Raw genomic sequence first — 288,358 nt, forward strand, 5'->3', positions numbered from 1 at the left:
TTATAGGCACAAGGACTGGCACTGCAGCCTCCGAATCTGCAGATTTAAAATATTTAAATAATCAATATTCATGGGGTTTATACCCTAAGGAAACATTTTATACACTAAGGGAATATACATTTATACACTAAATAAATATTTTCTGATTTGTAATTATTGGAAAAGTAAAACACACCTGCATAAAGTAATTTCCTGTTTTCCACATCTGTCTCTCTCTTGATTCAACTTCAGCTAATGACAACACAGCTCCAAAGTGTCCACATCAGCTGAGAATTTACTCTCTATAGTTCTGGTGTTTGCCTCAGAAGCATGATAATTAGCATTTATTGGGAAGCTTGAAGTGATTTCCACTATATGATTTCAAGGAGAAAAAAGCTAATCCTTGGAGAAATCACCCTTGGGAAAAGGATTTATACAGCCCAAATGGGGAGAACACAGCTACAGAACAACACTGGCCTTTGGACAGTGACAATCACTTCTTCAGCAATATCAGGGCAGTAGCAAGTAATCTCAGTTTTGTAAAGTGTGCACAGTGGTTTGCCACATGTCAGTGGGCCACATTTTCTAGAAACTTGTCATTCTCTTAATAAGATTACCCAGGCACAAAACCAAAAATACCTTTGTATCAACAAAATATTTTAGAAAATGGATTTCCTATGTTTTCACTACCCGAAGAATATAAACCCATATATTGGAGTGTCTGTAAAGTTATAACTTTGTCCCTTGAAGACAAAACTTGCGACTCAAATAAGGTGAGGTGTCTACATAGAAATGAAAATTTTGGGGTAAAACTTGCTGTATAATACCCAGCAAGGTTTACCCCAAAATTTTCATTTCTATGTAGACACCTCACCTTATAGATATAGATGGATATATTGCTATATTACATTTTACACTATGTATATAAAAACATATAGATATCTATATAAAAATATATAAAAATAAATAAAAATTAAAATATATGTATATAAATATATGTATATATGTATAATAAGCATAACATTATATATACATTATTTATTTATATATATATATATAATATTTCCAGCTAAGGAGGGCCCCCAGCAGCAGCTAAGAGATTTGGTGTGATAGGGACAAAAAGGATGCCTTCTTTAAGTCCGTCCTGATTACAAGGCCATGAATTTCATAGTAGAACTGAGATATGCTACTAAAACCTGTTGTTTCAGCCATTGAGAATTTTAAAACTGTTGCTGGTTTTAACCTGATAATTCAGCTTTTCCAGCTGTATGTCTTAGTACAAAAGCAGGAGTACCAAATGCAATTTTGTTAATGTGTTTAGCAATATTAGGTTTCCTAATGATGATTATCATTCCTAATTTTAATGAGTTTTTGTTTGGAATTTTGTATTTGATTCTGCTATCCACTCTATTTTTAGTTTTTAATCAATTTTTAGGTTTTAATCCATTTTAAGGTTTGCTCTAAAGGATCCAATGGTTTCATGTAGAAAGAGAAAGAAAAGCTTAAGAGTTCTGTCTCACTGCTCTAGAAACATTTTTTTTCTTTAGTTCCCTACACACTGAATCCCTAAATTATCTCAACAACAATGCTGGCTTTGTACACTGAATAATGAAACTCTGCTTAACCTGGAAATCCTATAACTGGCAAAACCAGGTTATATTTTCTTAGCCAACACAAAATTTCATTAAACCACTTTTCCTTAATTTACTCTTAAGCCACAGTAGCTCAATGTTCCACAGAACATTAAAATATGGCATGCCTGAAGTTCAATAAAACCAAGGGAATGAAGTGTTAATTTGATAATTGTGTGGTTCATTTGAGCTCCAAAGCATGCTTTGTGCCATCATACCAGCCTACTTCAGGGGGATTCTGAGGCTCTCATGCCTCCCACAGCCCAGCAGCATCACAACTTCCACCAAAGTGTGCCCAAAAGGCTTCACTGCAGCTGCAGGGCAGGTTTCTAACAGCTGCTTTCATCTTGAGAGATGGACCATGCTTTGAAAAGCATTTTCAGTAGACACAGGTCTAGTTTAATATAGCTGTGTGTAAGGACAGAGCACACGTGGTCAAAGTAGAAATTACCCTGGGTATTGTTTTTGTGGGGAAGCCCCGTGGCAGGAAGGAATGATGAATCCATGTTCTTGAAGGCTAATTTATTGTTTTATGATACTATATTATATTAAAGAATACTATACTAAACTATACTAAAGAATACAGAAAGGATACTTACTGAATGCTAAAAAGATAATAATGAAAACTCCTGACTCTCTCCAGAGTCCCAACACAGCTTGGCCCTGATTGGCCAAAGAGTGAAAACAACTCCCAGCAGAATCCAATGGAACAATCACCTGTGGGTGAACAATCTCCAAACACATTCCACATGAGCACAACACAGGAGAAGCAAATGAGATCAGAATTGTTTTCCTTTTCTCTGAGGCTTCTCAGCTTCCCAGGAGAAAAACCCTGGGTGAAGGCATTTTTCCTTATGAAATATGAATATGACTGCTGGGTTTTTGTTAGGCATTCTGTCTTGAGGTTCTGACTTTGTTCTGATATAAAGGAAAAAGAGAACAGGGGTTCAGGAATAAGGCCTTAGGTTCTCCAATGAATCAGAGAAAGGTGGGTGATACAGGGATGACAGCATTTCTTTCTCTTTGTGCCAATGTCGTCCTTGGGATTAGAAGACGCAGGTCCAGTATTATCAGGTGACACTCTTATTGCACAGAGAAAGAGGGAGAAAGGTGGATCCAACAGAACCTGCAACTATTTGGAATCCAGCCATATACAGCTCCTGCTGTAAATGAGTCTCTGGCCTCAAAACCAAGCGGGAGTCTGAAACATGCAGAAATATTTCAAGACCTCTGTCTTCTTCACCGCTCCAGCTGCTGCTGTTAGCTGACCAAAGGCCTTTTTAAATTACTTTAATAATTGTGAAGCTCGGTCTATCGTGTTCTAACAATGAGAGAACTCAGCCATAATTACAGCACTGTTATCATCAGCCTTGCTCCTCAGGGTTTGAAATGGCATCTTCTAATTGAATAGCAAGGCTCAACAAGGCAAAGTATGTGCTGGCAAACTGTAAAAGCTCTGATCTCATGGTGGCTACAGTCCCAAGATGAATCCTCCTCTTTGAGATTGCTTTGATGCTGCTGTTGAAATACATAACCCTGAGAAAGCTGGCAAGAAGGGTTTAGTTTATGTTGCTAAGCAATGAAAGCAACCTTCAGGTGATGAATTTAGACTCTTGAAGGAGTTTTTCCCTCTCAATATTTTGTGGAGGGTACTAGTGTCTTTTGTAAGACAGGTAACTTGTCCTAAGGCTCCCTCAGTCACAGAACTGCTCCAAAATCCAGAGAATTAACTCAGTTATCAGAAGATTGTTAATCCCAGTATGTGATGTCTTCACCGCACTTTTGGCCGAATTAGAATCTGATTTTGCAGCTGCTTTTATACTAATGGATCTCTACTGTTCCTTTAAATTGCATTGACTGCTAACATTTACTTGACTGCAATATCTAGAATCACCACTGTGGACAGACAATTTGCAGACAGAATAAAAGGATAGTTTGGGCTCCCAATGGTTCACTTTGGCTCTTATGCAACAAAACCCTTTGGAAGATGCACAGACCCAACTCTGTGGCCATTTAAAACTACTGAAGAAGTTTTAATGCTTCATTGCTGCCAAAGGCTGAAAGGGCCTTTCTTGGCTGTGAAAAGGTGAAGACGACCCAGGGTGAATAATGTATTTGAACTGGAAAGAATTGGTTTTGCATAATCAACAGCAGGCAGTGAAAACACAAGCACTTTGTGTGGTTTCCAGCATTTATAGCCTGTGCACCTACACAGAAAATTATTTCCTTAGTGATGAGACCCTTGCAAGCCAAACGCCACCTACATGCTATTGTATTAAAGTGACTGGCATGAAACTGTATTTGCAAAACAAGGAATCAATTTGCTTGTCACATGTCCATATCTTCACCTAGAGGTTTCCCGGTGCAATGAATTGCCCCCAGGGCTGAAACTGTCACCAGGAATTCTAGCTGCAAGTAATTTTGGAAACAAGTGTTTAAGCTTTAAAATTCCAAGAGGCAACAAGATCTGTGGTTTAGTCATTAAAGCTTCTACCAGTCACTGAAGCATCCAAACCATCTGTACTGTGATATACAGCACAGTGGCCATCAGCTAATGTCTGTAACAAATTTTGTGTCAAAACCAGTCTGAGGCACTGACCAGATTGAGGGCAATGGGAGAAACAAAAAAGAAAGCACCAGTTTGGTTTTAAAAGGAAACAACCCGGTTCCTGAAGATGTTGGACGAAGAAAAGAGACCTAAATGAGCTGGAAATTATTTCCAGCTCAAGATAACTAAGGTGTTTCTGCTCTCACTGCTGAGTCCTCTGCACCAACCTGAAGTAGGATTTCTTTCCAGGATGTTCCCCTGGAACAGGGACCAGACAGAGTTAAGAATAATAAAGCAGGGATTTATTAAAAGGCCTCAATGGCTCCACCTTGGGCAGCACCAGAGCCAGCCAGGGCTGCACCCAAAATGACCAAAATGGTCCCAAAATGCACAACTGGGCACGGGGTCTGTCACTGTGATCAGTTCTGCTCCATTTGCACCTTGCAGTTCATTGTCCCATTCCAGCTTTAGCCCAGGCAGTCCCACTCTGCTTGTTTTTCTCTCTCCAGCCCACGGGGTTTGTGCTCCTGGGCTGAGATTTGGGTCATTTGTCCTTGGTGCCCAGCTGGAGCAGGAATTGTTTTGTCTCCCTGCTCTGTGCACAGAGCTCAGCATCCCCTCATGTGAAGCTCAGAAGTACACACCAAAGCAGCACAGAACCTAAAATACAAAATCTGAAACCTGAGGCATCCATGGCAGAGTGAGGCAGGGATGGCAGTCACAGCACACCACGGGTGCACACCAGCTCTGTCTGAAGTCTGTGGCTGTTCTGGGTACGTGTGAGTTGCACCTGACCTTCTTTATTTGTGTTGGAAGCTTTTTTTCCTGATATTTTCTTGGTGGTTGACACACATCTGTATCAGGTGTGTTAGGAAATAGCTCTGAGGAATGTTTTGGAATATGGGCATAGAATTTGTGTTTAGATTGTGAGGGTTAGGGTTTTTATTATTTTTTATAATTGGATTATGTGATAGGGATTTTAAATGTTTTGTTTTAGTATTGTTTAGAATTGTAGTTTTGGTTTTAGTATTTTAAAGATGGATTGATTAATTAATTATACATATATTAGGTTGTTGAGTGTAATTTTTTTAGGTTATGAAGGTTTTTTAGGGAACAGGATTTAATAGCGAGTTTTGATTTTGTGTTAATTGTTTTAATTTTGATTTTTGTGTTAGTAATTGGTGTTGAGGGTGTTGTTTATTATTATTGTTGGTTATTGGTTGATTGGTTTTGTTTGTGTGGGGTTTCTTGTGGTGATTGTTAGGAGTTTAAGGTTATTGTTTGGTTTAGTTAATTTGAGTAGTTGGGGTGTTGGTTGTAGTTTGAGTGATTTGGGTAGTTGTTTGTTTATTTCTTGGGGGATTTTTGTTTTATTTGTTGTTTTACAGTATTTAGTAGTGTGTGATTAGTATAGATTTAGTTTTTTGCAGTGAGAATTAAGGTAAATTTGTTATTTGTTTTTAAATCAGGAAAAAAAAGTATTCAAAAAGTTTGGTGTGTGAACACATTGTTCAACTGAGCCTTTCCAAAAGAGGAGGAAGCTGTACTTAAATTGTACGTCAAACACATGCAAAATAGAAGGAATGAGCTGCATGTTGGCCAATCTATTTCCTATTACCAACATCCACTTTCCAGAGTCCTGCAAGAAGTGGGGCAGAGGCATGAAACACTCCTACTTTTGTTCTGTGAGACAATTCTTCTCAACAAACAAGGTCAGCTTGCTCAGGCTGCAACCTCTTTAACATCTGAATTATGTCAGCACATAAAATAATTTATAACAGAATTTCTCAAATTATAAGTCTTTTTTCCAATGCCTATTCCAACATGGAGTGTGTGGATTTGGTGCTGGGAACTCAATGAGATGTTTTTCTTTAAAAGCCTGGGTTTACAATTGCTTGAAACAAACAGGAACCCATGGCACTGATTTTTAAAACAGCTAAAAATTACTTGACATTTAACTGTAAAAATAGAGTAAAACCATTTGTTCTCTAATTGCTTTCTTGACATGATATGTTTAATATAAAGCTCATTGACATCAGTATGACTTCCTGTTAAAAAATGAGTTTCTGATTGGGAGTTAGAAGTGTTTAAGCATAACTAAAATGGAATTAAATTACTAAAGAAGGTCAGGAAAGATTTAGATTCTGGTGTTTTATCACTTATAATGTGGGATGGAGGTGTTAAAAAAAATCAGCATAGCGAGTAATAACAGGAATAAAGAATCAGCCAAAACAGAATTATGAAAGTAGATCTTTTTGTCATTTCCTTTTTATATTTTGATAGCAAAAATGTTCTGTATAAAAAGATTCTAAGTATAACGAACAAAAAGGATGCTACAGAGCTAGGATATTACAACTATTGCAAACTTGCAACAAATTTTATAAAAAATCTTGTGAAACTGATTTTTGAATGTGAATTTGAAGGCAGTCAGCAGAATAATTTGTTATAGCATATAATTTGTTGACCTCTCTGTGGTCAATGGGAGTTACAGTGGCAGAAAAGTAATCCACAGCTTTGGACACTTATCTCTCTTCTTCCAAAACAGACTGAGGTGTAATTGTTGTGAGAAGAATCACTAGTTTTATAATGCCTTTTAGAATTAATAGATTAAGTATTTCATTAGAAAAGTTGAGTGGTACTTGCTTGCAATTTGCCTTTTTTTTCCCCCACAAATCCATAACAATATTCGATATTTTTAATTGAGATAGAAACCCAGGAAAGAAATTTTTGCATAGATGCAATATATTGTTTCTCACTTTGCTTGACTGCAACTTAAGCTGTCAAAGAGTGTGTCAGTGACAAGTCCCACTGCACAGAGAACTCAGTTTCTGCTGTAAAGTATCATTAACCTTTTAATACCTCCTAAGAAAACCTTTTTGAAGGAGATCAAAGCAGGTACATCTTGGATTCTCTCTACAGTTTCACTGTGAATATCTGCTGTGGGATCTCAGGAGTCACTTCAGATGCCATGGTCATTTCTCCTGCTGCTGCTGATTCACACAGGTTTTTCTGTCTCTATATCTGCACTGTTTCTGGTAGTTTTCCTGGCCCTTCCCATGTTGAAATGTGAAGTATTCATCCTAATTCCTACACAATTCAAGGGTAAAATGGTGAAAACCAACAATCCTGTTCAATCACAAGGTGTTTGTTCACTGGAGCATTGATGATGTGGCCTTAAGCTGGTCTCAGGTACTAGTTATAATTAAATATTCTGTTTTCTTTGTCAGAAGGGCTGCTTGTAACGAATTGCATATAGAGACAAAGTTTTAATAACCTAAATTATTTGTAACAGCGCTAGTTTACAAACAGCTTTACTCTGATATTCTATGATCTTTCCAAAGGAGCACCTGCTCTGGACTGCAAAATTTGAGATGGAGCATGTAACTGGACAACTGGAAATGCATCCATATTACATTTTGAGCATTTGTAGAGTGTTGGTTTTTTGTTTTTAATATAAAACTCTATCAGTAGAGCACATCCATACCACACCAACAGGATTTTTCTCTGTGTTACTTCCCTGCTCATCATGTTTAAGAGCCGTGGCTCCAGCTTTGATGCTTTAGTGTTTGGATGAAATAACTGGATGAAAGAGGGCAAATGTCATTTCTTTATCAAAGGAGAGAATATCAGCTTTAGACAAGACAGCAAGTGGAGATAAAATTCTCCTTCTAACACTGACATATACCGACACATTTCTGGGAAAGCATTTCCAGGGGTTTTTTGTGCTTCTTGTGTCATCTCCCCTCACATGAGAGAAATACCTGGCTGCCTAAACTTGTAAAACCTTCTCAGCGTGCCAGGGAAGAGGCCTCAGCTCCCTGCTGCAAGGGGAGCATCACAATTTCCCCACCACACCCTGAGCCCTCTGAAGACTGCACACAGCATTAGAGGAACCAAACTTCTCTCACTCCTCAGCCTTTAACAGGGCCAGCTTTCAGGGTATGCTCTATTTTCTGTCAGAATCAGTAAAAGCTGAATATTTTAGATGAAATTAAACAGCTTTTCCTCATTTCATCATTTTTTAAAAACATTATTCTGGTCAGAACTGTATGAGTGAATTGCTCGTAGTATTTCCATTGGCAAACAGATAAGGGTGTTGATTATTCAAATTATGAAAATAATCTTTACAGCCTGTAGTATGAAACCTCCTGATAGTATTTCAAGACCTTGCTTTAAGGCTCTTTCCCCAAATAGCTGAAGAAAAATAACTTTAAAACAAAACACAGGCAGACAAGACTTAATTCATGCAGAAGGGGGAATTATTGTCATATGAAAAAATAAATGTAAGTACTGTGAGATGTGTAAATTTAATTTTAATTAGCATCACAAGCTGCTGATATAACAAAAATTAGAATAGATGGTCAAGTGAGTGATAGGTTTACAATGCAACGCTTGTGGTGAGAACTGAGTTTCGAGGTGGGCAGCACAGCCACTGAAAAAACCTGAAAGGGGCTTTTTTTGCAGCAGAAAGAGATGAAACATGTATAATTTTTGGGTATCATATGTTGACTTTGGAATCAATTTGGCAAAGCCCTATAATTTTTCCAAAGGCCATCTTTCACCTAAGGCCTTGTTGTACTTCTTGGAAAGTTCTTGGAAGAATCTTGAGATAAATTTAGAAGTCCAGGATTTCAAATAAGTAATTTATTTACCTGACTTTTAAATAGTACCTGACTATTCTGCATGTAAACTTCAACCTCTTTTCCAAAACTACAAATTCTGGAAATGTACAGAAAATAAAATGCAATGTGATCATGCCCTAGCTCTTAGCATCAAGGAATATTTTCCAAATCATTCAAGAATTGTTCCAGAACTGGGAAGTTACTGTTAATCTGATTAATTTTCTATCTCTATAATAGTAGAAAGCCTGGATGAAGAGAAAAGATTTGGAAGTGTGTAGTGTAGACACAGGAAGAGCTGTGTAAGGATTCCTGCTTTTTTGGGCCACACTTCTGATTTTGTCAGGCACAGATGAGTGACATCAGCTGTATGGACAGCTCAGGTGTCATTCTGAATAACATGTTTTTCCTCTGTGATGGTAAAGGACTAAAAAGATCCAGATCCAATTGGAATAATTTTGAAAACGTTATTCACTAAATAGTGAAATCAGTGCAATTTCTCGTGCAAGTGCTGGCTGACTACAAATACCTTGTTCTGAGTCACTCAATAGGAAGAAGACATTTATTATAGACAGTAATTGAATTATTTATAGAGTCTGCAGGCTGTGCATGAGGAACTGGGAATGCCTACACAAAATAGATGGGACAGGCTGGTAAGCAGAAAATTGAAATTAAACCACATACAGTAGATATTGTGGTTTCTGTCCTAAATGTTGCACATTATCCTGTGAATCTCAAGCTATTTTATCCAGGGGAAATAATAATAATAATAATTCTAAGCAAGCCTGGAAAGAGCCTCTAGAAACTAAAGCTTGAGTATAATTTGAGCTCTCTGAAGAAACACAAGAATTAAAGTGAATTTTGTGACCTGGTGCTGCAAGCACTTAAATATAGTTCAACTCTTCAATGTAATCCCTTTGAAAGTCACTCTGAAGTCACTGAGCTGGAATACAGTTTATTAAATCCCTCTTTTCAAGAGGATTAGAACATGCAAACTGGAACTTGTGCTCTAGGCTGGAAACGGTAGAGTGTCCAAGTTGTGATTTCATGGGTCCTGAATGTTCTAGAGAATTTTCAGTTCTAAATATGTTGTTGTCCTTATTACAATTAAAACTCTCTTGCTAACTATCTTGCAGGTGTTTTTTAGCTTTCCTATCAAGGCTTTTCAGAATAAATCAAGAAGAGGTTTTCAGGAGGAAAGACTGCAAGCAAAGTCCTCTTGGACAATCCTTTGGACAAGGTAACGTGTAGAAACCAGACTAAAATATTATATTTAACATCTTGAAAATTTGTGGAAGTAATTAGATCAAACAAAGACCATCCATTAAGAAGCAATGAGCTAGATCAGATGAACTAAAGGGAACTGTGAAAAATTGTGAGCTGCTTCTCCAGAAGATTTTACTGCTCTGCTCCTTGTGCCTTTTGCAGTGATGCTTTCATGGGTAGGAAGCATTAATTGGATTGTGTACAGACACCCCTCAGTGGATGTTTCCATACAAGATGAGGTTTGTGGGGGTTTTATAACAAGAATTTTGTGTTTCTGGCTATCTCTAAGTTTCCAACTATTGCTGTGTCTTGTTTTTCCAACTTTTCCCTGTCCAGTTACCAGGCTCCCCCAAGGCTGCAGTGACACTCAGTCCCTTTTAGGGCTGTGGTGGCTGCCTGGGAGAGCCATATGAAGAAACAAATCCTATTTTGTGTTACCAGCAGCAGAACTGGAAGCACACCCTGCCCAGCCTCAGTGCAGCACTTCCTCAGGGTGGGACTGCTCTCAAACAGACTGCAGTTACTGACAGAAAAAGCTTTATCTTCCCTTCCACAAGAACCTTTGAACCTCCTTTTCAATAAAAGCTTATCTGCTAATTGGTTTGACCCCCAATTCACATGTTCAATAAAGGAATTAATCACTTTTGCCCAATCTGATGGTTAAAGGTACTGGTAACTCTCACCTGGGAGTGTGGATGTGGTTTGGTTTTTTTTATTCCAGGCACCATTAACATTTCTACACCATTTATATACCTACAATATCATTAAAAAAGACTTTTTTAAACCTCATAAATCAGTGACTTATGTAATACTTAATGACAAGTCAAGGATATTAAAGTATCACTGAATATAGTAATTTAAAAATTACAAAACCAGGTGTGCTTGCTTAAAGATATTCATAAAGGATTGAAAATTATCCTGGCATTATACTGGGTTGATTTCTACAAGGTTTGCATCTCTTCACTTTCTATTACTCTGCACATATGACTTTGAGATATTAGTTTGAGGCTAATTCTTTTACTAGGTTTCAGAATCTCATACTTGATGACAAGACTGCACAAGCCTAAATAGGGTTGCAGTTCCCAAGGGGAGACTTGTTAAAAAAGAATTTATGAGGCACTATCTTAACTGGAATATTCACCTCATCTGCATCTTACAGAAACCTCTGGAGCCTGTCATCCACAAGCTGCACTCCTATCAATTCACAGGAATGATGCTTGACAGAATTAACCCTCTGGTGCTGGGTCTTCTCAAAAGAAGACAATTTATGTTGGCTGTGCCACTATGTCAATAAATTCAGTAAACCTGGAAGGGCAGACCTCAGCTGCAATCAAAGGTCAGTGTCTTGCAACACGGGATGGTGACAGTTGGATAAAAAGAGAGAGATGGTGTCCATGCATGTGTGTGAGGGTGTGTAGGTCACAAAATGGAACCAAAATAAAAAATCAATTAAGTGGCCTGGAAACAAGATCCCAACTTTCTTTTAGTTTTCCATTGTCCTGTAGAAGTTCAGCTCTGTGGAGAAAATACATACCTACACCATGCAGGGATAAACAGTGATGTTCACCTTACGTTACCCAAGTCAGGAGTGAAGACAATCACAGCTGGAAATGTTTTGTTTCTTCCAGAGAGGAAACAGCATTCAATATCAAAGTTCTGACAGGTCTGGAGTGTCTTAGGTTGGAAATTGGTGTTCTACTACCATCAGTCACAGGTGGGGCAGTTCTCTGCTGTCCCTGGGCAGTTTTTCCTTTCTCTCTCCCCCAGCCAACCCTCCCTCCAGGAGATCTCTGCTGTCCATGGCCACTGAGTGTCCCTGCAGGGCTGAGCCAATCCCAGCATCCCATGGGGAGATGCTCCGCCCAGGGGAGGAGCCAAGCATTCCTGCCTGGATCCAATCTGAGCCTGGCACAGCACAGCAGCCTTTGCCCCCTGCACTGCCAGAGGAGCAGCTTTCTGCTGCCCTGCATGGCCAGAGGGAGCCCAGGCCCATCTGCAGCAGCCCTGGAGCTGCAGAGGAAAACTCCCCCCTTGTGCAGGATCCCTGCTGCAGCAGAGCCACAGCTGGCACTGCAGGAGGGCTGAGCCCCCGTGGGATGGGGCTGGGACACCGCCCTGGCACACAGGGGACAGGGACTGCTCTGACTCTGGCAGTGGTTTTTTATGGTTTTGTTTTTTTTTTTGATTTTCCTAATAAATAACTGTTATTCCTGCTCCCATATCTTTGCCTGAGAGCCCCTTAATTTCAAAATTATAATAATTCAGAGGTAAGGAGTTTACATTTTCCATTTCAAGGGAGGCTCCTGCCTTTCCTAGCAGATACCTGTCTGTTCAAACCAAGACATTGGAGGAAATCAGTAGAGATTCAGAGGGTGGGACTTACCATCCTATACAGCTTTTCAGATTAATGTTCATCTTGTCTGACTTTGGTAAAGCTAGAAGTTCTCAAGACTCCACTGTTTGTTAGCTCTCAGAGCTTTCCAGCCACTCTGAAATATATTTGGTCTCTTGCTAAACCGGTCCCAACTCTTTGCCCTGCATTGTATCCATGGAGAATGGCCAATGTAACTGACTGATGCGTGAAAATTTGTCCAATTACTGCTGAGAAATCTCCCTCATTAGAAGCCAACCATAGCAGTAAACAATCTTGGGAACCTTTTGTGTGAGGTTTGGTGTAGAAACACAGAACAGGGCTGGCATTCCAGACCAGGGCAGGAAAACTTAGATCTGTACCTGTTACATTAAATCCTACATGAAAGTATTCATGAGCATGGCTGCAAGTCCAGCTCTCAGAGCTCACACTAATGACAGAAATCTCATGCTATTAATGCACAGCACAGGCCTACAACCATGTGCAGGGAAGTACAAACCCTCACTTAACCACAGCAAGGTTCCCAATGTCATCCACATCCTTTGGGATATCTTTCTGTACTATCAACTTTCTGTACTCCCAGAGCTCATGTAAGAAAAGCAAATTTCCCATAAACATGATTATTCAGGAGTTTGGAGACGACTCCTCATGCAGCAGATGCTTTGTAAAGTTCTTCCATCCTTGTGTCTTCATTTTGTGCTTTTTTGTGCTTTGGGAATGAAAGAATTTTTCCAAGTTTTCCAAGCATGGAGTGAACCCCAAAGCAGGTGGAAGACTGAACAAGTGACCTTTTCTAGTCTTCCACTACACACATGGACATGAGCCCTTTGTGAGTTGAGATGTGGGTGAGAACTGCACCTCCAGCCTCTCCTCTAGCAGTGGGTGTATCCCAGAGAGAGGAATTCCCCAAAGCCCAGGATTTGCTGTGTCAGGCCTTGCCAGCTGCTGGCAATCACAGTGAGGAAGGACTCATCTGACTTGCTCACCTGAGCAGGACAATGACCTGTTTTAATCAGCAAAAAAACCATCAAGGAGCCGAAGCAGGGGAATGTGGAAGCTGCTCCAGTGCTCAGGGCACACCCTGGAGCTGTCCCTGCAGAGCTGGCAGTGACACTGGGGTCACAAACCTGCAGGGTGGCCCTTGCCAAGCTCAAGGAGCTTCATTCTGTCCAATTCCCTCTGCATGGCCAATTCCAGCTCTGGCATGTGCTGCGGTAATTGTTGCACTTGACAATCTTAGAGGTCTTCATCAACCTAAACAATTCTATGACTCTTTTCAACAGCAATTGAACAGTTTTAAGTGAAGTCCCTCTGAAACCGGCAGAATTAGGTAGGACAGGAAATGTTGTACCTGGGAGAAGCTCAGCTTAACGGTGTCAGGACATTTCACTCCTGTCATTCCTACAATTCCTCTCTTCGCTGATAAAAAAAAAAAAAATTTAATTCAGGAGAGAGAAGAGCTTCGGGAGCCTTGCAGGAGTGACTGCCGGGGTCTTTGGGAGCCAGGTGAGTTTTTTTCGGAGTGTTTGGCGTTGTTTCCCCTCTGAGGTGCGAATTCAAGGGCACCCAGAGCCCGGCGCGGTGCCCGGGGCTGTGCCGGGGCTCTCTGCTGCCATCTCCTGCCGCTCCTGGCACCGGGACCGAGCCCGCCCCAGAGCCCCGGGAAACGCTTCCCGGCCACGCTGAGCTACCGGCATGGTAATGGCGCCGAGCCAGAAGGCTGACTTCTTAAAATTTAAATGATTTTTAACTAAATTTAAATTATATTTAATTTTAAATATTTTAAATTTAAATTATTTTAAATTAAATTTAATTTATTTGAATTATTATTAAATTAATGACTATTAAATTATTTTAATTGAAACTGGTTTTAATTTTAAATAATTTCAATAATTATTTTTAAATTATTAAATTATTTTAAAATATTAAATTGATTTAATTAAATAAATTAAATTATAATGAATTAAATTAAATTTTAAAATTGTAATATTTTTAATTTAATTTAAATTATTTAACATTTAATTTAAATTTATTTTACATTAAATAAATTAAATGTTAAATAATTTAAATTAAATTAAAAATTATTTAAGTTTAATTTTTAAAATTTTTTAACTTTAAAATTTTGATTTATTTTCCTATTTTAATTATTTGAAATTTAATTTATTTTTATATTTAAAATTATATTCAAGTTATTCAAATTATTGATTTATTATAATTGATAATTTAAATTAATTTTTCCAGTGCACTCTTAAGTTACCCTGCTGGAAGAGTAATTTCCAGCTGTACTTGAAGCTCTGTGCAAGAGCACAAGGAGATGATGTAGTGGCAGAGAGGGGAGAAGCTGCTGTGCTTCCACAGCTTTGAGTGGCACCTTGTTCCTGAGCCCTGGGCTCAGTAACCCCCAAGAAAACAGTACATTTAACCTAGAACCATTTTAAAAACTTCCAAAATTAAATAATACAACTAAAAATATGACTATATAATTTAAATAGAAGTGTATAATATCACATTGTAGAAAACTTAAAATTTAAAGTTTTAAAATGTAATAATATGAAACAAAATAAAAGTTCTAAGACAGAAACTAGTTCTTCATAAGTTTAAGTAATATTGCAAAATTAAATTTAGAAGTCCACATTACAAACCACAAGTAGTTAGTTATTAAGTTAAAAATAAAAATAATTAAACAACATGTCTCAATTAAACAGTTTATCCTTTAAAGGCCTTACAAAAAAATACATCTCCACTTTTAGTTTGTTGAAGTACTGTAAAACTCCCAATTTGTGACAATGCAATATAAATAAAAATTTATAAACAACTAAATCCAAACAAAAAATACCACCTCACACATTTAATCCCAACAAAACGAGGATATACAACTCAATATTTAGTGGTGTTGGTGTGAGGAGGTGAGTGGAGTTCCCTGCAGGCGGGGGCTGCCAGCCAGCCCTGGGGGCAGCACACATGGGAAGTGTGGCACTGCCAGGCACATAAAAACCAGGCAAAGGATTTTGCCAAGGATATTGCAGGGTTATATAAACATACAGTATAAATGTTTTGTTATCATATTTACCCAGATTACCCAATAATACCCATGCTGTAACTCTGTAAATTGTGTTTATTTACACTTGCACGCTGAACCAGAAGCAGAGGCTGGCAGCATTGCTGTGGTTACTGAAGGAGGATATAATATTTCCTATGTTATTGGGAAAAAAACCAAAATCTTTCCCTTCTCCCTTCACAGTGTAGAGTTTTGAGAGACTTGAGTCCTCTCTATTGTTTACTATGACAAAATTTGTTGTATTCAGGAAAAAATAGTTGTGTTCCAGCTTTAGGAGGAAAACTCTTTTACCAAAAAACTACTCAGCAAAGCAGAGTTAAGCAGCAGAAAAACTGGAAAGCAGCAGCAAATGAGTGCTGTGAGAAAGAGGTTAGCAGCAAGGAGTGAGGAATGTCCAGCAGCACGAGAACCATGGAGCAAAATGAGAGTGGTTGTGGAGCAGCAGCGGAGCAAGCAGCAGAGAGAGGAGATGGGAGAAAAGATCAGGCAGCAAAACATAGTCTGTATATGGAAAAGGCAACAACTTTACCCCGTCTAGTGTAGTTTTCTCTCTTTTTTCACTTTCTCCATCCTTCCTATTTCTTTTAATTGTCTTTCTTACTGGCACATGAAATGACTCCAGTGACTCAATGAAGGAGTCTCAGGGCTACCAAACCCCTCTGCCAGGACACCAATCTCTGGCATCCTCTAAGCCAGACAGCCTTTCAAGGTCTGGGCACATGTTTTCAATATTAAGTGGAAACTTGCTTCCACAAAAAAGACACAGTATTATTATAAATACAGTGGTAGGTACCCTTTAATGGCTGCAGTATTGGACTTACAAATGAAAATGAGATTTGTGATGATTTATTGACTGAAGAAGTAGGGAAATAAAAGAAAAGCTGGCAAGAGCCTCAGGAAATACTCTGATGTAAAGTATAAGATAGGCACAGTTAGAAGGATATTTATATTTTCTTGATAGAAAAGCCTACTCCAGCATATGTTCAGCCACTTTTGTCTGGAAGAATACAGAAGTCTTTCCAAGGACATTCTGCCATTACTGTGATTTCAGCAAAGCTGACGGTGAGTTGCATCTTCTCAAAAAAAAAAAAAAAAAATGCAGGAAACTGCATTCCATTACTGAGGCTAGGGCTATGTACAGAAAGGCCAAGCAGGATTATGAATCTATGCAGGAAATCAGTAAGGAAGAGATAAAGAAAGATCTGAAGGAAAAAATCCAAACTTTTTCCCACCCTATTGGTGCCACGGTAATGTTCTCACCTCTACATCCACCATTCAGCGTCTCTGATGTTTTGAAAGGCTGTTGTGAACGTGGTGTTTGTTTTTTATTGCTCCCCCAGGGTTCCCAGTGCCCCACAGCAGACACAGAAGTGTGCTCAGAAGAGCCCTCCACACCCACAGGGAAATCCCTTTCTTCTGAGGCCAAAGGAACAGGATGTTCCTCTGAGTACTTTGAAGACTTCAATACTTTCAGACTTCTTTTTCAAACTCTTAAAAACCTGGTTTGAAGTGTTCTTTCCCCATATCCTTATGACAATTCATCATCCCCCAGTGATGCCAGGAGATTGCCTGTTCTCTGCTGAGCACAGTGCTGGAGCTCACACCAGCAGCAGAAAGCATGGCAAGGTGTCAGAAAGAGCAGGAGCTGAAGAGATGTGCTCCCAGGGAACAAAACAGAACCTTCACACAACCTCTGTGCTGTCTGCAGCTCCTGGCCAGAGCTACAACCTTCCTTTGCCTTTTTGGAGCCATTTGGTTGGAATAACAGTCCCCAGCTCTGGTCAGATGACAAGTTTGGATTCGTGCCTGTGATGCAGAACTGTGCTGGTGGAGGAAGAGATAACACAAAGCTACAAGTCAGCATGGAGAATCCATTTATCATCAATACAGCACCACAGTAAAACTGTCCTTCTGTCTCTTCCTTGCTTGCCTCACCTCACTCCTTTTCTCCTTTATTTTCTTTCTCGCTCTGGCCTTAACCAAGCAAGAAGAAAGGTGGGTGCAGGCCCCAAATCCTTAGTGGGCTCTTGGAATAAGCATCTCTACCTTAAGGGATTGCTTCCTTGAAGTGCTGCAACACCAAAAGTTCCAGCAAAGCTACCCTTACACTCTAGGAAATAATTCATCCACGCCCTAGAATTCAAGGAAGAAGGAAAAAGCAGTTCAGTTTCCCTTGACTGCACAGAAATGAAGACAAGGCTGGCTCCCACCATACATTCTGTCATATGGATTTACTGCTAATGCACTTCTTGCCTCTCCTCAGAGCTGGGATAAGACATTTGCAAACATGGCATGGTGAGTTAACAGGAATCTTTCCACATTCCTGTAAAGAAAACCTTTTTTCCTCTCATAAACTTTATAACCCCACTCTAAGCTGTCCTGTGTGAGAACTTGATGGCAGCAATTCCTAACAAATTCAGATGCTGGGCTACAGACGGGTCAAGGCAAAAGTAGATGGTACTCTAGGGTTATTTGTATTGCAGGTGAAGCTGCCAGTGAGTTTGAACCAGAACTTGAGAAATATGCTAAGAGCCATCAGGGTTTTCCATTGCTATTTGCAACATTCCCCTGTGAAAGGTCCCCTTCTGTCTCTGAGGCTGGGATTGCAAGCCTCTGAGTGGGGCTGGGCTGAGAATTTTCCTGGTCTGTGCTGGGAGTCCCACAGAGAAGGTGGCGGATGCTTTTCAGCTTTTGGCTGCTAAAACCATTATCCTGGATTAAGGGATTGTTTTTGTTGTGTACCTGCCAAATGTGGTAGCCAAGAGAAGTCAAAGGACACTAAGTTTAGGAATATCTTTAACCACACATCCATCACTGCTCTTTTTTATTGGATTCTTGTTTTTTTCATCACAAAACCTCTCAGAAATCACCTACCTCTTCCATAGGGTCATGGTTTCACTTTTGTGTTGCAGCAGCATCAGGCTGAATGGTTGGCAGAAACACTGTGCTCTTTAGAGATGGAACAGATGATTTTATAGAGGAAAAATGTGTGGGGCACAGTGTGGTCACTTCATTGCTGCAAAATTTGCTGGCTGCAAAGATTCTGCCCACAGTGGAAGGATTTTCTGTCAGCAGACTTCTCAAATAAATATTCATTGCTTTGCTGGAGGACGTTTCCTGTACATCCAGTCATTTGAAAATGAAAGAGCTATACTGCAAGTGCAGATGGTACCTTCCATCACAGCTGCTTCCAATTTGATACTTCTTGGGCAGCACACCATCCAATACTGTTGAAGTATTTTCATTTTCCTTCTCCTGCAAGACACTGCAAAGAGCATGCAGTGGGTGACAGCAGAGGCTGGGTGGTCTGTGGCATGCACATTCTCTGAAAAAAATCCCTTCACTCAGGATTCTCTCCTGGGAAGCTGGGAAGCCTCAGAGAAAAGGAAAACAATTCTGATCTCATTTGCTTCTCCTGTGTTGTGCTCACATGTGGAATGTGTTTGGAGATTGTTTACCCACAGGTGATTGTTCCATTGGATTCTGCTGGGAGTTGTTTTCACTCTTTGGCCAATCAGGGCCAAGCTGTGTCAAGGCTCTGGAAAGAGTCAGGAGTTTTCATTATTATCTTTTTAGCATTTGGTAAGTATCTTTTCTGTATTCTTTAGTATAGTACAGTGTTCTTTAATATAATATAGTATCATAGAATAATAAATTAGCCTTCTGAGAACATGGAGTCAGATTCATCATTCCTCCCTGCCATCCCTGCAAATACAATAGTGGTCCTTTCCAGAGTGCAATACCAGAGACCACTGTGGTCAGAGACAAATGAGACTGGACAGGCTGTGGTGGAATGCACAGATGTTCGAGGTTTTACAAGTCCCTGTCTTGAGCATCTCCTTTGCTCTGAGGCTTCAGTCAGAGGGGTCTGGGAAAGGGGGGAAAGCTCAAGCCTTTGAGATACTGCCCAGAAGAGTTTGTGCAGAGTAGATTTGATGATGTTCTCCTCAGAGGGAATGTAGACATTGGAAGGAAGCTCTGCTGTGCTCCTCTTCCCTTCTACCACTGGGAGGAGCTGGGAGAATGGGTTCCCCAAATGCCCCAGTGCCCTCAGGGCTGGTTCGGGATGCCTGAGAGACTCAGACCATGAGAGGCTGCAGAAGTTAATTTTAAGAGACCAGGTAAGCCACACATCCTGACATTTAGCAGGCATTTCACACATACTGTATCATGTATGGTTAGCTGATGGACTGATATGATTTGGTGAGCACCTCTCAAGCACAAACACAAGAGCTATTAGAGTGAAACAAGAGCATGGAAGCAATTTGAATATTTTCTGTCTCAGATGCTGAATTTGGGACTTTTAGCTAATCATTTAAACTGCAGAGCATCCAAAGTCCTTGAAAGCCTTTAAGATAAGGAGGAGCGGAAGAATAGGTAACCATGAAGCATTTATTTTCTTGGCTCCTCACACAGTGCTTCCTGCCAATTTTCATTGCTTGGCACACAAAAAGTCATTTGTCTCTTAAGGCTAAATCCCACCCTGGGATTCACACACAGGTCTTCCATGAGTCTGCAGGGATCAAACAGACATACAGAATTGCTATCAAAGAGGCTGAGTGCTTTGGAAGGAGAGAGAATGGGACCAAATGTTGAATGTTGCTATTCTGAGCTCAGCTATGGAAGTAATCCCAGCATTAGGACAGAAGTAGATCTGCAAATGGAGTCTGCAGTTCAGTGCTGTGTCTGCCTAAGAAAGCTTCAAAATTCAGCAGTGAGGCAATCTCATGGATGAGAATACCCTGAAGAGCTTGAAAACCCAAACCTCCTCCATAAGAAAGCAAGTCCTGCTCCATAGTTCCTGCACTGGAGATCCAAGGCTGCTGAATTCACCCATGATAATGTTTTTCATATGTCAATCTAATTTTTCCCGTGTGATATCTTATAGCAGTTCTTTGTAGTAGGGCTCACACCATATCTCATAGAGCTGATCTCTTTGACAAATCAAAGGCATTTTCTCAAGAATAATGTAGGCAGAGTTGTAAACATCATCCAGGAATTCCTTGACACCTGTGGTCCTACAGTTTGCTGTCCCTGGGAGGATTCGGAATGATGACTTTTGGTTCTGTTTGCACTAACTGATATGTTTTTTATTTGGGTTTCATTTCTAATTTTGTTTTCCATAAAGGAGTTGTATATTTCACTGCTACATGTGAAATTTGACCATATAGTAAAAGTTACCAATCAGTATAATTTTTGAAAAATGGATGTTCACAAAGTTAAAGGAGATGTAGATAGACCAAAGCAAGTCTTAGTTTCTCATATATTGAGAAATCCTTGTAAATGGTTCACATATGCATTCCTCTCTAGGGATTGCTGATAAGTAGAAATTAAGAAACAAGCTAAATTTAGCAAAATTGCAGGACATATTTCACATACCCAATCATTTGGAAGGAGAAACATCAGTTTTTGTAACTTCTGGCTCCCCTTGCTCATTCACACACTTAAAAAAATATTACCACTTCTGTATTCTGCTGTTGCTCCTACATCTCCAATAAATATCCAAAGTATGAACATAGAAATCTACCAGCAAGTGTTTATGGGTGTAGTATATGATAGAGATAATTCATGCTATTAATGTATAAAATATTGTAAGATCCAAACTATGTCTTTTGACCACCCCAGCCGGGAGCAGAGTCTTATTATTATTCATTCAGTTCCCGGACTATTTAAGATAACATCGGGTTGCTTAACATAAGAATGGAACCTTCCTGGGTGATGATCACAGGCTTCCCTGGGATGCCAGGACCACTCAAGAGCGATTTTCACCTAGGAGATTGCGTCTACCACAGTGATCACCGGCACCACCCTGCTACATGTGAATGCTGACTTCTCCAGAGTTCTCTGACAACACACAGACACCTGGATTGGACTTTTGTCTGACTCTGCACATGAATAGCCCCAGTTCTGCATGTGAGGGAACACAAGGGAACATTTGGTCATCTCTGCCTCAGGTGGAGTAAACTGTATAAGAACTCACTGCACGAAGCAGCATTTGTGAACAGGGGAGACGCTGACATTCATGAGTCAGGTCTGTGTGTTTACTTAGCGCCAATCCCAGGGTGGATGCTGACCTTGGCTGTGGTGGTTTTTGATGATTGAAATTCGGTCTCATGGACAAATTAATAAATCTTTGCTAAATTATCTTATAAGTTTTGCTCTCAATTTGATCATTTATAACAATTTGGTTACAACCCGACGTGATTTGATATTGGGGTTCAGGAGCCCTTTCCCACCTGGGGGGCGCCCTGCTGATTTCAATGGCCTGAGTGGGATTGGAGTCCCAAAAACCAATCAAATTCACAAAGAACTGCAATCAGAGCCACAGCCAAGGGGGATAAAATGGGCCCAATTCTTGGGAAACTCAGAACGAACCAAAGAAATCTCCGAGACCCAAGGTTTTTTTCACTCGGATAAATCGACGTGCACAAAGAAATCCACACAGGAAAAGGAACCGTAAGTATCGTGTGGTCGAACGAAGCATGATCGGATGCGTGTGTGAGACGTGACTCTGTCACAAGGCGAGTGCCGACCCCATGATCACATTTCCACCATCCCGCGAGGGACGTGTTCAGTCAAGGGGGAAGCAAGAGGCTTTGCTGGACATACACGAGACCCGAGGCTAGGGGAGTCTTGGGGGAAAACCGGTCACGGTTGGGATCAGGAGGGGGGAAGAGAAAATTCCGGGAACCCGTCTGCCTTCCGATCCAGGGGAAACAGGTAAAAATCAGTGTAAAAAGTCAGCAGAACAGTTTGCTGCTCGACTGAGTCAGGCTGGCGGCTTTTCACGAGCCAGAAAATCCAACATCAGAAAGAGAAACGGGACCTGAGACGGACGTCCTGGCGAAAGTAGAAAAGGTAAGAAAAATCATAGCGATCCTTGAGAAAATGGGGTTGGGAAAGAGCAGACTCCAGAGGAAAGCTCAGGAAAAAGCTCCCCAGGGTCCCAGGAAAATTCTACCAGAAATCCCAAGAGATAGTCCCCTGGGATGGATGCTAGAACACTGGGATGAAAGCCTGAGGAGGTTTGGAAAGTCCAAGGAGAAAATGGTCCATTTTTGCGTGAAAAAATGGGGAGGGAGGGAGGGAGATCAGAAAATACATGGTTTGGCCAATTTTCAGCACGTTTGAAGCATGGACTTGTGAGTCTTTGTATGACCACGTGGCGGATTGTCACCCACAGGATCCTGAGGAGATTGAGTATGCTGAAATGTGGAGGCATGCTTGTTCGGGTCTATACCCGATATGAGCTCTCCGGCGCACGGCAAAAGCAGGAAAAGAATGGGAACTGTTGGAAAATCTTCCACCCCCTTATCTTGTGGTCCCGCAACAGCCCGAACCCCTGCAGGTACAAGCAGTGCCAGAGATGCCTCCCGAGGCAGGGGCTCAGCAAGCTCGGCAACTGCACCGCCACCACCACCAGAGCAGGCGGTGGCATCCGCTTCCCCACATGGCTGCGCCGCCACCACGGGCTTCTTCAAAAATCAAGGAGAGAAAGGTAAACATCTCTAGGGACATCTCTCTCCCGGCACAATGGACAAGGCAGCAGACAAGGAGGGCAACCACAGGGGACAGTGGGAATGAGGAGGAGAAACCCAGCATCTTCCCTTTACGGGAAGCGCTGACAGCTCCGGGGGTGACTGAATACGTACACACCCCAATCAACACAAGTGATGTAAGGACGTTCAAAAAGGAAATGGGAAAATTAATGGATGATCCTTTGGGGGTGGTGGAGAGGTTGGATGAATTTTTGGGAACCACCATATACACCTATAAGGATCTCCAAGCGATCTTAAGATCGCTGTTTAATCATGAGGAGAGAGACATGATCCAGCTAGCCGCGATCAAGGATTGGGAAAAACGAAATCTGAACAGGGGGGCCGGGGAAGAAAGGTGGCCAAACCAGAAGCCATCTTGGGAAGCCCAGATGGATGAGGGAAGGCAGAAAATTATAAATTTGAGAAATATGGTCATTCAGGGTATCTGGGAGGCGGTACCAAGGGGGCAAAACATGAGCAAGGTACTCAGAGAATACCAGGGGAAAGATGAAACCCCCACGGAGTGGTTGGAAAGGCTCCAGAAGGGTCTGAGAATGTATTCAGGAACAGACCCTGATTCCCCGGTGGGAATGGTGCTGTTGAAAACGCAGTTTGTGGCAAAATCATGGGAAGATATATGGAAAAAACTAGAGAAAATAGACAGATGGCAAGAGCAGGGGTTGCAGGAACTGCTGCGGGAAGCCCAGAAAGTCTATGTGAGACGGGATGAGGAGAAACAAAAGATCCAAGCCAAGGTTTTGGTGGCTGCAGTAAGGGAAGCACAGAAGCAGGAGCAAGGTAAGGACGCGGTGAAAAAGGCGCCGGCAAAGAAACAGGGTTAATCACAGGGGAAGGGCCCGAGCAAGCAAAGGCGGGATTTTGAGTACTTTTACTGCAAACAGAAGGGGCACATCCAATGGAATTGTCCAAACAATGCCAAGGACCAGGCAATGTTTCAGGAGGATTAGGGGTGTCAGGGGCTTTTCAGTTTGGGGTCCGGAACACCGAGGGAGCTCTTAATAAAATTAAAGGTGGGACACCACAAGGAAGAAATGTGCTTTATGGCAGACTCGGGGGCGGAACGAACAATGGTGCAACAAATACCAAAGGGGTGCTCTGTAAACAGTGACTCCATGATGATAACTGGGGCAAAGGGGGAACCTTTCGAGATTCCAATCATAACAAATGTAGAAATAGAAACAGGAAATAAAAAGCACAGAGGAAATATATTATTGGCCAGGGAAGCGGACTTCCATTTGCTGGGGCGGGACATGATGGTTGCTCTGGAAATTGGGTTGGCAGTGGAAAAATCCCGGCTCAAGGTGAGAATTTACAGCCTCACTGTCCAAGACGAGGAAAAGATAGACCCAAGAGTGTGGTATGTTTGGGGGGAAGGCCGGGAGGCTGGACATAGAACCAATTTGGGTTGAGATTGAGAGACCAGAAGACCTGATCTGGGTCAAACAATATCTCCTCTCCATGGAAGGGAGGAGGGGTTTGAAGCCAGTGATCGATGAATTAATAAAGAAAGGTACACTGGAGCCGTGCATGTCCAGACACAACACCCCAGTTCTGGCGGTGAGAAAAACAGATGGCAGCTTCAGGCTGGTGCAGGACTTACGGGCTGTGAATCAGAGAACTAAGACATTGTTCCCCACAGTTTCAAATCCTTACACTTTGCTGAACAATATCTCTCTTGAGGACAGTTTGTACAGTGTGATTGACTTGAAGGACGCTTTCTGGACCTGTCCTCTAGCTGAGGACATCTACAATTATTTCGCGTTTCAGTGGGAAGACCCGGAGACGAACAGAAAGCAGTAACTTAGGTGGACTTCATTTCCTCAGGGATTCGTGGACTCCAAATTTATTTGGACAAGCACTTGAACAGGTTTTAAGTCATTTTGTACCAACTGAAGTGACAAAACTGCTACAGTACGTAGATGATTTGTTGGTTGCAGGTCAAAGGGAGGAGACTGTAAAGACAAGCACAATTGAGCTTTTGAACTTTTTGGGGGAAAGAGGGTTGAAAGTTTCAAAGTCAAAGTTGCAATTCACAGAGCCCGAGGTCAGGTACTAAGGACATTGGTTAGCCAAGGGCGAAAAGAAACTGGACCCAGAAAGGGTGGCAGGGATTATTGCCTTGCCACCCCTGCTGACAAAAAGGGAGGTCAGACAGCTTTTGGGGTTGTTGGGATATTGCCAGCAGTGGATTGAAGGGTACAGCAAAAAGGTGAAGTTTCTATACAAGAAACTCACCACGGACTGGATCAAATGGACAAAGACAGATGAAGAAGAATTTAAGGGAGTCAAGGAGGCACTCACAGTGGCACCAGTGCTGAGTCTCCCTGACGTGAGAAAACCCTTTCAGTTGTTTGTGGACGCAAGCAATCACACAGCACACGGGGTGTTGATGCAGGACTGGGCAGGGGTCAGAAAACCTGTGGGTTCCTTGTCCTGGCTTTTGGACCCGGTCAGCAGAGGCTGGCCCACCTGCTTGCAGGCGATTGTTGCTGTAGCATTGCTGGTGGAGGAGGCCAAGAAGGTAACCTTTGGTGCACCTCTGGTGGTATTCGTACTGCACAACATGCAGGGCACACTGCAGCAGGAAGCAGACAAATGGCTCACGGATGCAAAGCTGCTAAAGTATGAAGCCATTTTGATTCACTCACAGAACTTGGAATTGAGAACTATGACTGCGCAGAACCCTGTGCAAGTTTTGTTTGGGGAAGCTTCAGAGGAAGTGATTCACAACTGCATGGAGGTGGTTGAGTTGCAAACAAAAATCAGGGAGGATTTAGAAGAGGAAGAATTGGATGAGGGAGAAAAGTGGTTTGTGGACCAGTCAAGCAGAGTGGTTGAGGGAAAAAGGAAATCAGGGTATGCAGTCGTGGATGGCAGAATGGGAAAGGTGATTGAAGCAGGTCCCCTGAACGCGAGCTGGTCAGCACAGGCATGCGAACTGTATGCAGTTCTGAGAGCACTGAAGGGGCTGAAAGGGAAAAGAAATTATTTTTACAGATTCAAGGTATGACTTTGGGGTGGTTCACACGTTTGGGAAAATTTGGGAGGAGAGGGGACTGATCAACACAAGGGGAAAGGGACTGATGCATGGGGAATCAATCCGGCAAATCTTAGAAACTCTAAGGGGGCCAGAGGAAATTGTGGTAGTCCATGTGAAAAGACACCAGGCAGGAATTCAGTTCCGGACCAGGGGGAACAACTTGGCAGACCAGGAAGCCAAAACCATGGCGTTGATGACGGTGAGTACCCCAGAAATATAAGGGGCTGAGGTCCCTGACGATCCTCCTCAGCCCTCCCAAAAGGAGATCAAATATTATGAGAAGATCAGAGGAAAATTGAAAGAAGGTAAGTGGAGATTATCTGATGGGAGAGAATTATTTTCCAGAGGTTTTATCAGAAGGATTTTGCAGAAATTGCACCAGTGAACACACTGGGGGACACAAGCCCTGGCAGAACAATTTTTGAAATTTTTTGGGTGCAAGGGAATTTATGAATTGGCAAAACAAGAGGTACAAGGGTGCCTGATTTGTCAAAGGGTAAACAAATCAAGAGCAAAACAGGCTGCCCCATTGCGTACCAACCATTTGAAAGAATCCAAGTTGATTTCACAGAGTTGCCAAAAGTGGGGAGGTTCAAATTTGTACTTGTAATTGTGGACAAATTGAGTCATTGGGTGGAGGCCTTTCCCAGCTCATGGGCAGCAGCCCAGACAGTGGCCAGAAAATTACTGGAAGAAATTGTACCCTGTCATGGGGTAGTGAATTGCATTGATTCAGATCAAGGAACACATTTCACATCGAAGGTTATTAAGCAGATGGCTGATGCACTGGGCATCCAATGGGAATACCACACTCCATGGCATCCCCAGAGTTCAGGACAAGTGGAGAGAATGAATCAAACTTTGAAGGCATGTGGAGAGTCTGGTTCATGCATGGCTGAAAGAAAGAGGCCATGAAGGCATACAGTTGAGGGAAAAGTAAAAGGTAGTTGCAAAGCAATTCCCAGGCTTGATTCTATAAATAATTAGGCTCTCTCAAGCACCACTTTATAAACAATAAGATTCTCAGACAGTCTTCCCATAACAGGCAAAACACTCTGTCCTTGGGCTCTCTGGGAAAAGATAGCTCCCTGGGAACAGATATGGAGGTTTTGGGAACTTTTCATATCACAGTGAGAACGCTGGTCCTGTTTTCAATAAACAAATCATAGGCATTGTAAAACAAAAGGAGGGGTTAGAGTTTTCTCTGTAACCTATCATGAGCATGGATTTTGCAATATGCATGAAGTTAATTAACACTGTTATATAAAGTGGCTGATTGATCAAAAAATCGAAGTCAATGCTGATCAACGACAAGGTGGGTTGGCTTCCCTTCACTTTCAACAAAGGCACAGTTATCTAAATTAATTTTAGAAACATGGATGTCCTGGTTGAAATGCCTGCCTTTGGCACTGCTTAATATCCAAACCATGCCTCACTCAGAGACAGGGCTCTCGCCGTTTGAAATGCTATAAGGGATGCCATATAAACATGGAATGTTGGTGGGACACCCCATGTTTGAGGATGTTCAGATTCAACCATATCTGGTTGCAATCAACAGGAATTTGCCGGAACTCAGAAAACAGGGGATAGTGGCCCAGAGTGCTCCTCTAGGATTCTCTATCCACAAAATCCAACCGGGAGACAGAGCACTTGTGAAAGTGTGGAAGGAGATGCTGCTCTCTCCTCACGGGGAAGGTCCCTTTCTTGTGCTCCTGACAGCAGACACGGCCATTCGGACGGCGGAGAAAGGCTGGACATGCGTCTAGGGTGAAGAAAGTCGAACACCAGGAGGAAGTGCCCGAGTGGAGGGTCACTTCTTCCACAGGCGACTTGAAGATCAGACTCCTACATCCTTGTAAACGACCAACAGCCAGTGGGTAAGTTGTATACTGTCAGATTGTGTATGCTATCCGTTTCTACACTTTAAGTGTGAATATTGTCAAGGATTTTTTGTTATTCATTGTAGAAGGGGACAGAGGCCAAAGGGGCTATGTACCCAGTGTTGGGAGGAAGAGCTTGAGCTGACTGACCATATCCTGACCTTAGCCACCGATTTGGGAATCATTGAATTGGACTCACAGGAGTGGTTTCGCATTTTTCAAAACGGCGTGCGTGGGAAGCTTCGATCTCAAGCAGCAATTTTGGATGTGGAGTTCTGGAAATCCATCAGGGTACTGTGCAGTTCCAGTGCGATCAGAGTGTCACGGTGGGGCGCCTTTAAGAGGAGGTGTGTGGCTAGGTCCGAGGGTGTGTTCCCCGAGGAATACCCCTGCTGCCATGAAGATGGTCTGTCTTCCTCGCCGCTGGTGGCACCCCAGGGGACGGAGGCAAAGGCAGAGGAGCACGCCTGGTGGGAATCCTGATTGGCCTGAGCCTAGCTATGAGCAGGACGCAGAGTCTGCACACTGAGGTCCCAAAGAAAGGCAGCAATGAAAGGTCTGCAAATGAGTGTGGAAATTGCACTCAGGTGGTGTCAGTCGCAGAGGATGGGAGACTCTCAGCATACCGAGCCCCAAGGGAATGTCTCGGGGAACCTGGCAGGTACTGTTGGAAGAATGGCACTTGGGTCAAATTGTGTGAATTGGAAACAGGGATTTGTTGCATCAATCCCGATGCAGGGCTAAGGAACGGGCAGTCAGATGAACACAAACAAATTTAGGGTTTTAGATTACATATTCACTTTGGATCTAGGTTACAAGAGGACAAGTGATCTTTTCTTTCTATTCAGTGCTTGGTGGAAGTAGGAATGAAATGTCTCTGTTTAATTGGAGAACAGTTTATTTATGGAGTGCATTGCAGTACTGCCATTATGCTTAAGCGGAAATTCATTATGTGACCATGTTTTCTTTCAGTCAAAATAGCTTCCATTTTTCTCTGTGATCAGTGGAAAATTTAAATCTTCAAAGTGGTTGTCTAATCGACCTAAACTGCAAAAATGTTAATATTTCCTGTCTCTTCCTTTTCCCACTGTGTCTCTTTTCTCCTCATTTTCTGTGAGCTTCCATCCTAAGTTATTTGCTACAGCCAGGAATGCTGCTTTTTCTTGGTCGTGTTCTTTCATTTTCTTCAGGGCTGCGTGCCCTGGGAGAATTACAGCAGCATTAATCCAAAAAATGCTTGCCAATAGTGGCTTGGAGTCATGTAACTTCAACAAATCTTGGCCTTTCTTGTCCACATACTGCTTAGTATAATTTGAGTTTAATGCTCTCTCACTTTTCTGCAATGCAAGAAAAGCAGTGGTTTAGGAAATTGTGGAGTGACCAAACTTTATTCTGCAAGGGACTCTCAGTAATGATCAAGACTGTGGTTAGGAGATGTTTGTTTTAGGAAATAAAAATTAAAAGAAAACAGAGCAGCATCATACACAGACAGATGATCTACTAAGCTTGAGCTGGTGGCTTTAGGGACACATTACATGGAGGCAGAATAAATAAATGTTAGTCAAAAGTGGTAAAGGGAATAAGGACCCTTGTCTGTGCCACAAGAAAATTCTGTCTTAAGAACTGTTCAAGTTTCCTAAGTGGCAGTTTGGTATTGATATCCCTCACAAAGCTTAGGAACATGAAAGTAAAGAAACAACCAAGGATATCACAAATCTGAGCTTCATATGCAACAAATGTTTCTTCGGTCAAATAGGAAGAAACATCTTTCATGACAGCATAAATATTAATGGTACACAACAAAAATAGTAATTTTAAAGTATTTTAAATCTTCAATCACTTCCATTGTCAAGTGTGAAGCTTGAGAGCCCTCTCCCTTCACAGCAGAGGGGAATGTGTGACATGTGGAGGCACAGCCTGCCTTGTCCATCTTCTTGAGGGTGCCAGTTTGAAGTGGGAGCTGTGCAGAAACTGCCAGCTTTCCATAGCATCTGAAAGCTGCTCTGAGCTTGTGGAGAAAATACAGGTTAAAAAGCTGATTCATGACCAGCAGAGAGTTGATGTAACAGATATTGAGACTTTAAATCCATAAGATAAAGAGGGTGTTTTTTCGCCATAATCAAGGGACAAAGCAGTGGACTCTAAAACCTTTAGATTCTTGTGTCTAGTGAAGACCTTTCCTGGCATGCTAAATTATTAATTTTTTTTAATTCTTCTGAACAAGAAAGAGAGAATTACTCATCTTATGGCCCTTTGAGGTTGTCCTTTGGTCCTTGACATTATGAAAACCATCAGACTCACCTGTAATGAAATAACATGGAAATTATAGCAAAGGAAGGGAAAGGATGGTGAGCTGCTTGCTTTAGCTCCTTCATGCACCCACCTAAGGATTTCAGCTGCTTCCCCTCATCCAAGCTGCAGCTCTGTGACTTAGGGGTTCTTCAAACAAAGGAAATATCAGTGCCAAACATCCAGGTAATGTCACAGAGCATTTGTGGCCCATGCTCCTGTTCCAAATGGGTTTGTGCAGATTTGTGTCTGTTTTGAGCCATACCTCAGAATAAACCACCTGTGCTACATAAGCACCTCAAGCAGGGTTTTAACATTGTTAACCCATGGTTAAGCAGGGTGTTAACATTTTAACATTTTTGCCTCTGTTGCTGTCCTGTTAACTTTCAGGAATGAGCAATCTCAGGTTTCTGTGGTTGAGATGACTTTTAACATATTAGAATTTTCTTTTTTCCCCAGCCCAGTGACTGAAGAAGTTGAGATTTCTTGGTTCTGCTTTTCAAGGTTGTTTATTTTTTCTTATTTATTACATTCTTTTTTTTGATTTGCGGAGATCTGTCTGGCAGGTCGGGTTGTGACACAGTGACTGCCCTTGGGGTGGTGTTAACTTTTTATACTAAGAACTACGTGTGCTTTACTTACAATAATTTTCCAGTACCTATCACCTATGTTACAGTCTGTCTCTGCTCTAAACTAATCAAAAAGTGCCACCATCTTAGCAGAAGATGGAGGACAAGAAGAAGGAAGAAGAAGGACAGGACATGCTTAGATTCTTCTGTTTCTTAACTCTTATTCTAAAATCCCAAAATTCTACTTTTTCACTTTGTGCCAAACTAACCATCATTTTACTCAAACTTTTATGGTTTGTAAACCACACAAAGTTGGTTATTTTTTTTATGGACTAAAATTGAAGGCACAGGTGCTTTTGACTCCTTGTCAAGGTCTGTGAGCTCTTTGCCAGGGTCTCGAATTACTTAGGGTAGCTAGAGGAATGTCCTGGGTCCCAACAGAGCAATATTTCCAAAAGCATGAAGTTCCCATGCTTTTTTTTGGAAAAATCCTCATGTATATATAGGAAAGAAACAGGCTGCCAACTTCTGTGAGAAATCTGGGTGGGCTGAATTTTACTCTTCCAATATATGAAGATCCTTAAATAGGGTATTAAATATTCTGATAGCTACAGTTATATATGGATATTCACACACATATTCTTATCTATTCTGATATATTTAGTAGCTAGAGAAAATGAATCACCCCTGGGATAGTCTGAGTGTTGTATAACTGCAGATCCAGGATGTGGGGGAGGCAGTGAGCATTGGGAGTGTGGTAAAAACATGGGAGTTTTGCAGAGCAGGGGGTGAACTTGGGAACACAGTGTACAAATCTGTACAGACCCAGACTTTGGTAGTTTTGCTACTCACAGTACAAAAATGCTGTTGTTACTCCAGGGAAATTTTCATGTGGCATAGGAGTACATGCAAACTGTGAGTGAAATAGCACTAACAATTAGTTCCTGGTGACAAATTTAAAAGCAAAACTTTTCTTTTAGCCTTCATCATTATTGGACTCTTTTTCAGGTCAGGTATTTACTCTGAATCCATGGCAACTTTTCCTTTAGACTGTTCCATTAGTATTTAAGTGAGCAGCTAAAGGAACCAAGAAGAGACATTATTATCAGTGCAGCTTCACCAGGACTGGACAAAGGTCAGAGGTAAGAAGGGAATATTTCCTTATGAAGCCATACGTGGGTTTTTCTTACTCCTTTGTAAAGCCATTAAACATGGCAGAGGTTCTCAGCCTTGAGGAATAGCATGAATAAAGCCTTTTATTTTCACAGTTCAGGGTTGAATCAGCAATGATAATTTATGTTCTTGTTGCCTGACTTTAGCCAGCCAATGGCAAAGTAAGAGTCATATTGACATCAAGCTGGCTGGCCAGGAAGAAAGAAGAGGAAAAAACCCTGTTCCTATAGATTTACTCCTAATGCTTTCTAATCAGTTTACATTCCATTTGTAATCAGTGAAGCCAAATCAATATTCAGCTAGGCAGGTGTGCTATGGGGGCAATCTTCCCTGGTGCCAAATATGAAAATAATGCCAGCTTGCAGTGTTGTGACCTTTCTAATCTCACTGCATGAACAATGCTGAATCTTCAATTTCACAATTGCCAGGTTATCACAGCACCCCTGGCTGCGGGGATGGTTTGCTATAAACTGACAGGACCTTACCTACCTCAGTAATTCTGATAACATTTCTGCTTCATAATGCTTGCAACGTTTTTTTTTTAAGTAAACAATTCCTATTTTAGTAATAGGAAAACCGAGATGTGAGAGAGAGAGGTTAAATTAGTTGCTCATGGAAAAAATGTAACCAAGTTGCAAAATTCCAGTGCCTTTGCTGTACTCGGAATTACAGTGTGCTCTTCTTTTTTTTTACTACATTTATTTATTGATTCAGGGACAGTGTGACAATTTCCCAGACAGTTTACTTTTTCATAAATGTGCTCAACTAAAGACAAGCTCTTAGAAACCTTTGTTATCATTTTGGTTTTAATCATATTTATGATTATCTTTATTAATATGTATTAAACCAAAATAATAATTGTCACAGTATTGATATATATGTGTATATATATGATAAACAATTTGTAATTCTTTAAGATTCATGATGTATTAAAATATCTTAATTATCCAAAATTTTCCTGGTATAAGTATGTCTAAAGTCTCAGAAGTTATGAGCTCCAGGTGAAAAATGTGTATTCTTCAACTGCATTTTTGATTTAACAAATTTCTGTGTTATATCTTTGGGCCTGGAATCTGTATTATTTCTGGCATTTTTGATCAGTTGTGTAATATTTATAGTTGGTAAACTTGCAAACCAACACCAAGGGGAAGTAAAACTCACCTGGTGCATATTTACAGCTATTTACATGCATATTTATGGTGCCATTAAGTCCAGAAACAAATGGAAGATATTTGGGACAGGAGGCTGACAGCTGTAAACAACTGCATGAACCTACTCAACCATTGCATGATTTAATTTCATTTTTCTGCTTAGGCCCTTGGGGCTAGAAATGTTCCCTTTTAAAGTAAAAAAATAAACAAGTATAATGATGTAAATCAATATTGGATCTTCCACAGCAAAAAAGGGGGCAAATTGAAATTAGAAAAGCACATCTATTCTGGTACTTTTAAGAATGGATAGGGGAGGGGAAGGGGAAGGGGAAGGGGAAGGGGAAGGGGAAGGGGAAGGGGAAGGGGAAGGGGAAGGGGAAGGGGAAGGGGAAGGGGAAGGGGAAGGGGAAGGGGAAGGGGAAGGGGAAGGGGAAGGGGAAGGGGAAGGGGAAGGGGAAGGGGAGGAGAGGAGAGGAGAGGAGAGGAGAGGAGAGGAGAGGAGAGGAGAGGAGAGGAGAGGAGAGGAGAGGAGAGGAGAGGAGAGGAGAGGAGAGGAGAGGAGAGGAGAGGAGAGGAGAGGAGAGGAGAGGAGAGGAGAGGAGAGGAGAGGAGAGGAGAGGAGAGGAGAGGAGAGGAGAGGAGAGGAGAGGAGAGGAGAGAAGAGAAGAGAAGAGAAGAGAAGAGAAGAGAAGAGAAGAGAAGAGAAGAGAGAAGAGAAGAGAAGAGAAGAGAAGAGAAGAGAAGAGAAGAGAAGAGAAGAGAAGAGAAGAGAAGAGAAGAGAAGAGAAGAGAAGAGAAGAGAAGAGAAGAGAAGAGAAGTTTCCTTTATTGATGAAAAGATGCAAAGCACTTTTCCAGCAGGGCCCTGGCTGTTTAAAGCTAGGAATGCTGAGGAGCAGGAAGGAAGTAGCTGTGTGTAAATAAATGCAAGCAGCAAGTGACAAGTAGGTGCACAGATTTATATAAGTGAATGTGGTGGTATTTTGGAGCCCTCTCAAATCTTGAGTGCCCTTTTGCTTTGCTGGCCACATGTTCCTGAAGAGGCTGACAGAAAACCCTGGGTGCTCACAGGGCTGCAGCCTCAGGAAATGGATATTGAAGCTACTTCAGAGCACCCCCTTGGCAGCAGGGTCCTACTTCAGTGAGGGTGAGAAAAAGAGTGGTGCCCAGGATGCTCAGCAGGGTTTGTGGAAGTGATAGTGGAACCCTGGAAAAAGTTAAAGATAGAATATAAAATGTTAGGCTTTGTGCTTTCCCAGATCAACTGCACCTGTGTAAGCAGTATTATAAATTATATAATTGTTAGATGTGATGATTGTTTAGTAATTAAATGTAATTATTATATAACCATAAGAATAGTGAGAAACTATGTTGGAAATTCAGAGAGGGGCTAAATTTATGTATACAATAGAACAATATAAGATTAATAATTAACATGAAAGTTATGTAACGACAGAGTATAAAACATGATCATTTTGGATGTATGGTCGGAGTCAGATTTGGGTTGAATATACCCTGATTCCCAGAGCTCTTAATAAAAAGCACCGCATACAATCCCCTGAGATTATGTGTTTTTGAACGCTAACAGAAGAGCCTCGTGGCACAACCTCTAGCAAATGAAGAAAGTTCAAGGGCCCCAAAATCCAGTGAGATGAGTCCCAAAAGAAGCTTGTTAAGAGCTCAGCCGTCTCAACAACACATCATATTTTGAAACAATTAAGTTGACACTTCTAGTATCAGCATTACATCTTTATCTGAGGTCTGTGACAGGAGGACTCAAAGCTTTAATGAAACACAAAACATTAAAAGTAAGCAACATATAAAAACTTGCTTCAGTGACTCACACCAGTGTCCAAAATCACATGAGCCTCTGAGAAAATGTTGAGAAAATTCAGATATCAACTGATTTGTGAGATCAGCTTAATTATCAACAGGATGCACTGTTAAAAATTAGTTGCAATACAAAGTCAAGATAACAAATGAAAACTCTGTGATTTTAAGAGATAGAATTGAAAAGAATTTAGAACAAGACCAAAGGATGATGAGGTGTTAAGGAGTGAAACATTATTTCTTATAAAGAAAAAATAATAAAAACTAAAAATAAATTTGCTGGAACAATATGATTGCCAAGGAGCTTAATTTTCTTTTTTTGGGGGGAGGAAGGAGGGGTGGCTGTAGTCACACTGATCTGTTAACTTGGGATAGTTGTATTTCCCTTTCTTAGGGAAAAAAAGATGGGCAGTGATCTTAAGAACTGAAAGGGGACACAAGCTTTCTGCATCTTGAATTAGACACAGGAAAAATAATTTTGTCTTTAAGAACACCAGCTCAAAGAGCATTTGCTTCTAATTGTTTAGCTTAGAATACTGTAAAGATCAGGGGAATTTACAGAACACTGATCTGCCTTGTTATTGCCTAAATTTCATGTGTGCTCAGTTTAGGCTCTGGTACAGATATAACTCCATTTTGACCAGATTTAATCATCTTCAAAAGATGCCTGAGACCCCACCACTGCCTCCATCTTCAGTGAACTACATTGTTGTCAACTCAAAAGATGGGATGAACTCAAATTTGAACACACTGGATTATCTTACATATTTTAACTACAATAAAAGATTTGTGTCTTTAGAGGTAGTTGTTTGCAAGGAAGCAATAAATACTAATTAACCTTTCCCTTTTTCTCTCCCATTATAGTCTCTGTAAGAAGACAAAAGTAAATTTGACTAGAGTATTGTCAAGATTGGATATTCAAGTGCCTAAAGCTAAGCCACATTTGTGTGTCTGCATCTTCCATCCACACAGTGCAGGGAGCACAGGATTGTGCTTTGTGCAGAACAAGGATGGCACAAATTCTGGGAGTTGTTTGGACTAAATATTGTAGGTAAAGTTCATGGCTCATGGCCTGAATTTCATAAAATTTACCAAGGTAGTGAGCTTCAGAGCACAAGGTCCAGCGATTATCAAACCTACCACAGTGCCAAAAAGTCACACAGGAGGTGGCAGTACTCTGAGATATGGCTTTAGCTCAAATGTTTTCCTGACTTACTTCTACAAACTTCCCTGTCACTGTGATTATCATTCTTTATCCGAAGTCACAAGGCACTGATGAATAGATCTCTGTGCTCAGGAACCCAGATTTTTGATCTGGGAGATCAAAAGATCTTAGAGAGAGTGGTTGCACACTCTCCTATCAACATCTTCCATATGTCCCTGTACCCACATGACTCAAGCTGTAGATTTTTTAAAAGCAGGCAATGCAGTTTACTGCTGAGAATTGTTTGCAATGAGAACCTACAGCAAGATCTCTTCTATGGTTTAATGTACAGCTATCTCCCTCAGCAGGACTGGACAAAGGGAAATGTGCTGCAGAGCATCAAAACCCTCACCCTGGTCTGCGGAGAGATAAAGTGGCACAGAACAGGCACAAGTTTTTCTTCTCACAGAGGTTAATGTCCAGAACAAAGACCCTGTTACTTCTTCTCTCCAGATTATCTCAAGAGGGAGGACAGTGCTCATTTTTCTTTCCACCTCTTTTCTCCTGCATGCCACAAAAGTTGTCTCAATTCTTTTTCCTAGAGACAAATCACTGCACTTTTTGGCCTTGTTTTGAGGCTATAATTCCTAGGGTTAGCCTATATAAGGGAGGTCTGATAATTTCTACTCTCTGCTCGCCCACATTATCTTTTCTACTGAGGTGCCTGCGCCACTCCAGTGCAGGAATGCCCAATTACCTGAAGAGCCCCCAAATCATTGTAAATTATAGCTGACACGATAGGGAAAGATAAAATCAATGCCAGTTTACCAATCTGTAAGTTCTTACAGGTCAGCCCCTATCCATTAAAATCTCTGGGAGCAGTGAGCCAGCTGTGCATGGAAACCAAAACTGCAACTCCTCCCACTCAGCTGTGTGTGTTTCCTGCACAGACCCTTTCCCAAAATGACAGTGATTTGTACAAAGAAATATTGAGGAACATAAGCAGGGAGATAATGAAAGAGTATTTTGCCTTTTCCATTTTGACCTTGCCCTGAGAGCATTGTGCAGTTCAGCAGTGTAAAACAGCACCACAGAACAGCACATCTGTGGCATTCACATTCTCTGGAAAACCCCTTCACCCAGGATTTTTCTCCTGGGAAGCTGGGAAGCCTCAGAGAAAAGGAAAACAATTCTGATCTCATTTGCTTCTCCTGTGTTGTGCTCATGTGGAATGTGTTTGGAGATTGTTCACCCACAGGTGATTGTTCCATTGGATTCTGCTGGGAGTTGTTTTCACTCTTTGGCCAGTCAGGGCCAAGCTGTGTCGGGGCTCTGGAGAGAGTCAGGAGTTTTCATTATTATCTTTTTAGCATTCAGTAAGTGTCCTTTCTGTATTCTTTAGTATAGTTCAGTATAATATTCTTTAATATAATATAGTAGCATAAAGTAATAAATTAGCCTTCTGAGAACACGGAGTCAGATTCATCATTCCTCCCTGCCATGGGGGTCCCTGCAAATACAACACACATCCTGCTGCAGTGGCTGCTGCCAGGGAGCACTCCGGGCAGTGTGCACACAAGCCCACTCTGACTGCTGCTCAGAGCTGCCCTTCCACAGCTCTTTCCAGTGCAGTTGCCACAAAAGCTGCTCTGAGCTCAAGCCAGAGGCACTCCATTTGTCAGGCTCCCACAGTTCCTGCATGAATGCCACTGAAGGTGGCATTTTTGTGGGAAAACTCATATTCTTAGCAAAGAAACCACACCCATTTTGCTAATTTCCACTTACTGGTGTACTTTTAGCTACCTTTTCTAGAGCTGAGCATCTTTTTCAGAGGTTGTATTGGCAAAGCCAACAGGCATTGGCAGTCCAGGGCTTACAGGTGTTGTGTTAGACAATAACCAGCAAAAGCTGTGGGAACAAAAACTTTCCATCTCTGCAGATCCAAATGAACACAGTCTGCTGATACATATTCATTTGCTGTATTGTTTCTACAATTTTGCAGGTGTAATTGTTGACTCTCTTGAGGCTATTTAAAGGAATTCTTGCCAGTCCAGTGGCAACAAATGCTAGATAGAGGCTTGATCCTACCAGCAGGCAGCTGTTTGCTCCTTGAAGCTATGGAGAGGAAAGTCTAACCACATTTTACTTGAGTTTCTGCAAAATCAGCACCAAATCTCTCCAGGATTGTCTCAAGTTGTAAGATGTGGTTTGGGTGTTTGTGTTCCATCCCCATCTGTCAGAGCTGGGGCAGTTCTCTGCTGTCCCTGGGGCAGTTTTTCCTTTCTCTCTCCCACACCAACCCTCCCTCCAGGAGATCTCTGCTGTCCATGGCCACTGAGTGTCCCTGCAGGGCTGATCCAATCCCAGCATCCCATGGGGAGATGCTCCGCCCAGGGGAGGAGCCAAGCATTCCTGCCTGGATCCAATCTGAGCCTGGCACAGCACAGCAGCCTTTGCCCCCTGCACTGCCAGAGGAGCAGCTTTCTGCTGCCCTGCATGGCCAGAGGGAGCCCAGGCCCATCTGCAGCAGCCCTGGAGCTGCAGAGGAAAACTCCCCCCTTGTGCAGGATCCCTGCTGCAGCAGAGCCACAGCTGGCACTGCAGGAGGGCTGAGCCCCCCTGGGATGGGGCTGGGACACCGCCCTGGCACACAGGGGGCAGGGACTGCTCTCACTCTGGCAGGGTTGGTTTGCATTACTGCATTGTTTATTTTCTTCCCTAATAAAGGAATGTTATTCCTGCGCCCATACCTTTGCCTGAGAGCCCCTTAATTTCAAAATTATAATAATTCAGAGGTAAGGAGTTTACATTTTCCATTTCACGGGAGGCTCCTGCCTTCCTTAGCAGACATCTGTCTTTTCAAATTGAGACAAGGATTTATCTCCAGGAATGGTGGGGAATTTTTTCTAGTATTTTTGGCCAGATTGTCAGAAAAACAATAATGAAGTGCCCATAACTTTTCTTGGTTTCTGCTTTACTTGGGATATTCAGATTCTTTTCATAAGTGGGAGTAAGGGATGCTGTAGTGACCAGCAGGATTTGTGCATTCCTGTAAGGGATGCCCTGGATTTGTACTCCCTTGTTACTGCTTTTGTTTCAATATAACATACATTTTTCCAATTTCCATTTCTGTATCACCCACAAATCTTAAACACCTTCCTTCCTACACCTTTTTTTCTGAAGAAAATGCCCCCTCTTAACCTAGCAACAGGAGCAGAGGAAACTCCGAATTAAAATTCTCCAATTACTCAACTTGGCTTTTGCTTTTCAACAGTAATTTTCCTGCTTAATAATGTAAGTATTTGCATACAGGACACAAGGGTCCTGAAATGATGCAATAGTTTAGCATTGATACAAAGCCCCAAATTCTGGTCTGCATTTCTTACAACAGAAGCTGTGTGTCACTCACACAGTGAGGTTCTCCCCCAAAAGAAAGCACTTCCACAATCCCTTCCACAAGCTTACAGCATGTCTCCATTAGGTAGTAAATGACCACAGTAAGAATTTCAGAACAGTGCTTTGTGTGGACACTGCTCTAGAAAATCAGCTCTATGTGTGTGTTATACTAAAAGAACCTACATTACATTTGGAGCAAACTTATTATTCCAAAATAAATAATTTTCATTATAGAACAGTGTCCACCCTGGGAACTATTATAATACATTTCACTATATTGTGAGGCATAAACTAGAAAGAATAATAGCTTTATTTTAAACGATATCCAGCCTGTGTGAACTCATCTTTTTTCAGGCTATTTCCCTTGTAAAAATAGTATTAAACAGTCTGTTTCTGTACAGAGGTTCTTATCTTAGTGTTCTCAAAAGCTGTTTTTCAAAAGGTTACCAACATGACAGATATGTGGATTTGTTTAATACTCTGGCTGGAGAGAGAAATTTTTCCTTTTCCATTTCCTAGACAGTTGAGCTTTCCCTGGATTTTGTTCTGTGAAACAAACACTTGTGTCTGAGCCAGGGAACATGACCTCTCACCTCTGGCTTCAGTAAGCAGCCTTGTCACGAGACTTCTCATCAAACCTGGGAAACTAAATCTGAGATGATCATTATTCTTATCAACAATGTCCCGTGCGCCCACAAATTCAGCCTTTTAACTAAAATCCACTTTTAACTAAGAATATTCCTCTGACAGTTTTCCAAGCAAGAAGAAATTACAAAATATTTTTTTCAGTTAGGGATAGCAACATTAGGGCCAGGTTTCATTCAGAACAGGCACATCAGCTCCATCTGAGGAGAGGGCAGAGACAAGGATTTTGTATGTTTTTCAAAAAATACAAAATACTTGTGACAAAGCTTCAGCAAGGTAGCTAACTGCTGATAAATAAAACTTTGCCAACTTGGAGGAAAAAAGAAGACAGAAAAATAATCTGATTAAAAGAAAATAGCACAGTGATATTAAAACTTCAAGTGTTTTAACTGTGTAATAAATATATCAGAGGGAGAGATTAAAACTTCTGAAATAAAGGGAAAGGGAATAATTTATTAATTATTTATTATTAACAACTATTAATGACTATAATAATTATAATGTTTTATTCTATATTCTATATTTTATACAATAAAATATGTTATTATTATTATAATTAGCTATTAATTATTATTATTACTAAAGGAGTTGCTGTCTATTCATTTAGCTTCTTTCATTTTCTGTGATACACATTTTAAGGGAAATAGGTTGCTGGGCTTCCTACAGCAGTGTGTGTGTTCTGTGTTGATTTTTTAGAACATGCAAAATCTGTCAGGGCTGGCTGGTCTTCCTTAGGTCCTATTTTATTATCAGTGATAAAGAATCCTTGGAATTCCTCCTGTTTCCACTCAGCATCATCCAGTGGTTAGAATGTGGTACAGTGAAGAAGGCAACACTGCATCCTCCCAGGGAATGATGTGGAATTCTGGCTGTGAACAGTTTTTGACCAAAAACCTCTCTGACAGAGGAGAACAAGGCAGGGGGTATTTTATTGCAGCAGACATAAATGGAAGTACCATCTGGATGAAGTGCAGTGACAGAGAGAAGGAATCAGTTAGCTGAAATTGTCCGTGCCTAGGAATGAAATCTAGGAAAAAATCAGCACAAGTTCAAACTTCTGTTGTTTTTGAACCATAGAGATTTTTATGCTTACCTGGCTTGTGAGACTTGGTGACAGGGTATATGGGACTTCTGTGTTTACACTAAATTAAATAATATTTCAGTGGTTTTTTTAAAAAGTTTAATTCTCTATTTCTGCTATGTACGGACTAGTAGGCTCAAATTTATTTGGTTTTTCCTCTTATTGTTCTTATGAGTCCTTAATCCCAACTGGCTGTAATACCAGTGTACTTCATCTGTACATATTAAGCCAATTTCTAGGACTTCATATCAAAATTGAAGAGGCAGGCAAAGTCTGTGCCCCAACTATCACTGATGCTCAGGATAGAAATCAAGAAAAAGAATTAAGAGATTCACATACTATGGATAATGCCTTAAGTAGATCAAGCTTAAAATGCATAAGCTCTCAGAGCAGAAACTGCTGGGTCCACATTTATTTTCCCTGTGTGTCCCCATATCAGGCTTAGCTGATGATCCCCTCTGGAGCTGGTCACTCCTTCATCTGGTGCAATTTTAAGTCAGCGCTAGGTATTGTTTGGGTCTTATCTCCCTGCCAAGTCACCCTGTGGTAAGGGTCAAAAAGGGACAGAAGTGCCACCCCGACAGAAGAGGCCAGAAAAAAAGGTGAAATTCAGTGTGGGAGAGCAGCCTGAGTGCTCTGCACGGGCCCCTCTGCTTTCATTTCACGACCAAGAACGTGTTTGCCTCGTGCCATTTCAGCCTTTTCTCCCAATTTTCTTGTTGCCGTGGCCTAAAAATGAGCTCCTTTTGCAGTATTTTTCCCTTACTTATAAATGTTGTGGATTTCATTTTAGTCTTGTGATCTCCATGAGACTCCTTTTCCTTTTGCTCTCGAGTATTGATTTGTAAGGACTGTTTTGATAAGATGCTGGTAATCACAACCCCTGTGATAAAAGCAACTGTGGAAAATCCCTTTTGCTCACATCATCAACAGATCTGGGAGTGCCCAGATCCATGGCTGGTGGGTGGGCAGCACTGCAGGAAAATTCCCCATCTCTTGGTTCTGGCAGCTCCTACTACACAGAGGCAGCTGGAATGTGAACTTCTTCCTCTTGCTTTGCCTCTGAAATCATTTCATAGTGCTTCAAATATTGCAAAAATGAAGGGGGGAAGAGAGAAGAGGGCATTTTTTTCACTCTAAGGGATTTTTAAACTTGACTTTTATTTGGGGAGAAAGTATTCAAACACTCACTGGTCAACCCTACAGCTCCTCTGCTCCATTGCTTGTAGAAGCGACAGAATTGAAAGAGCTGATGCCGTGAACAAAAGGCAGAAGCTATGATAATTCACAGTTTGGCTTTGCCAGTGCACTTCTTTTTAAAAAATACATTAAACAGTGCACTTCAAATTTCTTGCACTTTTCAGTTGATTGACTTCTGTCTAAAAGCCTCCTTAGAACTGAATCGTGCACATTTCCAGTTTAACTGCACATTGCTAAGCATAATTGCTATATAGCCAGTTTATTTTATAGCTTCCAGCTTATTCACTTCGTTACATAACTTCTTAATTTGAGGATTAAATGAGGAAGCGATTAGTCACTTTTTCCATGTAACTCCTTTCTCATGAACTTCAGCACCCCTGCTTTGTCTGTTCACTATTTATCAGCATGGAAGGATAAATGCAGGTTCTAATTATTTTTTTCCCCAGAGAATCACACAGATATGGAAAGTCAAAATTCTGTAAGCACATATGCATTGGAATTCAATTTCCTGCAGCTTTTTACAAAAAGGTTTTTTTACAAAAGGGTTTTTTTACAAAGATCAAGGAAATGATGGTATAAAACATTAAAACACAGTGCATGTGATAACACGACATCTATATGTTTATGGAAGTCCCAATGGCAAAGAGACAAGAATCTTCCTTGTGCATTGCAGCATTTACTGAAAAGTGTAAAGATTAAACAATTTTATTTCTAATAATATTTCAATAAATATGTTTTATTAATTAGAACTTATTCTACATATTAATTAGAAATTTTCTAATATAGAGATTATATAGATTATATAGAAATAAAAGCTATATATATAAATATATAGAAATATTCTATATATTAATTAGAAATTATTAATTTATTAATTTAGATTAATACGACACAAAAAACCCCATGACAGCCAGCTTGGGCACAAGCCAGTCTTAAGCTTCAAGTCACTGCAGAAAGTTATTAAGTTGTCATACAGAAACTATTCCAGAAAAAAGAAAAAGAAATGTTGAGATTTTTTTTTTTTTTTAGGAAAAGAGATGTTGAGAATTTTTTTTTTAATTTTAAGGTTAAAATTATTTTTGTAGTTTGGTTTATGTTGATTGATTTATTTTTTATTTTTATGTTTTATTTTCATATTGGGTGTTACTAGAGCAAGTTTTTTAATGTTAGATCATTTATTTTTGATGTATGTTGAGATAGTAGGTTAAATTTTATTTTTATGAATGAAAAACATTTTTTGTGGTTATTGAAAAGATGTTATTAAATGTCGATTGAACTAAAGAAGTACTGTTATACTAAAATGTTTGATTTTTGTATATAGCGTGATAATGAGACATATTTTTAATTAAAACCTGTAGAGATATAGCTTACACATGTGGAGAGAGCCAAAATCTTTGCAGTCTGCCTTCCACAATGGGAGCATCTTGGTGTTTCTAAACACATCCCACTGGTGTCCCTGGTGGGAGCCAAGGATTTGTGTTCTGGGGGGTTTTACAGAGCCAGGCTGAAAGGGCCCCACTTGTTCCCTGCTAACAGGCATGTCCCAGTGGACAGCTGCTGCACGAGGGACACTCAGGGGAAGTGAAACCTTGCAGGAGCCCAGCTCCCTTTACATTTATTTAATACCCATGAAGGAATGGGGAATAATGCTAATAATACACCACTGCCAAACAGGTCTGTCCTTTCCATCAAGTCCAGGCAGCAGCACCCTGCAGCTGTTGTGGTACAAGCAGGGAAAAAAAGAGTTTGAATGGGGAACAGCAGGCACCTTGTGCCTCCTCTGCGGAGCCACAACCTCCTTCCTTACAAGGATTAGTACCTTAGAAACTATATATTCTTCAGCTGCAGTCACAGCTTCCTGCTTGTACTTGTAGGCATTTGTGTGTTTTCTGGAAATATTCACAGTAGGCATTTTCTGGAAAAACCCTCTTTGCCCAGGATTTTGCTCCTAGGAAGCTGAGAAGCCACAGAGAAAAATGAAAACAATAATTATCTGATTGCTTCTCCTGTGTTTGCTGCTTTGGAAAGTGTTTGGCGATTGTTTACCAACAGGTGATTGTTTAATTGGTTTCATGTGAACTGTTTTAACTTAATGACCAATCAGGGCCAAGCTGTGTTGGGAGTCTGGAAGGAGTCACAAGTTTTTCATTAGTATCCTTCTAGCCTTCTGTCCGTATCCTTTCTGTATTCTCTAGTATAGTTTAGTATACTATTTCTAATATAATATAGTATTTTAAAATAATAAATTAGCCTTCTAAGAACATGGAGTCAGATGCATCATTTCCTTCCAACGACGGGGGACACAGAAAATACAACATTAGTGCATTTGAGAGATCAGTTCAGGACTTTCCAACATCACACAGGCAAGCCTGGCATTTGCAGGCACTGCATGCAACAAATGTACTTGTTGTGGCTTTGAGAAGCTCCACTGTTGCTCCTCACATGAGCACTGATCTGCACATGAAGGCTTTTGCAGTGGGTCTGTTTCAATCAATTCCCTTTGCAAGAGAGAAAATACAATTATTAACTAACTGGCTTTGTCTTAGCAGTCATAAGCTGACATCCTGGAAAGTGACTGTCTTGGTTTGAACAGACAGGTGTCTGCTAAGGAAGGCAGGAGTCTCCCTTGAAATGGAAAATGTAAAACCCCTCCCTCTGAATTATTATAATTTTGAAATTAAGGCGCTCTCAGACAAAGATATGGGAGCAGGAATAACAGTTCTTTATTAGGAAAATCAAAAAATACAAATTCAATAGGACAAAAAAAAAAACCCATAAAAAGCCACAGCCAGAGTGAGAGCAGTCCCTGCCCCCTGTGTGTCAGGGGGTGTCCCAGCCCCATCCCAGGGGGGCTCAGCCCTCCTGCAGTGCCAGCTGTGGCTCTGCTGCAGCAGGGATCCTGCACAAGGGGGGAGTTTTCCTCTGCAGCTCCAGGGCTGCTGCAGATGGGCCTGGGCTCCCTCTGGCCATGCAGGGCAGCAGAAAGCTGCTCCTCTGGCAGTGCAGGGGGCAAAGGCTGCTGTGCTGTGCCAGGCTCAGATTGGATCCAGGCAGGAATGCTTGGCTCCTCCCCTGGGCGGAGCATCTCCCCATGGGATGCTGGGATTGGATCAGCCCTGCAGGGACACTCAGTGGCCATGGACAGCAGAGATCTCCTGGAGGGAGGGTTGGCTGTGGGAGAGAGAAAGGAAAAACTGCCCCAGGAACAGCAGAGAACTGCCCCAGCTCTGACAGATGACAATGGAATACACACTTGTCTTACAGCCCAGTACAGTGACGTGTATAGATCCGTGGCAGCCATGTGAGATGAGGGAGGAGGATTAGGTCATAAATACTGTGAAGGTAGTTTGAAAACACATATTTGATCTCTGTAGCTGATGAAGTTCCTTCTTTTAGGACAGCTGCCAGTGCCTTCACTGCTTTGGCTTCTGCCAGGTTTTCCAAGACTGTCTTTGGTACCTATCAAACAGCAAAACTTTCCAGTGGTCCCCAAAAGCAGTACAAAAGCCTGAATTCAGAACCAGGTTTGCTGAGACTAACAGATTTTGGCATCATTCCATACCTCCTTCCCTTCATTAAGTGGAGCCGTGCTGTACTCAGGGATCAGTGATCCCCTCGCTGGCTGTGAAGAATCTCTGGGGTTGTGGCTAGCCTAGCAGTGGAATATTTATAGTGGAGTTTACAAACGGCTCCAGGTTTCCAACTAGGAGTACAATTATCACAGGAAAATGATGTGTGAGTGCTGCCACTCTGTGCAAATGTGCAGGGCTGGTAAGTGCTGCTTAACCAGTTTATATCAGAAAAACAAGGGTTGTGCACTTTGCTGGGGGTCTGAATGTTATATTACAGGTGAAGGGCTACAGCCTGTGGTTTGTGACCCCTCACCATTCAGTCAGTATATTGTGTACATACATCAGCAGAGCAAATGAGTATCACATGCCCACTCTTCCTCAAGGAGCTGGCTTATAAACTCAAACAGCTAAATTGAGGTAACAAGTGGTTTGTTTCGACCTGTTTGGGGTAATTTGGAGTTTATACTCCGGAAACAACGTAAACACAACCTTTTTTTTTTTCTTTAGAGTGAGTAGTAGAACTTTATTTAAGGGTAATACATTTCTTGAGGTATTTCTTAGGGTTTGCAAGTGTTAAAAGAGGACTTTTTTGCAATGTTTTGATTAACTAAGTTATACTAGTTCACAGGAAACTATTGTATCTTCTGAGTCAAGAAGGTGTTAGATTTTCCTTGCCTACTAAAGCCACTATATATTTATCAAGCTTTGAGATGAGTATTTCATTGAGTTTGTGGTGGCAGAGGTGGTGTGTGGTTCACACGTTTCTTACTGTTGTTTTCTCATGGCAGGTTTCCTGTGATAAGCCATACTCCAAAAATACCCGAGTTTGTCCTCCCCTCAGTGTTAACTCACATTTAAATATTTTAATGGATTAGATTAGAATATTTTAGTAGATTTAACATAAATATTTAGGCACCCTATAGCCAGCAGCAAGCAATGATAAAATACTTTTCAACTGCCTGTTCAAAATTTGTGTCTATTTATTGTTATCTCTAAGATCTCTAATCCTTGTGCCTGACTCCTAGCAAGGTCCTACCATGAATAAATCATGAGTGCTGGCTTACCTAGCTAGGAAAGCCAGGAAAGGGGCTGAGTGTAGACCAAGCTTAGGTAACTTAGGTAGTTACCTAAGCCTGACCTCATTCTGAATTAATTTGTAGTGAGAATTCAAAGTTAGTTCCTTCACAAGCACAGGTGAGTGTGTACAAAAATACCTTTCAAATCTACCTGAAGGAACTCAGTCATGTGAAATTCACTGAAAATCAATGTAGCTTATCCTCCAAGATCAACTGGATTCCTACAAAAGTGTCAAACATAATATTTCACTTCGCTTGTGCAAGAGGGTTCTGCTCAGTGTGGCACAGTTCTGGAGTGGAAGGATTAGATGGACACTAAAATGACAGAGAGCTTTTTCAGTGGGCCATGGTGGGGGATCTTCTCTTTGCATTTGCCTAGGAGAATGTGGAGAGAAAATCTGAAATGCAGCTCCTCTAGTCCACAGGTTAGAGATAAAAATACAACTTTCCCGCAAAATGCATTTTCCATAAAAATTTCGATTGTAGGGATCTTGGTGATTGCAGATTGTCAGTCTCACTGCTTCACAGGAAACTGAGCTTTGCTTCAGAGCAACTCAGACCTAGGGTGGTGAATTCCAGAGAAGACGTAGGAAAGCCTAGGGAGGTCTGGCCTGAGAGTGGAAGATTCAGCTTGGAAAGATGGACAAATCATTAAATTCATGGTGGAGGTAAATTCAGAGGACAAACAGGGAGTTAGAATATGGAACAGGAGGCAGCAGGAACAACTTGCATTTGTCAGATTTCTCATCTCTTTACATTGTTGTTTTCAATGCAGGAGCCAGGGAAAGTGTCAGCCTACTTATTCTAACTTTACTCGGATCTTCTCTAAATCCTGCTAATCTAAATTAGCACTGATCTAAACCAGCACTGCCATGGTACCTGATGTGTAACTCCTCATGCAGTGAAAAACTATTCTATCATTGTCTTCAGTGGAATTTTGAGTATAAGCAGAGATTAAGTATTTGCTTAAGTGATCATTTCAGGTGAGTCACACCTGTAAGATCTTTTAAAACACCAGCATTTCAGAGCAGCATATAGAATTATCAGGGAAGGATTCCAAAACACTTCATAAAAATAAAAGCATTAGTAATTGTCTAAGTGTAAATCAGAAGGGTACAGGCCTTCCCTATTTTTCCAGCATGTTCCCCAACCCCCTACTTTTAGATGAAAGTGCTGCAGTAAAGAAAACAGCACATTTTCAGCCATAACTCTGTATTTTCCTTTGTGGTCTGTTTATCTTAGATGGATTGAGTTTTAGTTTGTTATGTCACAAACTAACAGGCACTATATTTACCAAAAATATAAATCTGTAATGAAATATCTCCATCTTTATAATTAACAAAAAGGTAAAAATATTGTCTATATTAAGAGTTTAAAACAATTCATTAACAATTGCTCATGTAACTGGAAATTAATGGCTGATTTCACCACAGTTCTGGCATTTTTAAATACTTACATGTTTAGAACTGTAGGCAAACACATTGCAATCAAAAATCTGCTATGTGATTTTTGTGCTGCAATGTATAATGCAACCATGTATGTAAACATATTGTATTTCCCAAATCACAATATAAATTTCAAACCTGTAAATTAGGCTTGTGCTCTGCTTCTCGATGTAGCTGAACTCTGTGCTTAAGAATGACATCATTGTTTTTGGAGCAACTAACCTACAAGAGAAGAGGAGAATCAGAAGCAGACTTTTAAGAGGAAAATATCAAACAGAATGAATGGTTTGAACACAACATATGATGCTTTTGGGTCCTATAAACATTTTATTGTTACTTGTTTGGGAAGAACTGCATAACTCACTGGGGCTCCATAACTTGTAAATAATGCAGCCATCTCAAAATGTAGCAGATTTATCTGTCAGGGTGTTCAAATGAAAATGCAGGATCTCATTTCCTCCTTGGCCATTATAAAATTGACCCAGTGTTTAACAATGACCCCTCGGCATGAATTCCTTTACATTTACATAAAGCATTTGGATTAAAATGTAACCTGATTTGGATTAAAATGTAACCTAAAACTTGCATTTAAAAAATGTAACCTGATGGAATATTTCAGTGCCAGAGAACTAAAATCTAACTGCAACTTCTATTTTTAAAAAGCACCAGAAATTTAAGGAAACTTTCTCCAACAGCAGTAATGACAGGAGAACAGTCCCTTTCAGTCAGACTTTTTTTTTTTTTTTTCCTAGAAATTAACAATTGCCGTATAATTTATTCTGCACAGACAATAACTCGGGTCTCGATGAGGTGGCAGCATGACCGCCACTACATTTTAACCCCACTCTTTGCCATAGGGCCATGCTTCATCCTCCCTTTGCCCTCAGAGAGGCCCCAGACGGTGCTTTCCAGGGGTTCCCTGGGCACTTGGTGGAAGTGCCTTTGGTGGGCGGGGGGTCCTGCCCGCCCCGGTAAGGGATGCCCGGCTGCGGGCAGATCGTGCGGGCTCTGCGGGTCCCGATCCCGCAGCATCTTCAGCATCTTCCCCTGCCGAGAAGGGGATTGCTCTAAGCCGGCTCCGTGCCGGGCACTTCCCAAAGGCTTTGCTGCGTTTTGGGGGACTGAAGATGACAAACCAACCCTGCAGCAACCCCGCTGCCGGATGGAGTATGCCTGACCGAGCAGCACAAAGCATTTCGCTGGGAAAGTTTGCTATAAATAACACCCCCGACGATTTTGGCCTCAGCTTCACCTAGTAGTATATTCTTATTATTCACACGTTTGTGGCTGACGGTGTGCCCAGGCTTCTTCCAGCTCACAGCCATCATCACCCCGTGTGTGGCCGGAGCATTTTCCTCTTCCATCCAGTCGCGACATCGCAACCAGCGGCTTGCGGTGGCCCTTGTGGCGGGAGCAGACCCGCGGCAAGCCCCACTCCTACTCCCATGCAAATTGCCTCAAAGCGGGAGCACAAACCTAGCCCCGAGGAGCGCCAGCTCCGCTTCTCGGGATTCATTTTAAGGCGGCACATAAAGAGCCGAGTGCTTCGGGGAGGCGCAGCCCACTCGGTCTGCCGTGCTGGGGATCTCGGGCGCGGGGAGGGTGCCCGGAGCGGGGCCGGGGAGCGGGGCCGGGGAGCGGAGCGGGCTGGGGCTGGGGCTGGGGCTGGGGCTGGGGCTGGGGCTGGGGCTGGGGCTGGGGCTCGGGCGGGGCCGCCGCCGGTCGGAGCGTGGCCGCGGGCGCGGGGCGGCGCGGGCGGCGCTGTGCATGCCGGGCGGGGCGGCGCGGCCAGGAAGCGCTCGCTGCCGGCCCAGCCGAGCCGAGCCGAGCCGAGCGGAGCCGAGCCCGGGCGCAGCCGGCGGCGGGGGCGGGCACAGCCGCGCCGGTGCCGCGGGGGCTGGGGCACGGCGGAGGCAGCGCCGGAATGGGGGTGGCTTCCTGAAGCGCGGGGAAGGGAGGGCGGGCGGGAGGAGGCTGGTTCTTGCCTTTCGGTGCCTCTCCGCCCCCCTCCTGCCCCTCTCTCTGTCTCTCTCTCTCTCTCGCAAGTTTGCCGCCGTGCCGCGGCGCCTCCGGAGCGGCTGGCTGCGGGCTGCCCCTGCCCCGCTCCCGGCGCTGCCCGCGGCGGGGCGGGCGGGCACGGCGGCGAGCCGAGGCGACCCAGGCAGCGGCCCCGCCGCCCCCGGGGAAGGCTCTGCTCCGGGGAGCAGCGGGGGGAGGCGGCTGGCACAGACGCCGAAGCTCCGCCGCCCACCCCCCGGCAGCGCCGCAGTCTGCCCATCGCCGGCAGCCCCGGGAGATGGTGACATATGAAGCGTGCGGGAAGGACCATGGTTGAGAGGACCAGCAAGTTCTTGCTGATCGTGGCCGTCTCGGTGTGCTTCATGCTTATCCTGTACCAGTACGTGGGGCCGGGGCTGAGCCTGGGTTCCCCCAGCGGCCGCTCCTACTCGGAGGAGCTGGACCTCTTTCCCACGCCGGACCCGCACTACGTGAAGAAGTATTACTTCCCCGTGCGGGAGCTGGAACGGGAGCTCGCGTTCGACATGAAGGGCGAGGACGTGATCGTCTTTCTGCACATCCAGAAGACCGGCGGCACAACCTTCGGCCGCCACCTGGTGCAGAACGTGCGGCTGGAGGTGCCGTGCGACTGCCGGCCCGGGCAGAAGAAGTGCACCTGCTACCGGCCCAACCGCAGGGAGACCTGGCTCTTCTCTCGCTTCTCCACGGGCTGGAGCTGCGGGCTGCATGCCGACTGGACCGAGCTCACCAACTGCGTGCCCGGGGTGCTGGACCGCCGGGAGAGCGCCGCGGCCAAGACGCCCAGGTAGGCACCGGCCCTGGGCCGAGCCCTGCCCGCCGCGCTGCCCCGCTCCCGCCGCCTCAGGCGCCCGGCCTGCCCCTGCCGAGCCCCCTGCCGTGCGCTGCCGGCGTGCCGTGCCTCAACCTGCCCCGAGCCTTTCCTCGGCTGCTTCACCTGTCCTCCCCTCCCGTCCTCCAGGCTGTGCCCTGCGCCTTCCTCCTGCAAATTTCCTGCTCTTTGCCTCCCACGCACCTCGCACGCTGCGCCCTCAAGCCCGTGGTCTGCTCCGGCAGCCTCTGTGCACCCTTTACCGAGAGCATCTTTGTGCTGGTTACTCTCTCTTTTAAACGTTTAGCCTTTACCTCAGACATCACTTACCACCTTCTATGAACCCTTTATACCTCACCCTTATCTCAAGCTTGTCTTTGTAACCAGCTTTGCCCCGACCCTTTTCCTCCCGCTGAAATTGTTCTCCAGTGCAGCCGAGGAGAGGCACACGAGCCCAGCAGTGCTCATGCTTCCCTCCTCGGTTTACTCCCCATGGTTTTTTGCACATTGCAGAAAACACTCCTAACACCCCCATTTCATGTTCCTTGCTGTTGATCTCCACGGCAGAGTGAGTTGGGGAAAGCAGCTACCCTGTGCTTGTTCCTTGAGGGTCCTTCCTGTGTGCCCTAGGAGAGAGGGAGAGCCATCCTAAAGCACCCTCCGTGTGGAGCACCCGGTCTGTTTCTGCCCTGTTAGCCCATTATTCCTCTGCCTTGGTCTCGTCCTGAATTATAAACTTATAAGAGGAATTTTCTATTTGAAGCACTGTAGTAAAGACAGTGGTGTATATGAAGATCTCCAAAAGATTGTGTTATTTTAGCTCAGTATACTGCTGCCTTTCATTTCACAGACAGTTTTTAAAATTATGACTATTTTTAAAAATTATCACTATTTTAGGAACTATGCACGTTCCTCTAACGTATTTGTCGTTCTGCTACAACACTTTGTAATCTGTTTGCCTTAAAGTTTCATTCAAGATCTTATGCTAATATTTGCTTATGCCATATACTTTATTTATAGATGTGTTGTTAATATCATACATAATCCCTTTAATGAAAAGTGGCCTTTTAGGAAGCACGTTTGGGCATCATATCTATGTTTTCCCTGCGTTTTTTTAAAGCGATTCTTAATGATATTTCTTCCCTTGGAGCTGTGTGCAGTTGCTGGGTTCTTTATTGTCTCTGTCATGATTGCTGCTGTTTTCAGCCCGTTTCAGTGTTAGTCATCCAAGTATGCTCAGACTGCTGTGTGCTGCCTGACCCAGCAAACTGAAGTATATAACTGAAGGGTTGAGGCTTTCCTGTGCTCTCTTATTAATAAAGTGTTTGAGAGCACCTCGGAGTAAAATATCCTTTGCCCATCTAGGTTGCTGCTGAGATTTTTGTGAAGTGTGGTTAGGAAAAATGTGCAAAGTTCAAACTTGATTTAAAAAAAGAAACAAAAATTACCCGTTTTGTGAACCTTGGCACTTGCCTAGCAAACCATTAACCTTATATAAAGACCTGTGTGGGTTTATGGATTGTCTCAGAGCCTTGTGCGCTTCCATTGTCAGTTTTGTATGAAAATCTGTTACGTGTTGGGTATTCAACTTTATTCAGCAGCTGGATTTTTGTACAGGTACTTGAGAAAAGGGCGCGTCAGGTTGTGAGGTAGCAATTAAATTCCTTACAGCAACTTGTAGGAAGTTGAGAATCAAACGTCTGTTGCTTTATCTCACATGCTTGTAAATAAGATTTTCCTTGCCATTTGCTTTGGGACATCAGGAACTGTATGCTTCTACATGCTTCTTAATTGTCTTGAATTTTGGATGTGCAGGAACAATCATTAATCCTGTCCCATTCCCTCATGTCTCTGCAAATCAAGAAATAGTTGTGTCGAGGGTTGTTTCTTGACTTCCTTTAAATCTGAGTTAGAACTTCTTTTCCAGGAGTTCAAGGACTGTGATGTGGAAGCTTTAGATAATCTATGGTTTATCACCTTGGACTGTTAAATGAAACAAAATTTATGATCATTGTATCCTGGGGATGGTTTTAGTGCAGCCAGCTGCTGGCTATTTTAATAATACTGTCCTAGGATCTGCACTCCAGTTCAGCTGGCACCTTATCCAAAATGTGGTTTATTTCATGCCTAAGAAAATTGCAAATAAGAGACAGGCAGTGCTGGTTTAAAATAAACATTTGATGGGTTTTCTTTATTAAAATACAGATAGTCTTGTATTATGTCCATTACAGTAAGAGCAGTATCACTTTGTTTGTCCATTGCGAGTGTTGGATCTCTTATGTTGAAACGGGACATCTTTTTAGGAAAGGTATATGCTCGAGAGGCTCCTGTTTTCTAATGGAACTGAACTATGAACATATCTCTCTCAAAGGAAACAGAAAAAGGAGCAGCAAACAACCATTCTCTCAGATTCTAATATTATCCAGTCTGGATTTTTGAGTGTAGTCTTCAAATTCAGCTTTTAAGCTAATGTATTGGCTCCTGCATTTGCTGCTTAATACAGAGTTTAAACCTTTGCTCTTCCAAATATATGTTTGTCCCCAAAAACAAAACAGCTGACTTGTGATTACAAATAAATCTGTCTTCTAGTGAATGCTGGAAAGCATGAAGGTCACTCAGTATTGCCCACATGCACAAATCATGAGATTCAAGCTGTTCCCTCTGTAAGGAATGCAGTTTTTGTTGCTGCCCAGTGCCCTATTGCACTGCATTCCATAACCTGGGCATGGAACATAAATTTGCAATGCAATTCAACTTTCTTCATTGTTCAGTTGTTCTGTGTCAGACTTAATGATTAGGAGCCCTAGATTGCCAAAGGCTGCATTTTTTTCTCTCTTTCTTTCTTTTTTTGTGTATTGATGCAGTGTCAGGGATGGGTGTGTTAGCTCTAATGGGTCAGCACTCCAAAAAAGTGCTGGTTCTCACCCCCTTCCCACCCCTCCTGGTGACTTGCCTGGTTTGTATTCAAAAGGCTTCTGGACTTGTTGAAGCAAATGTTATGTTTTATGCACAGCCAGTGAAAGAAAGATTGATTTGTTTGGGGGTTGTAAAACTTGGGACTCCAAGGAACTCTGAAGTTGGCTGTGCTTATCAGTTAAGTCACTTAGCTGCAGTTCTCTTCATGGCTTTAGCAGAGGGCAAATTCCATGATTTGGGGAATGGAGGCCTCATTATTCCTTGTGCTGCTGGGCATAAATAACAAAGACTCTTTTTAAAAAGAAGCAAAATTAGAATGCGTTCGTTGAGTCACCATGCTGATATTTCTGCAAGCGGAAACTCTGAGCTGCTCCCTCCAGTTTGTTTCACCGAAAACTTTGGAGATCAAATTGCTTCAGTTGATTCTGGAAAAAAAAAAAAAACACAAAAAAACAAAAGACAAACTAATTTCTTTAATTTGACTTCCAGAATTAGAAAAATCTGTGAACTGACCCACTAGTGCCTTGTTTGCTCCCAAAACAGGAGCACAGCCCTGGAGTGTTCTGAACTTGTACTTGGAGGACACTTCATCAGTGAACTCGACTCTAATGTGCTGCAGAAGCAATAAAACAAATATATTACACCAAAGGAATTCTGTGTGTTTCCCCTCCTTCCTATTCCCCCCCAAAAAACCCTGAACAAACCCCAGACAACCCAGGTTTTGTTGCTGTCCTGTTGGTTTCTGCTGCCTGGTGAAAACGAGAGCCTCGGAGCTGGTGTTCTCCTGGAGCTGCATTATTCACATGGAAAGGATTCAAGGCACACAGCTCCCCTAAAACTGCGTTTCTGGAAGCTCCCTGTTGCTGGGGAGAGCCCATGGAGCTGGTGGAGTGTTGGTTGGGCATGGCTGGCTCTGTGTCCCCCAGCTCATTTTTTAATTTATTATTTTTTTAATGAGCTGCCTCAAGAAATGAGCTTAGCCTTGGCTTTTTGTACGGGTTTCTGTGCTAGTCTGTCATAGGAGTTCGGTTTCTGAGTTCATCTGTGGACAAAAATAACTAAAGTGTGTGCATGCTTCTGATTTCAGTATTTTTTTCTCAAGGTTTCATATGAGTAGGAAGAAAAAAAAATTGTAATCCACAGACTTTTATGTAAGAAATGCATGGCAGGTCAGTAAAACCTGCTGTTATGCAAATCAGTCTCTGATTAGCTATTTACAGCTTATGTTTTGGGTTGTTTTTTTTTTTTTTTTTTTTTTTTTTTTTTTTAAGAAACAATTAACAGGGCTCAGCAGTTTGTTAGTTTGATTTTTCTGAAGTGTGAACTTTCACAGCTTCCAACTACATATCTGTCCCATTGCAGGGATCTGTTCTTGATGAGGTTTTTATTATATGTGTGCTTGTGAGCTGCAAAAACACATTGTCAAGAAACCAACTGTTTGAGAGTGAAAAGCCTTACCAAATCATTTTTATAATATTAGTACTTTTTAAAAGCTTGAGCTTGTCATTCTTTTAGGATCTGTGTGTGCTGGGAGTTGAGTAATACCTGGCTGCAGGGAGCAAGGGGCATTTTTCTCCACTCACCAGTTCAACTCAGACTTGTTTGTCATAAAGACCAGTGGAGAAATATCAATATAAAGCTATTTTCAGCAGCCTGGTTCATTTCTCAAACCTCTTATCACACAGAATATTTTAAATCCTCCTAGTCTGATAGGAAACTTTTTGTACCTGGTTGTGCTCACCCAAAAAGCCAGGCTGGTCTTTCACAGCCAAACAATTCTAAAGGGCCAAGTAGTTTTGTAGTGAAAATCTTTAAATTTGACACAGTTACCAAAAAATTGGAACTCTTCAAATAGCTGCCTTGGGTTTGAAGTACTGTATTTATCTAAGCTTGAGACTTTTGGCTGGTATGTCAGGTTTAATTACTCTTGCTGGGTTTTTGTTGCTGTTGTTGACAAAGCAAAAGGATGTGTGTGTTTGTCCTGACCTGATTTTTCAAAATGAGACATTTGGCAGTTTTTCATTAATCTTTCAACAAAAGTTGCATCATAACATAGTAATTTTGTTTTTCTTGTTGATAAGTTTGCAAACACTCTTTGCCTAAATGTCAGATTTTGCCTTTTTCTAGTTATCATTTCCTGCTCTCTATATAAAAGTGTACAGTATTTGGAAGCAACCCTTGGATAATTTTTTCTGTTGTTTTTCTCATTTTTTCTCATTTGTTTATTTTTTTTTGTTTGTTTGTTTTACAATTTTGAAATAATTACTTTGGAAGAGCTGGCTTGAATTTCATTAACAACTGAACTGGATGGTTTGCTAGATACTCCCATTATGAGGAGAGTCATTAAGGACTGGTCCTGTAGATGCACATGGGTTCCACCATGCTAGCACGGGCATTTTTTGGGGGTTAATTACTCAGCTATTAGAGTTGGTACCGTTTTGTGTGACCCTTCTTGGCCCCAGCAATGCCAAGCCCAGTTTTTTGGGCTCTGCAGAAGGCTCCTGGTTTCTCAGTGTGAGATGGAGGACACTCATCAAGAAATAAAAACCCAGTGTGATCTCCAGCAACGCCCTTGGGTCAGCTTTATGCTTCACAGGAAGAAATCTGATAGAAGGAATTTGGACTTCACTAGTGCTGTAGAAGCTTTAGGTAAAAAACAGCATGAAGAATTTGATGTTGCCTGGTGGAACAGCTGCAGAATAACCTGGTGTGACTGGGGAGGGCAGTGTGGCGAGGACTCTTCCCTGCAGGAGGCTGGGGTTGGATATCTTGAGTTGGACATGAGAATGTGAGCTGGACGAGGTTGTGTTACCCCTGGAGAAAGCACTGCTAGAGAGGATGAAGTTACAGCTGGAGGCGATTGCAACGCTGCCCTCTCCCTGGGCCTCTGCTCCTTCTAGGAAGGAGAGTGATTCAGGAAAGTAATTCAGGATATGCAGGGCTGGGGTTGTTTAAGAAAACTTCCTCATGAGTTCGTTTCATAGGTGAGATTGATGTGCCTTACCTGAGTCATGTTTGTGCACCGTGCCCACACTTGTGGCTGGCTCCAGAGCCCTCGGTGACTCCTTGCCAGGATGTTCCTTCCCCAGATGTTACTCACAACAAGGAACAGCAGAGCTCCAGAGAAATCAAGATAAAGCTAATCAAGAGGGGTTATGGCTGTGCTCCTCTAGTGACTTTGACCCAGAGGCAAAGAGTAATGAGAGAACACACCTGATTTTAAATTTGCTTAGAAACACCTGTCTAACCAAACCCATGACATCCATTCAGAGTCTCCCTGCTGTCTTGTAGAGATTATGCCTTTTGTAAATCTTGGGAAGTGGGAAAGCAGCATGGACAATTGCCTTCAGCCAGTCAGAGAACCAAAATCTCTGGTTTATGTCTCTTTTATTTTAAACTTCCAAATATTTGGAGGCAATTTTACGAAACTTGTGGTAGTAATGCTTTAAAGAGGCAACATTTTGTCAGTGAACACTTGGGATTGTGCTTGCTTTAGAAAGCCAGAGTGACATAGTCTAACTCCACAAAACTTGCTTATGCTTTTATTTCCACCAAGTACAAGAACAGAGAGGAATTTTCTGTTATTGACTGAAATTGTGCTTTGCCAAGCAAAGATGAAGCATTGTTCCAGTGTGTGCAGTTTATTTCCAATAAAGTATGGTCTTTAATTCCTAATATTCACAATTGTGATAGCTACCAAGTCAAGATTTTTTAATGAGATTTCACTTGCCGTGGAAAGAAGGGAATGATATTTATACATCAGAAGCAAAGACCTTCATAAACTGAAATGTTACAGTCTTTGGAGAATAAACAAAGTACTACAGGAAGAACACAGAGCTGAAGTAGCCCATTAGAAATTTACTTGTTTTGCCAGTGATGGTTGACCTTAAAAGCAAACAAACAAAGCTTGTTGTAAAGGAATTGAAATAGACTGATGAGGAAATATACCCACTTAAGGCCACAGAGCTTCTGTAATCACTGTTTGATGTAGTTCTGTTCCCCCTTCTGTTTCCGTAACAGAGCACTCTGCAGGAAATGCAGGCTTGAGAACGTCTCTGAAGAGTCCTTTGGAGGTGATTGTCACGAAGGCACACAGAGCCTTCTCCACCCCTGTGCTGCGGCAGTCAGGTCTGAGATGTGAGCAGGATGCTCCACAAGTCCTGTGTGCTGCTGCCAAAGGAGGAGCCATTTCCCTGTGCGTGTCTGCTGGAGCCTGGCATCTCTCGGGGGTCGGAAAAGGCTTTGCAGGAAAGGTCCACACAGGGAGAGCTCATCAGGTGAAAAACATAATAGGGTTTGGTTAAATTTCTGCATTTTATAAATGGTGTCAGTCTGTGTCATTGCCGTGCTTAGTAGTGCAGAAGTACAGGACGCTGTTCTGGATTGTGAGAAATGGATTTGTAAAGTCATAGTAGTACTGTGTAGTAAAAGCTAATAAGCTGGAAAACATTTATAAGGTATTGTAAGCAAGAAATAAGTTAGCTTCTGATAGTATGGCTCTCCTTACAATGGGAGTATCTAGCAAACCATCTCTCATGTCTCACTCTTCATCGAGACAGATAATGGAATAAAATCTTTTGTAACACATCTCAGTTACCCTGTCTCTATAAAAACTAAAACCAACACTGGGTGTCTTTCATCCCTACAAACTGCTGAATAAGGCTAAGGATATGAGATATTCTATGGTATCTCTTTTTCAGTGGTGTGTCCAGAAAGGGTTGAGAACGTCCCCTTGTCCACCTTTAGCTGTAACCTGAACTTTTTAGCAGTACTAATTATATCCTGGCAGTTCTAATTATAGCATTCTTTCACCTGTGTATCTCAAAGCCTCTTAAAAATTTATAGTAAATAGCACCTGGTGTTATATTAATTTCAGACTTCAGGTCTGTGCCTTCATTTCAACCTAAAGACTCTTCAGGGGTCTGTCTTAAAGCCAGCCTTAGCCATAAATCTCAGATTTTCATGTTAGTGTACAGACTTTCCTGCTCAGTCACTTGAGGTCACTTTGCTTCACTTGTTGTTACTGCTTGGCTCTGTTTTTACCTTCCTTCCAGCCTTTTAGTGGTAAATTCTACACTGTAACTCACCTATGTTTTTCTAGAGGAAATATTTCAGAATTTCCTGCCAATTTAAACAAGAAAACAGTTATTTGCAATTAACTTTTTATGGTCTGACTTGTGTTTTATTTCATAACTAATCTCCATCCTATTAAGCAGAGATTCTTTGATTACACCTCACTGCAGATTGAAATACTGTGATCACTTTTATGGAGCTGTTCTACATGAGGGGGAAACCTCAGGGCTTCCTGAGCAGCCTTTGCATTTTTGTTTTTAAAACAGACTAAATTTCCTTTTGCTTAATCTTAAGTACTAACAAGGTGATTTGAGATTTTTCTGCCAAATAGAATCACGTAGAGTTTGAAAATGCATGGTGACTTCACGCTTATTTCAGATCTATTGAAAGGGACCTTGCTTCTGAACAAGTGCTAAAGATTTTAAAAGTGCTGCTTCTTCCATATGTGGGAGTTACTCTACATGTTAGCCTTAGTTCTAGTTTTAATTACACACACATATAAGATACCTGATAACAGTGAAATATTCAGCAACTTTTGAAGATTTTGTGAAAATCATTGCACTGGTCATTCTTTTTTTTTTTTTTTCCTCAATAGAAAAGTGTGGCTCGTATTTTTTCCTCTCAACTGTCTGAGAAAATTTAAACGTCCAAAAAAAATACTGTAAGAACAGAATCGACTTTTTTGTTTAATCTAACAGCTCTTGCTGCCGTGACCCTCTTGCTCTCAGTAAAGATTTTAGTTCGGATACCTGTGACCCTGTATCAAAGCATCAGGATAAAAATCAATGCCTCACAGCTAAGACAAACAGCAGCAGCATGCTGACTCACCAATTTCCTGACAGCTTCTGCTTCCTGCTGGAGCTAGACAAAAGTACAAGCAGACAGGAATCACTGAGTATAACCACAATCAGTAAACCATCCTTTTTGTTAATGTGGCTTAAATCACAAAAGCAGGATTACCTTCTCTTCTCTCTCTTCTCTTCTCTTTCTCTTCTCTTCTCTCTTCTTCTCTTCTCTTCTCTTCTCTCTCTTCTCTTCTCTTCTCTTCTCTTCTCTTCTCTTCTCTTCTCTTCTACTTCTCTTCTCTTCTCTTCTCTTCTCTTCTCTTCTCTTCTCTTCTCTCTCTCTCTCTTCTCTTCTCTTCTCTTCTCTTCTCTTCTCTTCTCTTCTCTTCTCTTCTCTTCTCTTCTCTTCTCTTCTCTTCTCTTCTCTTCTCTTCTCTTCCCACCTGTGCCTTTTTTTAGGCCTTTGAAAGAGAAAAGACAGATGTGAAGTGCATGGCTGTGCAAGGAGGAGGATGGAACAGATTTATTCTGGCTGCTGAAGGGAGAGCAGGAGGGGTCACTTAGATTAACCCCCCCATTAAGGAGAATACTTCATCCACGGTGTGCTGCACAGAAAAGAGATACACCAATGGCAATATGACACGAAATGAACGATACTCACATGCTGAGATGTTTAAGGTAAAAAAGGTACATTTCTTTTTTGGACTTCGATATTCATAGAATTTTAAAAGTGATTATGAATTAAACAAAATTGCTACTTCTCTAATTACACTAGTTAAACTAATAGTTCATCAATTCTCCTTTAAAAAGAAATACAAAACATCATTAACTACATTAAAAATGCATTAAAAATTCCCTTACAAAATGTAAACATCAAAAAGCTTAGAAAAACTTTAAAAGAACAGGGAGACAATATACAAATGCAAAAGGAGCCCTTTCAGGTAATGAAATGCCTTGGCATCTCCTCTAGGAGGTATAAAACTGAACTTCTTGTTCTGAGCACCTGAGAGAAGATTCCCTCATTGGTTATACTCCTCTGGCTGCCGTTATTATTTGCACCATATCCAAAATAAATAATCTGAAGTATTTTTTTCTCCACTGAAGTTTGCTTTGGTCTATTTGGCTGGGTTCACAAATGTGTTTAAAAAGGACACCATCTTCTGTGTGGCATAACCTGACTCCAGTGGAGCCTCAGACCTGGCCAAAGGCAGTGTGGTGCGCTCCTGTATTTTTAACAACCAGATTGTGTTACACATATCATGTCTCTGGCTGCTTGCTACCGGTGGCTTTGATTTTGAAATGTAATATTACACTGAATTCTAATGACTCGATGTTGCCTTCATTATTAAAGCCATTATTTGGGCCCAGCATTTAATCCTGCACTTTTTCTTCTACTTTGCAAATTGGCTTTTTCTGAGCAATGTGTTATTTCTTTATAATACCTGAGCAATTTTTATTTTCCATTCCTTTGAACTAATGCTTTCTTTCAGGTTGCCATCATATTGTACCTTGATTGCTTCAATCTCTGTTTCTGAGCTTGATAAATTAAGTTTCTTTCCCTTTAGAGATCTCTTACTGCTTAACCCATCTCACTCTCATAAGTTACCAGATTTTTCCCTGGGGGAGCTCTTTTTGTTCTGATTTTTGAAGAGCCCCTATGTAATAGGGCAGAAAATTTTTGTCATACAAAATACAACTGTGCCAACATCAGAAACAACTGTTAATCAGTCAAATTCAATGCAAATTCAGTACACTTAAATTTTTTTTGTGAGATACTCCTGCATTCTAACACTACTGAGAAGGGGTTGTTTTCATGACTTTGACTAAATTGGATGAAGCTGACACCTGTTTATGGAGGCAGTCATACATAGCAAACACATACCTTGTAGAAACTCCAAAGTAGCCAATTGCTATTTTCAGCAGTTCCACTCCACAGTTCCCAGTTTTCAACCCTGACTCTTCAGAATTCACTCAGGCTCCAGGCAGACAGTGTGCCAGCAGTTTATATGAGCTTCATTTTCTGTTTTTGAGAAAAAAATGACACTCCAAATATTGAAATGGTGACACAGAAATCACTGAATGATACATGAGTTGGAATTTTAAAAATAACCCTGTTGTTGACTGTTTCTATTAACACAGGGCTGGCTATAGGTGATCCCCTGTGTGTGACTTGGGGGTGCCAAGAAGGGACTGAAAAACAGCTGCCACAATTGTCTGAACTCTGATTTGATTGTATGTCACGAGAACTAATGTGACTCCCACCAAAAAGGGATTTTCAGGGAGTTATTCAATGGCAGGGGGACCTGTAGTTAACTTTTGGGTGTAAAAGGAGCATCTGAGGTTTGCCATACAACAACAACAAAAAAAAGAAGTAATAAGGGAATAAGAAGGAATCATACATAATTTGTGTTGACTAGGATTTTCAGGTTGTAGATGGTTTGTTAGTTTCAATAAACCTTTGTTTAAAATAACTATCAAGTTCTTTGTGAAGACAGTTTCAATTTCTTGCCTTTCTTTCCACCTAATTTCTTTGCTTTGGGATTTGCTGCCAAAACTGCGTCCAGTTCATTAAAGAAATAATATTGGACTACAGCATACAAGAAAAATACTTGAAAGTCTATTGTGAATCAATACATTTTGTGAGACAACTAGCTTAGAGAATTTTCAAGACATTTGTCCTCCCTCACTTCTAAAACATATTTAGTTTTTTTAGCTGCTACCTGCAGCTATTATTGTGATGTAGGCAGCTCCTCAGAAGAATAATTTGGCAGTTCTGTGTAACTTTCCGGCTTTTTTTCTTAGTGTTAGCTGCCGTGAGATGACTGAAGAGGTCATGGATTTGCCTTCAGCTATTCTGAAGGTTTGCCATGCTGTGGCACGCTGCTTGTAGCAGCTGCTCTTAACAGCAGTGCATGAAAAAGAGAGGTGTCTTTCCCTGAAAATGCAGTCAAAAGTCAAGATTAGTGGCTGGAAATGGATGAATTTGTGGTGGCTGTGATGCAGAAGTTTTCCGTCTTCCTTTGGGAAGGAATTTTGTTCGGAACTTTTGGGAAGCAGGTTCCTGTGTGATCAGCAGTGTGGTCTTCCTTGGAAAGAAACATTGCTGAAGGTTTTTCTGCGCTATGCTTAAGCCACAGCAGTTCTTACCTAGGTGTTAGCCTGTCTCAGGCAGCAGCTTCTGGGAAGAAATATTCCCCTAGCTGGCTGAAGTGTTTGCACCGTGCTGTAACAGGAGCTGTCAGCAGCAGCAATGCAATTGTTTTGTCTGAACGTTTGAAATGGGCTGATGGAAACAGTTGTGCTTAATAAGATTGCACTGGCTGGAAAGCAGACAGGAAATCATCCATCCCATTTCCATCCCAGCAGAAGGCCCAGCCGGGGCTGTGGAAGCTGGACGTTATGGAAGCTGGATGCCTGCCCAGGTTAATTTGTTCTTCAGGGAAGTGAGCAGAGACTGTTGTTAGCCTGGCTGGCTGTCCCAGCTTGCCCAGTCAAGCCTGAGGTTTGTTTGCCAGTTCCAGGACTGGGTTCTGCACGCTGTTTGCACAGCCAGCTCTCAGGGGCTGAGCTCTGGGGTGATCCTGCCTGTGAGGGGCTGCTGGGCGAGTTCAGCGCACGTTTTGGCTCACAAGTGCAGCTGTATGGGGGCACCAGGCACTGCTCCCACCTCCTGCCCCCAGAGCTTTTCAGGGAATGTCTGCCCTGTCACCGAGCCAGCCAAGGAAGCAGCACGACCAGCAAACTCCTTTGTTACACAAGGGAAGATTCTTGCCATACCTGTGAGTCTGTGTTTGTGAACAGCCCAGGTATCATCCCTGAAAGGCAGCAGAGAACTATGCCTGATACTCATACTCAGGGGAACTGCTCCTTGCCATCTGACCTGAAGTACTTCAACAATGGTTATTTTTTATTGTCTGATAACTGGGATCACCTTGGAGCTCTGTTGAAATACGTTGCCTGCATGAGAAATGGGGAAATGTTTGTATCCCACTCTTGAAACCACAGGTATGAAAAGCCTTTACCTGGCAAAGCTGTGTAAGGGCTGTTGTTCTTGAGGACAGTATTGACAGGATGTGAAGGTGGACATACTCTGCTTCTTCAAATTCCTCTACAGTGTAAGTGGTAATCCATGTGCCATTCTGAACGGGATATTATTTGTACTTTTTATAAATGCAGAAACAGAGGCAAAGGCTCGATTGTTCACCGTGGGATGTGCCAGGACACCAAATCTATGACAATATGTGTTTGCTGAGTGCTCATCCGTGTGCTTGCAGCAGTGGATTGTGCCTTGCCACAAGCTGTGTTGTACAGCATGATGGAATTTTGGGATCTGCTGAGGGCAAGAGCTTGCATTGGACTGTGTGACCTGGTTACTGAGGTACCCATAAGATTTTCAGTCAGACACTAGGAGTAAAAATCTTCTAAATCAGTTTTCTAAACATCTTGAAACAAATGCAGAAGTAAATCTTCCTGCAGGCTGGCCACAGTATGACTGTTTCCATTTGGAAATAACTTTCTGCTAAGGCTTTCAGTCAGAATACCTTCTTGGGGAGAGCATTTTCTCCTTCTGCTCTAGCTGGTGTTGGAGGATGACTTAACACTTGAGGTGTAGTTGGCCTGTAATGACAATATAAATCACAGCAGGAGGGGTGCAGCTGCAATTTGTAAAATGTGCTGGATGATCAGCAGCCTGTCCTGCCTGCTGCATGGATTGTGGTTAGCTGTGATGAAGCACTGCTTGTCAGGGTATCACTCAGCTGGAAACCTCACAGAAACTGAAGGATGGATTCTCTGAATGTTCTGGAGATGTGGGATGCTTGGTCTGCCAAATACTTCAGGCAGGATGAATTGACCCCTTTTGTAATTAGGATATTTCCCGATTCTTGTGAATTTCTGAAGTTATTTGGGGATTGTCATGAGGAGTCTTGTTTTCTGGATTGAAGCCCAGCCAATCCCAAATCTGGAAATAACTGCTCGTGAGAGCAAAAAGAACAGTTATATTTGTCAACTCTACTATTGTGGGTAAGTGAGATTTAGAGACTCTTGCCTAGGATCTGAGAAGAGTTTTCTCTTATGGAAATAAGTAGAATTACTTGCACACCAAGGAATTTATGTGGCCCTTGACTCCTATTCTTGGGAATCTGCACTCCTGTTGGGATGTTTGTGAAAATTTAAACTAAACCAAGTTAAAATAGATGCATTAAACTAAAGTTGGATGCTCTGTCTGTATGAACCATGACATGCTGAATTATTCTAAAAATCACCATGTAGTATGTGCAAAAACACCCAAAACAGTATAGACAGGAAGCAGTGCTGGCAAATTCCAAAGGTGTCAAGTTATAAAGTTCTTGGATGCTTCAGGATTTACTGCTGGAATATTCCTGTCTTGAGAAAAACTCTTTTTCATGTGAAGTGGTCTCTCTGGGGTCAGCGAGGGGAGAATATGTGGAGGAAACCACTGGGCGTTAACAGCTTCCCACAGGATAAAGCACAAACAGTCCTTCCTTCCAAACATCCAGTTACTGGGTGTGAGCAGGAACTCAGAACCTTATTCTTAATTAAGAGTACTGGCCTCTTGCTCCAGAAAAATAGTTAAGCAGCTGTTTATAGCACTGAGGGAGCTCAGAGGAGGAGCTGGTTATACTGATTCATTCTGGTTATTGGCTTTTCTTCCCCCTTCCTAGTTCTAAGTCATTTAACTGGGACTAACAGCTAAAGCTGGGACTATCCTGCATGTCACATAATCCTTTCTCATTTCCCATTCTGCTTGATGATGCAAATTGAAGCAAAGGCCTGGTTGTTTAAACTCTGTAAAAAAATTCATGTGCTTCTAAGCCTGGCGTTTAAATCCCACCTCCAAGCATGTATGGAAAAGCTACAGGCAAGTTTTGAGCAATTCATTCTTCACTCTGTTCAGCACACAGCTGATGGCATCACAAGAGGGGCAGGAGGAGAACTGGCATGCAGATGGTTTTTTAAGTGCTCTGGTTAGAGATCTCTGGTTAGAGATGGGACCAGAGCTTTGGGGTCAGGTAAGGAGATACCTGGAGCTGTCACCCGAGGGTCACAGGATGAATGCTGAATGTGCTAAAAGCTCACATCCTCCTGGGCAGTATTTTCAGAGCTGCTCTTGGGCAGCAGATGTTCTCTCTAAAATGTGACTGTCCATATGGCACCAGGCATATAAATAGGGCAGACCCCTATTTCTTTTGAAGCCTTACTTGAGCTAGAAAGATAGCTCAAGATAAGGTAGCTCAAGCTTAAGATTCTATCTTAAGATAGAATGAAATGGAGGAACTGAGCTATGCAAGTGGTTAAGTCATTTGTGATGTTCTAACACTTCCACTGTTGGTTTCTGCCTTCTCCAGGCAGCTTCTGTGGCACGCCAGAGTGCTCCTCTGCTCTTTGGAAATAGAGGAGTGGTGGTAGAGTGGAACACAGGTACAGAGGTGTCACTGCTCTTGAAGCACATTTGGATACTGCTCTGTGTCCAAACTGTGATCCTGACATCCCTGAGTCACCTCACTGCACTTCTGTGATTCAGGGACCATCCAGACTGACATCCAAGGGCTCCTTGGATGCAAGGACCAAAAATGTTCCACTTGATCAAGTTAGAAAAGTTGTTTCAAAGGCTACAATGTGGAATATAGGAGAAACCTGGCCTTTAAAATGAGACTTTTGGAGATAGTCACAGTGGCCATCACTTCAGTACCTGGGGCAGGTACTGGGTGTTCTTGTTCTTTCTTTCATTTCAATGGCACTGTAACAACTCTGAAGAAGTTTTTATAAAGACAGTGAGTTGTAAGCTGGCCCAGGAGACAGGAGCAGTTTCCCCACATTGTTTGAAGGCAGAAAGAGACACAGTGTTAGTACCAGAAATAAACGTGGATCTGGGCTTTAAATATGGAGTTCAGCTTTCTCAGCATTGTGTAGCTCAGTAGTTTTGATTCCTCCTTTAGCTTATCAGAGTTCTCTTTGCTTGGCAGAAGGGTAGTGTCTCAAGAAGGAGCTGTTTGGGATATTGCTCCATCCTCTGTGCATTAACTCCTTTTCCCACACAGGAGCAATGACAATTTTTCAATTTTTTTTCTTTCTTTTTGCCATTTGATGGCACCATCCCTTACCTCTTTATGTCTATTCCCCTATGTGAGGAAAAAAAAGAACTGTTGATGTGGGGGGATAAAATATAAGAAAATAAAGATAGTGCAGAAGGTAATCTTACCCCTGAGGAGTTGCAGCTGTACTAATTAGCAAAGATTAGGAACAGGCCTGCCCTTAACAGGCCACAGCTGTGTCCAGTGAGGATGAGTGCTACAGAAAGTGGGTTAGCTGGATGGGGAGAGAGTTGGACTCTGTTGGCTGTGCTGTGAGGAGGAAGGAGTTGCAGCATGTAGATGCTAGCACTTACTAACTCTCAGTCTGAGAAAGACAGAATTCATTCTGAAAGCCACAGAATTAAGTGACCCTGTCGCAGGATTCTGAGCCACTTCTGAAAAAAGGCTGGATTTAGTTTGAACACTTAGTAATGAGATTCAATCATGAGTAGCAGTCTCAGGAGAGGAGCACTAACTAAAGGTCTTCATTTGCAGCTGTCTCCTGAGAGCTCTCGTGGCAGTGGGAGAGCTCAGGGCTGAAATGGGGATAAGGTGTCACACTGAAGATGTTTTTGTGTTATTGATCTAACCTGTAGTGGACAAAAAAGGACTCATGTCTGACAGAAAGAAGGACTGGGCTGTCCATGCAGACTTGTGGCTCAGCACGGTTTCAGTGGCAACAAGACAGAGTCTTTGGTGCTGTTATCCTTTTATGGCCTTGCATGGCAGCACTGCTTGGGTTTATGTGCTGTATCCAGTGCACCTTGCTAGAAAAGGAAGGCATCAAGAGGACCCTGGAAGGTTCTTTAGCTCACTGGCCAACAATTCCATTTGCCTTCAAGCCTTTTCTGGCATCATCCTTTCTGCCATGCCTCCAGTGGGAGTGTAGTTATTCAATTAATTTATAGGGTGCAGCCTCAGCCAGTTGTTTTTTAAGTTGGAGTAGCCCACATCCAACTTTTGGTGTCCACAAGCAGAGAGATGTGGGAGGTTTAGGTTTTGGGAAGATTTGGCAGGTACCACGCACATGCCAGAGGTTCTGCAAAGGCAGGTTTGGATCAATGGCTTTGAGGACAAGCATTGCCACTGCTTGGTCTTTGAGAGTTGCTGTGTCTGAGCAGACTGCTGCCCAATGTGTAAGGTTTTCAGCCCTGATTTTTATGGTATACAGGCAAAAGGTGTGATGTGATCAGCTTCAGCAGCTCTTGCGCATCTATACCTGTGCAGTAAGTCTTTGGCAAGAAGGCGTCCATCAGAATTTAGGAGTTTGGTTTTCTGTCAATTGGATTTTTGACTAAAGGAAGAGATAGTGATGCTCTCAATAGCAAGGATTCCTGCCCTTTTTTTTTTTTTTTTTTTTTAATCTAAGAAATAGAAAGGGATGGAATACAAGAGCATGGCTTATTCTTTTCTTTTGTTTTCCCCTCCTTCAGGGAACAGATGTTGAAGTTATGCTTGGTCATTCCAACACTTGCCTTAAGCAGCAGCGTCACGGAAAACAAATAAAAATAACAGAATGAAAAGTTGTATGCTGTGCCACAAAGCATATATGAATGTGGACTTGCATTTCTGAATTTTGGCAGGAAGCAAACTGGGAAATGCTTTATTAGAAACCTTGTCTGAGGACTCTATAATGGCGCAATTTAACTGTGTTGGCAAGTGACTCTGGCAAGGTGCTTGAGCTTCCATTACATGTGGACATCTGTGGGGTTTGCCTGTTGTTGTCTCCTGCCCTGCACACTGATGTTTTAAGAGAACAGTGTTTGCTGAATGCAAGCAGGGAGGTGGAAGCTAAATAGAGAACATTTTCAACCCCAGCAGAGTCTACTCTGGCGTGCAGCATGCTGCCTTTTCCGCTGGGATTTGTGTGTTCTGGGGAGTGTACCCCTGTTATCTCTGTGGATATGTGTGTAATCATGTGGTTTTGAAGATTTTTCATGTGCTCTCCTCTAAGCTCAGCTCAAACTCATGCAGAAGGCATCACCAGTGCTGTGAGAAAGCCCTTGAGGTTCTGCTGAGCTCCCTTCCCATGCCAGCTGTCCTTCAGAGCTACCTCAAATTCAATTGGCAGTAACCTCAGAACTTCTGAGTGTCTATTGTATTTGCAGGGTGCCCCATGGCAGGAAGGAATGATGCATCTGACTCCTTGTTCTCAGAAGGCTAATTTATTATTTTATTATACAATATTATTTAAAAGACTACTAAACGAAACTATACTAAAGAATAGAGAAAGGATACTTACAGAATGCTAAAAAGATAATAATGAAAACTCCTGATTCCTTCCAGTCTCAACACAGCTTGGCCCTGATTGGCCATTGAGTAAAAACAATTCACATCAAACCAATCAACCAACCACCCGCTGGATAAAAAAAATCTCCAACCACATTCCAAAGCAGCAAAACACAGGAGAAGCAAATGAGATAATATTGTTTTCCTTTTTCTCTGGGGCTTCTTAGCTTCCCAGGAGCAAAATCCTGGGCAAAGGGATTTTTCAGAAAATACGACAGTGGCAAGTGTCCTCCTGACTACTCTGTTTTGAGCATTTCTTTCTGTTAAGAAGTGCCAGACCTGGGATTGAGTTTGGTGAGGACAATTTGAACCCTGCAGGCAAACAGGACAGATCCACCCACCAAGCTCAGCAGAAACCTCTTATGGTGCCAGATCCCCTGGTGTGACACTTGTCACAGCTCGGAGCTGAGCCTTCCCTCCCGTCTTCTCTTGAAGGTTGTTCCTCTCCTTAGCTGTGTTACCAAATTTCAGGTTTCAGTGCTGCTGTCCCCCTTGCAAACATTTCTCCTGCTGCTGGTTGTAGCTTCACTCTCCAAAATGCCATTCTGCAAGACTGGAGGGCCATTGCTCCAGCACCAGAAGGATAATGTCACTCCTGGTTTTTCTCCCTATTTCAACTCTCCGTTTTTGATACTTATTTTGAAGATAACTTTCATTTTTTGCAAACCTGGCCAACCAGCACTGGTGGCTGAGGAGCTGCTCCACTCACAAGTGTTGTACTGAGATGTAGTTTGTGAGAATTGCAAAACCATTTGGCTGGCACCTGCCGAGCCACTGTTTTTCCAAAGCTGTGCCTACTAAAGTGTTTTATGACATCCAGAAATCGGTACAAGTATACAGTTAAAATTTACTATGTTTATTTCTTAATAGTAAAACAGGCACATTATATTCTATGCATACATATATATAAAATTGTTTTTTAATGGGAAATGAGCAGCTTCCTCATCTTTTGTAGTGTGTTACAGATGTTCACTGACAGAGGCTCAGACAGATCTTTAATCTTAGAGGGATTAAGTTAGGTGCTATCTCTTTCTGAAACTTTGCATTTAATATTAAAATATAATGTGTTTCATCTTGGTTTCTTAAGAAGTACGCAAATCTGATTGCTAAAAAGAAACTGGTAGAGCTCAGAAGTGCCATTTTGTAATGGCAATAAAGCAAAGATTTCTTGAAAAGAACCTTAAGGAGGACTATTGCTTACTGGCCCTTTTTTCAATATAATAATTAGGAACAGTGGGTTAAAATTCTCTTGAATTTCCTGCGTGCTTACTTTTCTGAGCATCCTGAACTATCTGCAGTTTGAAAACAGATACATTCATTAGTGCTGTGTTACAAGGAACAATTTAATTTGTATTTTTCCTACATTTTCCTTGCTGTTCATAGAATATAATTAAATATGCTCTTTAACTTGGTGGTGGTGTTTTTCAGCATTATTACTACTGAGAATAGGTTTAGACTTAGACCACTAAATCACAGTAAACTCAGATTGTTTTTTCTTGCCTTGAAAAACCTGCTGAGCATCTCAGAGGGCCAAGCCCTTAATAACTGAATATTCCAGATACATCGGTCTTTTTTTTTATCTCTTCATCCTTGCCTTAATTTCCTCTTCATTTTTGCAATCTGAAGTTGCCATTTCTTATTTTCTGGTATCTTTTGTCATTAAAGTTTACACATGAAAGCACAAATGACTTATTTTTCAGTAGAATACTCAGAAGGGAACAGGACCAGTGTCTTTGCTGTTAACCCTTGATGTTTGTGGCAGGTGCTGTCTATGCAGTGAGTCATGCTGATAGGAAGGACTGGGGGCTCACCTGTGAAATGCCAGGGAAGGAACTCACAGGTTTTTTATTTTATTTTGCTTAATTTTATTGTCCTGACAGATACATTAGCTGCTAAGGAGAGAAAAGCACTTTGAAATGAAGCTGCTGTGCATTTCTGTGATCTTGGCCCTGTATGTCTCTATCAAAGTCTTTATGCTTGACGTTGTTGAATGTTCTGGTTTTTTTTAAAGATCTGATTTTTGGGTAGATTCTTACAACTTGGCAATGGTCAGTGTAAGGCAGTGAGGAGAGACTGTGAACTGGGACTGTCGTTTTGGAATAAGAGTTTTAAGAATTAAATATGAAATGAGTTGGGGTGAAAAGTGGGAGGATGTGCAGAGGAAAGGGCTGGCAGAGAAAATAGAACCATTGAAAACAGGTGCTTTACAGCTCATCCCCCCCAAAAATGGCATTTCTCCATCTGTCCTGTGCCCTTTTACCCCTCTGTACCTGTGGGCACTGGGGAGCTCTTTGCACTGAAGGGAAGTCACCCAGGAACTCTAAAGCAAATTATTTTAAAGGAATAGATGAAGAGTGTGTGTACTGATCAGGTGAGGACATTTCTATCTATGGTTATTTCTAAGGGAGGTGGGAGAGGAGGAAGTTTGCAAGGGAGATGTTCTTTATTTCCCTCTGATTCACCACCTAAAAAACCTGCAGAATGTGAGTGTGCCTTATAACTGCACTGGGAAGGAAAGGCTCAGTGATTCATTTTGTTTGTTTTAATTGAAGAGTCACTAGAAAAACAACTTCTTATCTTAAAAGCCTGTTCAATGTTGTATAGTAAAACCCTTTACAACTACCATTATGTTTCCTCATCCCAGAGGTATAAAACCTATTTTTTTGCATCTGTGAAGCATTGGCAATCACCCTTTCATGGATTTTCAGGTTGGTATGTGAAAAACAAGAAGCATTTAATAATTCTTGCTAAATACATTTTTGGGTTAGTATGTTGAAAATGCGATGTCTGCAGTTTGAATTGCATTAGCAGTTGTGTGTCCAGGATGACACCTCAGGTGTGCGGGGAGAAGGCAGAGAAGCAGGGTTGTTGAAGGCTTTGGAGGTTTTACTTCATCAGAAAGAAATTCCATTGTTATTGTGTTGTCTCTGTCCTTTTCTGTGCTGAAAGCATGTGTAGAGGAAGTGGAAATTTCATGTTTGGCTCTCCTCACTTTTCAGTCCCTGACTTTTGAGTCAGCTTCCTTTCAAAGCCTCCGATGGCGTGAGAAGCTGTGTGATAGAATTGCTGCTGCTCGGGTGGGAGTTTTAAAGGCATTCTGCTGTAGGTTATTGCTCCAGTGCTGGGGGGTTTGTATGGTTCAATTTGTTACATTTTTGAAGTTATTTTTGAGTGGATTTTTTTCAGCTGGATCACTGCATGTAAGGTATGAGCAGAAGCAAATGATGATATATTTGGGGTCAGAACTCAAGCAGGGGATGGAGCTCTGTGTTAGATGTGGATTCTTTAATGAAAAATGAGGTCTAAAATTAAATCACCTAACAAGAAATACGAAGCTGAAATAACGTGCAGACACCTGAAAAGCCCAAGATGATCTTTTCTTTCTGGCAGTTATTTTGAAAAGAAATAAAAGAGTTGGTGTGATTTAGTGGCAGGTCAGCACAGAATATAGTATTATTGCAATTGTCAGTGCCTTTTCAAAGGTGTTGGTGTTTTTCAGAACTCCTGCCTGTGAAGGGTTGCATTTTTGGTAGTTGTATTAGACTGCCATGAGGTGTATTACTACAGCACAGTAATTTCCAGTTGTTCTTGCAGCAACAGCTGTTCTATATAAAGGTTTCAGATTAAAGGTGGGGGAATAGAATAGTTATATAAATATACTCTGCTTCTGTTCCTGCAGAAAAAAACAAACTATGGTGAAGACTCATAAATCAAAGGAAAAGGGAGCATGCCTTGTGTATGTTAAGTCAGTTATGTGGCCTGAGCTTGTCAGTCAAACATAATGAAATTCATATTTCTGCTGAAATTACTGTTTTCCGCCTCAGAAAGAAACACAGAAGAGCTCACAAGTTCATGAAATGCCATGAGTTATAAATATATGGGAATTCTGTGCCTGCAAAAAAAATGTACCGAGGCAATACAGACTAAAGTTAATAACATTCTTTTAATGCAAGGGGAATAGCATCATGGGACCTGGCAGACACAAGCATGGTGTTTTTCTAACATTTGATGTGCCACACAGTAATAATCCAGGTGTGAGAGAGAATCACAGTGGCATGGGAGGAGATGTATTGTTGTTTTGGCATCTCATGATGATAAAAAAGAATTGGTGCCAATTTTGGTGAAAGCAAGGGACAGTTCTTTGTAGTCTTTTTGTTGTCTTGGGGGTGAAAAATGAAAAGCAAAACTTGGAGGGATGAGAGGGTGATGAAGCACAGTAACAGTGGTTGAGACTTGCTGCTAAAACACCTCTCTGCCAAGTTATTAATACTGACAGCTACTCTAATAAAGAAATGATTCTGCGATTCCTGAGGTGATGAAAGATACCTTTGTTGGTTTAGCCAAACTGCTAACAAAACACACTTGGTGTGTTATTTTTCTTGTTACCTTCAGCAGATGATGTTAAGCCAGTTTGTAGACATGTCTGAGCAGGCAAATGTGCATTTTTGCTGTGTTACTCAGCATTATAACAGTTTGCCAAGACTCAGCCACATTTATATCAGTTTTTCACTTGTGGAATTTTCTTTCTGACTGACCAAAAATAGGTGCCCTTTGTACCCATAAGTGTTTTGTGGCCTTAAAAGCACTTGTAATGAACACTGGCACTTGGCACCCGTGAGGTTGCTCATTCAGGACCATGAGCTGCCTGCCTGGAGAGTTCACTGTGCTTTGGGGTGTGCATCATCCCTGTGCATAACCATCAGCTTCCTCTGTGGCATTTTCCAGCTGTGCAGGGGCAGCTGCACCCTCACAGAGGGTACAGAGTTTGGTACAGAAACACCCTGGGCTGGTGTTTTTTTCCTTCTCATTAAGGCTAGGACTTGGCCAGGGTCCAGGTCTTGCCCAGAAGAGTTGCCCTAATATATTTCTTTTAGAAATCTTTCAATAATGGTAATATTAAAAAGACATTAAAGCATTTATAGCTAATAAGAATCATAGTATAGAATAATTACTCATTAAATCAACCTCATAAGAACTTAACCTTACAAAAATGTAGCATAAATTATACTTTGAGAAAGTCTAAAGTGAACCTTTTAAAGTTTTAAGATGCATTGGCAGTTAGAAAATAGAAAAAGATGTTTTCAAATAGCACGTGTCATAGATAATTAGATAAAGATATGTTAAAGTTGATGAGAAGCTAAATATAAGTAAGGTAATAATATATCATGAACAATGTTTAGTGGATTAATTTTTTAAAAAATAAATTGGTAGGGATTGCCTTAAAGAATGGAGGCCTACAAAGAAGATGATGACAAAATAGCAACCAGCCAGAGGCCACTCCAGTGTTCTCCTAGCCCCTCAAAGGGTGATTTTTGCTCCATAACCATGCCACAATGAACTCAGATGCTGGCCTAGGCCTTGGTACCTGGCTCCTGGTTTTGTGTTTTCACAGCAGGAAATTCAGTGTGTTGTTTCATTGTTGGCATGCCTGTGAGTTTCTTGACCAGCCGTGTCTCTGACACAGCATGAGTGTTATTTTTTAGGTTGAACCTACGTGTTGTTGCTCATTCCCATGAAGCTGTGCTTTCTCTCTGTCTGCCCTGTGCTCCTGAAGTACCTGTCTGACCAGGCAGGGGTTGGAAGGCATTCTCAGAGGCACAAACTTGCCAGTCAGGCAAAACCCATGACACTTTTTCAGGTTGGGGTTTATAGGGACCTGCATCAAAACATGATTTCTCATTTCAATCTGACTGGTATTTCTGGAGACTTAAAGTTTTCAAGTCTAGACAGAGAAGAAATTGAAACTTTTTTGTAGTTACAGCCAAACCCAGTGGTCAGTGCTGAAAGCAGACCCAGTGCTCATTCTCAGTGTGGTGGGCACAAGGGGAGCTGTGCTGTAGGGCAGCATCCTGGTTTTGGAGATGAGGATTGGACCCTTAGACTTGTCTAAGCCATCTGCAGCGTGGCTGAAGGGCAAAAAATAACCAGCCTAAGTAGAAATGCAAACAAACCATCAGGCTTTTAATCACAGGGACAGTGTGGGAATCATAAATCAGGGAAAGGGCTAATGGAGTGCGTACAGGAAGCACAGGTGATTAGGAAAGGTTAGACTTTTCTTTTAAAATAGCTGCTCACTGACCCTACACAAACTCAATTTTTGCATAGCAGATATGATAAATAGAAAACAGGATTATACAGGAAGAAACCAGCATTATGTAGATTTTCTCATGCACCCCTTTAATTGCATTTTCTGGACTCTGGAGTAGGTGTGCTTCTCTTTGCTGCATATGGTAGCAACACTTCTGATGTGCAGCATAGAGTCATACAGTGTTCCTGTATTCCTTTTTCTTACCTCATGGTTTGGTTTTTTTTCAATTGCTGCCTCTTAGGATTGAAAAATAAAAAAATACCTTTATAATATGATGGGGTTCTTTTTCCAGAAAAGAAAACGAGTGAAGTTTGAAGAGACAGAAGAACATTATAAAGTAGCTTTTATGTTCATGTAGATCTTGTTTGTGTACTGAGGCCAGCAAGGACAAAACTGGGAAACCCATTGTTGTATTTCTGTGTCTTGGGAACAGCTTTGAGCCTGGAAACACAGCCATCATAATTTTGTAGTCAAGGAATGTATCACAACAATATTTTGTATAGAGTAAGCTGAGAGTTTAGAAGTTACAATAGAGCATATGTATGTACATGTGACAGGAGCCCACTGGATAAAAGTATATTCAGTACAGCAGAAGTAAGCAAAGGTGATAGGTTAGAAAAGCAAAATGAACTTTGTGGCAACTGTCCATTGGATTACAAAGTTCTATATTGTCTTGTAGGGAAGAAGTTGTAACCACTTTGAGCTGTGGCTGAGTGCTTGCTCTCTTAAACCTCACAGCCTCTGCGACTGATGTTTACCTGAGCAATAAATGATTTTTAAGCTGACTGTGGTCCCATCCCTTCAGTTAAAGCAGAGCTAACATCCTTGGTCCTGCCCAGCTGGGGAGCTCAGGGAGCAGGAGATGTGTTCTGCTCCTCTGTGCCAGGACAGTGCAGGAGAGGCCAGAGACAGGTGCAGGCAGGAATCATGGGCTGAATCAGCCCTGTATGCCCAGAGTGAGTGAAGAGCATCTCTCTGAGTCCCTGGGAACTGAAGAGTGAATTGCCCCAGGCAGCAACAGTATTGGAGAATGGGATTCCAGCCCAGCAGGCCCTGCAGCATCTTCTTGAACAGCTTGGCTTGCCTTGTGATTCAGCCACTTGGCTGCAGGCTGAGAGTTTAACTTTTGGGGGCTAACTAATATACACTGTGGAAGCTTGTTGATTAGCAGTAACAGAATGAGATTATACTTTGGTGAAAACAGAGCTGCTGCTTCAAAGTTTCTTCAGGTTTCTCTTCTTGTATTTGCTGAGTTAGTGGTCTGCAAGAGATTTTTTTTTTCTTACTGTTTGGTTTGATGGATCTGCCTTACAGCTGCTGGGTGATCAGCTAATGTCCTGCAAAGTGGTGGTTTTTTAAAAAGTATTGATGCCTTCAACATGAAGAAAAAAATTCCTTTGCATCAGTCCATTTTAGCAGCCAAGGCAATTTTCCACATGGTGGCTTTATGGAAATGGGTTGCAGCTCTTGCCAACCATGACCAGAACATTACAGGAAATGTATTTTCATGGAAGATTTGCTGCAATTGCCAACTGGAGAAAGGGAGGGAGGCAGGGGTTTGTTCTGTTAATGGACAACTGCGTGCCATGCTAGGAATCCCTCCTGTTAAATTAAATTGGTTTGCACTTTCCACTGTTGCTTGTTCCATGCTGAGAGAAATAGTTAGTGATAAAGCATTTCCCCCTGTAAGAGCTGACGTGTTGGTGTAGCACGACACCTCATGCTGAAATGGGGTGTACAACAAACACATTTAGGTGTCTGACTGAGATAATTGAAGTGCTACAAACAATTGGAATATTTCCATGGGGTGACTTGGTCAGAACCAGAACTAATGGAAATTGGCTTTGCAGCCTTAGTGCTAATAGCTGGTAATATCTTACATGATTTACACAAAAGAGATTTTGAATCTGCAAATAGTACTGCACATGCCTGTCTTTAAGTATGTGAAAATAGTATTTTTAAAAAATAGTATTTTTAAGTTAAAAATTCAGCATTAAAGTCTAAAGGTTTGGGTGGATTTTGATGCACTGTATTTTTTTTTCCATTGCTGGTAAAGTTCAATACTTTCCAAGTAGAAGCAGGAATGATGTGTGGCTTTATTTATATGTGAAAATGTTATCCATGCTGGGAATATATGATTGCTGGCAGGAAAAAGCACTGCATGACTGATTCCCCTTTGGTAAATATTTGAATTCCAGTAGGTCCGTTATCAATTCCATATGAGATATTTTCCAGTTCTTCCTGCATACACAGGAGATGAGAATAAAAGAGAAACAGAAGAGAGAGAATAGGTACAACCCCTAAACTAAACTTGTTTCTGTCAAAGTAGTTTGGAGCTGTGGGGCAGGGAGACCTCTCAGATATTCATGTAGGGTCTTACTGGCTTATGTTCTCATTTCATTTTTCTGCTGCTTGATTTCAGTCCTCTCTTTTAAGGAATTTAAACCTGAGTTCTCTAAGTTTTTGCTGACCCTGACACTGGACAGGTAAGTCTGTTGAAACAGAGCTTAATAGAAATTTTACTTGAAATTATTGTGAAGAAGCACATGAGGTGGGTTTTGCTCTGTAAGGGGAGAGTCATGCCAGACTCGGGTGGAGGTGCTAAGACCATCCAGACAGTAAAAATAGTGTTTGTAAAAGTAGTTTTGGACTGGTTGAGGTTTTTATAGTGACGTGTGGAATTCTCAGCAGTTGTGTTGGTTTTGCTTTGAATTTACTTCAGAAAGTTTTAGTGCCTACTGTGTGATGTTTGTAATTATATGAGTAGGCAAAGAGAAAACAGTGATGTAAGAGCAATTGGATAAAACTACCCTGCACATACAATAGATGTACTTCTTAACAAACTGCCAGTCTGTTGTAAAATTTTTAGTCCTTTCATTTCCCATTCCCAACAAGAAGGGATTGGCTTAGCTATGTTTGCTTGCAGAAAAACTGGAATGACCAATTGAAGTTCAGTTTTTGAGGAAGAGCAGGTCCTGGATAGATATAGTTGATATAGTTCATGTGGCATATGATACATTTAGAACCTGGTTTTAATTTTGAATGTATCAGCAGCATTATAATTACATTGAACAGGTCATTCTGCTGTAGCTGTGCTTTAACTTCGTTACACAGAGTAAATTGGAAGAAATTTGGAATTGGGAGCATGGTGGAAAGGCTGAGGCCTTAAAGGAGGTGACACTGTGACTTTGTGACTGAATTTAGGAAATAAAGGATTGTTCTTTGTAAAGCTTGGTGATCATAAGGAGAGAGTGATAAGGGTGGATGGTCTCCAACCACTTCTTTACTATCTTGAGATGCGGAAAATATGCATGAAGCTCTTGAAACTGCAGAAGTAATTTAATCCAGAGCAGTTGTGCAGTGCTTTATTTTGCAAGGGGCCTTTTCCTGCTGCTGCTCTTCTGAGCAAAGGCATGTGCCATGAACCACCTTCCCCACATGTGACACTTTGGCACAGCCATGAAGGGCTGGAGCAAACTGAAAACGGAACGGTAAGTCCTGTCTGTACAGTAAATACAGAGAGTGAAGCTCACTGTATGATTCCTGCTTTTTCTTTGCCTGCTTTATTTTGTTGATGGATAGCTGGTCTTCCTTAGCCTGAGCTTCAACTCTCAGCTGTGAACTCCTTTCCCTTTCCTTGGAGAAAGGCTTGGGGTTTGATAAAGCAGTCAAATGAGGCAAAAAAAAAAAAAACAACTTCTACAAATCAGCAGTGCCCCCAGTGAGTGTTTCCACCTGAGTGGAGTGGCTGCTGTGGCACACTGAGTATGATGTGCCATCTCCTGTGCCAAAGCCATTATTAAACCAACTACCATGCAAGATTTCTTAACACAGTGTCAGCAGAGGATTGTTAAATATTCACCAGGACAGGAAGAAATGCAGGCTTTGGAAGAAAATGAAGCTTTCACATGCCAACTGGCTGTTGAGAACTTGATGAAAAATTATGGTTCCTCACAATTGTGCTCTTGGAGAGCTCTCTGTAGCTTCTTCCCTCTCTGAATCCTGATAGCAAGGCAGCTCCTGGAAGAGAGGGGGCCTGTGCTGTGTGCCTGGATGAAGGAAAAGAGTTCTTTAATTGTATATGGTTCTTAGAAAAAAGTGATTTAATCATTTGTGTTGATTAAGCAGTGCTGAGCTGTAAGGAAGGGAGATAAATGTCACATGTGCTTGGTGCATGACAGCAAAACCAATACGTGCCAGTGATTTACCTGCTGTGTGTTACCAGGTACACAGTGCATGGGTGAAAACAGTAATGCTTTTTGGGGGAAGAAACTGCATATCTTGCAATGTTTGTTTCAGGAGCAAGCATTAGGTGTTTGTACCAGAAATGACATGAAAAGCTTGATGTTGGTTGATAAAAACTGAGAGATGCAGAGTTATAACTTAAAGGTCCTTTTTGCCTCGGACGTTATAACATCTGAAAATAAAATGAAAACAAATGAAAATGAAATAAAAGAAATCTGAATCACTTGCTTATGAGGAAGACTGAATGCACATAGCAGAAGCTGTGCAAATTACAGGGTCCATCTTTGATTTCTTTGCTCATTTGCAGTATTTCAAATGATGGAGCAGTGTGATTTTGCTTATGCAGGAAGTTTTCAGCAGCTGATTATTCCACTGATGTTTCTTGGATTTTTTTTTCTTTTTGTTGTGTTTCATAGTAAAGAATGGTGCTGGACTTGTGACTTGAGATTTTCTGATTGCCTTGACTTTTTCTTGTTGCCAGTCCTTCCCCTGGTTGGGTACCTGGCTGTGAGCACTGCATTAAAACATTTTGGTAGTTCACTGACTGCTGTAATTCTGAGATGAGTCTTCCTGGCTGGACTGGAAACAGATTTCCTTGGAAATATAATATGCTGAAGGCAGTTTTAGACATGGCTTCCTGTTTTCTAGCAGTATTTTGCAAAGAGACTCAAGTTTGTAAGAGACCTACATTGATTTTAAAGAAGCCCAACTGGCTCCTTGCCACCTTAATTAATTAATTAGAACTAGTTCCACGAGCAGAGGTTTTAGTTATGAGTCAGACAGCCATTATGATCAGTGACTATCTGCTCTGAAAAAATTGTGGCCTCAGACACACCTGAAATGCCTAATGTTTGTACGAGTGCCATTGGTTCTCTTTACAGGTTACAGAATACCTGTAAGGAAGCAAAGTTCAGCTCTCCTTGCAGTATGAATCAAATTTGTCTCTTTTCTTGGGTATAGGGGAAGCTCCCAGAGGTTACAGTTGGCTGAAGGCAGAAAAGAATTTAAACCCTTCACTCCAATCTGAGTCGTGGCCTGGTCACAGATTGTCTCCTGCTGTTCATGTAAAGAGGAAAGTCTGCTTTTATGGAACAGCTGGGGGGGAGCTGGATTTACATTTTGGGCTGTTTTGTAGATGGGCTGTTTTCTGCTTTCTCTTCAACACTCTGCCTACTGGGTGTTTGTGTCTGTAGCTGAACAGCTGATGCTTCAAAAAAGAAAATAGATAAGGAAGAAAAGAGAGCAACTGCTATTTCCTGAGCTGCTATAAATTGATGTGGATATCCCATTGTTAACCAAAGATTTTCCTAGTGCTGAGATGAAGACTGTGGCAGTGAGTTCCTGTAGTCCCAAGTCTTGTATCCTCTCAGTTAATAGGAAGCACTTTTTCCTAAAGAAACATGTTTTAATCGTTATCCAGCAAAATGCTGTATATTTACTGCTTTTTACTGTTATGTGCTAATTGTAGAGGCCATTTGAAGCCATTTCTTTTGCCCTTGATTTCTGTGTTGCTTGGGCAGGATCTGGGGCACTCTAGTTCACAGTAAATAAAGGAGTTTCATGGATGTCTAACCAGAGCTGGGCACCTCTTCAAAACGATGTAGGAAGATGCAAGGGTATCATTCATTCTTTCTGCAAACAGCAAATGTAATGAAAAGCTTCATTGGGTTTTGTTTTCCTTCCTTCATACAGCAGCTGAATTGCAATTATACTTAGGTTTTTTTCCCCCACTGTTATTAGAAGGAGAAGAAAGCTATTATTCCACCATTTACCAATTCAGACATGAAAATGAAAATGTTTATTTACTTTTGTTACTGAGGTTGAGTGCACAATCCTACTTGCATTGCCATCAGTGGCAAAGCTCCTGTTAATTGCAATGAGAACAGGGTTGTCCTCTCGTTGGGAACAGGAGATGCTATGATCAGCTTCATTTGTGACAGCTCTAAAAGTGTTCAGAGCCAAGGAATTGAAAAACAACCCACAAAAAAGAGTAAAAGTATATCAGAAACACACCCAGCTATCCTATCTGTGGGCCTGGTAATAATTTTAGGGGAAGTAAACAATGGCAATGGACTGTGAAAACATGCAGTGATCAAGTAAAAAGGTACCAGATTGTTGGAAAAATTTTCCCTGAGGGAAGAAGTCTCTCTTTTGAAAATAGGAAGTTCAAAACAAATCTAGCAGATGTGTTCACGTTAAGATTTCTGATGCATGAAATGGGAGGTGTGTGGATTTGGGTTAGTCCAGTTTAATTTATCTTTAGATAAGCTTTGTGGGTGTCCCAGCTTGGCAAGTCCTGTTGTCTTTATGCGTTCCCAGGCTTGCAGCAGGGTGGGGGAAAGGATGAAAGTGTAAAAGATAAAAGGATGAAAGGATGCTCCTGCTTTTCTCTGCAGGTGTGGAGGTGCCCCAGCCTGAGCAATCCACCTGTGCCGCTCTGAGCCCCCTTCATATGGGGTGACACAGCTCCAGGTCTGCCTGTGTGGAGCAGGAAACAGGGTGAATGGTGCATTTTAAATCTGTCTTTGCCTCTTCTGCTGGCAGGAGTGAAGCAGAGCTAATTTTGTTTAAGTTTTACAGTATCCGAGCCAAAATTTATGTAGTCTGTGTCTCTGCTGTTTGGTGAATAATCACCAAAACAAAAGTAATCAGTCTGTGTCTTTCTTCTTAAAAAGCAAGAAAAAGTCATTATGGGAACCCTTGAAATAGAATATGAGTTGAGAAGAGAACACAAATTTTTTTTTTTTTTTTGTAATTGTTAATGCCTTGCTCTAAGTAGAAAGCTTTTAAGTTTAAATAACAGTTTTAAAGTGATGAGAAAGGAGTGAAATGTGTCCTTCACCCTACAGCTTTTGATGCATTTGCTTTCTCTTGGGAATAAATTTGAGCAGAGAAGTGCTAATTCCTCAATGGATTCAACTTTTATTTCTCGTCTTTTATTTATATTTACTAACCCAAACCTTCAGTACTTACATGAGATTGGGTTCTGGGTTAATGCATTTTGTCAGTCCTTATTGTAAGCAGCTTGGTAGCTATTCAAATATTCTGCCTTCTCCATGCTCATCCTATGCAGGTAGGAATGCCATTCCTGCCTGCTTCTTGCAAATTTGGATGTGTTAAAAAAGGGCATGAAGATGATGATGGGCAGAACTGGTTAATTTTGTGTGGGTTTTTTTTGCTTTGCTGAGATTTATTTTGGTTGTCTGTCCTCTTCCCCTGCATCCTCCACACCCAACACTGTGTGCATGTTCTGAAGAAATAGCATTTAACAGAGGGGAAAATGTCATTATTGCTGATTCCAGTCTGGGTAGCTTATTTGATTGCTAACCAGATGGCAAATCCCTGTCTTAAATAAATAAAGTATCCAGCTAGGATAAACATCATGTAATTTAAACTGGTTTTTGGGGGAAAGGGGGAGTCAGTTAGCAAACACTAAAATGAGGCTGTTCCTGGTCTTCCTTATCTCTAGTGCCTGTGGGAAACCAAGTGCTGCAATTTCAGATTCCTGCCCAGCTTTTTGGGTTTGGCAGTTTAAGTAGATTTGTACAGCCGCACACATCCTGCAGGATTGGGCATTTGGGGTCTTAAAGACAAAGATTTGCTTCTGAAATTGTGTTTCACATTCTTAAATTAATTATTGAGCTTCTGGTGACTGAACTTCCCCTTCAGTTGCAAGGGTTTTCCCAGGCCCTGTATTTTATCAACTCTTCTTTTTATTTGATGTTGGCTTGGCCGTGCCTATCCCACAGTGAAGTTCTGCTGTCTGCCGGCTTTGGTTCTTCCCCTCATCACTTTTCCCCATCCAGGGGAAGGTGTAAGACAGGAATGTGCATCATCCTCTGCAATCTCAGTCTCAAAAAGTGGTGCCAGAAGATGAGGCAGGGAAATTCTGACTGCTTGGATGCATCATGGTGTGCTTCAGACTCCTTTGTGGCTTTCCCTAGAAATAAGGTCAACCAAACCTGGCTGAAACTGGGTTTTTTTCCAGCAATCCATGAACTTGTGGCATGGTGCTAGAAATCACTTTCTGTTCTGAAGCAGATCTGATTTGAGGAATTTGGAATAAACCCTTTTTGATAGGGAGTTTCTTTTGGAAGGCTTTTGTCTTGCAGCCCTGTTGTTTCCCAACTGATTTAAAGCTCTGCGAGAGGAGGAGGAGGAACACTATGGTCTTTCAGCTTAGAAAACAAGTATTTGTGTTACTTAGTTTGCTTTTCACTGTTTTTTTCTAAAAAAAAAAAAATAAAAAAAGGATGTCTAAAGATCTCAAAGTTTCTGAGACATCAGAGCGAAGCTTGACATCTGTAACTGAGATCACAGAGCTCGAGAGATTTCAGGCCCCGTGCCCCTCGAGGTGATGTTGATGTGGTTTAAAAATGTGTGTTATCCTTTTTAGTCCACTGAAATCATGGACTAAACCTGTAACCAGGACTAGATTCATTTCTTTGTTTGCTTACTTTTTCTGTCTAATGATGCTCTCACATCAGTTCCAGGTAGGATGAGTTAGTACCAGGGTGTGTTAGTCTTTAGCATGCCAAGGATAAGCCATTTCTTCTGTGATAAAGGTGAGACAGTAGAAGTTGCAAAAATGCAGCTTCTGGGCTGGCATTCAGCATTCCTCCTCCTTACCTATGCTCTTGCCACTGACAGCCCTCCAGGTGAGCAGGGTGAAATGAAATGCTGTGGTCAAACACAGGATGCAGGTCTCAAAAATAAGGTAGAACCTTATTTTTGTTTTTGTGATACCCCATGATGTCTGGCACAGCATCTGCATCCCAGCTCCTAGCCTGAGGAGGTTTTACAGCTCATACTGAGGTCTCTGCAGTTGGAATTACGCTGTTACCAAGAACTTCTGCTTTCCAGTTTAACTGCAAACCAAGCAACACTGCACATATTCATTAACTGATTTACTTTCTTCTTGTACTTTGTTTTTATCCCATGCCACGTCACCCGTGTCCTCATGTTGTACTTATGCAAGTTGTACTTGTGTTGCACTTACCCAAGTTTTTGGGGACCAGACTTTCAAACAATATCCCTGAAAGCAGTTGATTCCAATAGATTTTCTTTAATCCAAATAACTTCTGATTTCTGCACAAGGTCCCACAAAGGTCTGCCTCAACACAGCTGAGAAGGACGAAAGTATAATGTTGAGGTATGGATGGAATACAGATTTTGGGGGTTTTTCTCATCCTATACCCATGTTTTCAGGTGCTGTAGAGTTGGTATGTCATGAGACCACTAACACAACTGATTATTCAAAAACAGTACAAAGGAGTTAGTGCAAGGCCACGCCAGCATTTGGTTCTGCAAGAGCAGAGTGCACACAAGCCAAACAAACTTCTTGGATGTGCTCATTGCTTTTTTTTACCCAATAAAATTTTAGATTTTCCCAGAAAATCTATGGCATTTAAAGTTTACTTTGCCTTTTTCACCTGCACCCAGTTACTTTCTCTAGCAAAACTGAACTGGCAAACCCGGCAATGTCTGTAAAGCTCTGGGCTTTGTCACACTTGGTTTTATTTTATATCCAAAGTACTGATACTGTATTGATTGTTGTGTCCCACAGTTTAAATTCTGCAATTTTAGGTTGATAAATGGTCTAAAAAATCTTTTTTGAGATAAGGTAATTTTTCTGCTGACTTTGTCATCTTTTTGGTCTTACACAGAGATTCTGTAGTATATGAGCCATTTTTTTGTAGTTTAGTATTTAAAATTCTGTGAATTTTGGCATGTAGAATTTTTCTTTTGGCGCTTTTATTTGTTTATTTCCCAGATTATCTTTGTTGTTGATCTGTATATAAACATCTATTATAATGCTTAATCCATTGTTAAAGGAGACCTGAGAGCATCCACTGTGCTGTAAAAGAATAATTAGCTATTTTTTTTCTTTGTTGCCATGAATTGAATTTTCACTCTGTGTCATATTGACTTTTAACAGTTTATTGAGAACCAGATTTGAGAAAGTCTGACTCCCACCCAGCAGGCTAATCAGTCAATCTCTAATAGACCTGTGATGCTCCACAGCCACCAGCTAATAGATTTTCCATTGTCGTCCCTTCCTTGCTGATCAGATAATCTGTTGCAGTAGCTGAGCCGTGGCATGCACAAATGGCACTTTGCAGAGCATGAAGACCCTAAAATTCCCCTCATACAAAGTTTCCATTCTTTCTGACTTCCAAATCTGCCGGCTTCTACCTGATTTTTGTCCCATCCCTCTTCTGGTTCTGTTAAAAACTGCTGCTTGTTGGATTTAGAGGTCCTGGAAGGTGAGAGACCAGTGGTTCTGCAACTTCTTTTTCTCTTAATCTCCGTGGAGCTGCTGTCCTACAGAAACCAGGAGGTGAAATTTCAGAATATTTTACCTTTGGTTTAGCTGTGGGATGTCAGCTCCTCCGTGGCTGCCCTCACACCACAGCTGCTCCCTCCTGCTTGAGACACACAGAGATGAGAAACAATTTCCCTGCTGCAGCTTTATCTGTCGCCAGGGCTCGAGGGGGACAGGGAGTGGGTGAAGCTTTGCTCCGTGAGGGAGCTGATGTTTGGGGAGCCCTTTAAAAGCCTGTAATCTGCCATGAAATTTCTGAATATAAAAATGGACCGTCGCAGATGAGCATTATTAACAAATGAGTTCATGCCAGCGAAGCGTGAAAGGAAAGCAAAAACATAGAGAAACAATGATATTGTTTCTCCATAAGGATTAGACTCTAAAAATAAGGTTTTGAGTTGATCTTGCATGCTGCTGGCACTGCAGGTCCAGGTGGGAAGCAAGGCCTCCTTTCTTCTGCTAGAACTGCTCTGAAAATGACATCAACGTGAAAGATAGAGCCCAAATCCTGCATAGAATAGTAGCTGGACTCTTAAGAAGCATATCTGGGGTCTGTAGGTGTAATATGAGCAAGAGATGTTTGGAGCTCTGTCAGTAACTCTTCACCCAGCTTTGTTTCTGCACAGAACATTGAGAGCTGTTTTTAACCAAGACCAAAAGTTAGCTGTTCCTCCTTTATTTATAGATAGGCTTAATGGGCCTCTATCCGTCCTCAGGGCGGGGGAAGAAGAGTAATTAGCAAAAAAATTATATTTTTGACCGTGCACTGGGCATTGTTTTGTGTCTGCACATCCCTACCCACCTTCCTATCCTGACAATGGTAATTTTCAGAAATTTGAGCTCAGTGAATAATAAGTTGTGAGGATGGGGATGTGGATGGACACACGTTCTTCCCAACCACCTGCAGGGAACGCAGTTTTTCATAGTGGTTGGTTGATGCATGGACAAATTACTTGTTCCTAGAAACAGCAAATATTTTTAAGGATAATTCCCAGGGAATGTATTCAGAAGAGTAAAAATACCACCTTTGTAGTCAGTTTTCACTTCTCTACGAGAGCTGTGGAAGTAATTTTAACAAAGTGTTGCACATGGCAGACATGGAAGTTCTGATGTATAGCAACACATTCAGCACTGAATGCAGCAATTAATTACTGAAAGGTGCTTGTGCCATGAAGCTGACTTTTAGGAACTCTGTAGATTCCAGATGTAGTTTCATATTGTTGCCATGTGTTTGTGACTTTGGGCCCCAAAAGTCAGGGTCTTTTAGACCTGTTAGGCTTTGACCTGGTTTTACAGTCTTCACTGTGTAACCTTCATTGCAGTAATATTTTCCCCTATCCCTGACTGGTGAGCTTTTAAAATTAAAGTGAAATGAGGATGGGGCTGATTTGGTTAAACTCTGTTTAAAATCAGGAGATGGAGTTCAACAGCTCAGTTCCAAGTGCTGAGCTTCAAGCACATGGTGAGGGGACAGCGGTACCATAAGCCCGTGTCTTGAGTCAAAAGTGAAAGAAAATGACCTGATCCCAGTAGGTTTGCCAGGAGAAAGATGATAGATAAATGGAAAATAAGTAACAAAGACTTCTAGGGATATTTGGGGGAAATGAGTTTTGTGGTTAACAGATAACTTAGGTAAGCTCACAAATGCTTTATCTTTCCCCAAGTTCTCTGTTTCTGCTGACATAAGCTGTAAGTGTTAATGAGACAAAGATCTTTAGCTGATAGTGTTTATCAGAGTGTTACACAGCCAGCCAGAACCTTTAAATTGTTCTGAAAGATGAAGAACTGGGCAACAGAAACCAGAAACTGCCCTGAAGGAAGGACCCTGACTTCACAATTTCTTTCATAGCTCATTATCCCGTTTTAAAATCACAGTTTTCATGATGTGCACTTCTAGAAGAACTCTTGGGCCTAAATTTTCTTGACTTTAGATTGAAATTTTGGTGCTTTGCTGAGAGGTTTAATGCCTTGAGCTCCTGCCCAGTGTCCTGGTTTAGGGCAAATTTGTTAAAGAATCTGCAAAGGAGGGCCCCTCCAGAAAGCAAAACCCACACGGCCCCTCCCCTCAACCGATTCGGGAAAAAATTCCTTGGAGAGAGGTGGAAAGAACCTGTTTATTTCAGGCACAGCACCCCCCAGCACACAAAATGAACAATACCACATGACACCGCTCTGAGAAGGATGACAAAATCAGAAAGTCTCTTTCAGGGGTGGTTGCTCTGTTCTCAGTCCCTCCGGCGCTGGGGCAGCTGCTGCAGGCCAAACAGTGCAACCCTCGGCGTTCCCAGGTCCCGGTCCGGAGCAGGTTAGAGATGGTCACAGAAACAGGAGAGAAGAAACAGTCCAGGAAGGAATTTGCACTGTTTAGCTAGAACTAGCAGAGGCCAAAGCAGAGCAGAAGCGACAGCAGAAAAGAGAGCAAGCAAAGCAGAAAGCCGAAAGCAAGAAGTGAAAAACAGCCCTATGTACTGCCTGTCTCTGTGTCCCTGATAAGAGAAACCCAAACAAAACTTTCACTCTTCAGGGCCGGTCTCAAAGGCACAGAACAGATGAATGGGGATACAGGCATCATAACGTCACCCCAGGACTCCCAGGGACACTCCATGGATGTGAGGTGTGTTCCCTGTGTAGTGCTTACAGCTCTTACAGACCTTTTGGGAAAACAGCGTTCACTGTTTGGGGCAGAGGTTGTCAGCAGCCCTCTGGAGAAGGAGCTTAGACTGCCTAGACCCAGTCTAACATGCCATTTCAGGCTGTTGTGGAGCCCAGACAGCAGGGAGAGTATCTTTTAATAACTCAGGCCAGAATGATGGTGAAGCCTTCATCCTATGGTGTTTGCTGCTAAATGTGGAAGATTTCGTTATTCTCAACTGCAACTAAGAATTGGGTTTTTAACAATGCCTAAGATTCCATTCACAGTAAAAGAAATGTTACCTTGATATAAGTGCAAAAACATGAGGAGCAAGTCTGTCGTGAAATATGTTAGCTGGAATTTCTTCAGCCTCATTAATTAGGTGAAAGACTCCACAATTCCTGAGGAGTGTGTGACATTCTTTGTTTGTACGTGGATCCATGCCTCTACCCAGAGGGTTTGGCCAGAGAGAGCAGTTGGCCACCATGGGCTGAGCCCTTCCCTCTGCCTCTCTGAGGAGCTGAACTGCAGCACTTGCACTTGGTAGTCATTTAAAGAAAAAAAAAATCAAACCCCTGATTGGATTGCAATTATCTGCACTCTGTCTTGGTGGGAAAGTGGATGTATGTGTGGAATAAAAACGGATTAGTGGTAACACTCTACAGAAAAAGATCATGGGTGAGCTGCTTGTGGCTCACTCCAGAGCTGGCCTACCCCTCTGGGTGGGGCAGGTGCAATCTGCCCCTCTTGCTTCACGCTGGGAACAGTTAGCAGCTTCTAATGTAATTTCTGAGAGAATTCTTGGCTGTGTTGGTGTTGCACAGCCTGGATTTTGGTAGCTGGGGGCCATGGAGGTGGCTTTTGTGAGAAGCTGCTGGAAGCTTCTACCACGTCCAGCAGAGCCGGTCCCTGATGGCCCTGAGGATGGAAATGCTGCTGGCCAGGGCTGGGGCAGTGAGAGTGGTCAGAAACACCTCCGTGGTAACAGATCTAAGAAGAAAATCAAAACAAATTTTGTGGCAGTTTTAATCCCATCTAGAGAAGAGGAGGAGGTGAGAACATGTGAGGGAGACACTTGAGTCAGCGGGGAAGGAGGGACAGGAGGTGCTCCAGTGGCCGGAGCTGACATTCCTCTACAGCCATGGTGAGACAGCTGTGCCCCTACAGCCCTGGGGACCCAGGGGGGATGGAGATGGATCCAGGGGGGATGCAGAGATCCACGCCCAGCCCTGGATGCCTGGAGGAGGCTGTGATCCAGTGGCAGAGCCAGTGCAGAGAGAGGACCTTTGCTCCCGGGCTGGAGCGGCCTGTCCTTGCAGATGGCACCCCATGGAAGAGTGACCCACCTGACAGCACTCTCGGGAGGACTGTGTGCCTGTGGGAGGGGCTCGCATTGCAGCCGTGTGGGCAGGACTGCTGCTCATGAGAGTGGAGCCATGCTGGAGAAGCTCACAGAGAACACTGTCCCATGGGAGGGACCCCACGCTATCACAGGGGGAGGGCTCTTCTCTCTGAGCAGCGGGAGAAACCCAGAGTGATGAACTGACCCAAACCACCACACCCTGTCCCCTGCACTGTCCATGGGAAGGAGAGAGGGGCCAGGGAGGCGGGAAAATGGTGTTTTTAAAGGCTTATTTTACTTCTCAGTTTTCCTGTTCTCATCCTGTTAGTAGTAAATTTATCTCTCTGAGATGAGCCTGTTCTGCCCTTCGAGTTGTGGTAAATAGATGCGATTTGTGCTGACAAAACTGAAACAGTAATCAGTATTGATACAGTAATTAATATTTGGAAATAATAAACCAGTTAAAAGGTGCAATGCCAAGAAAGAAAGGGAGAGGAGGGGTTCCATCCCCCCCCACCCCTTCCTGCAGATGTTCAAGGCAGGAAAAAGCAAGAGATAACAGTTACTAAAATTTAACAGGAGGGGAAAATCTGGTTAGGTCCCAGGAAAATGCTAGTTATAAGAGATTTATTGCTTGATGCTTAAATATAATATTATGTTAGTTTTGGCTTACATTATACCACTTTGCTGCGCAAGTGTAACCCAAGGGTGAGTTGAAGAACACCGAGGAAGAGGAGAGGCCTTCATCAGTGACAACCCCCAAAGAGTGGTGTGACCACCCAACCGAGCGGTGGAGCATGCGCGGTAGAGGTGGTGATGAGGGCGGAGGTAGAAGTGTGATGAATCGAAAATGGGAGGAGGTGGCATTGACACGTGGCATACAAGGGGGGAATCTTCACTTGGCAAGCTGGTGTGTGATGTGGCAGGGGTCCAGAGCCCTGCACTTGGTACCCGCAGTTATCTTTTGCTTATGCGCTATTATTGGAACCAAATTGTCCCTTATTTTAATCAAATTATATTGTCAATATTTCAAGCGTATCTGATTTTATATATGTTCTAAACTATTCAGTTAAAATTGCTGCTACCTCTAATATTGTTTGGTTTTTTTGGTGATGGGATAATTGGGCAAATATAACTGTGTTTTTTCCCAGTCCTTATCTCAGCTCATGAACTCTTTGTTAAATTTTCTCTCCTCTGTCCACCCAGAGGAGGGTGAGTGAGCAGCTGTGGGTGCCTGGTGTCTGGCCAGCCCCTAAACACTACACAGGTAAAAAACAAACAAAAGCTGGAAGGACTCCTGTATTTTGTGATAGCTTTCCCTGAAGAGAGCATATACTCTACCCATGTATTTTAAATGTATTTCTTCACTTTTCTTACCTGATTTGATGATTTCTGAGCAGCTTGCAACACCAGAATGGTTTAGTTCTTAGATACTGAAAAGTAAATCAAAGCATGTTTTGTGGAACAACAGTGTGGATTCTGAAAATGCTGAAAAAAGAATAATAAATAAAAGAATGTTGAAACTTAGCAAGTGATTCCAAATAGAGTATGTTATCAATACAGGAGTCACACCAATGATGAGCTGTGCTTTATGAACACTTCTCAAAGTGCCAGGTTACAAGTTTTTGTTTTATTTTTGCTGGCCAATGTCTTAATATTCTCCTAATTGTATATTCTTCAAGCTGGCTGAAGTTGCTGGCTTACTCTTAGGAGCTTGATGCTTCAGAAACCACAATGGATTTTAAGGAATTGCTGTTGTCAAAATCTACCTGTGGTGAACTTCCATAAGAAACAGTCAAGGTAAACTGCAGAGGGAATATTCTTGGAGATCTCCATATATAACAGTGAAATGGGAAAGATTTATGTTCTCTAAACCACATTTAAGCAGCTTCTGCTGAAATCATCACTCTGCCTGTGAGGTATTTAAAAGACACCTGGCTGCTGGCCAGGCACTCTGAAGGTCTCGGAGAGGGGCTGGGTGCTCCAGCTGAGATGGGATTGGCTCTCGAGCCCTGGGTTTAGGTTTCATCTTTCAGACTGCCAGATGAGGAGACTATTATTTCATTAATGATCTATCCAAACATGCCTACTTATTATATATACTCCTTTGTTTATAAAAGGAAATTATCCATTTAATGAGTAATAGCAAGAGAAGGGGAGAAGGGAGAGAAAACCACTCCTACATCCATGGGGACAAATTTGCTTGCAGAGAAAAGCCTTCTGTTCCCCATAATGAATTCTTCTGCAAATAGAAACATATCTTAAGTGCTCCTGCTGTGCTAGTGTGTACACATTACGTATATGAACATAATTGTGCAATAGGTGTAGAATATGAGGAGATGTCACCTGGATATAAATGCAAAAACGTGGGGGGCAGGTTTGTCATGAAATATGTTAGCTGGGATTTCTTCAACCTCATTAATTAGGTGAGACTCCACAATTCCTAAGGAGTGTGTGACATTCTTCCTCCTGTTTCTGCTACCTTTGTCTTTAATGTAATTATTTCTGAGATCTGTTCATGCAGATCTGTTTGTGAGCATGTAAAGTGAGCAAGCTGGGAAAACTCCAATCATTGGCAAGGTGTTGTGGCACCTTCCAGGGGAGAGGGGGTGTCAGGCTGTTGATGGGAGTGGTGGCTGCTGGTGACAGCAGGATTCCTGATTACTGTCATAACAAAGGACAGGAGTGCTAAGTGGACAGGCAAAAAGGAATTTGAGACCAGAGCACAGCACTTCAGCTCCCACAGACAAATGAAGTGCAGAAAAGGGAGCTCACCTTTTAGAGAGACAGGGTCACCAATTCAAACAGTAGTGGGACCACTGCAGAGATTCCTCCGCAGGCTTTGAAGATGTAAAGCCAAAGCACCCAATGAATGCATCTGACTGATGCTGATCAGCAAAATACACTGTTTGCTTGCAGCCTGCATCTCGTACAATTCCCTTGAAAATTCACTGGGAGCCAGGTCCAAAATCCTTCTTGGAGAAAGATGGGGCAGAGGAATAAAAGACAGAGAAAAGCAAGAAAGGTGGAACTGGTGTGGATGGCTCCATTTGTATCTGTGCAAGGATTTGTCATCTTTCCAAAACTGTTCCATGGCATTTGCCTGTTTGCAGGGTACAAACTGTTCCCTTCTCAAGCCTGCCTGTGCAGAAGCCAAATATTGCCAGGAGCTCTCTGGAGATCTGGTAGAGCCTTCCAAGGCTTAGACTTCCTGCATGTTCACTTGGGGTGGAAAAAGAAATTGGATGAATTGGCACCTGCCAGGAGTGGCTTGAAAATTATTTATGTTCTGCCAGCCTTATTTACCATTTGGTGTCCTTGTGAGCTCCACATCTGTAAGAGTGTGAAAATGAGATGTTTTTGCATGATCGGGGAATACATTTTCAAGGGACATAATTTGGTTTTTGACTTTTGTCCTTCCTTTCTTCAGTCCCGGATTCCTATTTCATTTGTATCTCTTTGGGAAACTTCATTGTTAGATGGAGTTACACTTTCAGTCGGTTTTTAACCTAAAATTTGGTGCGGGGGCAAGGCAAATAGTAATTCCTGATAATAGAAATTCCATTTATTAATCTGTCTTAAAATGTAGTGTGCTCTTTTTTCCACAATGATTTTGAAGCAGTTCCACTCAGCTGTGGCAATGGAGGGTGAAAAGAAGAGGAGGAGGAAGAGGAGGTGACCTCTGTGCCTTCATAGGCACTTGGTGACCTCTGGACCAGTCTTGGTTAGGATTAAACAGGTTTTAAACAAAACTTTGTTACTTCTCCTATGGTTCTACCAATTTCTACAAAAATATTATAGAAAAGTACAGATTTGTTTAGGGGAGAAATAAAGCAAGATACTCTAAACATCCTTCAGTTGAAACTGCAGGAGTTTAACTTTTTTAACTTAAGGCAAAAGAGGAGATGACAATTTGAAAACAAACATGGCTGTGGAAATGATCAAACAAGCATTTTTCTGCCTACTTTACTCTTTTCTAAGCATTTCTTGCAGTTGCTTTCAGTGCAGTTTGCTGCCATTTCCACACATGTGCTGTAACTTAACCTTGCAGTTCATTGACCAACAGCAGTCATTGCAAGCACAACCCATTCTGACTTTTAAAAGAAAAATAAAAATACAGTGGTTTTTATAATCAATGCACGCATTTTCTGAATAGCGGAAAAGCATCTGGAAGTCAGCATTCATTTCTCTTTGCTGAAGAAATTCTTTGGAATCTAAATTGCTTGGATTTTTCCAAATCCTTCTTTACCCAAAAATTCAGAAGTATTGAAATGATTAAATGCTGCAAAAATCTGCTACATTTGATCTGTGGGTGATTGCAAGTATTAAAAAGTTTTATTTATTGTGTTGTAGGTTTTTTAGGGGGAACTTTTTCTGCTGCATTCCCAAGGTTGTGACTAGGACTCCAGTAAAGGTTGATGGAAGTCACAGCACGAGTTCAGAATGATGCACATTGCATTTTATTCCTGACTTCTCACAGCACTGGGCAAGCAACTTCACCCTTTTTCTGTATTTTCCTTGCTAGCATGTGTCTGTTCACTCTCAACTCCTGTATTTTTTGAGATTTTTATAAGTATTGTAGGTGCCCTGGGCCAGGATGAGCCTTTGCTTTCTGTGTCCTAACATGGTAGAATGGCAGAACTTGCTTCAAAACCTCTAGGTTCTACTGTAATAGTAATGGCAATCCTAAATAACAACCCCATAAGCACCTTCTAGTTTACTGCAAACAGCTTTTGTTCGTAATACATACCTTACTTATTTTTTTTTTTTTAACAAATTAGAACATGTGAAGTCAAAATAAAAACCCGAGAGTATTCAGGTTGAAAAAATAATTAAATTAAAAGATAATTCAATTAAAAAATAAATTCAAAATTAAAATAAATTCAAAAATAAAATCAATTAAAAATAAGTTCAGATAAAATAAATGTAATTTAAACAATATTTCAATTTAAAAATAAATTTCAGAAAGTGCACTTGTGTCACTTAGAAGAAAGAAGAAAGTGGGTAGAAATGCTGTATTGCTGTCCAGATGGAAAACATGTCAAATATGCATGAAACTCTTGGCCCAGGTGGTGAGGAGGCTGAGAAATGGAATGCCTTTTTTTTTTTTTTTTTTTAACAGCTAAGAGAGACCATTTGCTTTCAGCCTCACCTCTGATCCTGATAAAAGACTTCCTTGGACTCAAGGATGCTCTTCAAAGAGAATTGAAGGGCACATTCTAATTTTATTTCTCAGAGAAAGCTGAAATGACAACTTTCTCTTCATATTCTCAGGGCTGCTTCAGAGCTGGGGAAAAAAAAACAAGAAAAAAAAGCAGAAAAATACTCAGTCTGTGTACTCCCAGGGCTGGTGCCAGGGGGTTTTGTGAACATTTGCTTCCTTGCTCTCTGGTAAGAGCCACGTGGAGCCCAGCACCAGGCCTGAACCAAGGGGAGCTCACTCTGGAGCTGCCTCAGAACCTGGAAATCCAGGATTTCTGAAGGAAGGAACCACACTGGGGGCTCTGCAATTTACCCTTGCATCTGCAGTGATGAAAACTTTGCCATAATTGCAAAGTTCATCCTTTGCTTTCTCAGCTCCTCTGTATATCCTGACCTGTTTCTAAGGTGGCTGTGAAAGGCCCAAGCCAATTAAATTTGACCAAACTTGCTTATATCTTAAAAAATATTTATATTCTACCATCCTGATGTACCATTTGGTGTCCCTGTGAGCTCCACAGTGTGAAAATAAGGGATTTTTACATGGTTGGGGAATGCATTTTCAACTGATATAATTTGGTTTACAACTTTTGTCCTTCCTTTCTTCAGTCCTGAATTCCTAGATCGTTTAAATGTCTTTGGAGACTTCATTGCTAGATGGAATTACACTTTCAATCAGTTTTTATCCTAAAATTTGGAAATTTGGTGGAGGGGCAGGATTCTTGTGTCCCTTAGCAGCTGCCCAAGGAAATTGTGCCAACTGGAAAAGGTGAAATGCCACACCTGCTTCTTTACCTAGGTAAAGGTTCTAGGTTTTCATGGTTTTTTCGTGGGGTTTCATGGGTTTTTTTTCCCCATGAAACCCTAGAATAGTTGAAATCTCCTTAGGAAAACGTGTGTGGTGCTGTTATGGTTGTTTTTAGGCAGTGTTGAAGGACATCAGGCTGTGTTTACACCGTGAAGAGGTTTTTTTGCATACATTATGGTCATGTGGGGATTTATGTCATTGTAAGTCTTCGGCCTCTGCATTTTGGACCTCCACAATCAGCAGACAAAAGGAGTTTGGGATGTGAAGGTTGTCCTTTTTGTAGAGAAGGAGGAGGTTTTCCTTCCCTGGTTCTCAGCTTGCTAAAGGAAGGCAGGATAGCTTCACATCTGTTCTTTTTTCACGTGGTTGGCCTGTGACACAGCTTTATAGTCTGCAGGATGCACTCCTGACATCTGCAACAGCCCCTGTTCTGTTTATTTTATTTATTTATTTTAATTATTTATCATTTTCTTAATTGCCAGAATTTAAAAAGAAGAAAAAAATGTATTGCTTTTATACCTTCTTGTTATAAGACTGGAATTGTGTTGATAAAGAATGAGCAGAAATGACCAAACAGCCTCTCAGGGAGAGGAAAGAATGGTGTGAACACCTTTGTTTTGGCTTTTTGGCAGTCATTGGATCAGGTTTTGTTTCATTCTTTATTTGGAGGTAGAGAGCAGAGCCTGGTGATTGGTCTGTTTTATGTTGTATTGAAGAATTGAGGGTTCTTCCATTGTATAAATTACTTGTAATTATTTTTTAGTTTCTCCTAATCACCTAATTAAGGTGGGGGGGGGGAGCTTTTCAGTTAAGTGCTGGTGGGAAAATGTTAATTTCATTAGCTTGATCGTTTATCAGCTAATAAATTGGAATAGGAAATGTCATTACTCTGTCCAGTGTATGCTGGTTACTCGTTCTGGTATTTGGTTCTTGTCCAGTATTCATAACTTGTGAGCCATGTTTTTTGGTTTATTTTTCTAATGGATTTTATGCCTCTTAGTTTATTTTGCCAGTGTGGTAAATTTGTCCTTTCATACAGCAACTCCTGTCCCTGTATTATGCATGAATCTTCCTTCTTTTCAAGGCTCCCAGGTCTCCAGGTCCATAAATATTCCATGATTAGAAAGCCCCTTATGTTTCCCCTCTGGACTGGAAGTGGTTTGGAAAGAGGAGAGGTTACAGAAGTAAGGGGGTAGGGCAAATGTAGAGCAATGATTCAGTTAATTCTTAAAAAAAAAATAAATCTAAAAATCTTTGTGACTTTCTCCTTCTCACTTCTACTTACAGCATGTTTGGGTTGCTTTTTACACTGGAGTGGGGCAAGAAGCTATTTTATTATTTAGTTCCTGCTGTTTCAAATGTCCTTGGAACGATTTCAGTGTCAAATATCAGAGAATGGGAGGAGAAGAGATAACAACGGTTTGAAGTCAACGTGTTGTTAATAGGTTGCTATTTGTGAAATTAGCCAGTGAGGATGTAATGATACAGAACAAAATGGAGCTGTGACAGGCAGCATCAATAAGAATAGGGCTGAAATATTTATGGTTTTCTACTCCATGGAACAGTTGTAGTTTTAATTGTTCATTTTTCTGCACCCACATGATGTTTCTTTGTCTTTATGTGCTGCAGTTGTTTTTATGAAGCTTTTGTAACTCCTAACTTACTATTGCCAGAGCAGCACCTGCTGGCTAGAATTGATAGAAATGTCATCTGAAATTCTTTGCTAAGCTTCTTTCTTCCCTATTTATTCAGGCCATAACTATTTCCTTCCTTAGGTTTGAAGAGTTATGCCAGTTGTCAATGCAGAGAAGTCACCATCAACATCTTAAAAATAGTCTAATTTTCCCTCAGGAATTAAGAAGCAGAGTACAGAGATGGGTTAACAGCACTTTTGTACTCTTTTCTCCCCTAACACAAATTTTTGCTCCTGGACATACTATTTCAGTTCCTATCACAGTTCTCTTACCAAAACAGAGTATCATTGAGCTCTGTCTCTTAAAATGTGTGAGCCAGCTTTCAAAATGACCCCATGATCTGATGTTTCAATGTGTTCAGTAGATGCCCTTAGCTGGGAGAGCAGTGCTGCAGGTACTGGAATGGAAAGCAGTGGCGAAAGTCTGTGTAGGGAATTTCTGACCTTGCTGAAACAAGGGCAATATTGTGTTACCAGAGAAATTAATATCCTTAATGCATGCTAAGAAAAAGAGAAGACCATGAGGGATATGCTTCCTCTGCAATTCTCCCGCTGTGTGTGATCTGCTTTTTCACTCATGTTGTGAGTCTCTGAGAAAATTGGTTTTAACTTTGAAAGTTATAAATAAACACACAGAATGAAATGTGCGGTGCTGTCCAATGTCCAGCTTGGATTTACATGAGGCACGAAGCGGCCTTTTTGTGACAGAGCTGAATTGGGCTTGCATGAGGACTTGTGAAATGCTGGTGAAAGATATTCTTGGAAAGTGATGCATTCTGGTACCTGGCAAAGAGAGAAAATGTGTCTGAGGAACGTTTTTATGAGGTTTTGCTTTAGTGAGTGTGATTTCATGGTACCCACAGAAAGGGAGAAGGAGAAGGGAGACCTCTCTTAGAGACTGGGAACTCTCTCAGGCCAGGAAACAAAATCTTAATGAGGGAAAAACATGAGTTGCCCAAGAGTCGTGCAGCACATCCCTCCCTCAGCCCCACCAGCACTGGGTGAACTGGCTCAGGAGCTGTGGCATTACAGTGTTTATTGTAAAGCAGTGGCTCACAAGGTGCACTTTTGGGGAGGTTGTTCCTGAGGTCGATGGGCAGTGGCAGTAGGGTCTTGCTGGATGCTGGGCAAACGCTGAGCTGTGGCACAAGCCCTGCAGACTTCCCAAATGACATGGTTTGCACGGTGCTGTGGAAGAAGCTGGTGGTTATCAAAGCCGTGGTTTAGATATGCATTCTGTCCACTTGCCCATGCTGCCTATTTAAATCAAGGTACTGCTCTCAACAGCAATAGAAACAAATAAATCATTACACCCACAAGAGCTAAATGTTCCCAACTGTAAGTGCTGCTCATGGTCTTCATTTTGGTGTCTTTTGTAGAATTGCAGAAAAAGTACCAAAAGGGTCTGGAAGAGACTCTTAACGTTTAGAAACTCAAACCTTTCACTTTGTAATGGATTGCTGCTGGCTTCAGCTGTAGGTAACCACTTCCTGTTTTCTTCATTAGTGTGAAACCTCAGATGTGAAAAATGAACTTTTGAGTGTCTCTGCAATGCGCACAATCTCAGCACAGCCACCTGCTGCTCTCTGCTGTAGAAATGCATTTGCCATTTTATATGAGTTTGGTGAATGATATGTTAACTATTTGAATATCTGAAATAAAAGCAAACAGATAATTTGTTATGCTCTTCAGAGTGATATTAAAAAAGAAAAGCAGCTCACCAGAGAAGCAAAACCCTCCTCTTTATGCCTTTAACATATTTCTGTTGCTTTGCTTGCATATGGGATGGCTTAGCTACACAGTATAGTCTGGGAACTGAACTGCCTAGTGCTTCTGCTCCCTGTCCTTTGTCACCTTGTGTTCCTGCTCCCAAAGGAAGTGGGAAAGGCCAGACTGGATTTTCCGAGAGCAGTTCTCATCACTGTCCAACTTCTAATTATTCCTCTGCTCCTGAAATACAGAGGTTTTTCAGTGCTGGGGGCTGGAAGGAGGAAGGGAAAGAGTATTCTTAGCCAGGAATGTGTAAACCTTTTTCTTCCCTGCTTTGCCTGGTGCTGCCCTGACCTCTCGTAAACTCAAGGGAATTTCAGGGCTCATGTGGAATTTACTCACATTTTTCTTTGAAAGCTTAGTATTTTGAGCTGAGAATAATTTACTGAGCCAACTTCTGCCTGCCAATGAATGACTACAGAGGTGAAATTAAAAGGGGAAAAAGAAGTTGTAGAGAGAATTTATAGGAGAGGAGGGGAGAAATTTAAAACAGTTCTGACATCCTCATTTACTTGGAAAATCCTATGTACAGGGCTCAGTCCTGATGTAGGTCTTGTGAGGAGAATAGAAGGACCTGACCTGAGTAACTAAACTGTTAATTAAGTTGTCATAGGGGTCATGTGAGTGGAAGCCCTGGCATTACAGGAGTGGTTTTACTATAATCCGCAGCTGTTCTTTGAGCAGTTGCCCAAATAGATTTCAATTTGCAAAAAAGTGAGCATGCCTGTGAGAATTCATTTCTTTATTTGTATAAATAGCAGTTTGACAGTCTGCAGAGCCTCTGTGTGTGCTGGGCAGCTGGAGCAGAGAGGGCGCTCACACCTGGGCAGCTCAGGTGCGTGAGCTGCAGGAGAGCTGTTAGGATTTCCAGGACAAAAGGAAAGGTGTCCTGAGATCCTGATCTCTGCCCCTTCCAGCGCAGGATGCTGCTCCTCACCCCATCACCATGGGCTGCGCTGGGGAGAGGAGAAGGAGCACAGTGCAGTGTCTGTCCCCCAGAGCACCAGGGAACTCTGAGATGGGAGCAATCCCTCAGCATTCTGCCTGTGTTTCCAAGTTTGGCAAAGACTTTTCTTACTTTAGATTCTGGCTCTAGCAGCAGCAGCGCTATTGTGCTGTGGGAAAGGAGAAGTAGGGAGTGTCAATGAGGATTTCACGGTGTCTTTGACACGAGGCTCTTTGGTTGGAGAAGGGGGTGAAGAAAAGGGGAACTCCAAAGGCAAAATAACTTGAAGTAGACCCAGAGAATGTTTCTGTATGGAAAGAAGCAGCTTACTTTACTGTGCACCATGAATGAGGTAAAAAAATTCCAAGCAAAAGCTTGAACAGAAAAACCCAAGCCCATGTGAACCAAAAGGGGGTTTACTGACATATATATGTTGTTTTTAAATGCCTTGTATCACAGTCTTTTCATAAACTCATTATCTTCTGGTTATTGTGTGTTTATTCCAAAATGAGTACTTGATTTTTGTGCCCAGTGAGCACAAGATTTATGAGTTTATAAATTGGTTCCCTTTACTTTGGAAAAAGGTCAGTTGGTTCCATAAGCAGCTGCAATTCCTCATCTCACTTTTTAGGTGAGCTCAAACACTTTGAAGACAACTAGAGAATCTTTCAGTCAGACATAAAGGAGCAAAAACTGAAATTCATCGCTTCATCTACAGTACTTTCTCTAAGAGTCCAGGGCAGAGCTGCAGGTGTTGTTGAAGTAAACAACAAATCTGTCAGCTAGCAGTTACATATTAATGTGGTTTTTACAGAGAATTTATTTGAGGCAAGCTAGGCAAGTGCAGGTTAACAAGCTCTTTCTGTGCCCTGCTGTCTTCCTTCTGGTCGAGCTCTGCTCGGATGCTGCCAGTTGTGCCAAAAGGCGGAGTGATTTTGCAGCAACCAAGGAGCAGGACTGGACTTGCCAAATACTTGTGTGCTTGCAGCTGATGCCAGAACTAAAAAAACCCTGTGGCTTTGGCTGCTTTATTGAAAATGTTGCTTTTTATTTCCCCTTCTTTTTTTGTCCTGCTTTCTAACAACACTGCACAGTTGCAGTGGCTGTCTCCAGCTGTCCAAAATACCTGTGGGCTTTTTGAGGTGTGTAACTTGGAGCAGGGGAAAAATAAAACAACTGTGCAGAAATTCTGGTCTTTCCTGTGGGAAATAGACTTGTAGAAAATTCTCAACATTTGACAGAAGGCTCACACAGTGTGCATCTGTATGCAAACCTTGAGATAAGAAATGCTGACTTAGAAATGCCATGGAATAGGACAGACATTGCTGAGAGAGAAACGGAACTAGAAACAAATTTCAAAGGATGGCCTTGCAAATAAGACTGGATACTTTGGAGAAATAGAACTGTGAAAGATGCATTGTAGTGGGACTCATGAAGGGTAATTTTTAGATAATTAGCTTTAAGGTGTCTGCAGCATGGTGTGACAAAAAGCTGACAGGCCAAGAAACAATTACAGTGTTTTTAAATTAAGAAATATTTGACTTCTGATTGTGATGTCATGAATTATAACATCTGTGTTGTCTCACCCTTCTCATGAGACTGGAAATAGAATAAAAATTTCTAAAACCCATCTCTGGGCCAGAAAAGGGCTTAATCCAACACTTTCCCTACGCCCATTCCCTTTTTCAGGAAAGGCAAGCTAGGCAGAATATTTAGCATTATTTACATCTGAAAATTATAAGCTGCAAGTGGAAGGAACCTGCCTAAATAAGCCCGGTGGTCTCCTCTTTGTTCACCTTTTCCCTGTTCCTGGTTGTGGCGCATCCTTTCCCGCTGGATTTCTGTCAGGGAGCTCCTGCGCAGTTCCCCCGCCTGCAGCCAGCTCTGTGGCTCTCAGCGCAGAGCCATAAATCACCCCCTGCCCTGCTCTGGATGCTCTCAGCCAGCTCGGGGCCTGTGATGCAGATGAACATCTCGGGCTCTCCGGGGAGCCGGGCAGGACAGGGCAGGGAGGCAGGGAGGCCGGGCTTCAGCTCCTTTGAGGGGCCGCCTGTGCCGTGCCTTTGTTGGGTCCCGGCCGGGTCACACATTTGCACTTGTTTAGATGAGGCAGAAGGGCCCTTGAGAGGCTGCACTGGCAGAGAGGGCTGGGGGAGAGCAGGGGATGCTCGGGGGCCTTGGGAAAGGAAAGGGAGGGAGAACTGAAGCTCCCTGAGCGCCGCGAGTGAAGGGCAGAGGTCTCCTACGACCTTGCACTGCCTTTGCGACCTTTGCAAGGCCCTTGACTTGGATGGTTCCGTGCCCGAGGGATTGCTGGCATCTGCAGGCGTTCCAGCGGCAGTTAAACACCTGTGTGTTTGCTGCTGACATTTCATTAGGACGAGTAATGAGCCTGGATATTAAATGTCTGCCTTTCTGGCTGGTCAGGAGGGAAAACAGGAGGGAAGCTGTGTTGTGTCTCAGGGCTTGTGAAATCCTCATTTTACAGCTGGGCTCTCTGCCCTCAGCCCTGCTGCTGAGCAGACCCAGCATCACCCAGGATGTGGCCAGGACCTGGAAGCTTCTCCCATTTTTATAGCCACGGCATAGCTCCCCTGTGTCCATTTCAGGTCTCTCCTAGAAAGACAAAAGAATTCAATCAAGATTGCCTAGGAAAAATGCCCCCACCTGGGAGAAAGTTTATTCTGTAGCCTCCAGTTGCAGATAACTTTCCTGTGGTGATGGGTCGTGTCCCAGCCTGGTACATGGACAGGGTGTGCAGGATGCCTGGGCTGGGGAAAGCAACCTGAAGGGCTGGGGAGCAAGGTCAAAACACGGGAGCTTCCTGCAGTTCAGTTCAGCCAGGGAGATCCCTGGGGTGAAATGCCTCCCTGCTCATTTCAGTTGTCAAACAATTGCATGTGTTTTGAAGTTGCTTATACCACAGGTACACCTACACCACAAACACATTCTTTTTCAAACCTAATAAATGTCAGGCTTAAACAAACAAACAAAACCCCAAGAGTGGGTTAATGAAAATTTATTCTTTGCACAAAGATGTCTCTGCCTACAGCCTGATCCTGCAGCAAACTGCACCGCCAAATCTAAATCTTTTTTTGTTTTGCTTGTACAGGGGAGAGTGCTTTGCCTTCTCGTAACAGAACCTGAAAGGGCTGGATTGCTGAGAAGGAAATGGGTGCTGTGTACACCTACAGCGTCTGAAACCAAGGCATCATTTTTCTCTTGGAGTGCTTTTTCACAACAGAGATGGCAGCTGTCATTTTTTGCTGCTGCTGTGAGCCCTGCTGAAATAAGATCTAGTGACTTGTACCGATGTTCAGAAAAAATTGATGTCTCTTTGTTTATGCAGTAACTTAAAGATGTGCTGCTCTTTACAGACAGTTGGCAAGCTTCTGTACTGAACAGCTGGGCCTGGGATGGTTTAGGCAGGCTGGTGGAAGTGCCTTTGTAAACTTTAGGAGGTGTTAAAATTGTACTCCAACAGGCAAAGATGGGCTTCCATAAGCATTGCTGTCTTCTGCTAAAAGCTGACTGAAATAAGTGAGCTGAGATACAGATGGGGACCTCTGTGTCTCCTATTTGTCACTGTTGACTGAAGGATAAGAGAGGTGTCCCTTAAGCCTGGAGTGAGTTTAATTGGAGGCATGTTATGTTTCACTCTATCAAAATGAATCAAAATGAGTTTACCGTGGTGCAGAGAACAGTTAGCTGGGTTTGTTGTTTTGGTTTTTTTTCCCAGCCCTAGGGAAATTATCATAAGATTGTTTTATTCCTTTTGTTGCTGATGCACAGGACAATACCTTCATGAGCAGCATTTTCATTTCTGACAGTAGCTGGCCTATATACCACTTTGGCATAAAAGTATTGTTTGGAATCTGAAAACCACATGTACCTTACATAACTGTGCTGCTCCTGCCACCCAGGCAGGAATGTATTCACAGAAAGTCTGAGGGCTGCTTAGACTTCTTTATATCCACATGAAAGAAACAGTGGGGTTTTTTCTTGTTCCCAGGTGTCCATGTGTTGGTTTGGTTACGTGTCTGTTTTCTTGCCTTCATTGTGCTGCAGGTATTGGTGTCTTTGTGGGTTATTCATGAAGGGCTGTGTGTTTCCCCTTTGCCAGAGCTGTGCCTCACCCCACGAGGGCTCTGTGGGGGTTTAACCCCAGCACTGCCAAGCCCCACACGGGTGCTCACTCACTCCCCACTGATGGGGGAGAGAATCAGAGGTGAGAAACTCAGGGAGGAGATGAACGCAGTTCAACAGCTGAGGCAAATGCAAAACAAAGAAGAAAAAGAAGCAAAGCAAACCAAGGAATACACTCCCCCCTATCAGCAGGCAGGAGTTCAGCCATCTCTAGGAGAGCAGGGCTCCATCACATGTGGCAGTGACTTGGGAAGACAGATGCCATCACACTGCACTTCTCCTCCATGCTGAGCAGGTGCCACAGGGTGTGCAACAGCCCCTGGGTCAGCTGTCCTGGCTGTGTCCTCTCCTGTGCCCCCCAGCCTCCTCACTGGTGGGGCAGGGAACAGAAAAGGCCTGGATTCTGTGCAAACACTGCTCAGCAATTACAAAAACACCCCTGGATTGTCAGCACTGTTTCCTGCACAAAGGCAGAACACAGTGCCATACGAACCACTGTGGAAAAACTGACTCAAAACCAGCACAGATCCTGAGTGGTTTCACCCTTGCTTGAGGGCTCCTGTTCCTGCTGTCCCTTTGCTGTCCTCCCTTGGCAGAGCTGACAGACACACCAGATTGCTTCGGGGCTGTGCTCAGTCTGAGCAGAGAACTTCCTTGAGACTGCAGTTCAGTCATTTTTGCAGACAGCCCCTGTGGACCATCAGATGCTGACTCCAGCTGAACTGTCCTCCCTGTTCCTTCAGCATGTTGTGGTCTCTGGTCCCTCAAGCTTCCAGCTTCTCCTGGCTCTTCCAGCAGTGATGCCTGCTGTGCCTCCTGTGAACTGAGTGATGCCCAAGAGGATTTTGGTTTTGAACTCCCTCTCTCCTTTCCTGACACCCTAGTGTCTGGAGTGAAGCAGCCATGCTCCTAACAGTGCAGATTTCTGGTGGCATGTGGGACACAAGAGCAGTGAGCTTTTTTGGCATGCTCCAACGTGGGATGGTGTCATTTGGCCACTAGACCCTTCTCTGCAGCAGGATCAAGGGAACAGTATAATCATGACACAGCAGTCCTGTGGATTTTTGGTTTTGCCAGAAAGTGTGTCCTGGGCAAAAGCTTCTCATATGTCAGGCTGGAGTACTTTATTGAGGGAAGCAGTGGCAAGGGAAGGGGGCAGAATGTTTACTTTTTTAATACAAGGGATAAAATTCCTGGTTCTCACTCTGATAAGATACCAGGGGACTTGTGACAATCTAGTATTTCTCTAATTGCTGAGCACAAATGAGAGTGCAGCCTAGGAGAACCTGAGGAAATTGTGTACTGACAATGTCAGGTCTCTTCCCCCTCTCTAAGATTTAGACCTGAGTGCAAGTATAAGGATCTGGGAGTTCCAATTTCTATGTTCAGGTTTCTCTATGTACTGATCTCTAAACATTTTATGCTTCTTTATCTCTGATTGTCTGTGTCTGATTACAGATTTCATAACCCAAAGAGTTTGTACTGTGAAGATCAAGAAAAACTCAAGGAGACTTTTTGAAAGGCTCTAGAAATATAAGACTTTGGAAATGCTTTTGTAATCACAGGGAAAACACTTTTCAGGATCTGACACCCCTTTGTTAATTAAGATTTTTATTTCCTTTTGAAGTCGTCAGAAAAAAAAGAAAAGTTTTATTTTAATGCAGTTCATAGGGTTGGGGAAGAAGCCAAGCTGGGGTTCAGGCTGCCACAAAGAGAGTGAGAGCTGTGAGTACCTGGCCAAGACATTGGTGGGGAAGACACTCAGCACAGATTTCTGTGTGCTGACAGTTGTGCCCAGATGCCACACAGGTGTACTTGGTGTGCAGGTGATTTTTAAGCCTGTAGCACCACGGAGCAGGGAAGAGCAAGCAGGCTCAGATAATCTTTTCTTAAGCAGGTTGATTGGGGTTTTTGCCTTCCCAGTGGGTTTTGTTTCGGTTGTTCATCAGCAGGTGTGGCACAGGCAGGGATGGGCATGTGGCTGGCAGGAGGAGTGGCCGTGTTTAAAAGTGGCCTTTTTTAAAAGTGGCCGTGTTTAAAAGTGGCCTTTTTAAAAAGTGGCCTTTTGAGCTGCTGGTGACAGCAGGTGAGGTGGTGTGAGCAGACAGCCCAGACAGGGCTGCTGAACCTCTGCTGAGAGCTCAGCTTCAGCCATTCCCATCAGCAGCAGCATTTGGAAACTGGAAAAGAGCGTGTATAACACACAGCTTCACTTGCCCTTGAGCCAAGATTGTGATTTCATGGGCAGTGACAAATTCTCTGAAACAAGGCAGATTTTGGTTTCCAAAGTGCTTGTTCACTCTGGCTCTGCCAAATCAAGTCAGAGAGATACTGAGAATAAATACTGAGGGGAGGCCGCAAAATCACTGTAATTTGGTGGAACAAAGTGGCATAAATATGAGTGGGTTTTTTTCTGTTGAGCATCATATGGTAAGAGCCAGTTCCTGCTTTCTGATTCCTGCAACCAAAGATGAGAAGAGGCCCAGGAGGTGAAATGGGGCTGTAGCTGACAGGGGTCTGGGAACCTTTGTGCTTCATGATGCAGCACATCCTCATCTTCTCAGAGTTGGATTTTCTTCTCTGTGCCACTTTCCAGTCAAAGCAAACCTTTGGGTATCCCTTTCTTATTAAAAAAAAAAAACCCAAACTATTTCCTTAATACAAATATATACCTGAAGGGAAGAAAAACACTTTACAGGAAAAGTTGGTAAAAATAGCACTCAATCCTTTTTTTTTTTTTGTTTGTAAAGTAAACATCTCTGTAATGAGGTAACCCTTTCAGAGCCATGCTCTGTCCTGCTTCTCGGAACAGTGCTGCACTGAATGCAGGAGGGATCCCAAAAAGCACAGGGTGTTGATCTAATTCTGCTGCCACTGAAGTCAGAGCTGCTGATTTCAGTAAGAGTCGAGATTTATATCCATGCTTGCTTTGTTTGAGGAAAACAAATTCAATTCCAGTGCCCCAAAACCGTCTGTTGGTTTCAAAGTCTGTAAGGAATGGCTGATGTGACACTTAGTTGGGATGAATCCTTAGATTTTCTTCTCAGTTCTGAAAAAGACTATTCAGTGTTTAGTAAAATAAATATTCCAGCATAAAGGTATCATTTTTACTGCCTGAAAAGCTAACTTTTTTGGAGACGTCTTACCACCGTTGTTCAGTTCACTCAATACGGGAGCTCCTAAGGTGGAATACTGAATGCTTTTAAAACATGTTTTAGGGGAGAAAACCATAGTTTCATCAATGCTTAATATATATTCAGCCCACTTCATACAGAAACAGAAAAATATTTAGTGACAATTAAGAGGAATCCGTCTAATTTCATTCCACACAAACCTTTTTATGACTAATCTGAAAAAAAAACCTCATAGCATTTAGCTTGTTTTTATTTATTGGAATGCTAGCTTATTCTAGAGACCAGTAGAAGTCATCAAGGCTTTTGAAAAACGTGTTTTGAGTGGAATTGTTTTTTTCATCTTCTTTTCAGCTTGCACAGGGGTTGCTGGGATGAAGTCTCAGCAGGTCCCTCTGGCAGCCGGCTTTGCCCTGAGATGTGCAGGCCATGTGAGATCTCACCCAGAGCCTTTCCTCTCCTGCTTTGTTCATCCCTGCCCTTGGGGCTTCCTGGATGTCTCCAAAAAGAGGGGACACTTAACAGAAATGCCAAGTGATGATATCATCTCAGTCTGAGCTACAAAATTATTGGAGCTGTTTTTCTCTGTCACTCTGTGCCCAAGGCTTTGAATTAAACCATGCTTAAATGCTGAAACAAGGAGTTCTGCTGTCTTGGCACAGCCAGCCAAGGCCCAGGTATGCAGAAAGCCTTGCCTTTTTATTTATTTCCCATAGGAAATTCCTTGTTGTGGAGGATGCTAACGGGGTTTTGTTCCCTTATGGTGTAGTTGGCTGATACTTGATCTGTGTGTGAGGGCTCATTTGTCCTCATGGAAGTGGGAATTAGTATTTTAAAAATGCAATAAGAGAGTGATTCAAATGGAATTTAAATCACATTGTGTTAGTTTTGTGCTGTGCTGGAAATATTAGTCTGATCCTAATCTAGGGAGAAGTTCCCATTGTAGGTGTTTAATTTTGTTATTTCTTCATCTTACCTGTGGTATTTGCAGGGGTCCCCAGGATGAGGTGAGAGATGAGTCAATCTGACTCCATGTTCTTAGAAGGCTGATTTATTATTTTATGATATGACAATATATATTACATACGATATATTATATATGATATGGTGCTATACCAAAACGATACTAAAGAATAGGGAAAGGATACAGACAGAAGGTTTAACAAGAATGATAATGAAAACTCGTGACTGCTTCCAGAGTCCCGACGCAGCTGATGGTGATTGGTCATTACGTAAAAACAATTCACATGAAACCAATCAAACATGCACCTGTTGGATAAACAATCTCCAACCACATTCCAAAGCGGCAAAAAAAGGGAGAAGCAAATATATAATACTGTTTTTTCTCTAATCCTGGTGAAGGGATTTTTCAGGAATTACGACAGTGACATTACCAATAGCTTTGTCTCCTTGTTGCTCCCTTGCTGCTCCTGCTGCATCTGTCAGCCTTGGAGAGCTGGAGTGATTTCCCTGGCAGTGCCACACCAGTCCAATCTCAATTCCTATTACTGCCTGCCTGTGGGATGGTGTGTAGGTGTCTCTGACACACTGCACAAGGGCAGCCAGCAGCAATTCTTCTTCTCTGTATCCCTGCAGCTCAAATCCTGCAGCAGCCCTCCCTTGTAAAGATAAAGGTACATTTGTCCTCATTACCCAGGCAGTGGAGCCCCGAATCAGGGCTGAGTTGTGGCAGCAGAACCATACAGAGACTAAAATGTTATTGCTAATAAAGATCAGGCAGTGTTGGAGGAGCAGCTGCACTTTGCCTGGCCTGGCCTGCCATGAAGAGTTGCTCGTGTTCATTTGTGAATTGTGTTAAAATTAGGAAAAATGCAGAGAAAACACTGGTTTAGCTAACACAGAGTGACTTGGAATGATGTTTGCTGGTGATGAAGGGAGGAAGCCCTTCATATTGGGGAGTAAAGGGTCATGATGTGCTTGATTGATTTTAAACCTCTGGCCCCCCTGTGTAATGCAGAAATGCTGTTTGGGAAGGCAGTGCCCCTCCCTGGCAGTGCTGGGGCTGTGGGATGGAGCACTGAGGTTCTACAGGCTGAGTTCAACCCGACCCATGGCTCCAGTCCTCATTGTTGTGGTGACCAAAGGAAGCTTCCTGCTTTGGGTTCTGCATTATCTCTCCTTCAAAATTCAAGTATTACTGATTAAGCCAAACGTGCAGAGAGTTTATTTAGTTGCTTTTGGATTGGTTGGCTACACTTTTTTTTTCTTCCTGATTAATCTTACCGAGTAAGGGGAGCTGTTCAACTCTCCTGCTCAATCTTTTTTTTTTCCCCATTTTCTCTTCCTTGGCACCTTTTGTCCTGATGAGCCCCTGCCCTGATTTCCAGCCACAGAGAGCCTGGAGAAGAGCCAGGCTTCAAGCTTTGAGTGCCAGAATGTCACTGTCCTGGGTCAGATTAAAGGCTCACCTTAACATAAAGAGAACTGCAGATAACTGAAGCAAGGCAAGGGTGGATGCTCCTTCCCCTGAGTAAAGACAAGAACTTTCCTGCCCTAGCTATGCAGTTCCTACTGTATTTAGTAATTCCCAGTGGATTTTTCTTTGAGTTTGCCCAGTGTGCCATCAGTGTGCCCATCCAGGCAGAGCTTTCTGTCTGTGACTGTTTCTGCACTGCAAATGATTTATTTACTGTTGTTTGTTTTGGATTTTGCTCATAATTCCATCAGCTGCTGTCCCAGCTCTGAGAATGGGCACAATAGAAAAGTGGTGATCTTCCTCTGCTCACAGAAGGGGCTGGAAGAAAGCTCTGAGAGGCGTTGGCCATTTTAAAAATGAGGATAAATTAGTTTGATCTAACAGAGAGGTTACAAGGAAGTTTTGTACAAAACCAATGACAGGCCTCAAGATAAAATCACAGTAAGCTTTGGCAGGAATCAGAAGACAAAAATTAAAGACGCTGGGAAGGAAGGCAGTGGGGAACAATGGTATGGTCATTTTTTGTTGGAAATGTCCATCCCTGATTTAAGGAAAGAAAGCAGAACGTGAAATTTGTTGTTAAATGTTCATAGTCAAGGTTAATAAAGCATATCCTACTGCCTGTTGACATCGTTTGCAGCAGAAATGTAGGTTGTGAGTTACTGTAACCAGTGGAAGTGAGAGCTGACTGCTCTCATACAAAATCTTCGTTAAGAATTAAGACTTCTGTCATGCAGTGGAGTGAAAGAATAAAGTTATATTGTATCAAATAAATATCATTGTAACAGAAGCCTCAATAGGGAAAAAAACCCCCAACAGTGGAAAAGAAAGGTTGTTTTGAAAATTACTCATATTCCTGTCTTTTATTCTCCTTTTCTCCTAAAGCAGTTTTTTCCCCTGATGATTGTCTGCTCTTGCAATTTGCTTCAGACTCAGCACAGCAAAGAATTAATGGAGTCAATGGGAATCCAGTTGATAAAGTGCTGGCCCAAAGTCAGTGAGATGTGAAGGGAGAGGCAGTGTTTGTGTGGGTGGGGAGCCTTTGAGAGCCCTGCAGGTGGGGTTGTGTGTTGGAGCCCTGCTTACTGAGAATTTTAGATGTTTTGTGCCCCCAGGAGAACACTGCATTTGACCTGAGGCTGTGGAGAAGGCTTCCAAAATTAAATGACAGAACTGGGATTATGGGTGTGGAGTTTGAATAGAAGTGTGTGGTATCACAGGGTGGAAAACTTAGGAGTTTAAAGATAAAATAAAAGTTTTAAGGCAGAGGCTAATTCTTCTTCTTCGCCTTCTTCATAAGAAGAGAGCACAAGTAGTTAGTTATTGAGTTAAAAATAAAAATAATTTAGGTGTAATTTCTTAATTAAACATTTTATCCTTAAAAAGCCTTGTAGAGAGATATATGGCTCCTTTTTTAACTTATTGGTAAACTCCTATAAAACTCATAATTGGTCAGACTATAATATAAATAAAAACTAATAAGCATCTAAGTCCAGACAAAAAATACCATCTCGCAATTTTATCCCAATCCTAACAAAAGTAATAAACAGAACTCAACAGTTGTGTTCCATCCATAGTGCACTAAGGATTAGGTTCGAATTCTCTACTTTTTCATCTGCATGCATCACACTACTGCTAAACTAACACACAGCAAAAAGGGAGCCCTGGAATAGAATTATTTTGTTACACTTTTTCACTCTAATAAAGGTTGAGTCTGATTTTGTGGGGTGCTCTTAGCTCCTGCCATCAAGCCAATGGGATTTGCAACTAATGTGCTCCCTCTTTTTTTTTTTCTTTTTCATGTTTCCTTGATGTCTTCTGACCTGCACGTGTTTGCTGTTTGCCATGGTTTAGGTAAGTGTGTGCTCTAAAGGAATGTTGGTTTTTGCTGTGGGATTTTTCATCTCCTCCCCTTCTGTGCAGGGGCCGGGGCAGTGTCCAGGTAAAACACTCAGGGTGAAATGAGTGTTGCCACTCAGGGCTGGCACACCCAGAGCTGATGAGAAAAGCTGTGTGGTGTTACCTAAGGGACTGCTGAGTCACAGACACCTTCTCTTACCTAAAACCCCACTTTTGTAATTTTACCCTTTTTTTGGCCCACAAATCAAAGATGCAGTTCTTTCCTAGGGCACCTTCATGTGTATTAAGCTCCAAGCTCAATAAGAGCTGGAGATATTTAAAACTTCTCCAAAAATTTCAGTGTTAAAAGGTGGTTCACAAAGCCTTCTTTGAAGGGCTACTTGGAAAATCTCACCTTTTAGGAAATGTATTTGTATACTTTTGAAATGATAAATGCAGAGAGAAATCATTTACCTATTGAGCAGTAGGGCTGCTACTGTGTGATACTGACTCTAAACCATTATTAGACATAGCCATTATGTTTTAAATTCAAAATCAAGTAGTTTTTTTTTTATATTTTCAATGTGTCTAGACATAGAGACTATGCTGGCATCTATTGAGAGTGTTAATATAGCCATGTGGCTGAGACAAGGGAAGCACTTCCCGTGGCTGGGGAGCTGACTTGTGTCCTTGCAATAGAAGCTTTAATTGTCATCAGTGACTTTTTAATGGATTCCTTTTGTTAGAAAAATAGAGAATGTAGAGATACTGATATTCCAGGGCAGCATTTTATTCCTGCCTGATGTAATAGAGTAGCTGCTGCCTTCACTAAACCACAGTGGATTTCCACTGATAAAAATGAGGCATAATTTGAATTGCAGAATAAAGATGCATGGACTGTCTCTCCTTCATGAGTATTTATGTGTGAGAAACATGCAGCTATACAAAGCCTGCATGCATAATGTGGGAGCCATATGCTTGACAAAGGAGAAAGCACAGAGGGCAGCCTCCTTGTTGGATTTGCTGTGTAGGAAACAGATATTTGGTGGATTTAACATTCAGAGTTTTTGTGCACAGCAGAGCTAGTTAGTTATCTTGCTAACTTCTGGGAGGCTGCAAGGAGGGGAAACAAGGACTGGAATAGAAAATAATCCCCAGGGGCAGGGCTCCTGAGTGTCTCCATGGGCAAAGCAGGACAGACAGGCTTAGAATTCCCATTCCAGTAATGCCAGCCCATCAGCTGTGGCTGCTCACAGGAACTGATGCTGACAAAGTGGGACAAGGTGTGACAAGATGTGACAGGGTGTGACACCTTGGCTGGTGCATCTTCAGGTGCCTGTGCTGGTGTGAGCAGGAGGGCAGAGGAGAGAAGCTCTGCCCTGGAGGCAGATGTGCCCCTGCCCAGTGTCTGGCAGGGGACAGACGGCGTGCTCTGCCTCTGCGCTGCTCCATCCGGGAAAGCAAACACGAGCTGGCTGTCTGCAGAGGAGCAGGTGACTTGCAGCAGCTCTGTGATCATTGCTGTGGTTCTTTTCAAAGATAGCTGTCCCAGGTGGAGAGCTTGGGGGTGGCACTAGCCACATCTGCCTTGCTGAGCAGAAGCAGCAAAGGCAGAAGAATTTTGTCCCCAGCGCATGAAGTTTGCCAGTTGGGCCCCAACTCTGGCAACATGGAGAAATGAATCACCAGCCACAGAGGACTGTGCTTCTGCAGGGAGCCCTGCTGGCTTCAGCAGAGCCACGTGCTGTGTAACATGCCATCCTGGCATTTCCCACCTGTTGTAGCTGAGAGCAACACACTCCATTTTCAGAACGCTTCAAACTGGTTTTATTCTAGCATGCATGCTTTTTATACATTCTTACAAAACTCATAAATTTACAATTTATTCATTGGTCAGGAGAGACAAACAAAGTGCTCCTTGGAACAGGCAGTTGCAGGTTTCACTTATTTATCCTTCTCTCTTTCTTGGTTTCTATCTCAGTGACTTTGGTAGAGAATTCTTTCAGGGGTAACCATGGATCCTCTTATCAAACTCCTCTCTGGCTCACAGAAGTGGCTGTAACACCTCTTCTGCACCCACCCATGCATGGCAGCAGATTCAGCTCATTCTCTTCAGCTGTCCAAGTTCCACAGGCCCACATTCCCAGGGTGACACAGCATATTGAATTTGTGTCCCCACACGTTCCTGCAGTGTTAAATGAGCAAGATTTCATTGCCGGGACTTTGTTGACAGCAGTGAGCATACCTGTGTTTTGTGCTCTTTAGGAAAGCCTCTTTGGAGGCCTTCTCTCACAAGCTGGGAGGAGTGGAGGTGGCTGTGGGCTGGCTTCTTGTGAGCACGGGGAGGGAAGAAGGGGAAGGGAGGAAATGTCAAATGACAGGAGGGAAGCACAGCCACCTCCTTCCATTTGACACACTCTGTGGCAGCTGTGTCCATGGTCTAGGAGGCATTGCCAGGGAGAAAGAGCTGTAACTCCTGTGAACAGGTATTGGATTTGCTGGGAAATGCCCTGACAAAGACAGGAATGATAAATCTGACTCCCTGTTCTCAGAAGACTATTTTATGATACTACATTATATTAAAGAATACTATACTAAACTACACTAAAGAATACAGAAAGGATACTTACAGAAGGCTAAAAAGATAATAATGAAAACTCCTGACTCTCTCCAGAGCCCTGACACAGCTCGGCCCTGATTGGCCAAAGAGTGAAAACAACTCCCAGCAGAATCCAATGGAACAATCACCTGTGGGTGAACAATCTCCAAACACATTCCACATGAGCACAACACAGGAGAAGCAAATGAGATCGGAATTGTTTTCCTTTTCTCTGAGGGTTCTCAGCTTCCCAGGAGAAAATCCTGGGTGAAGGAATTATTTCAGAGATTGTGAATCCTACAAACAGGGGGGTTAGGAAGAGCAGAAGCTACTCCAGGTTATTGAAGATATTCCTTTCGAGGAGAGCTGAACCAGCCCATTGCTGCTTGTCCCTCATGTGGGGCAATTCTGAGGAGTTGGGCACCAGTCTGGTGAGGGACCACCAAAAAGAGGGCATCAGCCACACTGCCCAGTGTCACAGCTCTTGTGCCTGTACCTGTCCTGGGCCATCCATACCCTGCTCAGGGCTGCAGAGACAAAGAGAAGCCGCATTTGGGCAGGAGACACTTCTGAAGGGGGTTGTGCATCATTTGTGCTGTAGCAGTGCTGAAAAGTCTTGATTGTTTTCGCTCCTGTGTTGAGCTAGCTTCAAACCAAACCATGTAATTAATGACTGCCCCTGTTTAAACTTGTCATCTCATTCAAAGAGGAGACAAACAGGCTGGGATTAGGGAGGAGAGGTAGCATGCAGACCATCCCCTGACAACAGCAGCTGTCAGCTCAGCCTTTGCAGCTTTTGCTGCTGCTCTGAGGGGCTGGTGTTGCATGTTCTGGTTCTTGGGAAACATTAACTGTCCTCAATTTCAGCCAAGGAGCTCATGCTTATGTTAGAAGTTGAGAATTTATGCACTGGAATAGGTTACTAGAGCAGGCAGGGGGAAATTCGCTCACAGTCTGTGGACTGTATGGAAAATAAAGTTTTGGGTGCAGTTGAATCTGTCTTGTTAGCAGGGACTCTTTGAACACAGTTCTGGTGAACTTAGTTGTGATTTGATTCCATCTCTTTCTTTTATTTTGTTCTTAATTTTTGCAGGTCAGGGTAAATGTCAGACACTTGCTTAGCATAAAACACCTTTCGAGGGGCTCCAAGAAGCCAGCTTACCTGACAGAATAGAAGCAGGATTATGATATTAGTGTGTTCCCTTCTCCTTAAAACCTTCTCACTGGATTTCCCCTGTTGCATGACTCCTTCTGTGGATTATCCTGACACTTCACCAAGCTGATAAGTGATGCAAAGAAAACCAAGATTTCAGGACACTTCAGCTGCCACATAGTGTGATAGACATTTTTCTTTGCAATTAGGCAGCATGCTTATGTACTCTAATCTGTAGCAATTTTTGCTCTATTAATAACCTATTAGTTGCCTGGAGCATGTTCTCTATACATTACTGCTTCACAAATTATTGAATTTCCCCTCACAAGTTCATATTACATTAAAAAAAATATAGCAAAAAGGAGAAAGATTGCTAAAAAATACAGCAAAACTAAACTGAATTTTATAAAATATATAGGAAAAAGGAGAAAGAGTGCTTAAAATACAGAAGAACTAAACTGAACTAAAAAAGTATAGCAAAAAGGAGAAAGATTGCTTTAAAAAATACAGCAAAACTGAATTGAACTAAAAAAATATGGCAGAAAGGAGAAAGATTGCTTTCATGGAAGAGGTAAAATCTGACCTCAAGATCACAAATAATGACTCTTGAAAAATACAGATGCTGAATATGACCTGTTTGAGACCTTTGTACTTCCCACCTCCTGTGCAGTGAAGCAAAGTGCTCACACTCCAGTTTGGGTCGCTGCCAGCACAGAATTCACAGAATCACTGGGTTGGGAGAGACCTTCAAGATCATGGAGTCCAACCCAGCCCCAACGCTTGAACTAAACCCTGGCACCCAGTGCCACATCCAGGCTTTGTTTAAAGCAGCAGCCAGGTGAATCCCAGCCCCAGGCAGCCCTGCTTGTCATTCTTGTCATCCTGTGGCCCCTTGAGCCCAGGAACCGTGTAATGCCTTGCCCTGGATTTTATAAATGATGTGCAGAGCAGAGGCAGAGATGATGATGGCTCTGCAGTTATTGTGGGTAATTAATCTCTGCCTGGCTCTGCTCTGAGCCCCCAGAGGAGCTCTCTGCCATTGCTCTGCAGCTGCCCAGCTGTGCCTACACATCTGCGCCGTGGGGTTCAGGCTGGCCCTGCACACCCTGCAGGTGAGGGGGAGTAGGGCTGCTGGCAGCCGTGGCAGGACAGGATGCACGAGTGCCTGCCCAGCTGTGCACATTCCATGCCTGGTGATGGTCCCAGGTGAGGGCTGTGCAGAGGGCCTGAGCACGATGAGCTGCTGTGCTGTTCAGCTGGGGCAGTCAACACTGACTTTTGTGCTGTGGAAGAGACTCAGACCGATAGTCTGGGGTTTGAGTGCTCGGGCTGGAGCCTGGTCTGGGTGCACAGGAAATTCTCTTTGCTGGAGGCCATGTGGTTACATCAGCTCTGCCTGAGCTGCTGTGGGCAGCAGTTTACTTCTAGTAGCCCATGGTCCCTGGATTGTGCTTCTCACCCTTCTTTCTGTGCAGAAACTCTCATTTTTCCTGCTTACTGTTCGGAACTTTCTTTTTTCCTGCTTTCTGTTTGCTGGGAAAGGAGCAATCCTCCTCCTCTTCACACCTAGAGATGGTTTGCACTGGGGATTCCTGCACACAGCTGATCCCAGAGCCTGCTCATCTTTTGGGGAGCACTTAGATTTTAGTTTTAATGCTTCTAAGTCTCACAGACATTGAATTTTTTTTTTTCTTTCTGCTGGCAGACTCTATGGATGGGTTATCCCACAATCTGGGCATGTTGTAGGCACAGGTTCCACGAGCTGATGGCATTGCTTGCAGCCTGTGGCTGTTTGCTGGGCAGTGCAGCCCCAGAGATGCCTTGCAGTGGTGCTGCCAGGTGTGTGCAGGATGTGTGACCTGAGCAGGGAGGAGTGGAGGCTCTCCCTGCAGGCTCTGTGTGGGGACAGCCGCAGAGGGAGGTTTGTGCAGCCCCCACTTCCCCAGCACACCGGGAGAGCCCTTGGTGGGTGCTGCCTCTGCCACAGGGCTGCGAGTGTGCCAGGCTACTCCCAGGATGGATTCCCATGTTGGCTGAGCTGGCTGTTCCCATGGGAAACAACCAGGGCAGGGCTGGTGAGCGCATCCCCAGCAGAACTGACTGTGGGGACAGAGAGATTGTTCCTTGGAACGCATTCAACTGAAAGTTTGAGCCAATGTGTCTTTTCCGTAGCTCCTTCTCTGCTTCAGTATCAATACTTTTTTTTTTTTAATTCTGAGTATTTTGCTTTTTTTATAGTGTTTTTCCCTGTTTTTAGATAAAGCCCTCAATTTATTTGGAAGATTCAAAATACTATTTGTTCACTTACTGTTACTTCTAGTGCCAGATTTGTCCTTCCTACATTCCCACATATTTTTTTGTTTTTCCTGTAGAGAGATGGCCTGAGTGTTTGAGGCAGGTCCAAATGTAAAATCAATAAAAGCTCATTGCTGTACATGTTGTGCTATTAGAGCTCAGCAAGTGAGACCGGCTGGGTTTGCCTGCAGCCCCTTATCAGACACTCACCCTGCTCTGAGCTGTGCAGCCCCAGCACAGAGGCAGGAGCCACCATGTCCTGCTGGTCCTGAGCAGCAATGAAATTGGCACTGCTCTGTCATCTAGGTGTTCTACCAGCAAGTCACTGTCCTAATCTTCCTCCTTTCCTTCTGAAAGTTAAACAAACCAGACTTTGGAAACCTTTTCCTTAAGGAGTTTGCTCATTGGCTATGAGACAGGATGCCTAACAAGATTATTCATTAATCATTATTGTTAATGCAAATGCATGTTACCTCTCGACAGTTCCTCAGTACTGAGTGCCTGAGGTTTGTAGGGGTTTTTTCCTCTATTTAGTTTTTCACTTTCTTTTGGAAAATTAACGTAAAAGAGAGACTTCCTCATGTTTGGATTGTTCTTCTCCATTTCTTAATTCTGCAGCTTTATTTTTGAGTCATTTTTGAGTATAAGAGATGAATTTTGAAGATTGTGAACTTTGCAGCTTCCTAGAAAATCCTCTTCTATAGCCAGCAGAGTCATGATTCATTTTCTTTCCTGCAGTTCTTTCTGAAAGGGGAAAATACAGACATTGGGTGGGGAAATTGGATCCGGGCAATGAGAATAGGAAGTTTAAAAATTAATACAGTCACAGGCACTGTGTATTAAGATGAAATACTTCCTGTCTTTTACTTCATTTCTAATTCCCCAAATATTAGTGAGGTTTTTACATATATTCAAAGAGACTTTTGCACTTGGAGTGTGGGTTTTGACTTTTGGGACATTCTTCCCAAGAAATAGGCCAGCAGCAGCAGCTTCAAATTAACACACAGTGACCAAGGCACTCCCCATGCCCAGGATTTCAGGTAGCCCCAGCCCCAGGTCTGTGGGGATGGCTGGTGCCCAGAAAATGGTGCATAAATAATGAATGTCAGCTACAGAACAGAAGTTGGATAAACAGGGTAGGGGGGAGGTGGGTTTTTATGGCACCATCTGGAGCCTCAGTGTAAAACCGTGGCTTGAGCTCTGTACCAAGGGCTGACAAAAGTCTTTAAATAGGGTAACTAATGGGTCAAACATATCTTCACTTGTTAGGTTAAGACCCGCAAGTCATCGTTTGTAAGAAGGTGGGGGGTGGATTGGTCATTGGAGAGGAAAGACATTAAATTAAATGTGCTGGAGCAGCCACATGGGACCCCTTAATAGTTTCTGAGTATTTTCTTAATGAAATGTAGCTTAATGCAATCCCACCCTCCCAGCCTGACAATTCAGCTCTGGCCTGCTGAAGGCTCTCATGTCACTGCTACCTTTTAAATGATTCTGTGCACTCTCCACTCTCTGCTGCTTTCTGTCACTTACAGCCCCTGGTTTTTGACATAAACAAGGGAATATGTCAGTGGGAAGCTGGGGCTGTCAGGCCTCTCAGTTTTGCTTCTCACCTTGTTGCTTGCTTACAGCAAAAAGTGAGATATATTTCACGGTGGGTTGTACAGAGAGCAGTGGTGCATTAAAACCAGGCAGTGAAAGTGGGGGGAAAAACATCTGCAGAATATGAAATATGAATGGGGATGTGAGCTCTGGAGGTCATGCTTGAGTAGAGACAGTGTTGTACAGGGTGGGTCCATGGAGCCTCAGCACTGGGTTCATCCCCTGGTCAGAGCTCAGAGACAGCATTGCTCTGTTGGGAACACTGAGTACAACTGGGTCAAATGCAGGCAGCTGGTGCTCTTTAAGAGCCATTTCAGAATAAAACGTGCATCTTTGGCATGTCTTTTTAGTGAGGTCAGAGGCCACAAACCCTGCTAATAAGTTTTATGAGTGTGTGTTAAAACATGGCTAAAGCAGCATTGCAACTGACCACTCCTCATCAGGGACATCCTCTCTGGTGAAATGCTGGACTCTCCTCCAACAGCTCAGGCCTGGTTTTTGTTAGGAAGGGACTTTAGTAGGTACTTCTGAAACCTCCCCCAGAAGAGTTTGTCCCTCAGCCCTTCTCCCTTGCTGTGCAGGGCCTCTCATTTTTCCTGCTTTCTGTTTGGAACTTTATTTTTTTCCTGCTTTCTGTTTGGAACTGTCATTTTTCCTGCTTTCTGTTTGGTGGGGAAGGAGCAATCCTCCTCCTTTTCACACCTAGAGATGGATTGCACTGGGAATTCCTGCACACAGCTGATCCCAGAGCCTGCTCATCATTTGGGGAACACTTAGATGTTAGTTTTAATGCTTCTGGGTCTCATGGACATTGAAAAATATTTTTCTGCAAGTTGGCTCTTTCTGCAGGTGCCTTCAGCTCCTGTTTACTGTGTGCTCAGGGGATGTTCCTCCTGTTACCTGGGCTAAATGCTGAAAGATCCCAACACTTAGATCTCCTCATATTTTCTCCCTTCACACCAGTGAAGCACCCATGCTTCTGGAGTCTCTCTGTTGTTTCTCTGAGGCTTCTCAGCTTCCCAGGAGAAGAAATCCTGGCGAAGGGATTTTTCAGAAAATATGACAGTGACATTGAGGTGGTAGATTTTCTGCCTTTCTCCGTAGTCAGTCTTTTCTTTCACTGAATTCTAACTGTTTTGAGGTAAAGATGCTTTTGGTTCTGGCCAACAGGTTTTTAGGAATGAGAAGCTTTTGACTTTCTCTTAGAAGTGTTTGGGAAGGGGACAGAATCTGATAGTGTTACTGAAGTAGGAGCTGAGATCCATAGGAGTGTAAGGGAAGCTGGTAGGAATTGAGGTGTGACAGGAAAAGTGGAGGTGACAAACACAGCCTGTAGTAGCTCTCATTATCATATTAGTACATGTGGAAGAAGGTAAAAAAATCTGTTACCTAAAACTGTATGGGACTGAAAGGGAATCTAACAGATGTGTGCCACTGCATCAGTCTTCATAGCTCCCCTCATGCTATTGCTTTCCTCATCTACTTTGGTTTTATGATATTGTGCATGCGCAAAATGAATGTATTTACCTAGGTGAGTTCCTTTCTGTAAGATAATCCTTGCTAACACTGATAAGGATTGTCCAGCAAAGCCTGCTGAGTCCTCTGACAATAACAGAGAGCACTTGCAAACCTATGAAATGGATGGGGAGATTTAAAATAACTCTCCTGCCCTTCTGTGTGCTTCTGCTATTGTCTGACTTTAATTCTGGAGAGAACTGCTCAAAACCATCCCTTAAGGGCTCTGCTAATCAACATAATCTGCTTTATGAAACAGGACTGCTAGTCTGAAAGATGTGTCTGTATGAAGGAAAACTCTGAAAGTGGCAGAGAATTCCCTACCCTAATTGGAATCTCAGCAAAGAGGTGTGAGAGTGACTTGGTGTGGAATCAAAGGTTGTCTTTTGTATCCTGTGATGGTGGTTCTGTCCAGCAGAGCTGTCCAAGCTGGCACCATTTCAGGGTAAAAACACTCTGTCCAGACACAGAGGATGCTGTGGTCCAGCAGAATTCCTGTGAATACTTTTCAGAGAGCTAAATGCTACTTGTTGAAAGACTTGGAATCCACTGCAGTGGAAAAGATGTGTGTCAGTGTGATGCCTTGTGAAGGCTGCCCTGGAACAGAGCCTGGACAGAGCTACACAATAAAGCAGGGATTTATTAAAAGGCCTCAATGGATGCACCTTGGGCAGCACCAGAGCCCAGCCAGGGCTGCACCCCAGATGAACCAAAATGGCCCCAAAATGCACAACTGGGCACGGGGTCTGTCCCTGGGATCAGCTCTGCTCCATTTGCACCTTGCAGTTCATTGTCCCATTCCAGCTTTAGCCCAGGCAGTCCCACCCTGCTTGTTTTTCTCTCTCCAGCCCACGGTGTTTGTGCTCCTGGGCTGAGATTTGGATCATTTGTCCTTGGTGCCCAGCTGGAGCAGGAATTGTTTTGTCTCCTGCTCTGTGCACAGAGCTCACCATCCCCTGATAGGAACCCAGACCCACAGACTAAAGCAGCACAGAATCTGAAAAATAGAAAAACTAAACCTGAGGCATCAGTGCCTGGGCACTTTGACAGCCCAGTGTGAGTGTGCAGCACAGGTTGCAGGTGTAGCAGAATCCTGTCTCCAGGAGCAAAGAGGAGCAGAATTAGTTCAGTTTCTTGTAAAGGCAGTTCCTAGGGTGGAGATTCCCCCTGTGCTGCTGCTTTAAGGCTTTTGTCTCTTCTCCCACCTGTGAGAGTCTCTGCAACAGCTGCAGAATGTGGATTTCCATATCCCAGCATCAGACTCGTGTCCTGGAAAGATCCATCTCTGCATTTTCCCTCAGGGGAAGCTGGTTCTTTGATTGCATGTGCTGTGCCACCCAGCTGGGGACATGAGTGATAAATAATGTCTCTAGAGGGGCCGTTCAAGCTGGGACCCCTCTGCTTGGTCCTGTTTGGGTAATGGAAAGGTGAAAGGCCAGGGAATTCATCCATTTAAGGGTTATCTTAGGAAAGATAATACATCAGGTAATTAAATAACCGCCCCCACAAGGTTTTCATGGGTGACAAGCAGTGCTCACAGCTGATGTTTCAGTAAAAATTATATTCAGGTCTGCTGCCCTCATAACCTGCTTAGGGCAGGTACAAGCCCTTGAGGTTATGATATTGTAATTCTTTTTTTTTCCTTCTTCTTTTCTTCATAAGTGTGGGTGGAAGTCATAGGTTGTGCAGTCATAACTGGGTACATGTTCAAACCCCATCCTAAACCCTTGAGCTTGTTTTAAAGCTAATCCATTTGTGCTTAATTTACAAACAGCTGGTTGATTTAAAAGGATTTTCCTTCTGGAGTAAACAAGAAGAACATTTACACAGGGAGTAAACTATCACACTGTAAATTCTCTTTGCAATTGTTGGAGCTATCTGTTTGTATTAGATCTTAACTTCCTCAGTGCAGAGCTAATCCTTCTTGATCCCATAGTGAAGTCATGATCCTGTGTTTGATGTCACCATCTGTTGCCATAGCAGCAACTGTGATGTTGCAAATTAAACTTTGTGACTTCATGGCAAAATAAAAGCACATCTTCAGCTGCTTGCAGAAGAGGTTAGGAATATTTCCATGAAGTGTACAGAAAATGTGCCAGTTCAGCTTTTGTCTAAATACAGTTCTTGTGAAGTTTATGAACAGGGAGAGGTTGGAATTATATACTGTACGAAAGCAGGAGAAAAAGAATCCAGGGTTTGTATCAGATTTGATCTTTTGGAAAAAAAAATATAAAATTCTGGCAAGTAATTCATCCTTGGCAGGAGCCCTGCTGTTAAAAGGTTAGTATGGTTACAAACAGGATTGAAATAGAAACAGTTTGAAATTCAAAGCACTGTACAAATATCTCCTGTCTGTAGAGAAAAGCTCTCGTGATCTCACCTGGCTGTGTGCAACACTGAAGTCACTGTCACATAAATATCCAGTCAAGGGTTACAAAAGTTGGAACAAGAACATGATTTTTTTTTAACTGTTTAGGAAGTTAAGCCTTGATTACTTCTAAGTACCTGACTCAATTTGAGGAAAATCTCCCTTTTCCCGAATTAGAAGAATGGGGATTTTTTGCCCAAGTGGCAAAAAGGAGAGGAAAAAAAGGAGAGTTCATTGGTGCAGGGACAGCAACAAAGTGCCATGTCCTCCTCAGAGCCCTGCTCTGCTCTTCTGCCAGCAAGAGGCTTCAGAGAATGCAAGGCTAAATGCAGAAATTTTGTTTTCCGTTTTATGTAAAGAAGAGAGGGGGATAGTATATTTTTTTTTTCACTTTCTGCTGAGGGAAGAGAGCTGCCAAGTCCTGAATTAGGAACGCATTTATTTTTAATTGGAGCTTTCTCTTTCCTGCCATCAGTCATTTTCTTTAAATTACCTAGATGTTTCTCTCTTAGAAATGGACAGCCAGCTTCAGTTTCTTTCAATTCTATATCTTTGAGTGATATAGTATTCACTATCACTATATATTTACTATATTCATTATTTACATGCTTCATGATTTAGTGGTGGACTAAATATTGCTTGAATAATTTCTTTAGGGGAAGGCACTAATTTTGGTTCTCCTGCTGTGTCTCTCTCCATCTCTGAATATCTCCAAGGGACATGAAAGTAAAAAGTAACATCCAGGGATCCCCAGAAGAATTAGGTTCACTTTAAACACGACACGTGCTCTATATCCCTGGGGCAGACACTTCATTTTGTAGTGTTTCAGACTTTTATGACACGATGATTGATTTTGTAGAGGTGAAGTTGCTTAAGTCATTAGTTAAAAAGCCTGATAAAGCTGCACAAAGATATTAAGTTGTTATCAATCATCAGCCTCTCTTTGTTCTCGCCCAGCTTTACCCCACATTTCAAAGCGAGGGAGGAGACAGGCAGGAGGCTGCCTCACTTGGAGTCTGTCAGGGTTCTATGAGATCCTGGCTCTCCTGTCAGGCTCTCTGCTGAAGGCCAGGTCTGCACCAGATGATGGATGGTGAGCAGAGTGCTCCAGCTGCCAGCTCCTGCTCCCCAGCAGCAGCGGGGCCTTGCTGGAGCCCTCCTGTCCCCTTTCCCTGCCCTGTCCCCTTTCCTTGTGTCTCTGAACAGACAGGTGTCTGCTAGGAAAGGCAGGATCCTCTCCTGAAATGGAAAATGTAAACCCCCTCCCTCTGAATTATTATAATTTTGAAGTTGAGGGGCTCTCAGGCAAAGATACGGGAGTAGGAATGACAGTTCTTTATTAGAAATGATGCCTCAGGTTTCAGCTTTTATATTTTTCAGATTCTGTGCTGCTTTAGTGTGTGGGTCTGGGCTTCATATCAGGGGATGGTGAGCTCTGTGCACAGAGCAGGGAGACAAAACAATTCCTGCTCCAGCTGGGCTCTAGTTGTGCGTTTTGGGACCATTTTGGGTTGTGCTGTCCCAGGCCTCTTAATAAATACCTACTTTATTCTTTATCTCCATCTATTTTCTATTATAAGTCAGCCTTCAAATTGAAAAAAATAAAACATGCAGTAATGCAAACCAACCCTGCCAGAGTGAGAGCAGTCCCTGCCCCCTGTGTGCCAGGAGGTGTTCCAGCCCCATGCCATGGGGGCTCAGCCCTCCTGCAGTGCCAGCTGTGGCTCTGATTTCCTGATTTCTAGTATTTGATTTCCTCTTTCATTTCTATCACCAGTGTCCCAGGGGTTGGCTTTTTCATTCTGAATTCCCTTTTTTCCCATTGCCATGTGCACTTGCAGACTAGGGGAAATCCTTCCATTACAAGCTTCATGTTGGATTGTGCTTGGGAGTATTGTTCAGGTTATCATCATAAGAACAGAAGTGTGTTGTGTGGACAGGATTTTCCAGCCCAAATAAGCTTGTGTCCTGCTGGTATGGCTAATGAAGGAACAGTGCAAGGTGGATAACAGCTTTTGGAAAATTATCATCAGCTCACAGAGCTGAGGACAGTAAAACTGTGCTTGATGTCTCCTACATGCATTAAGATGCCTCATTTTAAGCCAGCCAACCAAAGCTGCTAAATGCTTCAGACAGCTCACTCTGGCAATACTACTGCAGTGGACTTAATTTAGAGTATGGGGGAGTAGATTTTTATTTTTTTCTCTGGGCTTATGTTGTGATTTTCCTTACTTTTCATAATGTAAGAGCATTCTGAAAGTAAGGTCCTTTCTGTACACAACACAACAGTTATAGAAGCATGTTGGAAGGACCTGTCATAATTTTTCTTCTAGAGGCTTTTTCCTACATCAGCTCCACTGAATGGATTCTTTGGTGGTACACAAATACTGTACTAAAACCCAATTTAAATCTGTTTTGACTAAGTTCTGTTTGCTTTGTTGGGGTGGTTATTTTTTATTTTAAAGAATGATGTGTCATGTCAGACCACAAGAGTTCACCTAGCCCCCATATCCAACGGCAGTTAAACTGAAATTCTGCAAAATAGCACCAGGACAGGGCACAAGTATAATTATTACAGTGATGTTCCATCCTCAAGGACTTCCCTGAGTCAGAGGTGACACCTTCAGCTGTTACTTCCATTCATTTTTTCCAGTTTTTTTCTGAACCTGTGTTCCTCTTAGCATTTACACTTTCTGTGAAGATGTATTTCACAGTCTTAACTAAATCCTGAGTGAAGAACCTCTTTCTTGGCCACTTGTGGATTGGCCACCTGCCAGTTTCATGTGCTGCCCCCAGTCCTGTCCCAAAAGGCACAGTGGACACTGGGTCTCCAGGAATCTGCTCTGTGTCACAGCATTCCATAGCCTGTGTCCATGGTCTGCCTAATAATTTCTGTTTCAGGCTGAAATAATTTCTGTTTTCTACTTCAGCTGCATCCTTATTCACATGGTAGGAAAACACAATCTTGTTCTGTCTGTACATCTATCATACTTATCAATATCATATTTGCTGTTCTGTTCTTAATTCTTGTCACTCTCCTTGCTTTTAGACAGTCAGGGAGCAGTGAGCTGGCATTTTTATCCAGCATTCCCTTTGACTCCCAAAGCTGTATTCTGAAATGACCAATTCATAGCCCATCACTGCACGTGTTCAGTTAGGATTACACTCTGGGTGCCTGATTTAATATTTTTCTACCTAGGTTTCCCCTGTCTTTTTATTCCTTACGGGTGCAGCAAGGTCTTTCTTCCACTCTTTGAAATACTCCTGTCTTTTCTGTCTTGATACACTGATACCTTTGAATTTGATGTTTACTTATTATAGATTTTCATATTGGCTGGGAATGTGTTGCTGGGGAGAGAGCCCAGCACAGCTCTGTGTGCAGTTTCCTTGTGCCTTTGTGCCCCTGAGGAAAGCAGCCATTTGTTACATGTGTTTTATCCTTCCTCCTCTCCACCCACTGAAACCTCCTTTTTGAGATAAGTTTTCTTCTGGATCTGCACTTTTTGCTCAGAAAAGAGAGTTGTCCAACGACTCAGGTGAGACACTCAGAATTCATTGAATCGTTTGGCTTGGGAGGGACCTTAAAGATGATCTTATTCTGCCTTCCTCCCTCCTAGGGACACCTCCCACTGTCCCAGGTTGTTCCAGCCCCTCCAGCCTGGCCTTGGGCACTGCCAGGGATGCAGGGGCAGCCACAGCTGCTCTGGGCACCCTGTGCCAGGGCCTGCCCACCCTCACAGGGTATATCAGCTCCAGAATGAGTTATAAGATTATTTTCCAGGCATGGAGGCAGAGAAAGGATTAACTTTGCTGCTCAAACGCTACTTTCAAGTAGGGAAGTTTTTAATTTATCAAGCATAAAATCAAGTCTAAAGAAGAGGTGAAAAATATCTGTTGGTCCTGCTGATGCTTTACAGGTTGCCTGTGCTTTATCTGCTGTTTGTACATCACATAAATCCATTTGCCAAATAAGTAGATTGGAGAATGCCAACTTGGGTGAAAATACTCCACAAAATTTAATTTAAACTCCCTGAGATGGATAATGTTTACTAAAGGTGCAGTAAAAAAGCAGATACTTAGAGCTGAAAGTGTTAAGGTTTTCTCAGGCTTCTCAGGGAGTTTCTGATCCCATTGATTTCACCCCCAGTACCCACACACATGCTGGCTGGTTGTGCAGAGCTGCTCACAAATAAAGCTGATCAGTAGCTTATGGTTAAAAAACAATGCCAGTGTTCACTGTGGACAGAGCTGTTTGCCAAACCATTTTACTTCTCATTTCAGCAAACATGACGTTGATTCACGGGGTAGTTTGGATAAACAGTTATTTTAAAATAGCCTATTTGAATTATTTTCTCTTTGGAATTGGGAGTGTCTTGCAAGTCAGGTGGTGGTGGTGCTCTGTTCTGATTGCATGATTTAAATTTCTAAAGGAAGGAAATGAACAACTGAGAATAATGACCATCAAGGTAATAATGGGGATTCTTGTTCTTACACAGATACCCTTTCACCTCTGGAGAAAGGAGCCATTTCCCTAACATTTGTGGAAACAAAAAAAAAAGGGTTCAGTTGAACATTCATGAATAATAATAAGGCATGAATATTGTCTGTAACAGCTGCTGGGTGAGCACCGACATGTAAAGCAGCGTTTGGAAGAGTTCACTTCTTTGTTCAAGAGCATGAAGTTTTTTGTAAAAATACAGTCAGTGAAATAATAAGGCTGTGGTGTCCAGCAGCAAAGACCAAAAGCTGGGCAGCGTTGGAGGGTTTGGATATTTCCTTCATTTCTGCGCTGCCTGGGATGCACCTGCACATGTGCACGGCTGATGTCTGCAGCACACAGAGCTCTGCAGGGATTCCTGGTGTGAAAAACACATTTGTTCTCCCGTGCAAATGTAAAAACTTTAACAAAGGACAATAGGAGACAAGGAATATAGACCAAAGGTTATTAGAGGTGCACCTTGGCACTCAGCCAAGGGCACACTGTTAGCATGAGGATACCCCTTAAATACTTTTTAATTATATCAGCCTGTTATATTTTCATAAATAATTATGCACAGTAAACTTTTCCCCCAGACTAGTTTACATATTCCAGGAACTGTTTAGCATGGCTCCTCCTCGGGTCTGCCTTTTTAGAGCATGCAGAGTCCTTGCTTGTGGATTTAGTCCACTCTTATCACCTCCAATTTCTGGGCCTTGGTGCACACTAAATTTAGACAGTGGGTGCTGATGGTTGGCAGGTCTGTACAGGTGTCCTCACGCTGTGTCCATGGGATGTTATCCCAGCAAAGCAGGCAGTTTAACACAAGCATCCTTATATCAGCTATTTCACTAAACCTTGACAAAAATACAGCAAAGGACTGCATAAGGAAAAAGCTGCAGCGCTGGGAGCTGCCCCTCATGCACACCAATGGCCAGTTCCCTTCAAGATGGATGCTCAGTGTTTTACACCCCTGGGGTTGCATCAGCCAGCCCTGGCCCCTCCCAGAGCCTGTCAGGCAGCTCTCCTTTGCCATTTATCAGTGCAAACTGCTTTCCTGCCACTGCATTGGAGCTCAGGTGTTGCCATGCCCACCCCCTGAGCACCCCCAAGCTTTTCCATTCCCACTGCCCCATGCAAGGGACACCTGTGCAGCTTCTTTGTACCTGTCCCAGACAGCCCAGGCTGTGTGATGGCAACAATGCAGGGGGAAAGGGAACTGTGGGGAGAGCAGAGGCCATCTAAACTACAATAACATAACTGTACATCACTAAAGCTTTTCTTAATATTCACACAATAGTTATCTTTTGTTATAAATTATCAAATCGGGAGCCAAATTTATAAGAAAATTTAGCAATGATTTATTAGATTGTCAGCAAAACAGAATTTCTATCAGGAAAAAAACAAAACAATCACAGCCAAAGCCGTGTCAACCCCGTCATCGGCGCTGGGTGGACCTGGATCTGACCGCCAAAATGTCGGAGTCTGCCCCTCGGTTCGCACTGACTGCTCTGCGCAGCGAGCATTTACACAGCTTATTCTGCCTGGGGCAGAAATGACAGAGTGCTCCTTTGTGTCCCCTCACATGCAGAACCGGGGCCATGCACGTGCAGAGTCAGACAAAAGTCCAGTTCCGGGTGTCTGGATGTTGTCAGAGATCTCTGGAGAAGTCAGCATTCACGTGTGGCAGGGTGGCGCTGGTGCTCAGTGTGGTAGATGCGATCTTCGAGGTGCGGATGGATCACTCTTGGTGCTCAGTGTGGTAGATGCGATCTTCGAGGTGTGGATGGATCACTCTTGGTGCTCAGTGTGGTAGATGCCATCTTCGAGGTGTGGATGGATCACTCCTGCATTCCAGGGAAGTCGGTGATCCCCGTTCAGGAAGGTTCCATTCATACGCTGACAAACTCGAGATTATCTTAACGTTGTCCGGGAACTAATTGAATAAAAATAAGACTCTGCTCCCAGCTGGGGTGGTCAAAAGACATAGCTTGGATTTTACAGTATTTTATACATTAATAGCATGAATTATCTCTACCATATACTACATCTTTTAATTGTGAGAGCAAATCATCTCGTTATCCATCTATAACAAAAGTTACTTTAAGATCACACGCATAAAATCCATTTTAATATTTGCCAAAAGCCAATATTGCAATATGTATGTGTAACACTGTCGGTGAAGCTTTAACAGCAAGGAGGAAGCTTTGTAAAATGTTTGCAGTTCCCAGCTGGGGGCTCATTCTCAGGAGAACTCACAGAACAGCAGAGACTGCTCTGGTTGGAGTGCTGGCAAAGCCACGAGGTCAGCAAGTTCTTAACCACTTCTGGATGAGGTGTGAGGAATTATACAAATCTGTGAATCATCAGTGGTCTTTTCCTTGTTGGATTTTGGTTTAGTTTCACAGGAGTGAGTAGCACAAGGGCAAACAAACAGGGCTTAGTGCCAGTTCCATTTAAGATCAGCTTGTACATGGAAAGCTGTATTAGTGTATGTTATCAGTGTAACTGCATGTGCATTTCAGTGCCCATCTACTCCCTTGAAATTCTGTTTCCTGGGTGGCCAAGTGAGAGCCCAGAGGATACTCAAGAGCCTCTTGGTCAGAGGAGGCAGCAGAACCTGCAGGCCCCCAGCTGTTCCATCTGAGTTCCATTCCTGGAGCACAAAGCCGATTTTGTGAAGTTGAGGGAAGCTGAGAACTTGCAAATGGTTTATTTTCTGTAAGACAAGGCAGAGGAGTTTACCTCTTACAGCCACCACCTTAATTTCAGAGTAATGTGTGGAGGGGTAACTTCTCTTGCCAGAATATTTACTCAAAGGATTGGTACAAAACAAATAATCTGGGAGTACAAAGGGAGGCTGATTTCTCCCCTCCACCCCACCATTCCTGACATGGTGCAGTTCAAGCTTGTTACCTCCCCATGTAATCTGCTCATTTTCCCTTGTCAGGGAGGCTCTCAGCACTGTATTTACAGCCAGAGGATTAGGCTGGCAACTCTCCAGGAATGCTGGAAACTGCTCCATGAGCCCTGATTCTGCTGAGGTTGTCAGCACTGATTGATTTTCATGGTTGACAGCCTTTGAAATGCTTTCAGATTGGGATTTCTCACCGGGCCTGATGTGGGGGAGGGATTTTTATTATCAGTATCAATAGCAGAAATAGTATTATCTGGATATTTGTGCAAGTAGAGATTTGGGGCACAGGCTGGCATGAGCAGTTGGTGTCAAGCTTCATGTTGGCAAGGAATAATCTCATCAGAACTTGCAATGCAAAATGGAGCTAGCTCGTGGTCTTTCCAAGATAAATGGAAATTCACCATAAATTTTCATATTTTTACTATTTTTGCCATTGTGGCTTAATAATAAACATGCTGGGATGTGGGTTCTCTGGGGTTTGTAACTTTTAAAATTTTTTGTCTTCAGTTTGATGTGTCACTGGAAGCTGCAGGAAAAACAAAAACTCTCCAACATCTTTTCAGTGTTAGAGAATTAAGGCATGGCTTTATTCTGGCCAGGATGTGCAACAGAAATCATTTAATCCACACATTGCCTGGGTTGTGCAGTGAAAATCATTCCATCACACGTGAACCTTGACTAGATTTTTGACATATTTATACAGAGAAACCCCAAAGAAATTCTCAAGGTCATTGGTCTTAAATTACACAATTCTTAGTATTTGATCTCCTATTGGCTACTGATCCCTGCACCTTAGATGCTCATTTAGTCCTCATTCTTCAGTTCTCTTATCAGTCTTTTCTCAGACCAGGCAAACCAGGGGATGATGTCTGGGGTTGATATTTGGGGTTGATGTCCATTAATGTTTGTTAATGTCCCTTTTCTGCTCTGTTTCTTCTGGCTACTCCCAACCTGTTGATGTTGAGGTCATCAGGTCTTGACTGGTGAAGCAGAGTCTTTTGGAAAGAAAGTTTAATTCCTTAAGATGAACAAAGCCTTGACCAAAGTCAGTGAAAAACATTTTAAAAGTTGTATCATTTCCAGATGGAACAAAATTCCTTAGGTTTCAAAGATGGTGAGTGTTTTAGATTTTGGAAGAGCAGTTTCTTGAACTGCTCCTGGTGAAGAAAAGATTTGCAGGCTAACAAAAACTGCAGGGTAGCTTTTATTGGGAAGCACAGCCTGTTTGTGCTTGTTTTCTGCCCGTGAGCACCACAGAACCACAGACTGGTCAGGATTGGAAGGGATCTTGAAGAACAGCCATTCCCACCCTCCTCCCACGGCCTGGGACACCTTCCGCCCATCACCCATCACATCTTCAGGCCTACAGTGCAGCTTTTTCATTTGCCTTGCTTTTGCTCAGCTTTCAGAGCAAGCAGGTGTTTGTGACTGTCAAGTCACTCTGGATGTCCCTTCATGTGACACCTGTCTGTCCAGCTCCTTTTTCCGTCACTTGCAGCAATCCCAACTCAGGAGCACTCAGATTGTCACAGACATATTTTCTGAAAAAATGCTTTTGCTAGGATTTTTTTTCCTCTGAGAAGCTGAGAAGCCTCGGAGGAAAAGAAAAACAATGGTTATCTGCTGCTGTGGGATGCAACAGGTGCATCTGTGATTGGTCCGTGTGAGTTGTTTCTACTTGATGGCCAATCACAGCCCAGCTGTGTTGGACTTTCTGGTCAGTCACAAGATTTTATTATCACTCCATTCCTTTTCTTTGACAGCCCTTTGATGAAATCCTTTCTTCTATTATTTAGTATAGTTTCAATATATCATTTTCTTTTAATATAATATATAAAATAATAAATCAACCTTCTGAAACATGGAGTCAAGATTATCATCTCTTCCCTCATCCTGGGACCCCTGCAAACACCACTACATCAGATAAACACTTTGTAGAGACTGCAGAAAATACACAACTCTGCTGAATCCTCCAAACCTGCACCTCAACCCTGTATTCTCCCCTGCTATGAAAAATAAAAGCCAAAACTCATTGAAGGCAACACAGGAATATCACTGAGGTTTATTTCTAACACATGAAACATCTGTCAGTTTTGTGCTATGAGGACAACATACCCTAATGCTTTCAAATTAGCTTTGTTACTGTTCAGGATAGCAAAACAAATAAAAGCACCCACACAAAAATTGAGCAAAAGGATGTCTGTTAATAGCATTGCTCTGATAAACACTCTCATCTTTGTGGGAAATGCATTACTCATGAAAATAGGAAATCACAGTAGCTGGTGAGAGGAAATTTCAGAGTTGGATCACTCTGCTCATCCTTGTTTGAAGGGATACCCCTATAGCCAGAGATAAAGGTCTTTTAAAGTTCAGGCCTAAAATATGCTACTGTTCATGCAATATTTCTTTTCCCTACAGTAAAGACATTAAGGAAAAATAATTCCAGCTGACCATTGTAGTGTAGGGCTGAGTCTATAGTCCTGAGGATTTCCATGTAATGTGTGCCCTGTATCACCCCTGAGGCACACTAATGGTAAACCTATCGCCTTACTTCAATAGATGTTTCCCAGAGAGCCTGTGGACCAAAAATCCCTTCTGTAAATATGTGTAAATACATCCCAAAGACCAGCAGCCCCTTGCTCCAAGCTTTTACTGCTCCCTGGGCACTGAACTCGGCAGCAGGATCCTACCCATGGCTCAAAAACCTGGAACAGGGCAAGGCAGGCAGAGTCCTTGGCAGCTGCCGACTCCTTCTCAACCAAGGACACGAGCTGTGCCCTGGAATTTCTCCCTTTTTCTCATGCTGTCTGGAAGCATATTTAGTAATAGTTTGGCTGCATTTATGCAGCCAGTATTTCTGTTAACATCACAGTACTTTTACAGGACGTTTCTTACATGTAGAGACTCACATTTTGGCTGCAGGTAGTTCCTTAATTTATATACTAATCAATTACAGTTAGTATAATTATACTATTACATTTATTTATTTATTTATTTATTATTTTACTAATATAATGTATTACATACTATATATATTATATATTATAATAATGTGTAATATATAATATAATGTAATGTAATGTAATATAAGCCAATAATATAACTATAACTATAACTATAACTATAACTATAACTATAACTATAACTATAACTATAACTATAAATATAAATATAAATATAAATATAAATACTGTTAGTTAGAATATAACTAATAAAATTCAAGTCCATCTTCCTCCACCTGATGGCTTTGAGTGGCAGCCCAGTGGTAGAGCAAGGTGCTGTCATCATCACTGCCTGCCTGTCAGGGACCAGTAGAAGCTACAATCTCAAGACTATGTATTTCTTTAAAAAAGAAAAGTGCTTGTCTGTAGTGTGACATATGGTTAGAATCTGGCCACTTCTTCCAAATATCTGTGATAACAGATGCTCAGTCAAATATGAGCTGGGCCAGGTTCTGCTCTTGCACACTGAGGAACTTCCCTGCACCAGGTACAAAATTTGGTTAAAATATTGTTTTGACAATTTATGGTCGTGCCTGTGATGGTGTCATTCATTTACTGTTCTGTAATTTTCTGGGGAGTTCATTTCTTGAGATTTCAGAGAGGATGCCTGTCTCTTCTCTGAACTGGATTTTTCTTCTTTGTAGAAGCAGTACTGCTTAAAAAGTCAAATCCCTCCTCTGTCCTAGTCTTCTGAGACAGCAAATTAATTATTACTCTTTGTGTCTTTCATTGATTGAAATAAATGCTTCCTTCAAAAAAAGCTTTCTAGCACATAATTTTTGTAACAACTCCACACAAAACTGATCCATTTTACCCTGCCTGTGCAACAAATAACAGAGAGGGTGCGGTAAACTCTTCCTAATCTCAGTTTAATTTCACATCCTTTTCCCTGAAGTGGATGCTTGCACATGAAAAGGCACAGCCTGCTCTGCTTTGTTGCTGTAGAGTCACAGAATCATTAGGTAGGAGAAGATGGCTCTGATCATCCAGTGCAGCCATTTACCCAGCAGTGCCAAGGCCACCTCTCAGCCATGTCCCCAGGTGCCACATGGGAGAGCTTCACCTGCAGGGAAGGTGGCTCCACCACTGCCCTGTGCGGCTGAGCCCCGGCTGGGACAGCCCTTTGGGAAGAGATTTTGTGCTGTACTGTTGACAGCATTTGTTTGTATAGGTTGCAGGACTTCACTAAAATCAATTTTGTCTTTCTCATTGGTCTTTTCTAGACATTTTGAGTTTTTAGATGAGAAGATGCCATCAGCAATCATCTAGAGGACTGATTTAGCCAGTGGAGCAGTTTCAGTTTCCATTGCTATCAAGCGGAGCTGCGTTCACCCTGTCTGTGCAAACTGAGCATAGTGCTGCCCATCATGTTGTTCAGATCTTGTTTCTGGAAGGCTGATCCATCACAGCAGAACTCAGGGCTCACAGGTCCTTGTGGGCATCTCAGTGCCTGGCTGTACTCCTGTGGTTTTGGGACATCAGGGCTTGGGCAGTTTGGTTTAGCCAGCTCTTTTCCTGGAGCTCCCTGTTTAATTTTTCGGCTGGGAGGTTTTCTGTGCTGGCTGGTTGAAAGTGAAGGTGTGCTGCTGTATTCCCCCTCACTTCCAGATCCTCAAATGCCAGGCAGAGTGCTCATGAGCCCCATGGGAGTTACTTACCCAGGAGAACACAGGAGTTGAGCCCAGTATAATTTCTGTGCTGTGGAAGGATAATTTGAAGTTTTTTTCTCTTCTGTTTATGCTTTTTGTTGCTTTTTTGAGGACAGTATCTTCTCAGTTGTAGTTCTGTGTTGTTTTAATAGCCTAATACCAGGGACTTCATGAACCTTTCATTGAAAATGTAGATAAATTTTCTCTTCTCGTGTTTATTCATCTGCCATGGAGCTCATACTGTTTTAAGTAAAATATTGTGGGTTAAAGCCCAAAGAATACATATGACTTGCAGCTGTAAAATAGATTTAGATGGTGATATATACATTTATCTACTATCTAAAATCTGTCTACAGTTTATTTGTTAAGATTATCACAAAAATACTCTGCATTCACCAGTTTTAAGAATCAGGAACAGGAAGCAAGAAACAAAAGAGAATTTTATCTTTGGACTCCACCTAAACTGCCTCACAAATACAGAAGTGTCAAGGTCAGTTGGACTGACATGAAAAAAGTGCTTGAAATCCAAGGCTTCGAATGAAAACCAAATGAAATTCAGTTTGTCTGCTTTATCCTTGTGTGAGTGGCTAATAAAGCATATGTGTGCATTTCTGATCCCTCCAAAGAACACTTTTGGTGGCAGTAATGCCTGTCAAGGACCATTTGTGTTTCTCTGCTGGCTCGAGGGATATAAAGGGGAATGGTGAGAAATAAACTCCTGCAGTGATCTTCCCTGTCAGAGCCCTGTGTGCTTCAGGGGCAATGCCAGATCTTTTGCAGGGGAGTTTCTCCCACTTGTGCATCTGCCCCAGTCCTGAGCTGGGGGTGGTCGAGTGGAGTTTGTCCCTGACAAGATCTGCTGTCTGCTGGCCTTCTGCAGGTCTCCATCCTGGAATATCTCTTATTAATTTAACCAGCTCTACCTTCTGCAGAGAATCCTCTCAGATATAGTCACACTTCACAGGTTGCCACAGAGCTCAAATGGTTCTTCAGGAAAGGAGTATCTATCCCACAGTGGACTGAAATTTGGCTATTTTATTCAACAATCAAAATACTATTTCACCTGCATGGCCAGGCATGTTTTGCAGAAGAATTTCTTTGTGCAGGTTGCTGGATCTCCACGGGTTTGGCCTCTAGTTAGTCACACAAATGATGTAATTTTTGGTTTGAAGAACCTGGAAGATGCCACTGCTCTGATTACTGCTGATTTAAAAATTAGTGGCTGAGAGGAATGCAGTTTCAAGGCAAAGATAGAAGGAGAGTGATTTATAGAGCTAGAACAGGAAATGAAGGAAGATGTAAGCTTGAGAGGATAGGAGGAGGAAGGAAGTGAAACAGCTTGACAATGAAATTGATTAATTTCTTAATACTTCTCCCACTGGATGCATAAAGCCCAACTGATACAAATAATACTGTACATAGGGACAGGTTTGTAATGGGAGAGACACAATATAAACTCAGCCTGTTTAATGTGCAACCTAGTTTTTTACACTGGTTTGGGAGTATTTTTCCCAAAAATGTTTTGCTGGCTAACTGTTAAGCTGTAAAAGCCCAGTTACTGATCAAAAATGGGGAGCTGATTTCCTTTTTTGTATCATTGCCAGTTCAGTCTGCCCTGCCAAAACAAGCACCCACTTAACTTGATGGGGTGACAATTTTCACATGTTATATTTCACATTACTCTGTCTGTCCAGCTGCAGAAGAACATGAAAAACTCAGGATGGTTACCCAGAGCAGTAAGCACATTTTTCATGCAGGATGATGCTCTGGTCATGGCCCTGTATCACTCCTGATTGAATCTTAGAAGGAATTGCTTACAGAAGGAACAAAACCAGCAGCTGCCTGGCCTAGCTTTGAACTTTAAAGTCCAAACCTTACATTCCCAACAGCTTCAGCCAGGTGCACAGCTGAGCTGCCTCGGGATGCTCTCTGTTGCAACATGAAAATAGGGCTGCAAGGGCTGTGCTGAGAAGTGCATCTTTATCTCTTTCATGACAGGCCGTGCCTTTGAGAGGAGCACTTGCATTATTGGATAGGCAGGATGGATGTTGTATTTTAAAAGTCTGGGAGAAACTTGCTAATATGCCCTTTTCTTTTGGAAATGCAGCTCTTCAGTTTCTAAGTAGACAGGTGTGCTGAAATACACTGCTTCACTGCTCTGCTGCTTTGTTATTTTGTTTCATGTTTTCCAAAAATTGAAACTATTCAAAATCTTAAACTTTGTTATATTAGCTTTTGTTACTTACTTTTCCCAGAGTGACTTATGTCAGCTGTAACAGTAAGTTAATAATCAAATGCAAGTTTGAGTTCTGTATGAAAACCATGAGTGTTTAAAACATGAGGTAATGAACTTCACATAAACTGACACACTTTTCTTAGGGTAAAGATCTATTATATATGTGAGGGAGAGGACAAAGAAGATGATCAGAAGCAAAGTATATTAAATCCAGACTTGGATTTAGTTAGAAAAACAAAATATCATCTTTTAGAACTATTCAAGAGCTTTCAGCTACTGTCTTGGTTGGAAGACCTAGCCCTATTTTGGTTCATTTTTTTAAAAATCACCCATTTTATATATTCTAAGTAGTTAAGTGCTCCCTCTTTTCTGAGAATTAGATGAACTGGTGTTTGTGAGGAGGATGGAGCATATTCTCCATTCCTGCTCTTGGTCAGGGCACAATAAATAGCCACACTGCAGACTTGGTAACTCAGCTTCTAAGCTAATGTTGCAGTGAATTTTTTTTACAGCTGAAAAGCAGACAGATGACATATTAGATTAGTCTGCATTCACTCAAATGCCTTTTTTTAGGCAACTGGAAGACAATATATTGAAACAGCAGCAGTGATGAAAGTCTAGGGGTATAATAGTTTCACAGACAGATGATACCTTTTGTTGCCCTGACTGATCTGCATGGGAAAGCAGGACAAGCTTTTGATGACAGTTATTTAATCAGCTGAAATATCAAAGCACATTCTCTTATCTGTACATTGTGGAGATCATGTTTTCTAAGATTTTCATGATGATTCAGAAGTTCTTTAAGTACTCATGTTTAAATCAGCCAGTGGGAATGAAGAATTGCTTTTCCTGCTACAGAAAGGTGAGTGTTAAGAACAGACTCACCAAGTCTGCTTGGGAGATGTCTGAAAGGTCTCTTTGGTGTGGGTTTTTTGTTTTTTTGAGCATTTCCAGAGGAACTAGCTGAAATTCAGCCACTCTTCATATGCTGGGCGCTGCAGTGAGGTGCTCATTTGAAGTTGATGAATGGATTCAATGAGAGCAAAGTAATTCTGGCATCATGAACAGGGGGAAGAAATTGCTCACTCCAGGAAGAGCTCTCCTGCCTGCTCTTGGATGTTTGGCCTTTCTTTTAATGGCAGGCTGTAGCAGTCAGCTGCCAAATGCATTTTCCTGGTGTGGCAAGAGGATATATAGTGTATTCCCATCTCAGAAATTCAGTCAGGCTGTATTTTTGTATTATTACAAGAGCTCCCTGCTGTTAGATCTGTGGCAAAAAAGAGGCAGTGTCCAGGCAGGAATGTGTAGCACTTGATAAAATGATGGCGCAGTTAGCAGCAATTTGTAATGTGTCTTTTCTTGTTTTCAAATTTAGCTACTTCTAGGAGCAAACACTGAATGTTTAAGATCTCTGAAGTATGTATATATGTGTGTAGATATATATAAAAACATATAATATTTAAGTTGTCCTATATTTCACTGCATGCATTCATTTTTCATTTAGTTCCTGTGTTTGAAGGGCATATAAACACTGGATCCCATAAAGTGCTGTTTTAGCTAAGAAATTGAGTTGACTTATTATCACTGAGATGAGAACTACAACAGGAAATTTTTGTATTAGCTCAGAGCAGGACAGTCTAACTTTGCTAAAATCCCAAAGCTCCTTATCCTTCCCACCAATATCTGAAAGGAACATCAGCCACTTGTAACAGGTCTGTCTCAAATCTCTTGTACACCTTCTGTTTGTTAGTGTTTATGGGCTTGTTGCTGTTTTCCCATCTTAAAACTGGTTTCCCTGGTGCATAAACACCTGCACAAGCAGCAAAGTGGATAGGCTGTAAAAACCAGCAATTGCTCGATGCACAATACCCAGAATTACCTGGTGTGTCATGAGCCAGCTTCTGTGTAAGCTCCTTTTCCAGCCTCTGACTGGTGCTGCAGTGGGACTTTGCTGGTTCTCAGCTACATCTCTGCAATTTTACTTTATTTAATGAATGGGGGAAGACTATATGAGTTTTTCTCTTACCTTTCATTCACAATAATCCAAGGGAGCTGGAGTGACTTTTTTAATAAATGAAAAGACCATAATTCTATCCAAATTAATGTGTGCTTTCATCTAAATGCTGTTTCACCAGATGGTTGCATTGTTGTGGTCCCTCTTTGTCTTTTTGTCCTCAATGTTATTTTACATCCTCCCCCTCCAAAAAATACAGGATCTGTGTCCATCCCTGCTTGTTTGCCTGTAGTAGAGACAGAAAGGCAGGAGAAAGCCTTGCCATGAAACCAAACTGTGAAAAACAGAGGCTGGAGGGAACTGCTGAGCTGTTCCCAGTCTGTGATAACAGTGATGGTCACGTCAAACAGAACCTAAAATGCTCTAGTGAGCACTTTTCATCTCACTCATACAGAAGTCACTTTGGCCTGGTGAAGTGGGTTTTGGGAACTGAAGTGAAAAAGAAGCCCCAAAGAGTTTTTCTCAAGACCTATCTCTCATGATTCTAGCAGATGAGGCCTTGGAGGGGACTTCATTTAAAGCCTTGGGCTTTGAGTCTGGGCTGTAACGGGAGCTCTCGCAGCACCCGTGCACATCAGCCAGCTCTGAAACAGGGGCTCTGAGGGGGTGTCAAGAAAAACATCAGGAAAAGAAAAGCATCAGAAAAAATATCAATAACTCTCATCTAGACAGAGCTGCATTTCCTAAACCAAACCAGCGCATGCAAAATGGATTGCATCAGATAAAAATCCTTGAGTTAGGATGCCTGAGCCAGACTTACCAGAAGCTGATGGAGTGTGATTTCCTGGACAGAATCCATCTTCTCCAGCCTGGTGTCAAAGTAATTCCTCTTCTTCCTCAGTTCTTTTAAATCTTGTATGTGGCAGCTTTTACTGTCTTCTTCAAAGTGGGCTCTTTCAGTTAAATTGCCTCATTTAATTCCTGGTGTGCTGGTCAGGAAGCTTTCTGCAAATACCATTTATTTCTTAGTCTTCCAACATGGAAAAGGAGTTTCATAAAGCTTGGAAGAATGAAGTATGTAGAAGAATCATTTAAAACAGGCATATCAAACATTCTCTGTATTTCCTTTTAGCATTAATCATGCCTAAAGACTTTTTTAATATTGCCCCAGCAAGCAGAACTGATAGAATTGGATATCTATCATACAAGTGGTAGGAAATTAGTTGGAGTAGTTGAGTGCTGGGTGAGAGAACCAAAATCAAGTTTTGTAGTCACCTTTGTGACCGGGGCAGCATTGTTCTGTCTGTGCAGTGCCTGCTCAGCTGAGCTGAGCTCCATGCAGGTGAACTGGAGAACTCTGTCCTGCCTGTCCCTGGTAGGAGATGTTCACTGGACAGGCTCTGAGCGTGGTCCTCAGAATCAGATTGATGCCTCCCAGAATGGGCCTCAGGTATCCAGCAAGTTTCCAAGTCAGTCATCTCAGTAAATGTCTAAAACACGAGTAAAAGAATTCTGGACTCTTTTCTCTTTCTCTCTGTGAGAAATGCTCTTTTATATATTTGTTTTGGTTTGCTCATACAAGGAATTTAATTACATACTTTGTTTTCCTTCCAGTAAAAAAAAATAAATGTAGAAATAAGAAAGAATTTAAAGGGCACAGCTCTGATGTAAACAACACTTTTAGATTAGGAAACTGTCCCAGATTCATTTCATTTTCCAAAAAGTGGACCTACTATATTTTCCTTCCCTTTGCCCTTCTGTTTGGTTATTCTTTTCCAAATTGTTCCCTGCTTTCCTGGAATAAGAGTAATAATTTTGATGTCAGCAACAATTAATGTTATTTCCCTTTTTAATGCTATGAATGACCCTATCTTTCACTTTCAGTGTTTCCACAAAAAAGAATATGGAATTGGAACCAGTTTGTTTTATAGAGTGAGGAGGGAGATTTTCCCTTGTGCAACTCCTATGCTTTTTCTAAATTAAATTTAATCCTATCCAATTAATTAAGGACAGTTTCTCTTAAACATGAGCTGATCCAGCTGCTTAATGGAAAGGCAAGTTAGTTTTGTTAGACTAAAGGAAAGCAAACTATTCTTTCCTGGCCCTGTGCCATGAAATGAACACCACTACTGGCCTGCCTTGTAAGACATGAAAAGGGGGACGCTGGATCTTTTGCACTACAGTGCTCAGAAATAAAATTTGTGACATTTTGTACATTTTAGACATTCAGGACATGAACAAGGTAGGCTAACCTGTCAGGTATTGCCATATGTTGCAATTTACTGCCAGGTACAGCAGGGACAGTCACTGGTGGATGGGCACCAGTGCTCAGCAGTCTCAGTAAAAGAAGGATCTCCACAACACAAAATTTATCATGGCCCTTGGGACAGACAGATGTTCTCAAGCATTAAATATGGTTGGGTTTCAGGATTGCTTTGGGAAGCAGTGATGGCTCACTGGTGTAAAATGGAAGCCCTGGTTTAGGGCACTGGGATTCAGTTTTGCTGCTTCTGTGCTATGGCATTCTCTTCCTCCTTACTTTCTAGTCCTCCTTCCTTACAAGGTGGGGAAAAGGTTTTCCCCCTTAGCTTACAGACAGGGTAAGGAGCAAACCAGGAGTAGGACAGCTATCAGACTGTTCTGTGAAATCCTCCTTTAATCTCACGGCCCTTAGCCCTTGAGGTTTAAAAGGAAGTTTATCTGATAGCCTTTAGGCAGGATTTCTCATGTGATTCATCCATGCCTCTGGAGCATCCTCCTGCCCAGACCTGCCAGAAAGGCAGCAGTTGTTATCAGAGATATCTGAAGCCTCCTTGTGGTCCCCCATGGCTGGACAGTGTTGTCATCCTGAGCTGTGATTCCCTCAGTGCTGTTTTTAACTGATTATCCAGGAAAGCGAGATTTAAGTCATTGTGCTGTATTCCTGTTGAATCCCTGACCAAAAGTATCTGGAGCAGAGAAATCTGACAAATTCCAGCCAAAGAGGAGCAGTCATTTAAAGAGAGGAAGGTCTACAACATTTAATGAAATCAGGCAACAGTGTTAAAACAGGGGCAAAAATCTTACTAGGATAGAGGCTATGGTGTGTTACTATATAATAAAAAATCAACACAACATTTATTTATATAAATAAATAGAGAAAAATTATGTTTAATAATATAAATTTAATATTATTTAGAAATTTACAGTTTCCAAGAGGAGGAGTAACTTATGATCAGTGCAATTTACGATCAGTAAAATAATGCAAGAAAGATGAAGTGTGTGAATTATTTTATCAAGAAAAATTACCTGCAGTCTTTTTGTAGCTTTACCATTGAACTTAATGGAAGTCACACGAGAAGCTTAGTCCTAGACCATCATGGATTGCACTGTTATTTAATTCACCATTCTCCTTTTAGCTCAGCATTTCTCCCTTGCTTTAAAATATAGAGAAGATGGAAGATTGCTATGGGCTTTTTCATGGATTTATGTGGGTTTTTTACAACTATTCTCAGTTTTAGAAGGAATATCTGAATTAGCTGTCTCGTTAAAATCATTGCTGATGATTTCAAAATAGGAGTGGGTTGCTTGCTGGAGAGAGGAGAAAGGAAGACACTGGCATCTGCTGCCTGTTAAGTCCATTAATTGAAAAGAAAATACTGCTGGTGCCAGAATGTAGAGCCCTGCTTCTAATTAAGCCTAGGGAAGCAATGGGCTGGTTTTAATTGAGAACAGCATCTCCCCTAATGGTGCCAGCAGCTAAAACACACAAATGGATTCCAAGCATGCAGCACATGCAAGGCAGTGGTGACTCTTTATTTGTAGGGTCAGTCCTTGTGCCACACTTGGATACCTTCAGCACAGCACAGGACTTGGAGGGATAATTGGGTCCCAGCTAGGGGCAGAATCATGTAGACCTTCCTAGGTCTGGGAGAGGCTGTTGGCATTACAAATTAGCAGCAGTCATTGGTAGTGTCCTTTTACAAACCGCCAAGAGGCAAGAATGTGCTGGTGGCTTTAGTGGCAGGGGCAGGAGCTGCCATGCCTGGCTTTGCCCATGGCAGTGTGGGTCCAGGTAGTGTGCTTTTCATACTTGGAATGTTTTGTGCCTGGGTCACCCCATTTCAGTCCCTGCTGCCTTAGGTATTACTATTTAGCATCACAGTGCAGAAAAACATAATAAAAATCTTCATCTGAAATGGTCAGCCATTAGAGGTTCTGTGCTGAAAAATGTCCTAAATTACTTTTAACCTGCTTTCTGAAGGGAATGAGGTGTGTACGATTGTATCATCTAATTTCATGCTTGTCACTCCTGTTGTAAAAGCTTTTGAATTCACTAGGCAATTTCAGCTGGGAAGTTCTGTGAAAATAGGTGGCCAGGCAAAGCAGAGAGACACACACAAATTAATTCCCTGCTTGAGGGGAGGTTTAGGGGTAAGCTCAGCTGCATTATTAGATATTAATGAACCCACACAGGACACATGTCTCTGCTTCCAGAGAAGCTCTGAGTAGAGCTCCCATTTTTGTTAGACATGGGATAATCAAACCCCAAGCCCTGGGAAATCAGTCTCTCTAAGTTCTGCTGCTCACTTGCTTTCTTCGATAGATAAATTTTGCCTGATCAACTCTGGAAAATCTCTCTTCCTTTCTCCAGAGCAGAAGGCTCATCCTTTCCTCAGACACCTCTTCCCCCCACACCATGGAAAACCTGCAGCAGGCTTATCCCCCTTTTCAAAGCAGCTTTTTGATCCAAATTCACTGCCTCCAAGCCCTGATGCCTGTGTCCCTTGCAGTGCTTGTATTAGATGTATGCTGTGCCTTTTTTTCCAGAATCTGCCTCTTTATCTCCAACTGCAGATAAACCCAAGGCTCATGGCTCCAGAAGCAGCCGCCTCTGTCCATTTTGTCAGCTAAAATGTTCCTCCATTGTTGTATTGCACTAAATAGTTTATTTAGTTGTTTTGCACTGGGTGATTAGAGTTTTTGCACTGAGTGGTCCTTACATTACACTGAATAGTTGATGTTATATCACATGGTTTGTGGTCTTACACTCCGTCACATCAAACTGCAGACATTTAACAGAAGCAAAGTTGGGGACACAGAAATATCTCAGGTCCATCTGTTGCCTCATGGATGCTGGGCTAGTTAATATATTGAGTAACACACAGAAATCTGAGCTGCTTCTGGAGCTCCAGATCTGATGAGAATGGGTCCCTTGAGTGATGGATGGCACTCTGTGAAGGGAAAACCACTGACCTCCCAGTCCTACCTGGCATAAATGTTCTCTCAGGGTGCCAGCTGCCAACACCTGAGTTCTTGAAACCAGTGTTTTAATAACAAAATTAGGTAAAATTTAGTAAATTCCCAGCCAACACCAAAGTACCTTTCAGCAGAAGGGGTTTTGGATAGGACTTGCATCACTGTACTTTTAAAAGTGCAGTCTGGAAGGGGGCTGAATAATTTCTACTTGATCTGGAAGGTAAGAAAAAGTCAAGAGAGACTTTACTCTTGGTCTGTGACTTCTGTCTGTTAAGCTTAAGGACTCATTTTGCTTTGGCATTAGTCCAGACCATGTAGTACCCTGTCCCATCTGATTCAGGCTATAATGACCTGGCTATGTTTTTAAGCCTAATTGTGGATTTAAACATAGCTTTTGTTTTCATGGTAGTGGTCACTAAGTCCCATGTGCATGTTGTAAGCCTGTTGTCACCGTACCTGCTGGATTTTTCCCTTGATTTTTTTTGAACTTTCAGTTGTATTTCTTCTTACATCTTTTTCCTGTAGAATTCCAGCCTGTGATTTTGTTTTTGAGGTGTGTATTTTCACTTTGATATTTGCCATAGAGTGAGCTTCTATATTCTGTTCATACACAGACGACAGCAAAATAATCAGCAACCAGTAAGTTGGCCAAGAAATATGATTAAGGGTGAGGGGACTCAATATTACTTACAAATAGGTTGCATGGAGAAAATAGTTTCAGTCAAAAAAATTAAAGGGTTTTTCTTTTTCTTTTTCTTTTTCTTTTTTTTTTCCGATGTATATGGGGGAAAGGTCTAAGACCCAGAAAATGAAACTGGTTTGGTGTAAGCAAAAATGAAACCTCTGCATTAATTTGGTCACTGACCTCTCCGATGAGCTGGGGGTTTTTCAGCCTGGAGAAGAGAAGGCTCCAGGGAGACCTCAGAGCCCTTTCCAGTGCCTGAAGGGGGTCCAAGAGAGCTGGAGAGGGACTTTGGACAGGGGTCTGGAGTGCCAGGACAAGGAGGAATGGCTTTAAACTTACAGAAGGTAGGGTTAGATTGGGTATTAGCAAGAAATCCTTCTCTGTGAAGGTGCTGAGGCCCTGGCACAGGGTGCCCAGAGCAGCTGTGGCTGCCCCTGGATCCCTGGAGGTGCTCAAGGCCAGGTTGGACAGGGCTTAGAGCAACCTGGGACAGTGGAAGGTGTCCCTGCCCATGGCAGGGTGTAGAATAAGATCATCTTTAAGTCTCTTCCAACCTAAACCATTTGATGATTCTTTGATTTAAAATGTTTTGTGTAGCTCAGAGTTTAAGTGTTCTCTGAGTTCAGGCTGAACTCTGCAGATACTCCCCACAGCCAAGACCTAGGGTGCCTCATGGTTTTGTATTTCTCAAGGTCCAGGCTGCAATGTTCTCTTATGCTTTGACATCTCCAGCAATGTCTCTTGAGATTTTGTGGTTTCTGTGGTTGTGCTGTTGCAATTTGTGCTTGGGCAATGACCTCTAAGCACAGTTTCAGTTTTTGAAATAATGTCTTTGACCTTCCAGGCAGAACAGTAGATTGAACTTTATAAACTGACCTGTGTTCATGACTCAGTAATTTTTAACTCTTCTGGGACCACCACCTGGGAGGCTGGAACACAGTCTGGGGCCTGCTGACCTGTGGCACTCTTTGTAAAGACAATCGGGAGGCAGACTGTCTGGCATTCAAAAACCTTGTTTGTTTGTGCCAGAGGATGCAGCTCCCGCAGCTGAACCCTTGCACAGCCTGAGCGAGGCCCTGCCTCATGCTTTATTTGCCTTTCAAAGAATGGAAGTCACCTGGCATGTGACATTTGATGGGTTAGACACCGAGCTGAGGTCAGGACATCTTGGGAGTCTCACAAGTTCTGCCCCTGCTCTGCTTTTGAGCCTTTGGGCAGCCCCCGTGGCTCAGTTTGCCATTCATCCTTTGTCTCAGACATTTCAGTTGGAGGCTCTGGAATTGCCTCTGCCCCTGTGACTGTGTCCTACCTGCCTGCAGCCAGCCCTGCTGGGAGCCTGGCTGCTGCTGCTGTCACACACAGTGACAGCCTGGAACTGATGAAGAGCTTTTGTTCCTCTTGAGTGGGGTTTGGCCCCATCCCATGTGCCCCCAGCACTGTTCCTGGCATATGTTGGGACTTTCCTGTGCTTTGTGACCCTGGGTGGAAGATCAGCCTGGTGGTTTGAAGGTTCATTCTTAAATAAAAATGCCCAAATAATATTTTTTTTTTCACTGATGTGGAGAACAAAGGAATATTCTTAGCTAAGTGGTTTGGAATTTCTAATGGAACTGTCATGACACTGAAAAATAAAATGAGGGGGAAATCACAAGTTTGCCTAAGAAGCAGAGTAATTGGTTAAATAGTGAAACAATTCAAAATTAAATTAATACCTCCAGTAATACTGACTTTTCATTTTCACTGTTGTTCCCTAAACACAAATTCAGACAGTCTTCATAGGAAGAAAACAAGTGTGGCCAGCAGTTATAGAGAAACTTTTCCTCAGTGATGTTCCTTTAGAAGTGAAAGAATTTTGGAACTGGGAGAACAAGTGGGCAGCACTGAGGGGAATGTCTGTATTAGTTCTTTCCAGGTTACCTGCCAGGCTTGTTTCTAATTGCTGCTTTTTCCCCCCTGTTTCTGTCCTGCCAACTTTTCTTGGTCTTTTGGGGACCCTCACCTTGGCTGTGGGGTGCCTGGCAGGTAGCACAGTGCTTTGGGGAGCTTTTAGCTCTGCTGAAATAGTTGCAAAAGGTGCTGTTTAAAAATGTGGCCATATTTTCATTGTGGGCTGACTTGGGTCTGAAAAACAAGCATGGCTAGCAGCTCTTCCATTTGTGGTATGTTGGACTGGACAACATAATCCCTTTCAAATCCTTCCTATTGTGAAAAACAAAGTTCACTCTTAAGAAATTTTTTTATAAAAGTTTAATAAAGGATAAAAGGGATAAAATCCAGCACTGGAATGCTTGGCTATCTGCCAAAAGCTCATCCTTAACTTAAAGCCATGTTTTTTATGTACTGTTACTTTACAGGGGGTACCTGCATATTCATAAGAGTTTATGCATTATTCCTTTTGGTTCAGATGTTCTTTTGCTTGCTTTTAACTTTTGACTTGTCTTCATGCCATCTTGTAGATTAAACCAATATATTTTATTTCTTTTTGTGGTTCCATTCTGTTGTTTTTACACTCCCATATAACAAAGAGTGAGTAAATTGAGTTCTGGGTTTTGTCACTATTATCTTATCACTAAGTCTACAAATGCAAGGAACCACCTAATTATCTTACACCATTCTCCGAGTTAGTTACACAAAGCATTTTAACATCACATAGTCTCTATTTTAATATTATGCTAAGGCCTAAGATACATTAACCAAATTACTGTTTACTATTTATATAAGCTATATGGTGCATACATAAACTGATAGATTATACTATACTAAAAAGCAGATTAAAAGGAATAACAAATTATAATTGTACTATATCAGGATCTTTGTCATCAATAATAACTTGCAAAACACAAGCTAATACATAGATGCAAAAGCCAATAACTATATTTGTCATTTATAACATTCTGTATTACTAGCTGATTTAAGCAACGCTTTCTCTCAGGACAGGCCATGATGCTGAATTGAAAATCTGCTGCCCTGAATTGCTGAGTGTTACAGATACATATTATATTATTGGCTTTTGGCAAATATTGAAATGGATTTTATATGTGCAGTGTTAAAGTCACTTTGTTATAAAGATATAGTTTTTATTTCTGCTGTTAATTAAGTGAAATAGCTGATACAAGGATGCTTGTATTAAAATGCCTGCTTGGATGGGATAACATCCCAAGGACACAGGGTGAGGACACCTGTACAGATCTGCCAACCATCAGCACCCACTGTCTGAAGACAGTGAGGACCAAGGCCCAAAACTGGAGGTGATAAAAAAGAACTGAAACCACAAGCAAGGAATCTGCATGCCCTAAAAAGGCAGACCCAAGGAGGAGCCATGCTAAACAGTTCCTGGAATACGCAAACTAGTTTGGGGAAAAGTTAACTATGCATAATTGTTTACATTTATGTAACAGGCTGATGTGATAGAAATGGGATCTAAAGGCTGTTTCTCAAATAGCATGTGTGCCCTTGACTGAGTGCCAAGATGCACCCAGCCATAATCTTTGCTCTATGGTTCCTGCCTCCCATTGTCCTTTATTAAACTTGCTACGTTTTCACAGGAGAGTGAACGTGTTTTTCACACTGTATACTGCAGGGAGAGTGAGGCAGTGGCTTCCTCATCTGTTCTGCTTCTCCTCCACACCTGTGCTCCTCCTTGCTCTCCCCAGTGAACACACCTGAGCCCTTGGCTGGCATGGCTGTTAGCCCATTAACAGAATGCCAGATCTCCCAGGCCTCCACCGGCCTTTTTAATGGAGCCCTCTGAAAGCAAAAGCTTTATTTTGGGGGCTCTGCTAGACAATGGGCTCTCTGGATTCTCCTCCAGGGGACAAGCTTGTCAATCAAATTGTCACAGACAATAATTACCCCCTGCTTTATTTGCTCTGTCTGTCTTCAGAGCAGTCAATTAGAGCTATTGATACAGACAAGCCATTCTCACCAAGTTAGTTTTCAGGCTAATTAAAAGGAACCTGTCAGTGCTTTTCCCTGTGAGCCTGGGGCTCCTGAGGGCTTCTCTTTGTGCGCGGGGCCGGGGCTGAAGCTCAGCTCCCTCCCTCACGGCGCGGCCTTTCATCTCGGCCTTTGCCTGCTTCTGGGGAGAGGGCGGGGTGGAGCAGGGAAAGGAGGGTTTTCCAGAAAAGACAGTCCTGTCTGCCTGGTTATGTTCAGTGTTTTTCAAATTCATCATGTGGAAAGAGAAGAAATTGCTCTGAACTTGAGAAGCCTTGAAAGAACTCTGGTGGTAAATAAGTGCTAATTCTCTCTAAGCGTAGAGACCTTTAAACAGAGGAGTAATGGCCCTCTTCAGGGATGAAAAACAGCAAAACAGCGCTTTCTCCCGCCAAAGTGTTTTGTTCTGCCCTTTTTTTTTCCCCTTAAAATAACTAGAACACACAAAAAGACAGGCCAAAAATCCCATCATCTTCAGGGCACTGCTGATCTGAAGTGTATTCAGGAAAGTAGATACTTAGACCAGGCTTTCATTGTGCTGTAAGAAAGAAACTGCCACACTCCATGATTTAAGCTTGTTTCAAAAAATTGTGTCCTCAGCCATAAAATAAACTCACTGTTCCAACCCTGAAGGGGGATTCTGCCATGAATTTACACCTCTGAGACCCAGTGTATGTGATTGGGTTTGTGGAGAGACAGGGGGCAAGGTCCTCAGGCCTCTGCTCTTACAGCACCAAGCTGTCTGTGTTGAATAAACCTCATTTTCTGAATTAACAGTGTATTTTTTTTTCTCTTCCATGTTTTCATTGTTGTTGGATCTTCTCTTCTCTTCATTTATGAACTGAATAATACAGGTAAGTGTAAAATCTTTTTTTGTAAAGAAGTTGAATATTTCTTTCTTCTTTGCCTTTCTCCCCCATTGTATGCTCTATTACAAGTGACTTTTGTGTAGTGTTTTGAACAGAGGAGAAATAGTCATGCTATGACCCCCAATGCTCTATAAATACATGTCCCAAAAAATGAGCCATTTCACAAAAAGAAAAGAATTTCCCAACCCAAGTTTCCCATTTAACCCAGAAACAGCATGAAGTGAGGCAACACAAGTCTCTTGCCAGTGAAATTGCTCCCATTTGTGCCAGTGTTGCAATGAAAAGCACTGGAATTCAGAGCTCTGTATGAGGAAACCCTTTGCTTTCCCTCAGCAAGGCAGATCTCCACAGGAAGTCACAAAATAATTTCAAAATGAGAGTGGGATTTTAAATGAAAGAAAACTTACCAATACATTTAATCAGTATAGCTTTGAGCTCAAAAACTCTCTGCTCACTCCCACAAAGTGTTTGCTGAGCAGTTTGCTGTAATGTGTTAAGTCTGTTGAAACACAAAACTTGTCCCAAATCCTTTCCCCCAGCCCTCCTCTAATTATCAACTAAATAACAGAGAATAAGAAATATTTAATTTCTGGAGTCTTGGAAAACTTCCTCCCATCTTTGAAGAAGCCTGGAGAGTCAAAAGGGTTTGTGAGATGTGAAAAAGGAGCTTTTAGAGAGGTGCCTGAAGCCTGGACTATTGCCCCTGAGGTCAGTAGCACAGGACAGCCCAAACTTCTCCCACCATCTGTGTGCCCTGAGATCCTCATGGAGCTTTGGAACTTGCTCTGGAGCTCCCTGCTGGTGACTGCATTATCTGGAGGGTGTTGCAGGTATCTCCCACACACTGCTCTTGCCAGTGCTATAATTTATTTTCATAGCAATTTGTAGGAAACTGCTGAAAATTCAGTCCTGTTTCCTGCCTCTTTCCTCCCCATAATATCTGTGACTTTGCTGATGCTGCTGAAGCAGAGTAGCTGTCTTTGTACTGCTACTCATTCACCAGTCCTTTTTTTTTTTTTTTAATAGGATTAAATCTTGTTTTAAATGTCTTTGGTTAATGCAGTACTGTGAAATGATGCTGTAACGGCCAAAACACCAGAAATTGCCATTTTTTGAGAAGCTGTTTCGCTGCGTAGGTGAACTCCAAAGCAAAGGGCAATTGCAACTGTAAAAGCACTCATGTAAACTGCATGCTTTAAAAGCTGCGTGTTACAGCTTTAACATTTGAAATGTAACAAAATACCATCAATATTGCATGCAGCACAACATGGAGCTGTAGGCATGAGCTGTGTCTGTGTAAGCAGAGTTTGAAGCCATCCAGCTTTGGAAGCTCATGTGCACACATGCATGTGTAATCTTGGTACACTTCCACAAGTATTGACTTTAAATTGTGATCATATGGCATGGTACCCTTTCTGAAAGAAAAGAGAATAAGAACAGCTGTACTGGAGCAGGAGAAAAATCCATCTAGTCTGATAGCCCCAGGAAGACTAAAACAGGGCAAGCATATGTGATACTTCCCCTTAATAGTTCTCCAGCTTCCAATTATTTTCAGTTTAGTGATTTCCTGACCATTGCAGAAGTAGGACATGGAGGGTGAAAATTAAACTTACCAGAGAAATATGGGACAGAATATGTTTCTGACCTAAGTGTTTGAACACTGCTCACAGCAATGTATTTATTACTTTCTTCCCCAAGTCCCACATTCCTTAAAGTTCCCAGCACTGCACTCCCTGTGCTCACCCACCAATGCTGGCTTTCTCCCAGAGGGCAAATAAATATTGTACACTGCTGTACAGGTTCCTTTGATGTAGCTCTCTTAAAACTATTTCACTGTAAGTGATAGTTACCCAGGGAAATTGTAGTTGGTGCTGGAAAATTCAAAGCAGTGGTGGTTCCTCCTCTGGGGAAGAGGGAGATTTGTGTCCTTTCCCTCCCAAAGGCACCACTCAGGGCTGTGTGAGATATCTTTCCTTTCCTCCTCTGTGGTTTTCACATGCTCTTTTCCAGGCTTGCCAGCAATAAATGGTTTTACTGAGTTTGTTTAGTTGCATAGAACAGTTGGAATCTGTGTCTGTGCCAAAGTCTTTGTGACTGTGAGTGGCTTACGCAGCATAAGAATTAAATCTCTTAGGAGCATCTACCTGCTGTCCTTTCCAGTACATAAGGGATATTGTGAGCCCTTGAGTTTAATCCTCCAGTGCCAGGGATTTTCTTGAGCACAAATAGCTGGCCTTTACTTTCCTTGCAGAAAAAACTGTCATTAGTCATCATTTTGAAATTACTTATTTCAAAAATAATGTCTGTCCTTTACTGAGAATGTTTAGTTTGCTTGCAAAAAGTGGTATTTTGAAATGTAGCTGGAGATAGGTAACATGTTGGAGGAGTGGCTCTGGATGTGTTTGTGGTGTTACAGAAAAACTGGGAAATGAAACCACTGGATTTGCATTCAAAAGGAGGCTCCTCTCACATGCAGCTTTGCCTGCTGTGTACCAAGTCACAATGGCAATATGGTAGGTTTTTGTTGTGGGTTTTGGTTTTTCTCCAAATTCTTCTTGCAAATAAAAGACCAGGCTTTGAATGCTGTAGTTGAGAGGTGTATCCTTGAAAAAACTGTGTTCAGTAAGGTCTTCTTCAGCGAAATGGTGAAGATAACACTTCTTTAAGTGTAGGAAAGAGAAAGCAGCAGAATTATTAACCATGCCATTATTCTTTTTACAAAATATGTGTGTATTTGTATGCACAGGAATTTGCGAAGGTAGCATATTTGAAAGGAACAACACTTTGGGTTGATATCAGAGTAGGAATTCATTCCTGGGGGTTGAATGGGACATGCACTGTCAATTTGCCAGTTGTACATGCGGAAGATTTCCAGACATTTTGTCTACCATTTTTGGCAAACTGTGCCCTTGGGGCATTGTCAGCTGTGATGAGGAGGTTTAAATACATGTAAGTCCTGTTTAGAAGGAACAGTCCCCATTCACAACAAAATTTTCCATTAAAAAATCCAAACAGGTTTCCTTTATGCCTCACTAGGAATCACTAGCTCTCAAATAGATTAATGGCCTTGAAATTTTCCCTGTACTCCTTTTCTTCAGTTCCTGAACCCTCCTCCGTCTCTTGAGTTGTAACACTCCTTATATTGAGACAAACCAAACCAAAATATTTCCCAGTTTAGCAGTGAGTAAGGAGCTGGGGATCCTGAGATAAGCAGAAATCTCATGGTGGACAAAATCAAGTCAGGTTTTGGCAGGATGAAGACAGCATACGTGAATCCTGCAGATTTGAGTGAAATTTAGAATAAAAGAATTAAAATGTATCAAAGGTGTTCTCTACCTCATAAATTTAAGTAATTTAAGTTTCAGTTTTTTTGGTTTTTTGGTTTTTTTTGGTAGGACCATCCCAGCTTTCCCAGCCTGGTGTGTCACCTTGCTGAGGCTCACCCTGCAGTGCCCACAGTGACAGAGCAGAGCAGTGCAGTGTCACCAGCTGGGGTTACCAACTCCTCTTTGAAGTGAAATATTAGCCTTGCTGCTGTAGACACTAAACTTTGATATACTCATGGTGATTGAGTGTGAGGGCTCACATAAATGTTAAATAGTCCTGCAGAGCTACTTCACAGCCTTTCAAAGGGAAATTCAGCCAGAATTTGTAGTTTACTAAACCTGGACATGTCTGAAAGCTCAGCTGAAGATTGCATGCATTCTCAAGTGAATTAAGTGTATTTGGCTTAAGTTTCTGTAATGATGTGAGGAGTGAAGAGAAAGCATATAGCCAGTATAGAGAATGCTGGATTTTCTTGTGTGTGCTTCAGAGTGGCATGTGAATGAATTCCAGCCTTCACTGTAGCTGTGGTACAGCTGTATCAGCAGCAAGTCCTCTTGGTGAACATTGTTTTATTTTGCATTAGTATTATTTTTATATTATTTTTTGCATTATTTTCCTTTTTTTTTTCTGTTGCTTGCAGTATTCTGAAAGTCTCCCCGAGGTTAAGGCATTCCTGCTCAAAGCTGGCCTGTGTGGGAGGGAGGGCTGCCACGGTTCATCAGTTTGGGTGCAAGTCTGAGGTGGAAGGGAATTGACATTCTGTTGAGATAACTGGAAAACAATTCCTGCCATTTCTTTTGATATATTACCATGTTGTTCAGCCCAATGATACACATGCATCACGTCTAGCAGAAGATAGGTTGTAATACATGTTTGAGAAATGCAAGCATGTAATTAAATATTGTACCATAACATACTCAAGTGGGAATCCAGTTAACGTCATACTCTAGCATCAATATTTTTCTTCTTTGGAACATTAATTATACAACAGTAACTCTTTCTTAATATGTTTTGGTTTATAGCTTTGCACTCAAAATACCAACATAACCAAAAAGATTTACTTCTGTAAATTGAATTGCCTTATCCTTAACATGAAATTGTCGGAAAATTTATTGGCAGAGTTACTCCTGGTTTTTTTCATGTCTTGTAGCATTGTTGGAAACAGATACAGAGCTATGATTTTGATCACAAGGAGATAAGAATGACTAAACTGGCTTCATGCTGTTGTATTCCCACTGCAGTTACTGTTCCTTGCATTTATTTTGGCATTTAACTTGACTGCACACAGCAGAAATAAAAGAACTCTTGGGAGGTAGAAGCATGAGGGCTTTTAAAGCTGCTGATGATATAGGGTAAAGGGACAAAGGAATGGGATGTTAAGATGCTGTAGTTGAGACAGAGACAATACAGAGCAACACTCCATTTTCAGAAGGCTTCAAACTGGTTTTGTTCTAGCATGTGTGCTTTTTATACATTCTTACAATGCTCCTAAGTTTACTCATTGGTCAGGAGAGACAAACAAAGTGCTCATTGGAACAGGCAGCTACAGGTTTCTCTTACTTCTCCTTTTTTCTTTCTTGGTTTCTATGTCAATGACCTTGGTAGAGAATTCTTTCAGGGCTAAACATGGATCCTCTTCTCAAACTTCTGTCTGGTTCACAGAAGTCACTGTGAAACCTCTTCCACATGTAGAAGATGTCTGAAAGTCAGAGGAGGTGTTTTTGCTTCCCTGGAGACCCCTGTGGTTTGGTGTGTGCCTGTGAGTGGCCTTCTCTATGCAGCCTGTGGAGCAACGTGCCTTGCTACCAATTTGCTTTGGTCCTTTTATCCTCCCAGCATCACCATTGATTTTCACATTGCCCAATGGCACCTGTAAATCATTATGTCAACCTAAAATATTTCACTAGTACCCAGAAAATGCTGTATCTTTACATTTTTGGTGATGTGGGGAGGAAAAGGAGTTGCAAACAGGTCTTCCCTGGGCAAGTGACCAATGTCTGTGCACTGCTCAGGTACACCTTGCACATTTTGGTACCCTAGGAATCAAGCTGATGTGAAATGGCTCTCCTCTTGGGAAGGATACAGATATCACAGTTGACTTATTTGTAGGTATTTGCTTATAGAGGTGGACAACCCAAAAGCCAAAATGAGTCTCAGTGAAGCTGAGCCTGATGATGAAGAGGTTTGCTGTATCTTATCCCGTTGTTTCTCAGTTCTTCTGAATTAAAACTAGGTGGAGATACAGTTTCACCTCTTTTTTTCCCTGCCATTTTTGTTTTGAGTCCAAAGTGATTGATGGCTTTAATTATATTTTGGAGAGACCTGAACTGGCCTTGGGTCTAGAGAGACTGAAGATTTTAAGAGAATAAAGCAAGAATTCTTCAAATTGCATCAGTGAATGGGGCACAGACATATGTGTGTCTCTCAGAAATGCACAATGTTATTTTTCCTTCATCCTGTGGGCTTTGTTGTCCTGAAGATAGTTACTGAGGTTGGGAGGTGCCTGGCAGTTCATGGGCTGAAAGAAGGCATTCACATCTGGCATTGTTTAACTCTCTTACATCCCACTTGAGTGCATTTTTGCAAGTCATTATTTCCCAAGCAAAACCATGGCAATTATTCTGATTGAAATTTAAAAAAAAAAATTCATTAGCCAGGCTCAGAAAAGTATTTATGGCTTTCCCCTCCAAATATCAGTGGCTGACAGCATCACACTGATAACAGGCTAAACTAATTCAGCTGGGTTCCCAAGCAAAATTATTACATGAATATATAAAGTTTATTAATACCAACACATGTCCTCCTGCAATATCAGCAGATGGTCCAGTCAGACCAGCAAAAAAGTAATCCATCTTTCCAAAGATCAAAGGAAAGGAAGAAAATAACAACTCAAAATCTAGAATTTCTTAGTAGATGCGTTGGGAATTCAGAAGTCCAGAGAGAACAAGTGAGCAATGTGAGCTCTCAGAATAAAACAGAGAACTCAGCATCTCACCCTTTTTCACCAGAATAACTCCCCTTACAGCAGCTGAGATAAACTGTACTAACTTACAGAAAATAACACCCATTACTTTAAATTCTCAAAGGCTTCAATAATTCTGATAGTGCATCTCCAGCCCTTGTATTCTTTCCCTGGAGAGTGTCTCTGAGGAGATGGCAGACAAGTCAGGAGATGAAAGACCCCTCTGGCCCTGGGCTGTTAGAGGGGTGGAAGGCTGTCAAAAGGTTTAACAATGGCCAGGCCAAGTACTGACCCACTCTCAAAATTAGTGCACAGAGCTGATTTTACCAATCTACACCTACATCTCATTTTATTTCCTAGTTCCCTGTAAAACCTCTCTTTTTTTTTTTTTTTTTTTTTTTTTTTTTTTTTTTTTTTTTTTTTTTCTAGTTACAGCCATCATTATCAGGAAAATTGTCCCCAGCTACAGTGCTGCAATTTTCCCAGGCTCTGATAGCCAGAGGTGACAGCAATGTGACTGGTTTGTCTTGCTTCAGTCCCAGATACATTTTTCTCTTCTTTTCCTGCTTCTTCCATATAGCATCTTAGGAGTATTTTCCTACCTTGGGGAGTTATTTCATGTTTCTAACCTAATACAAGTAACTAATTTGATGAAGAAAAGAACTGAATTAGTAAATATAAACTAGCAAACATTTTATGTGTTTAAGGATGGTGAAACCAATCTCACTATGATTCCTAAGAGGAAATGTGACTGTCAGTATAGCTGTTTCTCTATTACTTAGCATAATTGCTTTTAATGTTTGAATCCATTGATGAAGAATGAAAATTATTGAAAAAAAAAATTAAAGCCACCCAATGAGTTTACCTTGTTTGAATTTTGCTGTATGGTTGTTCTGTAAAGACTGATAATTGCACATTTTTCAAGATGAAAAAAGTAAAGATGCAGAATGTCTGGGTACTACTGAAATATCTTGGGTTCACATAATGATTTACAATTGCCATTGACCAACACGAAAATTAATTTGTTGGACTTTCTGATTATCAGTTTCATTTGTTTCCTTAGAAGTATCTTAACTGGTAAAAATATAGCTGTGTGAGTTAATTTTTTAAAAAGCTTTTAGGAAAGATGGAATTTGGTGGGTCTACTTGACGGAGTTTTTTTCATAAGAGTTTCTCTGGTTTGATCGTGGGCACAGTTGCCTTGGTCTGAACCTATCAGATCTGTTGTTTTCTTGTAATCTTTCCGTGAACCCTTGACCTTATTGATAAGGTCAAATACTTTCTTGTGTAGGGCCAGTTCAGTTCTTTAAGGGACTCCAGACTTAAGCTCCTTACAGAAATGTTCTAACCAAGCACAAGCTGCATCTGTTTCTCTCAGCACTTACCTGCTGGAGGGCAATATGAAAGGCAGTTCATGGAATATTTAGGTGGGTTTTTGTTGCAAAGGCTAAATAAAATTGTTTTCATTAAGTATTTGCAACAGAAGTGTAATTAACTCAAGTAACTTTCAGGAAAATTTTGCTGCTGATAGCAGGAGGAAGTCCCATGCAAGGCTTTATATCTGTATGTCCCACAATATCAAGGAGAAAGTGTGATACAAAATCAAACTAGTGCAAATAGAGTAAGGTATCCTGCATGCAGAATTACTTGTAACTGTTAAAGCTGAGTATGAAATCACAGCTTCATTTCAGCTTACATTGTCTGATTTGGCATTTCTAATACCAGTCACGAGGCACCAGCATTCCACAGCCTTTATTGCCATTAGGAGGGGACACAAACTAATAGTCAGCTTCATGTATAGTGAGTACATGAAATAAGGAAATACAAGTTTGTAGTCACAGGTTTCAATTAATGGGATGAAAATCCACTTAGGAAGGGGAAAAAAGTGAACTTTGGGGTTTCTGAGCCGTACCCTTAGTTTTGAACTGTGTTGGATTGTGAGCCACTGCTTGCCAAGTCACTGTGGCTTTGGGATGTATCTTACACAAATGGTCTTTTGGGGCTTTGTCCTGTGGATTCCTTGCCAGATTTATTGCTGGGACTAAAAGGATTAACAAACTGGGGTTTGAAAATACCACAGCATTTCCTCTGTGGTCATCCTAAGAGAGTTGGCAACCTTGTCTTTAATAAAGTATGCTTGATTAGGGAAGGGTACATGGAATTGCTTCTAGTTCCTTGATTTATTTATTTTTAATCATATTGGCCTGACAGCCATTTCTGAGAGAGGCTTTGTGCCAGCTTCACAGCCTTGCCAGCTGCATCAATCACACGGCTCATCCCAGGTCACAGCAGCCAGCTTTAAAATCAAGAACTTTCCACAATAAGCACATTCACCTGTTTTTGAGAACAGATGGCAGGATTAACCCAGTGGGGTTGATGGCAGTGAGTGTGCTGAGTCACCTCAGCAGGCTCTGTGCTCTCTGCCCTCACTGCAGCACAGGTACAGCCACTGCCAGCCCCACCGCAGCCTGCCAGGGACACAGCTCAGGGCTTCCTTGAGAGGAGATTAGGAACTCACTGCAATGAACGAGTTGTTTCCATCAAGTGGATTCTTGAGCTTTTTTTTCCCAGCTTTCCCTGCCTCTGACCTGCTGCTGAAGTCAAACAGTGCATTAAAGACAGAAGATAAGCAGCACGGTGCTCTGGTGGGAGGGAAAATGGTGTATTGATCTGCTTGTAAACTGCACAGCAGAGTAAACTTTCAGTGGTAATAATATTGGTAATAGCATATGGGAAGAGCTGTCTGCAAGGAAGCAAAAGATGCAGTGTGAAGGGCCCTACTGTGGAGGGGTAGCTTCAGGTGGTTTGGGGGACACACCCCAAAAATGTTCTTATTATTGTGGACTCAGTGCACCTGCTGATCTTGGAAACCAAACTGTCTCAGGCTCATCCAACACAGGGGTGAGAGGCTGCTTGGCAAGCTTAGGTATTGTAGGCAAGAAGTCCAGACTGAAGAGCTGCTGCATGTTAGACACTAGAAAGCAAATTAACTCCAGTAATTAATTCACTCCTTTCCCCACTGCTAAGCTGCAACTTGTGCAAAAGAAGATATTTCAGAGTCCTTTGTCCTGCTACCTTGTGAAGTTTTTTAAAACCTTTCCATTTGTTACCTGGTGCCTACATTCCTGTCTAAGACACCTGACTGGATTTGCTCCATAGTGCTGCACCTTCTGCCTGGTGTTTCTGCTGTTACATTGAGACTGGCAGGAGCAACCATAGTCCAGGTGAGAGGTGGTCCTGGTGGGGAGATTTCTCTGCAGAACCAACCTCCAGTGCAAACAAAAAAAAAAAAAAATTGACCAGAGGCAGAAGGAGAAACACAGAACTGGAGAGTGAGGGGTGTGCTTTGTACATAGCAGGTCAGTAAAGCATTTGGGGAAATCTGATATTCTGATTCCAGCTTCCAGGGAGGCAATAAACCATTGGAGCCTGCTGCTGGAGCTCCTGACTGGCTGTTGGGACTTGAATCAGACATCTTCATTTTGAGTCCAGCAGGCAGAGCACTGGCTGTTTTACAGGTTTTGAAGCAGAGGAGACTGCTGGAACATGCACTTATTTGCTTAAGGTGACAGACAGGCCTGGGTCCTGAAGGATAGTAGTAGTTGAAAACTGGCAACCACAGACCTGTTCTTGTTCTGTAGAGGCATCTCCCTGGAGTGATGGAACCAGGAAAAGCTGTGTGAGGCTTTGGAATAGTGCCTGTCCTCTCTGCCAGCACATCTCTCCACAGTGCTGCTGACGTGGCATCTCGTGGCTGTTCCAAACAGAAACACTGACTGGTGGTCTTGGAGCTTGATAACAGAACTGGTGGAGGCAGATGTGCTTTGGTCTCATCTCTAGCAGTTAAAAATACTGAGGACAGGATTGCTGAATTTTTATCCACGTCTGCTTAGGGAGAAGTCCAGTGGTTCTAGTTTTCCTTGGCCAGTGACATTTTTGGAGCTGGTTTCTGAGACAGCTCTTCTCTTTACAGGATATTTTCTCTTCAAAATTACAAGTGGTAATAGGTAATATTCTGCAGGAGCACAGGCAATGCTATATGTGATGGAAACTGCTGAACTTCTGATAACCTTGCCGTCTGATTTGATTACTCAGTGCACCTTTAAAATAAAGTCTGATTCAGAGATAGGAACTGATCTAGTTTTTTGTAAACTAGATTCATTTTCTACACAATTTTCCTGTATCTTTATGAGCTAATCTTTTTAACCTTTTTCATGTGGGTTCTTTGAATTTATCACAGAATGCTGTAGCTGCCCTTTTGTTTTTCTGTTTCTCTAAGCCAGAAGTGCTGCTCTGCTGATCCTTCTGATTTCCTAAAAGTAGTCAAAAACCTAAAATCCAACAGCTATAACTTTTTTGAAGTAGTGAAAGCCTGTGTACATTCTCCCTCCTCCCTCTTCTGCCCCATCTCTCTGTCTTTTACTATGCTTTGCCCACTGTCTTTTACTATGCTCTGCCCTTTCCTTTTTTACTGTCAAGTAGTAAATTCAGCATCAAGAGTATCTGGGATGTAGAGAATTGACCCCTGTTGGCATGGGGTGGGTCTGTTGGGGTGGGCAGGCAGCCTGCTCCTGACCCCTTTGCAGCATCTTTCAGGTAGCTGTGAGGGCAGAAGGGAAGGAAATTATGCACAGTGGAACTGCAGCACCTTGTCCTGCAGAACTCTTGAGTCCTTGATGCACTCAGGAAAGGTGTGTGTATTGTTCCAGTGCCCCAGGCAAAATGTTTACCTGTCTTCTTCTCACCAAGATGCTGATTTTTAATTAAACACTCCAGTCTGCTTTCCCCTGTGCTGTGCATCTTACTCCGGCTCTGGTATTTAGGTGTCTACAGGTAGGGAGAGTGATCATGGGGTAAAGGAAGAGTGATGTGTGCTGGGTACAGCCCTGTGCTAGTTCTGAATAAATGCCTCTTGTTCCTAATGTTTTGTGAGAATGAGAAGAAAAAAATACAGGGAACTTGCACGTGATTTGGGCTGTAACTCTTTAAGTCCTTAAAGCAGTCTGTAAGAACAAGATAAAGGAGGTGCCAGAGGTTTAAAAACTCTTGCTTGATGCACTGCCACTTGGAAATGTGGCGTGCCATCTCCTTCCTTTCCTGGTGGTTACAGCCATGAAGTGGGACCACTCAAAGACTCTGAGATCATACTTTTTTTTTTATACACATGTGCTTTCCTGAGTGTCACTTATTTGGGATGCTATGTAAAACATTTTGATTTAACTTAATTTCATCTGATTTTATTGGATTGTGGAGAGCTGTTAGTTTCTCATTCAAACTGCCACATAGCATTTAAATTCATAAATTGATAATTATCTAACAAGCAACAGGAATAGCTCTCTCGCTGGGCTGAAGCCTGAAAAGCCCATTTGAACCTTTACAAATGCTAGCACACTTAATGAGCTAACAGTGAATTTGAGTTTCTGCAGGTTCAGTGGGAACTCTTCCTAATTGATGGCCAATTGGATTTTTCCCTTCAATCTGGGAGAGGTAATGAGACAGGGACAGTGTTCAGAGCAGTCCACAGAGAGTCTGTCTTCAGAAGTTGTTCCTTCTGTCTGTGTCCTGAGGCTGGTCTGAAAACTGCCTCCCATTTCAAAGGGTTAGCAGCTGATACATGTTATTTAGAGTTCCTGTAATTTTATATACAAGGAAATTGGGGGGTTATTATAATGCATTTCAGTGTCAACTGTAATACATTCTGTCACCTAAACTGCCTTCTTTGATGGTGGGGAAATAGAAGTGTGATTATAATTAGCAGTGGCCAAGGCAGCACAGTGGTGGAGTCCAGATACTCTCCTCTGGAAAGGAGGTTTGATGTCTTGACAGCAGTCCAGCTTTTACCACATTTATTTGCCTTTGGTACATAGGTGGTACAGATACTCATGGGTTCAGGGTTTAGTTTGTCACTGTGTGTGGGAACACTGAGTGCTAATTACATCACACAGCTGCTGAACATCAGCATCACACATCGAAGGTACAGAGCTCAACCTGAAGGCAGAATTGGCTGAGATGGTTTGTTTCAAAGGAGCTTTTTCTACCTTTACAAATTCAAGTGTAAAGTGCTGGGTGAAAGCTGGAGTCACTGCTGAGGTTAAGCTAAGAATTGCTGGGAGAACTATACTGGAAGTGCTTTTTCAGGGGAAAAGCCACCATACAGATGAACTGTTCTTGCTGTGGAATCAGCTGCGCTGGCAGAGCTGCTCATTGAGCTGCTTTAGTAACATTTCTCCCTGGAGTGGAGCACACACATGAAATGAGCTTTCCAGTCAAAAGCATGTGCTGCCAGTACAAACATGTCTGCCCAGAGGGGCTTCAGCTCTCCTGTCCTGCAGAGCCACACCTTCTCCCACCTTCACACAGGCCTCTGCCAGCAGATGCCTGGCACACGTGCATGGCCTGATTTTAGGCTGAATTGCTTATTCATCCACGTCTCTGGAGGTCCTTGTGACATTGAGGGTAGGGTGGCACAGTGCTGTTCACATATCCCAGCCTCTCAATGTCAGTCTGTCTATTAATCCTTGCTAAACCTATTAATTCCTGCCTTTTAGTGCACTTCCCACTTGCTTCACTCCACAGAGCATGATGTTCTGGGCACTGTGAGGACATAGGTATCAGCAGATGAAATTTTCACAAGTGTTTGAAGTGAACTTTGTGAACTTAGGCTCTTGAGGGCCTTACTTTCTGTTGCTTTTAGCCTCATTTAAGGTCTGCAGTCTTGTATTTCTATTGACTGATCACTTCTACAGGTAGATAATCCTCCTTAGCTTGCAGACAGAATAAAGCCAGATCATTGCTGTTGTGAATCAACATCACCCCTTAAGTTTTGATGAAGGAAGCTCATTTACACCATAGTGAGGATTTGGTGCTTTATGACTGTGCTCATCATGGAAGAGGTTTCTGTGGGGCATCTGAGCCCCTAAATGCTGTTCAGAGAATCTGCCACACTGCCCCATACCAGAAACTGCAGCCTCAGGCAGCTTCCCCTCTTATAGCTTAAGCATATGTCATATATTTGCAATACCAAATATGTGTGGACAATGAAGAGCAGCCTAATTTTATGTGTTTTCAAAGCAGCTGTAACACTGCTTGTAATTTGTTATTGGGAGTTACTTGCTTTTCAGTCAGCTCCAAAGTGTGAGAGAGAAAATAGATTGTTGTTATTGCATGTTCTGACAGGGAGTATACAGATTCTCACACAGGTTCCCTCTTCCACCTCCATAACAGCACAAAATAAATTTTCCCAGTTTTCTCTGAGTAGTTACAGATCTTCCCATTTTTTGTCAGTCTTGTTCTGTGTGCAAGAAATGTTACAAATGGCTGTATTTTCAGAATAACATCCTTTTGCTCATCTCTGTCCTGAATGCAGAGAGGTCTTAGGACTTCAGCATCAGGTCTATTGAGCAAATCCAGTGCATTTCCAGCAGAGTTTGTCCTGTGCATCCAACAGGACTGTCAGTCAGTCCAAAGAAAGCTGCTCTGTGCCAGTGCACAGTCATTCTCTCTGATCTGCATATTACATTTATCATTTGTGTCGAGGAATATGCTGTGCTGGGGTTTTTGCAAATGTGTCTTGCTGGTGTCATGGGAACTTTGTCAAAACAGTAGTGCTGAGGAAGTAGAGAAATCCAATCTGGGATTTGCTCAGGACTTGTCAGAGTTGCTGGTGCTTTATGTCAGTGTCAGGCAGGCAGCTGGGCAGCAGGAGGGAAGGAGACAAATGACTTGGTTTCTGTTCCTGCTTGTTAGGAGTTACTTGTTAGCTAAAGTAAATCCTAAGGTGAGGTTGTGAGCATCTTTTCTGCTCTGCTGTACTCTCCAGCTTTGGAATGTGATCTTTAGTTAGGAAATCTGCTGCCATCATTAATTTCCTGCTCAAGGCCACTGTCACTTAAGAGGTCATGAAATCAGAGGTCTGACACCCTGTGAGAGAGGGAAGATCAGGTCAGATGATCAGATGTTGGTGCTCTCCAGTTTTCAGAATTAAGTGGATCTGTCACTTATGTAACCACTCAAATGATTTTCATGCCTTGTAGAAATGTCTTTTTCTTCACATATTTCTAATGTGAAGAAATAAGGCTTTTCCATGTAGGATGGAGCTTTTGCCCTTGAAGGGTCTGATGCCTTTGTGCTCGAGTCCTCCCGATCTCCCTCCATTGAAACTGAGGTGATCTGATTGGAGAGAAAATCTTCAAAAACAGGACTGGGACTTTTATTCCCTGCTCTACCTCTGCTCTGCAATGACTTTCAGGAAGACTCTGCATCCTTAACATGCCATTTTCCTTCCTCCCTTGTCTGTTTGGGAACCTAGAACTGAAAGTTCTCTCTTCAGCTATGGCTGCAGGCAGCCATACCCTGCAGAGTGGGCCAGAGGCTGTAGCACACCTCCCCCAGGTGTAGAGATATCCACAGGCTGCCATTGCCTTCCAGTTCCCTGAGGAACTGAACCTGGAATTGTGGGGATCACTGATGGTTTAGGTCCTGGAACAAGCACAGGTTTGTCCAGTAAAACCTGAGGTCACTGTAAAAAGACACTGTGCCCTGCTCTAGACAGGACAAAGGAACAAGCCTCATCTCAGCCATGGAGCAGCTTTGTCCCTGCCCCCATCAGGGACCAGTGGTATGGGCATTATATATTCCATTTGTGCCAGGGTTTTGTCTGTCTTCGTGCTAGCCTGCTACAAATAAATGCTAATAGTTGCAGACAAAGGGAATACAGGACTTTTCTTAATGATGAACTTGTATCTGCTTCTTCAGGGGTGCTGAGCCCAGACAGCAGCGCTCACTCATTTCATGTATTTGATGCTTTAAAAATTATTGGACCTTCAATATTCTCTAGCCAGCATTGGTGCAAAAATAAAGTAAAGTAAGTTAATAAAAGAAAATTACTTTGTCATCTTCCTTACCATTCAGTGCAGCATGAGGTGAGAGAAAAGTAGAAGAACTGAATTTTGAAGGTGTTCAAATGCATTGATAACATTAATGTGTTGGTTTTGTGGGCACTGCCACGCTGTCCCAAGGCAGCCTGACACACTGAGGGCTCGATAGGAAACGTAAGGGAGAGCTTTTAAATAAATAATGCATGAAAAGAGCTCCTCCAGCCCAGTTTTTATTCAGTAGGAGGGTAGATGTGAAGGAGAGGGGGGAGGGCCTGTTTCTGAGCTGAGCGATGATGAAAATACAGTCATTCAAATGTGAAGAATTTTTAACTGGGGGAAAGGGAGGCTGGGACTGGAGCAGGGGCGGGAGCACGGAGGCGGCAGAGCAGGGGAGTGATAGAATGACAATTCTTAAAGATGCATTAAACTGCAGGGAGCCTAAAGCAGGCTTAGAGATGAGCCTAACTGGGACAAAGTCTGCTCAGAAGCCACAGATGGGCCTTGGCTTTCACTATTATCTGCTTGAACTCACAAAGGGAAGGAGAGGTAGAGGAGGGGGTGAGGCTAAGGTGCTGCCTCGCATTTGCGTCGAGAGAAAAATATCGTTCATTTCCACTTGTGGAGAGCCGGGCAGAGAGGACAGACTGAGGGGGGAGAGAGCAGCGGCTCCGGGCAGCTCAGGAGATCAGGCAGGCTGGATGTGAATGCGGCGTGAAGGCGGTGCGAGGGCCCGGCCTCCCTCCCTCAGGGAGCGGGGCGTCCCGCAGGTCACCGGCCCCGGTGGGTGGCTGTCAGGGGCAGCTCGGTCCGCTAGGCAGAAATTGATTACTGTTATATTTCCCTCCGTTCTCTTTCACGGTGCTCGGCAGGCCGGGTGCGAATGCGGCGTCAGGGCGGTGTGAGGGCCGGGCGTCCCTCCCTCAGGCAGCGGGGCGTCCCGCAGGCTGCGGGCCCCAGTGGGTGCCTGGCTGGGGCAGCTCGGTCCGTTAGGCAGAAATTTATTACTATTATATTTTCCCCCGGTTTTTTGTTAGAGCAGTGGGGAGAAAGTGGCAGCTCTATTAGGGGCTGAAATACCTCCAGAGGGATCAGAAGACATTTGCGGGGAGGGCTTCTGACAAAAACCCTTTTCAGTATGCCTTAGCAGTGGCTTCCAAAGATACCACAGAAAAGAAAAGAAGGGAAGGTTTAGTGCTTCTGGAGGGCTCAGGTTCCTGCTTTTTCATTTCTCTGTTTGTTTCTCTGGTTCTTGATTCCTTTCCAGCCTTTCACAAGGCAGCCATCCTTCCCTGGGAGAATAAGTGCTTGGTGCCCTCCGCTGGCACGCTCCTCTCTTCTCTTTGTCTCATTCCCAAATAATGAAAAGTGGAGGCTTTGAGGGGAAAGCTTGTCTGGGAGTCACATCTGAAGCAGGTGCTCCCCCCTGAAGGCTGCTCCTCCCTCAACCGGTGCTACCAGGGTTGCCAGAAATATTTTTAAGTGGTCAAAATGGCTTTGTACTTTTTAATCTCTCTGTCCCTAAACATCCTTCCCCTTTTCTCATCCCATCCTGCTCAGCTGCTGAGCTTGGGAGGGAAAAAAAAAAAAAAAAGCCAGCAATGGCATTTATCATTAACCCATTCATCTGCAAATCCCCCTCCCCAAAGAAAATGCACATGCTGATTTGCGTATGCAATCAGCTGTATTCTTCATTTCTATAGCGCCTTTTTCATTAACCACCTCTCTCAAAAGGAACTCTTCAGGCAATAAAATAGGTTGGAGATTAACCACGAAAAGTCAGCCTTCCATGTTAAAATAGTGCCATTTTTGTGAGGGAGGCAGCATTAGCTGGTTTTATCATTCCACTTTTCCATCTGCTGCCCCTTGGAGATGGCATTGACACAGCAGGGTGGGGCTGTGCCGAGGAGCTGGGGGCAGCCTGCCTGTATCAGTGGGCTTAATCCTTCATTACCTTAACAGGTTTTACTGCCTGGGATTCTAGTTTATTTTTATTTCTTCCCCAGGCTTTGAAACACTCTAGAGACTAAAACACAACCCTGTTTTTTATTGACATTCCAGAACGCTTCATTCCACCCTTCCCGAGTTCTGTTTGTTTCAGCTTATCTCACCTTTCCCGGGAGTGGAGAGAGCTGCAGCAGGAGGAGCAGGACCCTCCTGCTGGGGGTCAGGAACCTGCCATAGCTACTGGGGCTGCCAGCTTTGGCAGCTCTCCTGGCTTTTATCCCCCCAGCTTTGGCTAAATTGCCTGTTACAGTGATCGCTGGCAGTACAAATGTGACTTCTGCTGCTTTTTTCCCCCTCCCCCCATTTAAAATAATACAAAACCTTTTTGGGGATTAAAAGACTAAATGAAAAGAATAGTATCTTGAAATTTTTAAAAAAGAGAAGGTTGATATTACTTTGTAACATGTATAGAAAATACAGATATAAAATGCAGAGGAAGGTGTAACATCATCTATAGCACCTTTCTTTCTGATTGCAAATAAGCTACTGCTGAGCATCAAAAGAAATTCAACAAGGAAGCATTTTCATGTTCACTAATCCTGTATGTTGTTGTTTTGACTATGTTTCTTCATTTTCTGAGTTCCTATTTTAAATCCGTGCTTATTAAAGCAGTGTTTGAAGCTGGAAGTGAAAATTTGTATTATAGGATTTCCCAGCTGGAGGCTTCTGTGTCAGTTACAGCTGGCCTGATGCTGAGTGCTTTACTGAGTACAAGCACAAAAGGCCAGTTGTCCCATAAGGAGTCATGAAAGTAGAAGAAATTACTTTTCAGATTCTATCATCTGTAATGAGCAGTACCAAATACTGTCATTTGGTTAAAAAAGATCTCAAACAGGTAATTTTGAGTAGTCTCATTTACTGTAAGAAAGATAAGAAACTCCAAAGCGCTTGCCAGGGGGTTACTGAAAAACATCAGTATTGTTTAACAATTTTGCGTTCCAACTCCAAAACAAAACTCAAATGGATGTCATTGTGTGCATAATCAGTATCCAGGGACATCTCATTCCTTCATGATAGTTTGTTTTCTGTTAACTGTCATGACAAGAAGAAATTTTGCACTAGCGATTGTTCAGTCTTGTTTATAAATGGAGAACAAATCTACATTATAGTAACAGCAGTGCTCCCCAAGGCAAAGTGTTCACACTCCAGAAGGTGCTGGAGTTTCATGGAATCTCGCCTGCCTGTTTCTGTGCTTTCTTTAGTTATGTTTTAATAATTGAAAACTCTTGAAAACACAAAAGTTTTTGTTAATTTACAAATCTGAGGTAAAGCAACGCTGAAGATGGATGGAAAAAGACATTGAGAGCTGGTCTGCTGGCCATTTGGCAAGTTTTCTTTTAATAATGCATAACTCACCTGGCATATCCCTATCCTAAGAACAAACTGAGGCTGCAGCTGGAGCCCATGTGGAAGGTGCCACCACCTTATTTCTGCTGTTTATAGTGGGACTTGGTGTTCCTGGGTTTGAGTTACTTAACAAAAGTGCCAGACTGGAAGTGGAGCTTTAGGAGAAAAGCAGATACCTGCCTGCATCAGAGAAAGTTGAAACATCATGTGTGTTAAGTCTTTGTAAGGGGTATTGTGTGCATTTTAATTAATGCAGAAAATTCTGAAAATCCCAATTGAGTTGCAGTAGTACAGTGGAAATTGAGTCAGGAGGGATACATAGGTAGTGAAGCTATTCCCTTGTTTACCCCAATGTCCTAGTGCTTTACATACCTTTAAAACCCTTCATTCCTTCACTGTTCTCACAAAGGCTCCTGGTTCTTGGGTGGCCCTTTAGCTGACCAAGGTCCTGCTCCCTCACTGCTCAGGTTGGGTTTGTTTTGCCCTGGGCTTGTGATGCTGTTTGTGATGATTTCTAAGGTCCCTGGATGTACTGGGAAGCTGGGGACAGGGGAACAGCACTCATCCAGGATGGAATGATTAGAGGAAACAGCTTCTAAAGATGTTTGGATGCAGCTGCTTTTGTTGGAATGCTAAAGCTGGAGCAGTACCCAGTAAACTAAAAGCTTAGAAACCTGTGAGTGTCGGCAGAATCTTTGTTCAGAAGTGTAAATTCCCCAGAGCAAAATAATGAGTGTTCTGCTTCCAGTTTTTCTCACCCAGCAATTGAATAACTCATGCTTAAGGGTCAGAACCACAACAATGGTGTCCCTGCCCTGGTTTTCTCTGTAATCCTCAAATGCAGGCAGTCCTGGCCCAGAAACTCAAACCACATATGGAGAATATGACTGCAAGGAAGAATCTTTGATTTTGAAAATAGGAGAATAAAGAGAGAAAACGCAGAGAATCTCACTGCACACAGCCAGCCTCGCTCCTGGATGATTCATTAAAAACCCAGGGATGAAGTCTCCATTTTGGAACAAATGGGGGAATCACATGCAGCTCCCCTGCCACCTGCCACGCTCCTGACTGCTGCTTTCCTTCAGAGATCAAGGAGCGAACAAATAAAGAATACAACCACTTTCCCCTTGGTGAGACAGGAGCTCTGATGTTGCAGGATCAGTTGTAACAGAATATTATGGCCATAACGATCAAAAGATTTTAAGGAAAAAAGGATTGTGGGGATAGTATGTTTTGTTGGACTAATGCAGCTGCAAAGAACGGGCAGGCTCTCAGCAGGAGTTGGGGGATGATGCTGTGCTGCTGTTGTCTCTGCTGTTCCTGTTCCTGCGTGAAGGAGGAGCACACACTGCAGGTGTCAGTCAGGGCTGTGGAATAAGTCCCTCAGAACGCCTCTGCCATAAAACACACCTGAATACACACTGGTGCCATGGAGGCACCTGCACCTTCTCCCCAGACTGGGACAAGCAGCCGTGGGGCTGGTTCTGCTCCAGGAGGGATAGAATCACAAGAGAAGAGGGGGGCAAAGCCAAAACAAAAATGCACGTGAACTGACTTGACACAAGTTAAGGGTGAATATCACTAGTTTAGCACATTTTTGTTGGTCCTGTGTAATACCTACCATTTCTTAAAGTAGGGAAACACAAACTTCACCTGTGTTTTAATGCCTTCCAAGAGAGATAATGATTGTGATTGTTGACAAGGGGTAGGAGGGAGGAGAAGTAGGGAATTGGCACGAGGATTTCTATAAATAGGACTTTGCTATAGCAATGCATTTAGGGGAGAGTGTTTCTTGCAGACAGGCTTGTAATGAAGAGGCAGCAGATTTATTGTGCAGGACTGTCAGGCTTTCTCTGAAAGATTTGTTGATGCTGTGCCAGTATGTTCAGTCTAATTCTGTGCTTCTGTCTCAGAATTCCCCCTCTCTGCTTTTTGCCTGAGATATTTTTTATTTTGTTCTGTAGTCTGAACAAAGACAAAGAAACAACAGTGCTCTATTTTTTTGGAGTTTCGATATAATTATTTAATGTATAATTATTTAATGATATAATTATTTCAGTCAATGTAATTGACTGAAACAATAATGAGCCCTTCATTATTGTGTGTAATTTCAGGCTTATATCTGAGAGGTTTCTTTTCCTCTCCTTCCCCACAAACACTCATTTTTTATTTCTATGGATATGTTCTTTTCCTGGGAGGCAGCTGGACAATGCTCCTTGCTGCCAGAATCAGTGGAAATGTTCATGCAGGTCAGCCTCATTGGCTTTTGGCACTCACTCAAAAGTAGATATCAAACAGAAGTCGAGAATTTAATTTTATTTGGTTTATTCTTTCCTAAATTGTATCTACATCGCGCCCTGAATCTTTCTGAATTTAATGATCATATTTTAATCTTCCTTTATCAGAAAGAACTCGAGTCTAGACATACTCGTGCTGCTGTTTCTTTGTTTTTTTTTTTTCCAGTGGAAATAAAGTCTGAAAGTCTGCTCAGGACAGTGGGAAGCTGGGCAGAATATGCATGCTGACCTCCCCATCAGGCTCATCCCAGCAGTCAGAGCTGAGGAGAGCTAAGAGAGCAGAATCTCACGGCACCTGGCAGATACATCCCAGAATCATCCCTGAGGGGCAACTCCTTTCCCTATTTTAATCATAAAATGGTTCATTACTGTACCCACTATCTTAGCAGCTATTGGTGAGGCCATTTGTGTTCAGAAGAGTTTCCTATCACAAGCTGTTTCAAGTCACCAGGTGTATCAAGACAATTGCATTTAGAAATTGGGATGGATGGCAGCTGTTCAAATCTTCCTTGAAAAAATGCTATTTTATGGCTCAACTATAAATCTCCCAAACATCCTAATACACCCCATTGAGGAGATAGAGATATCCTGCACTTGATGGCTAGAACTCAGGGGTAACTGCTGCTGCCTTTGGAATGGCAGGTTTACTGGTGGTAAACCAGTAAAGTGGTGGTTTAACAGTGCTGCTGATTCTTCTGTGGCCAGGCTTGTGTGGGTTGCTGACGGCCAGAGGAAGGTGCCCTCCAATGGCAGCACCAAGACCCACGTGAGAAGTGACACTAGAGTGTCAAATTCAGAAATGCCCGTAAATAGGAAAATGGATGCACAGGGCACAACCCTTTTTAGCAAAGTATTTTTATATGTTCAGGAGTAGCAGCTTCATTTCCTTATTTATTTTTCTTTTTTCCATCTAGCTTGTTTCTAAATGCAAAAGCCTGAAGAGGTGTGAGCGGCTGTAATGCTGGCTGCATTAGGCTGATTGTCGTGGGAGGAGGCAGCTGTGTGCTATCTCAGGCTGTAGCAGAGGAGATCCAAAGTTCACCCCAGAGCAGACACTGCTGCCAGTCAGAATGCATCACTGAGCAGGGTGAGCCTCCCCTCCTCCCTCCTGCTGGCAGACACCACAGAGGGGCCCATTGTTGCACAGGCTGTGAGCGGGGCAGACGTGCTGCAGTGGCACATGTAATCCACAGGAACTGCATGTATTGATCACAGCAGCTTCACTGAGGAGTGGCTGAGGAGCATATGGCTAACATGGAGAAGGAGGCTGCTGGTTAGAACTGGAAACATATTTCGATCAGATTTGTAGGTCTGAGCTCGTTACAGTTTCTCAGGCCTATGATAGGATGTCACAAATATAATTGTATTTGACAGATCATCAGAAGGGACAGAGGCTGCTCCTTGCCCTAATGTTGACTTGCCTTGACAGTCCAGTGGCCCATAACATCTGACCTGTAATCTCTGCAGAGTTGCAACATTAAGTGGGATCAAATCAAGTCAAGCCTTCTCAAGGCTGCTCCAGGAATGTACAGGAATGTCTCAAGAGAGGACAGTCTGTCTGTCCTTGAGTTCCCATTGCAGGAAGATGCTGACAGCAGCACTGTGTGGGTGCTTTGCAATTAGAAGCTCCTTTAGTTTGAGCCATGTCTCGGCTCTAAACACTAGTGACTTTGAAAGACTTTGACTTTTCTACTGTAGTCTGTCAAAAACGAAGAGTGGGTGTATTTAGAGAGAGAAAATATGGCTGTAAAACCATTTTTGCCTGCCTGTTGGGGACTGTAATAGGAGACTTTTTTCTTCCACCTGCAGGGTGGGAAGGGAGGTAGGTTGGGAAGGGAAGGAGGGATGAGGTGCCTTAATCCAGGTAAGCTCCTTTTTCAGGTAGCTCTGTACTGTAGTTGAGGCAGAGAGCACTCCTTTTCCTCAGAGCTTTCAGTGCTCTGCAAGAGACAGCATTAGAGTTGCCATCTACACTCTAGCAGGTCCATTATCACAGCTATATTTCCTCTCCCTTGCCTTTTTTTTAGGAATACCATCTGTTTAGTCATTAGCCCCATCAGCTCTCATTAATTGAGTCATGTCTCATTTAGGTTTCTCTATTAGCTCCTCATTGTTCCCTAGACAAGGCTTTTTTCCCATATGCCTTGCTTCCTGTTGAGCTCTGTCCAAAGTCAGGTGACAGCTGGAGAGCAAGGATGGGATCCAAACCCAGGCTGTCTTTCAAAACCTTGTGCCAAACAGCCAGCCTGCTTCTTGAGGGCTCCAAGTGCCAACTCCTCTGTGCTGGCCCAGCTTTGGAGAGTCATGGGGGATATGGAACAGTCCTGGCTAAGGAAAGAAAGCCTTCTGTCCTTTCCCCTTTGATTTCTCTGCTTTTCATCATCTCTGGTACAGCTAATAAGGTTTTTTCCTCCCTCCCAATGGCACAGTGGGTGCATCTAAGTATCAAAACCCTGATGCACAACAGATATTAAGAACAAATCACCTAGAAGGAAATGATGGGTTGCATTTCAATGAGCACACTCTGATTACACAGAATTAGTCCTGTCACAGAACTTTATCAAGAAAGCCTTTAGAAAAGCAAGGAGGAAAAAGGAGCCCTCCTGTGTAGTTGGATTTCAGCACTGGAGGGCTGAGGGTTTATTATAAAATCTTCTGTTTAACTCAACTGTCCCAGGCTTATGTTTTTTTACCATCAGTTTTATCGAGCTTGTTGATTTTTATTGTTCAAAGGGTATAGAAGGATTAGTTACAGCAAAGTCCTTTGAATGATTCTTTATCCTTAAAAAAGCCCAACTGGAGTGGGAGAATGTGTTAGAAACTACCCCGTTCACTGTGGAATGGATTCTTGTTGAGACTGCAAAATGTAGGTGTGAGTTCGCAAAAGATGCCTGAGAGCATGATTTAGGAAGGTGTTGAAGTAATCAAGGCTTCTCAGAGCAATGTACAAAGAAATAAATTAGAAAAAATTGTGAGTTCACAGTTTTCTTGAATGACCTGCCTGGCTTGTAAGCTCTGCGACCTTCAGACCATACTCAATCAATCCCTAAACATTTTAAGCACTTCGCCAAAGGAGCAAGAACAAAACATGAAGCTGCTAAAAGAAAAGTGTTTATTCTGGCAGACATTTAGATGAAGGTCTGATATGTCTGTGTGTCCTTCCCAACCAGCTCAGCTATCAGGTAATTAAACATTAACAACAAATTCTTCTCCTGCTCCCATTGCTCCCATGTACGTCCACTTGCATTTTCATTTTGCTGCAATGAGGTGCCTGCAGTTTCTTCCTAGGGCTTCTCTTTACACCTGTCAAATGCAGGACACAGCTTCCTCTAAATCTGTGGCTCTGTGTAGGTGTCATATGTGCCAAATCTCCTAGAAACAGTGTCACGATGAGCCAAATCTCCTAGACACAGTGTCACGATGAACCTTCCTCAGTGGGCAAAAATCTAGAAAACTCTTGACTCTAGAATTAAATGGCACATAGACTCCAAATGGAGTGTTAGATGGAGGTGATGCTGGGCCAAACTGTAACTTTCCCCAGCAGACCTAAGTTACCTGTGCCTTTTCATTTCACCTTCCCTCCCAGAAATGCAGGGTTTGCTTTGACCTGTTTTACTATGCATTTGAAGCCAAAGCTGGAGGAAGATTTACTAAGACTTAGGAGGACATAACTCCTTGGCCATCTGTTCTAGCTGTACAGCCTTGGGGCCTGGTGAGTGCATGATAGGGCTGGACAAGTTATTTCTCCCTTCTGCATGACTATTTGTAGTTTCCACTGGCACCTCCTTTATATTGCTGCTCTAATTAGCCTCTTCTTAATGTGAAGTAGCCACAGACTATCACAAACTGTGCACTGCATATATGTTATTACCTGTCCTTCTCCAGCCCTTTTGATTCCAAGGGAAAATGAAATACTGAAAGACAATTTTCTTCCACCAGAAATCGTGCATATTATCCACATATGCAAGTTTGCTACTTTTACCAGCTCCCTGTAACAGCTTGAATATTTTATTATAAATACATAAAAATAAGCTTCATCATTGAAATGGTTTAAACTCTAAATAAGAACAAAAAAGTTGAAGTTTGTAGGATAAAACATAATTGCCTCAAAATGGAAAACTAAAAGGCAAGTAAAAGAATAACTGATAGCCAGTTCTTTATTAAATGGTGTGACAACTATGTTTCATATCTTTATTCACTCATTTTGTTACCCTTGCAAAGACTAAACAAAATACTCAAGGTATGGCAAGATAAAGCTTCAAAGGTATTGATTTCTTTATAGGGGAGGCTTTAGCTGGTTCCTGACAAGCCATCTAGCTTCAGACTTCAGTGTAAATATGGATTCTGGTTCACCAAGGTGCCAAGACATCCATAAACTCTCCAGATCTAGGTGTAATTTTGCAGCTCAGAAGAATGCATTAAGAGGATGAAACCACTGAAGTCAGGTGGAACAGCACCTGTGATTGTTGTGTCTGGGAGAAGGAAAGAGCAGAATGATCACTGCCCCTTCCATGGGGGCACCTGCCCTGCTGGGCTGTGCAGTGATCAGGGTTTGTGTAACCACCTTGATTAACCCTACCACAGACCACAGAAAGAGAGATGTTAAAGTTGGAAAAGACCTCTGGGGCTGCCTTGTTCTTCCCCAGGCTGCCAGGCTAAAGCACAGGGCAAGCAGGGTTATCCCAGAGCCAGCGAGCTTGTGTTCCTTCAAATCAGCTTGTCATAGTGAGCCAAATACAGACATTTTTCTGATTATCATCTGAGTGAGAGAATGAGTGGGGATAGTTGTTTGCCTGTAAGTATCGTTTCTAGGAGCTGAGAGGCTTAGTGGATTAATCTTGCTTCTGGGATGTGGATCAGGCTGAAGTGCAGGGCAGGATGATTATTAAGACTGAAATTCTCTGTCAATTTGTTGGCAGAGATAGTTTCTCTGCATCAGGGTGATGGTGGCAGAAGTGTCTCATCTCAGAGGCAGCACAGGGAAGGGCATATCTGAGCTGAGCCTGAGAACAGCAGGCAGCTTTCTGCAGGGGAGGGAGGCTGGGTTTGCCACACTGCATTTCTCTGTCTTTGTGCTCTAAGAATTACTTTCTTTTTCCTGCAGAGTTTTTTGTAAGAGCTGCAAGCATTGCAGAGAGCAGCACTCCTCAGTGGCCTGTCTCTGCTGCTGTTTTGGGGGCTGAACAGCCCTTTCTCTGTCCCACCAAGGCTGGAGGTGTTTCTTTGTTTTCCCCTCAGAGACCAGGAGGTTTTTCTCTGTCCCATTCAGAGTCAGAGTGGTGGTTGCACTCAAGCTGTGCTGAATGCTGTCTTGGTGCCATGCAGTTTCCCAGCCAGAAAACTCTGGGGCCTTCCTGCTTTCTCAGTCATTGCCTCCAGCTCCTCCTTCTCATTGAGTAATAATGGTTTGGTCTGGAGCATTCATTGTACATTCCTAATGTCACAAATGCAGAGAGCACATGACTTTGGTTTTTTTTTCCTTTTTTTTTTTCTTTTTTCCATATTCATTTTGCACTGTGGGAGGTTCTGGAGCAGGAACTGAGATGTGAGTGTACATGAGCTGTGTGTCTTCAACTGGCTTCAGTTCTGCTGCCAGTGTTCCCATTGCAGTGCTGCACAGGAGCCCAGGGAGCAGAAGGCTCTCGCTGTGCTGGGAGCTGGACAGCCACAGCAGAAAGACAATCCAGGATTTTTGATTTGTTGGAGTTTCTGCTGTAAGATCAGCAGCTGCTGGCATGCAGGGACACAAGGAGCAATAGCAGTCAGTACTATATTCTTGTAGTGATTTTTCAATTTCTGAAGGCTGGTAAAAATAGAAGACAGGTAAAACTGGTACCTCTTTTGTTCTGTAACATTTAAACAGTGCCCTTTTGACTTTGTTTATTTTGTATTGTAGTGCAAATTAAATTGGTTTTTAAGTAAGCAGTATGTCACATTCTCATTTAGAAATGAGCCTCTATCTGAAATACTCTGAAGAAATGTGAATTTGCACTGGACTCTACAGTAGAAAGAGTGGCAGGTTCCAGCTTTGATAGTCGCAGGAGCTTGCAGGCAGGTGTGTTTGCAGCCTGAGGCAGAAAATAGCTTTGTGAATGCAAGTTTTTGTCATTATATTGGTGTTAAATGTCGCCCCAGGAATTAGATTCTGGAAAGGTCTTCTCCAAATGGGGTCTGTCTGAGCATGCTTCGCTTCTCTCTTAGGGTGTTTTGGACTCGGGCTTCTCCTTTGAGCCAGTCTGAATTTAGATATTGAAGCACGTGGTCAATTGATTCCAAATGTCCAGAGGCATTTCTTTCCTGCTTGCATACTTTATTTTAACTTTAGTGCAAGTTTTGTTTTTAAAAGATCAAAAAAAGATAACAACAACCATGTTGTTGGCCATTCTCTTAATCTGCAGTTCATTTTTTTCCATTGGGCTTTGTGGGAAAGAGATGTGTATGCCTGACCTTGGATCAGTCCTTCCTACAAAGCTTTCGAGTCAGGAGACTTAATCCTCCTTTTCATGCCTCACCTCAGCACAATCAGGGCCAACCTTTGAGCACAGCATAATTATGGAGGGTGGTAGGCTGGGCAGATGGCAGATGGGGAAAATGCACGTGAGGTATTTTGGGATTTCTGGGGAACAGCCCCCATCAGTTAAAAGATGATTGTTATAATTTGAGCCGTGCCTTCAGAGCTTAGAAGTGACACTAGCTGGGTACGTATCCATGCCTCAAGGCTTTCCACGGTCTCTGTTGCCTTTTAAAAGGCACCTTTTGAAAACTCACTGGCACCAGAGCTTGGAAATGGCCAGATGGCAGTGAAAGGATCAAGTCAGGGCCTTGCCTGCAGCTCTAGGACATCCTGCTTAGGCTGTGGCTTGTGTTTCTGTGTGAACTGACAGGTTTTAATCCAAGCTACTTCTATTTTAATATCTTACTAAACGCTGGAGACACGAGCAGAGTCACCTAGGCGAGTAACTCTCAGGAACGCACCCCCCTGCCAGGAGCTGAGGGTGGCTGTGCCTCGTTCCCCATCACCCCCTGCTCCTCTCCCTCAAGGAGGCTCTCAGAGCTCACACTCTGCTCAAGGACAACTCCATCCCTGCCTGCCACACCAGCTGCAAGCAGATTAGAAAGCACTCTTTAATTGGGAGTGCTGGGAATGGGAGCCAGCTCTTAAACTACTGCTCGCCCAGCTGTGTTAACTGTTTCCACGCAGGAAAAGCCAGCTCCAAGCAGGGTGATGCAGCTCAAGGTGCAAGATTCGTGCCTGCTCGTGCCCTTGAACAGAATGCACTGCCCCACTATAAATTTTGATTAAGCCCTCCTGAGGCAAAGAGTTGTTAAAACATATATCAGTATGCTGTAACCTGACAATCCCCTGAGGGCAAAGTGTTGTACCTGAAGCACAGCATGATTAAAATATTAGGCTGACACATGTGTGATATCTGAAAAGTTTCCTGCCACAGCCATTAAGCCCCTTAACGCTGTGCTTTGGAATGTGGCCATGAGCCATAAAAATGTCTGAACAGACAAGAGGGTTGGTAGTGTCATAAATAATGGTGGCACAGCTCTCCAAACTTGCATGAGCACAGAGAGAAAAGTAGGAACAAGGAGCAGAACGGGATGACACAGTGAGATTTATTAACCTTAGCAGATGTAAGATTTAAGACTGGAAATTTTCTGACAAAAAGCAAACAAAATGCTGCAAGTTCTCCTGAAGTAAAAAAGGGCAGACTCTGATTAGTGCTTGGTATGTCAGTAGCTGACATTTATTTTTAGCTTCAACTATTGTAAAAGATACAAAAAGAATTGAGCTGTGCTAGTTTAGTTTACTTTAGTTGACACACCATACTGTCACTCTGCTTAATCTACAGTGTGTGCTAGGCAAAGGAAATTCAGATTCCAGGAACAGTGACTTCAGTGGAAGTTACTGTTTTTTCCTGTGTGATGAAGGAGATGCAATGAAACAGTGCCATTTTCAGCAGAAGCTGCCAGTGGCAGCATTTAGGGGATGTTGTATGAGAAAAAAAAGCCTTGTTCCAGACTATTGCCTTTGCACAGAAGTCACTTTGTGAGCAGCAGAACTGATGAACCCTGATTTCCTTAAGAGCTGTGACCTGTGAATTGATTTTTAGTGCATCAAGATTTGGAAAACTGAGATGAAATCATCATCTCCCCTGCTCTGGGCACTCTCTGTGTTGCACTGGGGGCCGTATCCAGCTTCCCAAGTCTCAGGTGGTTCTTTTGTGGCTGCTTCAGTTTGCAGGGTTGGAAATAGCCATCCGCAGACCCAGAGAGGTTTGGACTTTGTGCTTATTCTTGTTTATTCAATGTGACCTCAATCTCTCTGTATCTTCCTATGCTCTGTTACACATATGGATGCAGCTTGGAGACCAATATCTCACTGACAGAGTCAGCTTGCACTAATATAATCCATTAATATAAAACAATGTGACAGGATAGTTCATGAAATCCCTTGCCCCAATATTGCTACTTCACATACTTGAAAATACTTTGACTGCCCTGCATGGTATGAAAAGCAATGTTGACATTTAGCAACAAATTGTTACCTTCACTTTTGCACGCAGGGATGGAGCCGGAGCCAGAGCCAACCTTCAGAGCCAGGAAGCCAGGTACAAGATCCAGAGAGCTTTTAGTAAATGCCAGTAAAGGCTGTAGGCCCTTTAGTAGGGTTTTGGATGCTTTATAAGGAAGTTACTTTTATACATTATAAATTGAACCCTTTAGGAGAAGTAGGTCAGAGAGAGTTGGAAGTGGTCACAGGAGAGAGGTTTTAGAAATGGTGAACTCTTCACCTCCAGATAAACTGGTTTAACCACATGGTACACAGTCAGGAGGGTGAACTTAGCCACAGAACCACAACACCAGCATGAGGGGAGGGCTGATCCTTCTGAAGACAAGGTAATAATGTTAGGAATGTCCCTTTGTGGTACCTCATGCAGCAGTTCTTTAGTCTTTCAGATGGCAAGAGAGGATGTTTCTCTGACACAGAAATCTTTCTGGGGAAGGAGTTTCTCAGCTGCATCTGTAATAATGAGAGTCTTTCTGCCTGAGTGACTTATTTTCTTAAACTTAGCTTTTAATTATTTGTAACAGGCAAACCAATGGTTAACATTACCTAAATTTTGAGACCTTCAACATTTTTGATCTTAAGTTTCCTTTCTTTCTGCAAAGTTTAAAAATACAGTGCTGCATATATTGCTCGATGCAGAGTTCCAAATTCATTATTAATTATTCATTTGCTGCATTTTCTGCACAGATAATTTTGTTCTTCAAAATATTTGTTGTCACTGTTCCTGGGTCCTTGCACTTTCTTTGGATCAAGTCAAGGTACAGCTTTAGAGGCTGAATAACAGGACTCAGTGTCAGATTAAAGCCTCCCCATTAAAGTGTACATTTGAAACCATTTTGGAATTTTTTAGATTTGAAATACCAGCAGACAAAGGCCAAGTGACAAAGAGAAGTAAGGCTGGACTTTAGAGAGATTACGAACTTTTTTTTGCATGGCTACATTGATAAAAGCCTCCTCCCCTCATCCCCATTGCTGAGGGGGAGCAAACAAAGCCGAGCTTTTTAGTTCTGTCTCTGCAATAGAAATGGACATCAGAAGCTGCATGTAAAATAACCAAAGCAATATACAATTGCAAACTTGGATAATCTCTTTAGGCTGCTTTCCTGTAGTAAGCCTGGGCTCTGTGAATCGCCATTGAGAGGCTCAGAAAGCACCCCCGGGGCTGGGCGGCGGGAACTCGCTCCTCCTGACTTCCAGGCTGCTCCGCTTTTTTTTGTTTTTATTCTTTTCTCCCCATGCCTCCCAGCTTTGCCTCTTTCTCTATTTTTGTCCATGCAAACATTATAAAAGGCCTAAAAGTGGATAAGTGTCTGCTTTTAGTGTATTTAAGAGGGAGTACCATGCAGAGAATCCCCCAAGACAGCTGCTTTGGTTCCAGGCCAAGTCAGCATTAGTGCTAGAGGGATTTAATTATCATATATTAATAAACAAACATGGAATACATGATGCATTTATCTGTTGACATGGACTTTATCTTTGTTTATAATTATTATTCTTTACATTTTTACACTTTGATCTGTGAATCTCAGTATATTTTGTCTGCCTTTAAGTATGTTCAAGATGCTGTGTGAGGACAGGGACCTTTAGAAAGCTCTGCTGTATATTTAAAACTTTGGGAAGAGACTGGTTGGTGTATGCACACAGTGTAGAACTCTGAGCTTGGGACAGAGTTCTTGGGTATGGAATTTACATTGCTGCGTGAGAACAGCAAGGGAAGCTCTGGTGCTATGCAGGAGCAGCATCTTTTAATTTCAGAATGCAAGATAGAAGAGCTACTGAGTTGTCTTTAGAGATGTAGTTTATGTAATGTCCTCATTCTTAATTGCAGATTTCCTCGTAGATTTATTACATTATCTGGGTGCTTCCATAGCATGCACTCCGAGTTCCTGTCTCTTTCTCTTTTCTCCTTATTGTTATCTAATTATGAACATTGATTTTAATGCAGCAGCTGGACAGTGAATTCTAAATACTAAGTGTATTTAGGGAATGCAAGTCATGGGAACAGTTTCTTACTCCCAGTACAAACTACTAGTGACCAGTTCTCTGAATCCAGAATCCTAGTTTTCCTTGCTTGCTACTGAGAATTTCCAGGATTTATTCCCTACAGTCAGCAGTGTGTACAGACCTCTACCAGCCCAAGGGTGTATTAAAGGCCCATGAATCTCGCAGATGTTCACATATGGTAAGTGCTCTGCTGTCACCTACCCTGTGGCGACACATGGCTCATTCCCTGTGCTGTCAGCAGCCTCTCCAAAGTGCTGCCCTAGAGCCATGAGGGGGAAGAAGGGGAAGGCTCCCTCAAGCCCTCCCTCCTCGAGCACCATTCCTGTGCTGCACCATTTCCACATAGATCCTTAGGGAAAATTGAAGCTTATAACCACAGATTCAAAGACAAAATAATTTCTTGGGGCAAGGTGTGGGTGAGGTGGGCTGCCCTCCTTCTAGCAGGGTTACCAAAGTTCTTCTTCTTTTAGGAAAGAGAAACAAATTTTTAGCAATCAGATTTCACCAGGTGCAGTGAGTTAACTGATGTCTGGTACAGCAGCAGCCAAAAGAGGCAAGTGATGCAAACTCCCTCATCTCCTCACTTCTGCCCTGGTCTGGCCCTGGTCAGAGCTGCAAGCATAGGGCAGGAGCAGTGTGTCCTGGCTGCTGGAAGGATGGGGGAGCAGGGGGAGCCAGGCACCACACAGGCCAGCCTTGATCATTTTATAAATGCATATTCTCACCTGCAGTTCCTGAGACTATGTTTATGGCAAAGTTTTGGATGAGTCTGCTGTGGGCCAGATGCTTGGGACCAATTCCTGGGGCATTTGGTCACTTCAGAAAGTGTGAGCTGGAGTGACAATTAATGATTTGCTGTCCAAGGGGCAGACGTGGCTTTGTGTCTTCCATTCCCCACTCTGTGCATGCCTGTCCCTTTGCACTGACTCAGGGGCATGGTTGGCATCTCTGTGTGTGGCTTTGCCTCACTAAAACTTGGGAAGAAACTCCGCTTTTGAAAAAACAGTGGGGGTGCAAATAGCTCCCTGACTTGTTGTGGGTTTGCACATAAAACTCAACGTGCTGGCATGGCTCAGGGGACATCAGGTGTGTGCTGGTGCAGAAGGAGAGGGCAAGAGCTCATGTGCCAAGGTGGGGAGGAGAGGAGAGGAGAGGAGAGGGCAGTGTGGGTCCTGCTGGCAGCCGTGGGCTTTTCAGGTGGCTTACTTCTTCCCATCAGACCATACTCAGGGTCCATGCTGCCATCCAGTGCTGCTCTGGAAAAATGTAATGAATCCCAGACTCTTGGCAGAATCCTTGCATCTCCCCCAGGCATTAGTAAGGGCAGTGCTGCCATGGCTTGGGGCTGAGCGCTCTTGTGTTCACACCTGTGGGTCTGTGAGCATTCAGCACACTCAGCTCAGGCACCTTCAGCTGTTATTTAGGATTTGTGTGGGCTTTCAACAATAGCTGACTCTTCTCTAACTTCCTTAAGTGAAGTTTGTGTCAAACTTCAAAAGATGCAGCCATGCCTGCATCTGAGCAAGACTGACATTTTTTGAAAGTTTTGGTGTTTGCAAAGTCCAGCTTCAGCATTCAAGTTCCATCTTCTGAATGCTGTATTTTTGCAGTGTCAGGGAAACAAAAGACAAAGTAGTTGAGAATTCAGCCCTGTGTTTTTCCCAGCTCCCGCTGGGAGGAAAACAGTTGTCCACACAGTATCATCTAGGGGGTCATGGTTGCAAATGGATGCATTATTATGGGACTCTTTTCATTAAAAGCCAAAAGGATGGGATCTCTCTCCATCACCACCCCAAAGCTCTGCTTTCCCTAAAGAAGAAAACCCAAGACCCCAGGCAAGTCAATTAAGCATTGTATAGACCTGTCAGACAGATAAGAAAGGGACTTTTTGGCCACAGTGAGGCCAGAAGAGGGAAATGCATCCCAGAAAGTCTCTGGAGCAGATAATAAATAGCCTTTATCTGGGAGGTGTGTCTGTGTGTGTTTTTATGAGGAGATGAGATGTCAACCTCCCAGACTCGCCTGCTTTGTTGGGCAGACATTCGCTTTAATTAAAAACCTCCAAGGGAATGTTAATTGGCCTGGTTTGAGGGTGGGAATCATTACTTCATCCTCTCTCTCTGTCCAAGCCCATGCACACACACATGCAGGAACACACATGCTTTCTTTTACAGCACAGAGGAACGGCAGCAGCTGGTTCCTGGCAAGGCCCCCTTCCCCAAAGCACTCGTTTGCGTGTCACAGACTGGGAAAGGAGCAACAAATACATGTGGGGCTTGGATCCCTTCTTCCTGAGAAGTGAGGGGAAGATCTGCCAGTTCCTTGTGTCCACCTGAGAGCCCTGTGGAGCTGGTTTCCCCAGAATATGGCATTGTGTAAAGTGGAGCTGGACACACTTGGCTAATGAACATTCTTTGCCTTTGTTCCTTTGGGCATTGTTTTCCATTGGTTTATTTTTTTTTAATTAGGTCATTTTGTCCCATAGTTCAGAGTGGAAAGCCTCAAGTGAGCTTGCAGAGACACGACAGGGTTCTTTATTTCATAAAACCTTTGCTAAGTTTTCATTCCTTTCAGTTTTTCCAAGATGAGCAAAACAATCTTATCCAACTTATATGTGGATCTATACATTATCACAGCGTAGACTAACTTCTCACCATCATTTGATTTTTTTTCCTTTCCTGCTGTCACTCAGAGCAGTGAGGGCAGTTTCTTGGGAGTATCCTTTGGAAGCAGAAGTGGTAGATGTTCCTGCTCTCTGAAGTCTTGGACTAATGTGAATCAAAGTCCTAATGTGAATCCAAAGTTTCAAAGTCCTGTGCTTTTTTCTTTCTAAGCTGTCATCTGGTTAGTACCAGTTATCCTTGTGACTACAGCTTTTCCTAAAGCTGTTTAGTTTCAGAATACTGTGATTTTTTTCCCTCTGTGTCTCAAATATTATCTGTTGTGGCAGTTTGTAGAAATAAATTCCAAAATATAGATAATAACTGAAATTAAAAAAAAAAAAGGCAGCTCCTCCCAAACTCACTGTCATCTGCTTCCAACAAAAGATGTGCTTTTCTTTCCTTGCCATAAATGTAGGTCCAGAGGATTAGAAAGTGCAGCAGTGAGTTGATCCCTTCCCATCAGCTCCATGCCCTGTGGTGCCTTGAAAAGTCCCATCCAACCTTTGGTTACACTGAGGAGCAAATGAAGGGGGAAAACTTTCAAAAACATACACACACAGATGTACCTATGTATATATGAGCATAATGGATAAGAATGTACAATTTGTAAATCATAACTGATTTTTTTCTAGCATTGGATTTTAAGGTGCTTAGGCACAGGGATGTATATTCATACTAATTCACTCTAAATCTGAGCTAATGGGCAACTTCAGTCCATCACAGCTATAACAGCAGCTCAGGATTGAACTTCAGGCTTTTTATATTGTTAACAGAGAGAGGCTCCTGTTTGACGTGCTTTTATCACCTTCCAGAGGAGGCCTTCTCTCCTTTGACTGGACAGGAAGGCTGTACCTGTACTCCCAGCACAGATAATTAGAATAAATGTCAAAATTTGGGTACCATAAAACAGGAGTACCTGTGTTCCAAGGGCTAAGGTCTCTGCAAAGCTGAGGAGAAAAATGGAGCCTGTTCATTTCCCCAGAATTATGTTTAAAAGGACTGAAAACATGTCAGGCTCTTGGGGGAGGTAACACAGCTGCCTTGTATTGCACTCTGGAATGTCTTTTAAAAGTGACCTTTTCAAAGGATGTTCTTGTGCTTGTGGCTTGTACCCATTTTTGCTCCTAGGTATTCAAGCATGAGTGTGATTTTACTTGATAATTGAAAGAGTAGAGCTATTGAATTCCTAACAAGGACATCCCTTCTCAAAAATTGCTCATTAACTGTTGGAATTTTAAACTAAATACTAGAGCTTTTAAGGAGCCTAAATTGAAAGATCTTCTCTGTTACACAGCATTCACTCACTTCATTCACGTGCTGTGGTAGTTTTTGGCACTAGCACGACCTTTCAAAGTAAGCAAGGCATAAATCTGTATTACACATAAGAAGCAGGGGGAAAAACTTAGCAAAACAAGAAAATCTCAGAACTGCATAGCATTGAAGCTTTGTTTATTCATCCTACAAAGCACAAGCCCCATGTGGTCTCTTTGGAAAGTCGTAAGGTAAGAAAGAGAACACTTTAGTAAATTGTGCAGGATTCCTTCATGTTACTGGCTGATCTTAAAAGATGGGTGGCAAGGCTGAAAACCTTTCCAGACTCTAGAAGAGCTGCAGGTTTGAGCCTCCAGCAGCACAGCGGATTGCACAGATGTGCTCCTCATCCCATCACTGCTGAATGCATCTGCCCTGCTGCAAAATCTCCTCTTCCTGGGCCACCTTTTATCCCATCCCTTATTTTAGGTATGCTTTAGTCACTACTAGCACTACTGATATAAATTATAAAGCAAGGAGAAGTCTCAGTATACAGTTAATTTTCACCAAACACTGGAATTAAATGGTGACGTGGCTGTGGCTAAGGCTGCTCATGACAAATATATTTTGTTTTTCACAGGTTTTTAGCCATTCTCTTGTAGTGCCTGTATGAGCTGCAATAAACAGTGCAGTCATAACGCAGCTGGGCCAACACCAGAGGAGTTAACATCTTTCTGTTTGCAGGAGAACTGTAAAATCTATGATGTCCTTCACTCTCATCTGGACATACAAAACATTCAGATTCTTTTACAAAATTTGGAAAAAAAAAAAAGAAAAGATAAATCCTTTACGTGGGCACAGCAACAATTCAAACCATTTTTCAGGCTGACCAACAGAGTAAGGGAAAGGAAAAACACTGTGAGAAACTAGACTTGGGCCCAGTTCTCAACTCAGTCCCATATGTGCTGAAGTCAAGCAGGTGGCTCAAAATCAGGTTTTGCAGGATAAGACACTTTCATTCTGGTTATTTTTCAATATTTGTCAGTATTCTAGCAAAGAAGCAGCACTGAAGGCAAGTTAAAGGACATTTTTAAAGTATGAAACATAGGAGGTCCGCATGAACCTAATTTTGAAAACTAATTACCTCAAAAATCACAAACGAATGCTTTATCTACTCTGCGTATGTCTTTTTCTTGTAGAACTGCCTTAGAAATTGCTGGTTTTCTTCTTCTTTGGTCTACAAGGTTAACATAAGCATTTCTTTCCATGAACCTCACACATCACTTCAGTCAATCAACAAATTGGTTCTGCTGATGCAGTTAATGAAATGGGCTGGGGTGCTGATCTCCTGCCCAATAAAAACCTGAGATTAGGTCTTAGCTTGTAAATCAAGCTGCCTGGAATGTTTGTGGCTCTTTCCTAGGAGCAGCATCGTGCAAACAAGGGATGTGTGGGGTGAGAAGAGCAGGGAAGGTTTGCTGGTTACTTTGGAGCTGCTGTGCTGACAGATGCTCGTGGGGAGAGTTTGCAGGCAGCCAGGAGATCCTGCATCTTGATTGAAGTCAGCCCACTTACAATACTGAAAAGAAGAAGGGAGCCAGCTTGGTCGTCTAAAATAGCTGATTTGCAGCTTCGGAGGAGTTGCTGAGTGTTCACGTGGCAGGACAGAACAAAGTTGTCTGTAAAATGGATCTTTCAGCCTATGGGATGTGTCAACAGGAGTGGGGAGGAACACTCGTGAAGTGCAGGTGGTTTGCCTGGAAAAATGTGCTCACAGAGAGTGCAGATGGCCAGGAATCATGCTAGGTGATAGGCAATTTGTCATTTATTTATGCTTTTTTAAGTATATTTTTGTAAAATACAGGAGTTAGCAGAAGATGATCCTAATGACTCCAGTCTGTGGTTTTCTCCCTCTGTTCCTTTTAGGAGAGCCCATCAAACACCAATAATTCTAATCTTTTACAAGTACCTAATGGCTCCCTGCCAAGAAAGGTTTTAAGAAATAAATAGGAGCTCTTAATGCAGTGAATTTCAGTTTTGCCTAATCTGTGCAAATTGATGAATTAAATCCCTTTGCATCTCAAACCCACTTTGGTGATTTGCATGGTGATTATTTCAGTTTTCATAAATTTTCCCCAGTCATTTCCTGTCATTTCTCAAGAACAGACATCTAATCTCTGCAGAAATGTGCTTGTGCAGTGTGTGCTGTTTAAAAAAACTTGTCTGTAGGTATTCAGCTCTTGCCTGGCCGCAGATAATATATGTAGATGCATGCAGGACACCAGAAAGCTCAGCTGGCCCCCATGAATGTGCCTGCAAAGTCTGTGTGTGCATCCTCTGCAAAGAGCAGAGGCAGATTTTGAGCTACAATCAGTGTGATTCAACAAGCAGCAGCTCAGTTTGTCTGCCCTGTGTTTGTAGGAGTGGAGGCTGGTTGGTATGGATGAATCCTGTGCTGTGTTCATGTAGAATGGATTTAGTAAACTGCATGTGATGTCTAGGACGCAAAGCTGTGCCGTACAGTCCAGCTGCTGGCACACCGAAGTGAGCTGGACAGATAAGCCAAGAAAGATTCTTCTGTCTTCTGTTCCTGTTCCTTGGAGTGCTCTAATGAAGTTTAAATGCCTGCTCTGCTCAGGCATTAATTGAAAAGGGTCCCTTCAAATGCAGCTTCTTTGCCTTCTGGGGCCTTCACATGGAAGTTTTGTCACCTAAGTCCGTGCCTCTCATCCAGCCTCTCAGCATCCATGGTGAGCTGGAGAATATTCATTTTTAAAAGACATTCCAGAATATTTATGCTAGAGCCTGTCTTGTCCTCATTTTGGCACACATTGGCACAAACAGGAGTGTTCCTGATATGTGTGATGTGTTGGAATACACAGGTTCCAGTGTACCATGGCACTGGGTTATTTGTTCTGCTGTCAGGAGTTCTAATAATTCACTTGTATCATCAGAAAACTTCTGCTACTCTGGGGTGGAGTCTCTCTACTGCAAAAATATCAGTTCTGAATACCAGCTATGGAATTATTATTATTGTATCCTTGGCCTCCATGCTTTTCCATTTCCTTTCTCACTTACTGTTTTCCTGCTTCTCTGGAATGGCATTAGAGAAGCAGAGCATATAAGTGCTGTAGATAAATGGTTATAGATACAACTGGAGCTAGAAATACACATCTTGTATGTATTCCTGTCTGTGCACTTCACATGTTCATATGAACTAGGGAGTGCTTTAATCCCAGTTTTATGGCAAGGACAGCATTCTGAGGAGCTAATGGTGTAGTTGCAAGAATGAATGAAAAGCCAGTCTCAGAGACAGGATCAAGATCAGGCTTCTACTCTCTCTGCTTTCATCAGAATTCCAGAAGACCAACCTAGGAAGGACGGGAGACCTGCTCCATTCTGTTGCCCCCAGGCATGATCCATTCAAAATAAACTGCTCATGACAGATCTTCAGCTAACTTCTTCTTAAAGCCTCTGATAGGGGAGGTTCCCAGGGTCCTGCCAGCAGTCACTTTGGCTGCTAGCTGGATATTTGTCCTCAGCAGACTGTCCTGTCACTGCGTCCTGCCTTGCCAGGATTGCACAGCAGAAATACAGGGTCAAGTGGGAGCATGGTTGGGTAGATGACTGCCTTTGGTAACCCTGGGAGTTCAATAGACTCTTTCTGTGTTGAGATGCACTGTAGTACTCCATGTTGTGGTATTTCTGAGTCTTCTCTGTTTAACAGAGTATCTTGGGTATCTGTTTAAGAATTCTGAGACTGTTTCTTAATCTAGAAAAGGGACTGTAACACTGTAGCAGGTTGAGAGTGGTCTTGCTGGAAATTCTGCATTTTCTTGGTAAATGCTTACAATGTGATTGTCCCATATATTTGGTTGGACTCATGGAAAAACCATGTGTAGGGGAAGTACAGCTGAACTGCAAGGAGGAGAGAGACCCAGTTTATGTGACTCTGAAAACCCCAAAACCCAGTGGTAAGTAGGCTAGAGTTTCATATGATATTTTTGGAGTTATCTTCTGGTTAGTAACTAACTCATTCTTTTCTTAATACATAAAATGAGACAAAAACCAGAGCAATTCCTCAAGGTTGGAGGGCGTGAGGATCATTGGTGGCTTCGAGGGCTAACAGTTCCTTTGCGGGCCCCTCCTTTGTCCCTGCCTCCCACAGCTGCTGGCTCCAGGGCTGCATGCTGCGCTGGGCTGGGACAGCACTCAGGGCTCCCTTCCTTCCTTCCTTCCTTCCTTGCTGGGTTATTTTTAACTTGTCTCAGTTGCTTGAGCAAGCCCAGCACTTCATCCCCGTGAAGCAGTTGTTCTGACACTGCTGCAGTGAATGCTTTAGGGGTGGAAAAGATCTGTGCAGGGCAGGGATGGATGGCAGGAGCTGCTTCAGTTGACCTTGCTGCCAAAATAAATGTGGATCATTCTTCCCCTGGAATGCAGCAGAGCAGAGAAGTGCTGCCTTGAGAAGGTTGGTGCAGGGGCTCCCTCCTCAGCATTTAGACTTATGATGGAGGGAAGAACAGTTTTCCCTGCAGTCCCCAAGCAGAGAGTTTCCTCTTCAGCCTGAAGAAACCCTTTTAAGAACATTAGCTGAGCTATTACAGTGATGAGGATGCATGTAGGTCAAAGTGGTCGTTAATTCACATGTCCTCATTCCTCTGCCTCTGACCTGCCTTTGGCAGTCACTGTTCACCAAGTTCTCAGGGTTTGTTTTTTAACATAGATATCTGTTGCCTAGGCACGGGATTAAGAGTGCCCCAGTTGATGTCAGGCCCTGAGCAGTCTCTAGGTAGGAAGATCCATCCAGGCTGAATGTGGGGCTGTAACCTTGGGAGGAGAGTGTGACTGTTCATTGTCTTGCCCCTGAGCTCAGTCTCTTTCCCCACATGTGTAATCCTAGTTGGTGTATTTTCCATACAAGAGATTCCAGTTGGCCTTTGATGTCACTCAAAAATATTTACAGAGGACAAGCCAGCTCTTTTATACAGTGACTGTTGCACGTACTGGGAATCAGTGTGAATTATATCTTTCTAAATGCCTGCACCTATTCTTGACTATCAGAGCTGCTCTTAAAATACATACTGCTCATGAAGCTCTTTATTGCCATTATGAAGGAGCTAAATGTCAATTTAGAGTGAGATCTTGGTAAGCCTTACATGTGAAAAGGCTATTTGCACCTGTGATGTCCTTGCCAGTGTTTATAATACCACAGTATCCAGCAATTATACTGCATGACTGGAGCCTACCTGTTATTAATTTGCAATGCTGAGTGTTGTTACACTGGTTGGTGAATGTTTCTAGGAAGGAGAATATTATGTAAAGGGGCATTTTAGACTGGACTTCTCAATTTGCAAAAAAGAAATGCAGTTACTAGAGCACAGTAAATACAGTGAAGTATAACTAAGTTAACTGTACCTTTCCACTCCAAGTCTTTGCAGTATTTTAAAGCTCACCCTTCCTCATGGCTGCTACCCACCAGTCCAAGACAAAGACAAAAGAAGTTAGAAAAAATGTGGTTTTGGCAGTCTGGGTAAAGGATTTTGTGTCTGTGTGGATGAGATCCATCAGAGTGTTATGCATCCACCACGTGTTGTGTATTCCCAGCAAAGCAGGAAGCTTGTGGTCTGAACGTGAGGAGTATTTACTTCTCATGGGCAATTATGTAAACGTGGCTTTTGAGGTGGCCCTTTTATTGGAACAGGCCTGAATTCCCATCCTCATCCTGGTTTTGGAGGTGAAAGCTTGTACCCCTGAACAGTGATTTGAGAGGGCACAAGTTAGGGGTGAGCAGGCCACCAGAGGAGCACTGGCCCCAGAGCTGGGCATGAGGCTGTTTGTATGCAGGTCTGTGTGCCTGCACAGCTGCAGGTGGGCTGTTGTGCAGGATAAATGTTCTACAACTCTTGGGGGACATTCTCTCCCACTTTCTCTTACTATTATTTGGATTCATAATTAGCCTAGCACACTTTAACTTGATAGCAGACTGGATTTTCTTATGGCTGAAACAGAGCTCTGTCCTTCTGTCAGAGCATCTTGACTGCAAGATACTGCTTCGTTTCATCAGAGAAATTTCCTCAGTTTAGCTGCTTAAAAGCATTTCTTAGGAGGCTGCAGGATTTCACAGAGCCATTTGTCTGGCATTTCTCAAACAGTTTGCTTCCTGTTGATAGTAAACTGATGTAAAAATGCCAGAGTTGTAATAAACTGTGTCCACTCCTGCACTGCAGACCAGCTCTAGATTTGCTGAAAAGTCACCGGAGCTATGCACAAGTACATCTTTTTTCTTACTCATTTCATTATTTTACAGAGCAAAGGGCAAAGCCAGGCTGAAAGACAGTTTACTTCTTCCTGCTGTAAGGTGCTGTGTCCTTTTTGTGTTTGCCAGTGTTTAATTAAGGGATAAACAGACATGAGAACTGGCTTGCCCCAGAGGCCTGTGGAGCTGACCCAAAGGCATTCAGATCCTGCAGAGCTATTTTGGCAAGAGGCTGGCCGGTAGGGACTGCAGCAGAAGCCGGCTTCTCCTGCTGGCATTTGCCTAGGACATGAACATGGGAAGTAATAAACTTGTCACAGGCACACATGCTAATGCATAATGCAGGAAAATGGAAAAGTGACACATGTGAGCATAGGGTAGAACTGTTCCCAACTCCTTTGGCCAAATGGTTTTATAAGGCCAGCAAGAAAGCCACAGGAAAAAAAATTGGCCTGGGAAAGTAGAGAGCACAGCCATGTGTGGTGCTGTGTCTGGAGGTGAGTGAGGGAGTGTGCTCCTTATATAAAAGCTTATCTCCACCCATTTCCTGTGAATTTCATGGATAGGGATGCAAAAGACAAGGAGATTACAAAATTAAAGCAAGCTTGTTCCAAGGATGTGTAACCACAGGTCACCCAAACAATCTTTCCATGAAGTAAAGAGGGTGAAATATCAGTAGTGAATAGACAGGTGAATAATTAGGCCCTCCTGGTAAAGTTTTGGCCACTAGAATTGTGCACCTTGAGGAGCTGTGAAGTGGAAGCTGCCCATTAAGTCAGAAGGAAAATAAAGCACTGATGAAGGGCTTCCTGGAGGGGCAGCAGAACCAGCTGCTCTGGAGACAGAAGCTTCTTTCTGACACCTGAAATGCTCTTGCTGTGCTGTGTGGTGTGTTAAGGTGAGATGTTCTCCAAGCAGAAACACCTGGGCATGGAGGTAGCCATGCAGTATTCTGCAATATTAGTGTGAACATATAAAATACTAGTATCAGTATATATATTATTTTGCTGTATTAGTACTAAAATGTTCCACAGGGACATGGGTTACACTGCTGCATTCCCTTTTTTCCCTGGGGGGAAAATATATATATATATATTGCAGTGGTGGAAGATAAAATTAGCCCTCAGTCACAGACCTGGCAAGCATCTGTATATATGATAAACATTCTATGTTGAGAGTAAGCAGTGAAGCCATTTAAATGCTCTTTTCTTGGTAATGATTTAATCCCAGAAGATGCTGCCAACATTGCAGTCTGGCAAGGAAGGCCACAGCCAGAGCTAAGTCCCAAATGTGTTCTGTGGCTGCTCCTTAGCTGGGCAGGGTCACTGTGTTTGAGATTTTCAGGTTCTCCCGAGCTCCTTCTGTGGAAGCAGCCATGAAGGACAGGGAGGGAGGAAACTGGAGAAGTTTGGTCCTGAGGAACACCAGGGCAGGGCTGCCTGGGGCAGAGCTGGAGAAGGGGCAGTGTGGAGAAGGTGGAAGGTCACCCTGGGTCAGGCCACGTCCATCTTTTCCCAGCTAGAGATGGTGCTCAGGGTGCCAGGAGGATGTCAGGTGTGTAGGATGCCTGCCCCTACCACCCTCCCAGCCTCCAAGAGTAGTTCTAGTCCTTCTTTTCACCCCTTGTGAGTTCAGAGGGGGGGAAAAATACTTCTTGTAGATTCTTGTGCAGTCCTCCCTTATTTACAGAATGAATATTAGAGCCATACCGATTTTTCATGGACAGGAAGGCTTTGAATTTTGCATACTGGTTGGGCTAAAAGGGCAACAATATGATGCATTTTAATACATGCATTTTGAGTTTCTTTTAGTGAAAAATATCAAGTCAGCAAGATAAAAGGATGCCAGGGCTACTTCTGAAGCTTGCAACATAGTTAAAAGCAAATAATTTAAAACATTTCATTAAAAATGAACCCAGAAGTTTTTTGAAGCTCAACATTTTGTTCTGCAAGCTCAGCATATTCATTAACCTCCCAGTGAAGACTGCTGAACAGCTGGATCCAATTTTTGGAAAGATAATCATAAAGAAATTAGATTAATAGTCTGCAAGTGAAGCAGTTGGTGATGATCTAGCACGTTGTTAGCTGGTTTCCATGTGAAGATGGTTCCTGCAGTCCCAAGGGGAATGAGGTGCAGATATCAGTTTTCCTGGGCTGGGAACACAGCAAGGCACAGATAAGCAAGATTGCTCCTGTCTCCCCTTTCTCCTTTCCTATCTCCCTATTCTGGATACTTGACCTCCATTAAATACTTGCTGCAAGGGAATCGCTGCCCTGTCAGTATCAAAGGCAGGACATTTCTGACATACCAGGTAGTGCAAAGGGGCTCCTGCTGGCCCCAGGGAAGATAAAGTGTTTCTGTCTGGTGCTTTGTTGTAATGCAGAGAGGTAAATGTAAAGGATGGCCTGTCCTTCCAAAGGCACAGCCACAAATGAAGTCCCATTTAGTTAGTGAGCTTTGCTGTCCCTTGATTTAGCTGATAAAACTCAGCAGAGGCTGAACTGGGCCACGGCAGAGTTCCCCATCAGGCTGTCCTAGCACCTCTCTCATTTTTCACTTGCTTTCACTTTTTCACAAGAAAAGCTAAACATTTCCTTGTGTTCTCTCTGTCAGTGCCAGCCACCTTTGTGGAAACCCAGAAACCTCCCTGGCCCTGGCTCCCACAGCATGTCCCTCCACCAAACTGCTCCAGCAGGGAAATTCCTGCAGGATTTCCCTGCACAGCCACTGCTGCCCTCCCATCCCTGTGTTCAGTCCAAACAAGTGTCAGACAGCTTTGCCTTCTGCTCTCAGGCTCCAAATATTGCATCCTCACTGGAAATGATTGGTTTTGCTTGCATGCAGCAGCTTCATTCAAAGGAAGCAAGAACTGCTTTGAATGCAAACGTAGAGCTCCTGTCAGTGATGTCCCCACCCTGTTCGTGTTCTGTGAGCTTTCTCTCAGGTATGGGACAGCAAAAATGTAACAGTAAGGCAGGATTTAAAGCATTTCCACTTTTGTCACATCCTGAAGCCACCTGGTTACTTTGTCATTTGCTTCTTAGCTCACTCATTCTCTGACCTGGGAGTTTACTCCCAGTCAAGCAAAGAGATGCAGAATAACCTGGCAAACCTTGGGGCTTGATTTCCCTGACTAGGTGACCAGAAACAGCTTGCAGTTGTTTGCAGTGTGATTCCCAGGCAGTCACCAAATCCTCTCATCTCTCTGTGTTCTACAACCACCAAAATGATACACTAGTTCTTACCCACTGACATCCTTTTTTTGTTGTGTCCCCCACTGGTCCTATAGCAGAAGATGCCTCATTTTAAAGGAAATGTGGGCAGAATCGGCCATGTCTGACTTCTGTCATGCTGGAAGGCAGCCAGATCTCTGAAAGTGTCAGTCTTTTTTCTTCATGGCCTGAAAGGAGTATTTGAATTAAGTGACAGAGCTAGGTAAAGGGGCAGAAGGGGTTTTTGTTTCCCTTTTTACTCAGACTTTCAGTACGTGCTTCAAATGTGACATTCTTGTCTGGCATTTTCAGTTTAGACAGAAAGTAGTTGTTTCTTTGGTTAAAAAACCGAATTCCAGAAAGAAATAATGCTTCTGGCAGAGCAGCCTGCATTTCAGGGCATGATTTCCTCTGGTAACCGGTCCAAGAGAGTCAATACTGGCTGATATGACCATCACCGCATGTATTTCTCATTACTTTTCATCAAAACTTGCCAGAAAATTCATGTTTTGGTGCCAGCAGATCAGTCTTCCTTTCCATATATTTTTGCTGTCATCATTCACTAACCCCAGAAGTGTCTCTAAGGTAAAGAAAAAGATGTAATGCAGCACACTCATCTCCTCTCACTGCCCATTGCAGAGGGATACAAAGGGACAAATGGAAGGAAGCCCTATAGCAAAAAATTGTGAAGTTCTTCAGGAATGTGGGTTTGGGAGTCCCTTGCAGGATCAGTATTTTCTGGTGCATAAGAAAACATGATTCTAAATGAGGCCATAAAGTACAGGGTAGCTTTGACCTTTTCTCGCTGTTATTTCTTTCTGCTTCAGCTCTGAGCAGAGCTCTACTCATACATGGTCTAATTTTTAAATTCATGCCCTAAATTACCTCAAAATGTCTTTTGCAAATCCTCAGGCCTTTCTCTCTCCTCTCCTGAGGTGTGTGTTGGCCACTTTTGCTGCACTGCATGCCACAGCAGGACTGTAAAGCTGCAGGTCCCACAACACATGGAGAGTGGGGTGTCTCTTTGCCCCTTTTGCCTGAAAGAGTCCTGAACTGGAATAAAGCACAATGTGACCATAATTCTGTCAAAGAGGGAAGAATGCAGCTGGAGATCACAGAACAATCAGTGACAATAAATTCCAAATCCTGAATTCTCCAAGTCATTAAGAACTTTTCAGCACATCCCATCAAGAAGCTAAATGATTTCTGTGTCTTCTGTCTCTAAAAATTATGTAATTTTATCTTTCTGCATGAACTATTTAGTTGTTGTAGTTGAGACAGAGATAATACAAAGCAACTCCATTTTCAGAGGGCTTCAAACTGGTTTTATTCTATCATGCATGCTTTTTCTTCATGTTCTTTCTTAAAAAGCTCATAAGTTTACACTTTACTCATTGGTTAGGAGAAACAAACAAAGTGCTCCTTGGAACAGGCAGCTGCAGGTTTCTCTTATTTATCTTTCTCTCTTTCTTGGTTTCTATGAGAGAATTCTTTCAGGGGTAAACATGGATCCTCTTCTCAAACTTCTCTCTGGCTCACAGAAGTGGCTGTAAAACCTCCTCCACAGTTAGTGATGTAACTGCCAAAAAAATGACCTTTAAGGGTTTTTTTAAAATTCCACTTGGGTGTTTGTCACGCCATCAGGTGTCATTCCTAAGCACATTGTCAGGACATAACCCAAACTTTGCTTTGTTGCCTCAACTGGCCAATCTGTTCCCTGCCTTTTGGATTTTTCAGCTCAGAGTTTTTCATTCTGAGGAAGCTCCTGCCTTCTTTGGGGGAAAGAGAAGAAGCCCTGGGAGTGTAGGCTGAGGCTGGGCTGGAGCTCAGGAGATGGGCAAGAGTTTCAGCACTGGCAGCTGAACTGACTAAAGAAAAAATTTGAAGAAACCTTGGGCTGCAGGTCTCAGCTCTGTCACCTCATCCTGCCAGGCAGGGTATTTCTTCTGTCTCCTTTCTTTTTCTGTGAATAAAACAGCTAGGACTGATCCGTAAATTAAAATTTCATTCACAGGTATTTTACAAATGATTGATGGGAGGTAAATATATAAAGATAAAAATATATATAAATATAAAAACTTTGAGTGTAGAAATGTATATATTTGGTTAATTATTGACTACACTAAATTCACCTCTAGGAAGCAGTGCTTCTATTATTATATATTGTACACAGAGGGGAGTTACCTTGAGTTTCAGCAAACTGAGTTGGATTAGTCGAGATACACACAAGAATCAGCAACTAGTATGTGTGTTTATAGCAGCATTTCTAATTGGAGGCTTTTTAAATAGTACCACTGTAGAATACTTCCTTAGATCTCAGCTGCTGAAATTGCACTTTCACCTTGGACTCCCTTTATGGAGTGGAAGGAACCTTTACAAAATTTGTGACTTTCTGTGCAATAAAAGCTAGGACTGTGTGCAGGTGTGTCTGTAAGGGGATGCTCCTAACCCACTCCATGCTTGGCCAGGCACTGTTGTACATGAATGAGCAAAGGGAAAACAGTGGGGGAATCTGATCTGTTTAAATCCCCAATAAAATCTGTGCAGTTGAGTAATCTGAGGGAAAAAACCTCCAGCTGCTGCTCATGCACCACTGTCCCCAGTGGTACGGGTAGACCCATCCAGCTGATCAGATTTTATCTGTTCTACCTGTCAAATTAAGAGGTTTTGAGAACTAAGTGACAAAGCTCCTTAACTGCAAATGTGTTAGCAGAGCAGTGCAGTCACCACCTGCAGTGTGAGCTCATCTGTGCCCTGTGTGAGGCCCATGCGCAGCAGCAGCAGGGCAGGCAATGTGGGGGATGCACTTCTGCCCCTCTCCCCTCCAGCTGCACACTTTGCTCTGTCTTTGGTAGCTTCCTCTCCTCCAACCACAATTTCACAGGCAGGGACATGGGAGGAGGGCAATGCCTTTGAGAATCATGGAGCTGCAAGTGTTGGAGAAAGACTCCCAAAGATAAGACTACATGGCACCCTGCAGACCCTATAGGCAGTTTGGATAGTGTTAACAAAACCAGCTTTATTTCTCCTCCATTTTCTCCCTAACATTTCCACTGAGGAACAGAAGAGAAAGTGAAGTGATTGGTTTGATTTATTTTTGGCAGGGACATGGGAGGAGGGCAATGCCTTTGAGAATCATGGAGCTGCAAGTGTTGGAGAAAGACTCCCAAAGATAAGACTACATGGCACCCTGCAGACCTAGGCAGTTTGGATAGTGTTAACAAAACCAGCTTTATTTCTCCTCCATTTTCTCCCTAACACTTCCACTGAGGAACAGAAGAGAAAGTGAAGCGATTGGTTTGATTTATATGGCAGCTGGATGGGCTAGTTGCTTGCTTTACAGGGTGTGTAAAGTACCAGTTCCAGCTCTGCCAGCCTAGGGAGATGCACAAGATGTGATAAGCTCTGCTGGCCCAGAGGATATTTTTTTTTTGCTGCAGGGACATTCCAGGTGGGGGAAGGAGGAGAGCTGGAAAGTAGCTCATTGCTGAATTCCTGCCTGCCAGAAATTATTCCCTTGAGTGGGTGCTCACTGCAGCTGGAGTGCAGGTGAGACAACAGGAGCTTTAGCTTGCAGGTGAGAAGAACAAAAGTAGGTGGAAGGCAGCTTCTTTTCCTCTCACTCAGGCGTGGGGCAGGATGGTTTGGCCTGACTCTCAGCAGTGATGCTGAGCCCCGAACATTACAGAGCTCTCAAACCCCCATCGATTTTTTTTTCAAAATGCAGTTTCTTACCCTACTCCACGTTGGCAAAGCCACATCAATCCCACCATGCTCCAGCCCCAAATTCTTGTCAGAAACCTACTTATTTATTTCAGCTTTCCTTGAAACTCTGTTGTATGGCAGACCTGCCGGTGGTGGTGGCTGCTGTCAGTCCTGACAGAAGGCAAAGGTCAGACACTGCAGTGAGTGAGGTTTGTGTTTGATCTTTGCTGCACTGCTGCTACCTTGGGCTGAAAGCTGCAGAATCCTCTTAAAGACAATATCTGTCTCTCTGTTTCTCAAAATACAAGAGGTTTGCAGTGTCAGGTTTGCTATGTGCAGATTGCTTCAGCTTTCATTTAGCTCAAATAATGATGTGCTCTGCTGAGCACCAAAATTCCATGAAATCTCAAGTGAACAGCCCATCCCCGCTCAGGAAGGGGCCAGAGCATGTGTGGAAGCCCTGCCAGAATCAGAGCACAGGAGGCTCGAGCTGAGCATTAGCCCTGTCAGCTCTGTATCTGGTAGTACTCTTTTTTATCCCATTTATTTATCATCATTCTGAAACTGATTTGGAAGGTAATGATTTAATACTGTCAGAAAGCATACAGAAGGGGAGGAAAGGCCTCCCTAATTGTGTTTTGACATTTTTTGACATCAGCAATTCTTTTGAAAGAAAGAGAAAGAAGAAACAAAACAAAATCTGTTCAGTCAAGGTTTTTCTGCTTTTTGTTTTCTCTGGCTAAGAAAAATCAGGTTGCAGAGGAGCTGGTGCTGCAGAACCAAAGCTTGCCTCCCAAACAGTAGTTTTTCAGAACTCTGTTTTCATCTGAAGGCAATTTTACAGAAATTTGCCCTCCTGTAAAGTGAGTGTTCACTTTTGTAAGTGATGCAGCACTTCAGCTTTCCCAGCACCTCAGAGCTTTGTCTCAGTGACTTCATGGATGTGTTACTGAGGTTTGCTTAACACATGGGCCTGTGTAAACACATCAGGATGTCAGCTCTGTGCCCAGGGTAGATAATTTAGCAGTGGAATAGCACAGTTTGTAGGGCTAAAACCTGCCGGAAAGAGGCTGCAGGGTGTGCTCTTGAGGGGAGCTGTGCCAAAACTCAGATGCCATCTTCAGCATGGAAGGCTTGCTAGGGAGTTGTTTCTTTTATTAACATTTCAGATAGGTTTCATTGATACTTTCTGGCCAAGCTGTAACAATAAGATCCCCAGCTGATGACAGAATTTATCAGGTGTATGGTCTCCCAGGCTGTGCAAGTGCTCCCTGGAGTTTAACAGTGACTTCACACAGGAGACACAGACGGCCAACACCTAAAGCAGGATTCATTCTTAAATCCCCCTGTCCTGGTCTTTTTGTTGTTTCTTTTTTAATTTTGAAAGGAAACTAGAGCATTCCCAACCTTTTTTTACAGTTATGTACCCAACCTTAGGAGCAATACTGTATTCATGCCCTATAACAGAGGAAATCCCATTTTGCTAGCACAAGACAAAAAGTGACAGAAACAGTTAAATCCCAAATTTTTGTGAGGAGAACACTTTGTTCTCCTTCCTGCTGCTCTGCTGGAGTTGGTGGTCCAGTGTTGGAAGGATCCAAAGGCACAATCTCTCCTCTCTTTGTGTCAGTAGATACCTCTGAGCTCCTTACAGAGGAGCATTACAGAAACCTCTGAGTCTGTCATGGGGACTTTTGACAGATGCCACTACAAAGCCCATTATTCTCATGTGCCTGTAGCATGCCTGAAAGGCTCTCACCACAGATTTCTCTCCTCTAGGTGGTCAGGATATTTTTTTCATCTGCCCTGGTAAGCTTTAGCACTACTTCTTTGTTGGGTTTGACAGGTAAATGAGAGCACAAGCATCCAAAGTGTTTCTCAGGAATTACGTTGAAATGTCTAAATTTTCAAAAGATCAGTAAAACCTGAAATCTCATGAGAGACCGTGGGCTTCTTCCTGGGATTAGCCCCAGATGAAAAGGCCATTACTGTTTGAATATTTCCTAAGTGTGTTCTAGATGTCTTTTAAAATTTTGATTGAAAGCTAAGTGTACAAGTTGATTTAAAGGGCCTTTCTGATCAGTTGTCAAGAAAGTGAGTTGAAAGGAATGAGTGACTGAATTTGAGCAAAATTGAAGGCTTGTGGGATTTCCCACGTGTGGGTTCTGAAAGAAATCTGAGCTCCTCCTCACCTGTTCCTTGTGGGATGTGGTTATGGAAGCGACTCACAGAATGATGTACAGACTGCACTGCTTCTGGTGCTGCTGCATGGCAAACAACACCCAGAGCCAAGCATCATTCCAAAGGGGAATGAGAAGAAAAACACTGGAGATTTTTAATAAGCTGCCAGTAGTTTTCTGAACCCCAGGAAATACAGTCACACCCTATTTCCGCCCCGTGTCTATGGCAAGGCACCCCAATCCAGCCAGTCACAATGAAGGGGCACATTTTGCAGCATGAGCTTGCCTGTGAGTCACATTGTGTGGGTGAAGTTATTGAACCCCTTGGCTGTTCACAAAACACTGTCTGCATCTGCAAACTCCCCAGTTTCCAAATGTCCACAAAATGAAGAGCATAAATTATTCAAGTGGCTCAGATTTGTCCCTGCAACTGAGTTAAGAGTCCACCCTCTGAAAACATGGATTAATATGCAACATGACACAATTTCTTAATAATTTTGTGGTTGCTTAAGAACAAAAGCATAAAGTACAGACAACACACTCTCAAGTCATTGTTCTGCTCTGGTTAAGGCAGAGCTTTAAAGCTATATCCTGTCTCACTGTCATAAAACCTACTGAGAACTCTGTCACGAAACATACTGAAAACTCTGTCACTCATGGGAAAACTTCCTTCAGAAATCTGAATATCTTTGTTGTTTGTTTCTGGAGGTTGCTTTCTTGTTGCTGTTTTTGAATGTTAGTCCTTCCATTTCTCATGTGTGTAGGAAGCTGTACATCCCTGGTACCTTGCAGACGGTCCCACCAGTCTGTGAGGAGCTCACTTCAGCCACGTGCAGCTTGCTCCTTGCTGGATCCAAACAAACAATCCCTCTGTGCATTGATGATGGAGGGGTGTTCCAGGAAAAGGGGCTGGGGCAGCCCTCTGGTATGCTGGTCAAGCAGGGAGCTGCTCTTGCTTTACTCTCCTGTTCAGACCTTAAAAACAGTTTTCCATTTGGAAGATTCCAGAAATTATTCTCCTGGGAGAGAGACAAAACTCTGGCTTGTTCAGCTGGCGTGCCAGGGCACATTTGGAGCAGTTTTGCCCCACAGGCACATTCTTCAGCATTCTCCTCTCCCTGCCCAAAGCCAAGAACCAGCATCCATCCTGCTGGAATTACCAAGACCACTCTTTCATGCTTTTGACTCCAGCCCTGAATGAGATGTCTGGTGGAGCAATCCAGCCTTTGTAAGCTGGCATGCAGAAGCTTAGGAAGTGGTTCAGTTCTGCTTCCGTGCATGTTTTCACAAAATTAGGGGCTGCAAAAGGCATTGTGAGTCAGAGCTGTATTAGGAGCCAGATGTGGGAACTTTAAGCAAAGGCATTCTGCAAATTGATCACAGCAATGCTGTTACCATCAGTGGTGTGTAAAGTGTCAACTGCAGCTGTGTTGAATTATTCATTATTTCATAAATACAGTGAGGCTTCCAAGGACAAGGTTTTTAAGATGCATTTGAAAAGTGAAATGAAGGCCCTTGTAATTAAAAATCATTACTAAACTTCATTTATTTAACTTCAACTGTTTCCTATTTGATTATTAAAGTTATTTTATTTATTGATTTTCCTACTCCCTTCCCATTCTCTGCCAGCTAATGAGAAAAAAGTGGTTTTGAATTAAGCAAATAATCTTGCTCTCCCCAGACAATTGTTCTGTGTGCTCATGTTGACCTCCAGAAAGAGATTTAGTGGGTGATGCTCTTATTTTTCCTGGTAGGAGACACTGTGCCCATCAGGAGGAGATAAAAAGAAATAATTAAAAGGAAATATGAGTTTTGATGTGCTTGCATCTTAGACCCTTAAAACTGTCTGGAGCTTTGGAATGACTGGAATCTGCCCTGGGCTCAGCAGGGAGTGAAGTGCAGCAGACAGGGAGCAATGCTTTCTGGTTTCAGAGCAAGGGCTGGAGACAGAGTGCATGTCCAATTCCATACAAACCACATTATCTTCAGCTCATCTCCTGTAACAGAACATATTTCCATCAGTACCATGCTATTTGAGATTAAATAAAGTTACAAATCCCTCTGATACCTCTGCGGTCTTTATGGCCGTGCTGGAGTGCTCTTGGGATCAAGGCTGGGGTATAAATAGCTGTGCTGGCTCGTGTGGCAGCATCAGAAGAACAGTGATGGTGCTTAAAATACAGCCTGAACTGAGCTCCATCATTATTGTAAAGGCAGGGCAACCCCAGCAAAGGGCAGAGGAATGATGCATCTGACTCCACTGATATCAGAAGGTAAATTAATTATTTTACTATATTATTCTGTGCTATATTACACTACATCTAAACTGAATCTGCACAAGCACCCAACTGCCCAGAATCTCGTGACTTTCAGCTGACAGTCCTCACACACACACCTGGATTCAATTGGTCAGTGAATCAAAGCATTCACACCAGAATCCAATCAAGCAAATTCCTTCAGGTAAACAATCTTCCTCAATGCATTCCACTTGTTCCAAAACACAGGAGCAGTAAATGAGATAAGAATTGTTTTTTCTGTCTCTGAGGTTCAGGGAATGTGAATCCCAGAAAAGACTTGGGGAAATTGTGCCTCGCTTTTCTCTGTGAAGAGAAATGCGGCCACACATCATGGCAAGGATTATTGTTTCCTATTCCTTTGCAGCTGGTAGGGGGTGATGCAAACAGCAGCAAGGATTCACTGAGAGCAGCACATCTGCCTGTCCTAAGGGCTCCTGGCTCCCCAGCCTCTGCTAGCCATGGCCACCGTGCGTCCCCCTTGCCTCCTTCCCAAGCCCCCTGCCACAGCCTGACTGCCCTTCCCTGCCTGGCACGTGGCATCAGCAGCAGCTGGCCCAGGAGCCTGCTGAAGGCTTTGCTGCTGGATGTGCAGCCACCTCCTGCATATCTTGAATTACAGCTCTCCCAGGCTTCCTGCCTGCCTTCTTGAACTCTTGGGTATTGTAAATGCACGGGTGCCCTGATGAAGGACGGAAATGACGAGGAGGACTCCATGTTCTCAGAAGGCTAATTTATTACTTTATTATACTATATTATAATAAAGAATACTATGCTATACTATACTATACTATACAACACAGAAAGGATACTTACAGAATGCTAAAAAGATGATAATGAAAACTCCTGACTCTTTCCAGAGTCCCAACACAGCTTGGCCCTGATTGGCCAAAGAGTGAAAACAACTCCCAGCAGAATCCAATGGAACAATCACCTGTGGGTAAACAATCTCCAAACACATTCCACATGTGAGCACAACACAGGAGAAGCAAATGAGATAAGAATTGTTTTCCATTTCTCTAAGGCTTCTCTTGCTGCCTTTCAGTTTCCCAGGAGAAAAACCCTGGGTGAAGGAATGTTTTCAGAGAATATGAATGCCACACTTAGTCTTTGACAGTTTCTCAAGGATGCTGCAGGGTGTTTTTATGGATATTATATCAAGGTTCCTCTGACCCTGCAGCAGGAGATGCTCTGAAGTTTCAAGGTGTTGTCATGTATGTTGTTGCCATTTTTTTATATTTGCCCAATTATCCCATCATCAAAAAAAACCAAACAATACTAGAGGTAGCAGCAATTTTAACTGAATAGTTTAGAACATATATAAAATCAGATACACTTGAAATATTGACAATATAATTTGATTAAAATAAGGGACAATTTGGTTCCAATAATAGCGCATAAGCAAAAGATAACTGCGGGTACCAAGTGCAGGGCTCTGGACCCCTGCCACATCACATACCAGCTTGCCAAGTGAAGATTCCCCCCTTATATGCCACGTGTCAATGCCATCTCCTCCCATTTTCGATTCATCACACTTCTACCTCCGCCCTCATCACCACCTCTACCGCGCATGCTCCACCGCTCGGTTGGGTGGTCACACCACTCTTTGGGGGTTGTCACTGATGAAGGCCTCTCCTCTTCCTCGGTGTTCTTCAACTCACCCTTGGGTTACACTTGCGCAGCAAAGTGGTATAATGTAAGCCAAAACTAACATAATATTATATTTAAGCATCAAGCAATAAATCTCTTATAACTAGCATTTTCCTGGGACCTAACCAGATTTTCCCCTCCTGTTAAATTTTAGTAACTGTTATCTCTTGCTTTTTCCTGCCTTGAACATCTGCAGGAAGGGGTGGGGGGGGATGGAACCCCTCCTCTCCCTTTCTTTCTTGGCATTGCACCTTTTAACTGGTTTATTATTTCCAAATATTAATTACTGTATCAATATTGATTACTGTTTCAGTTTTGTCAGTGTGAATCACACCTATTTACCACAATTAGAAGCATCCATGTTCACTGAGCTCATTCAGTGCTTGACCTGGGAATAAATACTAATAATTCCATTCTGCTTTTATGTGTAACCTTTCAATAGCGCAATCTTTTCCACAATTGGAAGCAAAACTGGAGAAACACAAAACATTGCATGTTCACCTAGCAAATGGGATCTTTTTGTGGGGTTAGTTGGGTAGGACTCTTCTTCTGCCAGCTCTGTAGTGCAGCCTCAATATTGCACCTGCAAGCATCAGAGTGTCTTAGAGAGAGGGATTTCCCTGATCCCTGTGCTGTGTTCCAGGCCCCTCAGCAGAGGACATGTGCTCCATAGTTTGTTCCAGCTCCTCACGGGGAAGTTGAGCCACAGGGCTCTGCTGAGACAGAAGGAGAGATAAATAATCCTGTGAAATAAGTTCTTACAAAACTCCCCATCCCATTCAGACTGGTTTTCCCCCAGGCTAGAGACAAGAAACCCCCTGGGGACAGATCTCAGTGGGAGGGAGGAGCTCTCAGACCAACTCTCTGCCCAAACTCCAGACCCTCTGGGTTCTCCTGCCTTGTACAAGGCTCACTCTAACAACTGCTGTGGGTTTTTTGAACCTCTTTCCTTCATTCTCACTGCATCCTTGTCAAAGATTGGACAATCCAAAGATGAATTCCCTGAGTGAGTTCAGTACATGGATGAGTGTCAGGGCAGTAACAGCCTGGGAAGGTTTTGGGGTGAAAGTCAGACACAGTTCATGTGTGACCGTATGAAATGTGACCGTACTTCTGTGACCGTATGAAATGTATGTCTCATTGCTCATGCCCTTGCTCATTTCTCATTCCTCTTTGCTCAGGAGTTACTGAGGGGTGAGATCATAACTGGAATTCATTTGGAGCTCTGTTCTCTACCCCGTTGGGTCCTTCAGCACAGAGACTTTAGCCAAGATTTCATTTCCTCCTGTCCTTTCTCATGAACAAAAAAAAAGGTGGATGGAAGAATACTCTCGCAGAATTGCTTTGGCAGAAGGCCCTGGTTCTCCTGATGGCCTCACACTGAGTGAGAGGGAGCATCATCTCTGAAACTCATCTGCTGCTCCCCACCCGTGTGCGTGGCTGCACGGTGCTCCCAGCATGAAGCACCTAAAATAAACAGTATTTATTTATTTTTAACTGCAGCCAAGCACAGCATGTTGGGCTGGGACACAGTCAGCAACCAAGGGTGTCCTTACCTCCTGTCTTGGTTTGAACAGACAGGTGTCTGCTTAAGGAAGGCAGGAGCCTCCCCTGAAATGGAGAATGTAAACCCTCTCCCTCTGAATTATTATGATTTTGAAATTAGAAGGCTCTCAGGCAAAGGTATGGGAATAGGAATAATAGTTCTTTACTAGGAAAATTAAAAATACAAATATAATAGTGCAAACAAAAAACAACAACAAAATCCCAAAAAAAAACCTAAGATAAAAACCCCTGCTGCCAGAGTGAGAGCAGTCCCTGCCCCCTGTGTGCCAGGGCGGTGTCCCAGCCCCATGCCATGGGGGCTCAGCCCTCCTGCAGCCCCAGCTGTGGCTCTGCTGCAGCAGGGATCCTGCACAAGGGGGGAGTTTTCCTCTGCAGCTCCAGGGCTGCTGCAGATGGGCCTGGGCTCCCTCTGGCCATGCAGGGCAGCAGAAAGCTGCTCCTCTGGCAGTGCAGGGGGCAAAGGCTGCTGTGCTGTGCCAGGCTCAGATTGGATCCAGGCAGGAATGCTTGGCTCCTCCCCTGGGCGGAGCATCTCTCCATGGGATGCTGGGATTGGATCAGCCCTGCAGGGACACTCAGTGGCCATGGACAGCAGAGATCTCCTGGAGGGAGGGTTGGCTGGGGGAGAGAGAAAGGAAAAACTGCCCCAGGGAATGCAGAGAACTGCCTTTCCTATAACAGATAGGGATAGAATCCCCTTATTTCCAGCCTGAGACACCTCCTTTCAAGGCTGGCATGACCAGGGAGTGCAAGTCTTCCTTCCTCCAGCCACCATGGCAGAGACATTTGCACCTTTACAGTTGTTTTCTGTATTTGTCTATAATCTTTTTTCTTACATTATGACCTTAATTTCTCTGGAGCAGCAGCTCCTTCATTGTGTGCCATTTAGGGCCAAGCATTGCAGCTCAAGCAGAAAAAAAATTAGAAACAATTAAAGATTTTTAATGTTCCAGCTTGATTTTGCTTTCCCAGAAAAGGTTCCTTTTAGGATTAAAAAAAAATAAACCTTCTAATTTTTATCATCACTGAAAATGGAAAGAAATTATAAAAATAATTCAGACATGCTATGCCAAATTCATCACAGGCATTATGGGGAGGACAGAGGTGTTGTGAGAAAGAATTTCCCATTTGCTTGGGTTTTTTTTCCTTTATTCACAGACACTCATGTCAAACCTTTTACCACAGTGTTGGAGCAATGATGATGAGGCAGTTAAAGGACTTGAGCTTCCTTCAGTAACACTGGAAACCTTTCAGTCTTATAAATTCCCCAGGAAATTCACAGATTTTCTGGCTTAAAACAGTCTTTGTTTCTTTTCTTGCATGTAATCCCTCCTCTCCCTTTTCTGCACCTTCATTGCACCAAAGTTGTGTAGTTTTATGGATTTTTGGTTTAGTGTTAACAGGTCTCCAAAGCTTTTGCCTTTATTTCTGCTGGAAGCAGCCAGCTAATAGAGGGCGAATGAGCTGGGTGTTAGAGCTCTGCCTGGGGCTCTGGGAGAGCTGCAGATGCAGAGGGTTGGGCTGGTACCCCTGGGAGCTGGAGCTTTGCCAGGGGCTGGGTGCTGCTGAGTGTGTGCAGACAGATCTATTGATACCCCCCCTTACCTCTCCCTCTCTCTGCACCCAGGACTGCTGGTGGAATGGTGTGTCTGTCTGGGTTAAATTTCATAGCACAAAAAAACTCGTCCTGTTACTCATTTGCTGACATGGTAGTGTCATGAAGGATGTTTTGCATAAATGTTTATCCACAGACAAAAGCACTTGGTGTCACTCTATTTCATTTGCCCCATTGTTTTTACTTTATCAGAGAAAGCAAACTAAATTGAATTAAAATGTCTTTTCCTGCTTAGCTGGTGCGCTCATAGTGAAATACAAATGTGATTGTGTGCTTTTCTCTCTCTTTTTCTTTTCCTTTTCCCATTCGACCTGGATTTGTCTTTTGGTGGCTTTGATATCTCTGTGTGATCCTGTCTGCTTCATTACTTTAAGGTAAGATTATGATTTCCTCAGTCATTATTATACATGTTTCAGAGGTACAGAAATAAAACTTGAAAGCTCTTTGGGGAGGAGGTTGGTTAGGAGGCTGTTTGGAGTGCAAGAACTCCAGTTAGAAAGAACATTTTCTATTTTGCCTTCGCTAACTATTGTCTGAAGGGGGGATGCTCCCAACAGAGGAGTCTGGGGTTTCCTAGGCGCCTGGACACGGTGCCACTGTGCCAACTGGGCTTTGTGTCCTGCTGCCACCCAGCTCTGCCAGCTCAGAGGGGACACCAGAGCAGCCAGAAACAGCAAATTGCCCAGGACTGACTGCAGGAGCAGGACACAGCCACCTGATGTTTCCCTTTCTGGTATTTTCTGGGGCCCCCTGTGGCAGGAAGGAATGAATCTGATTCCATGTTCTCAGAAGGCATATTATATTATATTATATTATATTATATTATATTATATTATATTATATTATATTATATTATATTATATTATATTACATTACATTACATTACATTACATTACATTACATTATATTATATATATCATATATCATATATCATATATCATATATCATATATCATATATCATATCATAATCATATTATGCTATACTAAAACTATACTAAAGAATAGAGAAAGGATACAGACAGAAAGCTAAAAGATAATAATGAAAAACTCATTACTCTCTCTTCAGAGTTTGACACTGATTGGTCATTAAGTTAAAACAATTCCCATGAAACCAGTGAAACAATGACCAGTTGGTACACAATGTCCAAACCACATTCCAAAGCAGCAAAACACAGGAGAAGTAATCAGGTTTCATTTTTCTCTGAGGCTTCTCAGCCTCCCAGGAGAAGAAATCCTGGTGAAGGGATTTTTCAGAAAATATGATGGTGACACCCTTTTGCAGGAGTTGCAGAGAGCTGGGGCTGTCAGAGGTGGCTCAGTAATTTAAGGGTCACATCTGTCAGCCTGTTGAAATGACTAAAGAGAGAGGGATGCCAGTCAAGAACAGAATAGAGACAGAGAGGTGTCCAGAGACAGGCAGGGACATTGTCTGGCCCTGAAAGCTGTCTGTGTTTTCTGTCTATTGCTCTGTTACAAGGATGTCTTTGGTTCACTCTGCATTTTCTGCCACTTGGGAGTCTGCCACAATCTGAGGTGAAATATCTCCAAGCCTGTCCTTCCCAGAGCTTGCTGCCTTTTTATGCCTTTTCAGTGTTCCTCCAGAACCAGGACACTTAAGAAAAAGAATGTTTTGCAGGAGAAATTTAGCAATGTGCAGATGCTGGGAGGCAGGACCCTGTATTTTCTGACAATTTCCAAGCACAGAATTCCACTGAAGACAAGAAACTGCAGTATGAAATTTTATTTTAACGAGCACTTTTATATGCAACCAGCAAGTGGCAAATGGTGAAGTCCTGATGCTTCTCAGCTTGTGCAGAGACAGTCCTGGTCTATGACAGATCTGGAAAAGACTATTATTTTCCAAACTTTATACTTCTCCCACTTCCCAGAGGTCCAGATTAACATGCTGTTGTGTGTGGGTCATCTCCACAACCCTGCAAAAGTCTGGCTGTGTTCCAGAGCCTGAGTGACAGAGGGTTGGACCCAGCAGACTTGTGCCTCTCTCAACAATGTTAGGTTGCCTTCATTTACATAGTGACAGTGGAGTCACAGAAGACTCAATGAATTTAATTAGTATGAACTGGAAAATGTGTGTACTCATTATGTAAAACATGTAAATTTAACCCTTGAAATGGAATTTTTAGTGACTCACCACTGTGGCTGGATGCCAGAGCCAGAGGAAAATGACAGAAACTTTAAGTGTGTCACAAGAAATTAAATTAACTACATGAAGGTTCCTGGTTTTTGGTGAGGAGATGGTTGTTCATGCCCAGTAGAGACTAAAAACTTGTTAGGAATGTTGGGATTTCTCCATTAAAATGGGCTTTGAGATGCGATATGTGTTTATGAGAAAGTTAATTAATAGAAGACCAGAAAAATATGGTTTGGAGTAGAGGGATCATGTGCTGGATCTTTACCAAAGCCTGTGCACAGAATAAAAGGCCACCATAAACATTCCCCAGTGGTGGCTGCTGGAGATATGCTCAAGGCTCTGATGAGTGTTGCAGTGCCAAAAATGGCTGAAAGGAAACTTTTTCCTTCCCCAAATGTTAATTGACAGGCCCTCGGACAATTTGCATGCGGCTGGATTATCACTGTGGGATGCCCTGGGGTCTCTCTGGGCTCCATTGTAGAGGGTATGGAACAAGGAATTTCCAGGGGAGCTTTAGGCTGTTGTTGGCAGCAAGGAGGGCAGGGACTTAACCCTGGCAGTGTTGCTGACACTCCCAGCTGCCATCCAGGAGCGGGTGTGCGTGCTTGCAGCTCTTAGGACTGTGCACAAAAAAGAATTTGTAAGGGTCTCCTTGATCTGAAAAGCAAGAGGAAGGTCCCTGAGCAGCTCTGAATGTTACACCTGTTATGTGGTAAATGACCCTCAAAGGCTCCAGTGTTTCTATGCTGTCTTGGACTCAGCCTGAGGATGAGGGAGGATGAAGGCACAAAGGGGTGTCCTGGAGTGTCTCTCTGAGGGTCCCTGGGGCTGTGCCCTGGGTCTGGTCTTGCCCAGCTTTCCCACTCAGTCCCTGTCTGACAGCAAGGCACATCCTCCCCAGGCTGGCAGGCTGAGGGTGCTCTCAAAGGGCATTTTCATCTGCTGATGGTGTGTTTTCAAGGGGAAGAGTGCAATCAGGGAAATGTGCTCGTCACCAATAGGAAGTAGGGCCAGTTGCCATGAATTCTTGTCTGTCCTTGAGCATGGCCAGAGTTTATTTATTAATTTACTCCAAATTCCTCATTTTTGATTGTTTATTTCTGAGCTGCTGCTCTGAAGTTTTGCTGTGCTCTCTAGGGACCATGTGATGTGTGGCATCAGTCTGCTCTGGAGGCTCTTGCTTGTCCTGTACTTCTCTCCACGAGCATGCTGGCTTCCAGAAGGGCTGTGTGCTCCAAGACCTGCAGAGAACAACCTTTCCTTACCCCATTCCCAAATGTCACCATGCGAGGACTTCCTGTGCATAGCCCAGAAAAGAATCCTCTACATTTTCCTCAGAGCCAGGCTGTAGGTGTGAATGCTAGCAGAGCCAGACTCCCAGCTCCAGCAGAGCCGAGCTCACTGAGCAGGGGAGCACAGCTCACAGGGCAGGTGTGACACCCTGAAACAAGAGAGCAGGAATTGTTTTCATTCAGACACAAACTGCACCCTGGTTTGTCGGTTGCTGACCTGCCTATCCATACCCCCAGCTCTTCAGCCCTGCCTGTTTGACCTCGCAGCTCAAGGTGAGCAGGTTCTCAACCAGGAATGACACAAGTAAGATTTTTTTTTTTTTTTTGTACTGTGATGCTGCTTTATTTTCCAAGGTTTGCAGCCTGACAGCCTGAGGCAGTTATTAGACAAGGATGCTGACTAGATCAGAGTCCAGGATTATTCCAGTCTGGGGTTACCATGTCAAGTGCTGCTGCTTGCAACCGAAGTTTGAAGGATTTAACTTCTTAATATCCCCAGTTACTTAGGGAGTGAGCTGTACTTGTGGTGGAAATGCTTGCTCATGCAGAACTCTGTGTGATTTTGTGTCTGTGATTTACACCACGCTCCAGAGAGTGGAGGAGGTAATCAAGGGAAGTTTAACTAATGGGTATAGAGAAAAGGTTATGAGAATATTCTTACAACATTTTTGGTGCCTAGAAAAAGTTCTGCTCCTCTTCTCAAACCTGTCCCTGTGCAGAGGGTATCTGCGGGAGTTGGGGAATTCTGTGTGGAAGCCCACAAGGCTTCTCCATAGCAGCAGTCTGCTTTGGCATGCAGGGGTTTGAGGTGTCTGGGTGTGACTCTGAGCCCAAAGAGCCTGCCTTAGCCAAGATGAGACATCTGAAAGTGAAATCAAACTGTGTGAAAAGCAGCACAACTGACAGCAGTGGAGATCAGGGACAAGGAAAATAATTTCATCAGCATTTTCACTGACTTGAACACTCTAGGTCTGACAGTTGTCATCTTCTTCGATATTACTGGGCTTGCACTTCATATAGAAAAGAAAAAATAGCCAAAGAGGAGAATGCATTCAGGAGAAAAGAGTGAAAAATGAAAACCTCTCAGGCAGTGAAACGGGGTGGGGGGCTTGGCCTGTGTCACAGCACTGCGGGAGCAGTCCACACTTGGAGGGACAATGGGCACACTCATTTGTGTCACAGAGCTTTGGAAAAAAGCATTTGTTTATGGAGTGAAAGTCCTCTCTAAAAGTGAGAGTGCAATTATCTTTATGAGGTTGTAGCTTGGGGGACAGCTGCACACTGACCTTCCCTCCTCCCAGCCAGCCAAATTAAAATCATCAAAGCTGATCTTTGCAAATGCCTGTGGGCAGCAGGAGCTGTGGCCCAGGTTTCCTCAGAAGGTACTTCCCAGGTGACTCAGTGTGCCAGCTGGGCACATCTACCCCTCCATGGGTTTTGGGGAAAGGCTGATTGTGGCCTCCACACTAAGCGTTTGCCCTCTGGACTGGAGAGTAAATGATTTGAACCCAGACAACTAAGCATTAACTCCGTCCCTGTACTGGTTTTTTTTCTAGTCTGGTTTATAAACAAGTGACCTAAAAATAAAGTTGCTGCCCCACACTTGCCATCTTGCAGGAATTTTGTACCCAAGGAATGCTTGGTTTCAGAATTTTGGCTCATTCTTCCAGACCTTCTCACAAGCATAGCTCCTGCTAAATTAGGAGCTGCCACTGCTAGTCAGCAAAGTCCAGTATTCATCTAGTTCCTGACACACATTCGTGGCTGCTAGATGATAATGAGGTTTTGTTCATTACCCTCCTCCATCTGATTAGAATTCCTGATCCAGAAGCCAAATGCTGCAACATCTCATTTTCAGCCCTGAGCAATTTCAGGTCCTTGTTTCTCTGAGTAGCAGAATGTGAAATTTGTCCAGAATATCCCTGTCAGTATTTCCATCATTATGGTTGCTTCATTTGTACTCTTTTTGAGAAGGTCAGCCTGTTTGCTGAGATGGGATCACTTTATGAGCACTTTTTTTATACCCAAGCAGCAGCATGACACTTATCCTAACAGCATCTGAAGGGGGCCAAGGGGGGTATTAGTGGGATCTGGGGCCACCTCTTGAGAGGTACTATAGGCACACAACAAATGTCCACCAGGAATTGTGACTGCATCCCCTGCAGCTCTGAGTGTAGCATTCACTCACCCTCTTCAGCTCTGGTACCCACAGCTGGAGAAGGCAGGAAATAAACAGGAGAGGATTCCTTGGGAAATTATGTGAAAGAAAAAGACTGGAAACCAGGCCTCCAGAAGAAGCTTAGAGAGCGCAATTTGTTTGGTTCAACCCAGAGTCTAAAGGGCCTTTCATTGGCAGTCTGGAAAGAGAACAGCAGGCTGGCAGTGGACTAATACATTAAAGACAGATGAAGCTGGACAAACGTGGGCTGAAAATTGCAGAAAACTCACTGGTTTGTACTAGGCTGAGCACTGCTGGCAGTTGTTCAATTGAAATAAGATGATTTCAAGAATACCTGCTGAATTCAAGGAAAAGCAAAGTCTTAGGAACCCAATGGCCCCTGTATTCAGAAGTCAAAATTGCAATAATCTTTTGTGGTTTTTACTTTCTGCGAATGACAATGCGCTGGACAGGTTCCTGCTTTCACAGTGATTTGGTCAGAAAATGAAAATCAGTGTGTCACTTGATATTGAAGAGCTTTCTCCCCTGATTTTCCATGGCAGAAGGACTTTTGCTTTGACTGGTGAGTTTCCTTCCCTGCCACATACATTTTATGAAAATATAAACCCAAAGCTTTTCATTGGAGTTCTACCCAAGCTGCTGGTGTTTGTTGGGTTTAGCAGTCAGGAGGATATGAGAAATTGGACGTGCATTTACTGATTTCATGTCAGTGAGCTCTCAAAGAAAAAAGCAAACTAGTTGACAGAGTAAACATCAGCACTGAAGTATAAGTAGGCTAGTTAACATAAGAAAATTGTCTAAATTTTGATAGCTCCTCATTTACCTGATGAAAAAAGTGATGGGGCAGCTGATCATTTCAGCAGGGCAGTCTTGGCAAGGAAGGCAAGGAGATGAAAAGGCAAATAAATGACTCAGTGGGCTGGAACCCCAGAGGTGCAGATCTTCAGCACAGGTTTGAGTCCTCTTGATTCACCACAACTCCTGCTGTTCACTCTTGTAACCAGCAGAAAGTGCTTCTGGAATCCCAACAGGAAGAGGAAAGGGAAGGAAAATCTAGGAATTACACAGTGGCAACGTTTCAAAAAGCAGACAAGTAATTTGGGAGACCAAGCTGGTGTGAGTAACATTTTGCTCATAGATGGTTTTATGGTGTTGCCATCTTTCTATTCAAAAAATTGCCTTTTGTTCAACCTGGTGGTCTCTCTGTAACACCACCTCCTTCAGCTGCAAAATTGGCACAAAGAAGGGGATTGAAACCCCCAAGCAAGCCCTCAGTTTATCAGTGTAAAGGCTGGGAGATACTGCTGCATTATCTGCGCCAAAAAATACTTACTAGAGCGTTACACCAGTAATCTAAGGCTGTTCCTAATGTGCACCGTATCAAGGGTTAAATGAACTGGAAAGCTCATAGAAAAAAGCTCATACAGTGCAGGTTTTGTTTATACTGAAATGTTCCCATATGTTTCAGTTAATGCAGAACATAATTGGGTCTGCCTTGGGATGGAGACATTTTTCTTACACAATTTATCCATTAACCATGTGTGTGGGAGAGTCCACTTCACCAGAAATAGCTTCCTTTCCATTTTAGCCAAAATCCCACAATGCAAATCTCCTCCCTTCTCTCTTCTCCTTGTTTCACTCATCCTCCTCTCCCAAATGTTCTGCCTTGTTTCAGAGAAATAACCCTGTGGAACGGTTTCAAACATGAGGTAAAATAGGTCTGCCCTAAATTAGCTTTCAGTTAATGTATTTCCTGGCCCAATTTGCTGAGCAGCTCACATAGCACATGGACATTCCTAAATTAGAAAATCACACATACAAAAGTTTTCTTGTGTTCTTGCGTGTATGTTGTTTCAAGGTCAGGATTTCTGGTTTTGATTTTACCAGTACCTCAAAGTAACAGGAAAGAATTGTGCTTGACACTAATTACATCCTTCTGCCTGCTTTATTATTATTTGGATAAACAAGCTACTGAGTTGAGGGAGAGAAAAGTCTAGAAGGTGTTTGAGGTCTTTATTTCCTTTACCTTTGGTAAACTTCCAGTAATTTAGCTTGTCTAATTTTCTGCTGGAAACCTGCTTCAGGGAGTGTTCATACCTGAGAGAGAACAAAGTTAGTGAGCTGCAAGGAAAATTTCAGTAATTAGATGAGAAGCAGGGAAAAATTGTCTTTGTTTGCTTTTTGTATGTGAGAATGTGAAAAAAAAAAAGCATAAGGAATATTGATTGCCTGAAATCAATCAATGAATGGAGCTGTCTGTGGTGTGATCAGCGTGTTCTCCATCATGCCATGGTGGGCTGTAGGGTATTTTACCCTCCAGTGCCCTTCCAGGTGCAGAGCCCAGGCTGGCGCTGCTCCCTGTGACTCTCACTGGTGCTGAGGCAGGGATTCACAGCAGAGCAGATCCTGAATTGCCATCCCAGCAGAGGGGAGCCCTGCTCTGTCCTGGAGTTGGTGTTGTGGTGGTTTGAGGGAGCTGGAGTTGGTTTCTCTGCACGCTGCCATTGATCCCCTGGTGCTTTATTGGCCCACGGGAGCCTATAAACCTAAGCCAGGCTTTGTACTAGTGCCAGTTTCTACTGGCAGAAGGCAGACTTGGGTTCAGAGGCATTCAGGAGCTCCTCTAGCCCTTTCTGGACCTGTACCACACATTCCTTGCCTTAGTGCTTGGGGGCAGAGCAGGCTGGTGATGACTGAGTTTCAGGCATATCACTGTTCTATACCAAAGGACAGTGCCCTGAGCAATTGTTTCTGTGAGAGTTTGAGCCACTGGGTTATCAGGGCATGAAGACTTGTGCTGGTGGTGAGAAAAAGCCCCTGTTAGATTTGGAGGGAGATCCAGAGATTTCTTCCCTGGATCCAACCTGAGGAAGCAGTTGCCCTGGAAGAGGCTCTCTGAGTTCCTTCTGATGCTCATGCGCACAGGTAAAAAGGTATTTTCTGGTTGAGCTGTTTATAGAAGAGCTCAGTCACTTCAGCTGACATGTAGAAATAACCTAGTCTCATTAGTTCCATGGTTTTGAAAAGCTTCCTTTAGTCCTGTACTAACTTTTCCTTTAGTCCCGTACTAAACTCCCCTTCCACGTGCCTGTTCTTAGTTCCACATCATACTTGTAGTTAGCATTTCCTTATCTTTAAAAATACTTATCATGAGATGCATCTGCAAGTCAGCAGACATGACAGTGAATACTCTGAGTGAATTTATCATGAAATTGCTGCATTTTAAACTCGGTTTAAAGGGTCAGGGACCACAGGGAGCTCAGCTACTGCTGCAGGTGGGGGGGGCTTCTGCTTGAGAATCTCTGCATTTTTGTTTGTAGATATTTACTATCCCTTTTCCTTCTAATTAGCACAATTCCCCCCTGCCTGGCAGTCCCAGTTAAATCTTTCCCTGCCAGTTTGCAGTCTGGTCCAATGCACCCAGGTGCTTACAAGCCCATAGGGTCATCCAAAATTCATACCATAGGAGAGAAATTGCCAGCTAAGAGACAGAGAAGTGTAGCTGTGCAGGAGGCAGAGTGATGAGTTTCTAGAAGGAGGCAGTGAGTGGATATTAGTTTTTAACAGCTTCTGAAGTCCTAAAGTAGAGCAGAACTGGGCCACAACTAACAGAAATGGAGAGTGCTCGCTGAGGAACAGAGGTATGGCTGTTGGAGGGAAGGAGCTTTGGCAGAGGAATCCTCCCACAGCTTTCCTGTAGTTCCTGGAGTGAATGATTGGATTCTGGGCTTCTTGGAAGTATCCTGGGCTCCCCTGCCAGAGTACTTGGAGTTAAGCAGAATGAGGTCAGCTTAATGTGCTGGAATTTTTCAACCAGTTCAGTGGTTTTCCAGGGGGCTGACTCTGGCAATTCATGGATTTTTTTTTTTTTTGGCCTTTATAACCATCAGCCACAAACAGTGTTGAACCCACTTTGCATGTGCATGTGGACAGGTGGGAATCCCAGCCAGTAAATGCCATGAGAATGGACTGACAGGTGTTTGCATGGGAGAGCACAGACTGAACTGAGACAAGTTTCTGCTAAGGCTTTTATTTTCTACCTTCTAGCTTCTTAGTGAGTTAGCAAGGGAAAAACTTGGTATTCTTGGTGCTGCTGAACAGCTGGGAGACGCCAGTGCTTCTGCCAAAGGCAATGAGATCAGCAGAGTCTCAGGTGACAAACTGGGCACAAAGGTTGACATTGTGATAATGGCAAATAAGACATCATTCTGGGGAGAAAACAGTGTTTGGCTCCCTAAACAAGGCTTGACAATATTTTTTCCCCTCAAATTGTCCTTCCAAAGGATGTTTGGTGCTGCTTCTGTCCAGGGGATGAGATATGTGTGTTTTGTGCCAATTCCTTATACTCTGACCCCTTTGTCCTGCTAACTGGTACTGCCTGGAGCAGCCCACAGGTCTCCTCCAACCCATTGAAAACACAGCCCAGGGTGGCTGGGGCACCTCTGAACAAACTGGTTATCCCACCTGGACTGGAGTTCCTGCATCTGCTGGTCCCTTAGATCTGCTGATCCCTTAGACACAGCCTAAGGGAACTGGGGGGGATACAGAAGACAACGTAGCTCCTGCTGATTTTCAGAAGATTTCCTTGAACATGGACTGGGAAGGGTCCACAGTTGTTAGTTTTTAACCTGTTCAACTACTTTCAGCCTATTTCAACCTATCTCCTGGTTACAATACCTTATAAATGTTTTTCAGCCTATTAGCTGTTGCCACACAATATTATTTCTAACACAAATCACCTACATTTTTCCCCACATAGTCCTATTACAATGCATCTTTCACAACATTTCTAATTCTCTAAAATATCTAGTCTTTTTACAAGACCGTATTTTAAAACTTGTTGAAGCTTTTTTCTAATTCAATCTCTCTCTCTCAACAATATTTTTATTCCATAGCCTTCCTAAATCAGCACACCTGATTTCAGTGTTTACATACACATATACAAGAGTGTGTGATCTTTCTGTCAGGTTTTAAGAATTCTTTACAAATCCATTTCTCACACTCAGTTAAACATTTCTGCCCTTTGTGCAGGAAGGTGGATCCTTCTGGGGTCCTAGCTGGCCCTTTCTGAGAAAGGCACTAAAACAACATGGAGATCCAAGTTCCTACCTTACCTAGAGATTATTCTTCTAAATAAGGGTTTGGGCATTAAGGATCAAATGGTACAATTATAGGATCAATTGTTGTAATGTGTAGTGGTGAAATCATTTTTGTCTGCCCCTCTTCCACAGCTTTTACTGGTTTTCATTTTTACTCTGCCCTTGTCACTGCTGCTCCCCCATGTTTGTCCTCCCCTAGCAGTTGTCACTCTTTCCTGGGAGTACTCCCACACAGCATTTGCTTTGTCTTCAAGGAAAGCCTTTGGCAGACAGGCAGGTGAAGTATGATCCAAAATCCCTGAGAGCCCATGCAGATCTTTCCTCTGAGTTCAGTGAGCTTTAGATTGTGCCCTGATGGAATGAAAACTTGGCAGAGGAATGAACAGACTAGCTGTGACTTAAGTCAGGGAAAAAGATTTCTGCAAACCAATGGTGGCTGGAAAAGCTTGAGCTGAGTGCAGGAGGCCAAGCACAGGAAGGAACAGAGAGGTCAGCACTGGTGCCCAGAAAAACACTGGTAATGACAGGAGTTCTCTGTCAGAGTTATGGGCTTGTTCAGTCAATTAAAAGTGACAATCCAGCCCTGCGATGTTCAGCTTTCAGCCTGCAACAAGGCTGGGGGTGTTTGTAATTCACCTCTCTTAATGGTGATCATTTGGAAAATTCATCATCACACTTTCTCACCTTGGAATCAATGCAGCTTTTAAGACCTATGAAGACCTTATCCACAGAAAGAAAAAGGTCAGATGATAATAAATACATTTTTAAAAATAAAGCTTTTGGATGATGATAAATATAGCTAACCCCACCCAAATATTCACCCCAAAAAGAACCAGTCATGTAATTTGGAACCTCACCTGTCCCCTCCTGCACAAACCAGTGTTAAAAGAGAAAATGTCTATATTTTAATATGGACATATTAATATGCATAATATTAATATTTTAGACATATTAATATGTCTATATTAAATTACAGACATTTTTAATTTCCCCTCTTCAAAAGAGAAGCCCTTTGTTTTACCACCAGATTGACCCGCTGTACTCAAGGCTAATATGTCTTAAGTAATTTTACAAATTTAATCTAACAAATCTAATCAAATTTAAACTTAACAAATGTAATCACAATTAATCTCAACCTCCTCTTTGCTTGTCTTCCTTCCTTATCCTCCCTATCCTGTCATCTGGATCATTCTGAGCTTTTTCTCCCAAAATATTTGTTACTCCTAAAAGCTTAGACAGATGAGAGTTTGTGGTTAAAGAAATTCCATGTATTCACTGGGGATAGATGAAAGCTTATATGAAGCTATCAGTTGTCAAGGATAACTGGTAACATTCTTGTGAGGGGAAAGGGTAGAAAAAGGTATTAAGGATTCTTTAGGTTAAAAAAATTGGAATGTGATTCATAAATCTGCCATCCATCATCTTGAGTTCCCTGTCTCAAGGCTCCCAGCAGCTTTTAGAGGCTCCTTGATGATGAGGTTAGGACACAGTGCTGGTTATGTGACTTTGAACCCAATTTCTGTCAGTACCATCAGAGGCCTCATCTGTAAACTTCTGTGTGTTCATGGTGATAAGGGGCACTTCGCTCTTTTACAGAAATAATCTCCATTTTCTCTGAGACTGAATGCTCTAGGAAGAGGAGAAAAAACTCATGATTTCATGTAAACTCCTCACAAAATAAAATATCATTATTTTCAAGGTTACATGCACAGCACAGGTATTGCATGAAATATGTTGAAGTTTTGCTATAAGTAACTTCAGCTCCTGGTTGAATTCCAGGTTCCTATTCAGGAAAGTAATCTCACATTTTAATGGACTTGAGCCTGTACTTTTTGGACTTTTGGAGCAGTATGAAGACTCGTCCCAAAAATACAGCAATAAGGGGAATCTTCTTTTGCATATGAAACACAGTGTAATATATATGATGCATGTTCCCATAAATAACAAGAAAAAATGGAGTTCCTCTGAGTCAGAACAAAGATATGAGACTTAAGAGATAGAAACACATCCAGAATCACATGCCTGGAGTAGAATTACTAGAAAAAGTTTTGGAATTTAAAGCTGAGTTTGAGTGTCTGCAATTTCCCATGCTTTTCTAATTTTTTTTTCTCCACGATCTTCTTGGTTTTGGTTACAGTTAAACTTTCTTTGATCAGTCCTGTCCCTATGTGCTTGCTCACCAGAGGGCTGGGATCAGCCTTGGAGGATAGTCTTTCCCCAGCCCCTCAGGAGCTCTCCCCTCCATGCTCTCACCTGTGAGGTATTCCCAGGCTAGTGCTCAAGAGGGGAACATTCTGAAGCTCTGATTTTGAAACCTGAATCATCCTTGGGTTCCAAACTTTTTTCAAGACAGGTAAGCTGCCTTCTATTGGCTTTTGAAGCAAAACAAAATAGACCTCTCCAGTCCTTCAGTGGCAAAGGAGGACTGAAGTTGAGAGGGAAATTGCAGTGCTGGTGCAGCCACATCCTTTATTGGAATGAAGAGACACAAACAGCAGGAAAGTGTTCCTGCACCTGTGCACATGACCAGGACTGCCTTGGCCAGGTGGGAAGATGCTGGGCACTGCAGCTGTGTTTACAGACAGTGAGGAGCTGACTTTCACATGACAGCAAAGGCTGGAGTCTAAATCTGCTGGTTTCAATTTGAATTGCAGCTCTTCAGCAGTTCTGCAACTTCCCAGGAGCACTCCCTACGTCCCAGAGGAAGGGGAGCAGGCCCTTCCATAATGCAGAGGATTCTGCCATGGATCAGAACTTACTGCCAAGAGGAAAATCCAGAAGTGGGTACTGAAAATGTCTGAACTGACAGCTGAGACTCAGGCAAAGCTGTCTTGTCTGAAAGAGCAATTTTGTCCTATGATGTTCCTGGGCTTGATTACAGAGCACTGTGCAGGAAGGACAGCAGAGGCTCCAGCTGTCAGGAATATTTAAAGATCTTCTGAGAAAGAAGGGTCATTATCCAGAGGAGGTGAGCTTTGCAGGATGGAGGGGACCAAAACCAGGTGTAGCACCTGGAGGGAGACTGGAGGAGGATGGATACCTGTCAGATGCAGCAATAAAGAGAAGTTCCCAGTTGTCTTTAATTAATCCTCTTCCTGTCCCATCAGAGGGAAATGGGTCCCATGGCAGTAACAGAAGGGAAGTTAAGTCAGTGCCTCTGCTGTTAATTTAGTGTCCTCCTGGGACAGAGGGAGAATATCACTGTGCATGGTTTGATAATAGGCATCATCCCACGAGGAGGTTCTGGCTCTTCACAGTGTCTCTGAAAATGCCCTGAGCTCATCCTGAGGCCCTGGAGCATCCCCTGAGCAGAGACCAGGACTTGAGAGGACAGGATCTGGAGAAGTACCTGCTCAGCCCCAGCTGATACCTGCTACCAAAGGTCTGTCGAGCAGTGATGGAAAATCCATGCAGCATCTGCTTTCCAGAGGAGAGCTGTGCTTGTGAGCCACAGTGTGCAAGGACTGGAATCTCTTGGTTAAAACATATGTTGTAAGAAGTGAGCAAAGCCTAAAGTAAACAGTTTACACAGAGATAAAGCATCTGCTGATTGCTGCTATACGCAGGCAAAATGAGATTCTGTTTGAAAATGGCCTCATTTTGCCCTTGGTGCCTTTTTTTGTACAGTGGAATAACTGATGCCTCAACAGGCAGCAAGCTCCATTACTTATGTTTCCACTGTGCATTTTCTTTCCCAAACAATGTTTGCTGCCCCAAGAGCCTAATTATCACCTGAGAGATGTTAACAGCCAGATCATTGGAACTTGGAAAAGGTTTTGATCAAATACAAGCAAGATGTAGTTTGTATTTTGGTGCCCTATGTTCCAGGAGCAGCTGGTCTCCTGAGGTAGGAAAGTGTGGAATAAGTTAATGAATTTAAATATGCTTCTGTTAGATCTTTTAATCATGAATGTAATTGCATCTGGTAGTCCTTTTAATTTTTAAATATAGAGGATGTGATTGGATTTCTTTTTCCTTTTTTTTTTTATTAACAATTCTCAAATCTGTCACTACTGTTCCTCCCTTCATGGAATTCTCCAGAAGGAGCACCGTCTTCCCAGAGTTAGCATTGTGAATCTTTACTGTATTCATTATTTCACTATCAATTTTCTGTCCCTCTCCACAGCTGCTTCTGCCTTTTTTGTGTCTGGCATAAGGAGCTCACACATATAGTAACAGGTACACCAAGCCTGAGCATGGAACGGGAGGGATTTACCCTTGGAATTCACCTCTGATGCATACATAGCTTTCATGCCAGCTCTGCCACTTGTCTCCAGGCTGTCTGGAATAACAGGATGCACAAGCATCAGCCCAGCTTTCAGAAATATTAACAAGGGAAGTTTGAAGCCCAATATTCGTGTCCCACCAGTGACTGAGAGTGTTTCTAGTGTTTGAGCTAACTGGTAATAAAAAACATCACCAGGTTAAATGGAGCAGAGAAAAGAAGCAGTGCTGGCAGTTCTGTGATGCTGAAAGCTTTCTAGATCTCTTGCTTTTGCACACATCCTCTCTTTAGGATGAAGAAAAAAAATGCAGTACACCAAGCTGAGATCCCTAGAGTATCGAAAGAAACAGATTGTAATGACCCTGCTACCTTCCAGCTCCCATTGGCAAAATATTCAAAGAGAAGATAAATTATTATGTGAAGAGACAGGCAGGGGATTGAATGACTCAAAGCTGTGGGATATGGAGCCTCATATAACAAGATCACCAGCTCTTATTCACCCCAGGTTGGTGGTGCCTGAAAGCCTCTCCAAGCTCAGCAGTTTGCCAGAGTATCTGAAAGAGCTAATGGCCCCAGCCCAGCAGATCCCAGCGGGCAGAGATTTAGTACAGCATGCTCCAGGGATGTGGATTGCCACACGCCTACTTCAAAATTTACCAAACACGAGAAAGTTTTTCTCCATGACAATTGTTTTTACAGGGAGACCAAGCACATGCCTGCGCTCAAACTGTGGTTCTTTCAGTGGAGCTGTGCTGATAAACCCCTTTTGGGAAGGAACTCTCATGGGCAAGGATCCTCTGCTCCATAATTTAACTATTTCCCCAGACAGAATAAGCCATGCGCACCACCACAGAGATACTGCTACCCACAACTTTTTGCTGGCATTGCTATAATTCTTTTACTTCTCAGAGTACAGCTATGCCCGCAAAACTCTTCCATGCTACTCAAGCTTATGGAGGAGAAAACACCTGTGTACATCTTTTAAAGGTGGTGTTTCTCAGTCAAGCCTGAAGCAGAGACATAAGCAGAAGGCTCAGTAGGTGCAGAATTCCAACCTCCCGAGGTAAACCCCGGTGCTGAGTGTTGTGGTGCCACATCCCCCAAGGCACAGGGCACTCCGGGGGCAGCAGGGAATGGCTGTGACAGAGTGTAAACACCTGCTCGGGCTGGCTGTGTCAGAGCCTCGGGAGGAAGGCTGGCGAGCAGAGGGCTGCCGTGGGAGGGTGCCGTGGGAGCATATCTTGAGAGGGTGCCGTGGGAGGATGCTCCGTGCCGCTTCATCCCCGCAGAGGGGCGGGTGGTACCCGGCCGGTGACTTCACTGGGCTCCAGGGTGGCATCACTGCCTCCAGTGGAGAGGGAAAGAGCCCCCGTTACCAATTGCCGGCAATTAAATGGGATTTACAGTGTAAGACACGGGAAATCCCAGCAGAAGGGAGGAGGTGCTGGCAAGAGGAGCTGTCCCTCCCTGCCGGAGCCAGTCCGTGGCAGGCAGGTGCCATCTAGTGGGAACGGGGCACAGCCTTGTCCCCCTGCGCCGGGCATTCCCAGGGGCATTCCCAGGCTGCAGCAGGAGCAGCACAGCCCCACCGAGCACTTTCTGTGGGTTTCTGTGGGCAAAGGCTTTTCCAAGTAGAAAGCAGCACTTAGGGAGATGCAGCATATGCTTTTAAGCACATAATTAGGGTTACCTGCAGAGGAATTTGGCAGCCTTTCTGCCAGCTGGAACACCTCTGGAGTCCTTCACATGAGAGGTGAGGGAATAATGTTGGCCTGTATTTACATTTTTAAAAGTCTTTCAAGGATCTTTTAATCAAAAATCAGATTTTTAAAACCACATTCAACATTTCTGCTTTTCTGGTATTCGCAAATGCTCCTGCTAACCACAGGGCAAGGAATCTCATTAAGCACACTTGAAGAACCCAAGGTTTGTCAGGGCAACATATCCCTTCTTCACAATAATACAGGAGTGCTGTCTGTGAAATACCCACTTGATATTTCATAACTTTCTCAGCTTCACAATGGACAGGTCTGAGTCATCACCCAGCAGAGAAGTCCTGAGGATGCTGAAGTTTTTTAGCCTCAAATGTCCATGTGAAGTCCCAAACCACGAGGCTGATTTGTGCTTCCAGTGAGTGCAACTGATGGGGAAACAAAGAGGGTTCCTGTGGTTAGAAATAGCTTTGCTGCTCCTTTTGCACCTCTCTGGGCAGAGCCAGGGACAGGTCACTGTCAGAGACAGGATGCTGCCTGGCCAGGACACATCAGTGGAGGATTTGGAGCGGCCCTTTCCAGCACTGCTCAGTTAATGAATTTTGCAGTCTTTGTTAGCTTCCTCAGCATGGTGATTCACTTAGGAGAGAAATTGATTCTGTGAGCTAGACCATCACTCTGACAGCTCCTGCTGGGTCTATCTGTGTGCCTGCTCCAAATGAGCTGTGGCTGCTGAGGCTGGCAGGGAGCACTTGTGCTGTTTGGGATAAAATGCCCACACTTTGTGCTTTGCTTGTTGCATATTCTCATTTTCTCTAGCAAGCAGTTTTAACCAAAGTGTTAATTGCAGGCCAGCTAGTGCTGCATTGTTTCCAGGCTCAAGCAAAAGGAGCTCAAAGCCAGAATCAACGCACTTTTTTCAGATCAATAATTTGTGAAAAATGAATAATGATGCCCGTGCAGTCTCCCGTGGTGCTGTGGGGCAGGGCTGGTGTTGGTTACAGAGAACATAAAGAGCAGCCTTCTCTCTCCTGGTGGGGCTGAGCCCTCCTGCCCAGCCCGGCTCTGGGGATGATTTTAAGAGCAAAATCCCAGCAATTGTTTCCTTTGGGCTGACTGGAGGCAGTGCCACCTGCAGAATTTGGGCTTCTTGATGCTGGCAAGGCCTGAGATTGCACTGCACACCCTTTGATGGATTTTTGCACAGAGCTTTCAGTAATGTCTTGATTTCCCAGGAAATGATCTGTTTCAGACAGAAGCCAGGCAGCTTGTTACTCCTGCCAGCTGGCAGGGGGGTGGGTGTGTGCATATAGATATTTGGTGTTTAATAATTGAAACTGGATGTATCAAGCTTGGCAGCATGTCTTTCAGCTTTAAAGACAGAGTATTGTTAGAGGAAAATGGGATGTTTTCCTGTGCCCAAGACAAATTTTTCTTCCCCAACTAATCTTGGTGTCTGCAGCTGCTGTGTCAGTATCTCCTCCTGAAAGGCAGGGAATGAACTTCTGAACATCTGTAACAACTACATTAAGTGCTGTGGTTTATTGTAGAATTATGGATGATGATGGCTGGGTTACTAAACTGTAAATCAATCAAAGCATTTTGATGATATTCTATATCATAAGAAAGAGACTCATGCAGCAAGAGACAGTGATTTATTGCACCAACTGGTCACACATTCAGCCCCAATCATTTTTATTTATCATTACTTTGAAAAGATTCAACCTTTCATTAAAGCACATTTTAAAAATCTGTAATGATGATAAAGTTTTGCTGTAATGAAAATTGACACTCCTGAACTGTGATTTCTGGTGATAGGAAAGTGATGAATAAGGAACTTAGGATACACAAATGTCACGCTAAATTAGTTGAACAATCATCTTTGTTTAATTTTGTTTTACCAGCAAATGAAGGGAGCTTTTCCCTTTTCATCCTTAAATCTGTTCCTTTGAAAGCATCTCACACTATCTGTAGTTTTGAGCCATGGAACCCAGGATTTTGGATGCTTAGCAAGTCATCCATTTCCGAGCATTAGCAACACAGACAGGATTTATTTCAATCTCTGCATATGATTCTTTGATCTGGGGCTTACTTAAGTGCATTCCAGTGCAATTAATTAGGAAAACAGTATAAGACAGTGGCAACTCCAAGTGATCTTAAATGTAAAAGCGACTGATTAGTAGCTCTGCTTTCTTGAGGATTATCTTTTGCTACTTAACAACATCTGCTATTCCTGAGCAAGGGAGAGTCAGTTAATTGAGGAGAGGGAGCTTTGGTGCTCTTTGTAAGCCTCTAGTATGACTATTCACAAGAAAATCCATGTGGGAGCCTCCCCCAGCACTGATGTTAAGAAGGAGCTGGGTGAATGGGATTAGGAGCAGTCCCCCAGGTGATGCTGTGAGGTGTGTGGCAGGATGCAGCTCACACTGATTACTTTGCAGGGTAGCACTTGTTCCCTTTTCCTGGCAGCCCTGTGTGGCTTGCAGAGCTCCTTGGAATCCAGTCCTTGCACTGGACCTGCTTTCAGGGGCGGGTTCTGCTGCTGTTTGTGTTTTCTTCCCTGGAATGTCTTGTTTCTGGATGTTGGCTGGCTGAAAGTTACAGTGTTTGCTTGTATGTTCAGGACATGTCAGCCCAGTTTAAAAATCCTCTGCATCTCCATTCCATTTCCAGAGTCTTCCTACTCAGATCAATAAAAGTGGCTGTTCATCAGTTTTTGATTGGAGCAGGATTGATCAATGAGCAGCTCAGGGGTGCAGTGTTGCAGCTGAAGCTGCCTGACACAGATATTGCCTCCCTTTGCCAAAGAATTCAATTGTCCTGCACAACCAATCAATATCTGCTCCTCTGACTACTCTTGCTCCCTTCATCTTCCTCTACAGTTTCATTATAATTTCATCTTCTTCAAGGAGCCATATTTCCTGTCTATCATGCTGTTGCATTTTCCATGAATCTTTTTTGAATCTCACAGCCAGTGGAGCTCTGTGATTCACAGAAGAGAAGCTGACTTGCAATTCAAAAGAAAATGCAAATTCTAGCCTATCTGCTTTATTTACAGCTGCTTCAAATAAATACCTTTCCATGGTGCATAGTTACTTCAGCTTTTTCTTTGCTCTAGATCAACTTGCTTCTGGTTTTCTTTTTTCTGTTTGGCAATATCCTGGTCATTCTTTCTTCTGCATCCTGAGGTGTGCAGGCATCAGATGCAGAAATAATGCATTATTAGTTAAAGTATTCACTTGTTTTATTCATTGCATCCATCTTGACACTCAGGGAGGCTAAATCCCTGGCATTCTCTCTCTTCCCAGGACAAAGCATGAAGCTCCAGAGATTTCTGTGCAGAACCAGTGCAGCTCAGCCCCAATGACACAGACTTGGCAGCCTGCACTGGCAGTGTGTTAGGGGACAGCACTTATTCCCTGGAGCTGGAATGAGGCCCCAAATGCTTTCCACTTATCTCGTGGTGGGGTGAAAACCGCTGTCCTGTGCTGCATGTGCAGTGGACATTGATGTCTGGCACAGAGATTAAAAGTTCAGTGTCTCATCGCAAATGCATCATTACTCTTCAGGGATTGATTTTTTACTTGCTTGGTTCTAATGTGGCCACACAGAGGAAGATAACAAAAAAAAAAAAAAGGGATGTAGAACCATTCTAGCAAATATTTTATTATTAATATGGGTGTTATGTGTCACTGATTTCTCTGTGTTTTGTAATGCCAAAATCAATGTAACTGAAAGCCTCTGTGACAGAACCAGAAAATGAAGGGAGAGAAAATTTTTCTTTCATGTTTTTCCCTCCTGAAATTTCCTGCCTTGCTGACAGCAGGGGCAGTAATAGAAGCAAAGGAATGCAAAGAATAAGCACAGGTTGCAGTACACCTTTCTGCCATCTGTTCCCTGCCAGCACTGATGTAATCCCTCTGGCACTGAAACTTCCCTCTGCCATCTGTCAGCATCCCGACCTGCTATCGTTTGGGGGGGGTTGCTGAAGTCACTTAGGAATCACAACAACCCTCCCAAAACTCAGGAAAGGTACTGAATCAAAGGAATTTGATTTGTAACTTACTGTCATTTTTCGTGCCTTACTGCAGTAGAAGACAGCAGTCAACACTTCCTAAGCTGCTCCTCACATGAGGAAAGTTATGGCAAAAGAAAGCGCTTGTTTTTAAATGGGGCAAGTAACATAAGCTTTTAATGGGTCCTAGAGGAGTCCAAGGCCCCAGAGGGCTCTGGAATGCCTTTCTCTCCACCCCCATTTGCTCGCCTCATCCTAACCCCCACGTTTTTTTCCAAGCCTTTGTCCAATTTTCATCATATCTGTCATTTTGAAAAATGAGCTGGCGGTTCACTCCTAAGGTTCATAGCATGAAATGTATCTTTTTTTAGATTAACTTGTTTGCAGAGAGACAATTCAACAGGAAATTCTTGTGCTTACACAGCGATGCAATTTTTATGAAAAGCAGAGATGTTGTTAAAACTCATTATCTGTGTCTATTCTGCTAATTGGATATAAAAAAGTCATAAGACACGAGGGGGATAGGACCACACTTGCTTCCTGGGGAAGAGCCTGTTAGTGCATTGCTAACAAATCTGAACTGGGGCTGAATGTGTAACAGTGTAGTATGAACACAGTGAATACCAGCACTGCACAGCACTGAGATCTGAGGTAAAAGTACACCTCATTTCATTTATGAAGATAAATGGAGACAGTGGTCCTGAAAGAGTCCATTTCTGATGGTTTCAGAGAAATGAATGCCCAGCCATAGCTACCTTGATGCTCCATTTGATCCCAGACATAAAATGCTCCCTTGTGTTACCACACATATCAATCAGGGTGGAATAGCCTGTATCATTCTGCCACTCCCAGCATGGGTGTCAAGGCTCCATGTCCCCTCCCAACTTTGTGACAAACCAGATCTCAAACAAACCCTGTGCCCCTGGGGCTGACTTACAATCCTGTGTGCCTCCACTCCAGCTCTGCTGCCTTTGCCAGTGTATTCCAGGAGGAATACCTAAGTTACAGGAACACAATACTGTTGTAACTATTGCTTTGCAGACCTACCTTTCATTGTAAATCAGCTTTAAACAGAGACACCTCACCCTGTGTGCAGGCACCCAGCATTACTGCTCCTGCAGATCCCAAAATCGAGGCTGTGGTGCTGCATGTGGCTGGATCAAGCACACAGACTGACCTTTTCCTGGGTTTCATCTCTTCAGGTCTGTTCTCCACCGGTCTGGAGAAGCCTTGCAGTTGTGTTTGACTGCCTCTCGTGTTTTAAAGCCAGCCCATGCATGGCATGGAACACCAGAAGGGAGCTTTTGTTCAAGATTGTGTTGAGTGGATGGAGGGATGGGCGTTTGTCCTGTGAAATGCCTGAGCTGCTGCTTGCTCTTTTGTCTCCTTTCTTGCTGTCAGACTCTGTTCTGCTTGCACACAGCCATGGTGTTGGGTGCACAAAGGTCCAACACACTCTGCAGTGGGATCATCACTCTGTGATGACAGGCTGCATCACCAGGACTGCAAACCATCCCAAATAGCCCACATTTTATAAAATGCACGGGTGCAAAGAGAGAGGTGTGGCTCTTCTCATCTGCCTCGGGCTCCTGGAGCAGCCTGAGCATTGTTTTGAGCTGGCTCTGAGTTGGCCCATGGTGAAATCAGCCCCCAGGATGATTTCAGCCCTAAGGATGATCCTCCCTGAGGGAGGATCTGGAGGGTGAGCAGAGCCCATGAGGGCTCGCTGTTACATTTCCAAGTGTCCTGTCTTTTAATACAGCCAAGTCCCAAGAGCAGAGACCATCAGGCAAAACAAACACAATTATGCTAAACAAACCTGGCTCCCAAAGCAAGCACTGGCAGCCCCTCCTTTCCTGGCAAAGGAAATCACTGCTGTAGGTGTTTACCCAGACTGAGAGCTGGAGGATTTGGTTTGCTATTCAGCTTCTTGGCTTTTGGGGTTTTTTGTTGCAATATTTATTTAAACATAGAGGACAGAAAATATGTTTGTTTTGTTTGTTTGGGGTTTTCTTTCTGTTCCTATGACTTTTAAAGGAATGAAGAGTTTATTGTGTGTGAAATGCAGGAAGAGTCTAAATGAACAAGAGATGAGAGGAAATAGACTGAGGAAAATTAGGGCTATTTGCTACCAAAGGAAGTAATCATTGTACATATATTAAATTCCAGTCTCTAACTGAGAATGTGCTTGTTATGCAAGAGGAAAAACAGGGTAGAGGAAAACAGGGAAATATGTAGAACCTTTGCAAGGTTGGGCTTTAAAAGTGATAAGTATGGGTTGGGTAAATAAGGCAGGAGGCAGCTTTTACTGAAGTAAGAGGTGGCTGGAGAGTCAGCCAGAGTTTCCCATTGTTTTCTGTACAGAAGGGGGAAACTGTTCTCCATACTCCTCCTATTTGTAGGTAACGTTTAGTGTGACTTTATAATGGCAAAATAAACTCTTTATGGACTTTCATCTGCCACATTCTCAGCTCATCCCTCATCAGAGACACATGACTCACTTATGACTTACCTGTGAGTCCTTGCTGGGCCTGTTTCTAAAGGCTCATTTCCCATGGAGATAACCCTTACCTGGCAATCCCCTTGGGTGCTCCAGCCAAGAGAGGGTTTAGGTGATGGCAGAGGGGGTGCTGAGTGCTCTGCTGCTTCTTCCCTCGATCCTTGCAGACTAGCAGCAGGGCACGAGTGCATTTCACTGCTGGGAGGCAAAATCAGTGGTGGTTTCAGTGAAAAAAACTACTTACAGTGAGAGCCAGTGGAAATGGAATAAGGACTCTTACCAGGGATTTATGGAATGTGTGCAGTATATGGGTTTGACTTACAGGGATGCCTGAAATCAGCCACAAATTTGACGTTACTGCATCTTTAAACAAAACACAGCGTTTCTCATTACCGCAAGATGGCAGCCCCCCTGCTCAGTTAATTCAGCAAAGATACAGAATGATTTTTTAAATTTTTTTTTTCTTTTAGCAGTAGAAAAAGTGTAGCCTGGGGGAATGTTGCTTTGACAGATTGGGGTTATATGGCTAAAGCTGACTTATGCAGCTTCCTTCCTCTTCCCCCTCCTGGCAGGCAGATGAAGCATTTATGATTGCAAGTGGCTAGCTGTATTTTGTTCTTTATCTGATGGAAGGCCACCACAGTAATCAAAAAGGACTTGTTACGTACTTTGCTTTTCCTGGGAGGAATGCCTGAAAGCTCAGTAAAGAACCTGTAAAAATTAAAAATAAAAATTTAAAAAAAAAAAAAAAAAAGAAAAATGGCCAAGTGGGAGGAAGCATTTAAGCCCAGGAAATAATAGGGAATTGCACAGTCAAATGAGCAGTTCTTGGCAGAATTTAGAGACCAGCAGCAGTAAGAAGGATGCATTGGCATGTAAAAAAGAGTGGAAATTAACTGAAGAGAAATGGTAGCATCATATTTAGAATCTGTCACTTTATCAGAATTATCGTGACTGATTATTAGCAAAAGAGAAGGAATTGAGTTTTTAGAGGAAGAAGGGTTTCATTTCCCCTTCATTAGCTGAGGAACCTGCTGACAGGAATTAAGACAGAATATTGCTAAATGGCAGCTTCAGCCATGCAACAAAGGGTTATTTTTAACCCCAAGCTGCTCAGTGACTGCATTTGCAGCATGGCCCTGCTTAAAAAAAAACCCCAAAACTCTGCTGGCGAAACTGAGACTGCTTTGTGCTGCTATGTGGGAATGGAAAGGAGAGGTCTGGGTGGGAATCTTGTAGGGCAGTGGCAGTGGTGCCTCTGACACCCGTGTCATGAAGATATGCCTGCAGTTAACCATTGTCCTCTGACCTCAATCCATGCTGAAACAGGGGCTTTGCATAATCCTGCAAGGAGACAGCTCCTGCTCCAAAAAATGTTATGTTTTGAGTTTCCAAAACTGACAAAGGAGACATTGTCAGCCCTTCACACATGGGAAACAGAGGCAGGGGGAGAGAGCTTTGTCTGGGGCAAGCGGGGTAATTTTGACAGAATGAGCACTTCAAGTGAAGTTTCCTGAATTCATTTGTGTATTATGACCACAAGGTTGGCCTTCCTTTCTAATGCTGGATTTTGTTCTTCCTGAAACTTCAGTTCAGGTACAGGGTTGTTGATCAAAACCATTCTTTTTTCTCTGTTCTGTTTAATAAATATGCCAGGGATCTGTGCACCTTGCCTGCAGGTCTGAGGTGAACTCTGCAAATGCCTCAGAGGTGGATTTTCAGGTGGATTTCCATGTTGGGACTGCCAGGAGCAGCAATGCAAGGAAGGGCAGAGGTGTGACTTTGTTCTGCTTGTCCTTGTGCCCCTGGGCATCACAGCCCCATGGGTGTGGAGCAGGGAGCTCCAAGAGCAGTAATGCTACTCTGCTCAGCTTCATGTGGGAGGAAAAGTCTTACTAACTCCACTGTCCATTTGTCTTGCTCAAGCTTGTTAACTCCCGAAAAACCAGTGAGATACGACCCCGCATGACCAAACTGGAGCATTTTTATGAGGCACTATTGAGTCGAACCATCTGGCCTAGGAGAAGACCACGCTTCTGAAAGGAGCCTTTAGGAATAGTAAAGTTAAATGGCTGTCTGGGACACCATGCTGAATGAAGGGCACTCGCACCTGCATGAGGTTTATGGGTTTATTTTATCTCTGATGACAAAACAAAAAAGTACTAGTTATGTGGTTCCTCATGAATTCCAAGCCACTGTTAATAAGTGGCATTGCCTGTGTTCTCAGCCATGCTGGAACAGAGTTCTCCAGCTTGCTGACTGCTAATGGATGATGATTTACAGTTATCTAATTTTTCTCTGATCTTAAAGGCGATCCCAAATTATACTTCACGAACAGAAATTTCAGTATCTGAAGTTCCTTGAGTGAACACTTGCACTGTCATCCCTCTAATACCCAAGTGGCTCACCCCTGTGGCTCCTGAGGTCTCAGTCCCTTGGAAGGTGTGCTGTTCACTTGCCTGAAGGCTGAGGGAATCTGCTCCTCACAAACCAAGACCTTTCTAGAAAGCTAAATACAAATTTGGGGGCATAACTTTCACTATGTCAGTGGTGCATCTCAACTTAGGCAGTTAAAACTTCTTTTGCTGTAAAGTCTCTGTTTAGTTTTGTTTGTTTGGCTTATTGTTTGTTTGGTTTGGGTTTCTTTTTTTTTGGGGGGGGGGGCATTTTGTTTGGGTTTTTAAAATATTTTATTTTATTTATGCCCATTGGGGCAGCCTCATTAAGTACTTCTGGGGGCCTGGTTCCAGTTTCCAAAGATAAATCTGATTTCTGTGTTAGGAGGCAACTCTTTCCTTCAAGCACTTTTCTATGTGACAGACCCAGAAAGGGGCAAATTGAATTCAAAGGAGAATTTCTAAAATTGTAACCTATTTCCTGTGCTTTTCATTCATTGAGATGAATCTTTGAGAAAGATCCCTCATGGTAAAATATATACCAGGGTATTACATTGACAAAGGCAATAGCTCTTAGAGTGCAGTGTGAAGAAAGAAGTTCCTGTTCTTTAAACTTTTTTCAATCCACATCCTGTTCAGTGCCTCTGTTTCAGTGGACTCCAGAAGCTTTGCACGATATTTATTCATCTGATTTACTAACAGTCTCCTAAAGTTTAAACAGAGACACAGAGAGAAGATAAGCTGGACTCAGCCTTGCAGGTATCCGATTCATGCCAACTCTGCCACTTCTATTTGACTTTATGCACATCATTTAATATTTGTGGTTCTCCTGTCTGCCAAATGCAGACACCAATTCCTCTTTTTTTTTCCCTATCCGCACTTTTATAGGTGGCGTGTTTGGACAGGAATCAGCTCCTCCTTTGTCTGTGGTTACCTCACACATAAATGAGTCCCTGATCTTAGGGATCAGGGAGAAGCAACCTTCTAGTTGCCTCTGTAGCCACAAAATAATAAATGGCTTCGACCTGTTCAAAGAAAAATGCAGCTTTTGGATTACATCAGTGAAAATAAAAATCCACTGCAGTTCACAAGTCAAAAACTGCTGATAGCGTTTAGCACCACTGTCTGTCATTGAACATCTGGCATTCATCACTGCTCTCCTTTTCTTCCCAGTGCTGTATTTTATCCTGTCTATTGGAGGTTTCTTGGCTCAGTCTGTATGAATTATGGCTGCCTCTCAGTCAGGGTAGTGGAATCACTGCAGGCTGCAAAGTAAAGGAAGGAAAAAGAGGTAGGCTTTTTAAAGTCTTCAAAAGAAAATACCTGCTCCCCTTTTTCTCCCTGTCCCTGTATACAGACAGTACTGGACAGTATTACTAAACAGTGAGATACTCTTACTATTGAAGAGAGGTGGAATGGTTTCCAAAATGAACAAATATCTGTACCAGCCCTCATTATGGAGGCAGAAGGCAGGAGAGGAATCTGAGCTGGGGTGGACACCCCCTGGCATTGTTGGAAAGACCAAAACTGACTGCTTTGAAACAGCCCTTCAGCAGGTTTAGAATGAATTAGGAAAGCAAACATTACTTAATATGAGACTTCCTGGGCAATGGCTCTGATGTATTATTTTATAACTAAATTGCTCTTATTGCAGAAATTTAGGTTAGTAATAGGAGGAATAATACTGAAGGTGCTAGGAAAACAGGGATCTGTTAAAATTAGCCAAAACAGAATACTTTTACTATATTTTCTTCCAAAAACTGTTCACTGCCATCTCAGTGGGCATTCCATTTCGTGTTCCTGAACAATGTTGGCAAGGCAGAGAGCCCTAGCAGCATTCTGAAGATGCATTTCTGATGTGGACATGGATCCTCCACCACCCTTGTGTGAAACACTCCCAGCTGCATGTGTGTGTTCCTGCCAAAGCCAGGTGCTCCCATGTGTGCTCAGTGTCACAGTCCTATGCCCTGAAAGCACGTGCCAGATTTAGGAGCTGGAGAAGGCATTTCCTCCTTCTGGAAACACAAAGACACCTCAGTCCCATGCTGCTGGCAGTTAGGGAAGAAAAGCCCATTTCCCTCTGTGTGGAAAGGGCCATTGCAGACTGCCATCTCTGTCAATCCCAGAATGGGCTGAAGCCAGAGGGTCTCTGCTAAGAGACAGCTGTCATGTTTTCAGTTCTAGGGACAGCTTCTATTGTTGAGGACTTCATTGTACTTACAACAGCAAGAACGCCCCATGCCATTATGTGTGCTCTTCCTGGTTGTCTTGCTTTTCCCTTCTATTTAGTCTCGTGTCAAAAGTGTGTCTGAAGTTTGTTTGATTTAATACCAGTTTGACTGAAATGGGAATAAATTATTGCTGATATTGCTGGTTGTCAGCTCAGCCTTCTCTTTCTGCAAAGCATATTGCATTCCTGATTTCCTATTGTTTTTCATTTATGTTCCTGTGGTTTTATCCTGCTACTCACTGCAGACTCCCATATTTCAGCTCAGCAGCCACATCAGCCAGGCAGTGGGTGTCCTGGTCAGCATCTACATGGAGTGGAGGTGATAGGCCCAGCTCACGGAGAGAGGCTGCTGGGCTATCCTTCAGAGCAGGTCCTGGCTGGCACTGCAGGCACCCAGTGCTTGGTGGGAAAGTCCAGGCAGTGCCAGGAGCCACAGTTGCTCTCTGAAGTCAAGGAACAGGTTTAGTCCTGGTGATTTGTTCTGACTTTGCAGTCTGTTGCTGGCAATGGACATCCTGGTGAAGGTGCTACCACTTGGCAAGGCTAAAATGAGAAACACGGGTCTAATGTGCACAAAGGGCTTTGCATGAGATACTGCAAGATAAAAACAACCCAGAAATACAGTTGGATGGATGATGTCAGTTGGATGGTTGATTTACTCAGGTTTTTGCTGTCTGCACTAGCAGAATATTTATTCTGTTTTCTCTTGTCCTTGTAGAAAATTTTACTACATCACTCTGCTGAGAGACCCCGTTTCTCGTTACCTCAGTGAATGGCGTCACGTCCAACGAGGAGCTACTTGGAAGACCTCCTTGCACATGTGTGATGGCAGGACACCCACTCCTGAAGAGCTGCCCTCATGCTACGAGGGCACGGACTGGTCGGGCTGCACACTGCAGGAGTTCATGGACTGCCCCTACAACCTGGCCAACAACCGCCAGGTGAGGATGTTGGCTGACTTGAGCCTGGTGGGCTGCTACAACATGTCCTTCATCCCAGAGAACAAGCGAGCGCAGATCCTGCTGGAGAGCGCCAAAAAAAACCTCAAAGATATGGCCTTTTTCGGCCTGACAGAGTTCCAGAGAAAGACTCAGTACCTGTTTGAGAGGACTTTCAACCTGAAGTTCATCCGGCCCTTCATGCAGTACAACAGCACGCGGGCGGGCGGCGTGGAGGTGGACAACAACACCATCCGCAGGATCGAGGAGCTCAACGACCTGGACATGCAGCTCTATGACTATGCAAAGGACCTCTTCCAGCAGCGCTACCAGTACAAGAGGCAGCTGGAGAGGATGGAGCAGAGGATCAGGAACCGGGAGGAGAGGCTCCTGCACCGCTCCAACGAAGCGCTTCCCAAGGAAGAGACCGAGGAGCAAGGACGTTTGCCCACTGAGGACTACATGAGCCATATTATAGAGAAATGGTAGCCTAGGCAGACTTTTATATTAATGATATTGTGGGGTTTCCATATGAGAGACGGTGGAAGTAAAAATAACAACAACAAAAAAAAACAAAACAAAAACAAAACATATTTTATTTAAAAACAAGTCTGTAAAACAGAAGGTAGATTGCTTCCTTAAGTATAGGGTCTTTTTACTGTTTCTTACAAGACCGATGAGATTCTTAAAAAAATCAATAAATACATAAAAATAAAAAAAGGGTCAACATTCTAACGCAGAGATTAAAAAATGCACAAATGCAGTTACCCGAGCATAAGGCCAAATACAGAAGAATGTTTCTTATCCTCATGATTTTACACAAATGGCAGAAGTAGGATTTTTTTAAAATCTGTTTATCCCCTGAGCCTCATGCTCTAAAGATACATAATTAAAAAACAAGGAAACAGAGGTTTTCTTTTGTGGGGGAGGTGGGGTGGGAATTGCACTGTTTGTCAGTAACTGATAATGGTGACTGAGTTGTGGATGGGCCATCCTGTCAGGCTGGGACCTGAGCACACAGGCAGTCATAGCATTTCAGCTGGCAGCCACTGCCAGAAAGTAGAGCACCATAAAAAAGAAAAAAGAAGAAAACCAGTCAGAGGATGAGAAACATTAAAGCAAATTGACTGTGGCCTGGGAAATGTACTTAGCACAGTGGTTCTGATTCATTGCACTAGTATCACATATACATACGCAGCTTCATCACAAAAATAATGGGAAATTCGTACACAAAACTCCCAGATTTGCTTCCCAGACAGGTCCCAAAACAAGTTAAGAGCCAGCCATAGACTCAAACCTGCACTGACATGTTGTCCTGTCAGCTTACACCACTACCACTCAAGCCACTATCAGTATTGTTTGCTAACAGCACACAAAAACCCTATCCTACATACTACCAAAAAAAAAAAAAAAAAAAAAAGGAAGAAAAATGTAATAACTCCTTCATAAATCCACAAAAAATTCAGACCCTGCAAATGATATGTCACTAATAGGAATGTGACAAGGGGGTGATTTTGTTTTGTTTGTTGCTATGAGAAATACTGACCCAGAATAAGCATATAGACCTTCCCTAGCTGTATTATTTCAGTTATTTTTACTTGCTTTTATCAAGGCATAATGGGCATCAGCCTGCTTCCAATAAAGTCACTAGAACTGATTTAAGTGGGGACAGGATGGGCCTCTTTTCCAGAGCTGTGAAAATTTCTGACTATGGGTCTAAATTAATTATGAGACAGTGCACATTGTCTTTTGGCAGGGTGCCTGTTCTGCAGCCCTTACTTTAAATGAACAAGCTATGTTCATAAAACTGGAAAGGGGAATCATGGACAGTGTTTTTTTAGTCTCAGACCACTCTAAAAGCAGAACTCTTTCAATGCTGTTTTTTAGGGCCTCAGTGTGGGGACAGTCTAACCAGGTTCTGCTTACTTACTTTTGAGACAGAACAACAATGACTTCTCTAATTCCTCTTTCCACTCACCAAATTAAAACATGGCTTATTTTTTGCTGTTGCAAGCACTTCTTTGTTTGGCTGGAAGCATGGAAATGAAGCGGTTTTTGCCTGGTTCATGTCTCACTGTTAATACTCAGCCTGTAAGACCTGAACCAGCTATTGTTTAGGGTAAACTCTGAACCAAATGGAATAGGATTTCATGTTCAAAGGCCACATTAACTGCAAATCAATATGGCATTGAAATCACTGGAGAAGAGGCAGAGAGCTGATGAACTCAACTTTAGCGTGTCATTTTTACAGCATCCCTTTCCCATCACACAGGTCCACTCTGTGCTGCTTGGTTTGGATTTTAATTCTTTCTCTGCCTCTGTGCACTGTTTCCAGCAGTTTCAAGGTCAGACTGAGTTTTGCAAAGGAAGGGCTTCTGGGGGATACACCTTGCTTTTGAATACATTTTTTCCCTATAGAGCAAAGACAGCTAAAAAACTTGAGAAGGAAAAACACAAAGAGCCCTGAGGGCTCAAACAAAATTCTGTTACAGCCCTGAGCCAAAGTCCACCAGAGTCAGAGGATGTCTTTCCTGTTGATTTCAGGTGGATTTTGGTCAGGTCCTGGTCTGATCCTGCTGCTGCAGAGTGCACAAGCACACACTCAGCTGCCTTCAGGGACAGCAGGACATTGTCAGCCACATATTTGGCTGGAACTAGGAGGTGCTGGTTCTGTCCATGTCTTTAAGGTTGTGCCAGTGCTTCTGCCACAGAATGGCTCCTGTTCCCAGAAATGTGTAACTTGGCCATAAGCATTTCCTCCTGCATGAAAACTGGGGAGCAAAATGAAACGGTATTTGGTGATTGGCTTGGGGGAAGAGAAGGTTATTACAAATCCATTGTTCATCTCTGAATCCCAAGACTGGCAGAATCTATGTCTGCTACTTGCCAGCACTTTTACATTTTGCTGTAACTAGAGAAAACATTTGCATGTTAAAAATGCAGCTTTGCAGGCTGTTTACCCACAAGACCAGCACATGAGATATAAAAAGCAACTGTTGCTGCACATGCACAGTTTCCACCTTTCCCCAAAAGCTTTTCAGGGTGTGTCCTGTGTGGTGGATCCATAAGGCACGAGGGGTTCTTGCAGCTAATCCCTGTTTGTGTCTCACTGCTGGGGCTGTGTGGGATTCAGAGCAGGATTGTGATTAGGCTGTGTCTGCCTGAGCTGTTCTGTGTTACAGGCTCTGAGTAACCAGCTGGATGTTAATGAATCTGTCTGCTGGGTTGTCTAAATCAGAAGCAGCCTCTGACCTTAGAAGCATGTCAGTAGAAGACCTTGCTCCAACATTTATTTATATGTTTTGTAATGATTGCAGGAACAAGCAAAAGAAATGAAATTATATTGAAAACTGTCTTTGGTTAACAGTTTCGTTTCAAACACAAAAGGAGGGCTGACCTCAGTACTGAGGCAGAAGTTAGAAGGTTTAAATCCTGCACCCATGCAAATGCCTCAGTTTTTCCGCCTCTACAATGGAAGTAACAAATTTAGGGACTCTAAAAGAGTACTCCAAGGTATGAAAAGTACAGGGCACTTTGAAACAGATTATGGATAATGGGAATGAACAGAATCACCCAAAAGCCCTCCCTCACCCTGGCTGCTGTGCTGGTCTGCTTCTGGCTGTTAATTGATTTTAAGTGCTGTGTACCAGAACATGGGTTGCAGGACATACCTGGCACTGTCTTCTTCCTTTAGTGGGTACAAGGGAAGGGATTTTTAACATAATGTGAATGTAGTTTTTTGTGATTTATATGTACCACACTTTGAAGTGGTACTATTTCTTTTCTTTCTAGGACTGATATTTTGATGCTACAATAACATGAAAAGTGTGTGTGTGTAGTTTTAAAATGAATGGAGAAGAACAGCTTTAAGGCACTCTGGCAGAAGTAGTGGCCAGATAGTAGATTCTTGTTCAATATCTGCCTCTTCCTTTCAAAAGGTTTTTCCTGTGACTTCCAGACACACCAAAAGCTTCTTCAGGACATGAAGTGTTTCTTCAGGGGGTCTGTCAGTGTATCATGATCAGGTCAGGTTAGGAGAGTGCTGGGAGCAGTGCAGGCAGGTGCAAGACTGGACTTGTCCCTTAGGGACTTTGTGACTTCTTGGGGCACAGAAGTCAATTTGCTTTTAGTCACGTAAACAGTGAAAACATCAATGCTTGGTGTGTGTTCTTGCTGAAGAAAACATTTTCTTGCTGGTTTGTCTCATCGTAGTTAGCTCTGTTGAAGGAGTTTGCCTCATCCACGGTTTTCCAGACAGATGCCACCTTGTACCCTGTCCAGGTCACAAAATGCAGGATTGACCAGCAAGGTTGCCAGCCCAGGCTGTCACAGGGTTCAAAGTCATAAACAAAAAAAAAAAAAAAAAGAAAAAGTCAGAAAAGGGTATTTTTGGCTTGTCTAAATTTCTCCCTTTATGCCCAACATTTTAGAATAATGAGGAGCACTTCAGTTGATGTTTTTGCACCCCACAGTCCCTTACTTGCTTATAGAAAAGGGATGACGATGGAAGCAGCATAAGAAAGATCCCAATAAGGTTTTGAATCCTCTCTCCCAGGGCTGTCCTGTTAGAGCAGAAAAGAGCAGTGCAGTTCTGAGAGTGTGCCCAAGCAGGAGGAGTCCCCATGGCAGTACAATTAGGAAGTTCTCCCTCTGAGCCAGTCAGGTCACTTCAGAGAGTAGTGGGTGATGATAGCATCACAGCACAGGGCCTGGCCAAGGTTCATACCTTGGGGTTAAAAGCATCTCTGATGTTTGTCTCACTGGTGTTCAGAGTTACCCAGACCCCAGAGACTTCTCCAGTCATCAGAAAAAAGGAGTGGCACTCCAGGAATTCATCCCCAACCTGTGCTTGGTGCTGTATTCCCGGAGCTGTAGCTTGGCATGCAGCTGGCACTATCTGCTGGACTCAGATCCCAGGGCTGGCTGTGTTCTCTTCTTATTCTTCTTTTCACTTCCACTAATGCTAGCAGCTCATGTTCCTGAGGCAGACGTGAGCATGGGATCCACTGCCTGATCTAGAGTGTTCCAAGCCATTGTAGCGCAGGTCAGTGAGCAGCAGCTCAGGTGAGCAGGGCACACAATCCCAGCTATCCGTGGCTGCTTGTTTTACCCCATCCACAGGAATTTTGCCAAGGTGAATGCAGCCCTGATGAGCACATGGGTGTTAAAGCCTGTGTTGTCCCAGCTCTGTAATTCTTAGCCATGCAAGATGAAAAAAGCCAGATTTGCAAATGAGTCTGTCTCCTGAGAGCCCTACAATTCCCCCTCCCTGTTCAGTTCCCTCACGTGTCAATTCTAGAGACCGGATTGAGAGAGTTGTACTATAATGAATAATTTTATATTCAAAAGGTTTACTGAGCATGATTTGTTTTGTACATATTGGAATATGATTTAACTTATTTTTATTGCCCCTTTTAATCTTTTTTTTTTCCATAAGGAGAAGACAAAAATCCCCATCCTCTCTCAATGTGAAGTTCCTGGTGTTTATGTGTAGTCTGCCAGTCAAACACACAAGAGGCAGAGGATTTCTTACCATCCCTACAGCTATCTGATTTTGGTTTGCATTGTCATTTCCATTCATCTGGGACCTTGCTTATATTGTCTTTTTTTTCCTCCTTGCTGCACAGTCTGCACAGAGCAGGGAAAGGTGAATGCAGGCAGGATTTTCTTTTTCTTCCTCTCCCCTTTCTTGTGTGCTTTACTTACCTCAGTTCCTCTAGGAGTTGTGTGACTGAGGGTAAAAAAATACAACTGTCCCCCACCTGCCTTCCATCCTCCATGTTGTAGATCAAACAGATTCAGCTTCTCTGAAAGTGACTGTGGCTGGACTCATTCCATTGGGCTGAATGTGAATGGTTTGCACTTTCCCCCCCACTTCAGGAACTTAAAACCAACAAAAAATAAAAGGCAACTGTTTTAACTTGAGCCGAGTAACACTTAAAGCTTTATATATTTATTTATAGCATCTTACAAAAAGTGTTAAAAGGTTTTTTCTTCCACAAGAAAAATAAAATTTTAAAAAATCATCTAATTGTTTTTGTCTAGATCAAGGATGAATGTTAGCAGATGAAATAAACCCTAAAATTGAGCATCTGTGGTGTGTGTTGTCCTTCCATTGTCCTTTGATGGTGTTTCAGTGTGATAGGTCTTGCCTGTTTATTACAGAGAGATAAAGCTGCCAGTGCAGTTGATGGAGAATATTTGTTTTCTGCTACAAAAACAGACTCCCGGACAAGAAATATTCAAGCAGAAACTGCAGTCTGTTGGTTCCTATTGTTACATTTGAGCCAACATTGCAAAAAGCTCTTAAACCTCATGGAACCTGTCATCTTTTAAAAATTACCTTTGATACTGTACAGGCTTCTTACTTTTCTTTTTCAGAGACACTGCAATCAACACATTTGCAGGCAATAAATAGAGGTTGCTACACCAAACACTGTGGAATAATTAATAGAATTTTTTGTTTGTTTCATGCTCAGAAGTACTTTGTTGGGTGAAAACATTCTGCGGCTACTGGGCTGAGCCATGTCCTGTTTTGCACAGTGGAAGTGAGTTAGGGGTGAGAGGATGGTGATAAAAGTGTTTCACAGCATAGACATTTATGGAGGTGTAGTGAGTAACAAAGCTGTGATTTTACCACAGCATCAGCACAGCTCCCTCTTGGAGGGAGGGAGGGAGGGGCTGTGCAGGTGCTGCTGGAGTACTTAGGCAAGGGATGTGTCAGAGTGAAGCACGGACAGATGATTCTTCACTAATTAAAGTTGAAAAGAGGGTATATTTATTACAGCACTGGACACATGGAGAGTGACCTCCTAAAGACCTGTGTAGCAAAGTCACAAACTCCTGCTCTCGGTTTATCCAATAAGGTTTTACATATTCACATGGTTTTCCAGGATGGTTTCTATGATTCCTATTACACAAACATTAACTCTTACCAAGTGTTATAATTAGCTGAATGTCCATTATAGCTGCACAATTGTCCCCTTTAATTAGGCTGCTGTGCTTCTGGGGAGGAAGTAAGACCTCTTCCTCATGGTAAACTCCCCACCTGCATCAAGTTAGCCTGCTGGTCCCAGTCCAGACCTCCTCTCAGTCTTAGAAGCCAGAAGTATTTATGGCTCCTGCACTCTTACATACTCATTGTATCACCTACCATTCCCAGCCTTGTTTCAGTTATCCACTAATTGGTATCAGGTGATATTGATACCACCTGGTTTCAGTTAGGTTCCTTGTTAAGCTCTAATCACAGTGGATGATCTTTGCTAACTACATTTCTAGCCCCTTGACTTAAGGGGAACACCTGAGATGCTAATGGGGCTCAGCTGTGAGGGGAGGAGACGGACGGACAGACAGACAGACAGACAGAGACCTTGGGTCAGCCCCTCTGGCCGTGCTGGTGCTGCTGCCCAGGAGCTCTCATGTCCTGCAGGAGGAATTTCACTGGACCAAGCCAAGGTGCAGTCACAGCTTGTCCTGCTGGGTGGGAGCCCTGCTGTTCCAAGGCACTTTTTGTCTCCTCCTTGACCTCTCTAAAAGCCACAAAGATGAACTGTCACAAGAAGTCTGGGCGTGTAAAATGTTTTAGTTTACGTAAGGTGTTCCTATAGCATTTTCAAATGTTTCTTGCTCTCTGTGCAGGAGAGGGAGGATGGATAGCTAGCAGGTGGAAGGGAGGCTTCTGCTATTGCAGAAGGGGAAAGGAGCAGAATGGATGCTTGAAGGAGGGTTAAAAGAAGCAGAGACATTACTGAGGGAATAACCTCCAGAGTTTTGGGGGGTTTTTTTCTTGGTTACACTGATGACTATTCTGTTTCTTTATTCATGTGTCCAAAATGTTCCTGTTTCTGTTCTATCTGGTGATTTTACACTCTCCAGCATGCCTCTGGGGGATGTGCTGCCTCAGGTTAGTTGGCAAGAGCCCTCCGTTACCTCTTGCAAAATAGGATTTCTTGTTACCCTGACAAAAAACAGCCCCTGGCTGTTCTGCTGCCCCAGGTGGCAGCCTGCTCTTCCTGAATGGAAAAACTGATCCTGAGTCTACTGTCTCTCAGAGGAGGTGGTGCTGAGATCTTGTCAGAGGTTTTGTTTTGTTTCTCTGGCTCACAAACTCACACAGAGCTGCTTTAACTCTTTAATAACCACTTTCTTGCCACTGGCTAGAGGACAAGGGAAACCAAAGCAAATCTGCTTTAACACTCTTAATGCCAAAGCTTTTCCACATTAATCTTTGTGTCATGCAGGTTTCCTTTTTGCCTTTCTGAGGATCCATGTGTGGGTCCTTGTAATGCTGAACTTCTTTGTTGTCACCGAGCAGAAAGAGGGTCCTTGCATAGTTAAATGTGTATCCAGTGGTGACTGCATGTTTCTGGGGATTTTGCAGAAGTGGACAGATTTTAGGAGTGTCCCAGGCCTTGCAGATTTTAACACTTTGTGATGCAGTACTTCAGTTGCACTTAGAGTAGGAACGCAAATAAACTTATACAGAGGTAAAATAAAATTAGGGCCTTTCTGCAGTTGGAAATGTTCATGGCTAATTTGGGCCCAGCTCCCCTCTCTGCTGAAGGGGTAAACCAAGACACATTCATACATAAATTCCAAAGAATATATTGTGGACTTAACAGTAAAGCAGTTCAGGTTTTACTATAGCAGTTATTTCATAAACTTCAAAAGAAGGGGGTGTAGCCAATGAAACATTCACTAAGTGAGCAGTATTTAACAGAGCATTGCTATGTGTCTCTTAAAGCAATCACAGGTTCAAGTGAGGAGAGCTGCTCTAGCAAGGCCCTGTCTGCTCTAATTGATCTGGGAAGTAAGTGGCTTGGGAAAGAAACCATGCATGTTCAGATTCTGCAAGCATCTCCAAGCCTAAAATAAGTCTCTATTTATTGGTCAGACCACACTTCAGCACAAGCAGGAGCTTTTGTATGTGATACTGTTTGTTAAGGCTTAGAAATTCCTTGTCCAATGTGAATTTATTGATTTCTCTCTTTTGGTGATGCTCTTCTCATAAGCTTTTTTACTCCTGAGTGCTTTCATGTCCCTTCCCTACTCTGGCCCACTGCTATTCCTATTTCACAGAAGGTTTGTCCACAGAGATGGAGGGCATGCAGTATCTCAGGCAGGATTCTTGTGAGCTTTGCACAAGGAGCTGCAGAACTGAGATGCTTTTAAATCAACATCCAGCCAACAACACAAGGGAAAAGTTGAATACCTGTCCCCCAGGAGCTGGGAATGGGTATGGGGTAGCAGTGCTTTGCAAATGCTTAATGAACTAGATCTTATTTATTCATTTACTTTGTCCTTCCCCCACTAATATATTCTATCAGATTGGAATCCAGATGTTTGTGCAATGAATGAGTAATAGTGATAAATAATAGGCATTTAATTCAAGTGGCTTTAACATACTCTGGTTATTACTGGATTCCATTTAAAAGTTCCTTATTGACTTAAACCAAATGTTATACTCAGTTGTGCTGTAAATGGAAAAGAAATTCCACATGGCCTAATCTAGTTAATTCAGGCTGGATACCTGATCCTCAAATGAATATGTGGTAATCACTCATCAGTTTTCTGGCACAGGCAGTGACAACACATATAAATCATACAGCCTCTGTCAGATGGTAAATAACCTTCCTGTAGAGCCCTTTCTGTGGGATTGGATTATTAGTACCAGACATTGTTTTCTGAACAAGAGCTCACAGCCAAATTGCTGAATGCTCAGATGTTTTGCATACTACAGCAGCCCCCATCAGCACTGGTTTCTACTCATCAAATGTTTTCTTCGTTCCTTCCTATCAAATGTTTTGATGTTAAGTGAGAATTTATAAACAGAACCAAATCAGCCACAACTTCATGTGGGGTTTTACATTTTACTGGGTTAGTGAGTGATCATTCCTTTTGTTTTACTGGAAAGGCTAAAGCCATGCTGCTGCTGGAGTCCATTAATGGAGGCTTTGCTCCCTGGCTGGAGAACCTGGGGCTTGGAAAGCTGCTGCTGTGCAACCTTCTGGCCTCAGGGATCTGCTGCTTGTTAGGTTTTTGCTCGAGTGCCAAGTTGTGCAAAGAATTAAGGGTGTGTGGTGTTCTGTTGTGAGGGCACTCTGGCCTTCTGAAGCAGCTAAAATGGCCAACATTCAGCTGGTTTGGAGGTGAAAATGGAGACACCTTCTGAAAACAGACACCACCTGAAAATGAGGAGGAGAAACCTTCTGATAGGAGCAGCCTATCTCATGTTATCAAGAAACCCTTCATCACAACTGGTCTGCAGAGCTTTTCTTGTGTTTATTCTGAATTCTCTTGTTTTCTTTCCGCTGGCAAAGTTTGTTAAAGTGCGAAACTGAAGTCCTAGCCCTCATGGGCAGGCGTCATCTCCAGTTGTTCATGTTGCCCTTGGAGAAAGGCACCCGTAACCCTTTGGAAACTGTGTTTAACCTCAGGCCATACCCCGGCTTTTCTTGGCAGTGTCTCAGTAATTTGGGGTCATTTTGCTGTCTGTGTCCCTGTCCCGGTGAGTGGTGTGGCTGTGCCATGTCACAGGCAGCAAAAGGCCTGAGCATGGTGCCTCTCCAGGAAGGGACAAACCCAGAATTAACAAGGCAGCACACTGAGACAGGACAAGCCTCAGGGGACAAAACCGCTGGCTGAGCTGAGCCCTGTGGGGTGGGTTTCTTTGGGGACATCAGTGTCCTCCAGCAGGGCTGGCCTGCCAGCCAAGCTCTGGAGATGTGTGCATGCTGTCTGGACTTTTATATCTACATTTAAGGACTTTCCCAAGAAAATCAAACCATACACCCACAGGGACAATTGTGGAGAGGAACAATTAGCGCAATAAATAAAGATTTCTGCCGGCATGCCATCCCAACAGGCTTTACTGTCTCCTCTGCGATCTGCCACTTGTTAGCAATTGCTTGTTAGGTCTTTTCTGCTCTAGGCCTGTTCTTGCTGTGTTGTGTATATTTTACTCATCCTGACAAGAGAAAAAGAACTCTGTTAGTAGAGGCACTAGCAATTCACAGTGCCTGTAACATCTGTGACAGGACTAGAATTACAAATCACATCAGCATTTCTTTTGTTTGGTTGGTTTCTCTCTGTTTGAGAATTACATTAGCTGTCTCACATTTTTGGCTGTGGGTTATTTTTTCCCTGCTCTCCTATGGCTTCTTTGTGAAAACCATTTGTTTCATCATCCTTCCTCATTCTTTGTAAAGGTGACCTGCAGGTCTGGCTGGCTAAAGCCCACAGGAGCTAGCAATGAAAGGATGTGAGGCAGTTGTCTCCTTGGATGGGAAGGTGGTGTGTTCCTTCCAGCCTCCAGCACTCTTTTCTTAGGTAGTTCAGAACAGCCTCTAGTGCATTAAAAGCACTTAGGTGTATTTCTCACCCTCCAAAATCTGTTTTTGACTTGTCTGTGGTGTTTTCCCCTCAAGCCTTCTTCTCCTACTGGTGTTCTATTTCTTTTTTACCAGCACAGACACCTCATGGGAATAACTTTGCCTGTAAGGTGTCTAGTGCTTTCTGCACTTCCATATATTCACTTCCATACTTTCAGTGATTAAGGCACAGTTTTCTGTGACTTAAATTATGCTAAAATGTCTTGAAAACTGGAATGTGAATGTTGAAGAGGGTGAGTGTAAGGGGATAAAGACAGATGAGCTGGTAGTCACCAAACTGTGTCACACTTTTTAAGGGTAAGGTGGAACCCAAAGCTCTTGTGCTGGCAGAAATTATGCTCCAGGATAAAATCAATGGAAATATCACTTTGATTAACTGCCCATCTCTCCTCTCCCTTACTATATCTTGAGCTCTCTGCCACCTTGATAACCACAGGCATGTCTGACTCGTCAGGCAGCTTCCATTTAATTGTTGAGCATGAGCCAAATTATTCTTCCTGTCAGATTTAAGGCCCTTCATATTGTTAAGTGGTAGTGTGGAGTAAAAAAGAATCACATAGAAATGTTCTTAAAACATTGACCTAGGAAGCCAGTGTGCTTTTTTCATTTGTGTTAGAACTCTGTTCTTTCCCCTCACTGCAGAACTTTACGCTTAAATAAAATTTTAAAAAAGAAATAAGCAAATTTTAAAAATCAAAAAAACTACAAAAATGCTTTCCTTGTCTGGAGTTTTGACACATAATAAATGCTGCAGATTTTCATTCATCATGTTATCTTCAAGTGTTGTAGCATTTGTATCCTGGTTCATCAAATGTGCCCTGGTTGTGTCATAAAACCACAGAACACAGTGAGCCCCTGCCTCAGGGCTGTGGAACACATATCTTGAGGAAGGAGAATTGGTTTTGCCTCCCCCCTCGGCTCTGGCATCATCCATGATTTTAATGGGAAGGTAGCATAGGAGCTTCTCACTGTCAGCATTGTAAGGATCTGCAGCCTTGTCTCATTAGGAATAAATAAAAGCTGCCTCTACTTAGATTTTACATTTAGTCCCTCCAAAAGGTGAATGTTACTAACATCAAAATATTTTCCTTAAAGTATTTGTGAAACTGGCCTATTTGGGGCATGTAAAAACACAGAATTCCTCCTTAATATTATTGTCATCCTGTTTAAATGCCTGGTTACACTATCATGCTTTCCTTTTCTACAGAGCAGGCAATGAGCCATGATTTTGAGGGGACAATGATTTGATGACACTGATGGGGCTCTCAAACTCCATTAGGGTGCATGAATCACAAGTTAATTAGTCATTTTCCTAATATAGTGAAGTTCTATCTTTAATTCTACAATTTCTTGTCAGATTTATTATCTCCTGATGGACTGTTCTGCCTCTTCCCTCAAAACTTTTAATTTTATGAGGTGCAGTTTTTATAGGTATACAAAATACTAGTTTCTTTTCTTTGAGTAAAAACTTTCCAAGGGTATCCTTTATTCCACACAAGTAAAGATTTGAAACTACAGCTTCAGGAGATTCAAGAATTTCCTACTACAGCGTTTCATTGGCAATTAGACTCAGAAAATTATGAGGTCTGATTGGCTCTCTAGATAGAGGATATTAGGGTCTCTTCTCCAGCCACAAAGCTACCCCAAAGGTACATTTGGGAGTTTCCACTTGGAAAAATTCCTCCATGCTAAGGGTACATGCACAGGTTGGGCATTCTGTGCTGTCAGGTCACAGGAGAATCTGGGGGAGGATGGCCTGGACTTCCCTTGGATGTTGCTGGGGGAGCTAAGCTGAAGTATTGGAAGTCAAATCTGATATGACCTTTCTCTACAAGGTCTTTTAAGGCTAAATTATGCAATTAAGAAGTGACATCTAAATTATTTTCACTTTTAACCCAATAACCAATCCCTCATGTCCCACAATGTGAACTTTTTTTATCCAATTACACAAAATCACCCAAACCCTTGGAGAAGAAGGTGAAGAAGAAGGACCCTACAACCTCCATCTTGGCTTTATATATATTATTATATTCTACAACCTTAAACTCTAGGTTTTTCTCCATGTGGTATTACACACTTCTATTCAAACTCCACACTGACAATCCCATTTCTTTCATTCCATTTTGGAAGCCTTCTCCATGGTCTCAGGTTAAATGCAGTGTTCTATTGAGGGTCAGTGCCTGGCAGCATGGAAAGTTTAAAATTCTCAGCATCCAGGGTTCCAACAAGCAAATGCACTGCTTGGCTAGATCCAGGGTTCTGTCTGTGAGGCTGTTCACTGCTTGCTCTGGTAGGATTGGAGGGGGATTTTCATTTTATGGATGAAGACTTTTCTAAAAGGTGGCATGTCTGAGGGAACTGGAAATCAACTTTGTGTAGCAGCTGCTCTCCACAAAGAAATCTTCCTTCCAAGTCTGCAAACACCTCATCTCCCTGTCCTATGTGTAGTTCAGATACACTGACCCACCAAAACAACTAAAACATTTTCTTGGTTTGCATCTCCACACCCCTTAACACTGCTAGGGCAAGCTAGGCTTGAGGAATGAGGGCAAGTATGGTGTAAAAAGTTAATGTTGCCTCTCACTTTGCTGCCAGCAACTGTTTGGCAGGAGGTTTTCTCATTTGGAGGAGGAGGGAGTTGATGGTTTGGTTTGAGGTTTTTTTTAGATCCTTAGGTAGCAGAGCATTTCCTATACCCTAAGGATGGCAAGCGTATAAGGCTGGTGAAGAATGTGGGTACTTAAATTTTTTATTTTTACAAAATTTTGAAATCCTGAAATTGAAGGTAACAAATACAGCATAGCTGGATGATTACCCCAAATCCAGCTATCTGTTTTATAAACATTAATTGGTGTGATTTTAGTTAAGTTGGTAGAAGGAAACTTGTGGACCAGCTCTTTAAAAAGTGCATTTGGGTTGCTTTTCTGCAAGGCAGGAGGAGACCTGTGTGACTTCAAGGAAGGTGAATGCTGTTAGCTGGGTAGGGGGGTGGGATGTGAGAGGGAGCAGTTTGAGGGAAACAAGCTGGAATACCATGCAGAACAGGAGGAGGAGTTGAGGAAAGGGAGGAAGGAGAAGGTGAGAGCCTGAGGGAGCTGTGCGCTGCAGTCCTCCCTATGGGTGTGGGTATGAGAGGGCAGCCTGGCTGTGGGAGAGCTGAAGAGGAGAGGTGTTTCATAGATATTACTATATTCTAAACCCCCAAACTCTAAGTTTTCTACCATGTGATATTAAACACTTCTAATCAAATTACACACCTGTAATTTCAATGCTATCAATCCATTTTGGAAGTCTTCTCCATGGCCTCAGGTAAAATGCAGTGCTCTCCCGGGGGTCAGAGTCTGTCAGTGCACAAAGTCTAAAATTCTCAACATCCAGAACTCCAACAGAGAGGCTCTAGAAATGAAACTGAGAAACTGGGACAGCTCCAGCAGCAAGAGTTTTAATTGTAAAACTGCAGAAAAATAGAAATTTTTTTCTGTGTTTTTGTTGCAGAATTCAAGCCAATGTGCAGGTATGGGCTGTTTTCAGCTGTCATGTTCATTCCTGACTGCTGACAGAAGGTTTGGGGAGCCAGACCTGGGTTGCTTTTGAATTGCAAATTGAGAGACTGGCCATGAAGCTGCTCTGTTACACAAACTTTGCAGCTACCACCATGTAACCACTGTACTCAACAGCACATTATCCTGCTGCAAGCTACCTGCTTGGTCTGAGTTTATCTCAGCACAGCTTCTTGCAAATGAATCCTTCCCCACTCCTTTCAAAGCTCATGTTTTCTTGCCTGTCAGTCAAAATTACCTGCTCCTTTTAATTACCCCCTGCTCTACTGTTTGAGACTTGGCACAGCATGCAGTATTGAAGGAACTTCCAGTCCAGATTGACTCTCCTGGAAAAAATTCACACAGAAATCGAAGAAATAAGTGAATTTTCGGAAAAGCAGAGTGAGCCTCTCTTGTGGGAGAGAAAGAGAGTCAGGGTTTAAGTAAGGATTTGACAGTTCCTACTTTCAAAAGTGACAGTTGAGTAGGAACTACTCCCTCCATACACAGTGATGAGCAAGTGCTCGTGTGCTCTGTGGAATATTTAATTATGGCTCATTGCCTGCCCTGCAGATCAGGTAAGCCATCATGTGGAATGCATCTGAGTGCATTTCCACCAACTTCATGTGAGGCTTGTTCTGCTGAAGGCTCACAATTGTAATTCAGGGCTTCTCCCTGTAAGACCCAAGGAGGTGTTTGTGCCTGCTGCTTGTTGCAGACTTGAAAACACAGAGGCTTGTGTTGAGTCCTCAAAGTATTCTGCTCAGCTGCAATGCTTAAAAAGGAAAAGAGAGATGAGAAATTACTCATGCTTCTCTGTTCAGAAATGTGCTGCTCTGGAACTGCAAGGAGTAATCTCCTTTCCATGTCAGGGAATTTCCCACAGGAGCAGTTTGTAGACTGCTGCTCTGAGAGAGCATTGTGGTAAACTCTGTGTTTTCTGAGGCCAGTGAGATATGATGCACTTTGCTGCAGGACTTTGAATTTTTTTTCATTTTTTCAGGAAACACTCATATGTTGTTGTGGAATACCACTGCCAACTTTTATCTTGTGCTCCGCTCAAAAAAAGGAAGAAAATCAGCCAGGAATGAGAATTGAAATGAAAAGACTTTTTTGGTTGTACTAAGTATTTCTTGGTTGTGAATTCTGAAGGGGCTTGAACAGGTGTAAGAACCTTTCCCAGAGTGACATCTCATGGCTCCAAACACCAGAGTCCTGACAGGTGTCAGGACAAGAGGGAATCACACCCAGTTAGCTGCTGGATGTGTGCATGAATGGCTGCCTCCCTGCCCTTCAGCCACAGAGGCAGCAAAACAGCTCTGCTCTGAGAAAAGAGGGAGGACGAAGCAGGAAAAGAGTCTTTAAAGGTAGCTGGAGTAAGTGACCTGTCTGGGAGCCTGTCTGCCCATCTATGAGCTGCTGTGACACTGCTCCTGTGATGTGTTTTAGGGACTACTTAAAAACAGAGGCCAGACAAAACTGAGGGAATAAAAATAAATATTTATTGAAGGGCTTTCAGGTGCATTTTGGGCAGATGAAGCCCCCCAGGGGCTACACCCAAAAATGGACCATGGGTCACACGTTTTCACACTTTTATAAGTTTGGGCCATTTGCATATTGGGGGTTAATCTGACAATTACAGCTTCAGGTAATGAAGTCATTTACTCCAAGTTTGCTCCCCCAATGTTTCCATCTCTCAGGGCCTGAGGCAGTGAGGTGCCCTTGATTGCCAGGCCTGGAGAGGAACTGTTGTGTCTGCCCAAAATGGGAAAGCAGCAGCTCACACTGTGTGTGGAGTTTAGGGTTATACACTAAAGAACTGCAGGATTACAAATACATGAGAAATATAAAAGCTAAAATGATAAGGCATCAGCTGGAGTACTCAGGTGCACAGAGCCATGGGAACCTGGCCCACCAGGGAGGGATGAGAGAGCAGGTCAGAACTGAGGAGGAGATCCCAAATCCATCTATACTGAAGCTGTCTGAATAACTTGGTCAGTGTGGTGTGATGCTTATGTATAGAGTAGAGCACAAAGCCTGAGTGAGTTGTTTGGGTTTCATGGTCTGCATAGGAAGATACAGCTCAGCTTTGGGTCAGCTCCATAAAGAGGCCTCAGATCCTGTGCACAGGGCACTGCAGGATTAGGTGGTGTTTTCTGCACTTCACTTGGAAAAGTTTCTGTCTCTGCATGCCACGTGAGCACTGTCAGGTCTCACAGACCAAGGTTCAGGAAGGTTTTTTTTTCTCCTCACCCATTTGTGTCATCCTGACTTCTGCTCTCCTCCCCAGTCTGAGACAAGCATTTATGTTCCCTCGAATTCAGGGTCCTGACGCAAAAGCTGTTTAAATTTTCAGGAATGGTTTCACTCTGTGCAAAACCTGCCTCTCCATAGCTCTGGATAGAACAGGGCAGGTCACAGACATTCCTTCCTGGGCTGGCAAGAACAGCTCTTTGAGCACCACCCAAGGCAGGGGCTGAAGTTCTGCAGGACGTTCCATATTCCAGGCTAGGTTTGAAAACTTGTCTCTTACATTCAATTTTTCTGCCACTGGAGCTAAACCCCATATTGAGATTGTAGCAATTGCAAGATATTTGCCCATCTTTGATGGGTGGGAAGCGGCTGGAATTAGCAAATCATCTCTCTTACCTGGAGTCTGGGGTTTCCTCTGATGCCCACAATGCCCTGACTTCCCTCAGGAGCCTGACCAGACATGTGGCTTTGGAATTCCTTCACCATATTAAGAGGTAATAGAGGTATTACAGTGTTACAGAGACAAGCCAGAACTGCAGCCAGTTTTCAGGGAATTTACTGTGCATCTTTTTTTCTCTACTGATTTTGGATATGAAAACAAGAAAAACCACTGTATTGTATTTGCTGGGAAATGTCCTGACAAAGGCAGGAATGATGAATCTGACTCCATGGTCTCAGAGGCTAATTTATTACTTTATAATACCATATTATATTAAAAAATGCTATACTGTACTAAAGAATACAGAAAGGATACTTACAGAATGCTAAAAAGATAATAATGAAAACTCCTGACTCTTTCCAGAGTCCCAGCACAGCTTGGCCCTGATTGGCCAAAGAGTGAAAACAACTCCCAGCAGAATCCAATGGAACAATCACCTGTGGGTAAACAATCCCCAAACACATTCCACATGAGCACAACACAGGAGAAGCAAATGAGATAAGAATTGTTTTCCTTTTCTCTGAGGCATGTCAGCTTCCCAGGAGAGAAACCCTGGGCGAAGGGATTTCTTCAGTGAATGAGAATGCCACACCACTGCCTTTGGTATGGAAACAGTCTAGAGCAGCAGGATTCAATTTTTATTTTTGAAGGCTAATAATTCAGGTTTTTCAAGATCATTGTGTGTCACCATATGGTATGCTTTAACTGCACAGGGAACAGCCTTATGTAGAGTAACTCTGTGAATCTTGGAATGTGTGGAATTCTCACCAGACTGGGGTGTCAGAATGACCAGGGTGGGGTGTTTGGATGTCAGCACAGCTGCTGATGTGGTACTTCTGAGTGGCTTTGCTGTGACACAGCTCCTTGCAGAGTGAGGTTGTTGCTTTAAATGTGACTGGTTTGGATTGTAAAACATAAAAACAAGATCACTGCTGAGAGTTGCAGGGATCCCAGAGGGGCAATGACTTAATTGAAGACTGGCTGCCCCAGCTGTGCTCACATCAGGCTGCACTTCCTCCTGCTGTCTGCAAAGGGAGGGATTGCAGGAGCTGGGATCCCTGCAGCTCAGAGAGGGGAGCTGGGTTCCTTAGGAGCTCAGGGAGGTTTGCCTGGAGTTTCCTGGCCTGGCTCTGCCCTAACAGAGGGATTCAAGCCTCCAAGGCAGATAGGCTTTGTCTGGAATATTTAATGTGATTACCTTGCTGTTGGTAGGACTGTAAAAAGCACCCCAGGATGGGAAGGTCTCAGGCAGATCAGGGAGGTGTCCTTGGGCCTGCAGGGTGAGCTCCAGGCTGCCACAGGTGACCTGGGCTGTATTTGCTGTGTTAAATTGAACACATTCTCCATTTATTGCAGACAGACTATGGCTGTGGCCTGCATTAAGGAAGGCTTTACACATCATGTTGTGTCTCCAAATCTCAGCAAGCACTGGGGAGTAAAAGTGAGAATTTGTGGTCTCTGGTTGGTCAATGTGAGGGTTGAGCTCTGTGATGAAATCTCTTCCTGTACATGGCCTCTACACTAAACAGGCCTCCAATAATACCTGCTGACAGGGGGGTTGATGGTATCTTCAATAAGGGAAAAGAAACTAATTTAGGACAAAAGTGATTTTTCCACTTGTTACCTGATGAGCTGTGAAGTTCTGCTTCAGCTAAGTGGTGTGAAATTATTAGCTTGGAGCTGCTGATTAGACTGAGCTCTGGTTTTTTGCTACAGCCTCTGTGATAACAGAGAAAATGGACACCTGCTCTGGGTCTGCTCTCAGGAGATGCTTGAAAAGCTGATGCCTGGTGATGTAGCACTCATCTCCTTGCAGATAAGCAATGGTTATCTCAGTCAAAATACTTTTTCTGTTGACCTTTAAGCAGGGTCAGGACCCTGGATTTCTGTTCAGTTACTTTGCTTTGCTTTTAAACTGCCCAAACAAATATTGTTTCTGCACACTGATGCAGCTGTGTTATAATTGTTAAGTATGAAGTTTGTTGGCAGTCTCGTGCTTGGTGTTACCATTTCTCACCTCCTTGTTAATTAACTCAGAGTTCAGTGACAGCCTGGGAGTGTTTCTGCATTTCCCATCAGAGATTTGATTCAGATCTGGATTTTGATCATACTTTGCTGTACTATATTCAAATAATAGGTGAGGACTGCTAAGCAAATACTTAGAATATGAATATATTGCATGACACCAAAGGAATAAATATAAAGGGAGTTTTTCTAGGCTGTTTATTCTCAGTTTCAATGGAAGTATGAGTTGTTAATGCAGTGACATGGATCACGCATCAGAAAGTTCATTTGCATTCTCACTAACAACTACACGATTACTTCATTTAATTCCTTGCTTTGATTTTAAAGGTTTGCTTCTTCATTGTGCCTGATTTTATGTAATTTTTAGCAGCTGTGAAAAATGAGCTTAGTCCCATCTCTGCCTTTCCACTACAGATAGGCTTTTTTGTTTGTTTGTTGTTTGGTTTGTTTCTTTTTAAATTCATGTGCTTCCCCTTTTTTTGCACACAGTGATGATGTGGCCTTAGAATCAGCACATTTGGAAAGTTGCACTGGCAAAAACAACCCCACCAAAAAAAAAAAAAAAAGCTCCAAACATTTATTCTCATCAGAGCAGCTTCCTATTTGCTTTCCAGGTGTGGAGTTCATGCAGTGGGTGAAAGAAACAGGGCTGGGACAAGCTCTCCATGGGGCTATACTTGAAGTAGATGCAGCTCAGATTGTACCTGTGTTACTCCATTGTGCAGTTTACTCACAGTGAGATGTTCAGAAGACATTGATTTATATTTTACTACTTTACTAATAACATTAAAAGCATTAGTACAGTGTAGGATTGGTAGTGTTTGGGGGTTTTTTTGTTTTGGTTTTTTTTTTTTTGTTTTGTTTTGTTTTGTTTTTTGTTTTAAAATTCAAATTTCACCTTCTAAAGCTAGAATGGCTTTATTTTGTATTCCTATTATATACTGAGTTTCTCTTCTGGTTCTGGACACATAAATATGGTCCATAAATTGTTGCTTTAACCTGAATGGCAATGGTGTTCCTCATGTTGGTTTTACCTTTAAAAATGCTGAGGAGTCCTGAGCTGCTCAGGAGCTCACTCTGTGGTGTTCTGGGCTGGCTCTTTTCCCCCAGGCAACACAAGGAAGCTGCAGGGTGCTGTGTGGGGTAAGGCTCTGAAGGAATTGCCCTTCTTGCATTCCAGAGAACCTCTCCTACCCCATGAGGCTCCATTTCAAGTGCAGGAGGAGATGCAGGCTGGTAGATTTTATGGCTGGTGTGGGTGTGCATTTTTTTGACACAGTTGAAATTGTCCTTGCAAGTTGTGGATCCAAAAGGCTGTTTGAAGGACAAAGGAGGAGTTTTTTATGGAACTGTCCAGCCAAGGTTCTGGTGCCTCAGTTCATGCCTCCTGGCAGCTGTCTGGGCTGAAACCAACAACTGATTACTTCCACGACTGCTTTTTCTCCAGAATTTAGCTCAAAATGTTGTTTGATTGGTTGGAACTAGACTGTGTGTACAGGTCTCATCCACCATTCAGAAAAAGCCCCGAGTATAATAAATTCAGGATGCTCACAGGGCCATAGTTACAAACAAAATTCAGTTGGTGTGACTGTGGATATATTATTTATTGCTGTGCATTATTAATGACCTTGTAACACACCAGTGACAGCAAATCAGAGCCAAAAGGGAATAAAAAAGGACATAAATAGTTGAAATAAATAATGTATCTGCTTTCAGGTCATGAGTCCATCATTTCAACAGTAGTGGGTTTCTTTGGTTTGTTTTTCTGTCTTTGTAGTTCAGTATTGCTTGTTTTTATTTGATCACTTGCCTTCTGCTACTAGATTAGTTAGAGAAGGCTGTGTGCTGCTTTTATAATCAGATGATGAATTAATTATTTCCCTTCCTTCTGGTTGTTTTGGATTTCAATTATCGGAGTAGCCTGGCTACTGATTTCAGTAATTCTTCAATTATTTACCTGTGATGCACAAGCTGGCAGCATGCAGAGCCTTTTTTGTGGTTTTGCATCTCTGAACATCTGAACTCTTGCTGGACAAAGTTTGGAAGACAGCTTGAGGAACCACTCCCCTCTTCTTGGTGGGCACACTTGGGTGAGCACAGGTGGGCTAAGGATTCTGTGTCTTGGAAAGGCATTTTGAGTTGCAGGTTCCTGCAGCATTCCAGGCGTGTGACTCCTTGTCCCCTCCCTCCCCAGCCTGGGGACCTGTACATCCAAACAGAGGGAAGTTTGGGTCTGAGTGTGAATTGGATACCATGACATGAAATATTGTATCTCATCTCTGTATTGGGCTCAAACATGAAGAAAGTAAGAAAAGGAAGTAAAACAAGTATTTCTTCTAAGTCCTGATTTTCTGTGGCTGCTGTAGGGTAGTGACTGGGGGATTTGTTGCCTAAAGCAATTAATTTCTTCCTCCCAGTGTCTGCCATTTCTGGCAGCAGATGAATTTCTCAGGCTGGCTCTGGTGCAAGTGCACAGGTCAGTGCTGTGGATACTGCTCTGAGCAGCTGCTGATTTACAGGAGCAGCTTCTCTCCTGTTCTCTGCTGCACAGAGATGAAATCTTTACAGATTTGTAAAGAATGTAAATGAATGAGTGAGCAAAGGAGCTGGTCAGCATTTAAGTGATGGCAAGGTTGGGTCCCTGTAGTAAGAGCTTTTTAATACCTCATTCCTTGATCAAATTCCTGGCCTTTGCTGAAGAGCTTTTAAAATCAACTTCCAGATGTTAAAATATTCAGTTTATGCTTGATGGGGCTGACTGTTGTCAGATCACATTTCTGCTTTTAGAATTCAGTTCTTGCTTTGATCAGCAACACAGAGTGATCAGGTACATTTATTATTCCACGGATATGAGCTGGCAAGACATTTTTCATGCATCAGCTCTGGTGGAGGGAAAACATGCAGGGCAGGAACTGTGACAATGAGGAAGAGGATTGCATCTTCTCCCCAGTGGTTTTTCCAAAAGAAGTAAGCAGAAAGGCTTGGAAACTCAGGCAAAAATGTGGAAATTCAGTGCTTCAAAGTGTAGATAGAGCATATCTTCAGCTCTCTGATGGTGACAAGTAATTTTGTGGCTCAATCACTGTGTGCTCTCAGCTGCTCTGCCAACACAGAAGGGGGGACACACATTCACAACACTCTCTGTATATCCAGTGCTCACCCTTTAAAGAAATCAAATTTATTGGTTGTATCAGTGGAGAATAAAAGTCTGAAAAGTACACATTTGATTTTAAACCTTATGTTCATTCTTAGGTGTGAATGTTACGCAGGCAGAAGTGTTTGTGTGAGTGGGATGTGAGAAAAGAGCTTCTCTTGGAAACAGGATTTTCCTCTAAGAAGGTCACTCTGAGTCCTTTCTGCCAGAAGAGGAGGAGGCAGGAAAATGATTCTTGAGCTATGCAGGTGTTTCTGAATTACCTTCTACAAGATTTTTTGAAGAGCTTATGATAGTTGTGATAAAAGACAGTGGACCACATAAATCTCAACATAGTGCAAAGGTCGCTGTGTTGGCTCATGGTTCCCCTAGAACGTGGGTAAAATACCAGTTCAACTTTTTTTTATTATTAATAAACAGTAAAAAAATCCCTCAACCCATCACCAAAGCAGCAAAACAAAGAAAAACCCAGCCACAATAGGTCAGGAATTTGATCTGTTTGGCTGATCCTTTTCGTGGAAGCACTGAGACCTTTTCAAGGTAACTATATTTAAATTTATTTGAAAATACTCATAGCAGCAACTGTAGTGAGTGGTCAGCACTCCACAGACCTGCTGCTCATTTCTTGTGTTAATGTCAGTGCAGCAGTGGGGCACATTTGTAACACTTTAATTTTTTTTTTTCCATGAAAGGCCACAGAAGACCACATGGGAAAAAATTCCCACTTTCAAAATTGCTGGAAATTGCAGGAAGGGCTCAACAGGCACTTGTGGCTTTTCAAAGCAGTGCAAGTGCTCCATCTACAGCTCAGAGCATCTCCTGAGACCACTGTGCAGTACACTCAGAATCCTTTTCTTTAGAATCTTAATTAAAGACTGCTAAAATCTCCCTCAGTGATCCCACCAGAGTGACTCAGAGTAGCCAACTTCCAACAGAAACTTGTGTCACCTACTATAAAGCTACCTTTTTTTTTTTTTTTAAGAAATTTGCTGGTTTATTCAGTCAGAAAGGGGTGGAGTTAGAGAGAAAGAGAAAAAAAAAAGCTGTAAATTTGAAGTCAGATTTTGATGTGAAGGAAAATGTTGATGTGATGCTCAGAAATAATGCTCTACATGTAAGCTGAGGTGGGCAAATGGATGATGACCTGCAACACCCACTGTGGGGATGTTTGAACAGCTTCCCAGCAGCAGGGTGGGAGAGTGAAAACCCAGCTCATTTCATGGGATTGGGATCCATTTGGGAATGAGATTGAGCAAAAGTGATTTGGGTATCAAGGTACTGGACTTGAGGAATCAAGTGAGACCTTTCAAACCAGTAGTCAGGCATGGTGGGACAAACAATCACAAAATTCAGCAGGGCAAAAGCAGCTACTCCTTTATTTTTGAGGCTTTTTTGAAAGATCCTAGAGGGATTGGGTGTGAAAACACAGTCGTGTTTTTACACAAATATCAACAAAGCAGCAGCATTTCCCAATAAGTCCCACCAGTGTGGCTCCATCCAGAGTCAGTGGCACATTTCTGGAGCAGAAGCAGGAAAAATTCAGTCAGAAGGGCAGCCTGCTGAGGTTCTGCACTGTGCAGTATGCCTCCCTGTCATGGTTTAGGCCTGGCAAAGCCAGAGCCCCCATGAAAATACACTTTCCCTGGTGTCTGCTGTGAGATGTGACCAGGAATAAGCAAAGCAGGCTCCAGCTTAAACATAAAGAAAAGTTTATTAACTAAACTACACAAACAATTACTAAACTACACACAAAAGAAAAAAATAGAAAACACAAGGAAAATGAAAACCTCACAAAAAACACTCTCCTCCTCCTCCCCCCTAAATTCCCAATACAATACATACTCCAAAATCACCAGTTCTGGGTCCAGCACCACCCTTTAGAATGCTCAAACTTTCAGTTCCTCAAGAGGAGAGGAAGTCCTTCCGTGTGTCGTGGTGACCTTTTCCGTCCTTGTTCCGGTGCTCTCACCACCGAACAGGGATCAGGACTGCTTCCAGGGTTGTCTTTTTAAGGATGCTTTGTCCAGTTCCAGAAAAGCACAGTATCTCACCTCTGGGACATCTGTCCCCCCCATATTTTCTATACCCCCTGGGGCCGAGGGGTCCCCACACTGAATCTTCTTTGGCACTGGGACATTTCTCCCCCTGGACTCAGTCTCTGTATCACATGGAAACATGGCTCTGTCCATGGCTACACTAAAGAGTCCAGCATAAAATGCCACTCCATCTTCTCCATTCTTTCAACATCTCTCACTCTCTCTCTCTCTGGTCCAGACCTTCATCACCAGTTCTAGGAAGGGTTAATGTTCTGTAAGGTTTTCATTGTCCAAAAAGGGTTAAAAACTCCTCCAGGCGGCTGGACTCCTGGCTGCACCCCCCCATCTCCTCAGCCAGGCTGCCTGCTGCCAGCACATGTTTACTGAGTTTCAAGATAATGAGACAGGCTGCACTCTCTCTCTCTCTGTCTCCAAGGGGGGATGGGGGGGGGGGGGGGGGGGGGGGGGGAGGCTGCCTGATGTCTCTTGGGGCTCCTCCACCCTTCCATCCTCCAGGGCCTCCTCACCTCCCATCTCTGTCCAGGCCCAGGCCTACCACATGGCTGCCCCTCCCCCGCCCAGCAGCAGCGGCTGGACGGAGGAAGGGCCGAAGCTCTGCTTTCAAACCCTGGGTGTTCTCGGAGGTGTGTCCAAAATCCCACTGGCTACACCAGGTGCCAATATCAAAATCCAAGCACCCATTGGTTTGACCACAGCATCCCAGAATTACCACTTCTTCCTGGTCAAACCACCACACTCCCCAACCCAAGGTCACACCAGTGCCAAATCGGGCTGGTTTGACAGTGCCAAGTGGCTCCTGCAATCTGCCATCAGGAGCTGGGCCTAGTGAGTTTTGTTTGCCAGGGAAAAGGGCCAGTGTTGCTGTTCGGGGGCCTGTGGCTGGAGTGGCTAGCTGGCTCCTGAAATTCCGCATTGCATAGGATGCCACCCACACCCAGGGCTGGCGCTGGTGTTCAGTTGCCTGTGGTGCTAAGTGGCTGGCCATCTGCTGGGGTTCTGAAATCCAGGTCGCCCCTGCCCCATCCCTCACTTCCCCCACCACCCACCAGTGACTCCCTGCAGCACGTGTGGGTGCCCGAACAGGAGCTTTGGGATGACACACAGACATTGCGGGCTGAGGGGCAAAGACGGGGGGGGCTTGACAGGTGGGGAGCTGACTCTGAGGGTTAGGGGTGCAAAAGACACTGGGTACCAGGTAGGGTTAGGGTACAGGTGCAACCCTAATGGTGGGACAGCCCCAAAACCTTCTCAGCAGGTGCAGGCAGTTACCCCAATTAATAGGTAGGGATGATGTCTGGAGGCCACAGAGTTATAGGTAGGGATTGAAGAGTTTTTTAGGGGTATTTTTTTTTCAGGGATTTTTAAGGATATATTAGGGGGCTTTTTGCAGGAGTTTTTTAGGAATTCTCTAGGAATGTTTAGGATACCTTTAGGGCTTTTTCAGGGCTTTAAAAAGAATTATTTGGGGTGTTTTAAAGGCTGTCTTACTACTAATTGGAATTGCTAGGGGTGTTTTTGTTAGGGGTATTCTTGGGGCTTTTTTAGGACTACTTAAAAGTTTTTAGGGCTTTTTGAGGAGTTTTGAGGGTATATGGAGAACTTTTTAAGGACTAGGGTATTTCTAGGGTTTTCGAGGGAAATTTTAGGCTTTTTTAGGGTCTTATCAGGGCATTTTAAAGATTTTAGGTGTATTCTCAGAGCTCTTTTAGGACTATTTAGAGATTTTTTAAAGGTTCTTTGGGGATTTTAAGGGGTGTTTTAGGGGCTTTTTAAAGGTAGGGTATTTTTAGTGTATTCTGAGGCTATTTTTATGTTTTTGTGGAGTGTTTAGGACACTTTGAAAACTAGGGCTTTTTTAGGGAATTGATTGGGTTTTGTTAGGGTCCTTTCAGGGCATGACAGAGGCTGAGGGGCAGCTTGAGGGGCACTGTGGAGGCTTGAGGGTGGCAGAGGCTGGGACCTGAGGGAGGAGCAGGGGGAGGGGACAGTGGGTGACACACAGAGATGCTGAGGGTGGCAGGGGCAGCTGGAGGGTGACACTGAGAAGCTGGGGGCTGAGGGGCAAAGGAGAGGGGTTAAGGGTGACACACAGGAGCTGAGGGGAGCAGCTGAGAGGGGGCTTGAGGGTGACAGACCCTGAGGGCTGAGGGGCAGAGGGAGGACTTGAGGGGTAAAGGGAGAGGGCTTTAAGGGCTGGACAGTGCAGTGGAGATCAGGGGTACAGGGTGCAGCTAAGGAGGCAAGTTAGGGTAGAGGTGCACCACCCCAGCCCTAACCTCAGCCTAACCAGCCCCCCTAAAAAATGCCTTTTTCCCACACAGCAGCACAACACAGCAACCCTAACAGCGAGACCAGACCAGAACCCACTCAATGAGACAAGACAGCAAACCTCATACCAGGACAATGAGGGAACTCAGAGGACAAATCCATGGTAAAAAGGTAGGGTAGACATCTGAGGGTTAGAGAGAAACAGCTGGGGCTGGGAGGCTGAGCAGGATTTTACAGGACTTTTCCACAATTTCTAAGAATATACATGGGATTCTTGAAGGCTTCTTGGGATATGTTTGGCTTTCCATTAGCGTAAGGTAGTCTTTACTCCCTAGGGTTAGGGTTAAACCTAGGGTGCCAGCTAGGGTTAGAATCTGAAAGCACAAAGCCCAGAGCTCCAGGCACACTGCAGCTGCAAAAGGCATCCCAAGAGGAACACAATACTGCCACAACATGGCTTCCACCACAGCTTTTTCCTTGGAAACTGATCAAACCTAAAACACTGTTTACTGCCTAGGGTAAGGGTTCCAGCTAGGGTTAGGGTTTTGAAACCACAAAGCCCACAGCTCCAAGCACATTGCAGCTGCAAAAGGCATCCCAAGTAGCTCATAAATCTGCCACAAGATGGCTTCCACTACAGCTTTTTCCTTGGAACCAGCCATAGCCTTATGCACTGTTTACTGCCTAGGGTTAGGGTTCCACCTAGGATTAGGGTTTTGAAACCACAAAGCCAGAGCTCCAGGCACACTGCAGCTGCAAAAGGCATCCCAAGAGGAATACAATACTGCCACAACATGGCTTCCACCACAGCTTTTTCCTTGGAAAATGATCAAACATTAAACACTGTTTACTGTCTAGGGTTAGGGTTCCAGCTAGGGTTAGGGTTTTGTCTTGGTTTTGGAAGACAGGACTCTGCTAAGGAAGGCAGGAGTCTCCCCTGAGATGGAGAATGTAAACCCTCCCCCCTTCTCCGAATTGCTAAAAATTTTAAATTAGTGGCTCTGAGGCAAAAAAAGGGGAGCAGGAAATAACCGTTCTTTAATAGCGAAGAAAAAAAAAATAAAAGGATAAACAAACCATGCATAACACTAGAATAACACTGACAGAGTCAGAAAACAACCTGACACCCTGTGTGTCAGGATGTTGGTAGCAGTCCAATAGGGAATGTGGCCGCAGTCCTCCTGAAGTGTCAGGTGTGGTTCTGTTGGAGCAAGGGTGTCCTTTAGAGAAGGATGTATTCTTCCTCCAAAGATCCAGTGGAAAAAGAGACAGCTGCTGTTTGTCTGGAGAATCCAGTGGAGAAAGCTGTGCTGGTGTCTCAAAACCTCTGGATTATATCTGGGTAACGATGCTTGGCTCCTCCCTCTGGGCAGTCTCGTCCTGCGGCCACTGGAGCTGACGGGTGCTGGCTAGCCGCTCCTGGAGTGACTGGTGGAGACCATGAATCCCACCACTCCCAGGTCCTCTGCAAGAACCCTGAGTAGTGGCTCCATCTGTGGCGTGGTGACGCAGGCGAGAGCAGGACTGCAAAGCACTGAGTGGGAGGGAGGGAGGGACACACCTGTACTTGCCAAGGTGCTTTATTGACCCAGGCGGGGCCAGTGACAGTGTCAGAGAAATAATCGTTGAGGAGGCACTGATAAAGGGGATGGGCGTGATGGGAGGAGACATGAGGGAACCAATGAATGAAGCCCAGGGGAGGAGCAAGGGGCACATCTGAACTAATAAGAATGGCCCAGGGGAGGGAAAAAGCTCAGGAGACAAATAATATCTTAAGTAAGGGATGATTGACAGAAAATTCTTGAAATAAAGGGGGGGGTGGTTACAATGATGGACAGGTGGGAAAACAAGGGACAAACAATTCAGGAACAAACCATTATGAGGGAGAGCATGGGGGGAACTGAGGGTCAAACCATAATCTTAACTTTTAAAAAATAACAAGCTTTACAATAAAACCCATATAGAACACACAATGTTACATCTTCCATCTCCCCCTTTTTTGTTTTAAAAATGAGAGGAGGGCTCTGTAAAAAGGACATATTCCAATCCATGGAGAGGGTGCTGTAAAGGTGTAAAGTCCAATCTTTTATACTTCAGTGCTCTCTGCCTTTTGGTTTTCCCACCATCTTTGTTTGTAACAGCAGCAGCAAAGGCAATCTTGGGCGATAAGGAAGGCTTTGAGGTGGAGGCGGTGATGACTTGCTTTAGGATCCTGAAGCTCAAGGACAACAGGAATAGGAGGACAATGAAGTAGCTTATGTCTTTGATGAGGGACAAGCATCCACCCAAAGAGACCTGAGTTCTTAAACAGACTTTTGAACCAGTCTTCGCCCTCTTGTTGTACGCTGCCCACCATGCCTTTAATCTCCTGGATGGACACGTGGATTGACTGGCTTTTGGATGATAAATTAAAGCAGCACAGCCCCTCAAACTCCTGGCACCCATGCCCATGTGCCAGCAGCAGAAAGTCAATGGTCGTCCTGTTTTGCAGGGTGGCCCATCTGGTTATTTCCTTGACTTCTAGGAGGTCACTTAAGGCCCTAGATGTCAAATTCACCTGACGTGTCACCCAACACTCAAGATTTCCAAGCTCTCCAAGAGCTTTTGCAGCCACTACCCACAGTAGGAAAAAGAGACACAGCGACACGCTTAGACTTGGCCAATGGTAAATTTTGCTATCACGATGTTAATCGAATTGTGCTGCACCCCTTTTGACACTTTTTGAGGTTAATTTGGCCCTTCCAATTGGAATTTGGGACATATTGGGTGAATTCAGGGACAGGCACCCCAGGGTGCGCAGACCTCTGAGAAGGCGAGGGGATTCCAGGGTATGCTCTGTCACTGCAAATGAGAAATGTTCCTATGTCTAATTTCTGAGCATAGCCATCATCGGTGGACGGGGCTTTGATTTTCGCTATGCCCCCACACCACTCGCTAGCTCAGAATTCCATCTTAAACTGCTTAATGACATCGAATTGGTCACTTTGTGAATTGGGTGTAAAATCGAAGTGCACGCAGTAATCAGCCTTTGCGGATCCCAGCAACTCAAATTCCTGAGGCTCTTACTCAGCATGGGGCAGATTGTAAACCCACCTGTGCCAAAGGACCAGGGGGTTGGTCACAGGGGCACGAGCGTAAGTTGACTTTCTCCAGTACCAGAAAATTTCTGCTAAGGTGTTCGGCAGATTATCTTTGTTAAATTGGTCCTGCGCGCTCCGGAGCAAACTCGGGTATTCTGCTTCCTTCAAGGGAATCTCCACCAGACAGGTAGACATTGAGTCATCTGTTGCCACGGTCAAAAGGCACAGGTGACTCTGATTTAGGGCATGGGCCAGGGTCATCCAAACATTTTTCCGGGGCTGTGGAATGATCCACGAGTCCACCAAGGACTGGTTTAATACTGTGATCTGAAGCTGAAGCACACTGATGATAAATGTAAGGAGCATTGTGGATGCCTGAAATGAAATGAAAACAGAACATGGAATGAATACTGAGACAAACGTAACAACTGAATTTCTTTGACAAAGAGGCAAACGAGTAGAAGAGGCCGAGCAGGAGGGGCTGAGTAGGAGAGGCCATACCAGGGGTCTCTTCTTCACCTGCAGCATTTTCGATTTTGCACAAACGTACAGTCATTGGGGTCTTCCTGGCTGTGGGGGGTTACAGCCTGAGGTGCGTTAACAGACTCTGTTGGTGTATAGGGCTTGACTGACTTCTTAGGGATCCATTTGACACCTGAGGGCATGGACACACAGGCATATCCACAACCCCAAGTGATGAGCCAGAATGGACCCTGGATTTCTCCAGAGTCTGGGTCCCTAATAAGGACAAGTGGCTTTTCTTTGAGCCCAGTGTGTTGTTGCTGGTGGAAGTGTCTCAGGATTGGCGGCTCAGGTCTGTCAAAAGAACAGTTCAAGAATTTGATAGTAAAGAGTGCTTTACAAAGCCTGAAATGGGGGGACAGAGCTTGGACATCTCCCCGTTGGCGGGCGAGGACTTGCTTAAAAGTCTGGTGAGTGCGTTCTATTACAGCATGACCAGTGAGGGAGTGTGGAATTCCCATCCAATGTTGTACCCCCCCATTCCTGCAAAAACTCGCCAAACACCTTGGAGGTATAAGCTGAGCCATTATCTGTTTTGATGGTACCTGGGATCCTCAAAACTGCAAAGGCATGCATTAGATGTTTTTGTGCATCTGCCGCTTTTTCCCCAGTTTGGGCTGAGGCAAAGACTGCCCCCAAGAAGGTGTCCACAGACACATGGACATATTTGAACCACCCGAATTTGGACATGTGGGTGACATCAGTTTGCCAAACTTCACAGCTGTGGAGAACTCTAGGGTTCACCCCAGAACCCAATGATGGTAGAGCAGTCTTCTCACAATTTGGGCATGTGGCCACAATCGCATTGGCTTGGTCTCGCTGCAGGTGAAATTGGCGGACCAGCCCTGGGGCATTCTGATGAAATTGCTGATGGCTTAATTTGGCCTGCTGGTAGTTGCTAGGTAGGCCATCCAGCTGCCGGGGTACGGCTAGGGCATCTGCCCTGCAGTATCCCTTGGCAATAAACCCAGGGAGGTCGGTGTGTTATCTTACGTGCATTACAAAGAAGGGTTTCTCCCGGTGGGAAACCGGGTGTATTAAATGTGAGAGCAAGTGATAGATGGCAGGATTGGAGACTTCTTTGAGCACTGCATGTTCTGCCCGGGACACTTTACCTGCTACATAGGCCGAATCAGTTACTAGATTAAAAGGCTGTGGAAACTTCTCAAAGGCCCTGATGACTGTATCTTGTTGGAATCTATAAAATTAGAGGGTTTTGAGAAAGTGGTAAAAAAGACAGGCCTCAGCAGATTTGTTATCAGTGCTAATGCAGCAGATAAAATTTTCTAAGCTGTAGTGCAGACGTGAGAAATAGAACAATAAGCTTCTGTGATTTGCCTTTTTAGGTTGCAACAAGTTTATTTAATGTATATCTTTAGAAGGTTAATTTGAATGAGTCTCTGTGCTTTGTCTCTTGGAAACGAGCCATTGTGTTAGAGAATAGGTCTCTATTGTTTTAACCACAGCTATGTGTGCTTCATATGATTGGATAGAATTATTGTCAATATTCTTTTACTCTATGTGTGATTGACTCAAACTTGGAATGAGATTGTCTTATGCTATGTTGTAACAGTAGGTGTCTCCAGCATTCTTTTTGATCAGAGAGCTGAGAGCATCTTTCTTCTTCATTGTCATAACAATGTAATTAGAATGATGCTGGGAAAATAAAAGCTCTAGAGACTGATTTTGGATGTCTCATCCTGTTCGTGGTTGTATATAAGCTGCTGGCAGCACATCTAACTCAGCAACTTGTGGAGAACCCTCCACAATGTGCACATCGGCTTCCCACTGCTGAGTCTGAGGGTCCTTCCAAGTAATGACTGACTTGTGGGATCCTCCAGATGCGTCTGTAAAAACTGTCAGAGCTTTGAGTGGACAGTGACTTTGAACCTCTTTTGGAATCAAACTGAATTCAACACTAAACAATTTGTGGCCTGGATGGTCGATTCAAATTTGGCCAGTGTAGCTGTCTAGGGCAAACTGCAAATTCTCATTAGATGGGTATAAATTTTCCACAGTGTCCAAAGATATCCTCCCCATGGATGTTTGGATAGGGAGGTGAATGCATGCAAAATCACACCCTGCCAACACACGCAGGCAAGCCCTAGCTCTCGTGATCAGCTGGGCCATCAGCTCTTGTGGCTTGGTGATGCTTTTGGACAGCTGGTGACCCAGGAACACCCACTCTATAATTAAGACGGGTCCTTTTGATCCGTGTCCCATTGAAAAATCAACCCGTAAAGATGCAGTAGCCTACCCAGGATTATGAAGCTTAAGGGCAAATCCTCCCAACACCGGTGGTCGTGTCGACTTGCAATGGTGGACTGGACCTTCTCGAGTGCTGCCCTGGCCTCCGGAGTCAGGGCCCTTGAGGAATCCAGGGTCTCCCCGCCTCTTAACAAGTTGAAGAGAGGGGATGAATCTCTTGTGGTGAGCCCTAACCAGGGCCTGATCCAGTTTAGGGATCCACCAAGCTGGTGCAGGTCTCGTACGGTTCTAGGGTTAGTGTGACTAAGGATTTTTTGGTGTGTAATGGTATGGTGGGTGACTTCAAGGCCCAGATACTTCCAAGGCAGCAGGCGTTGGACTTTCTCTGTTTGCAACTCAAATCCTGCCACTGACAAGGCTGTAATAGTGTCCTCTAAGGTGCGTGCAAGCCTGTCGTCAGGGGCACAAATAAGGATATCATCCATGTAATGGTATATTATGCATTTTTTCTCCCTTGTGCGCACAGGGGACAGAATCCTAGCAACATACCACTGGCAGACAGTAGGGCTGTTTTTCATTTCCTGAGGAAGAATGCACCAGTGGTAGCTCTTCATGGGAGCTCCTCTGTTGATGGAGGGCACAGAGAAAGCAAACCATGGTGCATCATCTGGGTGGAGGGGAACACGAAAGAAACAGTCTTTGATGTCAATAACTGCCAATTTCCAGTTTTATGAGAGCATAGATGGGGAAGGCATCCCTGGTTGGAGAGAACCCATGTCTTCAATGACGTTACTGATTCTCCTCAGATTATGGAGAAGATGCCACCTGTCACCTCCACGTTTCCTGATAACAAAAACAGGAGAGTTCCAGGGGCTGTTGGTTTCCACTATGTAGCCTTTGGCCAGTTCCTTTTCCACAATCTGAGTGAGCGCCTTTAATTTTTGTTTTAATTTAATTTAATTTTTCTTCAGCGGCCACTGTTCTACCTGGACTGGTTTATCTGTAAGCCAATTCAGTTTTAGGGTAGGGCGCGCCCCAGTGGCCATGCCTAAAAATGCTGAGGAGCAGGCAAGTCCAATTTCACCCCCCATTGTGACATGGCATGTCTCCCCACAGGGTAAACTTGGAATTCAAAACGAATGGGCGTACAGACGCTAATTGCCCATTCGGCCCATAATTTGCACTATGCTCTTTGATCTGCATGCCGATTAGAACCCCCCAACTCCCAGTAATGAGCTAGTCATGTTTTGCAGCTCCCATTGTGACAGCCATTTGTGTGGAGGAATGACCGTATGACCATCACGTCTGCTCCCGTGTCCATCATCTCCTGAAGTTGAATGGATTGGCTCCCACTCTTAAGGCCACACCACACGAGGGGCTTTTCCTCTCCTATCACCTCAGTGTAAAAGACAGAAAGGTCCAGGTCATTGCACATAAAACATGGTATAGGGATAGCTTGTGCGATGATCTGGGCTTCCGTCAGGGAGTGGGGATGGACGTGGCGCGTCACAAGGGTGAAGTGTTCTGGGTGGAGTGTAAGGCCTGCTGGAACGACTTCAACCCCCAAGGGAGTGTATTTAGTGTCCCCGACAACAAGATACTTGCAATCGATGGATGGAACACGCTTGTAGGTCTCCGCCTGTTGAATGTGTGGGAGAAGTCCAGGCTCTGCACCAATCTCATGTCAGTCCTGATCGGAATAAAAGACAGAGTGAATTAGTCTGAGTCTGTATGGTTCACGACAGTCCGATGTCATTAATTGACAAAGGTTATTATGATTAGCTGAACCCCCCTGCAGACTACCCTATTTAAATCATTACGTGGGGCTTGGATGCGCTGTACATTCTTTTTTTTTTGCCTGTGGTTATTACAGCGACCTGAGCGGGTCACTGGGGATGGTGAGAGATGGACAAGAATCTTGTTTCTTGATCAGAAGGCTGGATTTATTGATATATGATATATAATACATTATAACTATACTAAATAGAATAAAGAGAGAAGTTGCAGATGCTTGCTAGGCTAAGAATAGAAAGAAAGAATCTATAACAAAGTTGTGTCCAGGGACTCTGTCCCCAGCTTGTTCCTGTGATTGGCCCTTAATAATAAACATGGGAACATGAACCATGTTCCTATGGTTCATGTTGGACTCCATGCACTCCCATGAAATGGACTCCATGCACTCCCATGAACCAAACACAGGTCAAAATAGGTGCATCCTATTGCATTCCACAGCAGCTGATAACAATTGTCTACATTCCCTTTCTGAGGCCCTTGCTTCCCAGAAAATGCAGAAATCTGAAAGAAAGGATTTCTGTGAAAAAACGTCTGCGACATCTCACCTTTCTAAATTGTAAAAATTAAAAGAAAAATGCTGATGTGAAATGAACAGGAAATTTCTTCATCTGTAAAATATACAATACTAACACATCACTAAAACAATCCTACAATCTAAGAAAATGCAAAAAACAATGCAAAGAGAATTCAAGTCCAAGCAGCTGAGTTTCAGGAACAGTCCATCAGCTGAAGTTGTTTCTTTTGGACATCTGAGAGTCCTTTTAGTCCTGAAAACAAAGTCGCTGCAAAAGAATCCCATCAATAGTTATCAAAAATCATTGACAGTCTTACAACAATTTCAAACTATTTCAAACAATTTCAAACAATTTGAAAAACTTTGGAATGTCCTTTTCTGGCCCTTCAATGGTTCACTGTTTCAGAGCTGCTGCCCGCTATTTTCAATCTTTTTTAATTAATTTTAAATTTTTCTTTTTCTTTTTTTTTTTTTTTTGATCGAAAAGCAAAAGAGCAGCAGCCGAGCAAAGCAGTGCCAGTGAAGGAAAGGCCCTGGGGGCCCTGGCCCATGATGGACCAGGAACCCCAAAACTGGCCCACAAAGGGGGACCAGGACCGGTAGGAGAAACCAGAATTCCTAGAAACATAAGGAGGCCACGCAGTGGGCCCGGCCCAGGAACTTCCTGAGCCCAACGGCCCAGGCCAAACCCATGAAGCAGGCTCTGCATTCCCGCAGGCCTGCATCCTGCTGCCAGCACAATGGCAGCACGGGTAGTGAGATGCTTCCTTTCCCCAAAACCACTGAGGCATGCCAGCAGCAGGGAAATAGAAGCCTTCCCCAGAAATGCCATCTGGGGTCTGGAGATGTTTGTTTCCCACAGCAAACCAGCTATGGTCTCCTCCAACTGTGACCTCTCCCTCTGCAATGCATCGGGTTTGTCTCTCATCCGCCCCATAGCATCATCCCCATCCCCTCCGGGCTGGGGATCAGAGGCAGAACTCTCTGGATGCACCTGCCCCCCCTGCCACTAGGGCAAAAGAGAGGCGGGGGCCTCCATGGGACAGTCCCAAAAAAAACCACCCCCCAAACCGCTGAGAATGGTGATCTTAAAAACAGGCAGCTGGACTGCCGCAACAGTCAGCTGGCGGGCAGCCCCTGCTCCATGGAAGGAAAGACCCCCCGCCGGGGTGGCTGCTACAGCAGCCAGTCCGGGATGGTCCAAGCTAAAACAAGCCGCCAGTTCCAGGGCAGTCTCTGACGCCGACACGGAGGGCAGAGCCTCCGACAATGGCAGAGCCGCTGGGACGGCCAGTGGAAGCAGTGGGGGGGAAGCCGGAATCGGGGAGGGAATCACGCTGAGTGTAAGATCAGCCACGGGCTGCCCCGAGGTTTCCGCGGGTTCGGGACCATCTCCAACACCGTCCTGAACAGGGACCGTCTCAGCTTGCGGCAGTGATGAGGCCGATGGAAGCGGCAGAGGGACCGAAGGAATCTCCTCCTCTGCTGATCCGGAAGCTGGAGACGCATTGTCTTCTCCTAGCAACAGAGCAACCACAGGAAGTGCCTCTTCTGCAGTGTCAGACGCAGGTGCTGGCAGGGGCGGGGAGGCCTGTGAAGCCGTGGGCGGGACCACCTGGAGAGGCGGAGACGGGATCACCTGGCGTGACGGAGCTGGCAGAGGCAGAGAAACCTCAGAGACCGGTGCCGCCCCCATGTCTGAACGAGGCGGAATCTGAGAGGCCAGCTGTGGCAGCACCGCCTCCTCCCATCCCCCTGGAGAGAGAGAAAGGGGGGGAGAAGAAAATCCCATCTGCGCAGGCTCGGGAGAAAAAGTAAAAAATACTTCTTTGCGCGGCGAAGTTTCAGCCCCCCCCGCCACGAAGCTGGGGGGACTGGGATGCCCCAGCTCATCCCTCACCGGGGAAGGTGGAAACGGAGCCTGCCCATAGCAGTTAGAAATCCATTGAAAAATGGCTGCTCCTCGTTTCAGAACTGGGAAGAACTTTATAAATGCTGGGTATACAGGAGGCAAAAGGCGTCCCTCCCTCCAGACGAACTGGAAAATGGACTCCATGCACTCCCAGACAAAAACATCCAAAGCATATAGGACATCCCAAAGAACCCAAAAAGCTTTGCCCATCGAAACAACTCATAGGGATCTGTTGCTGAAAGAAAAAAACCATCTTCTCTACACCAGTGTTGCCAGAGGGCAAAAAGGTTCTCCTCTGAAGGAGTAAAACGAACCTCTTTCTCCAACGCATGTGTCTGCCATACGAAAAGCCACAAGCTACGAAGGGCTGGTTCATCAGGAAGGGAAAAGCAAACAGTACCTTTTGAAAGAGTCCAGCTTGCTCTGGCCAGCTCCACGGGTCTGCTGCTGTTTCCGAACATCTTCCAGAAGGTTTTCCAGAAGAAGACTCTCTCTGTGTTCAGCCTTGGCTGTGAACTCTGTCCAAATCAGGATCTTCAGTTCTTCAGCTCCTGGCTTGAATCCACTTCTGTGGTCACTTCAAAGCAACCATCACAAGCTACACATACAGGATTTTTACCCAGTGCAGCAATTTTACTCCTCTGGTCTTATCAAATTAATTTCTGCTCTGACACGAGGGGTCACCAAATATTACAGCGACCTGAGTGGGTCGCTGGGGATGGTGAGAGATGGACGAGAATCTTGTTTCTTGATCAGAAGGCTGGATTTATTGATATATGATATATAATACATTATAACTATACTAAATAGAATAAAGAGAGAAGATGCAGATGCTTGCTAGGCTAAGAATAGAAAGAAAGAATCTATAACAAAGTTGTGTCCAGGGACTCTGTCCCCAGCTTGTTCCTGTGATTGGCCCTTAATTATAAACATGGGAACATGAACCAAACACAGGTCAAAATAGGTGCATCCTATTGCATTCCACAGCAGCTGATAACAATTGTCTACATTCCCTTTCTGAGGCCCTTGCTTCCCAGAAAATGCAGAAATCTGAAAGAAAGGATTTCTGTGAAAAAATGTCTGCGACATGTGGTGATAGGAAGTTCGTCCCCTTGTCCTCCCCTTCTATCTCCCCCTGCACTCAGGGGATCCCTCCCAAGGAAAGGGCAGTGGTGAATCAGGTGATTGTCCCGGCCGCAGTGGAAGCAACAATTCTGTGGTGAGATCAGCGTGCTTGGAGCTCATGGAGTAAATCTGGATCTTGCTGGGGCTGATAAGGCTGCGGCCATCGCTCTTTACGGTGGTGGATTGGCTCTAATGACATCTTCAATGACGAGGATGGCTTTACTCATGCACTCCTCAATAACTTGAGCGAGGGTGGACGGAGGTGACGCAGGAAGAGCGAGGATGACCCTCCTGTAGGCGTCAATGGCATTGATGGTTACAATGTCAAGAATAAGCTGCTTCTGTAGCTGAGGGCTGTCTACCCTTTTCTCAACTGCAGCTCTTACCCTGTCAACAAAATCTATAAATGGTTCAGAAAGAGTATATTTAATAGCAATATAAGGCACTGCAGTTTCTTTGGAAGGCATCCCAAAGAAAGCTTGTCTGGCCGTACAAACCAAATCACCAAATCCAGGACTTCCCAGGGAATTATTGACGCTTGATTTTGTGCAAAACTCAACTCCTCCTCACCCATAAGGTGGTCCATTGTAATCAATATCCGCAGCACATTCCTTGCTTTTCTGGATCTCTGGGAGGAGGTCCCCTGTTAATCTCTTCCAAGTCCTTTCTCATAATTGATATTCTGATGGAGGGAGCAGACAACTAAAGAGACATTTAATATCATCAGAGACTAATGTTCTTGAAAATGTTGTCTTTAAAATGCTCCGAAAAAATTTGCTTTTTGGGCCAAATTTGCGTTTTGACTTGCAGAGATCCTGGATAGTATCATAGACAAAGGCTCATACCGTGGGTGCGTCCCATTTCTATTGTAAGTAACTGGACCTAGGAACAAAGACTCTTCATTACTTAAAGCACCCTGCTTTCCAAGCCCCCCCCTCCCCTGCCAGCTGCTGTATCACCGTGGGACTCAGAAGAAGGTGGGGCATGGGAAACAGGAACCCAGGGTGAGGGGCAGAACTCTGGGCGGAGGCTGTGTGGAGCAAGGGCAGAGCAGATGGTATTGCTGTGGGAGAAGGAGAGGGGTCAGGTGATGTGGGAGGAGGCATTATGTAATCATACTTGCGAGGAGACAATTCAAATGCCAGAGAGGAAGAGGAGGGGGAAGAGGCGGAGTTAGGACGCAGGGCGGGACAGAAGGGATTGTGGGAAGGAGAAACTTCTGCCACAAGGTGGCAGCCATCTTGTGGCATGGGAATGGTCGCCATTTTGCAATGACAAAGAGGGAGTGAAACACCCAGCCACGCAGTGGCAGCCATTTTGTAGTGCGAGAGCATCTGCCACAAGGTGGCAACCATCTTTTGGCATGTCTTGGGATTAGGCGAGGAAGGGGTTTTTGGGCACTAAAGCGACCTTGAACATTTTCGGGCTCAGAAACTGGGAAAAAGGGATTGGAAGAAGGGTTAGGAGCAGGTTCCCCAACAGTGTGGCCACCACTGTCAGGGCAAGGGTATCGAGGGGACTGGGGGAAGCCAGGGAGACAGTAGCAACCCTGCGTCTGCTCTGGACACGGGTTGCTTCTCCCTGTCCACCTGGTGTAGGGGAAGCAGGAGTAGGGAAAGAAGGCAGGGACAGAGGTTGAGGGAGAACTGGGGAGCTTGCCACAGGACATTTTCTACTTTCCCATTCGTGATTCGCAGCATTATTTTTTGCAACTTCGATAATTAAAAGAAACAGCTGCATATACCCTTCCCTGACAGTAGGATCGCTTTTCCTGGTACTTTCAGTTAACTTGCAACCTACTGCCATCCAGAAACTCTTGTCTTTAACCTCTTTAGCGGTCAATTGCGGGAACTTAGAAAAGATCCATCGGACAAAGCTTTTAACCAAATGCTTAGAAAACTGCTCACCCCCCTCCCACAGGAGTCCTAAAACTTGGAAATATACCTCCTTCTGCTGAGTGGACAGCCTGTTACCCATGTTGCCAACTCAAAACACTTCCACCCACTTGCTACTGGAAACAGAAAACATAAAGCTTTGAAAAGTGTCCCAAAAGCCGTGGTGGTGACTGCTCACGCTGTGCATGGTGTGTCCCCTCCCCCTGGGATTAACAATCGCCTAAAGGGAGCCCCCCCCCCTCCCCCCAGCTAAGTTCGCCCCAATGCCAGTCCCCAGTCCAGGAAGGCACCCCTCTATCTGCACACTGCAAGAAGGGGGTGTGACTTTGCTCCCCCGGGAGCACCACTGAACAAAATTCGGCATGCTCACACGGAGGTGTTGGTGCTGCCAGGAAATGATAATTCCACAAGGGCCAATGCCCACAGGACAGGTCCAGCGCCGTTGGGCGGCTCCCTCTGAGCCACGATGGCTTCAAAGCTGCATCACACCAGCGACATCTTCAAAGCCACACCGCGTTTGGCGCCGAAGATGACGGGTTTGGCCGAAGCTGCCCCATGGTGGAGCACCAACTGCAGTCTCATCCTGTGGCCACTGGAGCTGATGGGTGCCAGCTAGCCACTCCCGGAGTGACTGGTGGAGACCATGAATCCTGCCACCCCCAGGTCCTCTGCGAGAACCCTGAGTAGTGGCTCCATCAGCAGTGTGATGACGCAGGTGAGAGCAGGACTGTGGAGCACTGAGAGGGAGGGAGGGAGGGAAGGAAGGAAGGGAAGGAAGGGAAGGAAGGGAAGGAAGGGAAGGGAAGGAAAGGGAGGGAAGGGAGGGAGGGAAGGGAGGAAGGGAAGGGAAGGGAAGGGAAGGGAAGGGAAGGGAAGGGAAGGGAAGGGAAGGGAAGGGAAGGGAAGGGAAGGGAAGGGAAGGGAAGGGAAGGGAAGGGAAGGGAAGGGAAGGGAAGGGAAGGGAAGGGAAGGGAAGGGAAGGGAAGGGAAGGGAAGGGAAGGGAAGGGAAGGGAAGGGAAGGGAAGGGAAGGGAAGGGAAGGGAAGGGAAGGGAAGGGAAGGGAAGGGAAGGGAAGGGAAGGGAAGGGAAGGGAAGGGAAGGGAAGGGAAGGGAAGGGAGGAAGGGAGGAAGGGAGGAAGGGAGGAAGGGAGGAAGGGAGGAAGGGAGGAAGGGAGGAAGGGAGGAAGGGAGGAAGGGAGGAAGGGAGGAAGGGAGGAAGGGAGGAAGGGAGGAAGGGAGGAAGGAAGGAAGGAAGGAAGGAAGGAAGGAAGGAAGGAAGGAAGGAAGGAAGGAAGGAAGGAAGGAAGGAAGGAAGGAAGGAAGGAAGGAAGGAAGGAAGGAAGGAAGGAAGGAAGGAAGGAAGGAAGGAAGGAAGGAAGGAAGGAAGGAAGGAAGGAAGGAAGGAAGGAAGGAAGGAAGGAAGGAAGGAAGGAAGGAAGGAAGGAAGGAAGGAAGGAAGGAAGGAAGGAAGGAAGGAAGGAAGGAAGGAAGGAAGGAAGGAAGGAAGGAAGGAAATGTGTAGTTGCCAAGGTGCTTTATTGACCCAGGTGGGGCTAGTGACGGTGTCAGAGAAATAACTGTTTGGGAGGCACTGATAACGGGGATGGGTGTGATGGGAGGAGACATGAGGGAACCAATGAATGAAGCCCAAGGGGGGGAGCGAGGGACACAGCTGAACTAATAAGAATGGCCCAGGGGAGGGAAAAGGCTCAGGAGACAAATTATATCTTAAGTAAGGGATTACTGACAGAAAATTCTTGAAATAAAGTGGGGTGGTTACAATGATGGACAGGTCACTGGTGGGAAAACGAGGGACAAACAACTCAGGAGCAAACCATTATGAGGGAGAGCATGGGGGGAACTGAGGATCAAACCATAATCTTAACTTTTAAAAAAATAACCAATAAAACCCGTATAGAACACACAATGCTACAGCATCTCACAATGGGATGGTGTAGTTCTTATCAGTCATGCAGTGACGTTCAATAGCCTGTTATCAACAGATGTCCCCTCCTGAGGGAGGAGTGATTGTTGTCACTCAAAGAGAGAGATAAGGCAAACTGCCCACTTGACAAAAGATAATCCGCCATACAGATGGTAATAGAAAACATCTTGCATTGCAATCTGGAATATTATCCACCCCTTATTCTATTTCCATCTGCATCAAAAAGAAATCTTACATAGAGCTCTCACTTAAGACTAGGTTTCCCTGTGGTACACAATGGCTTTATCCATCTTTCTGCATTACCCACCAAGTGTAACCAGGTCCTTGATCAAAAACAATTCCACAGATGGATTTGTCTTTGCTTGAGGTGGGAGTAATCCAAACAGTCTTTCCTAAAATACCTTTCATGTGTGCAAGAGGGACTTTTTTTTATCTCCTTCCACTGTGTGCAGGGGTTCAGACTGGCCAGGACCAGTTTGATTGATGGACCCTCTGGTGTTGACCATCCAGGTGGCTTTTACTAAGTTCATTTCCTAATTTCTAAAAGTCCCCCCTGCCAGTGCCTTAAGGGTGGTTTTAAGTAGTCCATTGAACTGTTCAACTTTCCCGGCAGCTGGTGCACAACAGGGGATATGATATATCCATTCAATACCATGTTCCTGGCCCAGATGTGGATAAGGCCATTCTTTTAAGAGTCCCGTTGTCTGACTCATTTCTCTCAGGGTTGCCATGTCTCCACAGACTTGCTTTTAAAGGCCCAGGATGGTGTTCCAGGCGGTGGCATGAGGCACAGGGTAGGTCTCCAACCATCCAGTGGTGGCTTCCACCATGGTCAGCACGTAGCACTTGCCCTGGCGTGTAGTCAATCTGCCAGGCCTCTCCATACTTGTACTTGGACCACCGCCCACCATACCAAAGGGGCTTCACTCACTTGGCCTGCTTGATGGCAGCACACATCTCACAGTCATGGATGACCTGAGAAATACTGTCCATGGTTAAATCCACCCCTTTGTCTCATGCCCACTTATAGGTGGCATCTCTACCCTGATGACCTGAGGCATCATGGGCCCATTGAGCTAGGAACAACTCCCCCTTATATTGCCAATCTAAGTCTATCTTCGACACCTCTGTATTTGCTGCCTGATCTACCTGCTCATTGTTTCAGTGTTCCTCATTATCCCAATTCTCGGGAACATGGGCATCTACATGGTGGACTTTCACAGGTAGCTTCTCCAACCGCACGGCAATGTCTTTCCATTCATCAGCAGCCCAGATTGGTTTTCCCCTATGCTGCCAATTGGCCTTTTCCCACCTTTCCAGCCAGCCCCAAAGAACATTGGCTACTATCCATGAATCAATGTAAAGGCAGAGCTTTGGTCATTTCTCTCTCTCAGCAATGTCCAGGACCAGCTGAACAGCTTTGAGTTCTGCAAGTTGACTTGATCCACCTTCTTCTTTGGTAGCTTGTGCAACCTGTCGTGTGGGGCTCCATACGACTGCTTTCCACTTCTGGTTCATCCCTATGACACAACAGGAGCCATCAGTGAAAAGAGTGTAGCATGTTTCCTCTGGTGTCAGTTATATGAAGGAGCTTCTTCAGCATGTTCCACTGATTCTTGTTCCTCTTCATCAGTGAGACCAAAGTTCTTACCTTCCGGCCAATTTGTAATTATCTCCAAAATCCCAGGGCAATTCAGGTTTCCAATACAGGCATGCTGTGTGATAAGAGCAATCCATTTACTTCACATAGCATCAGTGGCATGGTGGGTAGAGGGAACCTTTCCTTTAAACCTCCACCCCAGCACGGGCAGTCGGGGTGCCAAGAGGAGTTGTGCTTCCATGTCAATCACCTCTGAGGCAGCCTGGACTCCTTCACAGCCAGCCAAGATTTCCTTCTCTGTGGGAGTGTAGTTAAATTCAGAGCCTCTGTAGCTTCAACTCCAAAATCCCAGTGGTCAGCCTCGAGTCTCCCCAGGCACCTTCTGCCAAAGGCTCAAGGACAAGCCATTGCTCCTGGCGGCAGAGGAGAGCACGTTCTCTACCTCTGGTCCCATCCTGACTGGGCCAAGGGCAACCGCATGAGTTATCTCCTGCTTGATCTGGGCAAAAGCTTGTTGCTGCTCAGGGCCCCAGTGGAAATTGTTCTTTTTGTGAGTGACCAGATAAAGAGGGCTCACGATTTAACTATAATCGGGAATGTGCATCCTCCAAAAACCTATGGCACCCAGGAGATCTTGTGTTTCCTTCTTGCTAGTTGGTGGAGACATTGCAGTGATTTTGTTGATGACCTCAGTGGGAATCTGATGCCATCCATCTTGCCAATTCACTCCCAGGAAGTGGATCTCTGAGGCGAGTCCCTTGACTTTTCTCTTCTTTATAGTGAAGCCGGTTTCTAGCAGAATCCTGATCATCTTCTCTCCTTTCTCAAATACTTCCATTGCCATGTTTCCTCACACAATGATGTCATCGATGTACTGCAAGTGCTCTGGAGCCTCACCCTTTTCCAGCGCAGTTTGGATCAGTCCATGGCAGATGGTGGGGCTGTGCTTCCACCCCCGGGGTAGTCGGTTCTAGGTGTACTGCACGCCCCTCCAGGTGAAAGCAAACTGAGGCCTGCATTCTGCTGCCAGAGGAATGGAGAAAAATGTGTTAGCAATGTCAATGGTGGCGTACCACTTCACTGCCTTGGACTTCAGCTCGTACTAGAGATCCAGCATGTCTGGCACAGCAGCGCTCAGCACTGGAGTCACTTCATTCAAGCCACGATAGTCTACAGTCAATCTCCATTCTTTGTCTGACTTGTGCACAGGCCAGATGGGGCTGTTGAAGGGTGAGTGGGTCTTGCTGACCACCCCTTGGCTCTCCAGCTCATGGATCATTTTGTGGATGGGGATCACGGCATTTCAATTTGTCTGATACTGCCAGTGGTGCACTGGCAAGGTGGCAATCGGCACTTGTTGCTCTTCTACATTCAGGAGACCTACTGCAAATGGGCTTTCTGATAGTCCAGGCAAAGTGTTTAACTGCTTGATGTTTCCTGCCTCTGCAGCAGCTATGCCAAAAGCCCATCTGAGTCCCTTTGGGTCTTTGTAATAGCCATTCCAAAGGAAATCTATGCCCAGGATACAAGGGTCCTCTGGGCCAGTCACAGTAGGATGTTTTTTCCACTCTTTCCCAGTCAGGCTCACCTCGGCTTCCAACAGGGTCAATTGCTGTGATCCCCCCATCACCTTGGCAATGGAAACAGGTTGTGCCCCTACATGTCCTGATGGTGTTAGGGTACACTGTGCACCAGTATACACTAAGGCATCATACTTTTGTGGTTCTGATGTGCCAGACCATTGGATCCACACCATCCAGAAAATCCGGTTTCCCATGCCTCTCCCTGGCTATATGTAGGGCGCCTCTAACACTGATTATTATTTCTTTCCGGCATACATGGTAGAGGTACCTTCCAGGGGATCTGACAGATCATACTCAGCAGCTCGGTCATGGGAGGTTGAGGCTACCTTCACTTTACTGGAATTCCCTTGATTAGTGTTTCCCTCCTTGAGCTGACACACCCCTGCTGTCAGGACAGAAGTGGGTTTTCCCCATGGTCATGCAGAAAAAAACACAGGTCAGCCCATGGGGTATACCCTCTCTTTCTAGCTGGGGAACATTGGGCTCTGACTTTGGGGCTTGTGACTCACATTGGTGCAATGTGGGAACTGTTCCTCTTCACCACCTCCCTCATCTCCCTCATCTCCTCTCTGAGTTCTTGGACCACGGCAGAGATATGAGCCTGCATCAGGCCATTGATCATACTTTCATAATTTCTAAGCTTGTTGGCAACAGAAACCACTGTCTCTCGGTTGGTGTTGACATTAATCGTTGCAATAAAGGTGGTGTATTGAGATGGCCCTAGATTTGCCAGGCTCCACAACATTTGTCCTATGCACCTGACCTTGTTGGGGTCATTATCATGCTGTCCATCCCTCCCATAGAGTACCTCCAATATTGCCACTTCTCTCAGCTGTTGGATCCCACCCTCAAGAGTCTTCCAGCACATTCTATGGTGCTGGTCCTTCATTCTTTCCCTGTGGACGAAGTTTTCTCTGACACTTACTAAAAGCTGCTTCCAGACCCTGACTCCCTTACAAAAATCTGATTGATACCAGAATCCTGGGTCAAGAGTCCCAAATTCCTCGCCTCACCACCATCCAGCTGGACACCTGTACCCATAAGATCCCAGATCCAAAGTAGCCAGGTTGTACAAGCCTCACGTCTCCGTCGTACAATGTCTTTGTGCAGATTATGGAGACTTTCGTACGTCAGGGACTTGGCAATGATCGCAACCTCTGGCTCCCCTGTGAGTTGTGAGGGCCCTCCCCTATCTGGGTGCTCTGCTTTCATCTTAGATCTCCTTATTTCTACAGGGGCAACTGCTGCTGGCTGTGACTCTCTTTGCAGTTCAGCTGGAACCTGGACAGTTGTAACATCTGTGGGTTCCGCTGCTGCACTATTAGACTCTCCCTCTTCAAGGTGGGGGGAGGGCGTTTCACCAGCTGGGGAAGTGTATTCCTTCAGCATCTGGCCCATCTCATGAATCTCCTTCACCAGACCCCCCACCCAATCTGGGTAGTTCACATCTGGGGTGGGCTGTGGGGCAGGGTCAGGCTCTGGGGCAGCAGCATCCCTAGGCTCTAGTGGCGTATTAGGTTCTTGTGACAGTGTTCACAGGAGTTCTTGGATGAGGAAAGAGATGAGGATGTTGACTCCATGTTCAGAAGACTTGATTTATTATTTTATGATATATATATATATATTACATTATAACTATACTAAAAAGAAATAGAAGGAAAGGTTTCCTCAGAAGGCTAGCTAAGAATAGAATGGAATGAATAACAAAGGTCTATGGCTCGGACAGAGAGTCCGAGCTATCTGGTCTGTGGTTGGCCGTTAATTGTAAACATTCAAGATGGCCCAATCACATACACACCTGATGCATTCCACAGCAGCAGATAACCATTGTTTACATTTTGTTTCTGAGGCCTCAGCTCCTCAGAAGGGAAAAAATTCTAAGAAAGGATTTTTAGTGAAAGGATGTCTGTGACAGGTTCTGGGGTGGGTGTCAGGGTAGTTATCCAGGTTAGTCTCCCCTTCTCTCTAAATGCTAAATAGAAAAGACCTATCAGCAACACCAGCCACTGTATGATATCATTAATATTTAGAGTGGATCTGAACCCGTCAAAAACTGGTGGGCCAGACCCAAAGAGATGGTTAAAGGATTGGGAGAAGATTTCGCCCGGTGGCATTTCCTTACAGCAGGTGCCATTATTAAAGTAACCCCAAAAACATACAGTTAGTGTGTGATAGCTGTGAATCCGTGTGCATGCTTTCCAGAGGAAGTTAAAAATCCATTAATTTCTCACCTTATTCACCCATAAAACAAACCGGATAATAGACACAGTAGTCTTGGTTATAGACCCATGTTTAGATAAGGGCCTACAAATGGGAGAAATAAAGCCATGGTCACGTGGCACCCAAACCAGGGCAAGCTGGACCACATGGTGTTGCTTAATGAGGTTTCTATAGCTGCACACAAAATATTAGATTACTCAAGAACTGTTTTTCCCTTTTTGTTTCTGTGCCCTCGAGCCCCACATTGGGCGCCAAAATCTATCTTGGTTTGGAATGACAGGAGTCTGCTAAGGAAGGGGGGAGCCTCCCCTGAGATGGACAATGTAAACACTCCCCACTCCTCCAAATTGCTATAAATTTTAAATTAAGGGGCTGTCAGGAAAAAAAATGGGAGCAGGAAATAACAATTCTTTAATAGGGAAGAGAAAAAAAAAAAAAAAAGGATAAAGCAAACAAGGCAGTACACTAGAACAACACTGACAGAGTCAGAACCCAGCCTGACACCCTGTGTGTCAGGGTGCTGGTAGCAGTCCAAATGGAAATGTGGCTGCAGTCTACAGTCCTCCTGAAGTGTCAGGTGTGGTTCTGTTGGAGCAAGGGGGTCCTGTAGAGAAGAATGTATTCTTCCTCTGAAGATCCGGTGGAAGAAGAGACAGCCATACAGATGGTAATAGAAAACATCTTGCATTGCAATCTGGAACAGGTTTTGAAACCACAAAGCCCAGAGTTCCAAGCACACTGCAGCTACAAAAGGCATCTCAAGGGCAGCACAAAACTACCACAACATGGCTTCCACCACAGCTTTTACCTTGGATCCAGCCTTACCCTAGGATACTGTTTACAGCATTGGGTTAGGGTTACACCTAGGGTTCCAGCTAGGGTTAGGGTTTTGAAACCACAAAGCCCAGAGCTCCAGGCACACTGCAGCTGTACAAAGCATCCCAAGGGCAACAATAAACTGCCACAACATGGTTTCCACCACAGCTTTTCCTTGGAACCAGCCTTAGCCCAAGGCTGTGTTTAGTGCCTAGGGTTAGGGTTAGAGTTCCAGCTAGGGTTAGAGTTTTGAAACCACAAAGCCCAGAGCTCTAGGCACACTGCAGCTGCAAAAGGCATCCTAAGGGGAACATAAAAGTGGTCAGGTGACCAGCTTACTACGTAAAAGCTGAATTTGATGTCAAGAATGCTTTGTTGTGGATTACCATTGTTTGGGATAATTTATCCCTTACCCTCCCATGTAGGTATAGGAAAAAATTAAGTAGCCACAAGGCTTTTACAGCTTTTGTTGTATTTTGGGATAGTAAGGACTTAGGGTAGTAAACAAAAGTGTGGTGAGTTTTACTATTGACTTTATTGCTTTTTCATTTTGAAATAACTGCTTTGCATTTCAGCTTACCCATCAGTATAATGAGAAGAATAATATCTTCCTTCCTGCCCAAAAGACGTTGAATTATGCCTGTGATGTCATGGACTTAAAAATGAAAAACATTGTGATTGAAAGGAAGTATTGGCATGCCACAAGGGAACTGTAGTGAGCTGTGTTTCCTCCTCAGCTTCACTGTGATAGTAGAATTTTAATTATCAGTTCCAGAACTTTGTCTTAGCATAGTATTCCCAGTCATCTGTTCTGTTAATGCTGGATATTATATTCTCTGCCTTCAAGATGGGTTCTGAGAGCAAAGGTGGGGAGAAGAAGAAGCACAAAGTTTGTTATCAGAGGCTGCACTCACTCTTCTAAAAGCAACACTGCTCCACATTCTGTGCTACACTGTGTTGTCTGGGCACTGACAAAACAGAACAGAGTGTTCTTTTGCTTTTCAGTTGGTTTAGCTGGCTGAGGCAGAGATTTTCCTGGACTGTCTTTTTTTCTTTCCCTTTTCTTGGAACTGTTCAAACCTGCTCTGTACTGGGACCTGAGGAGCACCCAGAGCTTGCACTTTGTGGCCTATGGGGGCCTACTCTGGGCAGCAGCCTTTCCCAGTGCCAGAGGGATTGATAACAGAGCGAGCATCCACAGGAGAGACTTTCTGAATTTTTTGTATCTTCAGGATGGCAATTGAGTTTTGTCATGTGGTATTGTTAATTTTTGGTGCTGGAGAGTGCTTTGCCTGTTAAATAAACAGATTTTTTCCACTTCTCTCCAAGGAAATTTTTCCCAAACCAGTTGAGGGGAGGGGCCTTGTGAGTGGGCTTTCGGGAGTTGGGCCCTTTTAGAAGTTTTCTGCCAAATTTGCCCTAAACCAGGACAGGCAGGATGTGCGACTTTGAGAATGATCGAATCACTTTGGTTGGAAAAGACCTTTAAGAACATTGAGTCTAAATGTAATTAGCAAATACAGCTATCGAGAAATTTTTTGCTGTATGAAGAGAATATGGTTTATCTGGTAAGCTTTGCAAGTATTTTTGTCATCACAAGCACGCATGTCCAATGCATTAGGTGGGTATATAATAGGAAACCTGTGCAAATCAACAGAATGATTCTCAGCTTAGCATATTGGCATGTTTCATCCTTCTTCCTGACTTCTTCCAATGAATTATTTTTATAAAGTAATGATTGGAATTGTTACTCTTTTGATGGTTCTTATTGTATTACTGACATTTTTGGCATAGGAATGCTGAATGGGTTAATTCACCTAGTTTTTCAGATAAAGACTAAGATTTAGTGTTGCTTAAGCTGGAGGCAGAAATATTTAAATCCTCCAGCCTCCTTCTTAGTACCTAATTTCTATTACAAAATCAGTGCACAATCTTGTCCCTTAAGGTCCAGCTAGCTTAGTTTATACCCTGTTTAGACCCTAGCTTAGTTTATAATGTCAACAGGCTGACATTAGTAGGGCTCATGTGATGCTGCACACAGAAGCCCTCAGGGTGCACCTCTAGCAGACAGTAATTCCATGCAGTTGGGCCATCCCAGTGCTGACTTTGGATAACCAGAATAGCAGAATTAGAGAGATTTGATGCAGAGCTCTCTGGAGGAAGTAGCTGGAAGAAGACAGCAGAAATCCAATCTATGTGTTTGCACAAATAATTTGAATGCCATTTACAGGAAAAGATCTTCAAATCTATCTAGATTTTTCTGCAGATTATTTGTCAACTATATGCATTACATGGACAGTTTCACTGAGCATCTGGAATACAACTGTGTTTAAGTGGATTGATTCAGGGTTGGGAAGCAATGAAATAAAGCTTTTCAGGAATAGCTGACATCCAAGTCCCACAGAAATTTATCTATTTTTAATGTGCAGATGCTTTTTAAATTAATGGGTGACCATTTAGTTACCTAATAGTTTTAATCAGAAATACAAAGAAAATTTTAAACTCACATCTTTTATAGCTTGAATATTTTTCTTCACTTATTTCCTGGTTTCCAATTCAGTTATACAAATCATATGATTAGGTAATGAGAATTCATGCTGCATAAAAATATTTCATGCTATACTTCCAAGTCAAGGCCATGTTTTCCTTGGAACTGTTAAAAAAAAAAGCTATCTGGATTCTCTCTACCCCACACTCATCATTATATGAAAATCGTTTATGTATTATATTTTGACTTTACATGGTACAATTATATTCAGAAATTCAAGGCTGTATTGTTAGATTGTTTACATGGTTTTCTGGCACTTCTAACTTCCCACAACCACTCTTTGCAGCTATATATATTTGCAGTAAGGCATCACAGGGG

General features: G+C 43.3%; 1 protein-coding gene across 1 annotated transcript; it reads left to right on the plus strand.

The window, feature by feature from the left end:
- Positions 1-50,686: 50,686 nt before the first annotated feature.
- HS6ST1 (heparan sulfate 6-O-sulfotransferase 1) lies at positions 50,687-243,245 on the plus strand. The gene is made up of 2 exons (XM_058031140.1): positions 50,687-51,346; positions 236,933-243,245. Exons 1-2 carry the CDS (start codon positions 50,829-50,831, stop codon positions 237,639-237,641), a joined length of 1,227 nt encoding a protein of 408 aa, XP_057887123.1. The 5' UTR covers positions 50,687-50,828; the 3' UTR covers positions 237,642-243,245.
- The last annotated feature ends 45,113 nt before the right edge of the window (positions 243,246-288,358 follow it).

This window comes from Melospiza georgiana, chromosome 10 (assembly GCF_028018845.1).
Source record: "Melospiza georgiana isolate bMelGeo1 chromosome 10, bMelGeo1.pri, whole genome shotgun sequence".
Lineage (NCBI taxonomy): Eukaryota > Metazoa > Chordata > Aves > Passeriformes > Passerellidae > Melospiza > Melospiza georgiana.

What these genes read in the sequence shown, in the direction of transcription:
- HS6ST1 (XM_058031140.1), top strand. Translation starts at nt 50,829, where the DNA reads ATGAAGCGTGCGGGAAGGACCATGGTTGAGAGGACCAGCAAGTTCTTG. An exon ending in GCCGCGGCCAAGACGCCCAG is followed by an intron (nt 51,347 to 236,932) that starts GTAGGCACCGGC and finishes TTGTCCTTGTAG; the next exon opens with AAAATTTTACTACATCACTC.